Source organism: Pyrgilauda ruficollis, unplaced genomic scaffold (assembly GCF_017590135.1).
Source record: "Pyrgilauda ruficollis isolate IOZ18807 unplaced genomic scaffold, ASM1759013v1 scaffold44, whole genome shotgun sequence".
NCBI lineage: Eukaryota > Metazoa > Chordata > Aves > Passeriformes > Passeridae > Pyrgilauda > Pyrgilauda ruficollis.
Window position 1 is genome coordinate 3,985,407 of NW_024525934.1, and position 288,358 is coordinate 4,273,764.

Consider the following 288,358-nt stretch of genomic DNA (forward strand, 5'->3'; position numbering starts at 1 on the left):
TTTCACTATGATTTTACAGAACACATGACACCTTTCAATGCTCTGTCTGCTAAAGGCAATTTAGTCTTTCTGGCTTTGTTAGTACTGCTATAGTATACAAGTTTCTTAGAGTACAGTTAGTACCTAGAGAAGTCAATTCTAACACAGAAGTGTGGGCTACACTTCATATGGCAGGAGGATAAGCGTAAGAGAAAATTTATGACATTGATTTTAAAGAAATCATACATCACAGCCTCTTTAATTCTAAACATAGAAAATTAGATTGTGGTATGACTTAAATTCTCAGATATCAAGAAGGTCCTCTCCACTCTCATCACTCTCCACAGTTAATTGTCTTGTCCACCATTTCTTGACTTCTGATCCACAGGAAGCAGCATCTGACATGGGATTCATTTTGCATGCAACAGATTTCATGGTTGAACGTCCACCAAAACGGAGGTTGACTGAAGACACTGAATGGCTTATTGGTTTGGGGGCTAGGAAATCAAACAGAAAGTTCAGAAAGTTCTGTATTAGAGTAGTTCTGCTTCTTGAACATTTTTGCTTAGAATTCAGGTATGGAGAACTAGCTAGACTAGGGCACCTTTAAACTGATTTAGTTCAGAAAGGGTAGGGCTTTGTTCTAATTTGTTTGTTTGTTTTCCTAGCTCCAGATGTTCACACTGCTCCCACTAATCTGCTGGCAGAGCAGTTTAACTGAGCAGCGCCTCATTTCCTTCTGCTGGGATAACTGATGCAAAAGATCTCTTCTTATCCAGCTAATTGCAACCTAAATGATTTAGGCAGTACTTACATGAGCTAACCTGCTGGCAAAACAGTGACAGCAGTAAATGTGAGGAAGGGGGGTGGGGGTGGGGAGGTGCTTTTAGGATTGGCAGCTACATCTAGAAAGTGATACTTTACAATGGCCTAGGGGTTGAAACAGGTACAAGTTGCTGGTATGGCACTAAAACACATGTCACAGTATATATGCCCCACAACTGATTCTTAATTATGTTATTCATGATCTTAAATACCTGTCTCTGCTGTACTAGAGGCAGACTACTTATAATATAGCTGTATTGTGCATGGCAATTACCCTCTTTTTTAGGATCATCCACTGAGGAATGTTCAAAACTGACACAGACAAGATCAGTGCTAAGAAAGGAAACCCTGGGCTATTCATTCTTTTTCAAGATTTCTCACTTGAAAAACCTGTGCAGCCGACTACAAGAGTATGAGTCCTTAGCATGCTTCTTCTCACTCTTTCTCTCTTTTCCAACAAAATGTTGATCTTTGCTGCTCAGTGATATTTAAATGGAAATCATGGATTGAAAGCTTTCTATTAAACTATCCTGTTTCTTGGACAAATACATTGGCAACAAAAATAGGGTCAATGGTAGTCAACAGAACAGCATTGCTGTTCCTCCTGCTTCCACTTAGACATGATTAGGGTCTCAACAGTGGCAGCCTTTGAGGGTAGCACTCTGATTCAGAATAGAACTGACTGATGGAAATCAGTCCTGAGCAACTGTATGAAAAAGTAAAAAATTTAACCACTTGCACAGGGCAATGCTTGAGCCCATCTTCCAAACTTTCCGAATTGTGAAGAAAGGAAGAAACTGCTTTATTCCAACAGGCATGAGGACAGGAAAGCCCTCATGTGGGTGCAAGCAGCAGCCAGGAGGGAGAATGGTGAATCATGAAGCCTTTCTTGGCCTTGTCATTACACAACAGCAATTTTGCATGTGGGGACTTTACTGATAAACCTTTTTTACTTACCTGATGGCAAGCGCCATTGTCCAAATTTCCGCTGAGGTTTCCCAGCATCTCCAGTGTCTTGTCTATAGCCACCTCTGTCAGAAAGTGTTGGGCTAAGGAGCTGCTGCTGGCTACTTGTCTGAACAAAGAAAAAGGAATCTCATCATAGCTCCGCTGGGTAACCCTAGGAAGGGATACCTTTCTATTCTGTTTCAGGCTTTATCAATGAATACCAACAAAACATATTGCCATTGGTTAGGGCAGCATGCTTTCTGCTCTTTAATACCCCAGAAAACTACCACTAACAGACAAAAGCAAAAAGGTCATGTGGACTCTCAATGCCATTCATCCTATTGAAGGATATGGACTTATTCTCAGCCTACTACAACCATTGTGGAAAGCAGTCCTTATGTTGTACCTTCTATACTTCCTATCCTGTTCAGAGGTCCCAGCATGCCCAGTTCTCCCTCTCAGTGCAAACACTACTTCAGAATGCCTGAACTGGAAAGCTTCACTTCCCCAAGCCTGCACACAGCTCATGCAAGAGCTGAAAGCTGGGGCTGACAGAATCGTACTGCTGAGTTTTCTCCTTTATGGTGATACCAAGATGGTCAAATATGTTGGGGAATTTCTGCCTTAGAGCATCTTGCCTTTGCATCTGATGGCAAAGACTGAAGCAAAAGAAGGTATTAGTTTTTAATTTTTTTTCAGTTAAAGTGATGTTTAAAAAAGAACAAATAAAAAACATGGAAGTTGTCAGAATTTGTTATAAGTAGCTGATAGTTTTCTGGATAACATACCTCTGGCTGAGCACTGTTATCTTGATTAAGAGCATTCATATCTTCACTGGGCTGTGTTGTCTCAATGCTGGGAGGATTCAGAAATCGGCTCAGCTCCTGCTGTTGGCTCTCTCGTAGGCTATGGATAATGCTGCACGACTGCTGCTGTTTCTATCAAGATACAGCATGTGATTAAAAAAATGTTCTCATTGCTCTGTCACACCAACGTGTTTGATTTTTTTAAAAAAGTATTCCAAGTATTTAACTGAACAGTGAGCACCAGCTGTGGATTCCAGGTGGATCAATAAAGATCCATGTATTAGAAGCTGCTATTTAAATAAAGTGAATTCTAGCACATTTCTAACCTTTAGGGAATAGAGGATGAAATTTATGAACTACATTATGTGGAAGGCACATTGTTCAATCATTGGTTTAAACCTAGTGTTTAAACACATACAAAGTTTTGATTTTATCATTTAAAAGTTCTGGCAAAGAAAAAGAAACCAGGAAATTGATAGAGATTCATAGGGAATTACATGAATGCAATGAAAAAATTCTGATTTCTTTCATGGACTTTGGAGCAGGCTGTCAATAAAACTGAATAAAATAGTAGTGAAAACCTTGGGACTAAATATAGATTTACAGTACAAATAGAAAAACAAACCTACTACCATGATGATTTTACAATCTAATTTTCTTTTAAATTAAAATAAACAGCACTTAGGAAGGGTTTCACTTTCCTGGGTAGTTTTCATATGATCCCACTAAGGAGACTTAGAGAATAACAAGAGAATTTAAAAATATATCTTAACTTCCATAATTACATTCAGTTTATAAAAGGTTCATAGAATGTGAAATGATCTGAACCATATTATTAGAGTGAAATGAATAGCATATTTACTTTAACATAGTGTAGTTCAATATCATAATGAAATGAACAACAGAGTTGAACAAACCCAGAACTGAGAGCTGAGATTAAATTTACTGCCATTATTATCACAGAGATGAAATCAAAATGAAACTGTGTATCATTCAACACTGATGTTTCAGCTGGAATGTACATCATATTCAAAATATTCAGCTAAGTATTTGTATAAATTTACGAACAGAAGACAGACGACATGATGACAGATCACTATGGAAAATCTCCTATCACAAGAAGTAATTTTTTACAAAAACAAAAAATATATGTGTCAAAAACCTGGAGTCAGACTCATAGTAACTGAAAAACCAGTCATCAATGCAATCAGGTTGTGACTTGGTCCATACACCTCCTTTCCATGTAGACACTGCTCATTTGCACACACAGTAACTGTAATGGCTCACTCAAACAATTTATCGTAGTACAGGCTCCATCTGGAGAGTCATCTACAGGTTTCTCATCTGCCAGCAGAGGCAAGGAAATTATACAATTACATTATGTGATGAAGGATTAGGCCTATGAAATTCCATCTAATTAAATTCTTTTTTAAATTCCTTTAACTTTAGTCTCTTTATATGCACTTTCCTGTTGCATCGAAAAGACAGATAAAGTTTGGGCAGGAAGACAGTTTTGGCTTTCAAAAGATGCTTCTTTTTGTAGCAGTGTAGAGGTGTAACAAACAGCTCTATTTTTGCAGAGCTGTAACAAACTTTTTTTTTGCTCAGTTATCAACTGCTACATACTCCAGATAAGTATTATCATGACTCCAAAGTAAATGAAGCATAGGGACACAGATTGCAGCATTGTTGAGCAGTTCAATTTATGCAAACATTTAGATACTGCTTTAGCTTGACTTACTGCTCTGATTCGTTTTAAGCACTTTTTCAGCCACATTCGTATGGTCTGCTTGGCCACCTCCTCTTCTATGGTATATTCCAGTTGCTCCCTGGCAAGCAGCTCTTCCAGTTGAAGACTTTTTCTGATATCAACAGACCTATATGAAAGCATGCTGGAAGAAATACAATTTATGTATTTTAAAATTCTGGTGTCTGCATTGTTTAGAGAATCAAAGCTCATACTTAAGACCTTAGTGTGAAAATACATAATTCAGGTGTGCAAAGTAAATTCACATTTGAAGGTAAAAAAAAATTGCTGAGATGATTCTAGAAGAGACTTACTGAGCTCAAAACAAAGACCTTATCACCTACATCCACCTATCCAGTACAGGTGAACTGCTGAACTGTAAGCAATTAGAGCATTTGTGGTGGTTTGGGTTTTTTTTCCTCCCCTAAGTGTTTATGCTTGGATAATGTTCCCATTTCTATTTTATTTCTATCAGACTCACTGTCACATTGCTACACATTTCATGAAGGCATTAATTGGGATACAAAAGGAACATGTGACTGTAGTTTGTGACAGCCTCCTGCAATGATAATGTTAAAATTACTTAGAGCTGTTTCCCTAGGACCTGTGCTTGCCATCACTAATATTTTTGTAGGAAAAAGAGGGAAATCTAATTTTTGTAAAACACTTAAAATTGCAGTGCCTCTGTGGCTATGAGTCTTGCCTTCTCCCAAGCCTAATGGCTACCTGATAGCCTGGAAAGAAACACAGGCTGTTATATCTGTTCTAAAAATGTGGAGAAAATCTCGGTGTACCTGAGCACGTCATGAAAAGTGACATCGCCACCATTGTGGAGCCGCTCCATTTCATAGCACATGTGCTTGAACAGCAGCTTGTCCTTGTCGAGATCCACCTCCAGCCTGCCTCGCAGAAGCCTCAGCAGGAATTTCACTCGGAAGGTAGGGATTACACCCTGTGTCAAATTACATAATTGATGGTAAATTATTACTCTGATCTAACAACCAACTCAGACATCCAACTTGATCACTGAGAGAAAAACTATTTCTCCTGGTGTTGTGGTGCACCAGTTTAGTTGTTCTCTTGCACTGGGTGATTAGGAATTTGCACAGAATAGTTTTATATTGCACTGTATAGCTTGTTATATCATGTGGTTTGTTACCCCTTTTCCCCCATCACATGGTCTTTCCCTCACCTATGCCGGTACTACCTGGTGGTCTTTCCCCTGGGTTACCCCTCCCCTTGCCACTCCTCACTGGTGTCCCATTGACTGTGGACCTCTCCCTCTGTCCCCATCCCGGGGGGTATAAAAGCTCCCTGCTGCCAAGGAATGTTCTCTTTTTCCTCCCATGGGTTTGTCCCCCCTGATGTGTGTCTTGGAATAAAGGACAACATTTCCCACGTGGAGCAGAGCGCTTCTCAATCTTTTACCTTCATCTATGAAGTATCGTGTGGGCAAGGGTCTATAGCTAGCCAGAGTGGACCCCGACAGCCCAGGCATCCTAGAATATTTAAGTCACTGTGAACACATTGCTGAAGAATGTGCACAATCAGCCAGTTCTTCAGAAAATTCACAGAAGTCTTTGTGGTTATTTGACTCATATACAATGAGAATCCATGCTGTTAATTTTGCCAGAATTTTTCAAAATTGCTTGGGGATTTAGTTTCCCCATTTGCACTCATCTGTAATTAGAATCATATTCCCAAAGAGCTGCCTTTGTAAAATGGAAATGAAACTATAGTTTAAATACTCATAGCCATGTCTATAATTTGTTGTAAACCTGTGCCCTTCTCTGTGCATCTCTCAATGAGCAGGAGAATGTTGAGAGTTTACTGGCTTTTTAAAGGTTATCTGCTCTAAGAGGCAGCACATCCAGCACTTTTGGTGACGACAATTTCTATCTGTTGTTACAAAATTAAGACTGAGTGTACTTCTCTCTGAAACTGTGGTATTCACAATCTTCAAATATCTTTTGTTCTGTTAAACGAGCCTCATCAGAACTATTTTTGCTGTAAGGTGTTCCACATCAGAGAGATTCTGTCATTGCTGGGCACCATGGATTCAGAACTCTCTGCCCTCATGAGTACAGACTGCAGCTTCCCTCTCCAGCACAGCCATGAGCCAAGTACAGTCAACCAACTACTTTCACCATAATGTTGATTGCATTCAAGTGTCAGTGATGTAATGAATCATTCAGATGATGATTTAATTTGTGTGGGCATCTGAGCAGCTCAGTCTCCCAGATGTTGTTCTCATTTCAGAATCACAGAATGGTTGAAGTTGGAAGGAAACTCTGGAGCTCACCTTGTCTCACCCCTCTGCTTAATCAGGGTCTCCTAAAGCCAGGATCAGGTCCAGATGGCTTTTGAATATTTCCAAGGATGGAGACTCCACAAATTTCCTGGGAAAACCTGTGCCAGTGCTCAGTCATCATCACAGTGACAAACAGTTCCCTGATGTTCAGAGGTAACTCTTGCGTTTCAGGTTGTGCCCGTTGCCTCCAGCCCTGTCACTGGGCAGCACTGAGCAGAGCCTGGCTCTGTCCTCTTTGCACCCTCCCTGCAGGTGTCTATACACATTGATGGGATCCCCCTGAGCCTTCTCCAGGCTGAACAGTGCCAATTTTCTCAGCTTTTCCTCTCAGGATACTTGCTCCAGTCTCTTCATCATCTTTGTGTCACTTTGCTGGACTCTGTCCAGCATGTCTGTGTACAGAGGAACCCAGAACCAAACCAGGATTCCAGCTGTGGCCTCACCAGTGCTGAGCAGAGCTGAAGAACCCTCTCTGCCTCGGCCTGCTGGCAGTATTTTGTCTAATACCACCCAGGACACCAGTGGCTGTCTTTTCTACAAGGTCAATGGTGGCTCATGTCCAGCTTGGTGTCCACTGGGGCCCCAGGTTTTTACTGCCAAGCTGCTTTCCAGCTGGGTGTCCTCAGCACATACTGTGCCTTGGTTTATTCTTCAGGTGCAAGACTTTGCAGTTTTCCTTGCTGAACTTCATGAGGCTTCTGAGGCCTGTGAGGGTCCCTCTGGATGGCAGCCTGTCTCTGTGGCATATCAGCCACTCTGCCCAGCTTGGCATCACCAGCAAATGTGCTGGGGGTGCCCTCTGCCACTCTGTCCGTGTCATTAATGAGGATATTGAACAGGACTGGAGCCAGTATTGACCCCTGGGGCACACAACGAGTTCCTGGCCTCCAACTGGAACCTGTCCTGCTGACCCTCACCCTCTGGGCCTGCCTATGCAGACAGTTTTCACTTCATTGTCTTCTCACCCAGCCCATACTTGATTAGCCTCCCCATTAGAATTGTGCAGTGCTGAAATCTCAGCAAAGATCTTCTAAAGATCAGACACAAAAAATGGATACGAATCTGTAGACTTCCAAGGGAAAAACTCTCAGGGAGCTGGGAGGAAAGATGCTCTTATATTGATCCTATAAATAGGTATGTTTGTTTGTAAAACTGCTATTAAAAGCACTTCACAAAATACAGGTTAATACCTGAAGGGCCATGAACAACATTAGACCACAGTCACATCTCAAATTTGAACAGTAACTGCTCAGAGAATTCTGTCACACTTTCCCCCCCTCATATTCCTTTTCAAGAAAAACTGGAAATTTACTGTATCTCTTCTTATTATCAAGAAATTATTATTTCTTACCTCTCTTTTGTCATCAACCATGTTCCATATAATTTGAAAATGCCTTAGGTCATTATAACTTAAAAGCTGATCTTCTTCAGTTGAGTAAAATAATGAGAAATTCTCCACAATGATAGCTGAAAACCACAAGAAGAAAATACACCCTAAAGAAAGCCTGCAGTTACATTGTAACATTAATTCTGTTGTGCAAACTCCATATTACAAATGCCTTTATGCTAAGACAAGGAGTTTCAATGCATAATATACTGTCTTGCCACACCAATATTCACCATGCTTTTTAAAAGCTGTATCTTAAACGCTGGAATATTTCTTTGTTCCAAAAGCTTTCCTTCCCAAACTTCCTGAGATTTAGCATTCCCGTGCCAAAGAAGTATCAAAATCATTATATGCACGCAAGGTAACACTGAAGGTACAAAGTAGCCTCATACTGAACAGCACAACAGACTCACATCTAGCATATTACATGCCAAGATGTACCTTGTTGTTATTAATGTCTATTTTCACTTACCAACAAGCAAATTTAGCATGATGTATGCAATGATGACATAGAAAGAACAGAAATACATAAGAGCACCAGCATAATTTCCACAGTCTGTTTTCCAGTAGGTGCTGTTATCTGGTGTACAAAATGGAGGCTGAACCTTCAAAACAAAAGAAAACAAAGTAAAATAGTAGTAGTAATAATAATAGTAATAATAATAATAATAATATAATATTTAGGACTATTATTTCTTTAAGGCTTCCCAATTAGGGAATAATACTGTAGGCAATATTGTGAGCAGGTTGTTTTTCTTCCATTAGTAGACAGAAATCAGGAAAGAGAGAGAGGTATGACAAAAAAGGCTGAGGCACAGATCTTACTACCATACAGAGGGCACATTGTGCATTATGCCACTGTACAGGAACGAGCTGTTGCTTTGAAGCACAGTGATTTTCAAAATGTTTCTTCCCTGTTCATTAATTTTAAAAAGGAGAGGCATGTGGTCTTCCTTGCAATGGAAAGCACAGACAAACATTTACTTGGGCAAAATATAATGATTCAAGGAGGAATTTTGAGGTCATCAAGACTATCATTCACATGGAATAAGCCAAAGTGCAGGAATCAAAGACAAGGTAAATCTGAAAAGACACCTTGCCCCAGTCAAAGCAGAGATAATAGTGAAAAAGTGAGTTACTGCATTTCTGATTTTCAAACTACCATCTATTTTTTGGTTTTAAATCATCTAATGGCTTAGCTCTACGAAATACTATACTGTGAGTATGAGACTGGAACTGCAATTTGTGCATCATGTTCTGAGGTTTAGTGAACATTATTTTCTTGAAGAGATAAAGGCAAGCCCAACATTCCTTGTACAGAGTTAAGATACTGAAAACAGTTTGAGATGGAAGGGTATCTCTCATTTCCTGAAGTATTTCTTGTCTCATTTCTTTATCTCTGGTAGTATTGTAATTACCATGCAGTCATGCATAATTTTGTTCCAGTCTTCTCCAGTAACTATTCTGAAGAGTACAGTAATAGCCTTGCCAGCTGATGAAAAATTTGCATGTCTGTTTTAAAGAAAGAGAGAAAGATTGAGAGTGAGAGATCATTTCACTTCCCACAATTAAAACATTGCCAAGAAAAAAATATTTCCATTTTCTACTGTTCTTCTATTTTAAACTAAAAATAATTACGGTATTATTTGAATGATCCCATTGAATTATTTATTTAATGATTTAAGATACAACAACTGAACTCTAGCTCAGACAGAGGTTTGAGTATTTTAGCTCATTTGATCAGAGAACTAAAGAAAACTCAAGGCCAGATCGCATTCCCTGTCTCCATTTTCTTTTGTAAGCTTGATGATGACTGGGAAATCTCCAGCTAACAGCCTGTTCTAAGAACTGCCTCCAGGAACTGGATCCTCTTCCTGGGTGATGCCAGTAAGATGCAGTAGGTACAGTGTGTTTCAGCATCTTGTGGGCTAGCACAGTACTGCCTGGATCATATTACAGCTGGCATAACGAGGAACAGCTCTCAGTCTGCTCTGGGTTGGATCAGGTGTCATTTAGTCCAATGCACAAGGACTGGAAAGATGGCTCAGTGCCTCCTATCAGAAATTATGTTTAGAGCTCTTCAGCCAGAGCTGCAGATCTGTCTGTTTTTTACCACAGATAAACTTCTCTAGCAGAATGTGATTTTTTCAGGCTGTTTAAAGAACATCCCTGTGAGGGGGGAACTCCATACTGTACCTGTTAATGTTCTCTCCATATTTCACTGTACCAAATAACACCACTCCAGCAAAAGCATAACAAAGAAGCAGTAAGAACATGCCCACTATGATGAAGAAACTCTTGTACATGCTGACAACCACAGTCAGGAGAAGCATTTTCAGTGTAACCTGGAAAGACAGAGAAAAAGCAATCCATGACAGTACTCAGGAAAGCAAAGATAAAACATAAATGTGAGTTCTTGCACTTGCCATTTGGACAACAAATCCTTTAGACACATTAATTTTAACGGATGAGCTCAGTAAAATGGTACATTATGAATGTGATTTGATCTGTATGTGCTTTTTTACTTGTTACAGACATCAGCATATCTTCCTCATTTACAAGGTCAAGATGTTGCTCCTCAAAAAGTAATATAGGACAATACAGTGTAGGATATTACAGTGATGGCACAGCATAAGCTTAACTATAATATCCTAGGATCAGTACTCTCCTGAAGTATCAGCATTGGCATTGCATGAACAGTGCTGCAGTAAACTACTCTGGGCTTACCTGAAAGTGATCCTAACTGCTAGACAGAAACCACAGATACTGCTGCCTACCTAAAGGAATACTTTCACATATAGAGAAGGAGATTTCCTTAAGATCAGTACAGCTTTTTAAGTCAGTAGTTTCTCATGGGAGTTTGTGAAAGACCAGGGACATCTTCCAGAAGCCTTCCAGTACCTAAGTGGGGGTGACAAGAGAGCTGGAGAGGGACTTTTTAAAAGATCGTGTAGTGACAGAACAAGAGTAAGTGGCTTTAAGCTGAAAGAGGTGAGGTTTAGATTTGGTATTGGGAAGAAATTAATTGTGAGGGTGGTAAGGCACTGGAACATGTTGCCCAAACAAGCTGTGGATGCTCCATTCCTGGAAATGTTCAAGGACAGGTTGAATGGGGTTTTGAGTAACTTGGTCTGGTAGCAGGTGTCTCTGCCCATGGCAGGGGGATTGGAATGAGATGATCTTTTCGGTCCCTTCCAACCCAAACCACTCTGTGAGTCTGTGATTCTGTGAAGTTGGCCAAAGAACACAAAATGAGAGCATAATTTTGAAAACTTCATAGGCTGTGTGCCTTGATAATAGATATTACTTTTCCATGCACTTATATTTTACATTTTACTCTTGATAAATTTATTGCCCTAGATTGTCCTAACACTTTTAAATACTTTGGATATGACAAAAAATTCCCTTTAATGGGACTGAGTGTGTTATTTTTCTTTATAATCATGCCAAATTCCTGCTGCCCTTTAGTCATCGCATTGCATCGGGATGGGTAAATTAGTGAAACTGAAACAGCTGGTAACATGAAAGTACAAATGACTAGGTTAAAACCTTGAAGAAAACTTTAGAATCAATCAGAAAGCTTTGAAGGCAATCACTTGGTCTGGCTGCATAGGAGAAGCAAGGATTTTTCATTTGACTTCCAAAGCTCAAGAGGCTCTGTGTAGTCTGATTTAAAGAAAACTTTTTATCTTTACTGAACAAACCCTTTGACTTACTGTTCTTAACCCTGGCAACCTAGTACAGCAGTTTTTTCATCACATTTACTTTAATATGTCAGACTTCATAGAAAATATTTGGATAGTCTAAGAAGTTCTACAGCAAGGGAATGCAGTGTCACCTCTTGTTAAATAAATGTGTTTGTTCTCTGCTTATGCTTTTTCTGCCAGTCTATTCTCAATTACACCAGAGAAATCCAAACACAAAAGAAATGTAAACTTGAGAAGGGACTTGCTTTGTCACCATCCCAGTGTTTCCAGAAGAACATCTTGGCCCAAAATTGTTTTTAAATGGAATATAAATCCTTTATTGTGACAAGATACATTGTAGAAAAAAAGACACAGACCTGCACTCTGGAAAAATAAACTTTTTAAAGAGAGCACTATCATAATAAGATGATGCATTCAACCACCACTACATTAGTCTAACAGTAAAAATAAAAAAAAAAGCATGCCCATCACACGTCACTGAAATGGAAAGGGCTGAAAGAAGCACAGTGTATGTTCAGAGTCCTATAGAGCATTTTTAAAAGCTGTGGTATTGCAGCTGCACTTTGTTTTCTGAAAAAATTCAGCTTTTCCAGTAATCATAGCACTATTATACAATCTACTTAAAATCCTTACATTTTAAATACAGCATGTAAAGTTAAAGGCTACTGTTTGACTGTTTGATTTTTTTTTTTTTTGCCTAGAAAACAGAGCCTTACAGAATTTGCCTGAGAGATGCACAGCATCTACTCCTTTAATCTATACATGAGCAGAGCAGTAATCATAGTTTCTAATTTATACTTACATGCTTCCCACAAATGGAGAAAAACCTGAAGACAATTACACATGCCCCCATCATGTATGTGTATGCATTCTGGAACACAAACACAAAAGACTTAAAACATGGTCCCCCAGGAATCTCTTGAACAGATCATGATAACTGATTTTTTAGTAATGTAGGGCAGTCCCCATATGAAATAAGAGAAATCATAAATGATTAGCAACAATATAAAGAACACAAACCCAACCTCCCCACACATCAAGCCAAAAACCCTTCAGTCCTCTATTAATTATGTCCATCAGGCCCAGTGCACTTGTCTAGGAAGCTGCTGGATTACAGAAACTCCCCAGGCCTTCCAAGCTACTTAGTAGCAGGGAGAAACTGTGACTATCAGGGCAAAATGACTAGTCACATGAAACAGGTTTTTCTTCAAACAGAACATGTGGCAGACAAGAGAAAATCCTGCAGACATTATAGGGTTGTGACTTTGACAACTTGTGACTGATGACAAGCATCAACCATCCCTTCTCCTTCCCCTGTAAAAAAAGAAGCCAGGAGTGTAGTTAAATTTTAAAAATTGGTGTGAAATGAAGCAAGAGCTGATTTTCTCCCCTCTCTCCTTCATGTCTTCTTGATTTAAACACTGCCCCTTAACCAAAGCCACTGGTACAGAATCACTGTTGGGTTTGGGAGGGTTTGTATAGTTCAGCAGTTTTGAACCTATGCCTTCTTCCAGTCCTCTGGTCCTGTTTGTATTCTGTGCCTTGCCTCTTTCTTCATGCTCATAAGACCTTTGTTAGCAAGTGCTCTCACTCTCTTCAGTCTCCTTGCTTTTGTCACTTACGTCCCTCCTAAAGGCTTGTTTCCTACCACATTTACAGACTCTAACTTGCATCAGAAAGACAATTTTTGCACTATATGATTGTACAAGACAATCATTCTTAGCATCAAGCTTAGTTTCTTTCAGATATATTTCAGCCTTATTAAACTCTCAGAGATTTACCTGTATATATAGCAGCAGTCCCCCTGCTGGTGCCTCAAGATAAAATAATTTTAATCACTGGAATTGCATTTTGTGTATCTTACCAGTAAGGCAAAGTGAAGTATGACCCATATAACTCCAAGAGATGTCACCAAGAGATCATACCGATTTCTTCTGCTCTGCCAGAAGCCAGAAGGTGACATAGCAATAATCTTCATTGTGACCTATGGATAAACAAATTTTTGACTTGTAATGAAGAAATTATTATTCTTTGCCATGAGATCCTTTTCCATTCTCCAAAATGTTTGATTGGGTTCATTTTATGAAATAGTTTCAAACAACAAAGGGCAAGTTTCACCTTAGCTAAATATTCCCATGTGGACCACCTGGATAATATTCGCTTCCCTTAGGTGGAGGAAAAGTGTTACAGATGACCAAGACCAAGGGATGAACAGCATTCTGAATTGTCTCTCTACCTCCTTCAAGACAGGAGGGCAGCTAACCAGCTCAGACTGAATGCTTAATGTGTAGATTGCTGACGTGAATGTGGGGTTTAATAGCTTGACATTAAACAAGTCATGTCAATAACAGGTAGCTAAGCAAGGTAGCAGTATCCTATCCAGCTAACTGTCTGTAAGCAAGATAAAATCACATTAAGCACATCTGAACTCAGGAATACAATTGTGTTCTGCAGCACCTACAGTTCCAATTTATTATAAAGCTTTCCTATATTGCAAATATTTCCTGCTTTAAGGAATTCTCTGTACTCAGCAGCATGGAAGAGAAAAAAGCTAAGAACAGTAAAGGCAGTATATTTGACAGTGTACCTAGTAAAAACAGCTTCCAAAGTGCTTGACATTTCCAATTTAGGTAACAGGAATGCAGACAAGAAGCTCAAGAATAGATACTAATAGTTACAGAAATAGTCACATCAGGTAATGGATACTAAAGTAGAGTGATGCATGTAGAGGGAACACCTAAGAGTTTCTCACACACAAGTCAACAAATCATATTAAATCTCAGAACAGGTTATGAGTTACTGTATAAAGGCTTTAAATGTCAGGCATTAATTATGTTATTTTTTCTATCCCACCTTGCAACCCTGCCATTTAACATTTCTGAAAACAAAACCAAATATAAGAGCTAGCTTATACTAGCTTGAGGTAAAAGGCTGATTTTCCAGTTAGCTTATTCCCTTATAATGTTTTCTGAAGCCTGACTACAAAGTGAACAATATGGTCTCTGAATCTCTAATTACCATTAGAGTTACTTGGTATCTTGCTTTCAGTTACCTGAGATGCCCTAGAGAATTGAAGATGAATGGATGGGTCTGGCAGGGATGACATAAGACCTGTAGACAACCCTGGCCTTCTGGAGTGGCTAGTGGAGGTAACTGAATGTCACCCTTCATCTCTTTCAATCACAGTAACAGCTTAAACACCTACCTCACATATAGAATTTAAACATATAGCTTCAGGTGTCCATAAGCTTGAACTGAATACCACACAAAGGAAATAAAAAAATCACATCTCCCTTTACTCTGTTATCATCAGGGTGGTAACAAAAGTGAGATCTTTAAATTCTTCCTATTTTCTATACCACATATATATGATGTGAGCAGTAGAGGTTTAAAGCTGAATCAGGAGTTGTTAGATTGGACACAGGGCCATCAGCTATGCAGAAAGCAGACTGTGACCAGACTGTGCTGCATTATGGAAGATCTTGAGCAGGAAGCTGCTTCCTCTCTCCATAAATTGTGTGCACTCACAGTGTGATAGCTTGCCTGTTGAGACAGTCAACAAATTTTTCCTGCCTCTGACAAAGTTCCTTTGAAATTCTAGAAGCGTATTTGTTTCCCCTGGCAGTATAAGAGAAAAAAGTATTTCCAAAGACATAGTTACTAGGTAAATTAAAACCTGCCCGTGTATGACACAAATAAAACTTTTCTGTGTTTGCTCAGTCTCTCCAGAGATATTGATTTCTCCTGGGTAGGGATAAAAGAAGCAACAACATGGACATACTCTAGCTACAGCTGCTACAAGGTATTCACTTCATTTTTTATTCATCACTACTGGCAAAACCTATCAATGGAACATAGGAACTGTCATATTGGATTAGAGCAGTGGGAAACATAGTCTACTATCCTGTTTCTGATAGTGGTCAGTATCAGCTATTCAGAGGGGACTGACGAGAAAAGTAGTCAACCAAAAACTTTAAAGAATTATGTACTATCCTAACCACAGAGGAAGCATCTTCTTTAATCTTAAATGGATATCTTATACATTAAAAAAGTATATGCTTTCCAAAATGTGTTTAAATCATTAAATTCTAGTCTTATGAAAATAGGCTAAATACGCCTCGCAGAATTTGTAATAACAATATTCTCGTAGATAGAGAACTGCTACCACACTGGAGCCAGACTTGCGCAGCAAAAGATAGACAACACTGGAGCTGGAGAGTAGCTTATAAAAAAGATATTAAAATGAAGTATGATATTTAAAACAAAACAAAGCTGAGAGAGGTTTGATTTTGTCACAGGTACAGAATAGTGGGGATTAACACACCAGGCAAAACATAAATGGATGAAGCAGAACTTCTGTGAGGCAACACACACCTTTTGTTGTATGGAGGGAATGTTCCACAAGAAAAGAGTTCACTGGGTTCACCAAAGCACACTGTTAAATACTCAGCCTTGAACATATATAAAAAGACACAAAGCTCAAGGCTGTAGAGAAGTATGACTATAACACATTAAAAGTTTCTTCTTACAATACATGTTTAAAGACAAGTGACATAGAGAACCCTGAATGTACACATTCAGAAACAAACACCCTAGTGAAGAACGAGAAACATCCCTAAAGACGAAATGAAATATATACATACAAGTCTTAATCTCAAGAAGTCAAAAAATGTATTACCTTACCTCAAGGACAAAAATGAAGGTGAAAACAACAGACATTGTAGCTAAAGGCACAGTTACTGGATCTGCAGCATCCCACTGAAAAGCAAGCATAATCCATTAACAAAAGAATAGCTGTTAAATAGAATAAATGCCTTTTCATTGCCTTAACTTTCCTTAAGGGTTTTGTTAATGACTGAATTTCACTTTACAATATACTCAGAAGGGAATGGCATTTTGGTGTACTCTTCTCTCTCAGATTTGCACCTTAACTAAAAATTATACATAGTGGATCAGACTACAAAAAGCCAGAAATTGACTGAGTTCCACAAGTAACAATTAATCTACAGTGATCTATGCCAACTGAGATTACTGTATCTAAAAATCACATTTCCTTGCATTCATCACACTAACGGCTCAATTGATCATTAATTGGTGTTAGGAAATGTGCAAACACATGCTGTACTACTGTAATGAAGGGCTTAAAAGAAACACAATTACCTTAACTGATAACAACACAGACTGGGCCAGAACAAGTACAGCAATAGTTCTCTTAAAAAATGGATGCTGAGTTATATCATACATCTTCGCTCTAAAGCCATCGTTATCTGAAAAAGAAAGAGTTTGAGGAGAAGAGTTAAAATACACAGTAACATTCCCCCCTATTTCTTGACGTATTTTCCATGTTCATTAAAGGCAAAATAATATTTTCCCATTTTCAAAATCAGTTTCTAATTTTCTGCCACAATTTTCCATATCAAATAGGGCTTCTGAACATATAATTTCAAATACCGAACACCAGTGTTGCATGAAAGCTTTGGTACTTTCAGGGCAAGTGCATCATTCAACTGCTGTCAGGTTAATACATTCCATTCATATCATTACAGCCAACTGCAAATATTTTTCATTTAGAAAATAAATTTTTCATTTTTCATTATCCTAAAACCATCGAAGCACAACCTTTTTAGGGTTGATTTTAATAGCCTTATGGAGAGATCTGTAGTTGGAGCCTGTTTCCACATTAACTTATGCACAACCTCCTAGTGGCCTCACGATTACAGTTTTAATTTGAATTGCACACTCCTGGGGAATTACAAACACTAGGGCTCAATATGAATAAAATCAAAATATCTCTGATACCCGGACGAGGTGGGAGATGAAGAGGTTGTGCTATCTTCAGTCTGCTTTTCAGATCTTCCCATCGTCTCTGATCTACAGTCAGTAAAGCTGTCCCCTTAATAAACAGAGAAGCATATAAAGCTTGTGTCATTTAACAGCACTGCAACATGAAAACAACATTCTCTTTGGTGCCTGAAATAAAGTTATGTACACAACTTCCCTTAAATAACACACTGCTTGGGGAAAGGAGCCTGAAGTATCAGCTGTTACCCAAGAGGATTTCTGGATGCATTAGCTGTGAGTTTCTGGGACTCAACTCAGCAGGCACAGTTGCTGCTCTTTGTAGCAGCAGCCCATTGTGGGCAATGAAGCACTGCAGGAGGTCTTCCATTTGACTAAATGTCATTTGCCAGGAAGCAGAGTGGTGGATTTTGTCTGGACTTTGCAGCAGAAAATCCTGTGACTTACTAGTGCCACTAGTTTCTTCAGGGAAGGAGCCCTCCAGGCGACCACTGCTGGTCTCCACAGCTCTTCTGCTTGGGGTGTAATTGAAATAAAACAATAGTATGCTATGAATCTACAAGAGCTCTCCACAGAGGAAGCACAAAGAGAGGTGAAGACACACCTTTAGGGTGGATGGTGGTAGCTGGTAATGTGTATAAAATGTTCACATAACACAGAAAACTTCAAACAGAATTGAATGTTATCTAAAATGACCTTCAAAACAAAATAAGTTCCTTATCACTTTAGAGAACTGTAAAATCTCACAGAAGGACTCTAGAGTTACAAAAACAAAGGAGACCTTTTCAAGGCAAAAGTCAAAATCCTGTCTCCCAGACACCTGGCTCTTGTCCCTGTCAGAAAGGAGCCACACTGAACTGGGTGAGGGCTGGCATGATCTTCACCCTTACCTGGGCATTGGCTTGTGTAGATGCTGGAATTGTGGCTGACTATGCAACTGATAAGGTCAGAATTTCTCCCTCTCAGTGAACATGATCTCTTTATGGAGCTGTGTCCCTAGATGGTACCCTGGGAAGAGGTACCTTCCAACATAAAAAGTGAAGATGTAAAGATGCTAACTACTCCTGTCAGGCCCAAATGGCACCATTCAGAAACACTTAGATTAAAAGGCAACACATTCACCCCAAGGAGTGTGTCTGGTTTATATTCTTGGAGACTCTTCACTGCAAACAAGACAAAATGTGGCAAAAAAGTGGACTTCTGTAAAATCTAGCGGTGCCAAATTGCTTTGTTGCTCAGAAACTGCCAGTTCCACAAGCAGGATCATCGTAAGGGAAGCACAGAGCAGAGCACGGCAAGCAGGGCTAGGGCTGGAGGAGCTGTGCTTGCATTTGGGCTTCAGCTCAAAGTGCCAGCTAGTACTTGAGTCGTTCACATCTTCACTGCTGCCTGAACTCCTGGCACTCAGGAGCTGTGACAAGTGATAGCTGGGGACTGAAATGGGGTTAGGGGTTGGAATAATTTGGACTATTGCACTGTCACTGGGACAACCAAGGACAGAGCCCAGAGCTTGCTGTGGTACTTCCCAGTCCAACGCTTCTACACTTGCAGTACCAACGACTCATGCAAAAAACTAGAGCATATTTGAAATGATTACAAATTTTTCTTTTTAGAAAATTGTTTTCATGTAAAACAATTTGTTCAGTAGTTGCCCAAATCTGACCCTCATCAACAACTCCTGCAATTGTTCTAACCGCATATCAGCCATGAATTTTCTAAAGAAAATATCTAAACACTAATACCTTGGTCAAGTAACTAGTTTTAAGAAAATGTGACTGAACCTCATTCTGTGGATTGTTTTTCTCTCTACTTTCTGGGCTAGTTTCCAGCCATCTCTCTACATATTTTTTTTTCGTTTCTGGACATTTCTTCACTCTACATGAATATTAATTGGGTTGAAACTCTTGCCCACTTAATTAACATTAATCTTTTCAACTCAAATCTGAAAACATTTTCTTTTCTGTATAGTAAATACATAAAAAGTAATGAGGAATCAAGAAAAAAGAAAGAAAAACAAACATTACATGCCACTGCTGGTTACTAAGAAACAACTGAAGAAGCTGAACCAGAAGATATAAAAGATTTATACTTTAAATATCATGTGAATTCTATAGAAATATTGCCTGATGTGTCTGTTCAGCATAATTTACAGGGACTGTTACTAGTGAGCAAGGACAAAAAGCATAAAGCTTCTTGTATTCATCCATGTACTGAAAAATTTGAAGGCAAAGTAATATTGCACAGATGAACAAAAAATGACAAAATTGTCTATAAAAATCCAGTGTAGCTCTCATACTGCAGAAATTCCAGCTTTGTTAATTCAGTCAAAATTTAGTGAATAAGAAAAGAAATTATTTGTACATTGCTCCTTGTTCTCTAGAACAGATATATTTTAACAGGAATGACTGCACTTTATCTTACCAAAATTACACTGATGTTATGAAACCATAAAAATACCTTCAAAACAGTAGAGGTTTTAGGCTATTTATTTGGCTCACAACCTGCTTGACCTCAATTCATGATGCCTTGCTTGCCCACAGTAACATGCTGCTCGGCTCCCTTCCAGAAAGAGTCAACTGGTTTCCCTGATGGACAAACTCAATGGTTGTGTTTGCTGCTGGGCTTGGGTCAGGGCCAGAGCCAGCACCCAGCTCCAGAACCAGCACACCAGGCTGTCACACATCTCCATGCCCCACAGCATGTAATCATCCTTTCCCTTCAGAGCCACAAGTGGTAAAAATATCGTATCTCATTATTTTTGTGACTGAACTGAAAGAGGAAAAAAATTAATAATTTTGTCTCTATGCTTCAGAGGCACCACAAGAGGCCCAGAAAAGCCCCTCAGAATAAAGGTTGTGAAGTGTGTGTGCAGCAATCCTATCCAGAGGATTCTACCTTTTAACAAGTGTAGACATGAGCTGCTCTGACACAACTCCCTCGAGGACAGGTTTTTTCTACTTTTCAGGGTAATCCAAAAAACCCATGTAAACTTGCCCAGAACACTAGCTACCTTTTTATTTGAGTGATGGACAACTATTTTTACAATGTACTCTGTGGTTTGTAAAGAAAAAGCCACACAGCTTTACTTTGGATCTGAAATACTGCAATGGCAGGGACCCCTTCATTGCAACACAGGCAAGGATAATACATCTTTATATCTGCCACCACATGTATACCTACATCAAACTAAGCTGCATCTGTAAATATATAGTGCTTTTTGTTCAATCTCCATCTAGCAGCACAGCTGCACTAGAAATAAACTCTAACAGCTTCGATGGTGTGTGTGATGGATCGCTGTCAGCACAGGCTTTGATTTTCTAGCAAGGGTATCTGAAGATCAGGTGTATCTGAAGCCATATTTACAGTCGTGCAAAATGTAAGATTGGTAAGCCAATACTAAAGACAGCTTTACCAGGTAACATAGACAGTGTCATATCAGTTTCAGGTTTCTCACAGAGCCAGTTCTACACTCAGAAAACCCTCTCACTCAGAATAAACCACGCTACTTAGTACCTTGTTTTCATTAAAATTAGCGATGACAACTCCAACAAAAAGGGTCAGTCCAATCATGCAGCCAAGGAATACAAAAACATGGATGTAGATTCCATGGATCTGAATAGACAGAAATAAGATTAATAGTTAATTAAAAAAAAAAAAAGTTAAAAAAAGGAAAGCCCCATAGTTTTTTGTTACAGAATTCAAAGAGTCTGATGTTTCCTTACCGGCCCAACACGATGAATAATAACATCTCTGACTTCCACCCAGCCTTTTAATGACAGAACTTCAAATAGTGCCAGCATTGCATTGCCCACATTATCAAAATTAAAATTCCGAGGATTTGCCCTGAAATGCAGTACACAAGTAGGTGTAACCAGCAGTAAAGTTGTTCTATTAGTTACCTTGATTTTTCATAGTCTAACATTTAAATACTTTGCAAAGTTGGGGTGAAAGCCTCTGAAATGTATCAAAGCTCCATACCAGAAATAAGAAAACAATAGCAACAGCAATAAATATGTAAACATAATTTTTTAGATCCCTATGTATGTTTTGTTTTCTTACTCAGACTCTGACTCACAGCAATAAAGCTTATAACATGTTCAAGGCCCGGCTGGATGGGACTTTGAGCAACCTGGTGCAGTGCAAGGTGTCCCTGCTCATGGTAAGATTCCTTCCAACCCAAAACATTCTATGACTCTATGTTGCTGCATTTTAAAGCTTTTGCCAATGAAATAAGAAAAATACATCACTGATGGAAAAAATTGATCTGATGGCATTGGCCAAATTCTGAAATAAATTTACCTGCAGGAAATAATTCTCTAACTCACATAAAAGATTTGGACTCCATGGTCAGTGAGACTGTTTAGAAAAAGCTGTTCCCTATTTCATTATCATGAGGAACTGATAGCATAAAGCAAAACTTACTGAGAGGACAACATCTTCATGGCTTTCCTATACCATGTGCTCTGACCTTTTTTATCAGTTGAGATTCAATAGAATGTTTTCAGCTGAACATTAAAAGTACTCTCTTTGGGCTAGGTTAGAACGTTGCTCTGTCTCTACAATCCAAGCCAGATAATCCAAGGAGCCCAAAGACTTTTCAATAGTTTATGAGGTATGTAATTGTATTCCAGAAGAGTTATTAAGTGTTTGATGCTTCTTGAATCCAACCCTTCAGTGAAAAGAGAGCTCTCATTCTTTTTAATGCAGTCCTTATACTGACATCTGGCTCTTGAAAATTTGGCCTGACAGCCAACAGGTGGTATAAATGTCTTTGTGGTAAAACATTTTTCTGCAATAACAAAACATTCCCCAAAGTTTACAGTTATGCTGATTAAGACAGTTTTTGCTTATTTCTGGACCAAGCTGAACTGACTGAATTTGCTTACTCGTGGAAGAATTTCTCTGAAGCATACAGAAACAAAGGTTTCTGCAGATGTCAGAGTTTTACTGACTGTTCAAATCACAGAACACTATTTCTTTAGTGTAGGGTGGCTCTGAATCTACCACTGCTGGCACATTCTTTATCCACACACATGGCCAATTAAAACAATTGTGGCTGTTAAGTTGATTTTGCAAAATTCCTACCAAATGAAAACTGTAAACAATTAAAAAGAGGTAGTTTTGCCTGTTCAGGTGCTGAAAAAATATTAAATTTATTAGAATACAATTTTAAAAAACATACATTAGCTTTTAAATGAGTTTTACTGCACTTCTGCACCAGATAGACCACAAGGACTCCCTGCACTGGGAAAAGAAAGAAACTACTGGCTGGCATGGTTGATGGCCATAGAAGATAAAGGCTGTTTTCAGACATGATATAATAATTTGTTTTTACGGGTAGCTGTAGGCAGGTTGATTTCCATTTCTTTTCCTTCCCATCTTTTCCTATTTATTCTTAGACTCTATTGTTGCTTTATGGCTCTCAGGTTGCCTTTTTAATAGTACTAAAGAATAACTAAGTGATGATACTTTTCAAGAAAATAACTCCCACTATAATAATAACCAAATAAAATCTAATTCCTATACAGGTTCAGTACGTAGAGGGTTTTTTTCCTTCCTTTCTGGTTTATGAAATGGAGGTCAAGTCTGAAAAATGTCATATATCTGGCTTTTGACTAAATATACCAGAATTTTTACTCTTAGTATCATTTGAATTACAATAAAGCCCCTCCATCAGTGATTTAATGTCATCACATCTGAGCCATTTTTTTTTACACTAACAGTTGCATTTTTGAAGAAACATAGGCCAAAGTGTAGCAACTCACCAGACTCGTGGCACCCAAAATCCAGGCTTTTTCTCTCCAGGTCTTAACTTTAAATTGAGGTTTTTGGAAACACTTACATTTATTCTGAAGATGCCATGACAATCCTCCTATAGTGAAATAAACCACAGAGATTAAACAGAAGCCTGTGAGAGATGCCAACATGCCAGCATAAACAGCACGTTTGCCATGATGGGAAAGCAATATACACAGCAATGAAGGGGTTTTTATGTCTGTGATTAATAGTCATGGACCTTTACCAAATGAAAAATTCTTCTTAGTAAGTGTCCCATATACCCTTTTCCTTCAGGATTGACAGTGCTTTTCAATTTGCAAGACTACATAGCCTTTTACCTCTTTACTAAAGACCACTTCTCTCTTTAGGTCATGATGATATTTCTCCAAATGGAGTAAGAAACACAGATAACTTTCTCCCTGTAACCCACATGGCATCCCCACTGATTTGGACCCCTAGCAGTCTAATCTGTTTTTCAGTTGTGGACCTAGAAATGCAAAAGCATTATTTTCCATGATGAATTCCATGTGCCATCCAGTCCTTTGCAGGTAACATGACATTCACTTGACAACTGTTTTTAAGACAGTCCCCATTATTTGGACTTGCTTTAGTTTTTATACGGAAACCCATCCTTACCCTCATTTGCTGACCTCTTACCTTTTCCTCCATCATCCTGCTTCTGAATAAGAAAGAGCCCAAGACCTCTATTTCTCGTATGATAGCTCTGATTGCCCCTCTTGCTTTCCCCAGCAGGCAAAAATGGCACAACATACCATTATCTTGAAACAGAAAAGCAGTTCTTACCCTAGAGATGATGTGAGGGTCATTGCATTTAGCCAGTTTTCCAGCAAACAGCTGCACTCCAAAGCTTGCAAAAACAAGCATTAATGTCAGCAAAAGAATAGAAACCTGTAAAGATGAAGTTGGACTTGTTAAACTCTTCTTCTGCAGACTTGAAAAAGGGGGTCAGCTCCCTTGGTGAACTACAGGGAGGACAGTTTTGTGGTATAAATTTGGAGATAAGGCTTTGGTAACAGACTTGTTTCTTTAGGTTCTGGCCCAGTAACCAGGTGTTGTGTTATATTAGTCTTATTTTTATCATGCAGATAAGGATAAAAACTTTCTTGCACTCATGTACCACCTGGCTAAATTCTGTACGCATATGAACTGCCACTCACTTTAAAGGAACTGTTTGATTACTTGCATATATGCTGCTTCTGTTTTGCTGATTCAGGCTAATTAATCTGATTAAGCCATTGTAAGATATTTGATTCCAGGATAGCTCCAATAAAGATAAGCATGAGCAAATTAAAATGTAAATATCTTTAACAGAATACAGTATTTATGAAGTGTTAACTAGCTTTATACTTTTTGTCCTTGCTCTATTACTGTCTGCAAATATTTTGTAGCTTAGTGTTTTATAACAACCTGACCTAATAAAGCCTTCTGTTAAGCTATAAGATGGCTGTTGATTAGGCTGACCAATACCCCAGAGGGTCCCAAGACAACAGATTATGTCTGATCAAGCAATCACAAACTCCACTGTTGCTCTTATTACTGTAAGTATGGCCATGATCATAATAATAACAGCAATGACATAAGAATGAGATCCAAATCTGTGATGAACAGCTGTATTGTTTTTGGCTGGTTCTCAAGAAACTTGAAGGTAGAGACCTGCAGCTCAGAAACCAGGTTTTAGTTTTGTTCTTGCAGAGTTTCCATACACTACTTCTCATATTCCTTGAACAACCAGAACTGTGAAAAAGAGGTAGATTTGTAGATTTTTTTTCAGTAGTCTTCCTATGTAATTATGACTAAAAGTATGCTAAACAAGTAATATAGTTTCTAAAAGTATTATTTTAATAGCTTTACTCATTATAATTTACTTATATTCTAATTTTTAGCCTGTTTGGTCATCTGCAGTGATACCACAATGAAAAGTAAACAGACAACAATGGTGAAAATAATAGAAAACATGAATTTTATATCAAAATGTTAGCTTATTAGTCCTTCATATATTTTCATAAGAAAAATAAATAATTGGCACATACCAAAAAGATTTCCTTGAAGCCACTAAACAGCTCTCGCACCACTTTCCTCATCTGAGGGACCAGTTTGAAGATTCGAAGAGGTCGGAGGCAGCGGAGCACCATTAAGAGCTGAGCTCCGGATTTGGCAGGGACGTTCTGAGGCATCCAGCACAGGAATATCAAACTCACCTGGAGGTGACAGGACAGGAAGAGGCAAAGTAAGGTCAGGCTTACAGTGTCTTACTTGGCATAGACACAGCACAGAAGGGCAATGAACTTCTCTACCTTAAAATTAAAGGAAAGAGTAAGGCAAAAGAGCATCTACTTTAGAAAAAGGGCTTAGATCTCTTATGTCCTGGCTTATTGCTCTAACTAATTGGCATCAGCTTGTCTTTGTCTCGCCCTTTGACTCAAAATCCATTTTATATGCTTAATTAGATGGAATAGTTCCAAAAGGAGAAATCAATTTGGCTGACTCAAAACAGGGATACAATCTATATTCTTGGAGCAGGCAGCATTACTTCTCTCCCTTCTTCGCATTTCAGAGATTCTGTCCTGGAACTGAGAAATCTTCACCTGGAAAGTCTGTTAACAGTTTCCCTGACAGTTTCCCCTACCACTTTGTTACAGGCATAAGTTATTTTGTCACCATGTGGTTTCATTACATGAATGTTATGTTTTTGGAAGTGTTTTCAAACAGCATTGTAACCTAAACAATCTCTGACAAATGGTTACTGATTTAATATCTCTTAAGTGCTTCATATTTTTAAAAGCCAGTGTTATGACAGGGTAACAGAGGTGAGAGTATTACAAAGAAGTAAGTGCACAAAAACTGGAGGATCAAGATGATATCACCAATTATTTAAAACTTGATATAATTTGTTAAAAATAAAGTGATAAAAGTCAGCCACCCCTCCAAAACAAACAGATTTAACAGTTCTGCTGACTTTTTTCCACAGTCTTTTAAGATCACTGCAGACATATTTGGAATATTCAAACTACACCACCAAAATTTTTCCTTCAGACAAGCAGAGGGATTGTGAGATTTCAGGAAACTAAAGCACACAGGAATTATGCTTACTACAGTAGGAATTTTTTACAAGTATGCATATTTTTATTTATGCTAACAACAGAATCTTTGATACAAATTGATCATGACAAATTTTATGCAGTACATCTGCCTGGTGGATTAATCTCTGAAAGATTTAATCTAAATCCATCAAAGCCATTTTTCTCAGTAATTTCTTAAGTTAGAAAATATTTCATACTGTACTGTACTGAGCACTGGTTTTGACACATTCTACAGTGTTTACTGTTGTATGTGAAGAGGAAATGGACATCCTCCTCTTGTATTTTAATGGAATGCAAGAGATTTCCCAGAAACTGTTGAGAAACTTTTTTTCCTGAGAACCACTACTGATAAGTATGGGATACAGGTTTCTTTGCTTTCTTCTATAGCAACATCAGCAACAAAGATGTGCTCCCTGTCAAATGGTAAATGGTTTTGAAACACCTTCAATAAAGCAGGAATACACTTGAGAGGGGAAGAAGCAATTAATATCTATGAAACAGGTAAAATTAAGATTGTCCTGCATAAAAAGGCTGAAATGAGCTCAGAGTTCTCAAGTTTACTCTGAAGGAAAATCAGATCTGACACTTAAAACATATCAATGAATAAAGCATTAAAACGGGCCATACATCAACCCCACACTAAATTGCCAGGTGTTCATCACATCCATGTATCACTACTGTTTGTATCAGGGTACAGAGACAAACTTCTTCACACTACTAAACATTTATATAACCAAATATATCAGAGTTAAGAATGCCACAAAAAACTTCCATAAATATAAAAACTTACAAGATATATAAATATGTCCATAACTCCTCCAAAGTCCCTAATGACAGCTGTTGGTGTAAAGAACAAGCCATCTGCCATAATCTTCAGATTAAGCTCAATGCTCATGAATATTACAAAAACATATTCAGCAATCTGAAAACAAAAGCAGAGAACCACCATAATTTAGGAACAGGCAGTGGAGAAAAACAAGGTGCCTGTGGTTCAGTAATTGTAAAATTATTCAGTGGCAGTACCTGGAGTGTTGGAGCATGCATAACTCTTCTAAAAGGGGATTCGAACATCATGGAAATGCAGGAGCATATTGTCACAATGATCATGACCCAGTCCAGGTAAGTAACCAAACCCAGCAAGTCACTGTGAATGATACATAAGGAAATGCCATTACAGAAATGCCCAGAGCGCTGTGTATCTGCTTTGTGCCTACACTACAGTTCAGTGCTTTCCTAAGAAAAATAAATTGAGCTGAGAAGTGTCAAAGATTTCAGTATTTCAAAAATGTGCAGTAAAACTAGAGAAGTTGCATGCAAGTGAAGAAGAAAAGGAAGAAAAGTCTGATTAAAAATCCTCTTCCTGTTCATCCTTCTCTCCAAACAACTCCATGGTAAGAAAAACCTTTTTTGAAAAAGAAAAAAGAAGACATACACATGTGCATGCACATTTACACACACCCATGCACATGTGTGCACACACACTTCAGGCTTATGACACCAAGCAAAGTTACTTTTGCAGTGCTTACTAAAGCTGATGGTATTTGGTATTTTTCACAGCTCCAGTAACAGGATCTGTTTTAGAACTATAAAAAGAAGAAAAGATACAGTCATTTACATTTTATTTTAGACAGCATTATAATTATACCATGCATCCATCAACTCCAAATAATTTCGGTCCAAAATCAAGGCTCCATTTTATCCTGTCTGTATTTTAAATGTCTGTATAAGTTTCATTTAATTCTATGCAATTTCAGTCATATTATCAACACAACTAGAATCACTTTAACTCATTGCATACCTTGGATTCCTCTATGATTCTTTGAACTGACAGGTGTTTTTGGGTCTTGATTTTGTAAACAAGGACCTAATCTTGTAATTTTATTGAGAATAAGGGGGATAACCTGCTACTGAATTTTAGGTAACAAAATGCTCTTTACGATTACTTCAAAACTTCTTGGACCATGGCCGGATGAGGCTCTGAGCAACCTAGCCTAGTGAAAGATGTCCCTGTCCAAGGCTGAGGGGCTGGAACTGGATGATCCTTAAGGCCCCTTGCAACTCAAACCACTCTATGATTCTGTGATCATATGATACCCTCAGTTAACACAAACACACACACAAACATACACACACACACACACATCCTTCCACAAGCTCTATGTCTTTTATTACTTATTTAATCTTTTTCTGACTAATATTTTTAGATTCTCAGTATCTGAATTTTCCCATGTAATTGCTGTGCTCCGCCTGCCATATCCAAACAGCCATTAGGCAGTCAAAGGGTGAGAACCACTCTGTAAGTAATATGCACATATCTAGGTGACATGAGTTAAGTTCCTGCTGCAGCAATTATTTATCAATTTCATACAAAGCAGAATGACTGCTGCAGGAGAAGCTACACGAATACTTTCCAAGAAGCCTCCCCTGACCCACTGGTTATAGGTACTTTACTTATCTTCCAACTCCCACAGGAAATCATGCCAAGACAGGATCTGCACTGACATATCCTATGTTTCATTGGAGGGCTCTAGCCATTGGGATGTAAAATTGCTATTACTTCCTTGCTGATCTTAAAGTGAAAAATGGACTGAACTGACTTGAGGAATTACCACCAGAGAGATTTCATGGTTATGAATTACAGGAAAATGCACAAGACATCCAAGGAGAATGAGAAACATCTTCCACAGACCAGGTTCATTGACTTACACCAGTAAGCACACAGAACATACTGGATTAGTGCCTTCCCACTGAAGCCACTGACTTTTGCTTCTTAAATTCTTGCCTCTCCCTACATTATACATAACAGCATTCCTCAGACTTTTTTTATCAGAAGAAATTATGCAATCATATCAGTTTCTAGAATATCTTACTTGATAAGCTAGATGGGATAACAAATAAAGCAGGGAGGATTTAAGTAAATGAAAAAAAAGACTGTTAAAGAAAATCCGTTTATTCTTATAATCAGTTTATTCTTATAATTCCAAACATTTTATTTGAACTGTTTTAGTATAAATATCCTGTTACCATTGGGCACTTAAAAATGTTAAGAGGCACTGACAAATACTTGCTAAGTGGATTGATTGACTGTGTGTTTTGTTTTTTCTGTTTTAATTTGCAACTGCTTCATGGACCAGTGCACCACAATCAAGTTAGCAGTTGCATAGAAAAGTGGGGATGTAGCTCAAGGACATGTCTCTACAACGACAGCAGAAACTTAAATATAAGTATGGTTAAAACTGAGTCTCTAACCATCCTGTCATGTTAACTAGAAATAATTTGTTGAAGGGCACAGAGAAAATCAATGGTAAAGCAGCTGCTGAAACCAGTCCTTCTAAGCGCCAAGCCCATGGCCTTGAGCTATCTTATGTCTTACATTGCTCTATGCAAGGTGACATGCATTAACCCTTTAAAATCCTGATGCTAGCAAGAGACAGAGGTTTAAAAAAAGAGTTATGAGATGACTTTATAGAAAGCTGCTTGTACATGGATTTTTATCTGCCACACTCACATATACCTACAGCTTAGTTGCTGAGTCTTCCTGGTTTTCAATTGGTTTCAACTTTTCTCCTTTTGTCTCCCACAGCTGAACACCTCCCCAGCCCATTCTGAGTCCCTTTTTATGGGCTACAGAGTATTTGGTTGAGCAGAGGTGCAATCCATTTCTCTTCACCTTTTTCTGTTCTATGAGTAACTGTTGGTGTATAAAAACTTTTTGCCTTATAAAGAGAAATAAGAAGGGAATAGCAAGCTGATTCCCAGACATCTACAAGTGGGAAACATTAGCCTTTCCTTTCAGCTCATGCCTGCAGTTTCCCCACAGTCTTGTCCATCTCAGCATCACAGGCTGCTCAAACACGTCTGCCCTAACACAGCATTTTATTGCTTCCTTTCATCCAGCAGCATCCTACACCACAGACACTGCCTGCCAGCTTGTGTGGTGACCACACTGCTTGCAGTTTTCCTTGGAAAAGGAAAGTTAGAGCTTGTCTGAGGATGTGGAGGTAAGCACCCATGGAACCAATGTCGCTATGAAATGAACTTACGCATTAAAGCGAGCCCGTACCACCACTCGGCAGAAGTTCCTGAATCTGTGCTCACGGCCAACTATGAAAAGGGGTTTATCAAAATACGGGTGATTTTCTCGCAGCTCCTCCTCCTGGACTTTCCTTTTGAAAAAACATAAATTATTAAGTGCTACACATCATCCCTGGCAAAAACATCCCTTACACTTTGCTCGTTTTTTCATGTTGACTCTTAATACTTTTAACTTTATACAGAGAATAGTTAATACAGAAAATGTGCACTCAGACTTTTGATTTTTAAATACCTTTTCATTTCAGCTTGTTCTTTTTTTTCTTGGATCATCTTTATCTCACTGTCTTCTCTCTGTGCATTTCTGTATCTCACTGTGTTGGAGTGCTAGAAGCAAAATGATTCCTATTAATCGAGGTCTAAGGGTTGTTATTTTTTAATGTTTCAGATGAAAGCAAGATATGGTATTTTACACAGAAATATTAAAATGAAAGATCTTTATTTCTAAATGTACTGCACATCAACTCAGTCAAGCATATTGCACAGTGTTTTCTATCTACAGCATAAGGCTCCTTATTTTCATCAAGGTTAATTTCAGTTCTAATTTCATGCTTGAGGCTCCATCCAATCTAACTTTTAACTTTAAAAACAGAGGTCCTGTTTTTAAACCTCTCTGAACTGGAATGAATACAATCAAAGTTACTAAGGGCGAAGCCAAGGCTTTAGACACTCTTGCAGCTTCTCAAGCCTGCTGCATGGCTGCCAGGCTGCGAGGCATGCAGATCATACAGGTAGTGACTGCTGAGTGCAGGGATGAGGGAGGGAGGATGCTGGCTGAGCTCATGCCGTGGAGGGAACAATCAGCATTACTATTCTGAGTTATGTGAGGCTTTGAAGCACTCCTGGTGGGGTAATGCTGGGGGTTATCCTTACTGCTAGCTACAAGCAAAGCCACATCTGCTTTAGTTACCTTTAAAGACTGGGATAGTTTGGAAATGGGCTGACTAATACTGTATCTTGAAATTTCATGCCACAGAGATCCACAAAATACCATATGAATTTGCAGAAATGAAAACTCACTTAACTGCATGAAATTACACCACAGTGAAATCCATGATTAGTGTTCTCCCTTTCAGTCTTTGTCCCTTTTTCTGACAGTTCTGCTGCTTGGAAAATATTGCTAAACTTCCATCAGAAATTTTGAACTGCTGTTTTCCCAGCCTGAGTGATTTCTATAATTCCAGAGTAACGCTTTTTAAGGTGTCCTGGGTCGCAACTGTTGTGTTCCTAATACAGTGTCTACAGATTCAGTGAATCTATCTCAGCAAGTGTTCCAAAACCATAAGTCTATCAGTGACATAACCATGTCAATTATTTTGAGGATAATTCTAATGCAATTACAGCATTTGTCTTACGACTTCCTTTCAAGATTTGAAAAGACAAATTGCAAGCAAGTTCATAAATAGAATTAGTCCTACACAAGCATTTATTTGATAGCATATATTCTAATTTCTTATGTTCTCAAACTGAAACCAGCATTTCTATGAGGACTTACATCTTGAGTCAATGTTTCAAGAGATTTTCCTCTGCTGATTCGCTGGCTGTTCGAACCATGTCTCAGTGACCTGAAACAATCATAATCAATTTAACAATACAGCTCAAGATGAAATTTTGACCTTTATAAGATGACCATTATAAAGCACTTCTCTCCAGCCACCCAATATCTTGAATTCTTATCATTTTTCTCTTGCTAACATCAGAAGCTTATATGCTCTTCAATTGTTTTCCATCTGGTCTAACATAAGCCAATTTCTGTCCTTCTGATCTTTAAATTGATAGCTTTGTAGTTGGCAAAGGAAATGACATTTGAAATAAAAAGGCATTTTTTCGATTTATACAGTACAATGAATTTCATTATGGTTACAATAAAGAATGTAGAATTCAGTCCTTTGTACAAGTAAGTAGTTCTGGCTTTTCACATGTTAGGGACTGCTCCAATTTAATTCCCTTTGCCACCTTTATTTTAAGAATATTTTAAAACCATCCCTTTTGTCCATTTTCTACCTGCGTTCTTGTCGTATATGATGCTGGACACTCAGTATTGACCTTTCCTTTGCTGGCTGCCCCTCAAATGATCCGCTCAGCATGCGTTGTCTAGTGCAGGCCCTATGAAAAAATGTAAAGATGATGACACAGAGTTTTTGGTATAAATGATAATTTCAGAGGTAGCACATTCAGAGAAATCAGCTTAGCTTTGTGGGGAGCGAGTACTTGAAGAAAAATAGAGAATAACAATAAAAGAGCAATGGACTTTCCATGAAAATATTTCCCAAGCAATGGACCCCCACTCTGCAACACAACCGGTCATCTGATAAACCTTCTCCATGCCTTAGCAATGACCATCTGTGACTTTTTTTTTTCAGTTTGCTGTAAAATGTTTGGTCCCTCAAGACTTCACTAAGAGCGAAAGGCATCAAGCAATGCACTAACCATCAGTAAAACCTGTTTCTCAGCAATAAAGAAGGGAATAGAAAAGTACAGCAGCAATTTTAGTCCCTTTCAGGGCTATACATACACACTTAGGACCTAGAACATAACCTGAAGTATTCAAAATAATGGGAACCACATCCAGCATGGAATGAAAAGCTGCACATTGCAGATATTCTGTAATATGAAATGTGTGCTCTCTGGGAATGCAGTCAACTTGCAGCATATTGTTGTGTGGGTTATCTCACTTGTTTATCCATGGTTCATTTTGTTTTTTTGCTTAATTTTAGCAAACACATCTTACACATTTTGGCAGAAATTAGTGTTTGTTGGCCAGTAAGTGTGCCACAGCTAAACAGAGCATGCATATCTTTATCTTGATGGCTGCAGTGAAATTGATTTGCTTACGAAAAAGAGAGGTTTCCACTCAAAGAGCTCAGACAGATTCCTCTGATGGCTGAGAAATGGAATTTCAACATTGGAAACATGTTTTAACTTTCCAGAATGGTTCAACTTAAAGTTTACAGTATACAGTCCTCATTGCTCATTTTGTGTTATGAGATCATTCAGAGAAACACAAGACCCATCTGGTAATATTCCACACTTTTTATTGAACTGAATACTCATCTTTTTCTGAAAAGATGAAAAAACAATACACCCTTTGCGTAACCACTCTATCTGCCAGTCTGTAAGGCTTAGATAAATGCCTTGACAGCATGGCACTATCATGCTTGATGGCAAAAGGTGTCCATGGCATGTTCTTTCCCCACTGTGGCTTTGTTTTTCACTCTTCTCCACTTTTTTCTCCTTCTTTTGGATTTAAACACATAAATGATACAAGCAGGACTCCAAAGTGATATCTGGAACAAAAATGAGAAGCTTAGAATGCTTGTCAGTGCCACCACTGCCAATCAGATTAGCATGCTAGAAAAATACATTGTGCTACACTTGCTGTAGAAAGCATCAGGTTACACTAGACTAAACTAAAGCATTATGACTTATAAGAAAATTACTGCATGTCTTATAAAACATAGCTCATCTTATTTGTCAATCATGAACATTTTAATACCAAAAGATTTAAAGCATTATATTGTGGAGGATGATACCACGTAACACTGTCAGTAAACAACCAAGGTATTTAAATACCTTCGCAATTTTTGATTGAATAAAAGGAAAGAAAAAAAAAAAGACTCACTTTCTAAAAATACCTCCTATCTCACTCCATTAAAATGACAATCCAGTTTTTCCCAGAAGAGACAATGAAAATTCTGGGGTCTGAGTTCTGTATAGAGGCTTCTTGGTGTGACAAAGAGGCTAACTTATTTCTTTTTTTCCCCTGTAGATATAAATGATTATGCTCTGCTTCTAATAGTCAAAAATTATATTCTTGACATCAAAACGTAATATGTACATCAACTTTTCATGCTCTTGTATGTAGCAAATTGAATTCCAAGTTACACAAACACTTAGTATTCATAATAAAAGACAGCTTTAATGCTCAAGCAATAAATTCTTTACCTGAATAATAAACAAAATGGCTTATTTGATTGTTAATAATATTGTGAAATAGACATAGCCATATACTATGGGCATACTATGGCAGAATGGGCATGCATAAAGAATAACACCTGCAGAAAGACTTTGTATCTTTCATGGTCTCTAAAAAAAACAATCTGTATTTAGCCTTTACATCCATTGCCTCATTTTCAATACCTCTGGAAGCCCTGCAGCTCTTGTGAAGTCAACAGAGAAATAATGAAATACCAGTTGTTTAGCACAGAGATCAGAAATTTTTATCAAGTAATTGCAAAGAAACATTTATGTATTTCCAGAAAAGATCTGCTAAAAAGTCCTTGTCTACTTTTGACAGCCTCTCTCCTGGCATTCTCCACTTTTTGGGAATTACTGCCTTTGGAATTAATCTTCCTTGTATGAACTCTTAGTAAGAGCCATGCTTAGTTATCCTTTTGACTCAGAATCTGAATATTTTTCAGCCGCTTAGACACTGAGAGCTGCAGATCTTTGGGGACTTTTGAAAAAGATGACAGGTGCCATGAATTTTTCAGAATTGCAGAGTTGCCAGTTTTAAAGTCTGCAGTAGGGTTTGTGTTCTCACTGTAGACACGTACACGTACAGGCTTCCTCTCAGTGCCTGCCTGTGAGCCATGTGTCCAGGCTTTTAGTCAGCTCATAGCCAGTGGGGATGTAGGGCCCAATCAAACTGGCTGTACAGAGGTGGCCAGAATCACCTGCCATGCCTTGGAGTATTTTGTTTTGCCTCCAGCTGCTGCTCCAGCAGGTGTACACCCTAAACATTGGTGTATTACCTGCCATCTTCCAGAGGATGTTTTGGACATCCTCTGGCATCTCACACATTACTGTGTAGAGTTAGTAGTAGAGTTCATCCCTTAGCTCACAGGCAGACTTGGATACCTGTGGAGTTGAAACCCACACCAGGCACAATCAACATGCCACAGTGTTAAAAATTCAGTCCCATGTGGTTTGAAAATTGGAATTTTATAAAAACCACATTTCTTGCCTTGACACATTTTTATGTAATTTTATCTGGTCAGAATCTTTTGACTTTCAAACAACAGAGGCAAAATTTAGCTTTTTAACAAAAATAGCCATTTTAGCCAAAATTGCCCTTTTCATCTTCTTATACCACCTCTCTGAAATATTAGATAGATTTATTTTCATTTGTGGAGGAATAAGGAAGGTATGAAACAAAGGAGAAGAAACAAGAAATATCTCAAGCTTCTGGACCTTGTACTCACCTTGCAGAACTCTGAACACAGTTCAGCAGCTGCAAACCACATGCTCCAAATTTGCCTTGAAAAATGCAACTGTAATAAAATATCCTGAACAGAAAATGCAATTTCTTAGGTAACCAGAAACCCAGGTGAAGATCACACAGAACAAGACAATACTGGGATACCATGTAGTTTGTACCACTTGTATTACCTGCAACCAATTAGGAGGTCCACATTTTTGAAGTCCTTCAAACTATTTCATGCTTTGGAATTCCTGAAAAAGAAGATGTGAACAGAGTGTTCAAGTAACATTCTTTGACCAAATGTAAAATGTTAGAGGTTTTGAGCAATAATTCAAAATACTTTACCTTTCATGAATATTCTGAGGTCTCTTGCAGAGGGTAAGCATGTGGCTCATGCTTGGATTTTTTAGTTAGGCATCCTTTCAGCAACAAGTGTTCACTCATCTTGCATTCCAGTATAACACTGCTTTGGGGTTTTTTTCTGTATTTTCATGTGTGAGTACTTATGTAGTAATTGTAGCAACTGCATATATTACTATGTACTTTTGTTGTTCTCCCTGAAACATGCTCACGCTGAAGCCTTAGTAGTGTGGGACACTTCAGTCCACTTATCAGCATCATTCAGTACTGTTTTCACTCTCTAGGACTCTCTATCTTTACTAAATCTTTCTATGCTCTCATTATAATTTCATAGAACTTGGACTTAACTATGGTTAAACGTGACATAAATCCTCTAAGATTTATGGGGAATCTACCTGAGAGGCATGGTAGTGTTTCATCCTTTCATTTATAAATTTAATTTAATAAGGCACTTTCTGAATAGCAAGCACAATGCACATTTTTACTACATCTACTATTCTTTGTGGGGAAAATACACTATTTTTAAAAGAAATCTGAATATGGCTAGTGAAATAAAATGGATTATTAATGCAACTTGGATAAGTCTTTTTTTCTTTTCCATGTTTTTTCTTGTTTCTTTCCTTATGTCTCTAAAGCAAAAAATCAAATAGTCACTAATTTTCTTTAGTGTCTGCTCAGGCAGTGAGCTATAGTAAGAGACTTTCTTTCCTTTAGCAATTTTTATTGTGATTATCATTCTTGTCTTGTTATTTCAGCTTCTCTTCTCACAGATGTTTATATAATAACAATTTTTATTGGACTGTAGAAGAATCAATAAAAGCAATTCAGAAGAAGAAACCTCAAGTTGCTATCCAGTCTACTACCTCTCTCAAAATGGGATCAATTCCATACCTGCAGTGCTGGAGACTCCATAGTCCACAAACTCGGCTTCACAACTGTGCTTTGCAGTAATCCATAATATGGTGTTCATTTGGCACAAACCCCATGAAACAGAGTAACTCCTTTCCAATGGATATGTGCATTCCAGTATTTCTTTTTGTTTGTCTTTGCATCAGGCAGGTGAAATCCAGTAATGTTGTACACTTGTAGAGGTTTAGGAAGGTGGTGACTAAGTCTGGATGTTGCAGGGGATATCACAAATCATCAACCGAACTTACCTGGAAGATTTGTTCTGAGAAATGCATGGGGTCAAACCCTCAAAGTTATGAAGAAAGAAATCATATTCTTAAGAGAGAAAGCATAAAATATATGCCAAGAAATTTGTTGCAAGTCAGAACCAACTAATACAAGTCAGTTATTTAACAAAGGCAAATTTCTAATAAAGGATGCCAAAGGTATATCTTCTACGATCATGGACTCATAGAATCATTTAGGCTAGGAAAGATCTTTGCTCATTCTCTGCATTAATGTTCAGGGAGATTTTATTTAGAGATAAAATTTATAGCTTTTCTAGGAATCACTCTATTTTGCAGAAATACTTGTATGAAAAAAGTCTGAATTATCTTCTAGCATATTCACAAACTAGAACAGGATCCTTAATTCAAGCAATTCTTTCTCCCCTTTTTTTCCTTCCCCCCCCCCCCCCCCGGCTTTTTGTTGTCCCCCAACCCCAGCATTCTCAGTTAAAATAAAGATAAATGCACTTGGTTTATGAAATGGAATGTTCTACTTAAGCATGAATTACGTTACTCCCTCAGGACCACACAACACATCAGACAAATCTTGTCTAGAACAGCGAAAATCCTATTGTACACCCTAGTATCAGTTTATGATTTGACAGTAGCATCAGCTGTAATGAAAAGCAAATAAAAAGCTGCCCATTTGGAAAAAAAAACCCAATGTTTCAACGTTTCCCAAACTGTCACAATATATATTATATATATATGTTGTACAGTCTCCTTCCCTGGAGATATTCAAAAAGTGTCTGGATGTGGTTCTGGACAACTTCTTCTGGGTGGTCCTGCTTGAGCAGGAAGGTTGGACCAGATGACCTCCAGAGGTCCCTTCCAATCTCAACCATTCTCTGATTCTGTGAAGCATGGTTTAATGCACACCAGAATCAGGTTTTGCACTATTGACACTTTGAGTATGTTTTAGACTATGTGAGATCACTTTTAATTTGCTCATTTTCCCCACCATTCTGTGCTGTTTACAACTTATCCTCAGCACTGGAGAGAACAAACTGATTTATACACACCATTTTACTGGACCCGCTTTATTCTCTCTACTTCAGAAAGCCAGTGAGACTAATAAAGGACTAGACCCCATTCTTAGATAATGATCCAGCAAGGAATGAGGGTCAGGAGAACCACAGGCACAAAACTTGCTTTTAAGAGAAAAAGCTGTGCTTGCAGCAACACAGAGTGAGAGAAAAGCGTGAAGCACTGAAGATATGCAGGAGAAAGTAAATTTGCTAGAAGTGGTTATTGCTGCTGAGGGAAACACACTGCAATTTTCAGAAAGGAATGGAGCTGTTTGCAATTCAGAGGCACTGTTAAAATGGAGCTTGTTTCAAAAAAGTTGTTCTAAAGGTCTCTAACTCCTACTTTATTTCATTTTTCAAGGTTGAAGTCTCCACCTCAGAATTGATTTATGTGAAGAGTTAAGGCCTTCATGCTCTGGCACTGGCAATGGTGATGCAAAGCACTGATCAGAGTCAAAGTATCAGGACAGTAATTACTACATCCTTGACTTGGTTCCCATGCCTAATTGCATAAAGACCTCAAGGAGCAAGGTGAAGGTGCCTCTAAACAAAGAAACTCAGAAATGAGACACCTCCCTGGGGGTGTGGCAAAAAAGCTGCAGGAAAACAAAGATACCCAAGACATCAGTTTTGCTGCACAATATAACAGCAGATGAGCAGGTGAGACACCTAGGACTGAGTCCATGAACCATCTCTCTTGGTGTTCAAGGGCTATGGATGTCCTTCTTCCTCATCTTGGGGAAGAAGATGCCAAGCTGCAGTTCAGCACATAAAAGTGAATAAAGATTGGATAGAGAAGGATGCACAAGAGAGACATGAAGGTACCTATGTGTAATGCATGGTCCTTCTATACAGCTGAATATAGAAATATTCATAATTTGATTAAAAAGTAATTTGGCAAGGTTTAAAAAGTAGGTGGGGGGAAAGGTCAGAGGTGGACTTAGGCTGGAACAGACTTAAAATTCCCTTTCAACACAGCAATTTTATCAAGCTGAAGTCGCCCATGGGCAGCTTTACTATATCGAGGTATTGTTTTGAAAAAATGCTTCTTAATTCAGGTAGACAAAAATCAAGATTATGCTGGAAGCAATCTTTTCAGAAGGGACATTCTGAGTTATCTCTTATTGTTCTTGGCATAAATGCCATTTCTTCTTTTGTCAGATACTCTGAATAGCTGAGAGTCATCTAATTTTATGAAGGAGTTTACAGCATTTACTACTAAAGCAAAAATAAGAACTAGAATCTCTCATGCGTTGAGAGTTCGAATTTCCCTGTGTTACTTAAACTGGATCTAATGTTTTAGCTGTAAATCTTATCTCTTTTCCTGTTACTAAAATTCCCTTGCATCAACAGTGCTGTCACTGTCATTAACATGGAAACACTGACAGTGCTCAGGACCAGTCAGTCCATCACTGGCAATCTCTATCCATTTGCACACCAGATATGCCATGAACACAATCTTCTTATGCTGGAACAGATGCATTGCAAGTGTCACTAGATCAGAGCTTATTTAACAATTTTCAGTCAGTAACAAGGAACAATAAACTATATTTGTTCCTCTTCTCAGTAGAGAGAAGACTCTGTAAGACTCTTTGTAAATGACTTACAAGCAGCCCAAGAAAGCATTAGAGGACACATGATTCATATTTTTCATACCTGATGGAAGTTCTTTCCTTTTCTCTGTGTTCCTCAAAGTTTATTGCTGATGACCCAGGAGATAGATTGGAAAACTCAGTAAAGGTAGCTTAGATTATCAGAGTAAATAGATAATTAAAAATAAAATAGTAAATTAGTAAATGAAAACTTTATTGTCTGTTTCTGAAACTTCAGAGGAATTCAGGTGAACTGATAAGAAGTCCTTTTACATACAAGTCTTTGGCAGAAGCCATGACCTAAAGGACCAAGTGGAATTCAGCAGGATTGAAACTGGCAGGACTGCTTTCTGGTTCTGTCCTTGTATCTCTGAGAACTTAGTGAAGTCCAAACAATGGTTTGCTTTGATTCTCTTCCCACTATTTCAGACTTCTCCTGAAAAGGAGGAAGTTCTGTGCAGATGGGAAAATTCTGAATTTCAGTTTCCAGAATTTAATTTTTTTCTCCTACCTAAGAAAGAATGTAGCTTCTACGATATTAGGGACTAAGAAAAAGAAAAATAATATGTAAAAGTAGGGTTTTTTTTTCCTTTGTCTATGTTTTTCCTGTGCAGTATAGTGTATGAAACACACCAAACAAACTGACATTTGTGAAACCCTGGAGGTGTCAATAACATTTCACAGGTTTCATATAACACAGAATTTCATTACAAATGTTTTACTGAAATACTGCCAGGATGCCTGTATCTAAACCTGTATTTTTAAAAGTATTTTGCTTAATCTATCTGTAACAGTAATTCCTGTAAAATCAAGGCACACAAGTGAAAGAAATACTTACAAATAGTGCACTAAGATTGTTAAGATTGAATACTTATGGTATTGCACTTACATTTATCAATAATATTTTTACAGTGAGTATTCATTTGAATTAGTAATTGTTTATGTTGTCATTACATAGGTTTAAAGACAGAAAAAGTTTCATGTTAATTTCTACAGTTCTCCCTGTGCTCTATTCTTATAGAGCATTAAAAAGAACCAGAGCTGCAAAACTTCCCAAATGGTATTCAAGGAACTTCATCATTCAGAAATCACACAGAACCCCTAGTTCACTGCTCCCCACAAAACTTTGCCTTACTTAATCTGTACTTTTTAGATCAGTATTCCTGTTAATACTGTGTATTTACCTGGGACCTCTCACTGACAAAATGCAAACATAAATATAAAAACAGTGACCTATAAATTGTTTCCATTATTAATGCACCTTATGTTGAGAACAGTCATTCTAATGTAAAACCAACAGTGGCATGAAAAACTGCAGCAAGGAGTTACCTAAATGATAACTTCAGAAATGGGTCTTGGAGACTTAGGCTTGCATTATTCATTTACAGTGCTGAGCAGTTACTTGATATGGAATACCAAAAGCTGTGATCATTATTAAAGCATTCAGGAAACCTTTCTACAGAAGTCATGGTTCTGAAATCTTCACTGTCCATGTGGTACTTGGAATATGACTAGCTGTAGTCTATGCTTTTTAGTGCACAATCCCTGCAAACATTTATTTGCAGATATTTGCAAGAACTGGACTAGAACTCTAAAATAACACCCCTTAGGAACAAACATGGTTAATTTAGAAGGAAGAAGTGAGAAGAGCTGAAACATGATCTTACTGCATGATACAATTGAAATATATATTGAAGAAATACAATCCCTCTCTTTTTGCTGCTCAAGCATATAAAATAGCCAAAGAGCAATTTATCTTTGCTAAAGAAAGCAACAGATGTACTACAAAGGGATACACTATTATGAATATTATACATGCAGTAACACGAGTAATAAACAAAGTTGTACAAAATCAGATGACAGTCAAAACAATATCAAATCACATCTGACTCTTACCTTAGAATTTTATTGATTGCTGTCTCTTTTTCCAGAAGGTTTCTTGCTCTGATGCTGAAAACAGATTTACGGAGCTGTAAAATTAAGAAAAAGACAGTAAACTTTTCAACTGTCTTAAAATATAACTTGTGCATGTGACAGAGCAATTAAATATTGTGATGCTGAGTGCATAAAAAGGATGTGAAAAACAACCAAAATACTTATGTACATCTTTTGGCCTTCCAATCCCAATTGTTAGGCAGTTCTGTGTAGAAAGACGTATATAGTTTTGCTGGCTAGCACAAATTTGCTTTATTACACATTTCTTCTCCAATTGGCCAAATAACACTGTTTTGCTACTCCTTTTCCACTTTGGATTTTGACTAGGCTGGATCATACTCTGGAGATGCCTTGATTGTACAAAAGAGCCAGCAAGGAAAGCTCAGATGCATCACTTCAATGCCTTTTTTTCCCCACAGATGCAGAGAAAAAAATGTGTTCAGCAAAATATGCTTATGCTTGCTTCTGGTCATGAACAGTTTCAGGAATCTTCTTGTGAACAGGAGGTCCTGAACGTGAAATGAAAGGACTGATGAAAAAACAAGCAAGTGATTAACAAACATGGCAAATCAAGGAGCAAACCACAGCTGAGGAATTTAGCTCAGGAATTGCACCTGTGATGAACAGAAAGCCTCTGGCACATTGTAAGACTTAAATCTGTCAACTGTTTGGAGACCATTATCTTGAAGAAAATGGTTGAGAGATATTTGGAAACTCTTAGTAATCTGTGTCCTGGTTTTGATCAATCTGAAATGGAATCTTTAAGCACATTTCTTTACATGTTCTTTAAATTTTTTCAGACATTAGCTCAAATCCAGTCATTCGACAAATAATTTTGTCAGAACTTCTCTGTGACTCATATTGACTCTGAGTCACAGTAAGATCTTACTTTGTAGATAAACAGAACCTTAGAAAATTTCTAAAAAACTTGTTAGTTATACTGGCTGTAATTAATAAAATGGATTCTGCTTTTTAAACCGCAAATGTTACAGCAACCTACAGTCTCTTTCCTACCCCTTGCCTTTACAAGTGTGGCCCCTTTAACCTTTCTCACGTCTCATCTCTTCTCTGTACAGCCTGTAGAAGTAGTAACACAGATGATTTGAAAACACCCCTATTTTGAGAATCTCTGGGTTCCTGAAACAACTGGCAACTTGAAAATGGAAGTGAGGTATGTAACACTTCAGAATGTAATTTGGAAAATAAGGTATTGGAATTTCAGTTAAGATTACAGAAAGAGTAATAAACTTGTTGAATATTTGAATATAAACAAGAAAAAATTCCATTGCCTGGATATGGTAAACATAAAAATAAACTGAAAATCCTAGTATGAGATATAGCTGCTGAGGAATACATCCAGTGCAGGCAGCTGCAGTGTGAGCTGCAGTGTGAGCTGCAGGTTAAGTTCTAGGGATGCAGGAGCCTGAGCCCAAGGCAAGAGGCCATGAACTGATGACCCTTTGCCTAACAAAGGCCACAGGGACATGTGGTACTCAAAGACATGGCAGGAGCTGATGACCCCAGACTTTTGTTTGTTTAGACTGTGAGGGTATAAATGTCCAGGGTGCCTTTGCTTGAGGGTCTCTCCTTGGAGGCACCCAACTCAAGCTGCTATTTTGTATTTCAGTTATTGTAACAAGATTAAATCATTTTAAGGGTCTGGATGTCTGGGACTGTGCTTTGGGAAACCTGGGGTAGAGCTGGTGAGGAAACCTGGTGTGCCTGTGTGTGGGGTGTGTAGCTGGGGAGGGGACTTGGTTATGCAAGAGTGACTGCCAAAGGGGCTCCTGGATAGTCAGACAGGGAATTAATATACCATTATAATAAATATTCTGTAGGTATAAATATATCATATATTGAAACACAGTTGTGTAGGTTTTAATTCATTTGCAGTATCTTGACACAGGTTTAGTGAATTTATCAGCATTGGCCTTTATTGGAGCTCAAACTTATGGGAATAATGATGGTGGAAAACCAGAAGTTTTGTCTCAGTTCTTTCTTCCTGTTATAAATAAATGCTTTAGACTAATTGTAACTTCATGAAACATCAGAGAAAAAAAAAAGTGTGCTACCTATTAATGCATTATTTCCATTTATTCCTAGTAATAATTCTTGTTAGCACCTTAGAAGATTTCAAACTTAGGAAGCATTAATTTCCTACCAGTTTTCTAGGTTTTGTCCATCTCATTTCTGTAAAAAATCTGAGTCATATAAATTTTTCTGGAAACTTTTTACAGCTCCTTATCTGTCATAGACCACTTCTTTCCAGTGTTTAAATTAGGTGACAGAACACCTTAGCCTTAAAGGTTGTGGCCCAAACAAGGAAATTCACCCAGGTCATCAACAAGGGAACATGTCCTGGGAAAGCAGAAATGAGGAGTCTACATATTTCTAAAGATTCCACAAGGATGTTGAGCAGTCACTTAGTGCTTCCATAAGTCACTATCTAGTGCCAGCATCAAGAAAAGCATCTAAAGAAATGCTGGCAGGTCTAGGACAAGGGCTACTTATCAGGGAATGCTGAACCCTCACTCTAGGCACCAAGACTAACAAAGCAGACAGTGGTGTATGTTTTGCATAAAACCACTGCTAAATCCCTATGCCACCCCAGCTGGAAATGGTTTGACCATTGCTTGATGCCTTCAATGAACACCGTAGTTGTCTGCTGGGGATGTGCAAGAGCAGTGCTGTACTACAATATTTGGCTGTCACACAGTCAGAGGTGCATCAGCCAGAGAGGTGAAGGGAAGCTGTAGGAAGGAATGTATGTCTGGAGCCACTGAGATGAGAGAGAACTGGGCTCTGTTTGCATTTCCAAAGCTGTTCCTGAATTTTATTTAGTGATGTATGTGCAATAGAATTATAGAATCGTGGAATATGCTGAGTTGAAATGAACCCAAATGATCATGATGTCCAACTCCTGCCCCTGCACAGGACACCAGAAGAGTCACACCATGTACCGGAGAGCATTTTCCTACCACTTCTTGAACTCTGTCAGGCTGGTGCTGTGGCCACTTCCCTGGGGAGCCTGTTCCAGTGCCCAACCACCCTCTGGGGCAAGAACCTTTTCCTAATATGCAACTCAAACCTCTCCTGATACAACTTAAGGCCCTTCCTTCTGGTCCTGTCACTGATCACCAGAGAGAAGAAACCAGTGCCTGTCCCTCCTCTTCCTCTCATGACGAAGTTGTAGACCGTGATGAGGTTTCCTCTCACTCTCCTCTCCTCCAGGCAGAAGAGATCAAGTGACCCCAACTGCTCCTCATATGGCTTCCCCTCCATGCCTAACAAGTCACAGGTATGGAGAAAGCTATGAGAATAGGATGTTGCATTACATTATTTGTGCAGAGTGCATTTACTTTTCCTTTACTTTTTTCAGGACTAGCTGTGAAACTTGCAGCTGAGACAGGACATCCTTGGGCACTGACCTTGGCACACCCATGGACTGCGGCTTAGGTGAAGTTTTGAAGGTTTTCTTACAATCCTGTCTGTGTCTGGACTGTGATGGAATTTACATTGGAGTCAGGTATCCATTCTTTAATCTAGGAATACATAGGCATATACAAGATCCTAGAGTTTGGTGCCTAGAGGTCTCAGTTGTCCAAAATGGAATTCACAAAACAACCTAGACACTTCCAAGGATTATGACTTTTGAAGACAATGGTCCTCCTTTCTCTTTCTGAAGGAATCAGGAGCCATTCCTTCAGCAGAACTGGTGAATTTATCTTCAGTTAAAAATATCCAGAAGAAGCAATACAAGAAAATACTCTTAGATAAGCACAATTGATCTATTTCTTGTATTCAAAGGAGTCAGTAATCAGTCAAATAGCAACACACATATGTCAATATGCATGCTGAAGAAAATCAAACATTACTCTAGATTTTTAAAACATGCATCCTTATTTCTATATTAGATAAATGAACTAAACGACTTCCTCTTTAATTTTCCAAATTTGCATAGCACACCAGGAAAATGCAATGGGACTGTACAAACAGAAAATGGGGGTGATGATAAGTATTTTGTTTAATAATGTCTAGATGCCTCATGCTGGTGTAGAATGAGGCTGGCAATTAAAACTTGTGATACCTGCCGAGTTCTGGAATGTTGCAGAGGAAATTATAAACAGTGTTAACATACAAAAGACATTACTCAATCAGAAAATGTGAAATTAAATAATTACAGTACACTCTACTGAGGCTATTTTGGGGTGTATCTGTCGAGCCTGCTGGTTTTTTTTATTACAGATTGTGCTGCACTGTGAGGACACCCTCAGTGCATCTTTATTAGTCTTATTTATTTATTTATTTATTTATTTACTTCTCTCTACCACTGATAAGTACACTTCATGCAGAAACCACAGTGCCATATAGCTTTCTGCTAAAGAACATTATTTTTTTAGCATATAATACTGTCTTGAAATCACCTAACAGCATTTGATTACTCTAAAATATGTTTTCAGCAACACACTTAAAATAACTCTTACACTTTACTTTAAACTGCAAGGACCTGCTGTGGCAAGTCAGCAAATTCCCAATAGTATTTCCTGAATGGAAAGGTTTTACATGGATATAATGTGCTGCTGCTAAACCAAGAATAAAGCTTGTGTCTTGGTGAGCTTATTTACACAGACATGACCACAGTATTACAAAATCTGCAGGTAATGCTTCTCTACCACAAGTGTTGACCCTTTGCTGCTGTTGGCAGGACAGACTTTAGACAGACAAAATAATTCAGTTCAGTCAGAGTGAACTTGGTCTAAATGCTCCATCCCATGAAATTCCATTTGTCGACAAGGACAAAGCCATGGTTGTAAAATACGCTAAATCACAGAACATTGTTGCTCTGCAAGTGCCACCCACTGCTTTGAAAAGGTACTGCAGACACTTTCAGTAATGTTTATTTAGTAGCGTATTTCAAAAATACAGGCTTTCTACCCTGGAAGAAGAAAATCCTTGGCATAAGATCAAAAGCAAAGCAACACAAGAAAATACCTTTGTGAAGTGTCAGAAAATGAATGTGGACCAGTTCTACATACTAGATGTACTGGCACAGCACTGCTGACTTCAGGGGGATCTATGCTAATTTACACCACCTAAGACACATATGAATGGTTTTATGTTTGAGAAATGCTGTATATTTTGGTTTACTAAGGTTTGATGTGTTTCTCTAGAAATGTTTGTAGTGTCCAGACCTCAGCAAATGTACATATAGCAATTATTTTCAACTTGAATTTGATAAACAATTGTATTCTATCAACAGGTAAAATCTGTGGTGATGTAGTGTATGGTTTTGTATATCAGACTGCTTCAAAGCTGGCAGAAGAAACAAGTGTTAGTGGTTGTTCAGAAATACAAAGTGAGAAAAGGTCATAAATACATAATGAAATACGAATATCTGAAATGTTTGCTTGACAGTAGAAAAAACTCCCAGAGCCTGCAGTGCATTTTCATAAGGTAATTTCTTAAGTTTTATGTGAAAATAAGAAGTTTTGGCCTAGTGCTGTTAACAATGCTCTTATAGGCAACTGCATATGGGAATAGTTTGCTGTGCCATGACAGAAATTCCAAGGAAGGAAAAAAAATCATCCAAAGCTTCTATTTTAGTTTGGAATTTGCTGTATGCCAATACAATGTAGACTTGCAGAATGAACAGATTTTTAGGTACTATATTGTTATTTAAACATGTACAGCTTCTAGGGAAAATATGAAGAGTCAGTACAATAAGCGGTGTATCAGAAATATTTTTATGAACGAGACAGGAAATATTTGGGCAGAATCTGTTCAAAGCTTGAGCCTTCCATAAAACATAGAATATTTCTGGCCCACACAAATTTGCTGTGTAGCCTCTCAAATGCAAATATTTGTTCAACAACATTCTGTCAACGTACCTTTGGTTTGCAGAGATTGGACTCTTCAAAATGAGCATGACAAAAGTCATACGAAGAGTGATGGAAGGCCAGACTGCAAGTTTTTGATAGATACCTAACAAAATTTTAAGCAAGTTAAGTGACTATAGGTAGCAGGGAATTTCTTAAGCTTTCTTGAAATCTTTGCATAAAGGCTGAAATTACAAGGCAGCTCTAGAGATCACTAATCCATTTTCCTTCTCTCAAAGTAGAACTAAGTATTTTCATTTGGACTTTGAAAATCTGTCCCTTTGTGAGATTGTCCTATGTAAGAAACAGGCTCACTACACAGCCAAGAAAGTGGTCTAGCATTAGATAAGGGGCCCAAGAACTCAAAGGCTGTCCCTTTGGATCAGATGTCTAGAATGAGAAGTGGGCATAATCTCCTTAACTCCTGGGAGTCATTGACCTGAAACAGTCTTGATTCGTTTTGTATCCCTTGATTGCTGCCTCTCTCTTATGGAAGGTAAAGCTCTTCTAATTAGCTGACTACTGGTCTGGAAAATCTACACATCTTTTCATAACCAAGAACTTTTTAAAATTAGGTCTGAAAATGTGGTCAAGGCTCATATTAGCACTCATAAAATCTCCAAAGACCTAAAGGGGGGATAGTCCATCTCAGACACATGGAGGAGCAGCTCCTGGGAAGGAGAAGGATCCCTCTCTTTTATGCCTTATAGTAACATGATTGTTTTTTTTCTCCTTTGGTATACCTGAGTTTTAAACTTTCATAGGTTTAATGGGTAGATTTTTCAAAAAATACAGAATGGTTTGGGTTGGAAGGGACCTTGAAAGACCATCTAGTCCAATCCCACTGCAATATGCAGAAACATCTTCAACCAGATCAGGTTGCCTAGAGCCCCATCTAATGTGAACATGAATGTTTTCAGGAATGGGGAGCTCACCATCTTGCTGGGCAACTTGACTCACTGTTTTACCACTGTCATAATAAAAACATTTTTCCTTACATCTAGCCTGACTGTACACTCATTTAATTTAAAGTCATTACTCCTTGTCCTATTGCTACAGGCCCTTGTAAAAAAATGTCTGCCCCCATACTATATGCACCCTTCAACTACTGAAAGGCCGCTATAAGGTTTCCCCAGAAGTTTCTTTCTCCAGGCTGAAAAACCCTCTTTCAGCTTGCTCTCATAGGAGAGGCAATTCATCCCTCTGATCATTCTGGCAAGTGCAGCCTTGGACAAGTTTGCTTCCTTTTGTTTTCCATCTACTCAGTGCAGGAGTCAGGAAGACCCTGTGAAAAGGTGATGAAGAGCACAGGGTAGATTACTCATGGCAGCCAACAGCAAGTGGAACTAAGGACTCCAGGCCAAGCTGATGTGGGATTTTTATACACATGGCTGGGTGTACAGTGCTGGAGGAGAAGTCTCCCCTCCACACTCTGAGCTGGGGATCTTGAAGCTCTAGGGAAGAAGGTACTATCAGGCTGGGCTGGACTTGGAATGGAAGATATGGACAGGGAGTTTCAAGGGAGAGGTAAGGAAAACTATTAATTCTGGTTGTACCAGCACATGCACTTGCCTTCACTAGAAAGAAGTGATCATTTCTGTTAATCAGTTCTTGTGAATGAGTTCTGTGAGTGGATGGAGGAAACTGAAGGGCCTGGAGATGGAGATCTGGATTCTTTGGTAGAAGCAGGAAAAAGTAATGCATAAGATTCAAACAGTAGGGTTTTCCTGTAACTCAGTCCCTCATTGCCTCTTTCCTCCACACCAAACTAATGTGGGCTCTTTGTTAAAGTACAATTGCACTAAATTTTTTCATGTTTGTATTTTGTTTTATTAAAGAAAAAAGAGAAGTATGATCTTATCATTGTATTTTAATACATCTCCATAGCCTTTGTATCAAACACTTGAAATATTTTACTGTGAAACTGATGAAGTAGAAAGCAAACGCCAAAAGGAAGTCCAGAAGTCCAGAATTATGGCTCTTTTTGAAAATGGCAAAGTATCCAGCCCCTGGCCTCCTATCTCTCAAAATGTTATTGAAAACTGGCATTTTTTCAGGCAGACTTTTGAACCTACTATGCAGAGACAACAGTGACAAAGCAATTTAAAATCACCAGAAGTCAGAGGCAAACCATAACAGAACAGTCTTGCTACTATTGGAGTTGTGTCTTCTCCACTCTGAAGGTAAACAGGTCCAGAGAAGTAAAACCAGCTCAAATGTGTATTTGGTAAAATGCTTAATGAGAAAGAAATCTATAAATTGGTTATTTAGACACAGGAACATTTTTATATATCCATTTTATATGAAAACAAGAAAATCTTTAAAATACAAAAGAGACAGGTCAGCTGATTTTCAGTAAACCTGAAATACATCACTGTATTTATGTATATTGACTTCATTAGAAAGAACTGATGAGAACAGACATAGCACAAAAATCATCTTTGAAAAATTATGACTGTAATGAGCAAGAAAATGCTGGATCCAAAAGCCATTATCATTCCAGCAGGTACATTGTTTTAATGACTTTTCTGTATGCCATAACAAGATAGATTTTGGCATTATCCTGTGAATAACATTGATAGGTAAGACTTGAAGCACTTGGCTGTGTTTAATTAACAAGTGGTACATGGAAACCTAAATTGTATGACAGAATTAAATTCAGACAAATTAAGAAAATGAAGAAAAAGTTTGAATGATTTTTGTTGATATATACAAAATTCTGCAATAATTGTTTCAGAAAAAAAAGTAATATTTAGTAGTATTTAAAAATAAATAATCTTTTGTATTTGGAATATATGTACAATTACACTTTATTAGTTTCTGCTATATTCAAAATTAATGTCATAAGATTATTCTGTCAAATTACTTACAGAAAAGAATAATAAGGAACACGACACTATTGTATCTTTTGTGCCAAAATTCTGCTTTGCACAACTGAATGCCCAAAATAAAGTTCAGAAAGGTAGATTAACATGGGATGTAAGTTTATTACAGTAAGAAACAGAAATTCTGAACATTGTAATTTATGAATAAATATTCTATCCTTAGTTTTAAGGAAAAAAGTACAAATAGAATATATGAGTATGTCTTCGCCCCTGATGGTTTTCTGAAAGGTATCTTGGGACATCCTGTCTTCCATACTAAAATATAAGCCTTAGAAAACCTGAAAGACTATTTCAGCTTTTGTAATTACAAATACTTTCTGCAAGGAAAAATCCTGTTGGAATACTCTTAGAAGATTGTTTTCTTTTCTCATGAAAAAATAGTTAAAAATAGTTAAAGAAGCTGAGCACAGGTCAGAAAAAACCCAACATAGGACATATATCCAGATTAAACAAAAACATCTTATCAAGATTATGGGGCATGTCTCAGCAGTTCACAAAAGCAGTATCTATGATATTAAGAAAATATGTTAAACAAAGATTCCAGCACAAGGTCTGCCACTGAATATTCACAGTCCTCCATGGTAATGGCTCTGGCTACCTCCGAGATCAGCTCTCACTTCCTGACCACAACCTCCCTTCACAAAGGTTTCCTGCTGTAAGCAGGAAATCAGTGGGAGAGCCACATGGTGTGGGAGGCCAAGCTTTCCCAGGAGCTAGACCTTAGTGCTGCAGCTGGCTCCCACCAGACAAAGCAATGGCTACTAACTGCACTGCTTGCAGAACTAAAACCAGAACTCATACATGTGGAAGGAATCAGCAAAGAAACAGCATGATAGAAGGGAGAGAAAAGAGAAAATACATTTGCTACTATCCAATTAATCTTATAAATGGAGAAATAAGGGAGCTGACTTGATTATATTCCTTCAATTAAGTGGGAGATGCTCCAAGTCTGAGCTATAAAATACATGGATATATTAAATGCTCTCCTACTTTCTTTTACAATTCCCTCCTGCTTTGCCACTGTTGTAGACATGCACATGGGTTATCAGTATTATCTGTACATATTGAACCATAAGCATTTTCAAAGTTTATCTCCTGAGTCTGTCAGTTTTGAACTTAATCTAACAGCCACGTGCTGTGTAGTATGGCCAAGGAAGTGTCCATCTCACAATAATTTTTTGCAAGGTTTGCTAAAACTTGGAAGTCTCTTAGGAAAACACTTCGAACGGTTTCTGTGCCCCTCTGATTCCAGTCTTGAAGTTAAGAAGGGAAAGCCAATGCTCTACAGCCAACTCAAATGTATTTCACTGGACACCTAATTTGTTATAAATCTCACATTAATTTAATTCTTTGTCCCCCTGAAACTTGCTGCAGGCTATGTGAAAGCCACTGTGATGTCCTTATTTTCTGCCAACTTCCTTTTTTCTCATCCACCCACTCACACTAAAATTACATTTCCATACTTCATCCAGTTCTTCTGGCCAAGAATTTATTGAAATATTGGTTATTTAAGAAAATTCCCAGCATACTGTGGATAGTTTTCATACAAGTGTAGAAGTATAAAAGAACACTTCCCTCTCTGTCCCTGAAACTCTCCTTTTCCTCATATACAATGTACATTCAATACTCTAAATCCCTCTTTTAATCCTGTATGCTTTTTCCAAGAAATCTTCCTTCTTTTACCGGAAAATACCTTAACAGTGCTTTCTACTACAACAGGGGGAATGCTCACCAATCTGAACAGTCCTGGTTTCTCTAATTTGACTGTTCTTCAACTCATGGCCTGCAGATCACATCCGGACAGACTAGATCAGTATGCAGGGGAGTAGGTCTGTGGCAAGATCACTGAGTTTACGTAAATTTTCTCTACAGGACCTCAAATAGAGAGCAAGAAATTATCATTCTGCATTTTCAGCAGTGTTAAGTTCAGAGAATGCCAGAGAATCCCAGTTTTACAAACCAAAATGTTACAGATAATAATAAACAACTCAAACAAAGCAGTGCTAAGCTGCCTATCAAGCATCTCTTTGTGGGAGAGCCCAGGTGTTGCTGGCATTGGATGTAGAAGGAAGAACATGGTACAATTTGTATCCACACACCCACTCAGACTCCACACACTGACAGAGAACTCTTACGGGATGTATAAAATGTAAAGGGCATTTAGGTATCTAAAAGTGATTTCTTATAATAGTGTTTGGTTAGTTTATAACTTTCACAATAGTTTAAAAATTTGGAAGGGAAAAACCCATGGAACTCACAGACTTGACTAGAAAAAAAGGAGTATAGCAGAGAAATCTGTTTTCCAAAGATGTTCTTTTGATTTGGCATAGATGAAAATAATATCAAATGGATTGTAGTCATGGTTACGGTGATTTACACCAAAAAGATTTTTTTCCAATTCTTTTGAGAAGGTAGAATACATTGAATAAAAAAAAGAAAGAATGCACTGACAATCTACTCCCCTTTTACACTTTAAAACAAACTTTTAAACAAAGTGGGTAATTATAATAATTATAATACTGAAAACACTAGCTAAATTCATTCTATAAGAGAACATATATAAAATCTGTTTTATTGATCAGCACAAATTATGGGGCAGATTGATTCTAAACACAAAACCATATAGTGACAGGTTTTTAGAGAAAGAAAAAAAGAATATTGCTGAAGTGGAAATAAAGGAAAAATAGGGGAATGTAAGGGTTTCCAATCAATTAAGTAGGTGTGGAACACAGAAATACTGACTTAAGTCCAGGAGTAACTGGAGGGACTAGCCACAGTTCAGCTGCCACAAAGGAAGGACAGAGTCAGATCTGCCAGCAGGATCTCACCTTTTGATTCTGCCTTTTAATTCCACTTTTTTCTCATCAACTGCAATGCAAAAGCATGTGAAAAGTTTCTGAAGCCATCCCGCTGCTAACAGGAGCAGTGAGAAGGCATCCTGCCAGGCATTGAGATCAGTAAAATGTTTTGTCATGTTTCTTTTTTTTAACAAAGAAAAGTCTGAATGTAAGGTTAATACTTAAGCACAACCAGTCATTCCAAGCTTGTTTTAAGGATATTTTTAAGAAGATTTGATCATACACAAATGAGGTTGCCTTGGCAACTGTAACTATAGAAAGCTAGAGTAATTACTTTCAAAAATCCTTCTTAGTGCTTTCTCTTCTTAATAGGAATGTGTAAATACCTTGTATTAAGCTGCATTTATCAGAAATATTACTCATCATTGTTTCTACACTTGAGGCATGGCGATCCTAAAGTATGTGCCTAAAGCAGGCTGAATAATGCAAAACCAATTTGCAAATGCTCATTTAAATTCAAAAATTAAAGTCAGATACTGCATATTTGCTTTTGGAGGGAAGCAAAAATTTGAAAAGAATTCAGCATTCTGTTTTCATACTGCAAGATCTCATTGAATAAACTGTGCCATGTATTCATCTGTCTTCAAACACAGTAACAATTCACTTTTGTAAACAGCAAGCAAAAGGAATTAAGATGGAATTTAATACATCTAAATTATATTCATGTAAACAGATCTACTGAGCCACTGCACAGCTCTGCATTGCATACTGTGGACTTACCTGTGTGGCTGAGACAACTTTAAGGTCTTTGTTCATCTCTTCATTACATGGCAGAAATGTACTCTGATTACCCTGGCATGGTGTTTGAGATCCATTATTAGTGATATTTGGCATTGTTCTGCTAGCCCCTAGGCTTGTCATTTAATAACTTATCCAGTTTTCCTGCTGTGCTTGTTAAAGCAGATGATGTCCATGTAGGCTTGACTCCTTCCTACAGCCTTCTTGGCCTGATATGCCATATTTTGCCACAGTCCTCCCTCCCAGGTCATGTTGCTCAGCTTTGGTTTACTGATGCCACAGAATACATCAGCCACAAGAATGGGCTCTTGCACAGAACTAGAGATGGCAATTAACACTAGTTGACAAATTGTCTATTTTCATTCATTATCAGAAGAGTAATGTTTTCCCCAACTCTTCTGCCCCCCAGCTCCGCAACTCTGCCTGTATGAATGCTGCCCTGGGTTATGGTTGCAAACACACGCTAGGAAAGCCAGTTATACTACATAACAGCAATGCATAGACTTTTTATTTCTTGTCTGCGATTCTGTAACTTAAAATGCACTTAAAAACCACAGATGTTAATATTCAAAGAGGATTCAACAGTGAACAATACTGAAACAATACTGAAACATAATAATACTTTTGTCTATGCAATATTACAAGTGGTCAAGGATTGATATTTCTGTAGATGCAATTATGCAATATTACAAGTGGTCAAGGACTGACATTTCTGTAGATGCCATTAGAAATCTGGGAAACTACTTATCTTCCATGATGCACATGAATATTTTTTTCCACTCCTTTAGTTTTATAAGGTGTCAGAAGTCAGATACATCTACTTACGCTGCTGCATCATCATCATTATCATCATGGTCATCATTCCAAGCAGTGCTAGTATTTTTCAACTCCAACCATCCATGGGAGACTAGCAGCTTTTAGCACAATGGGTATCAAATATATCTGTTCAGGGTCTGTTTTCTAGTGATTCCCAGGCTTACAGATAGGGTAATATCCTCTAAATAATTAGAATAATTTCAAAATTTTTCCTCATCTTCATTGATTACACAGATATATCAACAACTTATCCAATTTTTCTGCTCTGTTTGTTAAAGTAGATGATGCCCATTTAGGCTCTGTTCCTTCCTTCACACTTCCTTCAGTGAAGTGTGTTTTCAAGGTTGTAATAGTATCAAGACACTTAAAAATCCAGTGTGATATTCAGAAACTTTAATTTTCCACTAGCTTCTCAATGAATAACAGCAGAACTGTTTCAGAAAAATTGCTTCAGATGATGCATGCATTAAACAACTAATATATCAAATCTTGAATTTTGAATTCAAAGGAGATGGGAAAATTTAAACCAGAAGAGGATCTGCTATGATGTCTGTTTTAGGCTGATTTATACATAACCTTTTAGCCTATGTTCAATCATCCTAACTTTTATTCACTTTTTATGTAGTTTGACATACTGAATAATCTGATGCCTTTTCTTACAATACTCTAGGCAAGATATATACTATCCTATACTCTTGATTTACCTTTTGATCAATATATCTGTTTTCTTCAATTGCTGATCTTTTAGAGTGGTCACATGAGGAAGAAGATGCTGAAGGAAGTCTTCGCAGCAAACAGCTGGTATCTTGCTGCTGGCGATCAATAAACTGCTTCATAAAACTTTCCCTTGGGAACAAATAGAGAATATTGACACATTAAAACCCAAGAAGAGTTAATATTTGGTTTCCCTTCTGACATGTCACAATCCATTAATGCTGAGATGGATAAACTCCTGAGAAAAAGTTGTACTGGGGTATAGACGCATAAATGAACACAGTGCCAGAACAACTGATAACACCTGAATTCATTTATTAAAGAAATCCGTAACTGAATTGCAAGTTGGATCTCTTGCATGTAAATTAAAAAAATAAATAAATTGCTTTTATTATTTATTTATTTACCAATTAAAGTGCTAAATATTTCCAGCGCCTTTTGCCGTTTTCAGCTCTTTTGAGCTCATTAAACAGCAAGTTGTTACTTCAATATAAATCAAATGCTGATATAATCCAAATGAAACATACTCTCTGCATGAAATTATTTCTTGAAGATTTCAAACAACATCTGTTCATATAACTGCCTTGAATGTCATTATTAAGGCACTTCAGCAATTCTGTGCCTCACACATGCCATGTTTAAAAAGCAGAAGCATTTCTGTTTACAACAAATACACATTCATTTTGCCGTATTTTAAGTTCAGTAGAGTTGCCTCTTTCAGTGTGAACTATGTCAAAACTAATTTTTCTCTGGAGAGATATTGCTACATAGTACAATAGCTTCAGATTTAAAGATATGATTTGCTAGTGCTAGTTTGAAGTCTGTTTCAGTAGTTAATAGGATCATGAATGAGTACAGAATATGCTGGGAAAAACACAACTAGAAATAAATACTAAAAAAGACTAGGAGTAGGAGAAGAACACCCTTCATATATAACCAAAAGGTACTTTGATACTAAAAGTAAAACATCTGTGATTGTCTTCTTGAGGTCTGGAAGAACTGATTTTCGTGACCATTCTGACCAGCATTATTCCTTTTGTTCAGCTAAGGTACTATAAACAGGTCAAACCAGTTGATTTACCTTCCTTGTGAATTTAATCAAAAGAAATGTAACCTTGGTAGACTCAGAACAATGGCAGCAATCCTTCACATCATCCTCTCTTGTGGCATGTGCTTGTTGAGGATATTGACACGGGCAAGAGAGGATCTGTTCAGCCAGCTTGTGGCATTTCAGCAGACTTTGCAGCCTGTATATGTATATACTAGAGCAGCCCTTGGATTTTTGTCAGACTTTTTTTACACCAAGGAAAAATAACTGTACTCTAACTGATCATCACAGATTTGCAGAACGGTTTGGGTTGGAAGGGGCCTTAGAGATCATCTTGTTCCACCCTGCCTGCCATGGGCAGGGACACCTTCCACTAGACCAGGTTGTTCAGAGCTCCATCCAGCCTGGCCTTGAGCACTTCCAGGGATGGAGCATCCACAGCTTCTCCGGGCAATCTGTTCCAGCACCTCACCACCCCCACAGTAAAGAATTATCTAGTAGATCACTGGGCATCTGATCTTTTGTTAAGGTGAGTTTCACAGGAAAGAGGTAACTATGCAAATACAAATAAGGGATAAGGTCATCACAGGCTAACTGATATTACATGCTCTGTTTTATCCTCTCTAATGATTTACTGCCAATTTACCCTAGCCTTAAAAAACTACATGAGAATCCATTAGACTGCTAGTCGTCTATGTGAGCCAAGAAAAGAAAATCCAAAGGAAAGGAGAAACAACACACTTTTCAATTATATTGTACTTATGTCAGCTCTGATCAGTCTAGCTGCTTTCATGAATAAGGTATAAGGAATGCTAGGATTGCTTTTCCCCAAATGAGAGAAATGAGGCATGCCCAAAATGCCACATCTTTTGAATGCCTATGTTAATTCTGTTTAATTTCTTATTTTCTGATCTATCTGCCTAACACACAAGAAAAAAGAAAAATTAAATATTTTGGGTGTTAAGTGGCCCCAAAAAAGTTTAAAACATGCTAGCAAAGGAAATACTTCAATACCTTATTTTTGGAACTGTGAAATCTGAAGGAAGCTTTGAGATTTTCACCATTTGTGGCCTGTTTGGAAATTTTTCAAAGATGCGTAGACGCAAGGGAAGCTTCTCCTTTGTATCTGCATTAGCTTCACTTTGCTTTAGCTGAAAACAAAAAATAAAAAAAAAATAACAGAAAGAGAAATTTTGCTCTGTAATATCCCACTCATTTTTCAGAATCCAAATAATAACAACGGCAATAATTTAAAGAAGCAGAAGATGGCAGCAAAGACCTACAGAAGGTGAATTTGATACAAGTTAATGGCTTGTGCTAGAAGATTACAAATGCTTAACAATACCATGCCTTTATGAAAGACATAAAATGGGAGGATTGCTAATAATGTTAATTTTAAAATACAATGCATATTTGTGCCCTATTCAATATGCTTATTTTTATGTTTTCTTCATAGATTCTAACACTTCCACCAAATAAACACCCAAAACCTTTTCTTATTAGGCACATCTTCCTGTATATGCTGACAGCTCTTTGACACTGAAAGACAACACAGCACTTTAAAAGGCAAAAATATTTAAGAGAATCCAGCTCCCAGAACACAAAATAACAGGACAATTGCATTTAGATGAGCATTATAAATAATGACAAAGAACTCGAATCCATCTACATCAGTGATACTCAGCTATGGCAAATCACAAATGTTGCATTTATAATTATCCAAAACCAATTATTCAATGGAATATCCCCCATCCAAATACAGAAAAGGCAGGCAGATACATGTATCTACATGGACAGGTGATGGCTAAATAAATAAGATAAACAGACATGATATAGAGATATGATTCATGAATATTGATTACCTTATGTAGCAATTCAGGTGTGTTATTGCAACAAAATGCAAAGTCAAAAAGAAGCAGTGAAATGAATTTTCACATTTATTTTAAACTGTATGTGTATTGTATACTATTTCAGCACACATCCAACTGAAATTCCAATTCTTTCCTCATCCCTGCTTGTAAGCAAAGGAGTAGAAGCTTAATTTTTAAAATACATTTTCACTATCAGCACCTGCAGGGAATACTGGTAATAGACACCAGCTAAAGATTTTTACCAGGGGCAGTTGCCCAGGAATTCAAACAGAGCTTTAATTCTCATTTGCCCTGCCTAGTGAAATGCATGCTCCCACAGCATGCTATAGAAGAAAAACTGCTCTGCTGCACTGTCATGCTATCAGCAACATCACCACTTCCAGCCACAGGACAGCTTAAACTGAAAATCAATTCATATTCAGTTGGATAGAAATTGTCATGTGGGCTGAAAACTGCAGAAAACTGAACAGCTACAAACAAAGACTAATGATTAATGGTAAAGCTGATTCAGAATAAAAGGGAAATGTTGCATAAATCTGTATTGTGTCCAGTCTTGTTTCACTGCTCTATTAATGATCCTTAAAAGAAAGAAATTATGACATTAGCGCACATGATATTAAAACGTGAAGAGTTGCAAATACCACATTGCACAAGGAAAAGGACCCTTTTAGAAACAGTGGCAGGAAATAAGAGACTGAAAAAATTCTAGATAAAGAATAAGAGCAGAAACTATACAAGAACTTGGACTTCAATATAGCATCAAAAGGCCAGTTTGGGCAGCAATTGCATTACCAGCCAAAGGTTATGTTCACAACCAAGCTCTGTTGGTTAGATATTACAGAGGCATGAAAAATGATACACAAGTTCCCAGCTCATCTCTGTGCTGCTTTGAAGAGAACATATCTGGGTATGCATTAGTTTCTAAATGCCATTTTACCATTTTCTCACTGACAAGACAAAACAATGCTGAAGAGAGCTATGAAACCAGGGGAGGGCTGTGTTAACCAACTGGGACAAAGGAGAAAAAAGAAGAGAATGACTAAAGGGTCCGATTATTTACTCCCCTACTACCATAACTGATAAAGTAAGAGCAAAGGAGATTAAGCAGATTTACGTAATAAATATCTGAAAATAAATTACTTCTAGAATACAATAGTGTACACCAAATAAAGGAATGAGAGAACAGAATTCAGAAACAGAATTTCTAGGATGAGAATAAAGATTACTAGCCTTATGGGAAAATCTCTGAGTGTTCAGAGAGATCTCCAGAGGGAAGTGCCTTATCATTTCAAAATCAGACTAGTCAGAACCCCTGAAATGTCAGAGTATTGCTAAAAGAGATCTTTCACTGAAAAGGAAATTAATTGGATAATCTAACAGGGCTTTTCTGCAACACTGTACTATTGTAGAAGGCTTTGGGAAGGGATTATTTTTAGAGGGAAAAAAGGTTTCCAGTTTCTGACACTTGTTTCTCAATAAGAAAACGTTGCATAAATATGCATATTTTTGGCACAGACAATGTCACTTACAGCTATGAACTCCTGTTTTCATAAGTCAGTGTATACAGAATAGAGAGCACCGAAATGTTGCCTGAACTCTTAAGTGCAGAACAGAGCACGGAGATCTTGAAAGCAGGAAACTGTATAGTTCAAAAGGTAAAGAAGGGGATAGGAGAATGATTTAAGATAGGCTTTAAAACAACCTAAAGTCAAGGCAGTTCTATAGAATATCTCCAATTACTCATGCTGTGATAATATTACATATTGGGGAGTGTGAGGCATTTAGCTTCCCTGAGTTCTTCTCTGTGCACTTAGGGTGTAATTGTTGCTCCACATGACACACATCCTGTTTTGTACTGCTACTTAGAACCTTTATATTGCAACTTTCTCTAACACTTGACAAACACTGATTTTTAAAGGTACAGGATTGTTTGAAATGGGTCTATGATGGTGCAGAATGTTTCTAGCAACAGCTAGACCCAAATAATCCAATAAACTCAAATAAAATATCCGGACATTTTTCTCTACGATTTTCAGGTTTTATTTAATACTCTTACTATTGATAAGGAAGTGCACACTGGCCTGATTTGCCCTGCATAGCCCTCAATCTGTAGCCCAAGAGCCTACTGGAAATGCTCAACAGTATTTTGTCAGCCTGGCCTGGCTAAATTCTCTTGTGGATGGTAAAAACATTAACAGCTGTAAGGCCATTGAATAAATTTTTGTCTATCTGACTACTCAGATGCTTCTTGAGTTCACACGAGCATATTTAATGGCACAACGCATACAGTATAACTGTCCACTCTGAACACATATCAGATGCACTTTACTAAATAGCACCAAAACAGTGAGGAATGTCAGAGAGGATATTTTAATTTGGGATTCCTGTGTGGTTGTTTGAATAATACTTACAGGTCCCTGAACATCAAGCTCTCCCTGATCTGTTCACATAATTGTCTTCGATCAATCCAAAAGACAGCTGTGAGGAAAGGCAGACTTACAGGTGAAGACAATGTTAGAGTGATCCTTTTCTCACAGAAAGGCATTATGGCCATGTCTCCACTTGGTTTGGAGCACTTCTTGTCTTCTGGTTGAGTTTATGTGCTGTGTTGGTAAGCAAACCAGATTCTTCTGGGAGGTAACAAAACTGCAGGTCCCACCTTGGCTACACAAAAATGCCATCCAGGATCAAGGATCCCAAGCAATGGCTGGTCCTTAGGATGGCTTTGAACCCCACGTGTGATGGGACAGGTAGTCCAGTGTGAGACTGAATCAGTTCTGAAGAGAATCCCTCTGACCTGGACACACTGTGAGTGGGGTGGCAGCAGACAACACTGCTTTATTGTCCCAATTCTCTCCAGTGCCACAGGTGTTACATGGTATAGTCCTATCCATAGTACTTATTGAAACTTATTCAACTTCAGTTGAAAATTTATTTTTGACTTCAAGGTTTCCTTACAAAAATGTGATTGCCAAAATCACCTTTTGGATAATTAAGATCTGGGCCCTTAGAAATGAAGAGAACCTGTAAGTCCTTGTCCTAAATACACACAGTAGGAGGAATGGTGGTGAAAGTGGAGGACTGGGAAAGGCAGGGCAGTATAAAGAAGACAGTAGGTAATGACTGTGCATGAGAAAAAAGGTCATCCAGATAGTAATCACTGTAAATGTGGTCAGGGTGAAAGTAGTGAGTTCTTTTAAAGCACATACTGCAACTCCTTTAATAGCAGAGCTGCTGAAAAATCTCTAGAGAATTGGAATGAGACAATCATCAGGAGCTGATTAGGAGAGCTGCATTTCCATAATCTCTCTCTGTGTTTGGCAGAAGAAACATGCCATAGTGCATTTCAGATATTCAGGTGCGTGCAAGGCAGTGTCACACCTGCCCTCCAGCTGACATCCTCTCTTGTGGAAGCAGGATGTGAGAGAGAAGCGTCTGCACATGCAGAACTCCTGATTTTCTCAGGTGGAAGCTGATGGTCTGAAAGGTGGAAGTGCTCTGGGGTCTGGTAATATAAACAAGATCACTTGAACAGTTCAAAGGACAAACTAACATGAGTATCTCTTAATATCACTGATTTGCATTTAGGGACAGAAACAACCTCAAAAGTATTGATCTTGCCCACACAAACCAAAAGCTCAAATTTAACAAAGTCAATGAGTTTTTAAGATATTGACACTTTGGTAAGATATTGACACTTTGGTTGACACTATGCTAAAGGAGATACAGAATTAACCATATCTAAAGGATATGACCTACCCATTCTAACTTTTTGTTTTGTTTTCTATTCACTTAGTTCTCATCACGGAAGAGAAGCCAGTAACATGCAAAACTGAAAGAGTGAAAGATGCAGTTTTCAAACAGTGTATGAGGCAAGCATACGTGAAATTCACTTAAATGCTCTGTAAGTATTTAAATTAAATCAAATTATATATAAAAAAAATATACAGCAATGCTCTAACTCTTTCATTTTAGTAGACAGGCTGAAATGAATAATTCCAAATAAAAAGTTTAGCCACTGATGTGCATACAACCTATTTAGGAATTGGCAAGCTTCCCAGAATAACTTCATGGGGACTGAAAAGTTCAAACCTTTTGCCAAAGTTCAGAAGGTTTCACTAGTGGATGATTTAAAATTAATATTGTTTGGTACATTACAGGGCACTGCTAAATATCAACATTTTTCATTACAAATCTTCTTTAGGGGCTGTATTTGAAGACTAAAATGACCATACAGTATCTGCATTGCATGCTTAGCAGGATATCATGTGCTCCAACACGAAACACTTTGAGCACAAGAGTGCACATGGAGCAAAAACATTACAAACTGATACCAGCACCCAACCAACAGCCTTGTAGAATTTTTTATTTATCCATGTCCTCAGATTTACCATCATCTTTGGCTTGTCAAAAAGAGTTTTTAATGAAACCCAAGTTACTAGATTAAATGACATTAATTAAAAAACTAAAAATCAGAAAGGCAGATAAAATGAGATTTTTTTTTCCTTTCTGTTATTCTGAAATCCTATGGACTTGGCAGAATTTTGTAGGTGAATGAGCTATATTAAACGAAGATATGCATATGGGTAAGCTATCACATCACACACTCAGATTTGGCATCAAATTGTAACAACATTTTTGTACCTGCATTTGATCTAAGATTCAACACAAATCAGATGTTCACTTAATATTATCTACACCTGCAATTTCATGTACAATGAAGAAAAATGTTGATTTTGTTTGAGCACCCTGCACTATGAAATAAAAGGAAGGTAAAATCAACCTGGAAATTAGGGTAAAAAATTGGATCAATAGAATTCGGGTAAAACTAATACTGACAGCGTTAAAAAGAAGTATTTATGAAGTGCAGATCTTATTAGTACGTCTATAGTCCTATAGAAAAGACTGACAAAAGCCTAACCCCTTGCCTAAAGTCACATGGCACATGGTGCCTTCAAACCATAATGTTTGCCTCTTGGTTCTTCTAGGCCCTGAGTGGTGGCCCTGAGACATAATGACACCAGTTATTTTTCTCCAGGTTTTCCAATTCTTCAAGGCATCGGAAACAACATGTGAGTTTTTGTGTGCAATTCTCCTGCACAGAAGCTCTGTAGGATGACATTTGGGTTGTGCATTGCCTAACTGAGAGGCAGTTTGGTGGCAGGTGGGAGAGCACTACAGAACTGTGTGTCTTAGAGTATGACCCGGTGGAGCCTGTCTCTTCTTTCTTTGAAAGCAGTCTCTCAATTAAAATATTACTTGAAGTATATCAAAGTATTGCCTGGAATAAAGTACCAGGAGCTACAGGAGAGAGCCAGCAGTAAGGGAAGAGTTTTGCAGCATGCAAAACAAGGGTTCAGTGTTGGAGCTTGCTCTCTTGTCCTCTTTTACTGCTTAGATGTACCAGTAGTGAATTTTGCCTTTTGGGTTCACCTAAACAAAGGGGACGTTGCAAGCAGTAAAAAATTCTCCCATGTAGATATGGTTAAGCAGAACCTAAACTGATTTTAATTGTGTTCAGCACTGCCATGGGGAATTTTCAGTGAAACATACCAGAAGCTATGATCACAGTGGTGCTGGCATTCAGAGTAGAGACTGCACTGTTGGTAATATCAGAATAAAATAAACTGAAAAAGTTCCTGACAGATGGAGGAACCAGAATACATTCATTTCCCATAAACACAAGATCTGTTTCTGTAATAAAAAACTTCTCTCTATAACAGGGTTTATATGCTGTGTGTAGTATGGTTTGGTACTGTGACTGCTATATCTTAATTGATCATTTAGATAACTTTTTGTAAGTTTTGCATTAGGTCTACCAAATTGAACAGATATTGAGTAAGATTTCACAAATGCGGGACTTCTAATAACTTCCTTCCAGTAATTGTAGCTTCTATCAGTTCCTCAGGAACAAATGCTGCTGACAAGATGTGATTCCAATTCAAATAGTGGAAAACTCAGCTAGCAAAATTTGGCTAAGATATAGTCTGTTTATCTAAAAGAAGACAGGAATCCAAATTTTCACAGTTTCTCTGTGATCAATTGAGATAAGTAAGATGAATTTTTCAGAGCTATTACTTCATACTGACTACAGACTGGCAAACATTGCTACATGGTTTACACTTTAGCCTTATTTCCAAATATTTTTTACCAGATCAGATTCAACCTTCTTGCCTTTAGATGGAAGTAGCCACCTAAATTAATTTAATTATGTCTTTTTGTAGCCAAAAGTGATGAAGAGACACTTGTAGAGGTCAGTTCAGATCTTGGGTCGGCTATTTATTTCACACATTTACTTTTTTTTTTTTTATTGACTAAACAGGGAACTTGAATCCAGCATGTTCTTTAAATCAGATGCCTAACTCCCAGTGTTAGGCATCCAGGCCACAGCATCTATGATGGCATTCATCTCAGCTAATTACAGTCCCTCAAATGGGAAGTAAATTGTACGCTCTTCTAGGCACTTCTTATATTCAACTAGAAAAGGTGTCTCCAGATACTGGCTCATCTCACACTAACACGTAAGTGAGAGAAGCCAGACGGACTGTCACCTCAGGGTGACTGCTTTGCTGGATACAGGGGCAGGGTAAGGCTACACCTGTGCCAGTAGTGGGCTATGGGCCTAAGAGCTGGAGTGAGATCCATCACTGTGTTACACTGTTAGCAAGACAGACTGCACGCTTTTTGGCCAGCTAGCACTCTCTGTGATCATGCCTGAGCACAGTTTGGCACTTATGCCAACTGGGCATGTTCCCTGTAGGCAGTATAGGCACTTCCTTTCAAATGGCAGCTAGTTTTGGGAGAGGAAAATAACTTTGCTGTATGTACAAGCCAGGCTCTGCCAGCTGGCCAGCTTTAAGGACAGAGAGCACGTCCTAGACAGCTTTCTCTCCTGATACAGATTGGCTAAATTACTACCTTTGAGAAGATGCTCTAGTGTAAGGAAGATGAAATAGTTAATAGATTCATAGAATCTATTAATCTATCAATTTAGGCTGAAAAAGCCTTCTAAGAGCATAGAGTCAAACTATTAACCTAACTCTGTCAATATTTATTTTATCTTAAGATAAGATAAACCACGCCTTTATTTTAAAACAGTTCAGGAGTAGGTACATATTTTGATGGATAGCTTAAAATAGACAATGAAAATGAAACATAAATTTAATGTTAACATGCCTAACTCTTATTTTAACAGCTATTTCACATATAAATGCCATAATGAATATGAAAAATACCATTTTCATATTCATTATTTTTTCTCTTGGCATAAGTAGCAGATACATTTTTGTTTCTATACAAAGGTTAGTGAATTACAAAAAAATAACCATTATAATAGAAAATGCATTGCATGCTCCATTTCACCAGGGGAAACTTGAGACTTCATGTAAACTTGTATCACTCGTAAAACATGTATCATTATTTGTTATGAACTATATATGTGATGAACAACAAGCAACTGAAATATTTTCAAGTGAACAAAAGCATCACAAGATGTATGAAGTCTGCTCTTGTGCAAATGTAAACATTCAATATTGTCTAGTTACAATGTGTTCATCTTCAAGATTCAGGGTAAAATTCATTTCAACCCGAAAGGGTGCTTCTACATGGGAAGCAAACAAATTACCATTGCAAGACAACTCTTGATATTTGCTTTCCTATTCTAGCTTCTACACAAAGGAAGATTCCTGGAGGCAGCTTTGCAAATGATCCTTACCTAAATGTAGCTGACACACATCTTCATCTGCCCTGCCAGGTTCACAGGAAAACAGAGCCAATCTGGGAAATTGTAATTTTGTGGGCAGACCTTCAAAGGTTTTCACCACAGGCAGCTCCCATTTACGTAAAAAAGAGCTGAAGACACTCAGTGAACCAGGTTGTGATTGACTGAGGAAGTCATCATCTTGACTTTCCATCAGGATACAGACAGCAAGAAGTATTCAAAATGCTGAAGAGCAGAGAGGTCATAGAGATAAATGACTCAATCTGCAGAGAATGTGTATGTCCCTGCCCACAGTTTAACAAAGGAAAATAACTTTTACCTAGGTCTTCTTCGCACCTAAGTACTGAAGGTCTGAAACTTTTCCCCATATATGCAAAACTTATTCCATGTGATTAGTATAGGCTGTTCTATGCATTGTATGGGGTATTACATGAGATAGATCACCACTAAACTGGAAGGGACAGTAGGTATATCCAACTTGACTCACTACGTAGTTTCATCTGCATGGCAGGAAACACACCATGCTGGGTTTGGCTGGGGTAGAGGTAATTTCCTTCATAGTGGCTGACATGGGGCTGTGTTTTGCATTCTCACTGCTCACAACAGAGGGGTGTTTTCCTTATTGCTGTGGAGCACTTCAACAGAATCAAGGCCTCTTCTGCCTCTCACCCCACTCCACCAGCAAGGAGGCTGGGGATGCACAAGAAGCTGGGAGCTGACCCCAGCTGATCAAAGGGATATTCCAGACCATATGCCATCATGCTCAGTATATAAAGCTGGGGAAAGAAGGAGAACGGGGGGATGTTTGGAATGATGGTGTCTCTTTTCCCACGTCACCAATTGATGTGATGGAAGATGGCTTTCCTAGGGATGGCTGCACACCTGCCTGCCCATGGGAAATAGTGAATGAATCCTAATTTTGCTTTGCTTGCATGTATGGGTTTTTCTTTATCTATTAAACTGTCTGTATCTCAATCCACGAGTTTTCTCACTTTTAGTCTTCTGATTCTCAGAGTAAGGTAGCAACTGTGTGTTTGGGGTAAAACCTTGACACTTACCTTTGGTACATGAATGTAATTCCAATTTTCAAATCCAACCTACGTGATCCACATGAATTTGTGAGTGCTGCTTGAGGTGGAAGCAGTTTTGTCTACATGTTGAAAAGTATTTGTCACAGACTGTGATGTAGGTGCTTGTGCAGAAGATGGCATTTTGTTTCTGTTGGCTGTGGTAATGCAAAACTGTGTTTCCTTCTTTTTAGGTGTGCAATAGTGTGTTTGGACACCCTTGTAAATAGATACTTTGCTGGCTCAGGCCAATATTACAATATCTTCTAACACACATATGATCTCTACAAAGACCAAAAAGATGACCTACTGTATGTAGTTAGGACAAGAATGTTTCATTTGAAACCCAAATGGAACACAATTCAGATGAAACACCAGATAAATATTCGTACAAATCCACTTACGTAAGTAGGAAATGTGACAATGAGTTCATTATTCTTGCTCTTATTCACAGGAGTAAGCCAACATCAACCACAGTTCACAGTACTTCTTTTAAACTTTTTTTTTCTAAGTGCTTTTATTAAAAACACCATTATCATGTGCATTTGTTTCCTTAAATGTATTCAGCTAAATATGCATGTGGCTGTACACTTGATCTGATCTCCATGCAATTTCATTTGTTTGGGATTGCCACTTTGGAGAGGGTCTGTGGAGGGGCCATGGAAATTTCTTCTGTAATGTAGTTCTAGAGAATATAAAGGAACACTCTTCACAAAGATACCTGGTCACACAACAGGAAGCAAAGAATAAGCCATTTGCTTAATGATAAAGAGTCTCTCTAGATAGAACAAAGCAATTCTTCACTCTGAAGACAACCACTGGAATGAGTTGCCTAGACAAGCCAAGGAAATTTTATCACTGGAGATGTCCAGGAGCTGATCTGATAGGACTCAGGGTGATCTCATCTAATGGCCTGCTCCCAATACAGGTTGGACCAGGTGTTCTTCAGAAGTCCCTTCCAGCATAGACTTTTATGTAATTCTATGATTTGCTGATAGCTATGAACTGCAGGACAACAGATGATTATGCTCTTCAGTTTTACTGTTGTGCATAGACATACATCATCTCTTAAGAACTTCTGCTTTTTTTCCAGATCACTACTGGGCTCTATTAGATTCTCTGAGAGGATAATGAATACAACTTAGATCTGAGTATTTGCCATCCACATAGTGGAGTAATTTTTACAATCAAATATCCTTACTTAGAAAATGTAACTGAAGTTGAGAAAAAATTCACAGATGTAGCTGAGGCCAAAATTCAGGACATTTCTTTAAACAGGAGAGACTTTGTCTTGGCACAAATTAGCTGCCCCTTGCCTTTTTATGGATGGTTGGTTGCTCATTTTGAACTAGAGGCAGAACATTTAACTTGACATAAGTGGCCTGAGTTTTAGATTCATTACAGTTACACAGTGTTTTTCCAGTACAGAAATTCAGACAGAAGATTTATTTTACTAAAGGACACGTAGAGACAAACCTATACAAGTGGTAATTGGGAGGTCACAAAGGCTGATCCAAACTACTTCAGAAACCTTCATGGCTTGGCTAGATGAAAACAGAAATAATTTGATGTTACTGGCTGCCCTTTCTTCCACACAAGTTTGCTGATAAAATTTTAGCCAGGGCTAGACTCCTGAGTGCTGTTATTCCCTTTCACAAGAGATGGAGATTGTTTTCTTTGTGTCCTTGTGGTTATGGACTGCTCCTTTAAAGAGAAAGATATGTGTAAGAATTCTCCCTTTATTCCAAAACAGTGCTCCCACTCACTGGATATTATGCAGGAAAACCCTGCAGGCTTCCTCATCTTCTGTCACATTTTTAAAAGAGTGCCTGGTCCATTCTTGAGGAACTATAGAAGGAGAAGTCCTCTGAATTCTAAGTGGAAAAGAAGTGCCTGTCTTAGACTCAGGTTCCAAAAATACAGTAAAAATATAATTAATCAGTTCTCCTAAGCTGCTAGCTCTTTTTAATGAAGCAGGAATTAAATCTCATGCAGAGGCCAGGCCTCTATTTTTTTTTCAAGAATGCAGAAGTTAATTACAATGTGTACATAAGTGCATAGATTCACAGGCTCCTAAGGGCCTAAAACACAATGCAGACCTCTGTGGCACAGAGGGCACAAAGGCAAACTCAGCATGGATTTTCATGAATCCAACTGCTATTGAAATAACCGGCAATGCTACATAAACCCTTTCATTCCAAACTGCTGCAGGACTGCCCCTTAATTCAGAGGATGGAGCATCTAGAATCACTTATGTGCCCTGACAAGCACTTGCATTTTCCTTTGATATAGACTAAATAAAACAAAAAGATTAAATGAGCTCCTGGTGATATAAAAGCTAGGTAAGCATTTTATTCCCTGGTGATATACATGAAGCAGCAGAAGCTTACATCTACATTTTTGTTACTGCTATTCCCACCTTCACAGCAAACACAACTCCCATCCCTCCTCCTTGAAAAAATGTGTGCTTTAAATATGATTCTTGGCTAGACTATTGAAAGGTCTCTATTTTATACCACTTTTTTTTTTCATAAAAACTTCCTCCATCAGAAACCCTCTTGATTTTTTGGGGTTTTTTTGGGGCAGATTGGATATACCAGGAATTGGGATCCTCTGAATTAATACTTAGGTGTTTATTTCACCATTATGAATAAAACATGCCACCCAGAATTTGTGATCCATTGATGCTGTTTTTAAAAAAGATGACAGATGTGGTAAGAGGTAGAAAAAAAATTCAAACAACACCGGTGTCTTGAAGTTACAGCCGTGAGGGGACTTTCAAAACTTTCTTAGTTATTAAAGAAGAAATAGTCTAGCATGAGTAGTTTTCCAGATGACCTTATTTTCCAGTCTTGAAAGGTTGCCTTGTCTTCTAGAAATGGACAGAGTCTCTGTAAAGCTTCCTACTTTTGAAATAATGCCTATTTAAGTGTTCTGCATATGTCCCAGGACTGGGGAACCAACCTGAATTTTGTGAAAATTCTGTCTTCCGTCTATGATGAAAAGAAGGATTTTATGCATTTTATGTAGTACATAAAATCCAGTGTGGAACCATTACTGTACTTTTCATTGGTTAATGAAATGCGCTTGACACTTATCTTCCCTGGAACTTGTTAAAAATCCATTCACATGGAATCAGATATAATGAAAAGGTAATTTTTCATTTTTATTCTATTTTATAGTTATTTCCCATTTAGAATTACCTCAAGCACTGCTCTCAGAATAAAAATACTTTGGAGACAAGTAACTCTAACTAGGCTTAAAAAAGCTCCTTGATTTTCACACACAAATTCACATATATAAAATTTTATGCCAAATGTGGTTAAATTAGATATACCAATTATAACACCTTGTTCACACAATATGTTCATGAAAAATCGCTATGCTGAAACTCCCACTTTAATGCTGAAGCCTCAGCACACAAAATTTGGAAGTGATGCAAATGCTGAAATTGTCAGTGGTGTCTTCCTGGATGTTCTGAATGCCTGGAGGTGCTGGGTGAAAGGCACAGGGCTTTGGCAATGTATTCTGACCAAACGTGTTCAGCATCCCAAACCCTGTCTTTTCCAACTCATCCTGTACTGACAGACAAAATGTCACTTCTGAGGTAGCACTCAACATAGCTCTTGAAGCCATGTGCTTGAAAAACCAGTTACCACTGTTTGATCTGTCATTGTGGTATCAATTAGAAGCAGTGGTGAACTATGTGCTCTGGTTCTACTTAATAAGAATCGGGGGAGAAGGGAGCAGAGGGGAAGAAAAGCTCCTTCACACTGTAAATAAAACTGGGTCATAAAGTGTGAGTACAGTTTTGCTCCTCACTGAATAAAAGAGTTGTTCATAGGGCTGTTAAAATGATATTTGCATTACCAGTATAGTCATTGGTATTAACAGGAGTAACATCAGAACTATCTTCTGAATGAATAAGAACCGTATCTGGATGGCCTGAACTTCCCCTATAAACACCTTGCTTTCCAATACTAAGCTGCCTCACCAGAAAAGAGATCTGAAGAGAGCAAGTGAAGACAAATGGAAAGCAAAAAATTAAATCCATGAAAAATGAGACCAGAAAAGCACCAGCAAGCTAGCTGCATGCAGGGAGACAGGATTTCCTGGTACTTTTTCTATTATGGACTAGGTATTTTGAATTCCTGTTAAAGATAAAACAATAAAACTTTCAAGAAAAGATGTTACAGAAATTCTATCCTAGTAATTTCACATGCTGACTTATTTACTTTGAAAAAAAAACAGCAATAAAAGAGGGGGTTTGTAAGAAATATGAAACATGACTTTTTCCAAGATGTGTTAGTTTAACTGCCAAATTTTCTTGCAAAAGGAGATGACTTAAAATAGATTTTCCCAGTGAAAAGAAACTTTGCTTTGAATCTAAAGCTAAATGTACAGGTGCACAAAGACAGACAACACAGGAAGTAATAACAGACACTGTAGGAAAGACAGAGCACTGAAGAAGCATTGGACTGGAATGACTGAACATCACAGGCTAGAGGGCATTGAATGAAAAAATCAAGTGGAAGGCTCATTAGCTGAAAAAGAAATATCTTTTCACAGGTGCATTGTTAAATTTATCTTTGCTACTGAAGGTAGTAAATGTTAGAATATATACATTTTTAAAAATAGATTTAACAGACAGGCAAGAAAAAAATCCATCAAGAACTACTAGACAAAGATACATCATGTTGGACACTAGAAGTTCCCGTGTCCCTGGAAGCTGACTATCATTCAAGTATGAAATATCACCAGAGAAAGAAATACCACTTTGTGATTTCCCTTTTCTTGTATTAGTTCCTAAACATATTTTTCTGGCCACTGTCAGAAACTATACATTGCTCCAGGAAGACCTTTGCTTTTGTCCAGCAGGCCTGTTGGTTTATTCCAAGCCTAGAGATTCTTCCTCAGTAAGCTTCATAATAAATTTCTGTATTGGTATTTGTCACATTTTTTTTTTTTTAACCAGAAAGGTATATGGTGAAATTCTACCAATCACTGGTCACAAGGAACTGCCAAGCAATTGTGAAAACCTTGATTCTACTTTCAGGTGACACTGACAGTGCTAGAGCACCGTGCAATAATGCTAAGGCTGCAGGGTCAATCCCACTATGGGCTATTCTCTGTTGGACTCGATGATCCTTGTGAATCCCTTCCAGCTCAGAAGAGCCTGTGATTTAGTGATACAACTGGAGCTATTAGAAAGGCATGAAGCTATAGGTTACTAGGATGTGAGGCTTTCCTCTGATGTCAGTGACCATCATGTTGAATACCAAGCAACACCATACCTAAGGAGAAGTAATTTTAAGGCAGAGGTCTGAAAGGATTTACATTCAAACACAGTACACCTGGGTTACCAAAATAAAAGTCTTTAGCAGGACAATCCACTGCCAATGCAAACAAGATACGTAGTTACTCCATATCATTTCATTGCTGAAAATTGATAAAATAATATTGTGGAATTAAGACACGCTCAATGGGAGGAAAATAAGTGCTAAACAGAAGGAAGCTCATTAGAGGCACTATTTGAGATGTTAAGGATTTAAAGATTTTGTTTTAAAGAAGAACAGAAGGCATACACATGCCTTTTCAAGAACTGGGAACATATTCAGCCCTTTCATAAAATTGGCATGATTTTAAAAGGGATCTGTTGTTCTGCAAACCATAAAAATTGGTAACTTTGAAAAACTCTGTATATTTGACAAATTTGTTGTGTGTGGGTGCGAGTGTGCACACCTGTATTGACATATGCATGTGTACCAAAGGTATTTGCAGGACCTGAAATGGAAAAATCTTTTATGATTCTGAAATGGTTGGCACATATGTGTATGTCTGTGTAGCTCCAAAATCACAGGCTGCTTGTATTAGAGAGCAAAAATATATACTATGTTTTTATGGTAAACAGACCCAAAATATACATTTAGTATATGATAATCAGATGCATAGACTAGAAAAACAAGCATCTGCAAGTACACTCAGGAGGTCTAAAATTTCTTATACTCTTTTCAAAGAACATGGAAACAACTGCAGAAGGAAGAGCTTGTCCTGACATTTTGATCAGTGCTTTTTTGCCCTGAACATAATTGCTTATACTACTGCCTAGAGGGTACCTCATCCTCCCTGAATTCACGTTATTTTTAGTGCAGAATGGAATGTAGCACATTGTAAGCTTTTTAACTACCCCAAGGCACTGACTGTATAACCAAAATATATCTGATTCAGAGTTTTTTTTCTATATTTTAGAAGAAAAATATTAAGACTCTTTACATTTTTACCCTGGCAAGGGGCTTGGACAAGATGATCTTCCAACCCTAATGATCCTCTGTTCTCACTGATCTTAGGACTTTCTCTTGCCCCTGCTCATGTTTAGTCAAAATTGTCACACTACTGTAAGCTTAGGGAGAGCCAAGGAAATTCCCACACATATGCATAAAAATATCCATTCTCAGTCACATCTTAAAGATAAAAAGGTATCTGATGAAATTCTTACCATCTCACAAATTGCAACTTCCAACAAGTTTCCTCAAGTATTTTTTTCCACTTATCTTCACTAATCCCTAAGTGCATTACAGGCTTTCAAGTCAGTTTTTCAAGGCAAACACATTTGAAACAAAAATAAAATATGAGTGGTACCAGATATAATTGTAAATCACATCATGGCTCTCATGGAGAAAATCTGTTACAACTCCTGAACTCTTATACAAGCTGCAGCTTCAGCAAATGAGCTCTGAAAATTTGATCTCCTAGAACTTAACCAGAAAATAATTTTCTTCTGACATCAAGAAGGCTTTTTAGAGAAGCTTGATGCAGATCTGTTGGTATCACAATTCAGATATTAAAAATAACAGACACCATTAACAGTTTCAGTTCCTTGAGTCACTGCAAACAGCTTGATTATATTTTCTCAACTCCTAAATCCACATTAAGAAAAAGCTTTTATTTTTGTACTGCTTCTGGCATCCCATGAAGCCAGAATTATACATTCAATTATCCTTCATAGCAGACAAGCTTTCTTCTCCTACCAGAACCAAGGTTAGGTAGAACTTGACCTCACTCATGGTACTGGAGAACATGGACTTCAGTTTGGCTGACAGTGAAATTTTAACTCATCCTCTGTCTATGACCAGTTCTGCTGAAGACACCTTTCTGTTAGCCCTCACCTCAGTAAGGCTCTCACAGGGGCTTAATTATGAAACTTCTTGATAAAAACTAATGGATGAATGAAGAAATATTCTTAGAAGCTCAGAGGTAAAAGTTAAAGAAAAATAAGCAGTGCACTTAGTTAAGGTTGCTCCCTTTATTTGTTCTACAGACAATAATATAAAAAGGCAGCAGCAGGAGCATCTAGCAGAAGCTATAAAAATAGCATGTATTTTCACTGTTTCAGTGGTTAGAACTGCTTTACATGAAGACATTATGAATATCTGAAGGGCAAGAGTGTATAGAAACCAAATTTCACAGCTTAGTATCTAGAAATACTGAAAAAAGGCAAACAAAAAATGAAAATGCATAGATATACAAGATGACTGCTTCACCAATCATCATGAAGGTATACTCAAGAGATCAGCAGTAAAACCTAGACCTTCTTTTCCTGGTACCTAATTTCAACAGAACAACAACAACAAAAAAACCCCAAACCTAAAAATGAGTTAAAATCTGCAACTGTCCCAAGCACTGAAAGCAGAAAGATGCTATGTGTGCAAGAGACAAAATAGCTAATAGAAGATGAGGTTGCAGACCTGACTTCTGTATTTTATTCTGGAAAGCATTATTAAAACATTTTTATCTCTTTATCTCAGTGTGACTTTCATGTTGGAAACCCAGTTAGTGTGAAAGCTTTGTCTCACATCAAGAATTTCAGCAATAGGTATATGCCTGGGACACAGAAACACTTACAAAAGATTATTCTTTTCTGGATGTGAAAGAAAAAGAGCAGTAGCTGAGAAAATGGGAATTGTAATGGTGGTGAGTGAGAAAGGTGATAAGCACACTGGCAAGAATAATACTGGAACAACACAGTAAATACAAAAAAAGGAATTCCAGTATCTTGGTATCAATGCAGCAACCCTTGTTAACATATCATTGCAGAGAATATAAGATGGATATCCTCAACATCACTGGCAGAATAGTGAGAGCCTCATTCTCTGGGGAAGCAATTATTTGTATCTTTGTCTTTTAAGACCAAACATAACCACAAAGTCTTAGTAGGATACATTAAAATGTGCGACACCAACATTTCTGACCGATTCCCATAGCAAATGGTGAATGTCTGGTTTCACACAGACCATCTGCTTTTGCCTCTCAGCATACCTTTTGCTCCACAAGTGAGACAGGGCCTGTACTGCCTTCTGAACCAATACAGGTGGAGGTCAGGAACCTCTACAAAGATCCTGTCCAATTTGTGCCACGTTCCCTTAAAAAATGAAGTGCCAATGACAGGGACCTGCTATTTTATGAACCTAAATTCGCAAATACAGGCTTTGTTTTCTGCTGTGAGTGAAGAGAGATGACCAGCTTTGAATGTTGACTTTTATCCTTTGTTGTCATTATCATCTAAGTCCCTAACCTAAATTAGGATCCCAGCCTAGGCATTTCAGTAAGGTGCCTGCTGTTACACACTATGATTTTTGGCTTCATTAATGTGAAAGCACCCATATGATTAAATGCCAATGAAACACAGGTTCCTAATTCATTAAACTTGGGTATTATGTCGTTTAATGTTATCCACTGAAAATCAGGCATTTTGCCTAATTAACTGTCTGGACTTCCCCTGTAAGAGAAAAAAGAGAGCACCCTACTTGGATGGGATGAATCATTCCCTGGAGGGTAACTATGACTACAGACAAGTGCAGATGACTAGCTTAGCTACATGCCTAACTTTTTTGCACAGTTAACAAAGTGACATGAATCCTGTCCCTTGACACTTTAGAAAACTCCAACCTTTATATAAATGAATGAGATTTTTTTTCTTGAATATAAGTGCTCAAAAACTTGAAGATAGTTGCTTCTAAACTCCTGAGAGCTGGATTAAATATAAAAACACTAAAACTTTTGTTATGATGCTTACTGCATAAGCATACAGTATTATCATAGACTTTTCAGAATATGTCAGAAGATAATCTTACTTCTTTCTTACAAATAATTGCATTTATGTGCATAAAGTTTTTTACTCTTGGGAGATTTCTTTTACATGGATTAAAAATGTGAATCCAGCTGCTCTGAGTTAACAAAAAGCACAGACACTGGAATCAAAGTGCTAATTGCAAAATCAACAAATGATTGCACATGAATTTGGGATCAAAAGTACAAACTGTGCTTCTTCTCTTCAGCTTCGAGACAAACAAAGCTGAATACTATAGGAATCACAGTAATAAAATTTTATGTTTGCTCTGGGGATATAAGTTTGGATTGTTTGGCATATAAATACTGCTTCAGTTAATACAAATTCCACCTCTATAAGCAAATAAGTATATATGAGTTTTCAAAAATCAACAGGATACTGTGGAGATCAGTCATGCAATAATAAAAAATATTTTATTCTACTCAATATAAATATTTTATTTGAAACTTCTATTCAAATGCACTTTAGAGAAAAATGTAGAAGGAATCAGCACTATCTCTTTAGAGATTGACTTGCTTTGTCTTGACTAAAATTAACCAAAATTCCACTTACGTGTTCTTGCATAAAAGGGAAGTAGTGTCAAATTCATATTTAGAATATATGTGCCAGAATTATCTTTACCGATGTTCAGAAATCAGGTACTCTCCCTTTAGATAGTAGGCTGATGAAAGTCTTATTATAAATCAGGGATTTTTTAATTTGAGTAGTGAAGAAGGAAAACTGTGTAGTGATAACAAAAAAGGATTAATTGCTATGTTTTCCTGACAACAAGAAGAGAAAAAATAGAGTTAATAAGATAAGAGGGATTAACACATAAATATTTATTAGGTTTTTAAAATTATTTTCAAAGATGTCTATCCTCTGGTGCCATATTCTGGACAATTAGGTGGCAGTAGATTCCAGTATAGACTTCCACATTGCCTCATCACCATCACCACCACCACTACCACCACCAAAAACCTCTAAGCATTATAGAATCAGACTCCATGATAATTCTGCCATTTTTGATAGCACTCAAATCCTAATTTACTTTATTCTACTGTAATTGCTCCCTCTCATGAGACAGATTGCCTAATGGATTCCTTTTATTTATTTTATGCTTTTGCTGTAAAAGCTCTGCAAAGACCTCTAAAGTTTGCTTGACTGCCTCTTTTTTCCAAAGATTCTAAGCATTTCAAAATGTGACTCTGAACCACTGGCATCAAATTGAAGTGTTCAGACATTAAACATTGTTGAAAACAAGAATCTATCTCAACAGAAAAAAGCAGAAAAGAATCTATCATTATCTCCAAGCTTCTTTATAAAAATTTATGTTTTCAACATCAAAGAGTTAAAAGTGAGATTTAAGAGAGAAAATGAACATGGTAGAAATCTATTACTTTTCAAATATAATTCCAAAGGCAGCTCATTTAAAAAAAAAATATATATATATATGTATACTATATGTAGAAATAGACACATACCATGATACATAGGTATATATACCATGATATATAGGGGGGTGTGTGTATATATATAAAATGATCTATAGGTACATATATATATCTCAAAGCACTTGCTGCTTTGATATGGACTTAAGAGAAAAAAAATATTCTATGTATTTCATGGTGTGAAGCAGAACTGGAGGGAAAGGAACATGTACATTTGACAAGCACCTTCGTTGGTGAGTATGAGAATTGAATCAAATTAGAAAAAAAATGTCCCTGCTGCATATTGTTGTTTACTCCTCCAAGAATTTCTGTTGCCAGGTAGTAGGGCATAGGGAAAATGTTTTTAGTAATGAATGCCATCTGTACTAATGTTGTGAGTGTGCACTAGTGAGCACAGACAGCACATGTGTGATATGACAGAAATCTGATCTTCCTTAAGGGATTTTCTCTTTGAAGCAGAGAACTAAACTTATGTGAGATTTCAACAATTTAAAAGTGGATGTATGTTCCTGATTGACTCAAGGGGCCTAAGATCTAAACCTGACATTTTTTGATTCTTCATCATAGTGGGAATTTGTGTATGAACCTAAGGATGCCACTTCAGCTTTGATTTTCCAGTAGGAAAATAGGGACACAATAATCTTGTCTGACACAAATTCTAAGAGAAACCCTCCAAAGTTAGTGAGGTAAGCTTGGTTTGTTGTCACAAGTATAAGGTAAACAAAGGAAATTTTTATATTTTAATATTAGAATTATTTATAGATATAAAAAATACTTATATTTCATGGTGGAATTCCAGGAAGTAGGATTACAGAGGTAAGATTAACTGGTCAAGGAAGTCAGACCATGGCTCATGCTCAGATATGCTTGAGATGCTTGCTCTTTCCCTTGTGGAATTATAAAACAGTAAAATGACCATGCACATGGTTTTAGCCAACAATGGGTTTATCTTTATGCTACCTGCAATTTTTTTCTGAAATCCAGTTCAGATTATGAAACACTACGAGTGCACTAGGTTAGATCAAAGATCCATCTGTCCAGTACCCTTTTTCTGACAAGGATCAGCCAAAGGATTCTGGGATATAAGAACAGATCAAAGACAAACTAGTCTTATTTCCTGTCTGCTTTCCCAGGAAAAGTGGGATATGCACTTGAGAAGCAGTGCCATAAAGGTTTCATTGCTGTAAGCCACAGATTATGCTGCAGATGAAGGAAAGATAGTTCATACAGTGATGGTGGCTTGGAGCTGGCTTCAAAATTTCCTGTAGCTGCCCTACAAAAAAAAAAAAAAAGTCTCAAAATTGCCCTCCAAAAGTATCTGCCACTCTTCAGTGACTAGAGAAGGAAATCCACATGAATATTTCAAACTGCACATACAATGTTATACTGGTGAAGCGAGGTGAATTCTACTCAGGTGTTCAGACTTTCACAAAATTTTTAAGCAACTTCACTGGCTGCAAAAGCTGTTAAAGGAGTAATCCCAGAATGGAGTAGTCAACAAGGCAAACATGAGTTTCTCTGTATAGAATGAAGCTATGGGAAACCTAAAGGTTTATAAAATTCTGTTAGGAAACAAAAAAACATAAAAAATAAAGCCATATTAAGGTGAGGGCATAAAACTAGACAAGAATAATACATACACAGGCTTTTATATTAATAATAAAACTTAAAAAACCCCATAGTTGCATTAGAATTCTGTTATTAAAGCCCCCACAATGTTGACACAAAACATACTTCAGAAACTTGGTAGAAGTAACAGGCAGTAGAATCCTACAGAATCAAACTATGCAGAACAGGCAATGTATTATCCAGGTGGAAAGTGAAAGACTAGTGCTATATGTTACAGAAATTCTTCAGTCAATGCAGTGAATAAGGTCAATGCATATAAAACCAGCACAGGACCCACGTGCATTGAAACTGTGTCCTGAACTAGAAGAAATATTCTGCACATGTGTAAATGAGGATTATAAAGTAATTTCAAAATGCAAAATAGTATTCAAAGCCAAAAGACAAGCAGTAATAACACTGGGAAGCCTTTACCCTCATGTATGTTTAGGAAATGGAATAAGAAACTAATTAACTTTTTACTCATAAGTGACTCCTTGCTGACTTATATAGCCAGAGAATACCTAAGTGAAGAAGTGTCTCATGGTTTAGTACTGAGGAAAATCTATTTCATGACATAAATATCAAAAAGCTCTTCTGTAACAGTGATAGAAATGGTCTTATATTCAGATCTTAGTTTACAAGTAAAAGGTCAAATCTATTACACTGATTTTAAATTAAGAAATTACTTAAAATCATAAAGCTTTCAAAAAGAAATTTAAAGGAATGGACAAATGACAGAAACTGGGAAGGGGGGGTGTATGGAGTAGTTTTAAATATCCTGTTGTATTAGCAGAGATACTGTGTTTTACCTACCAGCTACAGAAAAGACTCCAAGAAGGTCAACAAGACCAGTAATGTCAAATTGAGTGCAAAGAAGACTTAAAAGTAAATGGATATGTTTTAGAAAAGAAAGCCATCTGCTAAGCAAAGAATAGATAAAACAAAACCCCAACATAAATTTTAGCACTTTTTTTGGTATAAAAATAATGGCAGATCATGAAAGACTTTGAGGGAATAGTTTCTAAAGAAATAAACTCTAATAAAAAAGCTTTTAAGGACGTAAGGAAAGCCGAAGGTCTAAAAGAGCAACAGACTATTAATTGAGTGTGTTCTGAAAAGTAAAACCAAAGCAAGAAATTAAAATAACAGTGTTGGCCACAGACAGGGTCAAAGAAGGCCCAAAACAGTGCCAAAGACTGATCTACAAAAATGTCAGGAGAAAAGTTTTTGGAAGATAATTGACACAAGCTCAATTTGTTACTCCCTAACACCTGATAGCACTTTCTCAAGGCTTCTAAAGGATCTCAGAGATAGCAAGGCTGACATACAGCAGTGGTAGATAATTTGTAACCTAAATAAACTCCAGAATGAGAGGAAAGGAAAGCAGCAAATGTGAGTAACTTTAAAAGAGGGATTCAGGGTAGAGCATGAGAAGTGAGAACCTAATCAGTCTGACTTCATATCTAGGCAAATTGATAAAAATATGTAGCAATGGCATCAGTAAATATGTGGAAAATAAAATGGGAAAAGTTAAAACAGCTGCTACAAGAGAAAGTCATGCTTCAAAATCTGTTAAGGGTGATGAATTTCTAAAAAGAAAGTCAACGCTTTATCACAAAAGGCAGAAGACATCAAAGAAATCCTCTCAGGTTCTCTTTTAACTTTGTGACAATAGTTTAGGGAGAGTATGGAGAAGACAGGCATAGATGAGAAGGAAGTCAGGATTGTAGCTGATAGATTTCTTGTGCCTAAGTTCGATATCATATGTATAACTGATGTGCTGAATGCTAGAGGAAAGGGCCTCATGGCAAGATGAGCAGGATCAGTGTCATACCTGGAGGCTCAGTAGTGTGTTAGGGTCAGCCTGGATCACTTCAGAGGGTGAAGTTTATTGCACAGCTAGACGGTGACTACGAGCTATAGCACAAATATTTTCCACTTGAGCTATGATGGCAGACATAGACAAGAGAATGAGATGTGGCAGAGGCTAGGAGATGCATTGCAAATAATTAGAGCTGTAAGGATACAGAAAATTATTCTGCTCCTAAACCAGCTGCATGATGTCTTAGAAAAGAAGATTCTATTCTTATATGTATCTGTGCTGCTAAGTAAATCACTTAAATGAATCTTTCACAAGTTTTATGTTTGTTCTACATACTTATGAGGGGTACCATAAAAAAAAAAAAAAACTAGAAAGGAGATTAGTAGTTTTGTCTTTGTAGTAAAGCCTGAATACTGTGCAATAAATAATGCACAGGATCACACACTGTACAAAGAGACTATTGGCTTATTAAAATGAGCTCTATCTACTCTTTGCACTGAGGCATGACTTTTGGAATTAATATTATGTAATGGGGTAATTAAATACTGAATCATGATGTATATCCTTAACTAAATTTGCACCGGCATATTTAATTCTAAAGGTTTACTTTCTTCTAAATAAATTATGTTCTAATCTTACTTAGAATCTCCTAGTCTTTTAATGCATTTTTGCTTTTATTTATTCATATTTAAATACATTTACTGAAGCAACATGAATACCAAGTGTTTACATATAATTTTACATTGTAGAGTACATTGCAAATATTAACTAATTAGTCCTTTACCAGTAATCTGAAAGTTAAGTAATAAAATTTTTCTTATCAAGTTCCAGAAAAAAAAGTAAGTCATAACTAAGAAGAACACAGCTCAAAAGAGATTATTATGCAGGTGTGATTTCTGGCACAGATATATTCTCCTTCCTTCCTAGAAAATCATTCAGTGTTTCATCATCTGAAAATGCCCTGGAACTTGAGCTTTACCGCCCACAAAGGCAGGGAAAAACACACATCCCCAAGGATGGAGAGCATCACAATTTCATAATTTTCAACCAATGAACGTCTTTTACATTAACAGCTTGAATTATTTGACTTCTCTCTTAGAATGCCATTCATCTTTTAATTATAGATGTCAAAAATCTTTCTGTGCAGCAATACAGATTTATTTTTTTATATAAATGGTCTTGATTAGAACATAACAATTACCTTAAAAATCCTGCTTCTTCTTAAAGTCATTTTTTAATTGAAAAGTCAAAATATCATTCAATTAAGAAAACTCTTTCTTGCTTTATCTTCTGAGATAAGACAAGCAATATTTCAGCACAGTAGAGCACAGTCACCATCAGCACTGAACCTGTGATACCATCGTATTTACCCCTCAGGAAACCTTTTCTGTTCTAGACACTGAAGTACATTCATTCCAGAATCCTCATATCATTGAGCTCCAGGAACTTGCCTCTTTTCACCTTAGGCATTTTTAAAATATGTAACACTTTGTACAATATTCATTTGTTTGCATAAAATACCAGAAGGGAATGCATTCAATAGAACTGAGCAATACTCTATGAGAAGACACTACTGCTCAAGAAAACATTTCAAAAACGTAAGTACAAATGAACCAGCATCAGCCCCCTTGGACATTTTCATGCATCAGAATGGTGTATAATATGCATTATCATGCACGTAGAATCCTTATACCATTATGCCAGCCAACCCAGCTGGTAATCCCAATGGCAAAGTGCTGTGCTCTGGTTAGTTCCCCTCCTGGGTCATGGAGTGGCATGGTAGCTAGAAGGCCTGGTGGCTGGGGCAGCAGTTTTGTTCTGGCCCAGCACCACTCTGATGTAGTTATACTGCTACAGTCTCAAAGCTATGAAGTTGAGAAATTTAAAAAAAATTATATTTATATCTTGCATTTAAGTGTTCTCTATTGCTATCACAGAGACAGAATTCCTACCAGACTAATAAAATTTCAGACTGAAATGTGGCAAGCATTGCTAGTGGTGCTCTCATTATTGCTTTTTGTTCACCACTTCCAAAGCAGGCGGCTAAAGCACAAATCCATGCTGCTGCCATTTAATGGTCAAAGGTGTGGACTTTTAAAGTGGTTTATGAATCAAAGATGTTTCACACAAAAGCTGCTGGATTTCACATCTCAAGCTCTTCACTTTGGAAAATTGATTTGTGCTCCTAACTCAAGCAGACACCATGAAAAATTTCCTGTAAGATTATCAGTATGATACGACATTGCTTACCACAAATCTGAGCCATTTTCATTTCAGATCATTTTAGCTCTTGACACTGGTAAAGAGGAAAATGAATGCTTTTGATTTGGCCTACTCATTTTGCATACTCAAGACTGTCCCACCATCCCAAAATAATCTGGAAGATCTCTCACTAATGTAAACTCATGAACTGAAACCCAGTATTTTTGTTTCATTGTTGCACAAAATACTTGTCCTTTTAACTTATTTCATGTTTGCAATACATATGGATATTTAATACTGCAACAGCAAAAGCAGCATTGATTTCTGCATTGAATTCTATAAAGAAAACATAAAAGTATATAATATTGTCACATAGAACTTCAGTGTAAAACATCTCAATTGTCTGGGTGATTATTTTTCAAGAATTGAATGAACATAATTCTATGGCAATTGCTAATGCACATGAAGGATGAACAAAAGCAGCAAATGATGGCTATAAGCCAAACATTACAGAAGATGTTCCCATGTGTTAGCTCATACTATTTCATGTGTGAAATAGGGAAACGTTGATGAATTTGGTTTTCTTTGTACAGATTAAAGCACAGCTATATATTTGTTTAAAAGCTATGGATACCTTCCTCTCTGGTGGTTTGTGCACAAGGGCAGAAAGGTCAACCTGAATTCTCTATTTACATTTGTTTTATGTAATTGACATTTGGGGTTTCAGGCATGAGAGAATGACTCCTTGGTCCCCAAATGAGGACAATCAATCAAGCAAGTTAACCCTTTCGAGCATCTGTAGCCCTCTCCTAAAACGTTGACCAGAGCATGCTCTACTGCTTCCTATCTAAGGACCCTCTCCCATTACCCTTCCCTGCAGAAAGCATGGGCAGGGATATCTTTCCCTAGGTTATAAGCAAAAAAGATGGCCTAGCTGTGATTTGATTTTTTTTTAATTACAAGAGTATCTAAATTGAATTTGATTGAATACTAATCCAAATTTCTACATCTCTTTTACAATATCTTAATTTTTCCTTAAGGTTGTGTGATAGTACACTATCTAACAAAATACCACTATTCACTTCCACATGTAGTGTTTTGTTCATTGTGATGAAGATGTTTCCCACCTTTGCCAGACAAAATACCAGTAAAGTAAAATGCCTTATTGAAGCTACTTTCAAGAACAATAAAAACATGTTCTTACTTGTTTAAGTTTCTTTAGATCTTCATCAAGTTCCAAGTTGTCCAAAATAACAGCAACAAACAAGCTGAGTAGAATCTACAAAACAATTGTAAATGATTTGTTAAAGCTTATCTTATTTTTCTTAAGATGTATTATTAATTAATATGGAAAAATGACAACCCTGCTGATGTAAACGAGATTCTTGCCTTTGACATCTCTTGAATGAATATCACCTGCTACTATATATCTGCTCGTCCTTTTGAAAGTAGTAAACTGTTTTTTATCTTACCATACAATTATTATGAGTTTAAAAATGCTAAATTCTAGGCTTTATGACCAATTAATTATATATGTTTAACAATATGTTCATTAAAATGTACTTCACATGAAGAGAAAATTAAATTAATGAGAAATAATAGCAACAAACAACAACAACAATAATAATAACAATGACAATAAGAACAAAAACAATAATAAAAGAAACACAAAGTAAAATCCTGAAACATCTTGTAAAGCTAAGGTGGTTTTCAATTAAGTTGTGACTTTCAGTCACTTGACAATCATTTACTTTATGGCCTTCCTTTATGCTCAGAGTGCCTCTGTGAAATGTACCTAACTCCACTTTGGAAGAAAAGTAAGATGCTTCATTATTTGCATGCATCACATGTATAGGAAACTCATGTGACAGAAGAGGAAAATCAAGTTTCTCAATTTACTCAACATTAAATATTGTTTAGATATATTTCTAGGAGGAAGAATCCCAGGGAGGAAAAAAAAAGTGTGTATCAGTATGAGATTATTACATTTCCCTTGCATACAGATGCTGACCAGAATCCAAAGAAGTTGAAAATGTGACTGATATAGCTGAGAAGCAGACAGAAGTAGAAGTATGGTAGGCGAGGGAGGTTACTGCTGTTCAGTACATATTATCAGACAACTTCTATCTCAGGCAGTAAATATATGTACACCTACATAAGTCAACAGCTGCCAGCAACCGCCAAAGTTTTAGTCTCTGAAGTTTGATGTAAACATCCTCAAACGCACTCAGCTTCTACTGGAAAGCACCAATTTCTGATATACCAGAGTGGTACCAGAAGGTATCCTAACTTCTTTTAAAAACAGTTACAGGTCTAGAATTTTTCTGTGGACCACTGAGTGACAACCAGAGCAAACATATCCTTCCACCACTACTTGTAAATGGAGGGTAAGTTTGCCTGTCACACTGGAAATTTATTCCCTGTCTATACAGAAGATGAAATTTAAGTGGCTTAATATACCAGGCAAGGAGTTTGGAACTTAAAATGCGTCTAAGTTGAGTGGACCTTATTCCAAGGCAGGGTTTTCTTTTGCTCCATAAACGATAAAGGTACAGAAGACATAGGAAGGACTCTGGCCCATAAATTTAAAAAATGTCAGTGCTAAGAAAAAAAAAGTTCTTTTAACAAGAAGTTGGCTTTAGCAACACATAGAATTTCCTGCAGTTATTCAAAGCGACATATTGTATGTGCCACATAAACAATACATCATATAATTTTCAGTGATCCAGCTACAGTGGAAGTAAAGATGGCATTTAGAAGAGCAATGCAAGGCATAGTTCTGATAAAATACATAATACCTAGCACAATGTAGAGGCCCACAGAAGTTGACTTTAGTTTCAGGATAGCCTGTGGTGGTGCACGCCCTCATCCCACTCAGGCCACACTTTGATTGGAGAAATGCTCATTAGGCCTCAGGCTGGGTGAACTGCACTGGGACTAAGCCCCTCTTATCAGAAACACTCTCTGTTCCCAGGAATTAACAGGTGTCTAACAAGCACCTGCATTTTAAGCAAAAACCTGGGAAACATTTTTCTTGCCTGCAAAACAACCAAGAGGAATAATATTTCTGTTGAACCTTCAAAGAAAGTTTTTCAAAGTGTGGCCAGGATGGAAAATTACTATGACTGAAGCCCACTCTCTAATGATACTATAAACAGTGGTCCAAAGCTCTCAATTCCCAGAAGAAGGGGTGAATGTGTGTTTCTCACACACCAATAATTGGATGGCTGTGGAGCCAGCCAAGGACTACTAGTAACAACAGGCAAAAATCATTGGTAATAATCAAGAACTATAGGTATTAAAATGCCATGAGTAAGAACAAGGTTTTGATGGAAAATGGGTGTGAGGCAGAAATAGGGCAGCACTTTTCCACCAGCTGAAAAATGACACAGTACAGTGCAAGCACAAGAATGAGTTGACATGGACGTGGGCATGGCATAGGCATGGACTGTAGGGTGGGATTGACACCACCAAAGACCCCCAAAGACTCCCCTCTAACCCATTTCCAGAAAGGCCTGAAAGAATAGACTGTGCATGATAATTAATTACCATAAAAAAAGAGAAACTTGCCCACGAAAAGGCTCCTCCCCAAGCCCAGGCAGCACCCTCCAGTACCCTGAACATCCCAGTGGTCATACCGACACAGATGGATCAACACCTACTTGCTGGATAATCACCTCCAGGATCCTGGACATCCCATGAGCTAGACTGGTGCTGCTGAAACCAGGCTCAGCATCTCCCCAGCAGGATGCACACTGGAAGCAGCACTAGTGATCTCTTTTGCTTTCTTGTTCTGTCTTTAATTCATGTATACCTCTTCAATGTCTCTTTTGCCTTTCACCTCACTCTTATTATCCAAAACCCACTGCCATGTGCTTATATAGTAGGTCAGGGACTAAGATACTAATTTCCATGCCAAGTAGAACTTTCTGATTGTTTGTGGACCCTCTGACTTTTGTAATTTCTTTTGACCAACAAGCATTTATGAAAACTAATTTGATCCCTAGTTGCTAATGAAGAATTTTGCTGTAATTCTGTTAAGACTTTACAGTATGGTGTTTTGCTTCTTTAGAGATCCTGTTCATTCTATAATACTCAGTACATGCTGCTCAAAGCATACCAGTTAAGGAAGTTCAGTTCCATGCTAAAAAGAAGTACAGTACTCATTAAATATATTGCCCCTTACAGTCTTGCTGATTCATGCACTGATATGTATCAAGGCAAGACTTTCATTAACTCCCTTTTTGCTTTTTTTTCAACAAGAACAAAAGAAAATGTACCACAAAAGAAAACTTAAATGCAAACTTGTTATTTGTTTAACTTCCTCTGCTACCATTTCAACTAATTACAGTCCTTGTTTCCAAGAGAGTGAGTCTTTTTTGAGCTTCAGTTTTTCTTTGCCTTCTTATGTGAAACCTATTAATTTCTTTCCAAATCTCTACAGTCTGCTATGCCAAATGCCTGCAATTATCATTCTCAATTCTAATTGTCCCCCCTTTTCTAGTTGGTGAAAGTAATTTCTTCATTTGACTTTACTCTTGTTATTCTCTGATGGCTGTTTATTCTTAGAATGCTTCTTTCTGGTTTTAGTAGCAGCCCAGCCATTTTCATGCTCCCTTAACAGTTCCATGTTATTTTGTTTTAAATTTCTTTTGCCTACAGACAACTCTGTCCTACATAGTTTTCCCTTCCAAGGTCTGAAGAAGATCTTAGAATTGAAACCAAAATTTCATAAGCCCAGATAATTCTGCAAAGTTGTCTTTGAAGGGTTTCTTCATTCATGTAGAATTTGCATTGGTGAATGAGAACAAAAGTGCACCCTTATGGAGCAAATCAAGGATTGTATTTAAATGCAAATTCCCTGCAAAAGGACGGAGGATGGTGTATGGAAAAGTGACTTCACTCCTAGCAAAATCAGTGCTTTCAGTAAACAAATAGAGAAGTCCCAGATGATTCTTTCAAAATAAGGAACACAAAACAGAATACTAAAATTACTCTTACAGCTAAATTATTTCTTAATTAAGATGTGAATTATTAGCAGAGAGATCACTTGACACAATTTTACTTTATGGACTTGCTTAATACTCATCTAAGAAGTAAAAATCAATTACTGATTAGAAAATATTCTTGATGAAGAATCAAAAAAACATCAATAAGATTCTCTTACCATTAACTGTTTTCAAATCTGTGACAAAAAACTCACTTCCCTTTTGCTTTATGGCTTCAATACCCAAGGAGTTTAAAAGATCACTCCAGCATGAAAAATTGTATTTTCTGACCCTTGTGAGCAAATTCTATGTCTTCTGATACATACATTTGTTTGGCTTATACTTTGATGTGATTAAGCAGCTCTAAGAGCAGAAAATGCACTTTATTTCCATTTATAAAGTGGTAAAGTTTTCAATCCCTATGAAGGAATCCATTGCACCCACAACTGTAGTCCAACTTTTCAGTCTTTAGAAGTGAGATGGGATATAGTGTAAAGTAAAATAAGTAAATAGAAGCTGGTGGAGATTGTAGAAATACAGTTAGTACCTTTTGTAAGTAGACATCTGAGCAAAGAAAGAAAATGGAATGAAAAAGTGAAAATAAGACAGTGCATCAAAACCTGCAGTGAATGGAAAATAAAAAATGAGCAATAGTAGGAGTGAATTAAGGGTGCATAAAATGGTTATTTTCCTCATTGTGGTATTTTCTTTGTGTTGGTATTAAAATAAAGTAACAAGCCCTTACTGACACAGGATAATCAAAGAGAGTTTTCCTCAAGCCCTTACTGATACAGGATAATCAAAAAGAGTTTTCCTTTCCATTTTCTCTGTGAAAGAATGTAATAATCACACTTGAAATACATACAGAAAAAAAAGTTGGCTTTTGTTTTATTTATATAATCCACATTTCTGTTTGCATGCAGGAACTGCTGTATTAGTTCTCATCATTTATTGCTTGATACACTATATCATATATTTTCCATGCATTGATTTTGTATCAGGCAACAGGACAGTAGGGATGACTAGTTAAGGGTTTGTATAGTAAAGTTTTACACTTCTCAGTTTAATTGCTGTTGCAAAGTGAATGCAATGAAAGCTGAGGAGACCAGTTCTCTTTACTCTGAAATCACTAGAGCTGTGAAGGTACAAGGCAGATAACAATTGTATTGTTAGTCTGGCAGTGTGACTTGGACCTAAGAACAACACCTCACACCAGAACAAAGGCCACCACCTCGTGTCACATGGCTGAAGGGTAAATTTATTCTACCACATCTGCGAACCAAAAGCTGCCTATGCTATTTTAGGCATGAGCATCACAATTAGCTGAGAATAATAAGTAATATAAGAGCTGTGAGAGTAATTCAAAATGAAATGAAGCACAACACATTTGCGAGTGAAAACCTACCAGAGTAGCAAAAAGATGATACAGTATAAAATAAATAGCAACTACTGGTGCCCACATATGTCCTACAGCATTCAGTGTCTGATCCATGACATCCACCCATCCTTCCTGTGTGAGAATCTGAAACATTGACATGAATGCCTGCAAGAAATAAAATTGCAAACACATTAACGAATTATAGTAATATGGTTTTACTGACACATTCCTAAAACTGATTTAACAGAGATGCACATTTGTTTTGGTTTGCTTTTTTAAACCTTATCAAATGCATTTAACTTTTAAAGCCAAGTAGAAGGCTACTTATGAACTAAAGGAGAAATAAATAACTTTATCTTTGACAGAACTGTAATCTTCAATTGTTAACACAGTCCTAGCTTCATTAGCCCATACAAAGAACATTTTGGTTTCCTTCATGGCTGAAAAAATAGGATAAATATCCTGAGCATCAGAGAATGTTGTTTTGAATATTATACTGTATTATACTGTAATTTTTTATTATGCTTTTTCTTCCATGTTTCCTCTCTCTAAATATACCTATAATAAAGCATTATAATTAAATATAAAGTAAATTATGTTATCTTAATAGTAGAAACATTTGAGGCACTCCACATATGAGACTAACCAACACACGGCAAGGTCTCTGCACCTGCACTTCAGCCAGTCAGACTTTTCCTCTATATTTTGTAGATAGCATTTTTTGTGAAACTATTCTTGCAACATTTTCAAATTCATAGAGACCAGGTATACATGTCAAAACCAGAGGAAGTAATGGGAATGTTTCAAAGTATTTATTCATTTAGTGATAGGAAAATATGAAATTGGATAAGCCTAGAACCAGACTTTGAAACCCCAGCTGGAGCCTACAGCACCAACCAGAATTGAACTCAACATGAGCAATGTGTAACTGCAGGATGTACATCCTACACAGACACTGAGGAATGCACACTGCCTAGGAACCAGAAGTCTGAGTATGGTATCAAAGTGAAATATCTTGACAGTCTCAGCTGTCTCAATGAGGCCAAACTACTGCACAAGTGTCTTTTGCTTTTGTCTGACATTGAAAGTATTCTCTTTCCAGACAGTAAGGATCAAAGCTGGTATCTTACTGAAGTTTATGCAAACACAACAAAAAACTTTTTTTTGTTTATAACAAAAAAAGTATTAGAAACTGAAAACAACAATGCAGCTTGCAGCTAACAGGTTTCCTAGAATTCAAAATGTTAACACAGTTACAAGGATGTATTAGATCCGTGTTCAGTGTGCCCAGCAGCAGCAGATTAACTCATTAATGTGATGGCACAACGAGAAAAGGATTCATGTCAAACCTGTGAGAAAACAGTATCCAGACAGCTCTTCACTGCAACTTACCCCGAGCCAGAACCTGTGCTGGAAAAGCTGAAAACATGTAGCTATACAAACTTATGTGCTTGGGAAACAATGAAATGGTTCTAATTAAATTTTAAAGCTGCTGGCAAAAATAACTGTGTGGAAGACCTCAAATTTCTATTACTATTATAAATCACAGGAAAATACTTTGCTTGGGCTCTTTATCAAGTTTACAGACACAAACAAAACACTGATTTCTCTAAGGCGATTTCTCTTTCCAATGTTTCTTCTAAACCAAACTGTTAAGGCTATATCCCCACCCTTAAGGGAGTCCACTCCAGACTGTGACTTCTCATCTGCATTAAAAGCAAATTTACTCTAGAGAAGACTGTCCATGTACATGCGCACACTTGGTTTTGGCTCTATGTGAGATCCCTATGGCTAACAATCATTAACATTTGGTGACAAGAAGCTGGTTCAAACTATATGAAGGAGGATGTGGTGTGACTTGTATCATGAAATCAAGTGTATATCAAGGGTTATCAGCTTAAAATTTGAAAGGAGGGCCTGCAGTTACAAAACATACTGAGATGTAACAGGGCTGGGTAAGGCAGGGACAATCTAATCCAGTGCATCTTGTTATACAGGCGCTGCATAAAAGACACTGCCTTTCTGGAGTGCCCAATGTGATAGGATGATTTCCATATCTGTATCCAGGGATTACCTCAGAGAAAGTTTGCTTGAAGCAGAAAAGAAGTGGCAGAAGATACTAAGCAGTATGAGAAGACCACTGATACTGCCTGTCCATTCTTTCACTGACCACAGATAAGGATCCTAGCACTAAATCTTTTTCTCCTTGGTTGGTTTAAATAATACATATTTTAAAGTAAAGAAACTGAATCATGTTGCCTCTAGGCCATATTTGGAGGAAGAACTATGAATTTTTACTCTGTTACAGGGCTCACAAACATTTAGCTGCTGAGGGTTTTATAAGTCATTTGCCTGCTGAGTCACAGAAAAAAGCCCCTCATCAAAGTCCAACTTGGTTTCTTATTGCTGCTGTGTTCTGTGGCACTCTGAAGCAGACAGAAGCACAAACACCCTGCTAGGTTAAGACTAAGAAGTTTGAGTGGTTTTTTTACAGTTGCTTTTCAGAATGAACTCACATTAATCAAATTTTCAGAGATGCTTAAACCTACAAGTCCAAATTACGAGAAGTGAAGCTGAGATGAACATGGAGCAGACCAAGGCATCCAAATGAGAAATCACACACGTTCAGAGAGAAGTTAAACATCAGACTTTAATTTCTACACTACAAACATCCTAACCAAATGTAAAGTCCCATGCTTTCTTTTGAGCATGCAGATCCCACAGAGGACAAAGGCTACCATGAGCTAGAAGTAACAGAGAAAAATGCTGGCAACTACTATTCTGTAAATTCTTTAGGGTGGTTAAAGTCTTTGGTATGTTACGTATTTGGAGAGGCCAAGCACACAGGCTGAAATTTGCACAGTGCCCTCTGCTTTATGTTTCTGCCAGTAATCTTGGCCTTAACCAGCACATTGCCAACCTGCAGCCACATCCTCCCTTCAAATGAGTGCTCCCTCCCAGCCGTGTGCACAGAATCTACACTGTGCAAAATTACAAACTCTTAGTTCTAACTTTTCTCCTTATTAAAAAATCATTTGCTCCCCATGCAAGACATGCAGAGAAAGAAACATTTGGGATCTTTATTTAGGAAAAGCCTTTGGTAGCCAGCTGAGCATGCATGAAACAAGCAGAAAATTCAGCCTCCGTTAGATCTGCCAGGGATGCTTTAGGGTGAAGAAGACAAGGACTCCATCAGTGCTCAGCACTGCTTCTCATGTCTCAAGTTCTCCTTGTGATGGGGAGCTGAAGCTAAACCAGGCAGCTGTCACTGCCTGCACTAAGAGCCAGTGGCCAGCGTACCTGATTGCTGCGGCACTCCTCGCTGAAGCATCAGGTGGGCACTACATTAAATAATACACCCCATCGCTGGCTTTAAAAACACCGGAGGGACTGGACAACTGAACTAGTGCAGTACCCTTTCTTCTGAATCACACTTAATTACCACAGCCTACTGCTTTTAAAAAATATATATATATACTACTTAATTCTTCAAGTTATAAAAATACCTTCAGTATTATGTTGTGGACTCGTCATTAATACAATTAATAGTAGATGAATGTGGAGACTATATTAATTTAATATCAAAAAATCTAATCTTCAATCCAAACCAGTTGTCAGTAAAGCATATAGTTTTATAAAATGGCCTTTCAATATAAAATATGCATTTTAACATGACATTAAATTCCAGTATAATTCAAAATATTAGCTTTAAGTAAATAAGGCAGTTCACAATGAATATGTGCTTTGCACCAAGCAATCTTCTTTGGAGCATGTTATTTTTAGCTGAAAGGTGTACCTCCCACTGTTTATTTTAAAATTAATTTGAAATGCAACTAGCTGACAGAATCAACATCTGTGAAGACGAGACTTAGAAATTTATGCAAATGGTGATTTTCTGAATTAATTTGTGTTATAGAAAAGACTGTCAATTTCTTTGATTATTTATGCCCTATTACTTAATGAGCTGTTTTGATGATGGAAGTCAAACTACCTTTTTATTTATAGTGTAAGATTGGCAAAGGTTTGGTAGAATATATGAGCCAAAGTGCCATTTCTGACATCTTGTCCAACTGTTACAAGGGTGGTGCCACACAAATTACTACTTACAGTTATAATGTACTTGTCTGGTACATTGTACTTGTAACTGGTGCTTGTCCACAAAATTTTATGGACCAAATTCCACTGGCCTAATTCATAGAAGCAGTTGTACAATCATAGGGATTGCTTCTGCAAATTAAGTTAATTTAAATTAAGTTAATTTAAATTTAGTACATTACTGTAACATCCTTCTACCAGCAGAAACTTATGTTTTCCTCCTGACACAGTCATGAGGGCACAGTAACATCCTGAAAGAAGAGTAGCCATCCTTTAAAAATGTGGCAGTGATACTGAGATTTTAACTGCATCAGAGAATTAAGACTGCATTGTTCATCTCTTTTAATAGGTGTTGCTTAGGTTGAACTAATATCTCACATAAGAAACTTTTCCTAGGTCAAGGCTAGGAGCAAACACTTGGTTTTGTGAAAACTGGGGAATTGTTGGGATTAGTTGGGCCTGGCTCTCATCTTGTGTTGACCCATTTAAAAGAAGGGCAGCTTCCCACCTTGGTAAATTGACACAGATCAGTCAGCACAGGGCTGCAAACTTCAAAAGAAACCAGGGCAGTCAGAGACTGGAAGTCAGAGACAGTAACAATGTTTTGTTCTCCATACAGCGAATTTTCTTAGCAGCCACCTTACACTTATGCCTTCTTCAGGGGGCTCAGCCACCCTTGTCCCTCCTCATGGCTCAATATGTGCAGCCCAAGAAGACATGCAAACATAAGAGATAGCAGATGGTTAAAAACAGTAAAGCAAACATCTATATTTTTGTACTTAGAATTAGAGAGAAAGCCAGTCCATTTGGCAAGTTGTAATGGCCAAAAGAAGGGTGAAATTAGTAGCTATGGCAACAGTGAGCTTGTGCCTATTGATTTTCATCAGGAAACCATGTGAAAACATGCAATTTAGAGGCATTAGCAAAAGGAGGAGGTCTATTTGTTCCAAAACCCATACTGTGCCTTCTTATAAAGCACTTAGTTTCAAAATGATTTTAGGTTTTGTCTGTTTCAATGTAGAAAGCACTTTAATGTAGAAACTCAAAATTTAACCTTTAGTGTCACCATTTTTGTTATCATGCTTGTCCTCCCTGTATTTTTGACTGAAAAATCCCACAGCAACAATCCTGGCTATTTAAGGTTTGCTCTTTGAGGGTAAGCTCCTAATAATTTATCTTATCAAATTCTGGTATTGCAGACTCAATATCATCTGATATGTTATATAGCATGTCTTCAGTCATGTTTTGAAAATAATTAGAATTGTCTTATTGCAAAATCATTCAGTGATCTTTCTTCAGGGAAGAATACTTGAGAACTCCCAGACTTTGCTAGGAAGACACACTCCTTCAGCAAGATGCCAGCATTTCACACCATCAATCACAATTTTGAGTACAAAATTTTCACTGACTTTTAACCTAATAAGGGATGCTTCACTATAAAACTACAAAAAGAAACCACATTCTGTAAATTTTACGCTTCTGAAACAAATATAACAAGGTGAATATGAATACATAAAAAAAAATAACGAGGGACTCATGCTTCTGGCTATCATATGAAAAAATACTGAAAACATTTCAATTCAGTATTGCTGTAACACTCTTCTATTGCTGTTAACAGCTCTTCTCTTTTTCCAGTACTTGAGTCATAAAATAGAAGACCAGTAAAGACATGTCTTGTTTGTAAAAACACTGTATAATTTGTTGGCAAAAATATTTTCTCACTCTTAAAACATATACCAGTTAAAATTTACATATTTACATATATCTGTTAAAATTCAATCTGCTAGAAGCCCTTATTGAAGCTTAAATGGCAGCAGATTAAAATGCTCAAAATAATCCAAAACTTTACTAATGAATTGACATAAATTGGCTATTTTTCATTGTAAGTGGATGTTTCTCAGGTATTCATATCAATTTATCCAGGTAAAATGTGAAGGTGATTGCAATCTTGTCTTATTTTGATCATACTACAATTATTCTTTCAGGACTTTCACTGACATTTTGCATAAATAATAAAATAATTCCAAAACAAAACTCCATGGTGATTTGAAACCTGCAGTTTTTTTCAGAAGTTGTACATGGGAATTGAGAATAGAATATGGTGGTAATATCACCTGATTTAGAAACCTGACATAATTAGGAAAGCTTAAGTTTTACTTTATTTTTTTTTTCTTCAGCATTTAATGAATGATACTGAATATCTAATTCTAGTGGCTGCTTTTCTAAGCATGTTTTCCAAAATAGAAAGCATGGTGTTACATTATTCCCTGTGGGTAGGCATTTTTTGTTCCACATTGGATGGCCAGCTTCCTGTAGATCAAATTCAGCTTGATAATTACAAATTGTTGTTTAGCCATTTTGTTCGCTAAATACATGACCCTTGAGGCTGCCTTATTCATTGTTATTTAATTGTTCCAACCAATGCACTTTCACTAAAATAGATACATTGGATAACCAAACTGGAATGACAGAAACAAATAAATTGTCACTGGAATCAATCCATGTACAATCAGTCTAATCCACTATTAAAGAAATTGCACTATTTTCATTCAGAACAGTGTGCTTCAACAAATACATTAGCTCCAATTTCCACTGATTTTCAATGTTCTGTTCTGAATTAACGTAATGCCCATAAATATCCATTATTTATACCCAAAAGGCAAACACTTACTTTGTCAATGCAGACAGGTTTTATAACCCTGTGTAAAACAAGCATTCCTGTACAAATCAAGAACAACCACTTTCATAATAGGAATATATAAATCATGTGTGTTATACAAATTCTTGGGCTATATTCATGCCTGTGGACATCAATTCTCTTCCTGTAACATGACAGATTACTGTTAAGCCATATGCTGTGCTGTGTTATCATCACAGCGCATAGGTAAAATTTCTCTGTGTTCCCTTGACAGCAGAAACAGAATACCTACCACAAGGAAAGATGGTTTTCACTACAGAAGGACTACAGGAAGACTATTACATGTAGAAAATACATTTTTTAAATCTGATACATATGGAGATAAACTGTTTCATGTTTCTAAGAAGGAAAGGAAGACTGCTAATGTAATAGCAAGTATAATAGAACCTGTCCTGGTTTGGACTGGCATAGAACTAATTTTCTTCCTAGTAGCTGGCACAGTGCTGCATTCTGGATTTAAGATGAGAATGATCTTGATAATACCCTGATGTTTTAGTTGGTGCTGAGCAGTGCTTGCACAGTGGCAGGGCCTTTCCTGCCTCTCACCCCACCAGTGAACAAGAAGAAGGTGCACAAGAGGTTGTGAGGGGAAACAACAAGGACAGGTGACCCCAAATGACCAAAGAGATATCCCATCCCATATGGCATCGTGGTCACCATATGAACTAGGGAAAAGTTGGTTATGGGCTGCAGACTGGAAGCTGGCTGAGCATCAGCCAACATATACTGAGCAATGGCATTGTGAGCCATTGATTTTGTATATTCTAATTCTTTTATGGTTATTGTATCCCCTTCTGTTTCTGTCCTACTAAAATTTCTTTATCTCAGCCCAAAAATTTTACTTTTTTTCCCCCCAATTCTCTCCTGTATCACACTGCAGGAGGAGGATTGAACAAGTGGCTGTGTAATGTTTAGCTCCACTGGTCAGGTTAAACCCCAACAGAATCATAGAATCATCATAGGATGGAAGGACCTTTAAGATCACTTAGTCCAATCACTTACCAAACACTGCCAAGTCTGCCATCAATGGTAAGAAAATATCCATGATGATAAGAAAATAGTGACATGCAATGAGCAATCAGTGCTTTTTATACTTGCCCTTGGAAAGGTTGTAAATCTATCCAGTTCTTCCACAAAGCAAAACATCTGTAAACTGATTGCTGACATTACGATTAAAAGGCTGGCAGTAAATACTACCAAACTTCCAAGTTTTTTTCCTGGTCCAAAGATCTTATACACAAAATCCTCCAAAGCAGGAGAAATCTTTATAAGCCGAACTACTCTAAGAACCTGCAAAGAAAGAGAAAGATGCAACTGTATCAATTTTTTATCATATTAATCAAAAACTTTCAAAATATCAGACATTCATGGCCAAAAAGGGACCTGATGCCTTGTAGACTAAAAAATATCAAGTTGCCACCACTTGTAATAGATGATAAGTTGTGTGTTAGGCTAAAACCACAAAAAGAGAAACTTAAGCAGCATTGAGGCATACAGGCATGGAATGATAGCACAGGCATGGTAGGACCCAAGGTCTCCAAGGCTCTAGTCAACCAATCATGAAGAGTCATTACAGAAATGCAACTGGGTGAAGCTGGTTTTGGGGTAACAATGGGAACAAAGACATAGACAAAACACAGGACAGATATTAAATATGAATGTAATGTGGAATTAGAAACCAAATGAGGTTTATAGTGTGTTATCAAACATAAGAATGCCTCCAGGCAGGAGTCAAAGTGCATCAGTCTAGATTTAAGCAACTGAGAATCTACTGAAGCACTAGGTAAATGGCTCCAGTTTGATTATCATCACTGTTAAAATTTCATTCATATACTAAATGGACAGGCTCTTGAACAGTCTTTGATGAAAGCTCTGGTTTGAGCACACAAAGAACTGCTCAATCTTCTTCCCCAGATTATCTCTCCATTTCAGTGACCTGAAGCAAAATTATTTGGCATTATGTATCACATAACCTAGTAAATTTGGTAATGAACATATTTTACTATTTCATATTATATATAACATGGGAAATTTTAGGTTGTGTTTCTCAATATCAGAGAAACTCAATATCTCACAATAGCATTGTTTGCCCCTGACATATCTGACACCTCTCAGTACTGGCAGCAAAACTGATCTTGTGTGGAACTCCTGACCCATTCACTGCTTAGTCTACTTTGAAAGAGCTGCTGACAGCTCTGATTCTCCTGTTTCTGCCATTGATGTTGACACAGTGACATGAACATCAGTATCAGCAAGAGGCAGTGGCAGCAACAGTAGTTGCTGAAAACAATGGACAGTAGCATATGGGGCAACTGTGATTCTGCAGTTCTTAGGAAGAAAAATACTCTCTATTTCAAGGTATCACCTGCGTTTCCACAAGAATCATATTGAAACTGAAAGGTAGGAATTACAGTGCAATTATTGTCTGACCTTATGTACAAATCAAATACAGTTACTATGCTGTTTTGGAAAGAAAATAAGTATGACAGAAGTTGTTCATATAATGAGCTCGCTGTAGCTCTGCAGCTTGCTAATAGTGTACACCTTTGGATTTCACATGAAGCTCATCTCCCTACCCATTTGTAAGGTATGCAGAATATGCCTGTCATCTAGATTTAACTACCAAAGCGGGCGGGGGGGTGGGAGAGAGAGAGCGTCAACTCAAGACAGCAACTTATTCCAAACATACCAGACCCCTTTTGTGAGATGGGATAAGCATTTACAGTCCTCAGTGGCAAACAAGAGTCCTAGATTCAGAGGTTGCACTAGACAGCTTAACTTTCACAACATTAGCACAAGGTGAGATAAAGTTCTTTCTTTCACATTGGTATCATAACTACATTGCATATCACCTGAGTACATGAAATGGACTACCGAGGCAGATAGTGAGATGAGTGAGATTTCCAAGTACTATTAAAATGTAAACATGGTGCCTTCTTACTTACGAGATTTACTCATGGTGTAAATGTTAGCTCTGTTCCCATCAATACTAGTATCAACACAGACCCCAGTGGGGAGATTTCATACTAGTTGGTATTCCAAGTGGTGTTTTAGATAAATTCAATTATCTGCCTTACTTTTTTCCCCTCTCTTCAGGGAACTTTAATTGACCTTTAAGCCACACACTAATCTTATTGATATTATTTGGTTTCTTCATTTATTTTCATTAGGTAACAAATTGAATCTAGCAAAAGTACATTCTAATGAATTTATGCATTTTGTGTAATTGGATTGCAAACTGCATTATATTTAGGAGCTGTAGAAGATGCACTATTTGGATTAAATATAAAAATATATTAAAAATGAATCAAAATTAATAATACAAAAAAGGAACCACAGCTTTCACAAATAATGGCTGTATCTCCTGCAAGGGATGACAGTTATTCAGAAAATGACTCAGCAGTATTTTCCCCAAAAACAAATACAATACCATCTTGTCAGTATAGGTTAAATTCTGTTTAAATATCTCCCTTTTATGCTGGTTCATTACAGATCTCTGCAATAATATGCAAAATCTGTCATTTCTCCACTAATTTTATGTCCTACAGATATGGCCAGATACCAGTCCTTTGCTGTAGTCTTTCACAGAGGGCTTTGCAAACCATCTTGAATGAATGCACAGTGAATGCAAGGAAGATAGGTGGGAGGGTGGACAGTAGCCAATGTAGTAAAGACTGAGTGATGTGTTGGCAAAAGGTAATGATATAGACCAATGAATAATGCAAACTGAAATGCATGCAAGGAGGACTAGACAACCCAAACAATAATTCTTGCTTGCTATCCTGGAATGTGTCAGGAAGGACTTCTGATTTCAGTAATCTGTTTTGCTGGCTGACAAGGAACACATTTACACTGTCATCACAAATACCTAAATGTCTGGAAATCTGCCTAACATTGAGACATATTCATGTGAAAAAGGCATTTTGACCTTGGTTGATTTGAAAATGTGTTATCTAGCTTGCCCAGAACTAAACTGTGGAGGAATATGGTGTGTACTTTGCACGCTGACTTCAAAGGTATGCTGCAATCTTCCAATCATTCGCCTCCTAGAGGACTTGGATTGCAAAATACAGCCCAAATATTTCAGTGTACCAGGTGTTTCTGCTTTTAAAAAGTATGTCTTTCATACATTTTGGAAAAAATAAATCACATCTTGAAATTTTCTGTCATAAAAGCTAGCACTGTGCAATTAAAAACCATCACAACCACCACTGCTCCACTAAACTAATTAAATCCATTAAAAAGAAAAGATTTATTATTTTATTACCAGCAGCTGCCTACATTTTAATCATATTTTCAATCCCATGAGTTAGTGATGATGTCATCCATTTAGTCCAACATTCATAATTTATGCTGAAAATTCTTACAAAGAAACCACCAGTCATAAGTGGACTATGTCCTAATTAATACGAACCAATTACTAACTAATTTTCTGACTGCTTTAACTGAGAGCTCCCAGCTATGCTCCCTGTGCTTTTGACACAAGAGTGCAATTGCATACTCCTGACACATCCTTCCTTGCACCTTAGATACATCATGCTGCATGGAATAACAACATTCTACATATTTGGACAGCAAAATCAAAGCTATAATGACTTAGAAGTCTTCAAATTATATCTGGTGAAAACAATATAGATTTTTTCATCCTGAAAGCTTTCTTGAGGAGGTTTGCAGAACCATTTATAAAAAATAGAGGATGACATTTGCAGAAATCTGAAAAGGCCATTATGTTTCAACCCACACATGGGGAGACTGCTTCCCTCATGCTGTATTCATCTTTACAATATGTGTCACTATAACATTTATTGACAGAACACTGTCTGATGATTTATGATTTTCCCCTATTGAGTATTACTTATTCACCATGCCAACACATTGCTGAATAATGGGCAGATATGAATCCTTTAATATATATATTCTTAAAAAATGCCTTTCTTTAGCACTGTGGAACATTATACATAATGAATCCCAGTGCCTTCTCCCAAAACTGGATCAACCCTAAGCACTTGAAGGAGGATGAATGGGGAATTGGTTGGGCTGGCTGACAAGAAGAATCAGTCAGAATGATACGTCAGAATTAATCAGTCTTTTTTTGTCTCTTTTTCCTGCTCTTCCCCCAAGTGAATATGCAAGAAGAGCCTCAATAGACACACTCCCTCTAGATAAGGAATGGCTGGAGAGCTAAAAAACCCAAGTCTAGGATGATTCTGTAGAAATTTTCTCAGAAGACCCACAGTAACTTAGCTTAGCATGTGACTGCCACAGAGATGATTTGGAGAAACAACAGCAAGTGAACCGAGGTCTCAGGGAGAGCAGTCAGGAAAGTAGTGGTGGATATTATGGGAAGGTGATGTTGTAAACAGCTGTGTAAAAGGTCAAGGCTCAGTGAAGAACAATAGAGAAACCAACCAGGCAGCTCAGATAAGAACAGGGCAGCTCAGATAAGAAATGGGAGTAACTGATAATAGAAAGGACTTCTCAGCAAAGTTAGAAAGAATGCTATTTTTTGTAAATCCACCCAATGAACATAGTTAAACATAGTTAAAACATAGTTTATTTTAAAGTTATTATCAAAATGAGTTAATGCTGTGAGAAAATTGAAATTTGTGTGAAATGTAGATGGGTAACATTTTAATTTGGTATATAGGGTAAAAAGTAGAAGTAGCTGATCATACCTGAAAATATGTAAATTGAGAGTGATAGAGATCTGGATAAATATGGAGAGTGGTTCCAATTACAAGCAGCAACTCAAACTTGTGAAGAGATGAGCTGATGTATCCTGTGAAACCCAAACACCAGATCTTCAGAAGGGCTTCTAAATCAAACAGAACTGTAAAAGCAACCTAGATGGATATATAAAATAAGAAAGATGCATTCAAAACACTGAATTAAATTAGAAGTTTCTATGTTATGATGTCTGTCAGGGCTTTGCATGGCAAAAATTATGATCTTCATAATATTTAATAAGACAAACCATCTTCTAAACAGAATAAACAATAATAGATTTCACTTCATAACATTTTCTATACTCAACACAGACAGGTGGATTTCATGATTGGAAAGCATGAAGTAATAAATCCATCCAGATGATCTTTCACTTTAAATATACTTAAAAAAAATTATAATGACATGACCTTTTCAATATATGAAGCAACACATACGAGATTTCTGAAGAATTTCAAGAGAGCTAAGAAAGGCACCAAAGTTTGAAAATTGCTAATTCAATTTTCTAGAACATCCATAGTAATACGACAACCAAAACAGGTAGAAAAGAGGCAATGGTTTTTAAGCACCTAAAACAAATTTTAAAAGGAGAGGAAATTAAAATTCAGTCCAGAATTAGTTCATTGTCATAATGATGTTAAAGAACTTGGACATGGTGGGAAGTTACAGGGGAAGAAATCTACTTGTAGAGAATGACTTTGGGATTCTTCCAGAGGCCTTTCTTGAAATATGTGCACAATAAAATACATAATGTTCAGTTTGAAGAAAAGCATAGGTGTACATCTTCAAGATTTATTTTCTCTTACTTCTCTCATTACCAAAAATCCTTCTGGCTAGGCACACTTCCTCATGTGCCCTCTTATTTTACCACTGTATATACTCTGAGATGCTCTCTTCCACACTTTCCAACAGCCAGGATATGCAATGGAAATGCTTTACTTTGACTGAGAAATGCTCCTCTCTGACCCTTTACACACACTGAGTTTTAAAAGAGACCCTAAAATAACGCTAGGTCACATCTAATTGCTACTAATACTTTCAAAGTGCAGTACAAATAAAGAAAATGTAGCTTAAATCTCCTTTGAGGACAAGCATTACAAGTCTGTTAAGGTGGAGAAACTAACAGACTGTGGGACATGAGGTCTGAATTTGGCAAGGGATAAAAATATTAGAGACAAACATTTTAATCCTAACCCTGACAATGAAAATCTCTGGGATGCTGCCTTAAAGATTTAAACTATGCAGCCCATGAAAAATGTATTTATCAACATGAAAGAGGGAGGTTGTGAGATAGGTAAATAAAAATTTACATATTTTATGTGTACAGGACTGTCATCAGCAGGAGTGGAGATGGAAATTAAACACTCAAGTTTATGCCAGACAGTGTAGGGACACATTTATGCCTTTATCCTCAAATGGATCTGGCCAGTTTTACAGCTCTTGTTCTGTAGATTTCAAAGAGCTCTAGGAGAACAATGAGCCAGGTTTGAAGAGACTACTCCTTTACATGAAAATCTCTAAGACACAAGGAAAATGTTCTAGCAAAAAATTCTTAAAAGTAAAGCTCACTATTAATGACACAGCATCTAACTGAGCCCTAAAAGAAGAAGGCCATTGAATTAGGCAAAATGGAACAGTGGTTAAAAAGCAGCTGAGATTCAACTCAGAGCAGGTGGAATAACAATGCCATTTAAATACACACATACACACTTCAGAGCACATAGGCTTCCTATTAGAACAAGACTAACAAATATGATGTTAAGTGTATTTTAATTTATTCTAAAAATGTGTGGGCAGGATCATTTGCATTTCACATACTTGTCAAATGAATTCAAACCACTGGCACTTAAAAATGTATCAAATGGTTTGCATAACATCTGATTACATTTATACACCTGTCTTCCTGCTGACAGAGCTTGTATTTTTTTCCTTCCTTATAATTAATTACAGGAGACGATTCAGAATATCTGACTAGAACTTTTTGTTAGGTGTGAAATGCAATACAATTTCATAGTTTTTTGGGGTTTTTTAAAGTTGGAATAATTCCTTTCATTGCTGTAGAGAGAAGGCAAAAGCAAACTCAGAAGTCAGAGCAGAAAAAGCAGGTGTAACACATAAGCACTTGCAAAGAAGTCACCCTTCACTATGCTGCCAATTCTGCTTTGGGGAGGCCAAGAGGAGCTAACAGGAATGGGCCATTTCCCTGACAGTCATGACCCTGTTGGTCACCTGGAAGCTTTATGGTATTAATCCCACCTTCATTAACACTACCTTTTGCTAGTAGCCACTCAACACTTTTTTTTTGGCAGAGGTCACTATCAGTCAGCATCAAACTGTGACAGACTCACTTACTGTGTCTTACTTGAAAAAAAAAAGTGTGTTTGAAACTCTGCTCTTTCCAGGACACTGCACTGGGTTTTTGAGTCATCCTGTTAAAATTCTGGTTTTGCTTAATCTGCAGGACGAATGCATACAAGTTGAAATGCCTCTCAGAACCTCTTATTTGCTACTGGGTATACAAAATTATACAAACAATGGGATCTGAGTGTAGATTAATTTCTCTTATCTTCTTGTCTAGCCTTTGACTTCTTGAGTTTGTCTTTCCTTTCCAACAATGAAAACAGGTTTCTTTTATTGGTATGGGGCATGTCAAAAAATTAATTTAGGTTTGCCCACTGAGTTTAAGCGGATGTATTTCTACAATTCTAGGCCACTACAACATGTGATACACAGGATGGACCAAGTGAGATATTTTATTAAGCATATCTTCTCTTAAAGCCACCAGCTTCCAAGATAACTTCTGGAAAATGTATCAGAAAGCCAGATATGCTTGCTGTAGTCTATCTGGCCATTTCTTTTAGCAAAGTGAATCCTCACTGCTGTTGGCTGTTCAAGTCAGCTCCCACTGAAGAGAAAGCTTTCTGTAGCATACTCTAATGGAAAAGACAGAGCAATAGCAGTGCATCCCACTCCAACTAGTCTTCTTCACCAAGAAAACAAACACTGTGGAATAACCTGCAGTGTTTGAGAATTCAGCTTCTTCAAGGCTCTTAAAAATATTTCCTTTGTATACCTTTGTGCTACAAAGAGCAAATTTCGCAACAACCAAATAGGAAATGACACCAGCTTATTGATTTTTCCTCTCTCTCAGGATTTTTTTATTCTTCTGCTCTTCTGATACTTTGTTCCTCCTTCTATAACATACTAGGGTTTTGTTAGTTTGATTTTTATAGTGCCTTTAGTAAAAGCATCACAGGATTAAAAAAAAAAAAGAAAAACAAAACCAGGAAATCCAATAAATGGACATAAGAAATGCTTTACAAATAAAAAAATCCCACCTTTCTCTATCCCAGAATACCTCATATACTTGGAAATGTAAAAAGGCAAACAAATGATTTTTCTGACAATCTCTCCACTAAGACATCAATTATCTAAGCTATGCAGAAAGAGAAAAATGTATTGTTAAAGAAAACTGGACATTGCTTATAGGACAGAATTATAATACACAAGTCTACATTATAGACTCACCTTGAATAAACCATAGCAAGTATTTCTACTGAAAAAAAAAAACCTGCAAACTTCATACCTGAAATAAATGTTGAAGAGATTGTTTCTAGCACTGATTAATAAAAGCATAATTATACTATATATTCAGAGCCAAAATAGAAATAGGACATGCAATGTTCCCTATTTTGAATATAAATAGAATTAATGTTATTTTGTTAAGAATCCAGGTTCTAATTGCTGTATCCTGGGCACAAAGCAAAAATGCCTGCCGTGAAGAGTTCATGGCCTCAGGCTTTAATGCTGACTTAATTATTTGTTTCCAGCCAAGGATATTGTACTGGATTTGCCTGTGTCAGAGTTAATTTTCCCCATCATAGTTTGTATGGTGCTATTTTGGATTTGTGCCCAACACAGTGTTGGTAACACAGGGATGTTTCAGCTGTTGCTGAGCAGTGCTCACATGAAGTCAAGGCTTTTTCTGCCTCTAACCCCACCAGTGATCAGGCTGGGGGTGCACAAGGAGTGGGGAGGGGAAACAGCCAGGAGCGATGATCCCAAATGAACACAAGGATATCCTATGTCTATCCTGGCATTGTGCCCAGCACATAAGGCTAGAGGAAGCAGAAGGAAGGAGTGGCATATTTAAAGTGATGCTGTTTGTCTTCTCAAGTTACTGTTATGGCGGATGGAGTCTGAATTTCCTGGAGATGGTTTCCCTGCCCATGGGAAGTGGTGAATGAATCCCTTGTTTTGCTTTGTTTGTGTGTATGACTTTTGCTTTATCTATTAAACTGTTTTTTATCTCAACCCATGAGTTGTCTCGGTTTTACTATGACCATTCTCTGTCCCATCCCACTGAGGCAGAGTGAACAAGAGGATGCATGGGGCTGAGCTGCTGGCTCGGGTTAAACCATGATGGAGATTAAAATGAGTTTCCCTGTCCTTAATTCTACTCTAAGATCTGTGGAGCATTTTATAACAACCCAGCATTTGCTGGTTTTATTCTAATGTCTTATTTTCAGGATAATAATTTTCATGTTCATGTTGTTTTTCAAATAGTCTTTGAGATAAAATAAAGACAATACATTTCACAATCATTCTTGTAATTGTTGTCCACGCCAACATTGACTCAATATTCATAAAAAATACAGCAATCCTCAGCATCGTGAGAGACAATGAAGAATGATGCAGCACTGCTGTCTTTGTAATTTGCTCTTTTTTAAAGGTTTGGATACTGATTCTGTTTCTAACAGGTTTTTTTTTTTGCTCTCATTTCTGTCCCAGAACTGGTGAACTCTCAGCTTCATATAATTTTAAGAGATCAGATACAAATTCTAAAACTAAGATAAAAAAATATGTATCAATTCAATCTTCCTTTAAAAAAGAGATTCATAAAGCATTGTATTGGTATGGACTAAAGGACTTTAAGTTGGGCATGTAAGTCTGAATACCAAACATATTTAGACATAGAAAACCACAGAGCAACCAAACCCAGAGAAACAACCAGGAATATTCTGCTATCATTCACTCTAAGAATGACCCCTCTGGCTCCAAAGGACTGTGTAACTATTGAAGCCAGGGAAAGTGCAGTAAGTGTAAAGGAGAAATATGCCCAATCCAGGCAAGGTTCTAGGATCTCTAGTGCATGCTCTACAGTAAGATCCTTGACCAGCTGATGTCTCAAGCAGGCTCCCTGTCAGAATGCCACTTGTACTTCCACCTAACCAGCTCAGGAGCACAGACTCCTCCTTTGCAAAATTCATGACTGCATTTTGCATGGGTTTTTTTGTGGTGTGCTTTTGCAATTACTGAAGCCAGACTATTTGTAACACTATTTTGGTTATCCTTAAGGGCCTTCTGGCAGCTAAGTATATATATCAAATAAAGATTATTTAGGAAAAAGTTCTGTATTATATTTTTTACACACAATGCTTTGTCATCTTTTTAAAGTTAAATTCTTCTGAATGTTACACTCCTGCTAGAAAAAAATAGCAACTCAGCAGCCATGCATTGCCTGCAGATGTTACACTTAAGCCTCAGCTCACTACCACTAACATTTTGTTTGAGGAAATTGCCTTTCAAAAGGTTGTAAGATAGGGCTGTCAGCCATTGTCAGACAGAGGAAAGCGAGCAAAGTATTCTTGGAATGCTTGAGGGAATAAAAAATTACACACTAAAATGTTCTTGACAATCACATTTTTTATTTTAGCTTATCTTGAAAATTACCCAGATAGTCGTTTTACCATACTCACCTCAGCAAGGTAAAATTCATCATATTGTCTCTTGAAATTTTCTCCTTTATAGTAGTTGCTAGCAGCAACAATCACATCGACAGCAACCATGCTTAGTATGAACATATGAAACACAGATGACCTCATCATTTTCTACAAAAGAAAAAGTAAATTTTATCATCAAAATGAGTCAAACCATGTGCATTTTAAAGTTCTATTACACTGTCAAAACATAATCGGCTATAATAATATGTTATTTCTAAAGCTTCTTTATATGATTTTCATGTATTATGCTTTAAAATATGTTTTACTATATTGCTTCAACTGGTTTACATGTGCAGGTTTTGAGATTTTTTGGTACTTTTTAGTTTTTATTTGCCAATTTACTTCTTATTGAAGGTTTATAATTTAATATGATGTTCATTACTTTAGTATGTTCTAAAGCGTAAAGAGAACATCTATCTAGTCATTTGGCCTTGTTTAATACTCCTTCATCATGATTTATTCATGCAAATCTCGATGACTTATCACTCAGGGAAAAGTAATATCAATTCTACCTTGTGCACTGCTTTTCCTCAAGAAACATGTTTTAGGGGATTCACCTGTTGTCAAACTATTGCCTAAATGAATAAAACACATCTACATATAGTAGATATTCACATCTGGGCCTATGAGCTATGAAGTACTCACAGATAATTCACATATCTGTGTACTTAATGCTTTATGTCACTGCTGCTGCAGCCACACAGGAGAGGAGAGAAAGAGAGGCACAGAGGAGTATCTAGGAGGTTACACCTGTGAGATGCCAAAACATTACTGATAAGATACATAAGATGTATGCAGAAGTTCAAAGCAGTAATTTCTAAGCACCCATCACAATGACCATGGACTTATGATTTACCCTAAAAGCTTAACCACTTCCCTCACTGGGTCAGCCACAGTAGAAGCTAGAGTCAAACACAGAACATACTGTTATTAAACATACTGTTCTGTTCACAACAGAACATACTGTTATTTTACATTAAAAAATCTTTGAATGAATGGTCACTAATATTGATATTGTTTTAAACATTCCCACAAGTAATATAGTTCAGGTCTTTAATATGAGTAAATTATGCACCATTATGGTTCCTTGTGCTTGTGTGTAAGTTGCACTTACAGTGGAAAAGGCCATTTTTATTTCTACCTGAGTTTATATGTAGAAGTGCCTAACAACATTGCAGGAAAAAGAGAACTAAAGATTTAGAAGAACTCTGTGTCCTTTCATCTTTTCCCTTAAAACGTACTGGTTTATGTACACATAATCACATAATTTTTTATGTTGGAAGGGACTTCTTGAGATGATCTAGTCTGGTGCTGCCTGCTTAAGCAGAGTTAGCTAGAGCAGATATTACAGAACTTTGTTCAGTCAGAGTTTGAGTATCTTGCAGGATGAAGGTTCTGCAACCCATCTGCGCAATCTGTTCCACTGTTTGACCACCTTCACAGTGGAAGAGTCTTTTGTTTTGTTCAGCTCTTCATCATGGCTCCAGACTTTCTCTCAAAACTCAGGGGCTTGAGATTTCTGAAGGTCAATCTTACCTATCAAGATGGGTGAAAAAGGCCTCAAACATTTCTATGCCACTGCCTTGCCTTGAAAGGTCTCCTAATCCTTTCAACAGCAGGCTCACGTTTTTCTAGTTTTCCTTTTGCTTCTCTTATTTGCACAAGCCCTTCTTGTTGCCTTCTAAGTCACGGAAGATTCAATCCTATAACTCCACTCTCAGACAGGGTATTTGTACTCCTTTTGGGCCACTTAGCCCTGATTCCATCTCTTGTATGCTTCCTTTTCAATTCTGAGTTTTGTCCAGAGCTACAGGTTCAATTATGTGGACCTCCTGTCATGTTTGTTTGATTTCCTGCACTTGGAAGGAGACCATTTTTTAACTTGAAGGAGGAAGATCCTTGAAAATCAACCAGTTCTTCTGGAACCTCTAATCTCTATGACTGCGTACTATGGAATTCTTCCAAGCTGACACCTGAACATGAAAAAGTCTGAACACCAGGGTTGTGGTCCTATCTTTTGGCTTTGCTCCTTCTTTGAAGGTTCCTGAACTCCACATTCTCATGGTCATTGCAAAAAAGACTGCTCCTGAATCTCACAACCTGACCAGTTCCTCCTTCCTGCCTACTATGAGGAGCCTTTAGAACACCTGATCTCATCAATACACGTTTTAGGAAGTTACCACCCCTTCAATGCAGAAACCTGGACTGTTTTCTGCTGTATTGTCCTTCTAACAGAGTAGTTACACTGCCCCAGGAGAACTGAGGCTTGTGAAACTCATAGAATCATGGAACAGTTTAAGTTGAAAGGAATCTCAAAGATCGTCTACTTCAGAAGTAGGCAAAATTTAAGAAACACATATTTTTCCATTCGTAGGATGTATTAACACGTTAGAAAATTCATATATATAGTTGTAGAATACTGTCTCAGTCTTTAATGAGCTGAGATTGTTATATTCATGGAGAATTGTCAGCATTAATATTTCATGTGGAACCCTGCCTGAAGCTCAGTCTTAACCAAGCTACTCTTTATATAGGATTGTTGTTTGTTTCTTTCTTGAAGAAACTAGAACATAACATAAGATGTATGGGAGGCTGCAAAGACTAGTACTTGCTCAGCTTTTAGCAAAGCCTTGTACCTGCCTACTGAAGAATTCATCGCCTCTTGAATTCCACTGGAGTTTAAGATAGCTTGTTTAAATTGAAGCTGAATGGAGACTAAGCACATATTTACAAGAATACAAGCTGATAGAATTGCCTCTTGTCTCTTAATATCTGGATTTTTGGTGTGAATTACAGATAGCATTGCAGACAGAAGACAGCTCAAACCTTTCTTTTGCAATCTGGCATCCTTTTGACCCTAGTGACACAAAATGGTTGTATATTATATTCTAGAAAGGGAGGTTCAGGAGAGAAGCCTTACATTTAGAAATTTACAGAACAAGCAGGGGTTAATAATACCTAAAGCACAGGTAAGTCACCAAAACAGTGGCTAAATAAGGTCTTTCTTTTATTTCTAATCCACAAAGCAAGCTATAAGAATACAATAATTAGAGGTAGGGCTGCTGGCATCAATCATGCATTTTTTTCAGTGGTATGATTCAAAACAGGTGTCATTCTATCCTTTACATTTGTATTTCACACAAATTCTAACCAGATAGTTAGTCTCTCTGCATATTTTACACTGTATTTTTAATGGTGTCAAAATTTCCATCATAATAATGAAGTAGTCTGTCTCAATTGTGAAAGTACTTGCTAAAAGAAACTAGTAAGTGAGGTTGCAAAAGCCACTTTTATCTACTTTCACAGGGAAGCAAAATGGTAACACAGGAAAAATAAAAATGCATAAACTGCATTGATATACATGTACATATAGGCACATTTTGTCATCTAGTCTGTACCTTCGGACACTGTGGTGATTTAGGAATGCTACTCCTCAATTTAGTTCTGCCACTGATATGCTCCAAACCACACTGTCACTTGTTCACTCCCCCCATCCCCCTCCCCTGCTGGTGGCTGGAGAGAAGAATTGACGGCACAAAAGGTAAAGACCATGGGCTAAGGACAATTTACTGGAAATGGCAGAGATAAGGAAATGAAGTTACCGCAACAACATTAATAACAAGCATACAAGAGAAAGGTGAGTGCACCACAGGCAGAATGCTCACAACCAGCATTATCCAAGCACTCCCTCTGCCACTCCCTCCAGAATGAAAGACTCCTTCTTGTTGCAAGAGACTCCTTTCCCCCGGACCCCAGCAATGACATGAGGTGGTATAGGATAACCTCCAGGTAGTAGCCATGTCCTATTCTGGCCACTGCAAAGACTAATCTTGTCCTGGACAGAATCAGAACAGACAGTCATAAAAAGGTTTTGCAGTGGCATATTTAATCCTGGAAAATAAATAGCAATAGCAGAAGTAATATCCTAATCAAATTTTGGTTCATAGAATCACAGAATGCTTAAAGTTGGAAAGGAATTTTAAGACCATCAAGTCTAACGTAGCACCACCACCATGTTTACCATTAAACCATGTCCTCAGGTGACACAGCCCCATGTTTTTTTAAAAATTCCAGGGATGGTGACTCCACCACTTCCCTGAGCAGTCTATTCCAATGTTTGACAGCCCTTTCCATTAAGAAATTTCTTCTAATAGCTAATGTAAACTTCCTTTCATCCTGTCACTTATAACATGGAGAAGAGACTGACCCCCACCTTACTAAAATCTCCTTACATATAGTTATAGAGAGGAATAAGGTCCTCCCTGAGCCTCCTGTTGTCCAGGCTAAACATCCCCAGCTCCCTCAGCCACTCCTCATAAGACTTGTGCTCCAGCCCATTCACCAGGGTCCTTGCCTTTCTCTGGACTCTCTGCAGCACCTTTTATTTTTCAGTAAGGTTCAGTAAAGATTATTGTCAAGGTCGCCTTCCCAATTAAACCGAAAGGAAACTATTTAGCTAATAGAAAGTATTACACTGACATAACATGATTCAGTGTTAAGATAATAAGGAAGGAGGCTCAGACAGGACTCAAGCCAGGCACAGGCAATGTAAAGGCAGGAACAGCTGGCTGAGGCAACAAATTAAGAGATAGCTGTGGTGAGGAACAATAAAAGCACCTAGGTGCTGGCAGAGAGACAGAGAGCATACAAGGGCAGCAAGGTGGAGGTATCTGAAAAAATACCTCCACCACATGCACAGCAAAAATGCTATGCTGAGGAGATAAAAAAAACCTAAAATCATTATTTTTAAATCCCAGGACTGGCCAGTTCATAAGGGTTAGATTGCTATCTGTGTTTCTTGATTTTTTCCTACGTCATGTCAGAATCTAGCTGCTCACTTGTCACGAATGCTGTGCACGATAAGCGGCTTTCCCGTTGGCCTCTCACACAGATTGCTATATCTTTAGGAGATCAATCACAGTGCACTAACCCACACACCTACCGTGCCCAGCTTTCCCCCTACTCTAATCTGCCTTAGCTTGTTCTTTCTGCATCACAGAATTTTAATTTGTATTTGCACCCTTAAAACACTTCAGACACACCTCTGCTGCTATGTTCAACCATGAGAATCCACCGTCTCTTTACGTATTTCTGTACTTGGAATGAGGCCTAAATGAAAGCTGAATTTAGTCCACAGCTCTTGCCCAAGCCTTGAAAGTCATTCTGGATCATCGGATCAGCAGTGTATCATTAGGATTACAGCCCTTTCCAGAGCACATAAGCATGTAAAATTCTCCATGCAAACTTGAAAGAGGAGACAGAATGCCAATTTTTGTTCTTGTTTAATTTACTGACCTTTTTTTAGCCCTTGGATGTGTGTTTCTTAAGCTGTGTAGGAATGAGATGAAAGAAATGTTCTGCTGTTGCTGTTAGATACATGGTAAATTGTATCTAATAATAAATTGGATTTAAGATTAGCTGTGTAGAAGAAGTCTCAAGCAAAATGTCCTGCTGCTGCCATTAATCAACTACAACAGTGATGAATTTCTTACATTTACTATGAATTACCTATAAAGCTGGCATCTGACTTCATGCAGGATGCTAATTCTCAGTGTCCAGGACACCAAAGAACCTGTACGGCACAGTGTGTTAGAGATGCAGTGCCCACAAAAACCAGTACATGACAAACTGTTAATCATCCAAATTCTTTCATTGGAAATACACAAAGGAGCCACGGATTTGTTTTGTCCTCAGATGAGAATTTCATGAATGCTAAAAAGACTTCTAAAATACTACTCATTTATTTAACACTATGGACATGCTTGGTGCAGCTGAGGAACTCTGAATGAAAAACTGTATTAAATATCCTGGATTCACCCAAAAAAATCAAGTAATGACACTGCAATTGCTGACAGGTAAAGTCTACCTGGCTCACTCAGTCTTACAGAGCACTACAATGCATGGCCTAAAGCAGTCTTTTGTCACTCCAGTAGTATCAGAATAGGGTACATTGCTTTAATACTCCTCCCACGTTCCTGCATGGCAGAGGAAGGATGAGTGATATAAATTTGCCTTTGCCAGCTCACTGCCCTGGAGAACACCCACAGCAGCTGCCACTTTGTACAGCCAGAGCCACAGATGCCGGCTCAGGAAAGCAGTGGTCCATGTGAAATGTAGTCACCAAGTAAACAGGAATTATTGAATATAAAACTACCTTTTCCTAATACTAAATTCCTTTTAGGGGCTTGATACATACATCAGGTCACTCTTTGTATCATCATCCTTCATATAGGATTTTTGTTTCAAGTCCATAATAGATCTTACTTACTAAGCAAGATGGTAAATGTTGCAAACTTGTAGGGTCTGACAGACTTAATAATGAAAGAACCCATGGGCCATATTACCCTGATATTACTAACTCAAAACCAACTCAGCTGATAATGTTTAATATTATCATGTGAAACCTTGAAAGAAGTGTCTTCAAAGGGCTGAATGGTTTCAGTTTAGACCTACAGAAATTTAGACTTCATCTGATAATACTAACAGTCTTGGTGGTCATCTAAGAAAACAAAAAACCCCGACAAATAGTCTTGAAGAATAAATTACCTACAAGGCCATCAAACTTATTAGTACTGAGCAAGACATGGTGAGAATCTGATATGTAGAAAAGCTTTGTTTATTTTGTCTATTTAGTGTTTGAAAAGCTTAGAGTGCATAATTGTCAAACTGGCAGGGTAGCTCTTGAAAGTACCAAACCAATTAATGAACAGTGTAAACATCATCTAACTAAAAGGCTTTGATAATCACTATACTGGTAAGCAGATTTCAGATTTTGATACTCTTGAATTGTGCACTCATCAATGGTAAAAACACAATTGTATTTGTATTTCTTTATATTTCTCAATACTTCATAAACCAATAGTATCTGCTCCTCTGTGTAAGAAGCTCAAGCTTCTTACTCCCTTTTTGTCTTTGGCTTTTGCTATTTGCACAAGGAAGCTAGAGCCTGCTACAAGATTCAAGGCAAGCTTCCAGCTATACCTATGTAAAGACCTTATACTGGCTACATGATCATTCTGGTTAAGTTTACACCTGTCATTATAATAATGCTGTATGTTATTTGTACTGCTGTCTATACACACCTACTGGAAGACCATACTTTCTGGTAGTTTGAATAGACCGTGATTTGTTGAAGTTGTTTAGATGTACACAAAAGAGTTGGGTGATATTACTGAACAGCAGCTGAAAAGCTTACATTTGTGCTAATCCAGCCTGTTTTACTTATGGGCCTGTTGGAGCCTAGATCCCACCACTGCAGTGACACAAAAACAAATGCAAGTTCCAGCTTATTTCCATGCACAGAATCACCACAATGTGTGGAGATGCATTCTGGAACAGAATTGCAAATCTTATGGTACCCATTCACTTCATAAAGCCCAACTAGCTGGAGTTATGTGGGCACCACAAAACAGAGTAAACTTGTTCAGAAGAGCTAATAAAGCATGACTCAAGTTCATTATAGCAGCTCGGAAAGCACTAAGTCAAATAACAATAAAATGAAAGTATTGCAAGTCAGTTTGTGGGGGGATAGAATATAAGATAATAGAGATAGTGCAGAAGGCAATCTCACCCCTGAGGAGTTGCAGATGTACCAGTTACCAAAGATTAGGAACAGGCCTGCCCTTAACAGGCCACAGCTGTGTCCAATAAGGATGAGTGCTATACAAGAGTGGGTTAGCTGGTTGAGAAGAGGCCTGGGATTTGGTGGCTGTGCTATGAGGACCTGCCCATGAGAAATCACTGAGAAGGTATGGAAGATTTGCAGTAAGATGGCAACATCAATTCTCATTCTTTCTAGATGTTTCAGAGGTCAGCCCATGATTCCTAAATACCTATAAAGGGATTATGAGTTTTATAAAGCAGGGCCAATTTAAGGTGTATGCATAGAATTTATACCACTAAGAAAGGAACATGATTACCAGTCATTCTTGATTAAGTGTTGAAATCAGGACACATCAAATGCCTCAGAAACTATTATAACATACAAGACTAGAAATAGCAAAATCCCCTTGACTTTAGGATTCTATGACACAAGATTTCTAAGAGTCACTAAGCAAAGATTCAATCCTGGCCTAAAGAAAAGGGCAAGCTTTTTTATTCTATACATGTTTAGTATACTTATGGTGTTTATTTAGTGGTTTTTTTTTTTTTTTTTTTTTTTTTTTGCAAAGTGCTTGAAGATACCTTGGATATGAAAGAAGCTTTAGAAAATCACATTCTATACACTGCTAATCACACATAATTCATAGCATGAATAGGATAAATTTGATTTTCATCTTGTTGGTTAATGGCCATCTGAGCAAGCACAAAATTGTGAAATTGCAGAAATTTTTCCCTTTTGTTTTCAGTACATTGTAGAGCATTTTACAAGCCATGTAACTAATTTTCTATAAACCATTTTGCTTTCAACTTACTTTATAACTGCCTGACAGAGATATGCTTGTGAGGAAAATTTAGCAATTATTCCCATGCTCTGCAATCTGAACATTTCTGAAAATTATTAAGCATTAACCAGAAATTTTACAGGAACAAGCTTTTTAAAACCTCATATTGATGCAGTTATATATCAGTGTGGGATGTTAGGAAAGATTGTAAGAAACCATCTACCTTATTTGAGAGGAATTTCAATGCTAGGATGAATTCAAATAATGCAACCTCATTGAGTAAACAAGGTGAAGGATGAGTTTTAAAGATGCTGGAAGAGGTGGCTTTTCGATACTGCAAAGGAAGTGCGTCAGAAGCCACAACTCAGATGTTTGGGGATGTCAAGGGGGCAGTCTTAGCTTTACAGTACAGACCAATTGTCCCAGTGCAATGAGAGCAGGGTTATTCTTCAGCAATTTTGTCTACAGAGACTTGCTTTAACACTTTTATGATGGTAGAGAAGAGGGTCTTAGGGTAGTGATGCAGTAGAGATGAATGTAAAGACCCTTTAAGATCCACAGTGCAATGAAAAATCTGCTTAGAAACCCTGTGTTACTTTCAGATCACCTTAGCACAGAGAATCTTTGTTATCAGCTGCAGGAGATAATTTAGGTGGTATGGTGATAGTCAAGGGAGAAAAATGGTCCCCAAAACACAAATATCATAGCTCTAGCAAGTTTTAGAATATGCATTTGGAAACTTTTCTATAAATATTTTCTGGCTGCAGCAGAGGTGATACTAGCCTAGCAGAAAGGGCACTATAGACAGCAAACTGCCCTGGCTAATAAAATATTCTACAAGTTTCACTTCACTGTGCTTCTCTTTCCACCTTCTACTGCATCTGACTAGGATAGAAAACTCAAGATAGCCACTGTATCTGTGTTTTCACAGGGTCTCCTACCATGCAGTCTCAAAACAAGCTGGAAATGGGATGACTACTGAATAATGGTAACATTTCAGGATCTGCAAATATGTTCCCCAATCAGTAAGCATAAGATTCTGGGCTACCGCAATAAGGCAACAAATGTAATATTCAGATGGCATGGTATAGCTAAAATCATAAAGAATCAGAAGCAGTTAAGATCTTCCAATAATCTAAATGTGTCTGTACTATTTGAAAATTCAGATGAGTCATTAATTTGTCATATTTACAAAGACTCCCCTGCCTTTTAGCATAGCTAATTTTGATTTGAAAATTAAAAGCTTCTTTAAAAAAAGGCAAATTGAATTCTGATCAAAGGAACAAAGTAAAGCCAATAACACAGCAAGAATGAGAAAATATACACTTAGGAAGTAAACAAAAATAAATGATAGCCTAATGAAGAGAAATGAAAAACTCTTATCATAGAGTTTTTTGAGTAACCAGGCCTTTAAGGCTAAAGTTTCTGTCAGAAATTAGATAAGTTTTTTCCCCCTAACATCCTAGATTTGAAAGCCAAATTTCTATTTCTGCTATAGGGCTAAAGGATGTGTTGCATATGCCTCTTTCAGACTAGCTGCATCCTGTTAATTCACATCCTGCAACAACAGAATAAAGCAGTAGCGTAGATACATTTCTGTACGCCTCTTACTAACAGCAGCCACTTTTCTCCTCCCACCAACTTCTAACAGAACAGTCAAAAAGAAAATGGTGACTCTTCTGCCCTAAAAATACATGAAATAATGGCTTCTTTGAAACTAAACGACCCTCCTCCCCACCAATTTATAAATCAGCTAACACAGTATGTCATTTTCTTTGCAAGAAGAGAGAGAGGAAGTAAGCAGCCTTTCAGCAACTGCAATCTGACTTAGAGAAATTGAGAGCAGCTGCTGCAACATAAAAGAAATCTAAAAATACTACTTAAATTGTTCACAATAACAACAATGCATAAAAATTGTTACCTACCTGTCAGATTTTTAGAATGGTTAATAAGTATATTATCACCTCAGCAGTAATTTTCTCTAAAGCTACATAGTATGAAATACAAAACAGAACCCAAATAATATGAAGTTTTATTCTTTTTCCTAAATATAGCAATACAGATCAATTCAGAAAATGAGTCAAAATAATTAATGACTAAAATGTGCAATGAAATAGGCCAAATTAATTTTTGTTTTATATCTAGTGACTTCATCAAAGCTGTTGGGTGGACATTCCCTCTCTACTAAGGTGTGATTAATCACACCCCTGTCCTATGGGGATTAATGCGCTCCCTAGTCCCAGAGTATTTGCAAAGAGAAAGTGCAAAAGTTCTTTTCCTCTGACAATAAAAGAAAACTGAACTAGCTTCAAATGCATTTCAACTTTAGTGCATTTTATATGTATTAAAAGGCATTTAACCTTGATGCATTTTATGTGTTAACCTTAATGCATTTAACCTGTGTTAACTGAAACAGGCTGGTCAGAGAGGTTGTGGAGTCTCCCTCACTGGAGATATTCAAGAACCCTCTGGATGCAATCCTGTGCAATGTGCTTTAGTGTGATACTGCTTAAGCAAGGAGGTTGGACCAGAAGTCCCTTTGTGGTGCCTTCCAACCTTAGCCAGTCTGTGAACCTTAGGTACAGAAAGAGGTATAGACACATTCCCACCTGCTCACATTATGGATAAACACCACAAAACCATGTAATTACATAAATAATATACATATATACATTTATATAAATAGACACTTTTAGGGCAGGCCAAATTTATAGCCAATTGCTGATGGTGTCCTCAGTAAATCACCTTATAATGGGTGCACCTAAGATTTTTAATCTGTATTTTCGAATTTCTTCTCTGAAAACTCCAGCTGATTCACTATCTGCATTATAGCATTATCTGTGTTTACATACTGTTGCTCAGTCCTCTAGATACAGTATTCTATTTTATGTATGTCAACAATGTTGACATTTCCTATGTTTTCAAATTTATATTTTGAAAATATGTTGACCACAAAAGAAAAAAGTAATAATATTGTGCTTACTCAACAGCAAAATAGCTCCATCTCTAATACTGAATCTACCTGCTATTATTTAGAAGCTGTGCCATTTATGAGCTGTGATACGTAATATATTGCTCAGTTCTTCAAATGCACACTAAACATAATTTTGACATGTAATTGATTATTACAGGGGCTTCAGCTTTCCTTCAGAGAATGTCAGTGACAAGGGAACGAATCTGGACCCTACCTGTGCTGTAATTTTTTCAATGCCTTCAAAATTTCTGTAACTTCAGTATTTTAGAACTCTAGGAACTTCACTTACAACAAATTTCAATTAACACTTGTTCCTTGATTTATATGCCTTTGAAGATCTCACCTGGAAGGCCTCCTTGAAATTGCTTCATGAGATGACTTTTTCACTTACATTTCAATTCCAGAATCATGTCTCTGAAATGTCATTTATTAACCATGTGTGAATCAACCATTTTCACTGCCTGTTTTCTTTAGCCTTTTATTTCTCAGTTAATTAGAATAATTTTTATTTTTATGTTATTGCAGTACTGTAGATTTATTAGCAGTTTTATAAATGTGAAGGAAAAGGTTGCTGTTTTCATAATGATTAACTCATGAGCTGAAAGAGCAGTGGATCACAACGTAAGCATTGCACCTTATTCTGCAATTAGTACTTAGGATCATCATGAAATCCTTCAGAATTCTTTATATTATTATTAGGAAATTACCCATGTACCAAGACAGGTGCAGACATGCTGGAGAGTAGTGAAATATACTGCCTGCCCTTCCCTTTTTTGCCCCCTCCCAGTTTAAGTCACTTGCTCAAGAATTCAGTGCAGAATCTGTTTCAGAGTGGCCTCGTGGCCGTGTCAGCTCCAATGAGTGAGTTGCTCATATCAGAGCTGGCATCTCCTGATTCTGCAGATGCTGTGCAGGGGACAAGGCTCAGCGCTGGTCACATGTGCTGTAACCCAGCTCTCCCCACAACAGTGTTCATGTCATGAATGACTTACGTGGGTGCTCTGCTGATAGTATAAAGTGATAGAAGGCAGGAGAGAGCTTACAGAATGAGTTGGAGGACTGAAAATACAAAACGAGCTATTAGGAAGATTTTAGGGCATATATTTTCTTTTGGGCTCATGAAAAAACAACACAGAAAGCAATTAATGATAGGCAGAGATTGAATTTCTATTTGCCTACAACCACTTGTACGATGATGAAGCACTATTTTAAATTTCCAGCTACTGAGAAAGCACTAACAATCTCACAATTTAATAGAAAAGAAGAACAAGAAAAGATAAAAAAGAGAGATGGGGAACAATTTTCTTTATTTCGAAGAAGCGATGGTGAAGCAAAATTAAATGCAAATTCTTCAAAGAAGCTTTTACTTTTCTGACATGGAAAAAGCAAAAATATGTCCACCTAAATGTCTTTTCTAACCTCAAAAGATACATGTGGAAGCATCTAGTTCTGTCACTGGACAACCTGCTGTCAGTGCTTCCAAACAGCATGAGAAAATTTCACCTGGAAAATGAGATTCTAAAAATGCAATTATTCATGGAAGGAAACATTTTTTAAGTGGGTTTTCTTCTTGCTATCATTGTATTTCATGAAAAACACACTAAGATAAAACCCTCCTTCATGGAAAAGTTTTATATACAGCTAGAGCTCCTTATATTCTCTTGGTACTTATTCCAGCTTTTTATCTTAGTACAATGATTATTATAACATGTGTGCTTTGGAATTCTTTAGATGGCTGATTTAAATTTCAGTGCTTTTTCACAGCTTTGGTATTGTTGAGCTGTTTAAAACTTAGAGAAGTACTTGATCAGCATTAGAAAAATTAGAATAGTTCAGTTCTTTGATAACTTCCCTTCTGAACTAAAAACTGCCAAATATGTTCTTTAGGCAATTAAGACAACTCTACCCAGAATTAATGAAAATACTTTCCTGGGTCAGATTTGCCATATGTATCTACTATTGGTTTCTGCAATTAAGGAATTAAGGCAACTCCAATTGACCTGGAATTAATGAAAATCTTTTCCTGGGTCATACAAGTAATTTGTATTGATTATTGGTATCTATTTGCAATGCCTTGCCTCACAGAGTACATTAATCTTCATAGTTACTGTTTGTACTGCATTTGTCTTGGGAACATGGTGTACAGTGTAGTTCAGACTGTCAATTGCTACCTCCTTTGGAAGCCTATATAAATAAATATCAAACACTCTAATAGAATTTCCACCTTTTGATTAGAACAGTTTTTTCTTGCATTTTCCTTGCATAATTTAATTAGCACACTCTCAAACTCGTGATTTACATATAAAAAGCAGAGATTACTTTGAAATAAATCAAATGTTCCATTAAAGAAGTGATCAGATGAATAATTAGAAGCAAAAAAAAATATTTTTTGCACTTAGGTTCAAAACCTACTTTCTAGTAAAGTGGCTTCCAATCAAAATTTAACACACAGAGAACCACAGAAGTATTTTTCCCTACCTGAAATAGCACTGGAAACTGTGCACAATTTAGGCTCCATTGCCTTGGGCAGGAGGATAGCAGAGCTAATCAGAGATTTTGATTGCCTTTAATTCAGAGGGTAAGGGGAAGTGATTTGCTTTATACTTCCATTTTTCTTGGAAAGCATCTGCAGCTTCATCTGCCAGACTACCTTTACTGCAGCCAAGCTGGGATATCCCTTTTTCCTTCAGTAAGGTAACACCAGTGGTTAGACCTGTCTAACCAAAAGGATATGGAAAGACTACTCAGTTTAATGTGGCTTGGATGAAACACAGTAGCATCCCACAATGAAAATATATTTATTGTTTTTAATTGCTTCCATCTCACAGGTAGTAGTGGAAGAAATTATTTACCCACTTGCTAAAAAAGTCATGATGGTAAGGTTGGATTTGGACTAGACCCCATAGAAACTGTTTCATAAATCTCCTGGAGATGCTGGAGTCATAGGACAAAGGAGACTGCAACCTTCTGGATATATTCTAGAAACAGCCACACAACTTCCAGTGTTTGGTTGGGTTTTTTTAAATCAAATAATATTAAGAAGAGTTCAAAATTTAGACAGCATATAAAAAGAAATAAGCATAATGTGTAGTGTTCATAACTATGGTCATACTCAGAGCATGAAACCAAGCAGGTCCTACAAAAGACAAACCAACAGATGCACCAAATGCAGGTCTTCTTTCAAAGGCTGGGAGATTGTGTGAAGAGGAGTACAATTTTTTGACTTCTTTCACCGTTTCACCTTCACAGAGCTATGTTAACTTTTGCTCATCTATACCCAGCAAACTAAAAGAGCAGTTCAGTTGCATGTAGAGCTGATTTGTAACACTAAAAGCTTTAACACTGCCTAAACAAGAGCTGCTTCACTGAATGCTACTAGAGATGAATGGGATTATACAAAATAAATAGGATTTATCACACAGTAAAGAGAGACATGTAACGTAATGTGTGATTTTGGATGAAAATTATAAATTCTGAGGCATGCCTTCAATACTGAGAAGAGAGAGGGATGGATAGAAAGAAGTTGATTAAGTAAGAGAGAGTAAAGAAAATACAAAAATTTAATTTCTTACAAATTCCTGAACTCTTAAAAAAACCCAAAACCTCTTCACCCTATAACCCATCCTTTCAAAAATTATTCCCATATGTCCTTTAATGAATTTTGCCTTCAGAAATACTTTCTTGATGTGAAAGCATATGGGCAGGGATTTAAGAAATGTTCACACGAGGGAAGGACAGAAAAGCAGAATAAGAGCAAAGGAGGAAAAACAGGTTTAGTACCATGGTGAACTTTGTAAGAGTGTTTACCAGAAATGTGGGGGAATCTTGTAGGGAAATTGCTGTCCATGGGCTGTGAAACTCATTCTACAAAAAGGATTTGTATGAGCCTCACTTCTAGCTCCTGTTCTTCAGATAGTGAGTGCATTGTCTGCCTGAAAACACAGAACATTAAATCAGGCTGGGAATTAATAAGAAAGAAAATTAAATAAAAGAAGGCAGGTTAAAAGTTTGCCATCAGCACATACACAGATGTTTTTAAAAGTTTAATTAATAAAAATTCTATAATTGTGATTTGATTTTGTTATATGCTAAATCAAAATGAAGCAGCTAATTAGTAAACTAAATCTCATCTGGTCTGTGTGGCAAGAGTTTCTATTGAAGTGAACTTCAAAGGATTTCTTTAAAAATATGAGCATCAAACATTTTTTTGAACAACAAAGGAATATACTTTGATAGAAAAAATGCTGTTGTCCTATATTTGTAACATGTAATTCTTATTTGATAATTCTCAATGGAATTCTAAGGTGTCTCATAATACTTTAGAAAAGTAGAAGTATACTGTAATTAAATGATAAAACAAAGTAAAACATGTCTGACAATATTGGTGCAAGTTCTGCAAATTTAAATGCTCTGTTATTTGAAAATCATTCAGCTTATTTTATTTTTTCCAAAGAAGATCTATAGCACTTTAAAAAATTGTCACATTAATATGTATCACTGAGTAACACTTTCATTTATAGTCATTCCTGAAAAATGGGAAAATACAGAAATTCCAGATTTTTTTTTTAAATGATAGATTGATATAATTTTGACTATGTTGAGTATGAAGAAATTTGTCCTTTTTTGAAAACCATCTCTTTAATTATGGATCTGAAATATATCCAAAACTGAATGCTTCTCATTATGACCATGATGGCAGTTTAGACCTACAGGAAGAGTAAGGCTTTCTGAAAATGCATTGCCACAATATGTTATTCAGTACTTCTGCTGTGAATTCAGCTGGAATCTTAACATTTAAATGACCAAGGTTTTGAGTTATCATCAATGACTCTCTTAAAATTATACGAATCACCTCTTGTTGATGCCTTTTTATTTTTATTATGAAGTGCCTAAGGTGATCAACTCCTATCAGTGTGTTTAATTGCCAGACTCATAAGACTGCTAAATAAATTCCATTCCTTCTATGTCTGTACAGCCATACCTATGCATAGCTATCTATTCTTGCTCTCATTCTCACCCCAATGCTTTTAAGTATTTTTAAAATTAATTTCTAGTTAATATTGCTATCCCACCAGTGCAAAGAATAAAATCATTAAAATGGTATCTATCACTGCCATACCTCCCCTTCTAAGCTGCAGTTTTATTCCATTGTTCACCCTTTATACACTCTATCTGACTATTCTTTTAAACAACCAGTAGGATTAACCTTACTGGTTGTATATGTAATGATTAATGCTGAACTGAAACTGTGTGCACATTTTAAACTGTACATTAATTTACAATGTGGGTGGGAGCTTTATGTCAAAATGGAACTTCAGTGCCAGCATTACTATATGCAGTTTTCTAAGTGATCTGCAAAAGTAACTACACCAGTTTACCATCCTGTCATTTCAATGATGATGCAAGTTCATAATGTTTTTTTGTTGAATACACTTGCATAATCACAATCAACAAAAATAAATAAGTTTTTGGCATACAACATGAGTTGTACATACGCTCACCTGGCTCTGTATATAAACTCCTTACTGGCTTATGAAAACACAGCACACTCACATGCTGAAGAGTTTTCTTAGAGGCCAAGAGTTTTCAAAGCAGTCAGGTGGATTTAGACATGTAAGTTCCACTTAAGTAACAGAATAATCAAAAAGCAATTCTTGGAGTTGCTGAAGCATAGTGCATCATTAATTATGAGAATTAGGCTGTATTCTAGAAATGTGTCCAATGTTAGAAATAGACAGTAAAGTAAATTTAAGGAACTCCCTTTTTTTCATTACATTTTTAGCCGGAACAAATCAGCAGCTAGTTTCTCCCATACATCCCCAAATCTTCATGTTTTTAAGGAAGAGTACTTAGCAAGCGCATGACTCTTTCACATCATTTTTTTGGGTTTTTTTGGGCTTGTTTTCTTTTTGTTTTTGTTTTAAGACTGATATGTAGCTTTGTTTCAGTCTGTCATTTTTAATGACTACAAACCCATTGCTCTATATTTAAAACATTAGAAATTAAATCCTTCTGCAGAGCAGTGGCAAAACTCTCACTGAGTTTGATGGTGCAAGGGTTCTATTTCTTCTCTTCTGTGCTTCTCTTAAACAGAAATGGGAAAAAATGTGGAGAAAGAGTGGAAAAAAACCTGTGCTAGTCTCATCTCATCCTTCCCTCCTCACGCCTTCTCTGAGGAACAGGTAGAAGAAGATCAAGCATTTGTGTTTGACTCAGCTCTGTAGTACACTGAGAATCCCCCATCAGTTTCCTTTCAGAAACCCAGTAAAAGAGCAGTGAATCACCCTCTTTTGCAGCTCAATCAATGAATAACAACCTGCCTCAGAATACTCAGCTGTAAGACTGACAAGCCAAAATTGGTATTTCTGTATCATATACATACAGAACATACATACATTTGCCAAAGTATTATTGCAGGAGTTTGGTGTTAGTTTACTCAATGGCAGTCTCAGCTATAATAAACTCCACCCAATTTTCTCTCTCCCTTAGGAATTCACTCTTATAATTTCTTGAAGGGTGCTACTCACTGCCACTTTTAAGTCTCCTGACATAAACTGGAAGATGCCAATGCTGTAACACAGCTATACCTTGCCTGACTTCATCTGCATCCTGTACATCCACATCCTTTTCAACCTCCATGCGAAGCACGTTCAGTAGTATCCTTGAAAAAGAAACAGTGCTACCTCTTCCCATGTAAATCCTTCTGGACTGGTAGCAGCACAGGAGCCATTGTGGTTCCACAAAGCATTCAACAGGCATGAATTCAGCAGAAAAGAAAGACCCGCACCAGAAGAAATGGTTCAGATTATCTTCCAGAGACAGAACATGAGATTTTTCTCTCATAACAAACTTGCTCAGAGAGCTCTTCCAGTTGTTTTCATTGTTTCTGTCCTGTTTCAGTGACTGAAAGCATAAAGCTGTACAAATGTGTATGCATGTGAGTGGAGGAGCATGTCTATAAGTTCTGATTAAGTGGTAGCAACTAAAGGGATGAAGGAGAGTAGTTCTAAATAGTGGAGGTTATCAGCCTTGGCTAAGGACAGATATTATAAACCGAAGGTTGCTGAACCCTGGCTAAAGGAAATAAGAGTTTTAGGGTCTGTGAACAGATCTGTTGGTAGTGGCTTCTGTGCTATGAAGCATTAGGAAATTTTACTTTGGGCAGAGGATGAAATGGACCTACTGAGTGTAAAAATAGTAAGACTTCTCTTGCAAACAACCATGAATAGTCAGTGGCAGGGAGTTTCTCAGTAAAAGGGAAATGGCTTAAAGGATACTGAAGAAAACTGAGATATTCAGGATGATAGTTCTGAGCCAAAAGAATAACAGACTGCATAGCAAAGGTTTATGCAGCTAAAGAGAGGATGAAGGAGGGAACTGGATGTACAGTCTGCTTTCACTAATTAGTGTTTCAGTTCCTCCTCTCAGTTATCTAGGATCAGGGAAGTGAAGGCCAGAAATAAAGAAGCACAGCACATGTACTGCCAACTCCACTATATTACCAGTGTCTGTAGTAAAACACCTGAAATCAAGCTCACTAGTGCATATATCTGCTTTCCTCAGCCAAATCTTCTGAAAAGTTTATGACAGAGAAAAGGAAATTATTTATATATACTCTTAGTAATGGGCAATTAATAAAATGTCACCACATATAATATATGCACCAGGTGGCATTAATGGCAAAATAATATATGGCACTTAAAGTATGATGTTTCAGGCTACTATTCAAAGGATGAAGTGAAGATTCAATGAAAATGACTGATTATGGAAATTAATTATGGAAGTTCCTGAAACACTGCAATTTAAATATGTTGTGGGTCTAGGCCTATAAAAATGGAAAAATCTGTCATAACCATTAAGACTGTGTGATTATTAAGAGATGCCTCTGCCTGAATTAAGGTGCAAACAAGACCATATGTCAAAGTCAATAGCACTAAATTTTTTTAACAATAAAATTTGAGGTAGAGAGATAGAAATAGAGAAAGGAGGGTGGGGAGAGGAGAAAAAGAGAGAGGGAGATATCAAGAAGTGTCATGGTTTGACCAGGAAGTGAGGTTTTGGGAAAGTTATGGTCAAACCAATCAGTGGCCAGATTTCAAATTGGCACCTGGTGTGGCCACTGGGGACTTGGATACGCCTCTGAGAACACACAGGGGTTAAAAGCAGAGCATTCCCAGAGAGACTTCCTCTTTGGAGTCCGGCAGGTGAGCGGATCTGATCTCCTCCCCTGCCCAGCTGCGTCTGGGTGTGGGAGGGGGAGGCCGTGCGGTCTGAGAGAGAGAGAAGCTGGAGCCGCTGCAAGATGCAGGAGTGGAGGAGTCCTGGGATGGTTTGGGCAGCCCCCAGGAGAGAATGATGAAGAGACTGTGCTGGCTGGAAATTTGATATCATGTGCCGGCACCAACCATGACAAGAAGACAGTCACCACTCATGGATCCAGCAGCACCTCTTTAATCCTTTTTCACCCTGGTTTCTTGGTGGCAGGGGGTCCTGAGGTCATTCAAAACATGTCACTATTTATACATTTTACCAAACAAAGGAACTAATGCTCATTGCTGAAATATTCTCTTGCCTCTATAGGTAATCATTTTGCATTCTCAGTGTTTCCATTCTCAGTGTTTCTCATCTTTTGGGTTGGTGAGTTTCTGGGGTGGGTGGGCCATGATCTCCCCCTTCTGGGGTGATCTCCCCCTTCTGGAATTGCTCTTTACCCAGTCACAGCTGATTTCAGCACAGTTGCTGAGTTGGCTTTCCTTGTGGCTGCATTCTTTATGTCCATTATCAGAGATGCATTCTTCTCCCTCAGATTTGTTTACATACTCCAAGGTCTGAGACTGCACTTGAACAGTAGTACCACCTTTCTCTTACCTCAATCAGCCAGAAGATCTGAATCTACTGTAATGCACTGTAGCCTTCAGCTTGTTAAAATGCATAGGGCAGGTAAAGCTGTGGCTTTTCAGGTTTACTGAAAAAATTACTTTAAAAATTCACAAAGGATAAAGGACATAGACTTTGATATGATTGTGCAAATACTCTGTAAAACAGCTGCATTTATGTGAATCAAATCACTAATGAGAAAATATGATTCTCTAGAAAATATGAAAACTCTAGGTACCTTCCAATGATTTCAGTAGGATTTAATAAATGCAAAATACTTGTGAAAATCCAGTATACATTTTTGCTGAAGCAGGAATTACTTTTTCTTTTAACCTTCATATCAGAAATATATTATTAAGGCCTACTGAAGACAAAGGAGGTAGACTTTGGTTTTAGTGATTCACATGAAAAACACTGGCACACCTAAAATAGGAAGGTAAACACCAGTCTGTAGAGTCTGTAGGACACCACTGGACTCAGACCCTCCACTGCCCTCTGGCAGTGCTGATTGCTTTCCATCAGCTCTGTGTCACTATGGTCCTACCACTGGCATCTGCTTGGGGCTTAAAGACACATGAGACAAGTCAGGACCACACTGATTCTCAAGAGTAACCTAAGAGACCCCAAGAGTAACAAAAAGATATTACAATGTGATTTACTTTAAAAGGTTTCAAAAATCTAAAAATTACTCTAAAATAACAAACTAATAATCTACAAAGTTGCAAGTACAGGATATTATTTGCAGTCCTAGTGAAAAGAGACCTTTCTTTGTGAAATATTAGAAATATGGAAAATACTGTGGGGTAAAACAACCTGCATGAAGCATACAAACCAAAACCCTGCTAGTTTTGTTCTAAGACTCTGCAGTCTTCCACTTTGCTCAAATTTGTTGTCCAAGTTACAGCCCCAAAAGAAGTCATGCTGCTCCTGCTGCTGCTCCTAACACTTTGATTGCTGTAATTGTGCTAAGCACAAAAAAGCCACATGACAATTTAAATACCTGTTTTCAACTTGATAGGATTTGAAACACTGGACATATTTGACCCCAGAAGTAAGTAAAATTTTCTAAAGGAAACTCAGCTGAACTTCAATTTTGGTGGCGTAACTGAATAGTTCCACTGATGCTTATGATGCCCCAAAATTTCTAAATACAAATTATGAGTACAATCTGTACTGAATTCCATTGCTAAAAAGAATGCTAGGGAAATAGTATACTCCACCTGTTTAGGTCAAAGCAAAAAAAAAAAAAAAAAAAAAAAACCAAAAAAAAAAAAACCAACAAAAAAACTGAAGTAAAAAAACCAAGGAAAACAACTGAAGCAGTCTTTGAAAGTATTAAAACAATTCGCATATTTTTACTGTAGAAGATTTTTGGCTTATTAATTTGACCATGATGTTGTAGGAGCTGAATGTCACTGCCTAATGTGTGAACTCTGGTGATGGATTGACCCTGCCTGGATACCAGGCTCCTACTGACCCACTCTATCACTCCCCTCCTCAGCTGGAAAGAGTTGGGGGAGAAAAAGCTCCATGGTCAAGATAAGGCAACTTAATGAAGTACAAGCAAAATCTGCATGTGAAGGCAAAGGAAAACAACAGAATTATTCTCTACTTCTTATCAGCAGGTAAAGTCCAGACACTTCCTGGGAAGCAGGGCTTCAGCATGCCCAGCAGTTTCTGTAGAAGACACATTTTATAATAACAAATATATGTGCGTCCTCTGCTTTCTCTTAGCTTTTATAACTGAGCAGACATCCTATGGTATAGAACATGCCTTTGGTTCTCTGGAGTTAGAAGTTCTGGCTGTATACCCTCTCCAGGTCTTGCCCAGCCCCAGCCTACTGGCGAGAGGGAGAATGTTGGAGAGAGCCTTCATGCTGTGCAAGCACTGCTCAGCAGCAGCCAAAACACCCTTCTAACAAAACACATCACTGTGAGATCTTCTGTGGGGAAAATTACATCCATCTCATCCAGATCCAACATGTCTGTACAGACCTGTACAAAAGAAGGTCAAGATTTATAAGAATTCCTTATGTAAAATTTATTTCTTCTGGAGCAGGTTTTCTGTGGGCCCATTTGAAAATCAGGGGCTACACAAAAGGTTCTACTTTAAACTTGTCAAAAACCAAGAAGTTCAGAGATCTTGACTAACAGTGTCAGCCAATCCCTGTGGCTGGATGGCAAAACCCAGAAAGGGGTGGTGAATGGGGTAACATCCAGCTGGCAGCTGGTCACCAGTGGGGTTCCCCAGGGCTCAGTGCTGGGGCCAGTCCTGTGTAAATATCTTTTATCAATTGACTAGACAAGGAGATTGAGCAAACCCACAGTCAGCTCACAGAGCACACCAAGTATGGAAGTGTAGATCTGCTGGAGGGCAGGAAGGCTCTGCAGAGGGATCTGAACAGGATGGATCAATGGCCCAAGGCCAATGGGAGGATGTTCAACAAGGCCAGATGCTGGGTCCTGCACTTGGGTCACAACAGCCCCACGTAGCACTACAGGGCTGGGGACAAGTGGCTGGAAAACTGCATAGCAGAAAAGGATCTGGGGTGCTGGTCCAGAGCTGTTGAATATGAGCTGGCAGTGAGCCCAGGTGGGCAAGAAGGCCAGTGTTATCCTGGCCTGTGTCAGCAATAGTGTGGCCAGCAGGACCAGGACAGTGATTGTCCCTCTGTACTCAGCACTGGCAAGGCTACACCTCAAGTCCTGCGCGCAGTTTTGGGTCCTTCACTACAAAAAAAGCACTGAGGTGCTGGAACATGTCCAGAGAAGGGCAACAGAACTGGGGAAGGGCCTAATGAGGAATGACTGAGGGATCTGGGGCTGTTTAGTCTACCTGAAACAAGGCTGTAGTGAGGTGGGGGACCAGTCTCTTCTCCAAAGTGACAAGTGACAAGATGAGAAGAAATTGCCTCAACTTTCACCAGGGGAGGTTTAGACTGGATCTTAAGAAAAATTTCTTCACAGAAAGGGTTCTTGGGAATTGGAACAGGCTGCCCAAGGGAGTGACAGAATCATCATCCCTGAAAGTGTTCAAAAAAACCTGAGGGAATGGGGGAAATGGTTTAGAGGTGAACATGGCAGTGTTGGGTTAATGGTTGGATCTCTATGATCTTAGAGGTCTTTTCCAACCCTAATAATTCAATTATTGTATGATATAACTCTAACATACAAAGGTTTTTGAAAACCTACTGCCTGTGATAAATTCAAAATACTTAATCCTAAATCTCCCTAGAAGATGCCAAGGGCCTGATGTGACCAACTTTTCTGCTGCAGCGGGCTCTCCTCTAGTAAGAACTATTGCCAAGGAAAACCACTACCCTTTTATAAGCTTAATAGTTAAACACCTATCCATTTTGTCCTTTTGATGTGATTCCAATCTTTTAAGTCTGCAGGAAAATTCCATGTTCAAACTGAGTAAGTCATGCTTTATTTTTTTCAAATGCAAATCAGTGAGAACAATAACATGTTTTCTTTCTTTTTTTGTTTACTTTCAGGAGGTATATTGCTCCAAACCGTAGCTAGTAATTTACTTTGGTTGGAATGAACAAGAACAGACAGTTCAGCAAGTAAATGGAAAGCTATGGAGAAGAAAGTATGAACTGTGTTTAACTCATTGTTAACGCATGTGGTTTGGTATAATAGTTACAAAGAAAAAGACAGGCAGGCAAAAAAGAGAGGAAGGGGGGAGATTGGGAGGGGGGCTGTATACCTTGCAAACTGGCAATATGCATGCAATTCTGTATCCCCTTTTTTAAGAAATTAATTTTCTTTTTGATGCATGTATGCAATAGCAGACAAATAAAACCATGGAAAAATTACAGTAAGGATCTAATAATTAATAAGTTAATTAATATTTGTTAATGTCAGAATGTTCCCTACAGGAGAATTTAAAAGTTGTCTTAAAAATGACAGCCCTGTCACCAAATATATGAATGTATTTTTATAACACTCCTCACTGATATTCAAAGTCTATTTCCCTTTCTGATGTTTCCTCAGCTTTGGGAGTTCTATATTTACACACAGGCACAAACGAAAAACAACCATGTCCCATGGCTGGTGTTTATAGTCCTCAGACACTCCTGCCTGCCCTCCCCTTGTTAATGATTGCATGTTACAACAGCCTGTGTTCCTGACTGTTTTGTTGTTTCAATTCTTTGTTTTATTGAAACTGAGCACCCATTTCAAAATTGCAACCAATAATCTTTGCACTGTTTTGTGATATTTCTGCATAATTTCAGGAAAATAATTTCATTAAACTGCAACTGTAATAGTTTAAAATACTGCATTGTTACTTTATGTAACTTCTTCCTACAAACGAGTTATGGAGGCCAAAATGATAAATGGGTTAAAAAAAAAGGCTAGACAAGTAGATAGGTAATAAATCCATCAATAGGTACTAAATATAATGGCCTTAATTTAACATCCACTTCAGAAAGTCCCTAAATGACTTACTGCTGGAATGCAAGCCAGGGAATGAGGGCATAATCAGGTATCCAAAAGTTCAGAGAAGGATGAGCTATATATGACTATTTCTGGGACTGGACAAGTTTTAAGACATGGCAAATACACTGTTTATCTTCTAGTTTTATGAGCACTGCAGGGTTTCCAGTAATCTATGACATTCCTAGATATCCATCCAAAAAAAGGAATCAAAAGGAAAGCAATGTGTTAAAATTTTGGGGGTTTTTTGGGGGGGGGCTAGCACCCCAAATGGGCTTTAATCTTATTAAATATGAATTATTGACCAAACTACAGTGAAAAGAAAGCAAAATTTAAAAATCTGGATAAACTCCAACATCTTACTAATCTCATCATACATTATTGTTTCAGTTCTATCAAACCAAACTAAAATGAATGTAGACTTCCTAAAAAAAAAATCATGCACTTAAAGGTTTTGCAATATATTGAAGGCATTCTTTACTTATTAAGACCCTAGTGAGAGATATTTTAGCTATTTTCAAAGGGCTTGGGTGAGGATTTTTTTGCTCAGGAACATGGTACATAAAGCTGAATCTACAAAAGAGTTAATCAGATTGGGAAATATACATCCTGCCTTTAGGAGACATTCAAGTAATATGCATTCTTCTGACCTTTCTTAGCTAAGTATATTGTCACTCAATATCCTGTGAAGGATGGAGTTCTTAGTAAAAGATAGCCAAGACTCTCTACTGCCCTGTATAATTTTAATTAAAATTTGCAGTAAGTTTGGTTTTATTAATCTCTGGGCTTTGCAAACATTACTGCTCCAAAAATGAAAGGGAATATTATTAAAAGTTCTGTTTCAACAGTTGCATGAGTCTGGGTCTGTCCTTTGGTGAAACTCTACTTATTTAGTGTATTGAGTTATTTAGAATTTAGTTCCTCAACACACTATATTGTGCATTGGGAGAGGAAATATTCTAATGGCTAAGGGAATAGAGAGGGACTCTGGAGATCTGGGTTCAATTTATTGTCTAAGCACAAATTTCCTGTAGACCTTGAGAAAACTACTTAATCGGTTTCTTGCTGTTCACATTCCTTATTGTGGAAAAATATATCCCTGTCGGACTTGGCTACTGTGATATTTAAACATACTAACTAACTGCTTGAGAGGCACTCCAATAAAATGGGACTGTGTTGAGTTGGGAAATAGATATATCCAGCTCTCTAAAGCAGGGAGTGATGGAGAAAAGAATAACTTGATTTATGTGTGGTGTGTTACATAAAACCCTCCCTAATACATGCTTTGGAAGACACTTAGAATCATAGAATATTTTGAGTTGGAAGGGAACCATAAGCATCATCAAGTCCAACTACTTACAGCTACAACCACTTCCCATGGGCCAGCTAGATCTGCTGGGTTTTACTAGTCTGGTCTTTGTCTAATGATGCTTACTGCCCCAGACCAGGGCAGGATTTTGCCCTGTCAGGCCTTGCTAGCTTGGGTAGAACATTGCAATGGTGCATGGAGCACCGCAGGTCTAGAGCTATGTCTGAGCAAACAATAAGTCAGACAGAGATACCCTACAGGCTCTGTGCAGAGCCTCTGTAGCTCACTTTGTCTCACACAAACTGTATGGTGGTCACACCAAACTGCTCAATTAGGTAAAACAAATGAGGAGGTTAACCATGTCTTTACTTCTGTGGCAGCTGATCTACAAAACAAGGGGTTTTACAAAGGAGGTCCAGAATCCCACCTGGTGAGTAGTGTGTGAGTAGTATGTCTATCCTGCTGGGTAGGTGAGTGACACTGGGCTTGTCAAGATACCCCTCTTGTCCCTCCTGGGAGCCCCCCTGCCTGTCCTCAGGGCACACTGCACACGGGCAGAGCAGAACTAACACCCATGGACAGATATGGGATCTGCCAGGGACTCCTGCATGCAGCAGCACAGTAGCTAACAGTAAATCAGACTAAACCGTGACAAGAGGGCAAGAAAAATGGGCACTATTATAGTGCTTTTGAAGAATTTTAACTCAGTCACCTAAGTTTTCCTTAATTTTACAGAAGTGGCTGGAAGTGGCAACGTGAAAAATTAGTGTGGTTTCTGATTATGACACATGCTAATGCAGGCTGTGGAAGCTTTTATTTTGGTATAATGGTTTTATATTTATAGTATTTTTCTTCTGAGTGTTCCCAAAGGTGCTTTGTAGTCTTTTGTTACTTGTTCTTACTGTTCCCTATCACTGGCATTGATTTAAAATATTGATTTTCTTTTCTTACTGAAAAATAATCTTTGTGTTTTCCATTTCAACAGGAACCATTTAGCACGAATTCACGCTGAGGCTCCATGTTGCCACATTATTTTGCTGTTGTTGATATTACTTTAACATATTGTAGTGTGTTAGAACTTCCTGCCTACCATGAGTTACTCCTACAAGCTCAGTAGGAAGCTCTCAGTTCACAAATAAAGAAAAACTGACGACTAGTTTTTAGGAAAAAAAAGCCTTGAAAAATTTTTTGAGTATGTATTTACCCTTTAAAGGCACATTGTGTCTCTTATTTTTCTTTTCCTATTAATTTTAGAGGTTGCTAATACTTTTGTCACAACTTTTTTCTTTTTGTCTTTCTGTCTGCAAAGACTTGTAAAGTACACATACTCATTTAAAAGCTGATCTGGAAAGATTCAACTCATATCTTCCATGAAACTGTGGTTGGTATTACTAACAACAAATAATGATATCTTCAGCTTGCTCAATACATAGTTTTGTAATGAACAGAAAAATTATGAACAGTTTCCCACTGTGGCTCCTGTGGGAAACAATGAGCCAGACAGTAATTCCCTGTTCATGTTAATAGTTTGGGCAAAAATGAAATGCACAGCTGAAGATGGAACGATATTTAGAAAAAGCTTGAGGACACTGTGTCTGATGTGTCAGCATGAATGGAAGTGGTCACATACAAACTCTACGTGCACTCCTACTCTGACAATAAAATCTTCAACAGATAATTTTCTATATTCACTTTTAATATGTGCTTCACCTAGGAAAGAAATAGAAGGTCACAAAGCTATGATCTGAGCAAGAAAGTGACACTGTTATTATTACAACACTTTTGAACATATGGTTAGTGTCAGAAATTTAAGCATACCTTTTTGCATCATAAAAAGGTCACTCCTTCATGCTACGTATTATCTCAATTTGTTAAAGAATTCTGTAAAATTACAGAACTATAGAGAAACTTGAAGGAAACTAAAAGATGAAAAGCAATATCCAAAGGCATAAAAAAACCCATAGAGGGTGGAGGAGACATGACCAGAGAAGAAGGAATTGAGTGTTTTAACAGTTTCATGATGGATATATTGAATATGAGAGAAAGACATGAAATAAAGCGGTACTTAGGGATTTTCACTACAGGAAAAACAGAAGAGAATACACAAGTGAGTTTTATCTTCTTTTCTTTCATGGGAAGTAATTATTGGTGAACAAGAAAAGTTGGAAGTCTGTTTATATACTAATTTGATCTTTAGTATAACTTAGGAATCAACAGCAGAACGTGTGCCTACTCTGTCCTATTCCCTTCTTACCTACAGTGGCTTTCATTAAATTACATATGTGTATTTCTTCCAATTAACTGAGATCCTCTCTTATAGTGGAAGAAAAATCTTCTCTTTCACTTTGCTAAAATTAAGCTTTGATTTGAATGAGTTTATTATTTGAGTCCATGAGTTTATTCAGAAGAAGATTAACTGATTCCAAATCCTAAATTTCTGAGGTTGCAATTAAAAACAACAACAAAAAAAATCTTTGTTTTATGTCCTGTTCTCATTTAGAAAGCCTAGAATTTGCATCAGTTGACAGAAGCTTGGACACTTCAGTGATGCACTTTGCACTGAAACAGTACTGAAAACCAACCATATTAGTTTTACTGAGGAGAGTCAGGAGCACAGTATGCCAAGTGTAATGTAACAGCAAACTGGTAGTTTTGGTGAGGTAAAAACAGAAAATGAGGAGGAATGGAAGGCTCTGCAGAGAAACTAAACATGTAGGCAACAGAAGAACATACACAATATAGTCCAGTGCCATCCCATCTTGGTATCCTCAGTTGTATATGGGGAGATAGTAAATACGGGGCATTATGAAAAAGAACAAATCAAAGAGACTTCCATTGTTTTCTACCCGTACATAGAGTATGGGAAGAAATGGTGAAAACGTGGTGAATGGTGTAAAGAGAGGGTTACTCTAATATCTGGCTAACTCTCAGAAACCGGCTGGGGATTCACAAATGAGCTTTTGTTAAATGTGTGCTCAGTTTTAGCTTTATACTACTTCAGATGAGGAAGCTGTTACCATTCTCTGCTGTTTGCTTGCCTTGTTTTTTTCAAAGGCCTTAACCATAGTAGCAGCTGCAACTGCAGGGACAGTGCGAGGGTTTACTGACATGGACTGTGCTTATCCCAGCAAAGCAAAGCTCTGTGACAGGGAATGTCATTATTACACAGTTTACCAGTATTTATAGGTCAATACATTTGTACAAAATTTTCTACTCTGACCCCTTTGTCCTGGTCTCCTTTAGAAACACAATCTTCTGATTATTCTTCTTATGGTAGCAATATCCTTTGTTATCTCTTTTGCTAGTAAAGTCTTTGTTACATCTTTCATTAAAGCGGTCAGTGTTAGAGGGTCAGAGTGAGCAGACATGATGTCTTCACTTCTGTTCTTGCCTTGAGTTTATATCTCCTTTGGCTTTCACTGTACCAGGGCCAAAAGGTCTGAGGGGCTACCCAGTTCAGCTTCTGTAGCTGCTCAGATCTCCGACAGAGAGATCAATTTACCCTGGGGCACCTCAGTTCCCTTGTCTAATATAAACTGTCATCCACTTCAGTTTATGTTAATAAAAGAACTTATGAATTCAGATGGCTGAAATTATTGCAGTTCACTCACCAGGGGCCCAAAACAGACACAGCATCTGGATTCAGGCTTACCAGTGCTGAGAAACAGGAGATAATTCCTTCCCCACAATCGCCCAGGATCCTGTTGACCTCCTCTGGTGCCAGGGAAGGCCGCTGGCTCCTGTTCAGCATGCTGCCTACTGAGACTCCCAGGGCCTTTTCAGCAGAGCCCAGCCTCAACTTTTGCCACAGCTGGTTCCTCCTGAAGTGCAGCCTGTCCTTAGTAATTTAAGCTAATGTCCCTGCTGGTCCTTTCCCCAGGCCTGCTTACTTCCCCCTGAATAGCAGCTCTGCTCTTTTCCTTCCCAGTCTTGCAGTATGGACAAACACATTGCGTGTGCCCTCACAGACGTTAATCTACCATTTAAAGATGTAAATTCGTGAAGTGTTCTTAAATTTTAAATAGATCTGAGGCTTGTCATTTGATACATGTGAAATAAAGAGCAACCAGAGGTCGGCAGTGTTTTTCTATCGCAATTGAAGTAGCCTCATTCTAACAGAGAGTGAGGTTTTGCACTGTTCCAAGGTGGGAGAGAGAATGAGACTACCAGAACCTGCCCTTAAGTACTTCAGATTCCCTGTCACAAAAAAATGTCAACATGAAACATTCGTGATAGAGATAGGCTGCTGCGTGGGGAAGAGTCTGAACACAGTCCTGCACTTACATGAGCACCAGAAAAAAAAAAGTTATGCATTATTTTTCCTATAAAAATATTACCTAATATTCATAGATGCCATCTCTAGAAAGGTACTAGTATGTTTTCATAAAATCAATGAATCACAGAATAGTTAGGGTTAGAAGGAGATCATCCAGTCCAACCCCATGCCAAGTCAGGGTCACCTAGAACAGTGACACAGGAATGTGTCCCTTGGGTTTTGAATGTCACCAGAGATGGAGTCTCCATGACCTCCCTGGCAGCATATAAAAAATGTGTTTCGCAAGATACCTGTTTTGTCCGTGACTTTGGTTCTCAGTCAGGAATGCTACATAACTTATATTAGTGGTCCTGTGGACTTAAATTTTGAATTGGTTTTAATGCCTTTTAAGAGAAAAGAGGATGAGTCTGCTGGGGATGCAACACAGACTTTAAACAATTAAAAAATTTACTGACAGAATCACATGTAGGGCAGAACTCTTGGGCCATATCCCACAGCAGTCCAATGTAGCCATTAAGACTTTGCAACATCAACATGTTTAAGAAAGGCTTAAGGTTTTATTAAACAAGAAACCCCAACATTCTCTGATGCATTCAGTGTTATGCTTCTTTATCTTAATTTTTCCATATACTGTACAGTTGCCTACTGAGGCAATACTGCACTTTTTTGTAGCTTGTCAGGATATATACCTTGAAACAATTGAGAAATTAAAGGACACAGGGTTTAGCTGACTTCTTTCACTCTCAAACTTATTAATAATATGTAAATTCTGCCAGAGTTAGGTTTCAAAGCTAATATCCTGCCAAAATAAGTGTCAACTTACAACTCTCATAGCTATCTCTTCTGTTTTGCGGATACTTTTGCATATGTTGCCTGGAAGAAGGTAATAAGTTGTCCCAAATTTGCTTATAATACAGCAAATTTGACAGCCAAAAATCAAGTGCATCAAGCTTTGTCAGTCAGTCTTTGGTTTTGGATCAGAAATTGTTTGGAGTTTTTTTCCCAATTAAAATCAGGGTCAGTCCTTAAAATCCAAACACATGGAAGTACGCACTTGTAAGAACTCCTAACAGAGAGAAATGGAACAATGTTCATGGCATAGCTGATCACCTTAAACACACAAGCTAAGATCAACCGTGGCATTTGCAAGTTCTCATTTACAATTTCTCTTAGAAATGGTTTGTTCTTATTTTCTTTTGTTAAAAAATAAATGCTTGTTTTCTAGTCAGCAATCTCACCAACATTTTTATGTGTAAAGCTTAAAGGCAAGCAGTTACTCATCCTAGTTAATGCAGTGGAGGAGGGAAAGGTGATGGCAGTCAGCCACAGCCTGCACATGTAGCTCTAAGGTACTGTACTTAAGAGGTAGAAGGCTCCCTACATAATGTCCTTTGTCATCCTGCTGGGGATATATTTACACTGTGAGTTCGTCTTGTCCTGTTTTGTTCCCAAATTGTAATTTCTCAGTGTGCCACAACACCTCCCTTACTCTCAGCATCTTCTGGTGGGGAGCCCACAAGAATGGAGGAAGACAGGTTGAAAGAACATATTAGGTTCAGTCCACATTTATTCTGCCCATCTGAGGTGAAGTGTGGAACAGCTTTATTCCATGCACCAAAGCCAATCCTCCAATCCTGCCTCCAACAGCCCTGTGTCTTCCCCATGAATCATACAACCCATGTACACCAGGCTCAGGTCTACATGCTACCAAAATCACTCAAGCAGGGACACTGAGAGCCAGTTTCCCAGGACAGCTACTAAAATTTCAAAAGATGGAAAGTCCACGACTTCCCTGGGCAACCTTGCCAGCACTTAGTCATCCTCAGAGTAAAAAACTGCTTCTTGGTGTTCAGAGAAAGCCACCCATTGTTTAATGCTGTGCCCTTTGCTTCTGGTCCTGTCCATGAAAGAGGATGTTAATGCTTTTGCAGGGCACCAAGGCAATGGAAGTTAGTTTATATATTACACTACAGTGTCTAACAAAATGGATAGCACAGGACAGCCCCTACAAAATCTCAGGTTCATGTCAGTGAAAATATGAGTATGAACTTCAGGAATTGCAGAGATGTCCCCAGTGCCATCAGGAACTCATGATTGCAGTGCTTGGCACTAAACAGGTCTTTAGTCTCAAATGGGTAAAATACTTCCTCCAGTTAACTTGACAAGTATTTTTCTACCAGAATTTAGCCTGCAAACCCACAAATCTCAGAAGCACAAATCTTTAAAATCAGGCAGTAGATAGGGCCTGCTGCTTCTATTTAAAACTTTTCTGAGCTGTTATTTAAATTGTTGCTACATCTATTTAATTTCCCTCCACAGTATTATCAGCTGTTATTGCTATACCACAACCACCACACACCACCTCTGAACCCTGTTAGGTTCCTACAGATAGCTGGAACCTATCCATGGCCATGGAGAAACACATCTCCTCACCATCTACAACCTCGGTATTCCACACCTCTGCAATCCATCATTGTCCTACAAATAGTTAGAATGAACCTTTAAATGTGTGTGTATACATGTATGGGACATGCAGACATATAAAAATATACATAAATAAAGTGTACCTAAGAATAAATCTGAGAGCTGCACAGAGGAACCTGGGTGTTTGGAAGCCACCAGTGCTGAGTATTTTAGGGGTTCCTAGGAGTTGGCTGCACAGGCTAGGAGACCAGCCACCTCTCTGATATTGGCCCAATACAAAACAAGAAACAAAAAAAAAAATATATATATATATATATCTATAACTGATTTTTATAGCAATTTCCATATGTCTTTAAAAAAAAACTGGATTGAAATTTATTGTAGTCATGCTTTATAGCTCACTGCTGCTGAAGGAAGCAGTTCTCACATTCCTAGACTGCTCCTACTAATGTTCTGGACCCTTTCTTGTGTCAGAAAAAACATTTATGCAGCTGCAGGGAGTCTGATCAATAACAAATTCACTCCTCTCCTCCTGCCAACTTTAACTCCATTCCCTGAACAAGTGCATAAATACGGTGCCAGCTCAGGCACATAGTGAGAGGGAAGTATAGCAATGAGGAAGGGTAAGACTATCTTCTTTCTGCAATTCTCACATTATGACCTGATACAGAACAAAAAATCCATTTCTCAGAACATTACAAAATCATTAGATCACCCTAATATGTAGACCAGCAGTTAAAAAACCACAAAAAGTATTACATCACACAGAATACTTGTATTAACGAATACAGAGGTATCTAATGCATGGAAGTTCCAAATTATACAAAGCAAGTCTTACAGCTCAACTCTTATTTCAGATATCTAAAAGTTAGAGTGTGCATAAGACACATTAAACATAGAACACCAATCCTGTTTACTGCCTCCATGATGACAACATCAACTCAATACAGCTTATTTGTCGATAGAGACAGTAATGCCATGAAGGATACACTTCCTAATGGAAATTAGGACATGGACTTCATATATTGGACTCCAATGGACTATTGGACTAATGGACACCTAATGGAGTTCATGCAGTTTAATGTCTTATAAAGGGTGCTAAAGCACTGTTTCAGAGCTTCCCCTCCTCCACGAAAGGATGAAGAACAAGAGGAAAACTGCTGGTTGAGTGGCAAGTATAAGAAGTTGAATGCATGAGGTTTATGTCCACTGGAACATAATTTACTGCATTCACATGATTCCTAAAAGGGGCAAAAATGCAATGCCACAAAGGCAGACCAGGTAACTCAGACGGTATCTTAATTTTCATCTGAAGATTTCACTGTGAGTTCAGCTACATTTTTTCCACATACCTGACACTGTTACTTGAGAACACCAAAAATGATGTTCCTGTTGCTGTCAAAATCAAGAATTAAATTTGAGAATATGAATTATCTCAAATATGAATATGAAGACATATGCTATAGTCAAATATATGGCAGTGGTTTGGCAAAGAAGAGATATTTGAGAATGAACAGCTTGCAGAGGGGATGGAAGGCGCTTGCCAGCTTAGGGTTCAGCAATGTACATGCTGCCAACAAGAACATGTATTTTAGCTTACACAGTAAACCAAACATAACCAAAATTGCCAGAAAATGCTATAGTAGATTTGGCTTTCTATTCTGAAGTTTGTTTTATCCAGAAATGACATGATTTAACTTGCAAATAAAAATATGAGCTGCTGTACAATGCTCTGTTCTAAAAATGGATTTATAAAAACATTACTTATGTTAGTCTGGATTTATTTAAACAATGAGGATAGGGTTTTACAAATTAGCTTCTATCCAAGTAGGAATATCAAATCTGGAAGTTTCAAACACTGTATGGCTTGCTCCCTACATACTTCTTCTCCCTTTTTTTGTGAGCCTGTTTTCACAAGGGAACAAGAGAAATTAGGTACTTCTGTGTTTATTATGATTTGTCATGCTTCTTGGCATATGTTATTGTATTTTGCATTTAATAAACAAGCATTTATGATGCAAATATCCTAGGAATGGAATATATTTGTATACAAATTCTGAGAGATAGAACACGATTAACTATTTTATTTTATATTTCAAAATCTTAAATCTTTCTCTCATAAGCACACAAAACAGAACTTTATCAGGAAGGATTTTTCCAATCTTCTCCCTTTGGGTGTGGTACATATTTATTTGTTGATCAGTGATTTTCAAGAAAAAAATCTACACTGCAGAAAGCAACAGATTAAAGAAATATATGACTGAAACTATGGTAGCTATTTCTCAGCATAATTTCCTTATAGCAACATTTGAGTGATGCTGGTTACACACAGAGATTTATTAAAAAGCAATGTCATACCTGTAGACATGCAGGAGCTCTGCCTTGGGGTTTATTCACATCAACAGCCACAAGCTGCCAACCTCCAGCAGCATCTTCATGAAACATCTTGAAAGGGAAGACGGTTGTCAGAAATGTTTTGTGTGGCAATAAATACAAGTGAGATCTAATACATTCCCTTTAAGGACCAGCATGCATTTTCATGATAGCTAGTTTAAAATAACAGAGGAATGATTCTTTCTGCTACAAAAAAAAAAAAAAAGTAACATGCTTTTTCCAACAGTTGTCTGAATTTTACTCAGATAACATCAAACACAATGTGTCTCTATTACCCCTATTATAGAAAACAATTCAGTTATTCTCTGGCCAGCATCATTAGATAGCGGTACCTGTTCAGAATAATTTCCTTACTAAGGTAAGCTTATCCTAAGAAAAAACAAATACATTGTGACCACATAAATAAGCTTCAAGGTGCATTTGGTAATAGCAGACAACCTCATCTTTTCTACTGGCAAAATTATTTTACTGCAAGGACCACTTTATTTTTCTTGCACTGATGCATATCAAAAGTAGCTGAACAGTCCTTATATATAATTTCACAGAGATTAAAATTCCTATAAATAGCTGAATATTTCCAAGCTCTAATGATGACAATGGAAAAGGCTCTCTTGACCACAGTGGTGTTCACATTTTATCAATAGCCTCTGGAAGAGTAGACATAGGCATTCTCTTTTGTTGTGTTTTCTTCCTCAGAAATAAGGATGCAGACTGCTGGACATAAGGAACAGTGAGACAGCACACCTGAAAGTGATTAACACTGTCCTTGAAAATGTTCTTGAAAGAAAATGAATGGTTCTAGCATTTTGAGTTGCCACCTGAATGTACTATGTAATGAAGTGTGGCAAAGTTCCCACCTCACTCCCACCTTTTCCTCGACACCCAGCACTCAAACGAGTCACCTCAAGAACACAGCCACAGGAGGGTGGTTGAAGCTTAAAAGTCATCCTGAGAGAAGTTCTCATTAGACTGGGGACAGTGTCACCCAAATATGGTTGTAATTCTTCCAAGTCTTTATTTAGCATCTCTGCACTGGGAAGAGCTGCCAACTAAGATCAGCACAGTTACTCCTCTTTTTACCTGCTTTGAAGTATATTGCTAAAGTGCTTTAGAAGAACCTCCTTTTATCCTTTTATAGAGACTCTTTCCTAGACTTCGACTCCTGGACACTCATTTTCTTTTCTATAGAAACAAGTTTGGGGAACAGCTCAGTAATGTATCAAGCGGGAAAATTAAGGCATAGCTCTCAAGGCTACTTCCTGCACAAAACAAGCATGGGTTTTAACTTTCGACTGGTGCTTTGAACAAGAAATCCTGCAAGATATTTTCTGTCCTTCTTAATACAGAAAAAGATAAATAATTTTTGCAGTTTGGTAACCTGGACTCTCTAGATATCCCATTAATTATGTCACTGACTTGAGGAATGAAGCAGCTATTCAAACCATTTGCTTGTCTGCAGCCAGCAAGCTATTTTCAATTTGCATGATGCAGATTATATTCAACATGTTCTTCGGCATCATGACATTATTTTAGATATTTTCTATTTTTAATGTTGGCTTCTTCTTGTGTTTCTCTACATTGAACTCTGTTCCATCCTCCACTTCAGGCTGGATAAGCCTATATGGCTCAGAATTTGTCCTACGAACATTAAGTTCCTCAGGCTAAGCATATGTCATGTAGAAAAGTCCTTTTTTTTTATACTTTAAAATGATATCACAAAGTCTGCTTTGAAAAAGACATATATACAGAGTAGAAATTATTGCCACAAAGTCTATTTGAGGCAAAAAATGTAGCAGCCAGCAGAAAAGGACTAGATTTACATACGGATTACAGGAATGTAAAAAAGAATATAAAATATTCAATAATTAATTTTGAAAACTTAAATCCTTTGGCTTAGGAAAATAAATAATCTCCAGGTACATGGTTAGAACAAATTCCCTCATGGGTATGTTTCGCATATCTGTCTTTCTAAGAGCTTTTTGCAGGCAGGTGGTACTGGTTCTTCTCAGAGATGGCAAATTGGACTACCCTGGAAGAGCCTGGTCTTTTGCCCATTTGGAACACAATCTGATTGTTAAAATAATGAGTCAGAGAATATCAACTCAGTAGCTCTTCTTTTTCATACTGAGTTCTTCCTCACTACTCAGCCCACCCTTTCTATCACAGTTTCTTATTTTTATTCAGGGTCTCACTTTCTGTGACTGCACCAGCTGTGAGTGTGGCTCTTTCTTTGCCCTACAATCTTTTCTTCCTTGGTCTCAACACACCCTTCTCAGTTCCAGGACCAGCTTCCCCAAACACTTCAGCCACCCTCTGACCCCTCTTCTTCCAGCTACTTTGGTATTTCAGCTCTTATTTCTTAGCACAGAAAGTGATATCCAGTAGCAATCCTGACTTCAAATGATGTAATGGTTCAATGACATGATAAAAAAGCATTATCATACTTTATTAAAAAGAATACAAACACCGCAATAGCATACCTAGCCATATAAAGAATTGTATTACGGTCTTCTCTATTATTCCTTTCTAAGAAAGACTAGTTAGATAATGCAACCAAGAATTTATTTTTTTATGAAAATTCATATATCAGGTTTAGGCTATAGGTAGCAACATGCAAAGTCAAATATGTCATATATGACAAGAATTTTTTGCTTATTATTAATTCATAAACTAAACCAAATCAAATCCCCAAAGAACCTTAGCATGTCAAGTGCTTCACCTGGGTGGTGGCAGTGGAAGTAGTACTGCTCCTGGACCCCCACATCTGCTGGAACTGCACTCTAATTTCAGCAAATGTTTCAATGATGACTGCAATAAAAACATTCTGGAAAAAGAAAAAGAAAGAATGGCTGACACAAAGCTCAGCAATCTGAAAAGAGAAGAAATTAATTCTAATAAGATCTATGTTTCAGACCAATTTAAAAAGACATATTTTTCAGTACCTTAACAAGCCAGGCCAGAAAGAAAATTAAGGTGATGAAATAGAAATATGAACGCCATCGGGGAAAGCTGTCAATTGCTCGGTACATAAGGAACACCCAGCCTTCCTGAGAAGCAGCTTCGTAAACAGTAAATATGCTTGTGCCTGTCAGAGGAAAAAATGAAAATGTTTGGCATTAAACCTCCCTAAAAGTTTTCAGTATCAGCAAACAAACTTTTATCAATCCTATTTTGATTTTTTCTAAAGGGTGTCAGCTCTTCTCCTTCAAAGATTTTGAGGTGCATTTCCATATTTCCTCCTTTTGCAATTGAATTGGTTTTGTATCAGAGGAGACTGACTCCCTTCCCTCCCTGGACAGAAATGTATAATCCCTTAGAAGAGTTCACTGGCAATATGCAAATGTATTCCAAGACAGAATTTGTCCCATCATTTGCATTCAACAGCATCCCTGAGAAAAGGCAAATTGAACAAGGATCAACATTCAGTAGGTTAAAGAAATCACTTTTAATATCAGTAACACTAAGCAAGTAGCAATAGATCAAGAAGGTGCCTGACACTAGCAAGCACAGTAAGCATCTACAGCAAGCTACTGAACTGCTCTGAAATTCAAGTAGTAGCTGCATTAATGTACATATGTTGCCTTTAAAAAGCATTTTTAAGTTGAACTTGCTATATCACTCTTGAGGGGGTGGAGAGAAGATGAAAGGAAAATTATGAGAGACCTTTTTGTGCAGAAACCACTTTTGAATAGCAGTTATAAAGCTACTAATTTTAAACATAAAGTCCAAACTCAACCTAATGTCTGAGTGATAATATGCTTTAGCCAGCTTGGTCTTCCTCCTTATCTCTGCAATGAAAGCTTCAAAATAAAGACCAGTTATAGCTTGTAACTCATTCTTGTTTAAAGCAATTTTTTGTTCCAAGAAGAAACACAATTAAACTGTGAAATTAAACTGTGAAATCTCACAAACTGCTGTGAAATCACAGAATTGTCCTACAGCCACCCGCCAGCTCTGCTCCACTACTGCTTCGTTTCATGGAATGTCTTCGATAAAAGAGAGAGAGCATGAGGAGCACTGCCCTCAGCAAAACAGCAGCTGCTAGCAACATAAAGATAGAAAGCCGACTATCTGATCGTCTTCACAGTGAAAGAAGAGGTTCTGGGCAGAAATTCCAGAGTCCAGGAGTTTCCCAAAAAATCACAGCAGCCTATAGTGCTACTGTTTTCCTGTTGAATTTGTAACATCTATATCCTTTTGTCTCCTAACAGGGATGTGATGAACCTGGAGCCAGTTTTGCCTCAGGGAGTCCCTTCTGCAGATAAATCTTCAGAATTTAGAGAGGAGAGAGGGAAAGTAGGTGTTTTCTGTATAACACCTACTTTTTACAGGTAGGTGTCAACTGGTTAAGATGGGCATGGTGGGTAGGAAAAACCGTTAGGTTTTTTAGTTATTAGATTCCTTGCTTTTTACTGCATATGATTCTCAGGACCAAGAGAAAGAAATGAAAATAAAAGGAAAGGAAAATAATTCAAGCATAGAAAGCAAAACCCTTTCTATTTCTTTAGAAGAAAAAGCGGTCTCTGTCAATCGTGAAATATTAATCAGTGATTACTTCATGGGTATTTTACATTTCAAAAATTCAAAAAGTAATGGTTCAATTGTCTAATAATATACTGTTGCTGAACTGATTAAATTATTGAACAAAACAGTGCTGTTGAGGACAGGCAGAGATTAAGGAAAAAAAAAAGAAACTATTAAAAGTTGCTGGCTAGGAAACTGTCATTAGTCATTACCAATGGGAAAGTCACAGTGAAGATTAGTAAAATAGAGGGGATGTAATGCAAAGTATTTCTAACACATCACTGGGCCATCTGCCACAGTAAAGCAATACTGTGAATGGACAAAAATGCACAATTAACCCAATTAAAATGAGTTTGCCTGTGACACAAAAATAAAAACGTCTCTACCGTGTAGAGGTATTCTTAAGGCTGTTGGAAAGCAATCCCTCTTAAGAATATACATTCTTGCTTAACAAATGTGACTAGAATGTAATAAAACTTTCATTAATGATGCCAGGAACCATGCTGTTCACTGTGTCTTGGAAATCCCTTTTCAAACAGAATAAGGGACGCAACACCATAAAATCTTTTGCCTTGAAAAAGAAGAGTTATTCTTAGTTAGCAACTACCTTACTGCATGTTTTTGCTCTTCTGTTTTTTTCTGATTATTTCTTTAGTTTTGGACTACAACTTCCTAAAGCCAATGAGTAAGTTATTAAAAGACTCTCCTCTCACAGCAACATACTCTGTTTTTCTCACCATGTTCAAAGCCATATGGAGGGTGAGAAAATATCAAAATTTTAAGTGATGGTAGGATACATCCCAAAAAACTAGACATGGGAATGCTGCCACAAATGAAACCCAACATATGCCCCTGAGATCAAATGGCAAATTTATTCTTTTCCACAGATGTCTGTATTCTATCAGTGACAAAATGTCTTTTCCTACTAGTTCAAAGGGCTTAAGTAATGACAGCGCAGTGCTAAGAGTCCCATGCTTAGGGCATTTGAGAACATAGATCCCCCAGCAGCAGGAATATGGCTGCCACAGGGAATGAGGACTTGAAAACCTGCAGGGCCTGGCTATTCAATATACAACAGAATGCAGTCACCTCTTGTCAAAGTCCTGAACATTAGGATCATCATTTATGCAATGTAACTGCAGGCATCAGTGAGACTTTTCAGCCAAGAAAAAGCTTTGAATTATGAAGAGAGTTAAACACATGGTTGTTATGGCACTGCTCATCAGCTTAAGCATGTTGGCATGGGCAGCTTGCTGAATTTGAGATATAAAAATATCTAGCAAATATTTATGATAATTTTCCTGATTATTTCAGTGAATGGTTAAACCACGAAAGCATTCAATGTTAATTTGGGAGGAACTTTCTGCCAACAAAATAGGCAAGATAAAGTAACATGCTTTGAAGTTTTTCTGTTTTGTTTGAACTTGGCTAATAAATTCAATTTTGATGTTATAATAAAACAATTCCTTTAAACACAATGCTAGGTAAACCAAAAAAAAAAAAAAAAAAAAAAAAGAAAACACCTCTCAGTAGAAATTAAAAGTCAATAAATCAACATCATAACCCGTATCAATCTCAAATGACTACTTTTATCTAAGCAAGAAACACTTCTACCTTTGGAAATGTTTTACAGCTGTACGTAGTTAATATCAAAAAGAAAATAAAAAATGTTCAGAAAATGAAATATTTAGTGAAATACTGGGAAAGAGATTGAATCTTGCTTACTTTATGTGGTATTTTCACTAGCTCCATACTGTATAGAAGACAAGACAGCAATCAGAGACAAACTTATCCTTACTGATATTGTATGTTTAGTATGTGGGGATTCAGCACCAGAGTGCAGGGGGCTTATTTCTTCTTCAATACACGTGCTTTCAGATCTAGAAGATGGCAACATTAGTCTGAAGAGGCATGGAGAAAATAATTGCTTTGACACCTAAATAATTGTAATAAAAGAAAATTCTAATGGTATCCATGCCTAATCAGGAAGCAAGGTAACCTGGCTCTATACAGATGAGTAGATTACCAGAGAAACAAAAAGAATTAGAGGAGCCAGGGAAAAAAGTGATGACTTTTTTTAGGGGACTAAAATCACCTATTCTGCCAAAACCCTGTTCTTTAAATTAGTAAGGAATATAGAAAGTGTGTATTTTTTAAAAACAAAGGGACTCAGAGTTAACAGAAAAATAGTATTACTATGCTGGGATGGTCTTTAATATACTGTATTTTATATTTATGCACATTTTGTAAATACACAGGATTTTTTGCTAGTTTCTGAGACTCTGATACCACCATGCTCTGTGACATCAACTCCTTCTATAACCAGCTCATTCTGCAAATGGACATCATGAGAAAAGGAATGCACTGAATAACACTGTAATTTTATAATAGCAGAATTAAAGAGCAGAGCTAAAAAATCACATGAAAATTCACTGATTTGGGAAACGGAACCCTTTCCTCCTAACTCGATGATGCATTCTTGCTTCTTGATTCAAAATCCCATATTATGGGATTATAGGAGTAGGAGAATGTATGGTGCTGAGGAGCTGCCTTTCATTAATTAATATCTGTGCTATGTGTAGCTATTCCAAGTGAGATGCAAAAAACTGAAAACTAAGTTTAGCTATGCATTAACACCAGCAATTTCTACATGTGTAAGTTATGTTTATTAACTACCTTGGCTTACCATGTTAGGATTTTCTCAGTTTTCTTGTGACTGCTGTGAATCTGCCGAAAAAGAAAATCTACAGGAGGGCCACTTTGCGGGGGGGGGACCAACGAAAAAACCGAACAAAAAAACAAAACAAAAAAAACCACCCAAAGCTGTATTTTAAAATTTCTTGTTTTTCTTTTTAATCAGGAATTATTCAAGCAAGTAAAAATCCATGCGTTGTTATTAAAAGCTTAAACCACTAGCCACGGCCACGCAGCAAAGGCAGCAGATGGCAGGCAGCGCCGCTCCTTTCCCTTAGTTCCCAGCAGCCGCTAGATGGGGGTCGTGCACCTCGGGCACATCTGGAACATCAGCCGGCGGTGGCGGCGGAGCGTCCAGCCCGGAGAGCACAGACTGTGTCAACCTCTCGCTGCGCCGGCTAAAGGATTGATTCTCCTATTTGCCGGCAAAGCTAAGCCGCCTTCTGGCAGGTGCTGCTGTCTAATTTCACTCTATTGCGCTGCACGCTGAAAGGCAGCCTTCCTTAACACGGCTCTGTGAGTGACTGCCCATAAAGCAATGACCTCTGCCTGAGCTATGGAAATGTCATCATGCCTGTTTCTGTCCCTGCTTACTCATAAAATCACAAAGCTGCATGTTTCTTCAGGGCATGAGTATTTCAATTGACTAGTCAGCTTTTAATTTATCCTTCAGTATTAAGGTATTTGTAAAACAATGCATGTGGTCAGGATTTTCCAAGTGTTTTACATACACTATTGCTTCAGTGAAAACTAGAAAGGACTAAAAATTGTCCAGAAATGCAAGGACAAAGTTGTTAACACCTCTGGGAAGCAGCTGGCAGGCAGGACTGAAATCAACTAAAAAATCAACTAATCCTGAATGGCTTCATGGGGATTCTTGGCCCTGAGTGAGCAACCTATTTTACTTTCCCAAACCAACTCTCACCAGCCAGTCTGACAGCCAGCAGAAATTAGGAGGAAAAGAAAAAACCCCAAACATGTCAATGCTCTACTCCTCTGCTGAAACCTCAAGCCCCAGCGCCATTTTCCTGTTACTAAGCTGCTGAAAAACTGATTTACAACAGTACAAAAAACCCACACTGTCAGTCTGAACAGTCTTTTAATCCTTGCTAAGCACAGTGACTCAAAATATACAGTAGTGATGTGTCACTGATTCTTCATTTTGAAAATCTATTTGCTTATGAGAAGATGAAGCTTTTATGTATGAGAAAAGACTATAAACAGAGACTTTACAGATAAAAGCACCAATATGGAGATAAAGAACATTGCAAATATAAGTTCTAGGATCAATGCAATCTGATCCATGGACTTAGTAATAAAAAGACAGAAAATCACAAAATTTACAGAATCACTAGCATGGAAGAGACCTTCAAGATCATTGAGTCCAACCCATGCCCTAACACCTCAACTAAACCAGTCGAATTCTGGAAAAAAAAAATGGACTTGTCTGCACTGTTTGCAAGTATTTTAGAAATGTGTGCAATATTCAGAAGTCAGCGTACCAATATGAATTTGTAGTAATGAAATGTAGCAATGCTGGCCTTGTGTATTGACTGCACAGGGTAAAATAGGTTAAAGAGGAGCATGTTCTAAAGAAGTCCATGCTTCGTTGTACCAATAATGTCTTACATGTGATAGCACTTAATAGTAGTACTTAATAGATAGTAGATGTAATATTTTATGCTTTGAAAAGAGAAAGCTGCTTTACATTTTTGAACAAGACCAAGGTGTAAAGAAAGGTGAACATTCTTCAGAATGACTTTATGTGTGCTTTGTTTATGGACATTTAGTCAGAATAGCATTTTCATCTGCTTTTCTTTAATAATTTTTTTATTAAAATAGCTATACATTCATAAACAACTTAACAAATAGGGATCCAAAATGTCAACAGAGCTCATAAGCTGACTTTATGTGCAGAAATACTGTCTGCTTTTTCCTTTTGGCAATTAGGCAGCTGTAGGACTGTCTGTCTTATAATCACTTTTGTGACTGTGGGGAGGCAACTTTACAAATTTAGTGGCAGCTGATGAGAATCAAGTAAATGCTGAGCTGTAGCACACATAGCTAGCTGGAAACTCTGCAGCACAGTCAAACCTCCCACCTTTTCCTCACTCTAGAGTATTCTTAAGGACACAGCTTTTCTCAGGTCTCTGGGGTCTCATCTTCAACAGAATGGGCAGAGCTTCAGGCTGAAAACTAGAAGTAGGACACTGCCATAGCTGTGCTTTTTCTTACCAAACTGTAAAAATACTCTTCATATCTAAAAACCAAGAATACAGAAATCCCTAGGCCTTGGCTTTAAGAGTGTTGAACGCTGTGAAGATGGGCCAGCCACCACCTCAGCCTTTCCAATGAAACGCCTCTGATTTCAAGTACAGTCATAGTGGAGTCAATGCCTGTTACAGTAAATGTTATGACAAAACTGTATAATATAAAAAAAGTTCAGTGGAGGAATCTCTATAATTTAATAACTTATTCATTTGAAAATGAACCATCTTTTTATAGGACTGTTACTTCTTTTAAAATGCATTACATATGTAGACACATTTATAGAGTAGAAGTGGCAGCCCAGAAACCAAAATTTAGAAATTCCCCCAAATTGTTACATTTCAAATTTAATGAACACTTTAAGGGTTTTCATAATAAAGATAAAAGTTTAAGGCAGAATTCTTAGTACAGATATTATGTATTTGGATTGCCATTCAGCCAAATGCTGGGAATGACTATTAAAAACAAGGCAGTGATGGATTACTTTGTTAGAGAGAAAACAAAGTATGCAAATCTTCTTTGACATAAAGCATGAAAATTCAGCACTGAATTTTATACACTGTTAATCAAAACTATTCAGTTGTTGCATTAGTTTTTCCAATAGTAACAGAATAATCAAATTCATTTTAAGTACAATCATGAAACAGCAAAGCTGCTTGGTCCTAAAGCTCTATTTCAGTTTCATTTGGTTCCTCTGGGCATCACCTGTGAATTGCAGGTGTTTCTCTGAGGATGTACTTGCTCTCTTAAAATGAAGAGGTCAGTGCCTTTCTCTTGAATGGATAACATTTTCAAAAGCAGGTGCGTGAGATTTTACCACAATCAATGGTAAAACTGCTGTCATCTCAAACAAGATGCTTTTAAAAATCCGGCCCCCCCCCCAAAGAATCCCAATTTGATTTGCTTCACCTATAGTGCACATATGAACAAGATTTTATTCTTGTATAAAAGTTTCACCAAAGGGCAACAGTAGAAAATCCCAACTAACAAGACCTGCTGAGCATTCAATGAACACAAGACAGTAACAGCACTTAGATCAATGCATTTCTCTAAGAAAAAATAACAAACAGTAAAGCTGGTTAAGTGGACATTATAAAAACCAATACATGTTCGAAATCTCATTAGCCTCCACACATCTGAATAACAACAGCAAATATACAATGTCAAATGCATTTTAACAGACTAATCCAACTGAAGAGACAATAACTTCTCCTCCTAAATGGAAGGAAGGAGCTCTATGATTGACTGTTTCAAGAAAACCCAAATGAAACTCATTCAATGACTTCTTTACCTATTACTAACTACTCCCTGGTGCCTTTTACATGCCACTAAAAGGAAAATAATTCAAGTACTTTGTTGATGTGAGGGACTGGTTTGCCCACTATCCTAATACATGTAGTTAGAAATAGTGTGGAGACACAGACAAGTGGTTTAGCAAGCCAATAGCACACTGAATCCCACAGCACCTTTATGAGATAAGCATATTGTCCTAGTTCAGAGATGGCTGTATTAAGGTAGGGACTCTGAGACTCTCCTCAAGCAGCAACACAATCAATGTCTAAGACAAACCTATCTTAAAAGATTTCTGATTTTAAAAGAGCTGGTTGTCAAAAGAGAAAGAACCTGTTTTTTATTTTTAAACAAAAAATCCCAAAACCATACATGGTTGTCAGCAAGAAGCCATCAACTTTTTCTCCTTTCCTTCAGTAAACAAAATACTAAATTGGAAAGAAAACCAATTCTTGTAACATCTGAATTCTTTTATTCTGGACTGTCTTAAAGAAAGTATTTGCATGACCAGAGATCTACTGATTATAAAAAGAATTCTTGGAAGACTAGTACTAATGGACTAAAGCAGCTGGCACGTTTATTAGGAGATGAAAATCAAAACCTTTGGCAAAAAAAGCTGTATAAACTGCCAGGTATTTCTTGGGAGAGATAATTTCCAAAGTTTTGCACACACTGTTTAAACCTTGTTTTCAGTATTATCTGCTTCTGCAGAACTTCTTTCTGATCTTTATGCACTACTGAAAATAATCCCACACACCCATAACAGAAATTTCTGGGATTTCTTGTTGTCAAATCAATGTGGGTTTTTTTTTCTCATATAGGCCTTTTTCTTTTTTTCTCAGCATCAAGTTTACCTGCAAATATGTTTATTCTTTGAGTAGGTGTGTGTCAACTCTGTGCTTTGACTCAAAGCTGCATTAATTTTCTACAGACCAATGATATTTAACATATTTTTCTTCAAAGCTTTTTGCTGAAGTGGAAAATGTGGCATTTTGTACTGAGACACATGAACACGTGGTTTGAAAAAAAAGGGCTGCGTATGAAAAAAATAAGTTTTGGCATTGCTCATTGAAGCAGCTTCACAAGAAATACACATCAGATCTACTCCGAGCAATTTTTTATCAAAGGATGAGCTAAAGAGATCTCATTTTCCATACAAAAATAATTTTCAGTGGGTGAAGTAAAATCAGAGCTTTTAGATCTGAAGGTGCAAACAAGTGCTACGCATAAATTCAGGGTTGATTTTCTGCATGCCATTTACTTCACAGTGACTACCTCTTTGTCTACTCTTCAATTAAAAAAAACCCCAACCTTGAAACTCTATCCACTCCCTTCACTGAAGTCAAAGGCACCTCTAAAAGCACACATGAGGATATTTGCCGCTGGATGTTATAAACATGTTGTTATCCTCAGCAATGTGTCTGCAAATCCTACCACAGCTTGGGTAGAAATTTTGTATTGTTACATTATGGCCCCATATTTTTCATAACAAGAAACAAATCCTGATCCTTCTTTATAAGTTCTGCCAGTACATTTCTGTAATATTTTGGAGAAGAAAATTATGTTCCCAATTTTTAAATCGTACTGCCCAAAGTCAGGCTTGTGAGCTGATGTTCAGATAGCTGGATATATTCAGATTCTTTGAGACATGGAAGGACACAAATTAAAAATTTTCGACCCTGGCCTAAATGCTAGTACTTGAAGCAAAAGAGGAATTTATCATTCTTTTGGTAGAAACAGAGTTAAATTTATAGCTGTGAGATTCTACCGTTTAAGTCCCCACAAATCATAAACGATGCTGGGAAAATGGTGTATTTTATGAACATGGTGTTTACAAAACACTTATTAAATTGCCTACCACATTAAAAAAAACCCCAGAGATTAATACTATTAGATGCAGTCATGAGAAAAAAGCACAACTGTTTCCAGACCCATTAATTCTATAATCTCTAGGAAATGGGCTTCCTAAATGAAGACAAATGCAACAGGAGAACCTCAAAGAAATATCTGCTTCCAAAACTGACCATCAGGCAGTTCTCTGGTACCCTGGCACTAAAACCCTTTCCAGTTACTTTCCTAAGAAACTTGCAAAAGTACCAACTAAATGCTGTTAGTAGGATTCATGTGCTCGAGTCAGAGATAACTGTGATAGAGAAGAAACAACTGCTAGCAGAAAATAACAAGAAGTGGAATAACTTAGAGTTTTTCTCCTTGGAGCTCTTTAAGAACACATCAGCTAAGCATCTATAAGAAATAAGATACGAACAGGTGACTCAATCCTGGAGTGGCCTGGCAATGAGCTTGACCTTCAAACAGATATATTTTTTAGGTTCATACTTATTTTCTCCAATTAGAGAATTGGAGAAAGCAATAAAGAATTCTCTAAAGCCAGTGCAGCATCTTAACTAGTTATTAAAACAAAATTAAAAAAAAATTATCATGGATAAAGTAATCTGTATTTGTTTAGGTTGCACATAGTCCCTACAAAGAAATGAAGATCAAAGTTCAAAAAGCACCTTGCATTAGGGTTTTGCCTGGAAAGTGTTGTAGGAGTGGTGGTGTTGACCCAAGTTCCATTGCTTCTAAACTGGTTAAATCATATTTTTCAGCAAATAAAACATTTTTATTTTTCTTCCATAAAGGAAGCATTCATGAGTCATAGGTTGTGCTTCTAACTTCTGTAAAGTAAGAGATGTAAAAAAATACTGGGAATCAATTGTCATGCAGGACATAATTTAATGATAAATTTACTCTGTAAGGCTCTGACTACTGTGTTAAAAGCACCACAGGCATACAACACAAAGTACTGATTTGCTATAAGCTGACTCTGCCCCTTAAAATCACCTTTTTTTTGAGGGTTTCATTTTGTAATGAAAGGTTGAACACTTCAACTGGCATTGTCTGTCTGCACCCCAACTTGCACCAGAGAAGGTCTGCTCTTCTATTTCCAGCATAAAGTTGTCCCAAAGGCATTAAGCTGGTGTAATTTCAGCATTCTGTGCCACCCTCAGTGACACTGACAGTAACACATTCATGTGCCCTGCCTCATCCTGAGCAATTGTTACTTGGGTCTCATCACGTGTCAAACCACAGCCTGAGGCTACTGCAAAGTAGATTTCCCGTGGGCACTTTGGAGTGAAACACTGTAGCTCCAGCTCCCTGACCTTATCTTCAGATGGATGTGCCTGCACGAAGTCTGCATCCATCCAACCCCAGCACACACCTTCAGCACTATTCCAACCAGGCTCACATCCTCAGCATGTTCCACTGGCTGACATTCCCACATGCCATACATTTCTTCTATACTAGGTTATGAAATCACATCCCTGGCGGGCTGCAACAGTGGGATGTGACACAGTGCTCACGGAAACTTTGGACTGAAAAGTCTCATGTTTTTGATTTATGTTTTAGGGTCACAGGGATGACTCATGGGGTCAGTGGAGATCAAAACCAACTCCTGTACATATGGATATCAACCATTCAGCTCTAGAATGGACCAGGCCTGAGCATTGTAAACACCTGCCAGTGCACATTATACTGTTTGCAGACCAAAGACCAATGCCAAGTACATGATTTTATTAATGGAAATCCTTCCCCTGACACAGTTCCACAGTTCACGTTTCCAGAGTATATGGCTCAGCAGCACTATGCATCTGAAAGATACATGGCCAAATACCCAAGTGTGAATACAACCAATGGCAGTATGAAGTCCTCAAGTTCAGCCTCCCAAGAAACAGAACACACAGAGGGCAAAATAGCACTAAGTACTTGTCTCTGGCCATATAGAAGGGCAAAGGATATTACTGGCATTGAAACAAGTAGGCATGAAATTGAGGTAGGCTGAGTTCAGGTATTTTTCAATCATCAGAGATATGATGTCCTGAAAAAGTTTTTAGTCTTGTTTTGTCTCTTTTTCTAAGTTGGGACTTCACACTTTCAAGAAGAATGGATATGATACAGTTCCCTAAGGTCACAAGAAGTAGACAAAAGCATCACTAAGGTTCTTACTAGATGAAAAACAAGGCCAAACCAAATTCCAATTTCAAAACAAGGCCAAACCAAACCCTAAGTTCAATAGAGCCCAGTTATTTTAAATAACACAGTCTGAATCCTCAAGTAGAAAATAGTATAAAAATAAATTTTCATTTTCATTGGCTTCCTGACAGAGAAGATTTCTAAGAATTCTTATAATGAAGTTATGCAGGAAGGATTAACACTGTGGTCTGGGCAGGAAGAACTCAGCAATGTGGCTGATTTAATAAAGTACTGCACAACAGCTGGGGAAAGTAATTCTTTAGTACAGTGTCTGGTTTTGTTACAAAGTACATGTTTACTCTGAACTGCACTGAAATTCTCCAGTGAAAACTCACTTCCTTCCCCCTTTTGTTGCACCTTCCCCCTAGTGCCTGAGGACACTGTGGACACAGGTGCACTTGTGCATCTGTCTGTGGAAAATGAATAGCATATAAAACTAACAATATCTCTATACTTTGGTCAAAGATGTTCACTGCAGAAGCTCTAACAATTTGAACACTCTAAAAGCTGCTGTCAGCATAGCAGGTCAAATCTATTTCTAGTTCTAATATTTAACTGAAATGAAAGACTATTTAAGGACTGAAGGAACCGAGTGTGTGTTTAGAACGGAGAATAAAAAAGAAAAAGAGGTCACAGCTCTTGGAGATATTAAGAGTCCACGGGTCCACGAAAGCATGTGTGTTATGGATTTCATGGCATTTCTAAGGAATGAATGAAATCAGAAAACATCTAGAACTAGACATGCCGATAGAGACTTGTTTGTCTGGTATAAAATAAAACATAATATCTGAAAAATTTGGTAAAGTATTTGAGCAGAGAATAGAAACAGACAGGTATGAAGTAACTAAAACAGTTTATTTTGCTTAGGTTTAAGAAACTGCTGTAGAAAACAGGTTAACTACAGTTTGAATAAGGACACAGTAGAAGAAGCATTCTTCAGTGGATAAAATGACCAGATAAAAGCCTGTAATGACTAATCTGATTTTGAAATACCCATACAGACATCTATTAAATTAATCCTACAGCCTTCCGAGAGCAACTATTCAAAACTAATATTCTCCTGTGACACTCCAAAATATCTTCAGAATTTCTCTTAAAGCTCAAACGACTGCAGTCAATATCCTCAGCTATTTCCAGAGCATTTACCATCTTGCTTTATGAATGTCAGTAAAATACATATTCATGGCTATGGTATAATAATGGTAGAGTGCTGAACTTTTAAATGTTTTTCAAAGTATGCAATTTCCATTCATTGCTGCTACCCTTCCATGAATCCTCATTATTGCTCCATAGTTTTGTATTTGATAACAAGGACAAAAAGAAAACATCCAGGTAATGACAGAATTATGATTCTACATGGAAAAAAAAATAGGAGAAAGAAAACGCATATGGACTTTGCTCTAGATTAAACAGTAATTCAACTAAAGCTTTTTGTTTCAAAGAAGAGAGGCAGGTAGACATTTAATTAATTGTCACTTAACCTCAGAATTCTAATTAAAATGCCTAAAAACATCAGATGTAGAACAAATGTAAGAAAAATGTTAACATGAACAATATAGCGATGGCTAATACAGAAGGATATGTAAGCAGTACACATACCAGTATAGAAAACTATGCAAAACCTGCCACAGGCAGGTAATTAGAAGAAAATAATACCATAGTTTATCAGAAGAGACATACAGAAGTCCTGTTGTGACTCATCTATCTTATTTGAATTGGTCAGCCCCTGGGTAACTTCTGTCAACATGAATCAGCTATGTGTAGAGTCAGCTCCCTGAGATATAGAATAGGTTTCTGAAGATATAGAATCATGGAAATTACTAGTTATCTTGCACATATTACCACAGAGCATCTATGCTCTATTAACAGTTAGATGCCGCTGTCTCAGTGATGACTGACAAAGTCTTCTGACAGTAGATTTACTAACTGTTTTCACTTTTTAAAATTTTATGCAAGAAATAATTTTAATTCTTTCAGTATCATTAATTTAAAATGCATGCAGCTTAGCTGGAAATGAGCTCAAAGTCATCCAAGTTCATTGCAGCTGTTTAAATTAAGTGCCAAAATTTGGAGCTTAGTTACTGCAATATTCTTCAAATTGGAAAGAAAAAGGTCATACTGTTGTATGGCTAACTCATTTCTGGATATGAACTGAGATAGTTAACTTGAGGGTTGATACAACAATGAAATGAGACAAAGTAGTGATCATTATGGTACTCTCCATAGCAAAGTTGCAATAGCACAGATTTGTTGGAAAAGTAGAGAATAACCTACAAGACATTTTAGATGAGAGTGGGAAAGGCTGACTGTAGCATGGGAGATGTATTTTGACATTTATCAAGATGGCCAGTCAGTCCTTCTCTGAAGACAGAATTGCGTATTTTCAAAAAGTCTTAAAATCTGCTCAATATTAAGGAGTACTTCCAAAGCAGCTAGAACAATTAAGCAGTCTGTTGACTGAAAATATCTGTAGATATTTTAGGAAAAACAGTAATTATTTGCATATTGAAACAATTCATGGAACAAAAATGCCTCTATGGCAAAGAGATCAAGATGTATTTCCCAACACTGTGCCCCAACTATAGAGTAATAGAGAAGTGGTAACTGTAAGACGTGTTTAAGATTTATTCAGAAGATTTAGTCAGATCACCTGCTAGATACTGCAAGATCTAGCTCTCAGTTTGTTTACAACCAGAAGTTATGATCAGAGTAAGGAATATACAAGGTATTTAATGTTCTTAGGTAAGATTTTGGTCTTTCAAGTCATTCCTATTTTTTCCCCGTTGCTATGAGAAAGGAAGTAACTTTCTCATAATTAAGTTAACTACTAAGTAACTAAAAGAAAGTAAATGGTCTTGCAATTTTTAAAGAAGTATTTCAATATTTCACAGCAGATCTAAAATATTATACTATTCTTTTAGCTTGTACCCTAGATCTTTTCCAATACCACTCAATGTATACTAGGTATTGTGTAAGAATTTCTTCATGGGGCAATGTCATGACATTGACAATGAAGTAGAATACAGTAGCTACTGAAATTCTCAAAGAACAATAGAAAAAAGGCACTTGAGAAAACAAACATTCAATATTTAAATATTTGAGTAACAAAGTGAAACTGTGCACTATTTAATGAAGAAGGAGCATGGCATTACACATTTGCCCAGGGTAGCAGCATGTATGAAGCCAGTTACCACAGACAAGCTGATGTGCTGGAGAGTCACACCTAAGCTGCTGCTCTGTGTGTGCTCCCCCCTCTAGAGTCGCCATCTGTGAATTAGATTTTCTGGAACAGCATTATTTCTTCTTATTCCCCAGTAGAAGTGGGAAAGTCAAGCTGGAAGCTGGCTCTGTGTTATTAAAGGTCTTAAATCAAAAATTATTTGGTAAACTGCTCTAATTACAGTAACAGAGGGCATGTTGTATGAGTATTGTACATTGTATTTCTAGTAGATAGTTTTGCTAGTTTTCACTAACTTTATGAAAATGATGACTAGGATAAAATAATCAAATCTCAGGAGACAGGGTAAAATGCATGTCCCACGCACTACACAAGTGCTGAAGGTCAGTGCCTGTAAACTGGTCACATCCTGCAACTCTTGTCTGAATGTGAAAATCTTCCACTGTGAAAACAATTACCTCTACTACCCAGTAAGTGCAGCTTTCATTATGCAGCACTATGTTGTCTTAATGGCACTGACTGATAATTAAACCAATAGGATCTAATTTTCTTGGTATGGATTGACAGGTTTCTAATTGCTTGACTTCATTCTCTGTTGGCGAAGAGTTTTCTGCTGCTTAGCATGGCTGAAATTAGTCACACCTTGTGTTTCTAGGCTGTTCACACACCTGTCACACCTTTAACTCCTCTTTCTATTTTTTCACATTGTTCTTCATTCCTTGTCAGATTGTGAGTTGCTGAGTAGCTATCCACACAAATAGTTATTGTCTTTGACATAAGCCTTTCTTCAGCTCTCATGAAGAGTGAAAACTGGTGGGCTGGGAGGTTGGTTTTGCTTGAAGCAACTCTTTCTATTTGTTTCCTTAGTAAATCCCCATTAAGAAAATTATCTTAGCGTGCATTTATTTCTTTTTGACCACAGTATTCCTAGCACACATGCGTTCCTTGGATGCTTTACTTAGCCTCTCAAGTTATCTGACCCTTTGGTTAGCATTCTGCACTAGGGGAAAAAGAAATGTCACTGAAGAGAATAGACTTGAGTGGTTTACCTCACGCTTTCCATAGGAATTACAACTAAAGTGTAGCAGCAGTACAAAAGCAAATTTCCTCCTCTGCCTTCACAGAACATGTAGCATAAAATCATGTTGGGAGGCCTTGCTATGCTAGAGAAGGTGCAGTAGAAAGTAACCATGAGAAAGTCACTGTGGAAATAGCATTTACACTGCCTGTAACTCACACACAGCAACAGTGGGCACTGGCAGGCTGAAGGGTTTCCAGGGGATGCAGTGCAAAGGTTGTCCCTAGCTAGGAGTGCCCTTTGGGAGCTTGGATCCTGCAGAGCCAGCTGCAATGTCTCCAGCACCACATTTACCAGCAAGCTCTAATCCAGGCCTCCTCAAACGCTTATGCTGTGGCACATATGTCTGTCCTCTTGAGATGCAGAACAAGAGCAGGAGCAGGACCAAGGGGTAGGGATACTTAAGTGGTTCACTAAGTACCCAACAGATGTGCTGGTGCCAGTGAGCTCTCCAAGGCATCAATTCATCTGAAGTGATATAGCTTACAGTTCAAAAAAACCTAACAAGATGCAAAACTTGCATTTGACCTGCCTCAACTTTCAATTTCTTATACCCTTCTAATAAATCTGCCTTTCTGCCACATTTTGCTCTTTCACCTTTTTTCAGCTTATGATCAGTGACAGTTTATGGGCCTTTTACCTAACATCAGCAAGTATAAGTTACTATTTTTTTAACATTGTCATCTTTGTCATCACTGTAACACAAGTAGTTACTAGATAGCATATTATAAAAGAAACTTCAAAAATAATAACTTTGAAAATGAAATCTAACCAAAATGGTTCAGAGTGAAAAAACTCTTTCTGCATTCTCAGGGGCAGATGGGAATGAAAGAGTGATAGAAAGAAGTGCACAGTACAGACACTGGACAGGTGATTAAATTCTGTGCAGCATACCATAACAACACAGGTGATACATCAAAATAGCAAAAGATGCCCACCAGGAAAGGTCCACAATTACAAATAAAATAGAGAACAAAAGAAAAAGTAAAGTAAAATTTTCTGGAATTTTGTTTTATTCCATTACAGATTCACCTATTTAGCCACCAACACTAATACAGAAAACCCTGAAATGGGGAAAGAATGTTCCACTGGAGATTCTCAGCAGCAGTAAAGTTTTCTGCGACTGTCAGTACAACTATACCAATCTATTCACATTAGTTTCACCTGATTGCCTGGTTTAATGCAAGACTCAATTACTTTGGGTTTAACAAAGAATAAATTAAAATTCTGGAGGGCTGCTCAAATTCCTCTAAGTTTTCAGAACTCTACAACTTCCCACATACCATTTGTTAGTGTAAGAGCTAACTCTACTGACATTTTTTGTGCACTGCTTAAAAAGTCTTAATTAACTAGGAAACTAGAATGGCTTAACTGAGAAAATTGAACCCTACAGGAACATCAAATACTAAGGAAGGGGGTTTTTATTGTTGTTTTGGTGGGATTTTTTGTTTATTTGTTAGGGTGTGGGTTTTTGTTTGTTTTGTTTTCTTTGTTTTGGTTTTTGTTCAGGTTTTTTGTTTAGTTTTGTTCGTTTGCTTGTTTGTTTTGTAATTCAGGCCACTTCTTCCATTGTCCAAAATCAGAAGTATTGTTTTAGTATCCTCTGTGGGTTTAGGTATCCCTAACACAGAAATACAAAGTGCTTACTGTGACCACGAGTACAGACAATATTTACATATCAGTCATGCCTGTGGACCCGCACAGTACAAGCAGTTTAAGCAGTCAGTGTGCGCTGCAGAGTGGCAGGACAATGGTGCCTCAGCTGCAGGGAAGTGGGGCAGCAGCTGCCTTCTTGTCCATGTATCATGGCTCTTTCTCCCACAAAAATCAAGCAGGAATGCTGGTACAGGGTCACAACAGTAGATGGCAACAGACACAGCATACAGAACCAAGACCTCAGACATGCAAGCTCTCCAGCTGAGATACAACCTTTTGTCAAAGCCCACTGGTTTTCCACTGAACATCCAGGGTTGAAAGGCCTGTTCAGTCCTATAGCAATAAGAATTTTGCTATGTGCCACAGAATTTTTCCTAAGGAGAGATAATTGCCACTCACCTTAAAATTTCTATCAGTGCCACATTGTTCGGTAACTACCATATCTCATCTTTAGCAGGAAGAAACAGTAAATCACATGCATTGGTCTGCTTTTTATAAACCTTTTCCATAACTATTAACTAAGAAAAACTGCATTTTTAAAGTATCTATAAGGTTAATCACTTATATATGTAGTTAATAGCAGGTTGTGATCCCTGTCCTGCCAGGCTACAGAAGCAAGTGTTTACAAAAGATAAACAATATATATATATTTATGACCAAAGGAAGTCAGTAAATAAGGGCCAATTCCTCAGTGTTTGCTCAACAGATACCTCCTTACTGAGGATATCAGCATTTCTAAAACCAGTCTGCTGCTACCCAGTCATTCTGGGAAATGCCTTAAGACACGTTAGTGTGATTATAAGGTTTATGAAGCCTCAAATTAACTTACATCTAAATGGAGAATACAGGTATAATGGACAGGGTCATCATGAAATAAGGAAAAAACTATTGTGGAGTCAACAATCCATTAGGAGTGTCTTTGTGCCCTGCCAATGTAGCAGCACAAATGTTTTCACAGCACTGTATCTGAATAAAACATAGACACCTCTATTTGGAGCTGAGCTAAAGTTCATAAAGAAATGAACCACAAGCATTTATTTAAGGGGGTCAAGGGACAAGCATAAGGTGGGACATCCTTGCCATAGAGGCAGTGGACCACCACGATCCCACTCCACAACAGCACAGTTGAACTGCAGAACTGATGACCCACTTGGAAAATTATGCAGCTAATTTTAAAGTTCCTGCTAATATTTCTCATCCAAAAAGTTTAGAAATAGGATCAAAACATAAGGTCTGCTTTGCAGAATGTGGGGATAGACCAAGGGGAAAAAATATTGCTGTCTGTTATCTGCAAGGTGTTGGTTTACCAGAGTCTGCTTTACCATGCAATACAAGATAGGCACATGACATGGACACTGCCAAGGCTGGGAATATTTGTGTCTTCTAAGCACACTTTGATAAGTTAAGTTTGTATAGCCTTCATTTTTGTTTCTTCTCACAAGCAATAAGTCTCTTAACTGTTAGCTTTCTCTAGTTCTTAGTACCCAAATGAGTGATAGTATGTTAATTAGCAGTAAAACAAATAAGTGAAATTCCCTGAGTGGAGACTTATCCACAGTAGTGCCTCAGCTGGTGTCAGGGCTGTATTGTTCTCTATCTGCAAGGCCTAGGAAGGAATTCCAGTGGAAAAAAATAATCTATCACCATTTTTGAAATAATGATTTCTAGTGGTTTCTCAATCAGTGGACTAATGGGGCATGCTTTAAGTCATTTTGGCTCACATAGAAAATATGTGTTTTATTACTAGACAGTCTGAATGGCTTCCCTAATTACATTCTGACACCTTCACACATTAACATCGCTATCACTTGTCATGTTACCACATGATAACTCCACAGGTTGAAGTCATGGATGAAGAGAGCTTCTTACTAGACGCTGTGCATGAAAGTGCCTGAATCAAAGAGCTGCATTAGTGGAATAAATTAGACCCATTTTCAAAAGTATTTAATACTATGATATACTTGCTATGATAAACAGAGCACAAAAACTCAATACTTGTATCAAGTATACATATCATCCATACATTAAAATAGTCTGACTGAAAGTTCTGATGAAATGATTATTGAACCAATGCTTATTTTGTAAGAGCTCAACCTTTCAGCCTTCAATGAGTACAATTAAATGGAAGCTCTGACTAAACAATCACATCCCCTCACTGCTTTCTATTATCCCAGATACCAAATTACTCAGAGCCCAGGGATTCAGGCTGCAGTGGTGATGCTGATCTGCATTTCTGGCCCTCTATGTCTGTGCAAAGTGACACCAGCTTCATTCAGGAAACATGATTGTGTAAAAGAGCAGTGGAGGGAGGAAGGACATGTGTTGGGAGTCTGATAAAAACCTTCGCAATCCTTTTTACTATCAGCTGTATCTCCTACTTTGAGCAAATAACCTGCTAATGCAAGTTTTATTCTGCTCATCGACCCATAATTAACTCATTTTCATGGAGGTTGAAGCCTCAGAGCTGGTAAAGAAGTCAGTTGCTTAGCACAACCAATCAATCATAATCCAACTGCCCTCTTGCCTATGGCAGGGACCTGGAAAGACCAAGTGGCTGCTAATCCTGCCACCAAGAGCCAAGCCACCTGGGTCAGAGTAACTAAAAGGTCAGCTTCTGCCACCAGCGAAGGGCACTCTTCTCGTCCAGTGGCAGCTGGAATGTCAAGTCAGATTTTCAAGTGCTCTCTTTCATCTTGGTATGCCATTCAGCCTCCTAAATGTTAAAAGTGGTTTTATCCATCTTGGGGTGATGTGGTCCATGGAGACAAATTTGAAATAATTTCACAGAAGAATGATGAGGAGAAAGTCTTTATAGAACTCCCTTTAGAACGAGCCTCCAGCTGCTTGCTTTCCTAAGGTGCCTGCAGTGGGAATTCCTGCTGGTGCAGTCAGGGGAAAAAGGAAGGAACCATGCTCTGCTCAGCCCATGCATAGAGATTAGTAGGGCATCCTTCCAGAATGGAGGTCTCTTGCTTTGACCACTGCACTATTACAGAAAAACATGGGTCACATCTACTTTAGCTTTAAGAATTTGTATCAAATTAATCATACAGATATCCACATAACAAATGGACTTGTAGCTCTGAATGCTTGCAGTTTCTAGGAGTACCTAATTTGGCATCTGATTTAGACTCACTTTTCAGCTTTTATTTTAGACTGGTGTGAGCATCCTTCCTCGTTCTCCAGATTTTTGTTAAGTGTTTATGATATCACACCACTCAAAAAACTCTGTGGCCATTCTGAATTGTAATCCAAGAGATAGGTACCCAATCTCTTGGAAACATGAAAATCTCTCATGGAAAATGTACTTAACGGATTGTGGCAGATCCAAATTCACAGCACACTAACTTAATCTTAATGCTTTCCTTCTGAACAATGGACCTAATGCCACCCAATCTTTCAGTCTAAGAGCAATGCCTTTGCAATGCCAAAGGGTTGCACATCCACAGGTATTTTCCCCACCCTATGAGAACTTGTAAGAGAACCAAAGTAACTGTCATGTTTGGTAGATAAAATTTCAATTTGTGCATAAAAAAAAGGGGTTATATTGATCTTTGCATGAGTGTTTTATTAAAACAATACCATAAGCGAATTGAGGAAATTTGATTCCATTATGAAGTTTCCTTTCACAAATATTAAATTAGGTTGACTTTTAATCTAGCCATGGTAGACATTTTTCACAGTGACATATAAACTTTTTTCATATAGCTATCAGTTTTAAAAAGGCCCTTATATACAATTTCTGGGTCTCACATTAGAAGGAAGAATCCCTTTTAATAAAGGCAGGAAATATCTGAGACCCAAAGCTCTGTTGCTGTTTTACAGGCCATAAATCAGATTATTTTGCTGGTTCACTGTGCCAATGAAGTGTTCACTTCTGCTGTAAGGAAAGTAATGTTAATACAGATGTAGTCTTCATATATGGGCTTTGAAGCACTCCTTACCATCAAAATTTGTTTTCTCTGTGATGGAATATGTGTATTTATCTCCTATATGTAAAATGGCCATTGTTATGGTAGTCTTTGTCAAAGACTCTTTGCAGGTACAAGAAGTAATTAGTCTCATTTGACAGGGTACTGGCCCTAGCAATTGGTAGATTGGTTGAAAATAAGGATAGAATTAGATCTTCTTCTCCTTTCAGATCTCTCATGGCCTAAAACTTCTCTTGCTTATTTTGTAGAATATTTTTAAACCTTAGGTATCTTTATTCGGGACTTCCTTTTCGTTTTGAGACTATTTGAAGCAATATGTAGCACTGTAAATCACAAAAAAACCTTCTCCAGAATTATGTGAAGAGTAAAATCAGTGATGTGCTGCAAGTCTACATCTGTAGATGATTGCAGATGATTGCACCCATGAGGCATGTGGAACGATTACTAGCTGATGTAACATAAACCTGAATGCAAAAGACTCTGTACTGTGTGGAAAGTGCAGGTAAGGAGGAAATCTGTACAGGATCCAACAACAGGGGGGATTCTTGCAGATTTGCATCTAGGAGGCACCCTGTTCAACAGCACCCACATGGACAGCTCTAACAGTGTCCTTAGTGTGGCCCTGATAGCAGCTGCTCCCATGCTAAACATTGACTAAAGGTAGATGCACACTCAGATAAACAGTGAGATGTAAGGTAGAAGTACTTATCATAGCCCTCCAATTCCCAAGACTTGTATGCTCTCATTTAATTCAACAAATATATTTATGCTTTTTAGGTATATCAGATGCAAATACTTAAACAAATACTATCATACTGTATTTGTGACTAATAATTTTTACAATTAGTAGTGTCTGTTCACAAAAAAAGTAATTTTTCTCAATATTTAGCTTAACTTCTTTTACACACTTCATAATACTGTCACACTCTCAGCTACACCCTGTGCAATTAAACATTGCTAGGAAAAATACAGAGAAGAGAATAAAATCAAAAAGAAGAAACAGGCTAGCTGTGAATGTACCTGATGCTCTCAGTGGGAGACAAGGCTGAAGGCTGTTCTAAGATGAAGAAAACATCAATCTTTTTATAGAAGCCCAAATCAAAACCAGCTAAGAAGTATGAGAAAGAGAAGAGCTTGTCAGTACCACACAGGTATAGACAATAGTAAGGGATTTTGCTACCCACATCCACACAGCCAGCCAAGCCTTTCATTCATATCCTTTCTCTTCCACTCAGCCCCACAGGTAGCATTCAAAAAATCTTTCAGGCATCCTGAAGAATAAAAGATTCAATATTAAGGCTCACACTGTGTAAGAACAACACCTACTTAAGAAGTCAAGTTCTGTGTCTAACTGTTGGAAAGAGTACTTGGGTTTCTACTGAGTTCATGAGCAATTTACTGTGGGAAAGCAGGAACTTCCTGTAGCCTCCCATCAGGTGGAATCTGATGAAGCTGAAGTCAGCTCACCTAGATGGGTGTCATTCCTTACTATTCATTCCTCCCATTTCAGAACTTCCCTAACAAAAGGATTTGAAGTACTGGCTAAATTGGCTAACTTAGCTAATTGGTTCATATGTCATTAATTCTTTAGTTTCATGAACAGTTATGAGATAGACTTCTGTGACTTTTGCTTGTAACTTTTCCAGAGGTACTGCCAGACAGAACTTCCCTGGATTTCAGTATAACTCACTCTTAGAGATCACACTTGCAAAGCTGGCAATACTAATACTAAGGCAATACTTTCGTGTCTATTTAATTCTACATGCAATCTATAAATATGTACATTGAAAGACAGAGGCATTAGCTTAGATATATGCTGATGTGGCCCACGTTGGAAAAATGATCTTCACAAGCATCTTGTGTAAGTACCATGTTATTAATGTACATTAAAGGGTGCAGACACTTGAGAGCCCATGGCACAAATCTTCCTGTATCATTGCTGTACAAACGTGTAATGGAGGCAAGTTTCGTAAAGAGAAAGGAAACACTACATATTTTAATAGGCTTTTAAAGCCTTTTAACATTGTCTTACAATGACAGCACACAGGAATATGGCTAGATGACATTGCTCTGTGACGGGTGCAAAACCATTTGTTAGGTTCCCTACAAGCAGCTATTAATGAAACACTGTCAGAAAAGAAGGCTGTCAAACAAAGTTCCAGAGCCTAATCTTGGCCTGGTTTTATTTATTTTTTTACTCTTGATCAAGTTGATAGAAAATAAATTATACTCATATCATTTCAGATAAAAGCAAACTAAAAGGTGGTGCAAGTAATCAGGAGGAGAGAATTAAAACTCCTTAAGATCTTGCAAATTTAAGAAATAGTCTGGAAAAACAAAAGTAAGTATGCTATTCAACAGAGACAAATGCAAGGGTTTACATTTTAAAATAAATATATAAATAAACAAATAAAGGATGGGAAACAGTGATGGCAGATCTTTCAGTAGGACACAAGGGCTGTAATAAATTAGAAAAACATGAAAAAGGAAAACATCTCACTGGGATGTAGAAATTGTAGCAGAGCTTAAAACCAGATAAAATAATGGCTCTGCTGGGGTATTCTGACATTATTGCATTTCAGCTAGCTGGTGGATCAGCCAGAGAAGGTCTAGAGAAGAAGATCAATTTAAGGTATAAAATCCCAGTCTTCTAGCAAAAGAGCATACATTTAGAAACATTTAGAACCATATGGAAGGCAGAATGAAAGATGCAGACAAGCCTTTTTTTAAGGTTTTGTCTATGTCAGTAGTGAATAAGGTGGGAAATTATGATCTTAAATTCCATAAAGAAGAAAGATTTGGGTTATACTTTATGAAAATCCTCCTTAGAGGACAGACAATGAATCAACACAATAAGTTGCCTGGAAAGACTATGAAGTGTGCTTCTCTTCAGGAGATGGCCTAAATTATTTTGACAAGATAACTTTACATTTATCAGTAGTCTATAACTATGTTCTTCCTTAAACAATACGTATATACTTGCATGGAAAGATACATAAAACAGATAAACAGAACACCTCAAAATTAAAAAATAAATATATTTAGATTATTTAAATAAGTACCAAGACTTACACTATCATCTTTCTTTTAAAGTCAAAGCCACTTATAAAAATGGGACCAGGGCATGGCCAAAATCAAGGTGTTTTCCAAATATGAAGCTACCTAATTGGCATATTCACAATATTAAAAACTCTGATAACTTCTACCTGATTAGGACACTCTGGTCTTCACCCAGTAATAAAACTGTAAAAATCCCTCCTTTTTACTTTCAAGAGAAGAAAAATAACAGAAATTATCAAATGCAAATATTCATAGCTTGTACTTATGTGCCACAAATTAAGAGTTACTAATTATACAGTAGCTGCCAAATTGCTACACTCTTGTGATTTTTGTAATGATAGATTTGAGGATCCAACAGGACAGGCTGCATCATAATGTCTGCAAATGAAATACCAATGAATGTACCAAAAAAATAGTATAATTACACAGAAAATATTTATTTAATTACTTACTCGTTAACTACACAAAAAGATGCATCACAAAATGGATATTTATAAAATATTGATGAACTTGCAGGTTATAATCCTGTTCATAACAATCCTAATTTGAGGAAGGTTATTTAACACTTTTTGGGAAAGCTTCTGTGTCTTATCCAGTATTTTAAAGTTTAGTTATCAGCCTTCAACTGATATTCAATTTAACTTCTGGCTACTGTTCTGAGGGGTGTTTTATTCTGGTTCCCTGTTTCTAGACAAAAACTACTTATCAATTATCAGTCTCCTAGGTCTGTTAGCAATCTCTGACCTTTAAAATGCAATACTCAGAAATAAAAATTGATAAGGCATAACACTGTGACTCAAGAGACCAGAGTTTCAGTCCTGTTTTTTCAACCTGTTTTGAAGGCATCCATGGACAAACTATTTCATCTGTCTTTGGAAACCTGGCCCCATCATTAAAAACAAGCTGGTGTCCTTTATTAAGCACTCTGGGTCTCGTTCAACTCTTCTACCCACTGAAGCTTGTCTAAGACACTGCAACTAGTTTTCCCTGGTGACCAGGTGGGCAACTGGAACAACACCCTTCAATGTCAAAAAATACTTTTCTCATAACAAGATAAGAAGGGTGATTTCAATCTGAGGCCTAATTATTCTGGCAATACCCCTATCTCATGCTCTCCTCCCAAACTACCAGGAACTACAGAACTTGAATGTGGATGGTTTTAGGTTCTAGTGTGAACTCAGCCCATGTTCATCCAGGCATGACAGTAAATCTGAAGGCTGACTGAGAGATAATACAAGATTATCCTTTGAAGTCTACAGAAGAAAAAAATATAGGAGATTTGGTACTATCTATGGTGTTATCCATCTAACAGTACTGGAACAAAGGGTATGCTTCTGACTTGCACGTAGCTTGACTGAAATCAGGTTTTTCTCCCTTACTCACAAGTAAAAAGAAAGGACATAAATGGCAGCTTTTGTTCATTAATTATTTGGTATCCCAGAGTACTTGTAGCAGGACTCTGAGGCTTTCTTAAAACTCTGTGGCTCATTGTGTATATCCAGAAACCTAAATATTCAGGAACCAACTGAAGCAATTTCAGCTACAAAGGCTTTCAATACTCAAAAAAACTTTTTTTGGATTTCAGTCATTAAACCTTTTCATTACCTTCAAATTCAGCTGAGGCCAGGATAACAGTCTGGAGTTCAAGCCAGAAAAATGAAAAAAAAAAACCAGAAACAACCCAAAAAACCCTTTATCAGAGTCAAAGTGATGCATCAGAAAGAATTCAACCTGTGGGTATGCTCTGTCATTTGAAGGTACTTCCCTACCTGTCCTGAAATGAAAATTTACAGCCGCAGGCTTCTGTTGAACCTTCGTCTTCTCAATAAATGTGAAATAACCACAATGTTTTGACAGAGTAACTGCATATATTCCATTTGAATGTGGATCTTACCACAGCTGCCCATGCTCTTGCCACCTTTCATGCTTTTGTGTTCTACACTCATTTCCTCATGGGGACAGCACAATACATTGCAGCTGTCAGACAATGTATTCTCCTGGTGACAGCAGTGTTTTGCACAGAACACAAATTGCACCTGTATTGCAAAATCTGCCAGACTCAATCATTTTTCTGGCTGATGGTCTGACTTAGACAGTTCGGATCAAGATTGACACAGATACATTATATCATTTTTTCTCATGTCTTCTGCTTAGTAACAAGATGATTATCAAAGTAATTCTGGATAAAAAAGATTTTTTTTCATGGAAATTACTAGTAAAATTAGACAAACAGAAGGGATTTTATGCTCTAAAATGAATAAAAAACAAAACAGAAATTAGTCATTGCATTTGCATACTGGTGATAATCAACAGACTCTTTACAAAGGCATTGTTTTAAAGGTATTTAAATCCTGGGATCCCAGGTAAAAATATATGATAACTGCAAAGCAAATAGCACAGCTTCTCTTTCTAGCATGTGCTCTACTTGAGTAGAATACTGATTGCACTTGATGTCTTTTCAGCACAGACATGTACTATCTGCTCCATTCATTTAAAAAACAGTTTTAAATGGATACTGAAATGGATTTTAGCAGTAGGACAGACCTATCTCATTAAAGCCACTGTAGCCCAGCTCTTGCCTGCTTAGTCCCAGATCTTCAAGGTCCATGCATTTAAATCCAGGTGGGCATTGGTAACCTTCTTCTAGCTCTCTGGAACAGTGGGTGTCTGGGATAGCTAAATTATTCCAGGTTACATTTCTGTGAAAAATACAAAATTAAGTTGTTACATAAACTCAGTCCATAACAAAACTAAATATTTGAAAGTGAAAGGACTAAAGGGAAAAGTTCATCAGGTGTTATTTTTACTATCTGATGTTCTTTGGTATACACTGTTTTCATTAATTAAGTAGTTATTATAAAGGGCAAGCTAATACACTCCTGAAACTTCATCCTTATGTAATAACAGTACAAATACTACCAGCAGAAATTTCATACTAATGCCTAGAGACCCCATAAAAATGGAAACTCTCCAAGAAATGGAAGAGCTAACATTCAGCAGCTCCAACTGCTCTTTAATGCAATTTGAAGACAATGTTTCAGGCTCCTTTGCAGATCCTGAGTGTGTTCAACCGCAGTCAGTACTATGACTATGACTTTGACTTACAATGGCATTACCTGTGCTTGCTTTGACACTCCTTAGAAGGATCATTGTGGATGACTTGTCAGTCACCAAAGTATGTATTCAGCTTCTTGTAACTTGCTCAGTACAGGTTTCCACCACAGATGAAGGGTCACAGGAAAGAAGTCAAGCCACTTACATGTGTAGTGCAATTAGCATCTAGGCACTGCTGTGACTGAAACAGATCTATGACTTACTTTTGGGTCAGTCCAGTAATGATTTGGTATAAGAGATGAAAAAATTTGAACTGGTTTGAATTGGTTCACTGATTTATATAAGTGACCATAACATTTTAAAATAGAAAGATCATGAGACAAAGGCCAGTGCCCCAACACAATGTCACAGTGTTGGCCATTTTTTACTATTGTCAGAAGCTGAGCATCACTTGTTTTCCCAGTTTCTCTGGCAGCTGTGGTTGAGCTGCTGGCGGTTTTGTCACGCTGGACCACAATGGGAATTTAGGCAGCCCCAGCGCAAAGGGCCACAGAAGCTAAAAGCATAGGGAGGACAAGGTTGCTGCTCTCTGTTCTATTAAATATATGCCTGTGGCATGGGCACATAAATATGGCTTATCTAAGTACTCCCAAACTTTGGGAAGGAGAAGCTCAGGCAGTTGATTCCCCCTAATCACTTACAGTGCCTGGTTAATAATCACAATACACAGTCCTTTGCCACAGACTGATCACCCCATTTTCCCAGAAGTAGTTTAGTTAAGAGGTAACCTCAGGAAAGGCACCCCTCCACCCTGAGCAGGTCCCTGCCAGGGTCTGCAAAGCAACAAAGCACAGAAGTGAGGATTCACTTTACTTATGCTATGGGGCTGCTGAGCAAACCAAAGAGAAGAAAGGTCCAAATAAGGCTCCAACTCTGCTGGATGAGGTAAGCAACAACTGTTTTTATCCCTGCTTGTATTCTCTCATCCAGCAAATGAAAAATCTTGATTTTTGGTTCAGTTCTAGGGCAATTTCAAATCAGACATGAAAAGCTAATCACAGTGAGTTCTAATCTGAGGGAAAAAAATAGTAAATGGCATTTTCCATTCATGTTCAGGTTGATTTTGACTACCTGGTTACAGCAGAGACTTTTGACATAAAACCACCCAAAATGAATTGCTGAAAGTTATGAAAAAAATGTTGTAGTATTCACTCTGTTATCCTGAGACATCAACTAGTGTCTTAAAATACATAATTTAAAATTATCTTGCTTGACCACAGAAAAGGTGAAACTTTTCAGCTTGCCCTTTAGTATAATTAGTAACTTATTGTTCTTCTGAAAGTCCTTTTCCTTTAATCTAACTCACAGATGCATTTTGACAACTAAACTGGGCAAACAGAAGCTTTAATTACGTTATTTTTATTGCTCTTATGCACTGCATGGAAGAGCATTACATTATTTGAAATCTGTCAGTGTGAAACTAAAACATCCTACAAATTTTTTCCAAGGCAATTATAAATGCAGATAAATAATAATTGTGGCATCTATCCTGTAGTCATTTCTTTATGATACCAGAAAGACATAAATATCTGCATGGATGCACAGAGAGACATGTACAATTCCAGATGGAGTTTTAAAGAACACCCTGAAATTCAGCAATGTGCATAACCAAAAAGACAGACAGATACACAAGCATATGTGTATTTGTTCCACATTTGTAAATATGCTCAGCACGTGTCATTCAAGTATTTCAAAATTAATCTGTTCACCCTAATTTCTTTAAACTAGATGTTAATTCATACCCAATTTCATGCTTTATGTTAGATTTATGAAGCTGCTTTCCAAAAGCCATTATCATATACGGGATTAACATAAAACAATATTTTACATATATTTTTAGAAATTAAAATTAATTCATTGGCTCAGGCAGATTCAGAACCCCAGCTACTGGTAGCTAATGAATTACACATTATGGCTTGCATTAGAAAATCCCTCAAATCCCAAGAGGGCAGCAGCATGAGGGCATATTATTAAAAGCATTGCTGGTTCTCAATCACTGCAATACAAAGCATTCATTTAAGTGCTTCATTTAAACTTTGATAATTTTTTTAATTTAACCTCCTTTTGAAGGAAAGGAAAGCACTCAGTCTCCAAGCACTGAGTATGATTTAGGCTAAAACTCAAGAGTCTCTGCTTATAGTACCTGCACAGATACAGGCCTTTTTGGATCACTATCCCTTGGCAAGTTGTGCTCTGCCTCAAGACAGTAAATAAGCCTAGACTAGTACACATGGACTAGAGAATATCAGATATCTAGAAGTGGCTAGAATATCACCAGATGTTTTCAATATAAAATTATTTAAATTTTATTCCTTCATTGGCCATACTCAGTGTCAACTAAGTACTGAGATACTGATTCAGCCTGTAACTAGTTTTAAGCATCTCAAAAGTTCAATTAGGCAATGCGCTTAAATGTCTTGCTGAACAGGATAAACTGCCTGAATAAATTTATGAACAAGAAATAATTTATCCCTATAGTCAAACAATATTTCTGTGTAGAGTATTCAGTGTCTGTGAAGTGCAGTATCAACCCAACAGGCGAGCTGAGAAATTAGTTCTCCACAAGAATGCCAAGAATGGGGAAGGAGATAATGGACTCCACTTCACTTGGTAGGCATCTTTCAATAACAAGATTGTTGCAAAAGACATAGAACTGTTGCTCTGACATGGTTTTGAGTTCCTGAAGAATGTTATGATTACATACATATGCATGTATACCAAAGGAAGGACATGAATGTCTCTTGGGAGTACAGTGACTGTTTTCCATGGCATCTGTTACAAAACTGGTCTTTCAACCACCATGTGCTCATGTGAGAACAATCCCTCTTTCAGCACCTTCTACTTATTAAAGCAGCTCTTCAAAGAGGGGTTTTCACACCTTAAGAGACAAATTACAGTGATAGATTCTAGCTTCCTGTTTTCTGCTAGCCTGACTTTCTCTGAAAATATAGATGGGAGAAAAAAAGGCATTTTTTTTATTCTGGTATTCTATTAATTTTCTAAGATATCACCGAAAAGCCATTCCAAATTAGAAAGCTTCTTGTGCAGTTTCCAGATAATCTAAAAAAAAACCCAAAACAAAACCTAAGTAGTATACTTATTGATAAGGTAATAAAAAATAACTTCAAATGGTTGATTAGGTAAAGAAGTTAATAAGTAGAAATGACTTAACTGGAGCTGAAGGATTTTCTGTATTTGTTAAAAGGCACCCTATGTCTGTCCCTGTACAAAACCAGGCACTGCCCAGCTGCTGACTGGAGAGCTATTGCATGTTAAAAATATCACAGCAGACATAAAAAATAGCTGGTAGACCATGATGCAAATAAGTAGCAATGATGCAGCTTCCAAAGAGGGAGCAATACATTAACTGGGGCTCAGTGGAATTGGCACTGTGTTCTGTGCTATCCATTTTCATTAGTGACCTGGGGGACCCTATGAATCCAGCTTCATCAAAATCACACCAAGCATATGATGAAGAATAACAAAAACCTTTGAGAACAGAGAAAGATTATGCAGTTCTGAAGACTTTAAAGGTTACTCTCAATAACTGTGATTTAATGTCAAGCAACAAATTCAGAAGGTGATAGACCTAAACAAAAAATGGACACTGCTGTATAGAAAGTACTAATGCAGAAATAAGCTTAGATCAGATGATTGATAAAAGATTTTTCTTTTAGATATCAAGAATTATAATTTTTTCTTCTGCTAGAAGCCTAACTCTGAACATGCAATTCTGAAAAAAAAATCCAATCCTATGTGTTTTGGAAGAGGTGCTTCTGCTTTGCCATACTGCCAGAACAAGGCAAAAACACCAAGCTAGTGAGACTCTAGCAATAAAATTTTAATAAATCCAGAGAACTCCATGCTACAAAGACCTTGCTCCTGAAGCTCAAATAAAATGAATGCTGAGCTAGGATCTCTCAATAAATGCTTTCTGATTAAGTAATACTGTGTTTCTACATTGACTTTAGACAAGTTATCTGATCAATATTAATACACTGCTCTCTTACATATATAGATCAATGATATCTAATTAATTTGTCTTTATTCTGAAAATCAGGGTGATCTACTACCATAAAACAACTTCCCTGCACCATTCAACACAATTATTATCGTCCATGAACCTATTTTTTAAAGCTTTAAATTTTATCTTATATCAGTAGTTTATCAAATGAGATGCAATTTACAAGCTGAATTCATAGTGGGAAAGTAAGGTCAGCTGTGTCATAATTATGCATTCTGTTTTTAACAATGTTTTGGAGTTTTTTTTGAAACAACAAAATATAAAAGCAAAATATGTATAGATGTATATTAATGGTAGTGGAACCTCTCAAGTCACAAATCTGATATTGTAAATGCGAATTGCTAGGATAGCAAATAAAAACTTCTTTTTTGCAAATATATTTCTAATTCATTGAATCATACAAAAGAACAGATTCTCACACCAAATACAGAGTAAGTTGTTTAGTCACCAACACTTCACACTCTGGATTTAAAGCTCCCTCCCATAACTGAGTCCATGCAAATAGCTAAAACTTGTAACTCAATTATATTTTCCTCACACTAATTACTGCTGCCTCGGGGATGCCTTATGGTAGCCCTCAGTATTTAGATGCTGATCTAGGTGGTCGCAGGTCTCTGAGAGCCCTGTGTCCTACTTGGGCACCTTGGATACACCAATGACACCAAATGCCTGCCCATGTGTAAGTGCATCAAGTGAAAAACCCTTCAAGTTACTAAAAAATTACACTTCCTATGATCAGCCAAGTAATCAGCCTTCGTTTGTTTTCCCCTTGTACCTTCAGCCAGTTATAGATCATATAATCTTGTTCTCCAAGCAAAAGACTTTCCTTAAGGAAGAGAATTTACAGAGATAAAAAGAAAAAATACTCATGGCGTAACTATAATTAATGGCTGTAATTTTATATCAATAAGAATGAGAAAATATATGATTAAGATTCTTATGACAATATTATACAGAAACATTGTGCAGAAGGGAAGTTTTAAATTACTTTTCTAATTAGAACTTATCCTCTTAAAGGCTCAGATAATTCATGGCAATTGCTATACACCTGATGATACTATTAGGTAGTAAAAAATATTTGAATTTTTGTTTAGTACTCCAAGTTACATTTGTTTTCAGAAACTCTGGGAACTTGAAAGACAGGAAGCCAAGATGGAAAATTGCTTGCTTTTTGCCCGATTCCTTGCAAAAAGTAAAACTGAGAAAGGTGTTGCATAGTGGCCATGAAAACAATCTAAGCACCTAGGCAAATTTCCTTTGATTTTTCCTTTTAAATTTATCTCTTATTTCCAAAGCCATGTCTTAATACTTTGTGCGCTCATCCAATCAAGTACTTTTCTCCTTCTTCTTTTTCGTCTCTAAGTGGGAAAATCTGCACATACAACTGCTGTTAAGAGATGGCTCCTAGACTACTTCCTTACACTAGTGCTCTTTTTACAGGCCTAACAATAATAACAGCTGATCCTGCACAATTGTTAGAATAATAACAATATGGTCCTATAATAATTTTAACAGCTTTCTTTCACAAAGTCTTCTGTTTACTATTTTCATAATTATTACCCCATTATGACCTCAGCTTAACAAGGACAATATTAACAAATAAATCACTGATATTGATATTTCTAAAATTTGCAGTAGTAAATCATATGATTGGGCATAATTATTTCAATGTACACTCAGTGTGAGTGAACTTTCCTGTCGCTGCAGTGAGACACATACATGGTTGTTAACTTCAGAGAAATGGCACCATACTGCAATTGAGTTCTACTGATACACCTTCTAATTTGCGCAGAAAGAGATGGCAACTTAGAACCATGCTGCTGCTGGAGCTATTACAGGTTCTAGAGAATCCAGTAACTGTCATCCAAAATCACTGGTGAAAGCGAAAGAAATGTCAGAGAGTATCTCTCTGATTTAAGGACTGCACATTTGTTTAGGCAAAATTCTTCCTCTGATGTTTTATAACCTTAGTAATCCCAAGTATTCCTGAGGGTCATTTTTAAATGTTTAACTTTTAGTCAAATTTGAAGTTTCATGTACCATACTTTCAAAGCCAGTTTCCTGTTTTTAATCCAACAACAAAATCTGTGTTATCTTTTAAACTGTAAGTGCAAGATCTTCATGTGTATTTAATGTTTCTCATAATTATATCTGTAATTATAACAATAAAGCTTTCAACTCTTTCTGGTAACAGATTTTCTCTTATATCTATTCATTACTTTTATCATATTGAAAGATAAGATAGGGCATGCTTAAGGACTCATGGCTTTACAAACAACATAAACACAAAGCTTAAGCTTTGGCAACATTCCATATTTTACATTTGAGCTTGGCAAACACAGATTCTACTAATCAAGAATTAGCAACTGAAGAGAATACCAGACAGCATCTGCTAGGGATAATTATATTCAAATCAACAAGCCCAAATAACCAAGGGCATCTCTTCCATTAATTTTTGATAAATCTTGAAATAGCAGGGAAATTCCAGAAGAATGCTAATGTACCATTAATTTTTAAAGAAAAAGCAGCCCAAGTGCTTAGCCTAACATCAAGCAAAACAAAAGAAAGAGCAAGCTGATAAAAAGTCTAATTGGTAAAGAGTAAAGAACATTAAAATAATAAATGGCAGCCAGAATGGATTTAGAGAAAATAATTCTCATCACAGTAACATGATTTTTGTAAGATTACAGATTTGTCAAATAAAATTGCCTATCCTGGACATTGTAAAGCAATTCATTCAGTAACACACGACTGATTAAAAAGCTGGCACTTATATAGCATCAATAAAGTACCAGCTAAATGGGCTGAAAACTGATTAACTGACATGTCAAAAAATACTTCCCAGTGAAATGATCACAATGATCTACCAGAATCAATGAGGGAGAAACATATGAAAATACGAATAAGGATAGAAACATAAATAACAACAAGGCATTATGACAAGTTATCAGAATTACTTGGTTAGCTTGATCAAACAACCTAAAATGTGCTTTAATACAGCCAAATGCAAGGTTATAATGACAGGATCACTGAAAGCAAATCTTATGGCCTATGGCCTATAGTTAAAAGGGATAAGAGGATGGAAATACTGTGTTATAGAATATAGGTGCCACACAAAATTTGAGATGAGGGGATATAACAAGGCATCCTCTCATATTAATAACATCATGGCAAGAAAAAACTGCTTCCCCGGACTGTACACACAAAAGCAATAATGAATTAATGTTCCTCTGCATATGAAACTCATCGATATTATGATTAGTATTACATACAGGTTTTTGATCACAGTTTAATATTTTAAAAACTGAGGAAGTCATAGAAAAAAAATGAAAATTATAACACTGAAGAACATGGTTTGCAGTAAAAGACCTAAAAGAGCTCAATAATGTTAGTTTATTGAAAAACATATTGAAAGGTGCTTCAATTGTTCTAAGTGGATTCACACAGAGAAAATACTAGGAATTAAGGTTCTGTGTAATCTGGCATAAAAAATTATAACAAGAATAAGAACAGAAAGCTAACAGCTGAAGCCAGACAAATTAAAATTATGAATTAGGAATATTTTTTAACAGTGAAATAGTTTTTGTAAGAAACAAAAAGTTCCATTGCTTATGACTGTTCTTATGCAAACCAGTCAAGAATAGATACAAACCTAGGAGATGCACTAGAGTCAGACACAAGCTGTAAGGTGTCATAGAAGGGAAACAAATTGAAGCCTGACTAGATGATCCAATAGTTACTTTTAATCTTAAATTCAATATACAGGTACTGTAATATCTTACTACTGCTAATATATTTTCTTTCAGTAATTTTTCCCAGTGTAAATGACTGTTTTAATATCTTGAAATTCAATTTAGATCTTTTAATCACTATTTATGTGTTCACTTTCAGGCTTCAGTATTGGGTGGTTTTTTTGCCAGTTTTCACAATCTTTTAGTGTCTAAATTGGAGTCTGTGGATGGAAGTTGGATAGTGTTTTTTTTGCCAATTTTAGAAGACAAAAATTATTTACATATTTATTCAACAAATTAAGAAAGCAATGGTCTTACACACTTTCTTCTTCTGCCCATATTCAGTAATAAGGCACCATTACATCAGACTGCCCATGATGTGAGCCAGCAATACTGAGTGAAGTTGGGTCTGATTTTGATTTTAGTATTTTTTTATTTCACATGTGACCTAAGTTAGGATCTAAAAATGTACCTTTGATGTTCCTTCTATTGCTACTCACTGCACAGGAATTTTGAACAGATACAGATTAAATCATTAACCTTATCTCACACTTCAGGGTGCAAAGATCCAACACCTCTTTGCTGAACCCCTAGAAGCAGCTGCACAAATAAAGACTGCAGCTCTAATGTCCTGACTTACCCTACCTCATTTTAGGCAATGAAGACAGAGAGAAGGAAATACATCTCCAGAGGTCCAAGGTCAGTGGGTTCATCCACACTCCTGAGGCACCCTTCTCTCTCTGACAGGTGGAGAGGAAATTCAGCGTATTTAGATTCCTAGCAAACGTGCTAATATTAAAGTCAGATGATTCTGTCCTGATGGCAGATCACTTATGTTACACAAAGGCAACAGTGTCATGCATCAAATGAGAATGCCCAAATGAAAACAGGATGGTTGCAGGGACTCCACAAATTTGACAAGCTATTGGTTTGATCACTTGCTACTGGCATTAGAAGAAATTAAATTCAACTTACTCAGCCATTACCTTTCAAAGTAACTAAGTCACTAAAGTTCACCACAGAAAAAATGAGTAAAAGAAGAAATATATCCTATGGAAAGTGCTGAAATGTACATACAAGCACTAGAGAAAAAGCTCAAAAAAAAAAAAAAAGTCAGAGGTTCCAGTTTGCATTTGTTTATAAAGCAGCCTGCACAAACAGTACTATTTTGAGATTTCATCAAATTCCACATGACGTAACGACTCTATGACACCCCATTTTTGTGACTGCAACAGTCTGTCCTGACAGAGCTGAATTCAAATGGCAATTGCATGACATGTATGCTAATGCAAACTTGTTTCAGAAGAATCAAAACAACATGAATTAATGGCATTGACACAATGAAGGAGCCTGTCACTCTAAGTGCTATACACAGGACATAAACAGTTAAAATCAAGAGTTAAAATCAAATCCAGCTAGCTTGCATGAATCTGCATGTCACTGAGGTATATTAAATTAGACTTATTTACAAGCTGAAGTGATCTCATACATATAGTACTATTATAATCCAAAAGAGCATTTATTTATAGAATTTAAAAGAAATATTAAAAAACACCTCTCTTGTCTTTTAAATTGCAAAGTCGTGAACTGAAATTTGTATAACAATCTAAGCTAAAGACTGTAACCAAGTAGATTTTAAAGTATGTTCAGAACCACTTAAAAAAATCCAAAGTTATATATTTGGAGTTCTCTGGATGAAATACAGAAAAATATCTTCTAAATTGCTGTCTAACCACTATACGGAAAACACAAGGCCAATAATCTGCACTGTAGGATTTGAAAATCCCAAGACTGAAGTTCATGTGGGAATTACTTCCATCAAAGCTTACAAGCACTTTTGGATGCCTCACCCATAAAGCAGAGTTAGCTACAACCAATGAGTGGGGAAGGTTTTCCTGACTCTTTCTTTGGACCACTGCAACATGCAGTTTTATCTCACTAGACTTTTTCCTTAGGCACCAGACAGGGTGATCTTCAGCATGACAAAAAAATACTGCCCTGAATCCAAATCTGAACTACATGCAAAACTAATTCCTTCCTAAAGGTTGTGTTGCAAAGTGTAAAGACCATACACAGGATGCCTTCATCAAATGCATTTACACACACCAGTCAAAAACATCGGAAATGGCAGGAGATGTGACTTAGCCCAGAAAAAGGGGCTGAGCACCTAAGAAAAAATTTTCAACATCATCCAGCTAGCTCAAAAACAAAACTATGGCCTTGTCAGATGGCCATTTGGTATCTGGACATCTGACAAGGCCCATCTGCCAAAGCTCTCACTTTAGCTGGGAGAAAGCAGCTCAGTATCTTCATTTGATAGCATGACTGGTACTCAAAGTAGGCAGGAAGACTTACTGCCAAAACTGGACTGCTGTTTTATCTGGTGAAAGGGCTTCTCTGTTAGGGCATTGCAGGCAGAAGTATCATTAAAGTACACAGCTGAAGACCTATAGTAAGGTCAAATAACTTTTTCAGGGATCTAAAATATTGCTGGATTTCCAAGAGACCCAAATAAAAAATCTCAAATTGGTCTAGCCTTCAAGTCTCCAGGCTACCTCCAGCTCTGAAGAAAAATTAAATGAGGCATTGACAGTTTGTAACCAAAGCTTTGTACTCAAATAGCGGCTGAAAAGCCCTTCTCATTAACCTGCCAGGTAGGTGTACAAGAAGTTGGTTTGGATTGTAGTTTTAATACTGCCGCCGGGCAATGGCCATGACAATCAAGAAGAGAGGCAGACAGCACAAAAGGCTAAACTGTAGCAGGTAATGACTCTTGTTCCTGCTGCCTTGGCAGGCACCCCTAAGAAGGAGAAGGCATGAAGACGCTAAGACTTTATTTGAGGCAAACTGGAGATGAAGACAAGGAGCTGAAAGGAAGAAAGTGGCAGCGATGTACAAATTTGTGAACAAAACTGGTCAAATCACACATCCGTGAACCCAGTACAGCCTGCAACAACAGGGACAGAAGGGTGGTAAGTATTTTAGGCACTGGAAAAGAGCGAATGTGGTATGCATTTGTGTCAATTACAAACAGTGTACTTTACTGAGTATAGAGGCAGGTCTTCTACACTAAGGAGAAATGTTGGATTTGGGGGCTTTTCTTGAAATTTATTAAAAACTCTTCTATCTTACATGAGAGAGGGAGCAGGGGAGTGAGGGACCAACTAAATAAGTGGCTAAAAAAGCAGTGATAGGAGACATATAAAGATTGAGTACAAACGTATTTTATGTAACTGGAACAAAAAATAAATTAATAATAGCACCTCTGATAGTAAAAAGCATGTTTTGGTGGGAGGTTTGGACATTCCATATGGGGTAGGATGAAAAATGAAGTTGGAACATTCATGAATAGGCTCTCACCTTAGTTGGTACACAAAGGGAGAGAAAAATAAAAACTGCAGGAAGCCACTCTCTCACTTTGTCCTAATGTACAATAGCTCTGCATCCAAGATGGCTCACTTCCAATGTGTCTCCCTTTGAAAGGGATGTAGCAAAGGCAAATTGCTCTTCAGATGCCCAGGACAGAAATACCTGACCCTTTGTTATGTCAAGAGGGACCACATAAAATCACAGAAAAATAAGGTTGGATACAAACACTCAATATGATATTAAATATAGTTCTCTGCCCCAGTCTATTTATACTTTTCCCAAGTTCCCACAGGCTGTTTTAAAGATCCTCAAGAGTGAAACTGGGAACCTGTCTAAGAAATAGGTGCAACTTTATACTTACCACTGCAAACTTTTTTTCTAATGTCCCGTCTAACATGAAATTTTCATCCTGAAATTTTGTACATATACTTCTCATTTTAGTGTATTACAGAAAGAGTGACCAGATTCCCTTACTCTGTGCAAAAGTGCCTATCCACACAAAACCTGTGATATGTCCACTACTCTTTTAAAGTTAAAAACACTTCTAAACACTCTTTATCAGCTCTGCTCTCTCTCTATATATATACTTGTCTCCTTTAGACACTTTCCAGACGATACCTATAACATTGTAGGATACAACAATTTTATGTTTTTACAAGAGCACAGTACTGTTGATCTCTGTTCCTCCATTATGCTTCTAAATCACTTTATGCAGAACTACCTTTTCCACATGGTTCACTATGCTGTATTTGTACAGCTGGTTTTTCCTAAACAGTACATTGTCCCTGCTGCCTTTCATCCAACTTTTCAGAGCATTTCTTCAATTTTTCAAGACCATTTTAATTCTAATCTTGCCTTCCAAAACATGTGCAGTTCTTCCCAACCTCACATCATCCTCAGTGCAATTAAGTGTGCCACCGTGAAGGATGTTAATGAAACTCCAAAATGCACATGGCAGACTTACGTGGATCCCTGTTCTTTCTGTTCTGACATTAATAGCATCTCACTGAGCATGTTTTTTAAGCAGTTTTGGACCTATTCTATGATTACTTTCACCTCAACCATGTTTCTTCTGCCAGCTTACAAAAATGTTCTGTGAGATTGCTACAAAGTCTTTCTGAACTAAAGAAATATGACATTCAATTCACATGGCTGTTATGCTGCCATAGGCAATTATATTTGTTTGACATGGTTTTTCCTTTAGAAATCCACATTAGCTCCTACTCACTTCCTTGTTTTCTCCCAACTGCTTACAAAAGTTTATTTTGTTAATTCGTCACAGAAAATTCTTTCAGGGAAGGAAGTTAAGCCTACAGTATTCTAGATACATTTCCCTAGCTTTTCTTGTCCTGTCTCCTTCCTCCTTTTTTTAGACTTCTACTGTTTTCCTGCTTCCCACCCACTCTCCACAAGTTCTCAGAACTAATAAAGTAGCTGAGATGAAGGCTTCAGTGTGCTCACAAATATCTCGGGATAGATGAATATTCCAGCATTTCCCAGGCCTTATTGAATTGCATTAATCCAAGGGATTGGGAGAGGAATAGAATTTCGGCACTGCATTCTGCTTCCAGACAACAATAAAAAACTGAAAGCAGCCCCCTGGTTTTCAAAACTGTATTTAATAGATCACTCATGGAAAGAGAACTGAAACAAGATGGAAACAGATCTCTTTTAAAATTCTTTCTCAGTATTCCTTATAAATGCTTGCACATCTAGAAGTGATTCTTTTGCACAGCATTTCAAGATTAAATTAGATGTACTGCTCAGTGGTAACTGCTATTTTACCTGTGAATGTCAGGACATCCACAGCCTTCTCTATTAATTGCCTAGATTCCTCTTGCAATATAAAGAACAGAACTTTCCTAGCTTCCTTTATGTTTAAGAAATCAAACACTACCCAACCACACAACAGGCAGATTCAGTGGAGATCACTCTTGGGATTCCATTTTTCTGGGGATGTCTGGTCTTTCCCTCAATTCTGTGATACACTGCAGGACACTCTGACTTCTGGAATCCTGGTCTCCTGCAGGTTTCCGTGGAAAGCTCAGTACTCACCAGTTGTTATTTCTGTACAGCGAATAAAAGGTAAAAATCTTGTGGCTCAATATATAGCTTTCCCTACAGCAAAGAGGAGATTATGTTATTCAAATTCTTTATAGTGAGCCAATTTCCCAATAATGTATAAAATCCACTCCAGTTTACTCCCAACGACTTATTCTTAAGAAAATCTCATAAAAATTGACAGGCTGAGAAGAAATTCAATCAACTTTCATGTCTGCCCTGAGATGGAGAATTGTGTAAACTTAAACTGCTCCCTATCTTAATACACACAAGTACATGCCATTACTGAGCCACCAGGTGCTGAAGTAATTGGGTTCTCATCATTCCATTCTAGACCATCACTAAAAGGTGACCTTTTTGTTTAAAACTGAGCTGGAAAAACACAGACAGTGTAAAATCTGTGTTAAATGAATCACTTCGGGTAACTATCTGCATAACAATTCTAATAAAAAAATAGGATTTCTGCTCAGAAATCACATGCCCCCTGAAAGTGCAAGAGCCCAGCTCCTGAAGACTTTTTCTCCTGGGCACCAATACTGTTCACCACATCAACACTCTCATCCATTCTTCTGACATGAGTCCATTTAAACTGAATTACTTCCTTTTTTGATTGATGCTGTATTTTAATTGGTTTTGGTTGGGGTTTAAACAACATCAGGCCTATAAAAGTAAATTTTTTTCCATTTCTCTTGTCCCTGAGGAGTTTATACTAGAGACATGCTACCAGTAAGAGAGGCTGTGAGTAAGTCCCGAAGACAATATTAAAGCAGATCTGGTTGTTCACTAAAATCAATAAATTAATGTGCTCTGTTAAAGAAGTCCTATTACATTGATTTTTGAGCTTGAGCTTTGATTTCTTCCCTTTCTCAGAAACCTAATTACTCATTCTTACTTTCTCACTGCTGATGTAACACAGAATCTCAAATTCCTTTTGTTCTTTTTAATTGTATTTATTTCCTCTATTAGATATTGTGGTGAACTTTCAGCTTCAGAGTCTTTGAAGCTGTTTTCTGACATTTTCATGGCCTATCCACAGACAGATGGAAAGATGACCAGAAGCCTCTTAGATCTTTCCATTACTCAGTAATTATTTTTCTTACTTCTTTTCCTGGGCATCTCCTGCTTTAAACAAGAAAATTTGCAAAGGATTTAAAATTGACTGCCATGGTGACAAGGCAGATGAGTCTACAGAAATATTCAGCCTATAGCTTATTGAAAGTGTTAAAAAAAAGGCACCTTAAAGAATGACTTTGGGAAAATAAACAGGTAAGTACTACCATTTATGGTAGTTATCCATATTAGCTTTTTCTCTTTTGATGAGGCTTCCTTTCCCTTAGCTCCAGTGCAGACTGAGATTTACAAAAGGAAAATTTACTGTTGTGGAATACATACAAACTGATCATGCACTTTGGAATTATTGTGTAGTCAAATGTATCTTGGGAGTAAAAATAAAGAAAGCTAAAAGTAGCTACAGAACTGATTTAGAAAAAAATTCTTTCTCCTATACTGTGTGAAAGTACCTTTTCTATACTGGAGGTTAGCAAGAGTAAATTACAGTAGATCTGGGAACACAACTATTTTCACCTTGTATTGCATATCTCTGAAATTAATCTCAAATATAACAAAAAACCCCCAAAACAAACAAAAAAAACCCCCAAAACCAAACAACAAACAAACAAACAAACAAAAAAAACCAAACAAAAAACCCAACAAAAAAACAAAAAAAAACCAAAAAAAACCCCAAAAACCTGTCAAATTGTTTATAATATATAGATTTATCAAGATAATTGGATTTTATATTTCAAACACATCATCTTTTAAGCAACTAAAGAAGACCCACTCTATGGAAATCCACATAATACACAAATTCTTGACAGGAAAAGATATATTGGTTGGAGATATGATCAGGAAAAAGTTTTTACAGCATAGTTGAAAAAATATAAGTCATAATCATGAAGAAATAGAGTAATAAAATTGTATAAGAAGAAGACAATGTTCCTCAGAGGGAAGACAATTGTAAGAATACAGGAAAAAAGGACTTATCAAACAACAATAATAAACTTTTCAGCCTTTGTAAGCAAGTCAGATTCTGCTGATTTCTCAGACAGAATTAAAACTCAGATTGTGGTTAGCTCACTTCAGTATTTTTGTTTGTCATAGCTAACATCAGAAAATTACTCAGGAGGTGGGGAGACAGGAGGTCAGGCAGTGTGGGCATTGTTAATGATGGAAAGAGAAAAGAACTTGCTGCAGTCAAAGAGGCAATAAATGTCGGATGAAGACACCACGTCCTTTCAAATAAAAAAGAACAGGAAGATTTTAAGACACCATTTTCAAAAGAAACTTGACTCCCTCATAATAATAATTCATAAGGCAGTAGACTTAAGAATGATTTCTAAAATGTCAGAAATAGATCAAGTCTTGACCACAAAGGTAAGATTTTATCCTTCCTGCTTGCCATGGAGTTCTGCATAATAAGAGGCAAATACCTAAAATTAAAGTTCTCACAGGTGGTCACTAATTGGATGCTTTTAATTTTTCTAATCTTGACTTGGGAGCTCGGGATCTGGTTTGAAAAAATTATGAAAATTTACAGCTGTGGCTTGTTAAAGACAGAGGTTATTTAAGGACAAGTACAGACAACTCTGGCCACTCTCCATTGCCTGGAACTGAGCCACCTGAAACAGAGAGACAGACAGACAGACTCAACCTCTGAGAGGAATGCTCAACCCTCATTGTAAAATTGAGAAACTGAACCTCAAAGACAAAAGTAAAATTTGGCAAGGCAATTTTCATACTTTTGTGCTGTATCACATCCCAGCTACTAAACTTTCCTGGATTCAGAAGTGACATGTCCCCTTCTTTCTAACGATATTTTGGACCAATATCTGTCCATATTGTCCTCTTTTTGCACCAGAACCATTATTTCTTTCTCTATATTTATTTTCCTAGCCCATGGTGGGAATTATAGATTCCAGAGCTAACTCCAGGAAGGCCAGTCCTGATCTACATGAAGAAGGCACACCCTAACTCCAATCTGAGCTTCTGCACTGCATTTCTCAAAATTTATAACAGGGACAAATAGGTGTAAATCTTCACAACATATAATGATGAGTATTACAGACAAGAAAAGGAAATCAGTATTTTCAGAGTAGGAATGAGTAGTATGCCAAAACTGAGGTATACATCCACATGTCAATAACAAAGAAAAAAGTTTGTTGTTCTTTGGAGGAGCACCATTCATCAGAATAATTGGAGGAACACTTTCAGGGAAAAAAGTGGTGTCCAATGTAACTGTAGTCATCATACACGATCATGGGAGCCCATATGAAATTATGTCTGGTCTGGAGATGTCAAAAGTGATTAACTGCTTACTGAAGGGGCCTATCCCAGGTACCTTAAAAGTAACTTAAATTAGATTTCTAATACTTATACAGTTAAAAACATATACTTGATGATATTGAAAGAAAAAGGAGTTACGGCTATACACAGGATATTTGTCCCTTTTTAAGGTTTTTCTGTAATCCAGCCTTTCAAAAACCTAAAATTGAAGGGTTTCTGTATACCATCAAAAAAAACCCAAAAAACAAATGCTTATTCAGAGAGCAGCCCAACAAGTGTAGAAAAAAATTAACAGAATTTTATGGGCAGCACCAAAGTTACAAAATTAAATTTCCATATGGCAAACATTACTATGTCACATTTCATCTCTTTCTGTTGATTTCAAGGAAAAGTTACATTCAGTGACACAAGCAATTACATGATGTCCAATCTTTCCTGCATTGTGTATTCCACTCGTTTTTTTAAACAACATTCCATAACTCACAGAATTGCAGACCTTCTCATTACCACAAGCAAATTTTTTACAAAGAATTTTTTCCCATGTCTACAGGAAACTGTCAAAATATCCATGCTATAAAGATTTTCTCTTAAAAAAGAGAGGAATAGTTAGAATGAAAGAACATATCTGCATGAGGTATATGAATATCAGCTCCATATTTTACTATATTATTGATTATATAATTAGGAAAATGTCACAAAGTAATTTTCTTTTTAATTTAACAAAATACCATAGTTTGGTATTTGGTCTAGCATGTTCTCAAATGATTTTATAACCTTTTTTGTATCTGCCACTTCTAATTTTATATTTGATAGCTTTTAGGTTATATTTTAGAAAAAGCTTTAACACAGTTTTGCAATCAGAAATTTTATTCAGCTCACTAGCAGATAAAGTGGTGTTTTGCTTTCTTACAATGCTTACTCTATTAATTTTATGTTCTGACAAATTCAAAACAGGAATAAAAGGATCCTATTTTGACTAAAATAAAGGCCACAACTCCAGAGCCAATATCTCCCTATCCAAAGGAACAATATCCAAAGGAACAGGGACCAAACAAAGAAACAGATGCAATAGATTCTCACAATGTAATGGTACTCAAGAATGCAGTCAAACCCTCAATTCAACAGGACAGGTAAGCATATTATCTGTGATTTTGTGAGCCATCTCAGTGACTCAAGAGGCTACACTGTACTTCGAGGTAATCTTGTGATTAAGTACATGTTGAGTCAAGAACATGATGTATACTCAGTCACCAGCATAAAATATTTATCATCAGTATTTTGCAAAGGCTGGGGGAAAAAAGGGTCTTTGAATCTGAGCATCACGTAGCAGAGAATTATTAATTCAGAAAGGGCCTGAGATACTGGAAGAGGTTGCCCAGAGAGGTGGTGGATGCCCCATCCCTGGAAACATGCAAGGTCAGGTTGGATAGAAGCTCTGATCAACCTGATCTAGTTGAAGAAGTCCCTGCTCATTGCAGGAAGGTTGGACTAGATTACTGTTAAAGGTCCCTTCCAGCCTGAACTTTGATTCTATGATTCTACGGTGTCTTTAGGTCTGGCCCCATCAAAAGACAATCTAGAAAGATAGAAGAGTGCAAAAGCTGATGAATCATCAGCGATCCAGGTCGGCCACAAGTGGCAATGCTCTTCTTAAAAGTCCCCTCTGCTTTCCTGCTCTTTCACCTCCCTGCCCCACCCAACATACACAGTCACTCAGCCCCCTAAGTCAGACTGCAGCCAAATGCCACAAATTGTAATCTCTCAGTCAAAGTTAAAATTTGCATTTTTCATAATTCTTACTACTTTTGTTTCCTCAATTTGCCTTAGTGCATTTTGCTGGACTGCTTTTAATCTATTAAGTCCATTTTACATCTACTAATGCCAACTAAAATAAAACATAAGCAATGAATGAACAGGCCCACGTCATGACTGCACAGGCGAACTCACCCTGGCTGTGTGTCATCCGTCACACAATGGTACGTAAAAGTTCCAAACATCTGCACTCCCAGAATCCCATACAGGAGAAGAAAGAACAGAAGGAAAATTGAAACGCTCCATATTTGCTCTCCAGAACGCCTGGCAAAAAGATAAACAGTCACTGAAAGCACAGGCAATGCGAAGCCTCCTCTGAAAAGAACAGAATCTATAGAATAGAAAATATGCTCAAGCAAAGAGAGCAGTATTTCATCCCGAAGAACATTTCTCCTTAAAACTGTTCCCTCACTCTGTGCACAAGTAGAAAAGGGGGCTGTGATTTTTTTATAAGCCCCTAAGTCAGGGTAATTAAACCAGCTGAAAACTGCAAAGGGTGGAAAAACCACCCAAATAACATGTGTAAAATCTGGCTTTTGTAAAGTAGTATTTAATGACTCACACAGATGAGATACGGTAATGAAATAAACTTGATACCGAATAAAGACCAAAAACTCTTTCACATTACCATGACATGTATTTTGCCATTACACGCTGTACCAAGCACACTTACACGTGTTTCTTTGCATCTCTTGCATCTCTGTATACACACCCTGGAATGGCCAGGTGTGTATACAGCATATTACATATGCTCATGTAATGTTATTTAAAAGTATTACCCTACCAAGGGTATTCACTTTGATTATTAAATGGCCATATTAATGGAACAGAATTTACTGCCATTGGTTGAAGATTGCTGGCTACATTTATTAGCAAAAATACTTTAAAATTTATTTAAACATTTGAAAGTTCTGATTGTTTTCTATAAAACATGATGATTCCTTGAATATAGAAAATAACAACAATCTTCTGGCCAGAACTAAAACTCAGGAGGAAAATGCCCATTAAGCACGAAGGGTCATTGATTGACTACACAGTCAGTCTTCCAAGTCAAAACTTAAATAAGCTTTGTTATTTTTCAGACAACAGCCTTACTTACTTCAAGATATTTGTTATCCTTGTTCTTGGCAGCTCAAAACGAAAATATATTCGGAATGCTCGAATCATAATGAGTGGTCGTGGAATCCGTAACATGCCCCAAGGTGACATCTGGTCAACTATTTCAGCTATTTCAAACACCTACAAATAAAAGAATCAGTAGCTTGTCTTGAAAACCCTGTCCTTCACCTGTGTTCACTTCCAGAGCTTTTGAAAGTATTAATACTATACATGTTTTTTATTTTCCTTTTCAATCTTGGCTTACTTTAGTTTATTTCTACCACACATTTAAAAAGAAAAGTATTTGTAAATACTTTCATTCACTTCTAAATTACCCTAATGGCCTGTTTCTGTACCAGTCCTACCCCACATGTTTCCCACAAAATTGCTGGAAGTATTAATATAGTTCCAATATGACAATCAGTATCTGTTAACATTGCACGGCACTAAGGTTTTTACTGTGATATAAAAGTACATATACACAGACTGCCTATGAATTGCAACATGATTATAAATTCTCCATTTAATTCCAAGTGCATGACAAAATTGTACATCATCTCCTAGACTCCACTTACAATATAAATTTCAGCCAAGGTTATGCACTCAATAGAGTATTTAGCTGAATGATTGGGTGCAAATACCTTGTTTTAATCCCTGTCTCTCACTCGGAGAGTAACTGATTGATTTAATGTTTGCACAAAGTACTGAGAAAATGGAGAGGGAACCTGACAATGCATAAACTGGGTAATGTACAGTTCTTATCTGTAACAATCAACCTTCATTCTGCATGTGTACAAGGTGTACCAAAGTCTCCCCTGTGCAAAAAGCAGAAAATTACAATGTGTCTTAAATTTGTCAGAAATTTTGTAAGTGCCTAACAGCAATCAATACAAAACTTTTATAATCCTTATGCTATTGTAAGCTCAATGTCAGAGTTTTCAACCTGTTCTTATCCAGAAAACCTGCTGCAGTTAGGGACTGATTGTTTAAAATTTCACCTATACCTTAACACTGCAATTTTTTGCAATATGTCCAAGTTCCCTTCTTCATAAAAGTTTATCAAACTGTTTCCAAATGTTTTGGTTTTTTTTTCACTGTGCTTTAACGTGAGTTTTAGAAATTTTTTTGTTAGGTATGAGTGATACTACATGAAACCACTCCACTCACTATATCATTACAACTACAGAATGGCAAACATCTACCACTGGAATGATTCTCCTTTTAGGTGCCTGAGCCAGTCACCATGGCACCCTACTGGACGCAGTGGAAGGAAATGAGCACAACTATCATGTGGAGTAAGAGAGAAATGTCTCTCTGAAGATCCTCCTTCTCCTCCTGATTGCACAGGGTTTATGTTAACAAGCTTCAGATCAAATAAGAAAAAATAATCAAGAAAAATTCTACTACTAATGTAGATATGCTGCAATGTGCAATTATAAATCTGTTGAATTCAGCATGTTTTTTTAAAACAATTTGATCCATGTACAAGCCTACTTCCACAACTCACATTTATTTGATTGTGCCAAGTGTTTTCACAATTAAGGGACTATTCATTGTAAAAGAACGTGAAATGATTACCTGTAAAACCAGTGACACCCAAAGACAAAAGACCATGAATCCATCAAACACACACCAACGATCCTTTACATAGGAGCTATCACCCTACAAGAAAGGAAAGCTAAGAGGTTAATTTTTGTTTATTGTCAGAACTTACAAACATCATAAATAAGAGCTCTTGGAAGAGCTCTTTAAAAGTGCACAGCTCTTCCTGTGCACTTTTAAAAGGCCACTTTTGAAAGACTCCAAAAGCCCAGTATCTGTATCAGAATATACTGGAAATATTGTGTGGGTAAATAAATACTAACTTCATTCTTGCACAATATTTCTAAGTTTATGTCAAAAAAACTGTTACAAAGACTGCTATAAATCAAAATTCACACAAAAAATGAACACTGGACTTACCTTTCCATTGTATTTCCCATTATAAAATATTTACATAGGAAGATCAGTGTAAAATGCTGGCAATCTAGTATTGTGGTAGTCAATTATTTCAGTACTGTTTAACAGTTTCAATTAAATCAGTATCATTTTACATTCATTTCTTCATAAGTTTTTAATCATGTTCCATGCTCTGGGGAAGCCTCACTATTTCAAAAACACTTGACAGTAACCACTGTAACATCAGAACATGATTTTGGTGGCAGTCCAATCCAGAGATCATTCCTAAAAGGCAGCATGAAGATTTCTGCATCCAAGCTCAGTTTCCTTTATTCTGCACTATTCTCAACCTCTGTTCCAGTTTGCATGTTTCAATATCCTCATGTTCCACACCATTCCTGACAACATGTGACACAGGTCCTCAACTGCAAGCTATAAAAACACTTCCTTCTTGGGCTGCTAACGCCTGACACTTCACTTCAAACACTGAACTCAAAAATATCTACATTTATTAGATAGATTATGGCTGAGTGTTAGCTTTGTGTACCTCATGAAGCACAGAGGAAGTTGGAGAATAAATGCATGTAGAAAGATGAAGCTTGTTGAAAGGGAGATTAGACAAAAATACACCTAAGGAAAGTGGATATCCCATTCATGTAGAAACACAGGCACAGAAAATGACACAGCATCTCAAGGCACAAAATCACACCTTTTTAAATGAAGTTTCCCACAACAGATTTAATACAGTCTTTCCTGTGTTATACAGTCTTTGGTTCCTTTTAAGTGATCTTCCAGGTGCAAATGGCAATGTTTGACATCCACTTTTCACAGCTATAACTGGGCAAAAATTATTGTCATGTCTCAAGAATCTTGAAGCCATTGCTGGACTTCGGCCTTATATGTGAGTCCTGGGTTTATAAACATTTTTCTTTATCTCAGTTATAGTTATTTCAATTTTTTTTAAGTCTCAGCATTATCATTCACTCTAAAAGCACAGACAAGATGTTTTGTTTTAATCTAATATTTTCAGTGACATGCACTATCCTAAAGATGATTTATTATTTCTTGCAGTAGGCGACAGCATGATATATTGTGCAAATAGAGACAAAATAAGTTTTAAAAATTTATTTCAGTTGCAAAAATTCTTCAGGGTAGAAGTGAACTGTTAGGGAACCAGGAAAATACAGTAAGTGATTTTCAAATCAGAAATACAGGACAGAGAACTTTGGGACTATTTTCAGACAAAGATTTCCTAACACATAAGGATGTTAAAGTCCTCAATTCAAGGACTATGAGGAGGAAGACTGCAAATCAGGGAAGCAACAGAACAGGAACTTTTCCATCATATTTTTAGCCTACCATTCCTGAAGAAAGTAGACTTAGTTCCTCATGTAAACTCTGAGCTAATCAGTAACTCTTCACTCAGGGCTGAGAGAACTCAAGTTATTTAGTGGTTGTGCTCAGTACCTGAGAAGCAGAAACATGTTATTTCTCCACAGAGATCACCTACTCACACTCTTAATCTCTTACTCTGGAACAAATCTCCAATGAGATTTGAATCAACATGCTACTTGAGTCTTTCAATTGTGGCTCTGAACAAAAATGCTGATTGGTCTTTCTCTTGCTGAAGAACTCCTTGATAATTACTTTTCTTCTCTTAAGCACCCTTTGTCTAAACAAAAAGTCTTCCCTGAGTTGTGCTGTGCAGATCTGAGCACGAACTTAGGCACAAGTTCCTGTATTCACACTCCTCTGAATAACCCACCAAGTTCTCACTGAAAGCCAAATCTTTTTTTAGAAACTGCTTTTTCTCTCCACAATAGTTGTGGTATGATTGAAGCAGCTTTGCTGTTTTCTCCTTACAAAGGAAGATGTCATGACCCTTTCCAGTCTTCTCATAAGTCAGGCTGCTGCACCAGCTCACTGCTCTCGCTGTCACACCCAGCCTGCTTTCACCGCTACACCCTCCCAGTAAGGGCGGCTTGCGGTGGGTCACCCACAGAAACTCAGTGCACCTGAATTACATCTGAAGGAATTACTCCTTTTGGGGAGCTCCTGGCTCTTTCCACTTTACATGTAGAGAGGCTTTGGCTAAATCCTGTTAATGTCATTTGCCATTTGTCTGGCAGTGGATGTGGTGGGGAATCTTTAATGCTTTCATACAGTGTATTGACATGTGGATGTTAGTTGCCCTTGGAAGCATTTTTGAGGCTTTCAACAGCACAATCTGCTTAATGCAAAAATCAGAATTTATGTGCTACTTCCATGAAAAATCTAATTCTGGCTAAACACAGGCTAGTACTTGTTATTAATAGCAATGAACAGTGAATTTCATTCACATTTGAAAAAAAATCTTTAGGCTGAAATATCACATTCATGGTCAATGACAGCTCTTAGACTTAGAAAGGAATACAAATAAATGGCATTTAAATACCTCTGGTGACATCGTACGTAAAATAGCTGAAGTATTGCAATGTGTTAACTCCACAACCTTTTTTCATTGTATCTGCTGAAATCTGAGAATTATTGATGAAGTTTCATTTAGTATTTTTTTTTTCTGAATGCGTTATTCCAGAACATGAAGGAACTGTAGACAAGTAGCCTTGTGCAGAGACTAATCAAAACCTCTTAAAAGTCATTAAAATTGCTGACTTCCTACTGCCTACAGTGGACAGTGGAATCTTGATGTGCACAAGTCCTGAAAACTTCTCCAGCAACACGATTTACAGCCTATCTAGACAACAAAATCATTTGCCACTCCTCCAAAATGAAGCACCACAAGGTGCCAGAAGATCCACTTTCTCAACTGTGCTGAGAATATGTTGCTTTCGCAGCTATGCTTTAAAGATAAAATGCCTATAGCCAATATTAGGTGCCCCGAACAATCATTACACATGTTCATAGGGGAAAAAAATTAAGACCTAACACATTGAAAATGTGAGTCAGTACAAAATACAGAGAACCACACATAGAACTAATAACACTTGGGGCAGTCACACTATGAGAGCCATTACAGTTTAACTCACATGAGAAGGAAGACTAGACAGACTGCAATTCTTTAATAAATGCTTATTTCATTATAAACCTTGCTGAAAACAAAATACTCAATGAAATTAATCGCCAAATTACATAAAGCAATCTGCTTGTCTGCTAGTTTTCTCAAGCAATTTCAGTATCTCAGTGGTAAGGTAGACAGCTTAGCTAGATGGTAGCACAGATATCCCTGAGGTCATTTCTGCCCCACTTGTCTCTTAACACCTCAGGAACACCTTGGGATGAACAGCAAGTCCCTGCAAATCAACAGCCTCCTTGCCTCCTTGCTTGCCTTCAGGAATTTTTGTTTCCCTTTCATCCCTGACTACAACCTGTTCTCTCAACCCTTCCCTTCTGCCTCTTTCCAGCTGACTCTGTCTGAAAGCTAAATAAAATAAGTAATATGATATTTGCCCTGAATAATCAGATTTGCCATCATTTGGAAAGGAGTCCTGCAGTGTTGGATCTCTCATTAGAACCCTAGTCTCCCACTTTTCCTCACAGTCTCTGACAAACAGGATAGCTGAAAGAATGCAGAGAGACCCTCAAGCTCAGTAACAGTAGGCTACTGTGCCATTCTGTCGTGATCACTGGATCCTGCATGTGCTGGTAGTGATAAACCAAGCACATCATCAACTCTGGTACACCCTTCAGATCATCCTGTGGGCTACTTTGTAAAGCACTGCAAACAAGTATTAAGGTGTAGAGGCTGACGTTTATGGAGATTTTAGGAGCAACAAAAAGAGAACAGGATGAAATAGAAGGAATAGAGGGAATAAGAATTTGGGAGTGTAATTTTTTTTTTCCCCTTCTGTGTTCATTATAACAGAAAAAGCAAACTAGAAGAGAGAGCACAGCTGAGTTAGGGAAACCAACCTTCCCTCCCCCACTCTCTGACTCCACACAAACACTGCTGGGCACAGAGGTTTGAGTGGGACACGAAATTAAATCACAGCTCAAGGGAGCACCTTGCCTAAGCTCTCTCCTTGCATATGCAGATACGTATGCACACACAGAGGGTATGTATCTCCTACCTGGTCACAGACTATTCCTTGTATTTTTTCAGTTCAGCTTCAAACCTTCCCTATTTACTTAAAAACCTGCAGTTTATAGTCTGCTTAGTAGCAGAACAATATGGACAATCCAGTCTGGCCCCCAACCTGACAAAAACAATATTTTACTCACACAGTAAAGACAATGAAGAAATACGGCCTAATCAAGAAGGAAAACTGCATCTGACTGTTCTCAATTCTCCTTTTTCATCCCTCAAAATAAAACTATTTTATGAATGTCCTCCTGTGTCAAACAAAGGATGGGAACAAATGGCAGGACACAAAAGAAATTGTGAATTGCTTAATTAGGACCATGCTAATAACTAAAGAAAAATGGAAATATTTTAAACCTTAAACTTAACCTCTAAGTTTGTCCTCTACAATAGTGATAGGATCACTTCAAAATAACCCAAAATATATTTAAAGTCTGTATTTGGGGGGAAAAAAGAAACAATGTATGTGTGTGGGAATGACACAACTAATTTTCTGCATGTCTTCTTTATGATAAAGCATCTTCATTCATAAAGAAGGAACTTATTTAAAATATGCTCACATAACAGCAACTGATTTGAAACAGCCAATGGAATTACAATATCTGTGTAAAACTTAACTCTGAATGGCTACAATGAGTATATTATTATCACTTTATCATCACTGAACTAAACAAGTTAAATTTCTAACTACTCATACATTGTACTGAACTGCTCTACCATCAGATGCTTTAAGTAACACATTCCACAGTACATAATTTATCTTTTCCCTAACAGATAATGTAATATTGAGAGTAATCTCGCATTCCATGCTAGAAAAAACATTGAAAAAAAATCATTAGATCTTACAGCACAAATCCCCAAATTATTCTATTTTTAATTAATAAAATTAAACACAGCTCTTGCTGGTCCTTTGGGTATGAGAATGATGCCACACATGCTACAGACACACAACAACATAGTTTCAATTGATCATTACAAAAAGCCCTATAATCACTAAATAACCACTACTTCATCCTTTGCAATCATTACAATAATTGATTTTGAATTGAATTTGTTGAGATTTTCTGATTGTTTTAGGAAACACCAATAAAGATACAAGGCTAAAGAACTATTCACTAAAGAACAGTTTCAAACCTGTTTTTAAGGCAGACTAGATTATTGTTAATATATGTAATTAACGATACTAAATTTAGTATTTCATGTTTCATATCATACTGGGTGGATATTAAACTATAGTGTTCACATTTCATATGCTTTTTTTAACAGAAGAAGAAACAAACAAAAAGACTGTATAGTAAGAAACAATTCTGGCTGTGAACCAAAACTCAGAACTTTCAGACAGACAAACAAGGATAATTTTACTTGCTAATAATCCTATAAAAGTGTTTTCTGTAAAAAAAAAAAGGGTGGGGGAATTAGTAAGAGTTAAAACCCAGTGTTTTAAAACAGAACTGTTAAGTTAAACAAACAAACAAACAACCCCCACCAAACCAACAAAAAGAAAACCACACAAAAACCCCACCCCAAACCCAAAGCAGGGACAAGCATCAAAGTATTACACAACTCACTTCATCCAGTACGAAAGTATTGAAGGGATTAACTGTTTCCACAATGCCATGGAAAGGAATGCCACAATACACCACCTGTGCCACCCACAACATTGTAGAGCATCTCAGTTCAACCCAGTGCCAAGTACTTTGGATCGACCACTATTCAGAGCCTCCAGCACACTTTTCATATCTAGCCCACAGAGAAGAGATGCTAATGCTCAACAGAAATATGGCTCCTAAACCCTTGAGGCAGGGAGCTTTGCTGCTGTATTATATGGCTGCTCTCTTGATACAACACCTTACCATTGCAGCTGGGTGCAAATATGGCCTGCAGAGATTTTATGGGTTACTGCACTGAAAGCTTGAATTTCATTTCCCTCTCCATCTGCTCATTAGCTATCTGTAATTCAGTGCCCCAGCTATTGCCTTACTAGCTGACTTGGCTTCCCTGGAGGTCTTAAGGGTTCACCAAATATAAAAGTGGCTGATCAGGAGGATCAATAGGATTTCCCTGCCTGGAAAAACACTCACTGTTTCCAGGAAATGAACAGAAAAAAATCTCCATTGTGAGCACAGTCAAACACCTGATCACGTTGCCCAGAGAAATGCTAGCATGTTTTTTGCTAGAAATGTTTAAGACTGAATTTCACAGAACCCTGACTAACCAACTCTGAGCCCTGCTTTGAGAAAGAGGTTAGTCCAGACCATCTCTTCAGGTTCCTTCCAACACAGGCTGTTCCCTAGTTGTGGGCATCTAAGCCAATCTCCTCCAAATGCCAGTTTTTTGGGGTTAACTCCAGTTCTACATCTAGTTCCCCATGCAAGGACATCTGCTCATTCTTGGAAGTACTCTGCAGTCTCACAGAGGTGACATGAAATAAACACTGCTGTGCTTCATTCAGCAGTATTCTGCCCTCCCCTAGCTCCAGTGTTTATGGTGGATGCAATGGGCAGATTGGGATCCAAATGTTTCAAGGTGAAAGCTTTTACTTTGCAGTATCAAATGTTGCCTGGAGGCTGAACAGGGAGTTTTGATAGGCAAACAGTCTCATCTAACATGACAAAACTCAGATTTATGATTGACACTCAAAGCTTTCATTCAACAGAAAAAAACTCCACATTGATGAGGGCTGGAATACATAAGAAGGAGACACTTTCCAGAAAGATTATTGTATCATTTGGTAATTGGCATTATAAAATGCTGAAGAATACATTTTTGTACTGCAGAGGCCAGGAAAAGTTTATTGAAACAAAAATCTTAGTATAGCGGTAAGAAATCCATATTTATATTAATGGTGGAGAATACAATACTGTGAAATCCAATTTTACATTCAGTTTACTCCCTTAAAAATCCCACACAAATTTCATCATTTTCATGAAAATACAGCTGCACAGAAATGCTCTTATTCCCTTCAACAGGGATTTGGATGGCATTAAGATTTGTTTATCTTCATGTCTTTTTTGATCCTCTCAAATTAAGAGAGAAGAAAACATGGGAGAAAAATAAAATAAAATAGAATTTTTTAGTTATAGCAGACTTCCTTGAAAATGCAAATTTCAACACAGAAAGGCACATTAGGAATGAATTTCCCGCTCTTGCTACCTGAAAACATGTTATCCAGTATGTTGGTTTCACTGCTTTCCCAATACATGTATCATTTTACTCTGACATGAAATAATACATTTAGAATATCCCTCAATAATAGCTGTTTTCATGAAGCATAACAAGAAAGTAATCCTTGAAAATGCTATTGGAGAGGAAAAAAATAGCATTACCAAAAAAATAAAGTTTTGTTCATCTAACTGGTCTGTATATTTCTAGCTGCATTATGAAATTCAGTGAGCAGTATAGTTTTTCTTAGTAACTTTTAGGATCAATTTTGATCACCATGTTAAGTCACTAAGTATTTTATTATATGGACACATAATTCAATCCATGTCCCAGAATAATTTCTCTCTAAAAACTTCCATGACCCCTTGACCAGTTAGAATAAATGCAATTTTTATTTTAGAAATACTGCTTATGTACTTTCACCACGCAATTTAAATGCATTTGATTTTTTAATGTGTTAATGCAAAAATGGTGCAAAAAGCCCCACTGTGTAATATGAGTCATTACTTTCCCGTAATAAACACTCCAATAAAATCAGACACAAGTAACCATAGAAACAGGTGCGTATATTCCCGTGCCATGGTCTCTAACCTTCCCTGGCCCACAGGCAGTAACACCCAACTAGCAGCATGCTGCCGGCAACTTCCAATTTCTTTTCCTCATGATAATCAGTTTTAATTTCTTTAATTTCCTGTGACTGGAAACAGCAGCAGAGCATTTTATGAGCAACACAATCCCAGTAGCCTGGGAACAGATGTCCTTACAATGGTGGTAGACACTTAACAAAGCAGCAACAAACACAAGAAAAAGGTGAGACAGAAGAATCAACTTTTGTAGATACTTGTATTCAAATAATTAATATAAATTCTTTTCATAGGAAATAATACTTAAAACTAACAATCACAGCTCCAACACTAAAATATTCTAGTTCTAAAATATTCTGTTTTAAAACTATTTAAAATAACCTATTCTTTGCCAATACAGGATAACATAGGACCTGCACTACACATCTAGGTTTCCAACAACATTATACACAGTACAAAATTTCTTTTATATATATACATATATATGTATTTTAATATATATCTGGTTTTGAAAAGAATTTGTAACAAGGATAAGTAGTTTTCATCTTATAATCGCAAGGCATAGGGTAAAACAGAAACTCAACTCTTAGGACAAATAGTCTTTTTTGTGTTTGTTCTGTGAGCTTTTTATGACCATAGGTAAGTAGTTTTCTCTTGATTTTTTCCCCTTCACTCTGTTTAGTCAAAGCATCTCAAGATTTTCTTATCCTTGCCACTGATTCCACTGGTTCTGTCCCTACCCTTAAGGTCAAGATTCTCACTTTTGTTTGTGACTTGCACATCCTGAGATGGAGCTTTCAGCAGAGATATTATAAGCACATCAGAGCGCGTTATTGCTGGATGTCAGGAGCCACATATTCTGTTTTACTATCCAACTCTTGAAAAGAACACAACTTCCTGATCCTTAACTCATTTATAAACTATGGGTATACAGTACTTCTAAAGTCATTGAATTTAATTAATTTCAAAACTTCTATTTTCAGTCTGTAATGCAACAGAAACACCCTTGACAAAGTTAGCAAAAGCTGGTAAGCCAGCTGACAGTGTTTCACCGTAATCCTATTAATATTTCCATCACTTATCAGAAAGATTAAACTAATTCTGTAATTTCTCCATTCTTGTTTGATAAAAATGGCATGTTAATTAAAACTACTGAAAAGAATGCAAAACAGAAACTTGTAATAAAGAAAACATCAGTTCTGTAATTCATAACTCAAAGTTATGAATTGGGATGATTATTGAAGAAATTAATTTAAGCACAAATGCGTGAATGCCATAAATATTAAAAAATAATTTAGCATCACACTGTGTGTATACTTTCTGTAGTCCTCACCTTTCCACTGACAATAAATATATGAGTTGGAGAAACTGTTGACTGGGAGATACCTACAGGTGAGGTGTTAGTCTGTGCGCTTTAAGCTTCGTTTTCTTTCAACGGAAAAAAAAAAACCCAGAAAAATTATCCTTTGAAAGAGCCTACTTTAGACACAAACAACTAATTGCAGACCACCGCAGTCCCTCAAGTTAGTGCTGATGAATATTATTTTTCTTTTCCTATTTCATAAAAAAAAATCTATTTTTTGCAAGCTCCATCCTCAGGTCTCTTCTCTTGAGCAAAGAGACAGTAACTACAGCAACCAAAGCACCTATCAGAAAAAAATAATGAGGAAGTGGTGAAGAAAATGTTCTCTCTGAACAGGACAAATGCTGCCTGGAAAAACCTGACATGCTGAAAGCCACTGATTTCAGTTAACTAAGTAATTTGTTGGTTTTAGTACTAGACAGAAGCAAGCTAAACTGCTCCCATTTATTTGTGACTGTTTTGGTAGCAGAAGATGCTTAGTTCCAGTTCCTGTCTGAATTCACCAAGAATCTGGAAAGCTAATGGTGTAACCATTCACTTCTACCCCTTGCCGGAGTTCCGAAGTCAGTGGAGAGCACACAGTGCTACTGAAATAAGACTCTGACAAATCCACTCACAACTACTTCAGTTAGTACAAAAGTTTTTCTGTAAATGTAACTGATTTAACAATGGGGAAAATGTTAAGGACCATTACTTATGACTTTTTGCAATCTCCTTTGTTAGCTGACATGTGTCACAACTGCACAGTAAAAAATAAGATATTTCTATTAAATTCAGTGCAGTGCTTGTGTTGTATAAAAAAACATTCTCATTTTCAGCATTAAGTGTCAAAGAGGCTTTTTTAACAGACAGGAGAAGGAACTCTCACTTTTTTTTTTTTTTTAACAATGTAACTCTTAACGGAGTAGAATAAACCATGACTCCTTTTTACAACATGATTTCAGTGTAGGTTCTCTCACACCATCACACCAATTTTAATGAAGAAAATGTCATATACCCTAACAGTGTCTATGGAATGAAACTATATGGACTCATCTTTCTTTCCCTAAAGGCTGAATTATCATCTGAGATAACTGTTACTTGGCTCCTTTTCATTATACTTTTTGGCATATTTTCCTCTTTGGTTATTTTATTATACATAATGCCACCAGTGCAACTGTGTCTAATATAAGTAATTTATCTGGAATATTTCTGTCTTCCCATACATAAGCTGAAAATAAATACTTCTAATAAAGGTAAAAGATATCTTTAAAGTAAGATAGCCTTACCTTGGTCATACCCATGTGAGATGACCTTCAGAAGATGCATTACCAGAAAGCATAATGTAATTTTTTCATTCGATTGATTAAGAGAAATAAAGACCTTCTGTCACAGGTCAGGATGCCCTATTTCTTTGAGAAGCTCATCTAACAACACATCTGTTTTAGGCTTGACAGTTATCCTTCATTTCTTCAATTCCACCCCAGCTCCTTTTTCAAGGGGGGAATAATTTATGAAAATTTCCTTGATTCAGAAAACAGACTTGTGTTAAGCACATACAGTCATGCTCTTAAGTGACATATGAGTGGGCACATCAATGTGAGCTTTGACTCTGAGGGACCATAAGACTTGTCAGTTAAGTTCCAGGTTGACTCATGAACTATTTTGACAGACTCAAAGAGTAGTTCCTTCATGGTGCTCTCAGAAGCCTGCCAATCAATCACTCAGTTATGCAGTAGACATAAACTGCATGTAATTTGGAAAGCACTTCAAATTTTATTGATGATAAAATGAAGGAGATTGATCTGCTTTCATTTGACACACAATACTTCCTTAATGCAGCTGATTTTTGCAAAGCTCTTTCTGACCAAGGAGCATGAAACACGACAGGAATCAGAACCAAAGAGTCACTGAACCCTGTTTACATTCTGGGAACTAAAGAGCATGAGAACAAATCTAGGATCAATTGAAGGAAGTGGAATTCTGAACTGAAAAGATCATGAAAATACCAATGTCAAATTTAATTCAGTAAGCTTTAACTATGCACTATTACATTTTTATTACGTTCACTATCCCAAGCCATCATTGTTCAATACAGAATGTTTTTAAAATTCAATATAGATGATTGTTTAGAATGCAAGCATAAGAATATGCCCTAAGAAACAAACTGACTTGCTCTAATTCTGTCTCCATCTCATATAAAACATCACTGCAAATTCTTACTGCTTGTACATATATTTCAACAATGTAGATAAACATTAGACTGTCCTGGAATGTTGTTTTTAATAATATTTCAATCAGTAAGAAATTACAGCCTGAATTTAATTTTTCAGATAAAAGTTTCAAAATAAAGACAGATGTATTAATAGCATTAGTTCACTTGTTCATCACATGTGTCAGTAGCAGCATGGGCAGCCCAAAGTTTGGATAGATTTTACAAGCACAGCAACAATAACCCAGAAGAAAACATGCACAATAAAAGACACAATACTACTGCAAGATTTCACTTTAACTTTTCCTCTGGGATTTGAAAACTCTTGGATGGAGGCATTGGTTTCTTTCGTCACTTAGTTTAAACACGGAAAAGGGAAACTTTCTACAGACAAAAGGCTAGCAGTTTCAGAAAGTACTTTTCTTTTCTAAAATGCCCTAGAAACCAAAGAAAAGTGTATTTTTCATTTGTCCTCAGAAGGTATTAATTAGACATTTTTAAAATCTTCCTAGCTCAGCTATACTTACATTGTTATTAATTGGGGCTTAAGTGGATGGTGCCTAACTTCTTCATAAATTAGGTTTGTTGCTGGACTATAATTTTGCATTAATCATGGTTCAAAGTTTTTTTTAGCATTTCAGTTCCTCAAGCATTTACGGAAATACTGATTCATGGTAAAGTTCAGTAGAATCATATGGCAAAGCATTCATTGATACTGCGCTCACTAAAAGACTTGAATCCATATAAATTAGAACATTGCAGTAAAAATTGCCTTATATAAAGATGTTTCATATGCAAACATCTTTAATAAATGCTAACAGGTTTCTAAACAGTACCTTATTTACTTCATTTGCCACTATCTTTGGCAGTCCATGGATCAATATGCTCTTGGCAAAATTATAATATTAAACTAGTATTTTCCCTGGAAACAATAATCCAAAGAATAAGTCAAATAATTCACCAAAAAATGTTATTCATTGAACATCATTGAAAGAAAAATGGAAACTTTTGATTAAACATTACCAGAAATGTTTTTTGCGTAAGGTTGGTCAAGCATTGGAACAGGCTGTTTAAAGAGCTTGTGGAATTTTCATCCTTGGAGAAGTCTGAGATTCATCTGGACAATCCAAGCCAAGGGCAATGTTATCTAACTGGACCTGCTTTGGGCAGCAGGTCAGACCAGATGACCTCTGGAGGTCCCTTACATCTAAGTTATTCTCAGACAATTCCCCAAATGGCACCAAAGAAGGCACTTAATTTCAGTGTAATTATATTTACTGATGAATGCTACAAGACATTAAGTTTTAAGCAAATCCTCAATTGTTAAAATAACAATAAATGCAGCCATTTTCTACTTAAACTGTCTTTGTGTAACAGTGGTTATATCCAATCTATTTTACTGTATTTTTATCTAATAAATGAAGAGCAAAATGTCAGTGTACAAAAGAAATTGTGTTGTTATCTATACATTTATAACATGAATTGAGATCAGGTCCAGACAGCTATCAATTCTGTGTGCCCAGACTCATCAGACATGCTTCAAAGACAACCTCATCATACAACAATCAGAGACAAGTTCATCCTGTGCAGAGCAGCTAAGGACTCTAGGTCTGTCTAGCTCAGAGAACAGGAGGCTGAGGTGTAACCTCATTGCTCTCTACAGCTTCCTAAAGGGGGGAAGTGGAGAATAAGGCACTGACTTCCCTGGTACCTTGTGACAGGATGCATGGAAATGGTTCAAAGCTGTGTCACAGAAGGTTCAGACTGGTAATTAGGAAGCATTTCATAAAGAGGGTGGTTAAACACTGGAACAGTCTTCCTAGAGAGATGGTTGATGCCCAAACCCTGTGCTTAAGAGGCATTTGGACAGGCATTTAGCAAAATATTTTAAGTTTTGGTCAGCCCTGAATTGGTTAGGCAGTTGGACTAGATTATGATTTTAATTCCCTTCCAATGGTCCCTTCAAACTAGTCTAGTCTAGTCTAGTCTAGTCTATCACAGAATCACAGAATAAGCTCAGTTGAAAGGGTACCATAAGGATCATTGAGTCCAATTCCCAGCCTGGTACAGGACAGCCCCAAGAGTCACACCATGTGCCTGAGAACATTGTCCACATTCCTCTTGAACTCTGTCAGGCTGGTGCTGGTGACCACTTCCCTCGGGAGCCTGTTCCAGTGCCCAACCACGCTCTGGGTGATAATATCCAACCTAAGCCACCCCTGATAGAACTTCAGACCATTCCCTCAGGTCTGTCACTGGTTACCAGAGAGAAGAGATCAGTGTCTGCCCCTCCTCTTCCCATCAGGAAGAAGATGTAGATGGCAGTGAGGTCTCCCCTCTGTCTCCTTTTCTCCAGGCTGAACAGACCAGGTGCCCTCAGCCACTCCTCATAAGTCTGCCCCTCAAGGCCCTTCATCATCTTTGTTGCACTCCTTTGGACACTCTGACAGTTTAATATCTTCCTTATAATGTAGCACTTAAAACTGCTGACTCATATTCAGCTTTCTGTAGACCAAGATGCCCAGGTCCCTTTCCATAGCACTGCTTTCCAGCCTCCCATTCCCCAGTCTGTACTGTACATCCAGGGTAGCCCCAGCCCAGGTGCAGAATCTGGCATTTTCCCTTGCTGAATTTCATATGGGTTGTGATTGCCCAGCCCCCTATTTAGTTGAGGGCTCTCTGCAGGCCCTCCCTGCCTTCAAAGGAGACAACACAGTGTCTGCTGAACTTGCTCAGTATCTCTTCCAGTCCTGTGTCCAGCTCATTATTGAAGATGTTGAAGACCACAGAGCTGAGGAGCCCTGTGGAACCCCACTAGTCATAGGTCACCTGTCTGATGTCACCCCATTCACTGTAACCCTTTGTGCCCGACTCATGAGCCAGATGCTCACCCATCACATGATCTGTTTGTCCAGTTGTGTGCTGGACATTTTGTCCAGATGAGTCCCTGAGAGGTAGTATTGAAAGCTTTACTGAAATCCAGAAAGATTACATCCACTGGCTTCCCTTGATCAGCTAGGTGGGTTACCTTCTCATAAAAGGAAATCAGATTTGATAAGCAGGACTTTCCCCTTGCGAAGCCGTGGTGACATTGTCTTTCAGGTGTTTTTCAATACCTCTCAGAATAATCTTCTCCACAACTTTAACAAACACTCAAGTGAGCCTGAAAGGAATGTAGTTTCTGGGATGCTCCTTCTTGCTCTTGATGAATATCAGGACAACATTTGCCAGCTTCCAGTCAGCTGGGACATCTCCAGATTCCCAAGACCACTCAAAAATCATCATGAGAGGTTTTTTGGTGACATCAGCAGCTCTTTTGAGGATTCTTTGCTATATTCCATCAGGCTTCATAGGGATCCAGCTGGAGCAACAAATCCTGAACATTTTCAGGGACAACTGGGAGATGATCATTCTGACAATCATGGTCACCACTTCAGAGGCTGAGATCCCTTGGTCCACCATCTGTGTTGAACACAGAGGCAAAGAATGCGTTAAACATCTCTGCCTTGTCCGTGTCCCTGTTTGTGAGGTGACCATTCTCATCCTGTTAAAGGCTGATGTTAACCTTACGCTTTCTATTGCCATTAATATACTTGAAAAAACTCTTTTCATTGTTCCCCACAGTTCTGGCAGGTTTAACCCCAGCTGATCTTTGGCACATGAATTTTCTTCCAACAGTGACAAGCAGTGTCTCCACATCTTCCCATGTCACCTGACCTTGCTTCCACTGGTCATACATCTTTCCTTTTTTTTGGCTTATTTCCCCTAGAAAACTTTGTTCAGCCAAGTCTTCATGACTTCTGACATTTGGGAATTGCCTGGTCCTGTTTCATTAGGACATGATATTTAAAAAGTGATCAGAACTGATGGACAGTGATGAACTGATGGCAAAAAACATTTTCCCGGGGGACCTCACTTACTAATTCCCCGAACAGCCTGAAATCTGCACTTCTCATGTTCAGAGCTGAGGTTTTGCTGTCATTTTTCCTTCTGTCAACAAAGATTTTAAACTCTTGCCAAGACAGCTGCCGATCTCCACTTCATTCATCAGATCGATTCTGTTGACAAGCAGTAGATCAAGGAGAGCATCTTTCTGAGTCAGCCCCCTTAGGACCTGTTCCTTAAAGTTGTCATCCAGGTTTTTTAAGAATCTTCTGGCCCAGATTGTACTATGTGATGCTCCCAGGTAATTTCTGGCAAGCTGAAGTCCCCCATAAGGACAATAGCAATGCTTAAGATTTTCTCACAAATCCACAAATTTAAACAACCCAGTAAAGACAATAGGCTATGCAGCAGCGTATCTTTCATAGCCCCTAGGTGTTGACTGTGAGTGAAGTTAGTATTCGCATACAAAAAGGCCAGTGTACAAAAGCCCTCTCTCTCTGCATTAATATCTACATTTCCTTTTCTCTGCAAAGGCTGTACTGGTTGTAATAGTAACTTTTTATTCCCACACTGTTCAAATGTTCACAATGGTCACTAATTCCCTATGCATAAAAAATCCTGTGTCCACGTCTTCACTTTCTTCACGGACATCTCTGAACAAGAGAGCTCAGGTAGCAGCAAGAAACAGCACTTCACAAAGGATTACTCTGGCTTTACACAACCCATGACATTTTACTCAGAATCATCTTATTTCAGCAATTTTCTAAATATCAATATTAATGACAATTAAAATTTTACTATTAATATTCATTAAGCATGATGACACAATAGTTCAGTTTCTCAGTTTGCAGACAGCAAACTCAGAAAAAAATAAGATCTTAATTACAGATATCTTTGGAATCACCAGACATTTAAGGAGTTTAAAGCAAGGATAACGTAACACACATTATCTATTATGCGCAGTAGTGCCATAATTGCATTGTCAGTAAGGTATGCAAATGGATTTTATACATGAAAGCCAAATTTGTATCTTTTTGCAAGATACAAATTATAGTCTTTTTAGAAGACTATAAACAATCAATAAAATAATGGTGCCAAATAATGATTACTAACATATTATGCAATTTTGCAGCCTCCAATCTCCTTATACAAATTAGCCCAGCAACAACAGCAGTCATATGATAAGAGAAGCATTTTGTTTACCAACATGGACTATATCAAGGTAAAAAAAATTCAAACCAAGATCACTTTATCGACTAGCTCACAGTAAGACTCATGTTCTTATTTAAGTAAACATACAAAAACACATCCAGCCACATGAAACAAAAATCAAAATTCTAAGTTCATATATAGACCGACAGACATATATAAAATATTCTTGCTAATGTGTATGTAGCTTATTTTTCCTTTAATTCTTTATACAAATAAAATTAAACTATCTGTTTCCTTAATTTTCTACTATGAATTCTTGCATTATATTTTGAGGGGATTAAATATGCAGTAAAGCTACATCTTTATCCATCTGTCTTTTCAGTTTATACACCATGATGTTGCCTGCAGTTAAAAACAATCATAGCAAGAAGAGCTGGCAAGTTAAAAACCAAATACCAAGTGTCATTAGCATGCATTCAGATCACTGGAAGCACACAGAGAATACTGTTTAAATGCTTACCTTAACTATCCCACGGATATGCATTTTTGCTATCATCTCTGCAGTGTAAAGAAACATCAAGAGAGTATCAAGAGCAAATGTCACATACTGGAGAGGCGGATAATGCTCGAAGGTTTTTGGAGTGTTCATACACACAGAAATAACACTGATGATGGCACAAATTCGTAGTAAAGAGTGCACCCACTGAAAAAAAATAAAAACAAACAAAACCCAAACACAAGATATTACAAGACTGGTTTGATGTTCAAAAAGCCCTCAAATATTTAGCTTCCACAACTTATCCTGGCAGTCTTTTGTAAAGGCAGTCTGTGTCCTTTAACATCACAATCCACATATAAAAGGTCTTCAACCAAAAATAAGCACTCCTAAATTACTTATACATGTATAGACACGTATATACTTTTATTAGTTAGTTAGTGAGGTTGTATAAGTCAGAAAACATGAATTAAGAGCCATAAAACTGAGAATAAGGATTCTATAATTTCTACTTTGTGGCACTTCTAATTCAATTTCTTTTCAAATTACAACCCATCACATTTATGGGTAGACAATAGGTAGAATTAGTTGAAGCTGGGACGATGGATTAAATAAAAATATTTGTGGAAAATTTTAGTTTACTTAAGAAATTATTTTTAAATCAGTTCACAACTCAAAAAAATTAAGAGAGAGTCACAGGATTAAAAGCATCCTTCTGGTTATGAAAATAATAAATATAAAAAGAATAAATATAAAAAATACTATGTCACAGGCAGATACTTCTTTTTGTTCCAATCAAGTTTTGTTGCTATAGGAGAACTGTTCATTTCTTTTACTAATTAGGACTCAGTCTCACTCCTCATTGCCAGTCAGAGAGGGAGGTGTAACTAAAAAGCAGAACATATCAATATGGAGGTTTAGGGCTGGATTTTTTCCTTTTAAATACAAAATGTGATTGAAACATCTTGAAGTCAGGCAAGTATAAGGAAACATAGTTGGGAAGGTCATACCTATCGTAACAAATAGGAAAAGATACTTCAGCAACAAAAAAAATCTTTTAAATAAAAAGACCTGAAGTATATTTATCAAAATTTTTCATCTGGGTAAAAATTCCATACTCATTTATAGTGTACCTTGGACCTTCTGATATCCAAAAGACTCAAGAACAGCCATCTAATTTAATACTCACTGTTCACTCACTTTAATGATATCTGACATGAATTTAATAGTTCTATCATTTGTATACTCAGTTTAATAATTTGGAAGCAGAAGACACTTTATACATGATCTCTAATATCCCATTAACATCCACTTTGTTTTGAACCTTGTTTCAACTGAAACAACATAAGTATTCAAGCGTTGCTGACACAAAACTTGTTCTCTGACACATTAAAGTGCCAGTACTACAAATACTAAGCAATATACAACTAGTCCATCAGCATGACAAGAAATATTATTCCACAAAAATCTCATGCATTCTGTGATGAGAAATGTAAGTAAATATCCATCATATATTTCTGCAATGACATTTTGAGTTTATTACAGCAGCCAATACAAACATTCTACTTAAATAACTGACAAGACAACACCCATATATCAATTCATGCTGCATAGTTTTAGGTGTTAAAACTCAGCAGCAAAGCTGAGGGGATCTGGCACCCTTACTACAAATGAGATGATGGTTTCCTTATATGAATGCAATGCTAACAACAGGTATTATTTCAGAATATTTTACTTCCTGCTTTTAAAAAGTAAAAATTTATACACTAAGAGAAATGTGAAAATGTTTTCTCTGCAAAAACAGAAAAGATTCACAATATTGGAATCCTGGATCCATGCTCACTCCTGCATAAATAATTCAATCATAATAAATACATTTACATGGTAAAGACATTTCCTTAATACTACACAGTCTATTAATAACTCCACTCCTAATGAAATTTTCCCCAGTTTCAAGTTGCCAGACACTTTTACACCTCTCTTTTTCTCAAGGCAGGTTTTAGGTTAAATGGTATGAGAAAAATGAGAGCTGTACTTCAAAATAAACAACCAAAATAACAACATGTTTATATTCATAAATGTTTTAAAAGGAGAGATCTGAAAATCAAAAGTGTTTATTGATGGCTACCACTTGAGCAACTAAATCCTCCTGTTAACATTCTTTTCAAATGCTCATTTTATGAACTTGTAATTTCAACGAACATGTTAGGAACCAGAGACCTTGAAAAGATGGCTGTTTTAAAAGAATCAATCAGATGAACTGGTTGGAAAATACTGCTTGATCATCCCATAATTTTGGAACAGCCAAAAGAAATGATTTTGTTTAGTCTTTGATATTATTCAAAAAATTATCTGGTACACTAGCAACTATAGTTCAAAACTTGTTTCTGACTCATATCTAATTCAGAATTTTTGTGGAAGTCATATTTCAACAATTCAAGTTACATTTAACTTAAAATTAGCAATTACATAAAGAGATACCTACTGGTTTGTTAATCCATAGAATATCTGCATTGTCTGACAAAGATTCATCGGGACCAAAATCTGTAACTGGCTGGGCTTCCACCCTTGAACTCTGTTTCCTTTTCAGCATCCTGAAGTTAACTTCTCTTATCTATAATCATGAAACCTCCTTGGTGAGAGAAAAACAGAAAACATTAATTCACTTGAGAAATTTTACAATGCACTTTGAACGGTTTTATGAATAACCTAAAGTATTTTGTTTTCATGTGCACTTCTTTTGAACTTACTGATTAATAGGATATTGATTTTATTAAATATAATCACTGACATGACACTTGTTAGTTTACGAAAAAATGACACAAAGGTATGCAACACAAACAATTACCAAAGACTTAGCAACACTGACAGAAAATTTGTTCTAGTATAGCAAAGAATGCTATTGCTGTGAACTTCAACACAGAGTAATCATTGGATGGATTTGACCTGGAGCCATTTAATTAAATGGTGACATTTCCATTTATTACACTAGGCTAAGATAAATCCCAACATGCCAAAGGCAAACAGGCAATGTTAAGCAGCCAATAGATGTTAATGTTATTTACCGAAATCAGAAGAGTCTTTTTGCTATATACTACTACTATTAACATTATTTTTCTATGAAGTATTTTCTAAAGTATTTTTCTAGTACTTTTTTTTTGATGTTAACAATTATCTATCCAACAGCCAGACAGATGGCTGGCTGTGGGGCATGTGCTGGCACATGGAAGGACTGAGGAAAATGTGTTGTTTCCACAAGGTCAGGCGGTGTCTGGACATTCCTGCATGGGTGGCACTGACTGAGCCTTCTGTATACTCAGCCATGTGAGCCACAACTAGGGGACACACCATGAGAGCAGTATGGTTGAGTCAGATCTTCGTATTGACTTTTCCACAGACACAATTCATGGATCCCAGAGTCTAAACAAATCCAAGCAGATGAGGAAGATATACTGTCCTGAGAAGTAACTTCCTGCCTTTGAAATACAATTCTATTGTTAATGAAATACAATCCCTTAGAGACTTTTTTTTTTTTTTCCCATCAAAGTAAGGGGAGGAAGAAAGCAAGATCTTGGGACCTTGTTCTGGACCTTTACTTTGGACCAACTGTTTGCAGGTGACACTGCCCTGTGACAACCAAAAGTTTGTCAAAGCTAGTTTAAGATAGAATCATAGAATGGTTTGAGCTCAAAGAAACCTTTAAAGATAATCTAACCCAACTCCCCTGCCATGGGCAGGGACGTCTTTCACCAGATCAGGTTGCTGAAAGCCCTGTCCACTTTTCAATGATAGGGTTACCACAACTTCTCTGTACAGCCTGTTTGTATGTCTCACCACTTTCATTGTAAATAATTTTTTCCTTATGTCTACCCCGAATCTTCCCTTTTCCAGTTTAACTCTGTTGCTCCCTTGTCCTGTCACTACAGGCCCTGGTAATTACAGCCACAAGTATCACAATGACACTTTCTCTAACATGAATGCAGGAAACACTGTCCTCGATTAGCTGGAGGCAATAGTGAGCTCAGGACTGCAGAAGTGCCCATGTGCTTGGTCTCAGCTGGCCTTTTCAATCCCATGGGCTGCTGCTTCATGTCCAAACACTATGCTTGCATCCTTTTCTCTCTCTTCTTTTTAGCTGTTATGGCAAATGTAAACCCTTAATCTTATTCCAATTCCCTCAAAGTCCACCCCTGCTCTGTATTCTCTTTCAGATTCAAGAAGTCAGCTCCTGCCTCTGTAAAGCCAAGTCCGAACCATTGGTCTTTGTACAAACCACACAGTAACAGGACTGTCTTGTACTAATGTTCCCAGCTCGAGGAGCTGACATGCAAAAACTGATTTTTAAAAACAAACAGAAATAATCTAAAGGCACAAAATAAGGAACAATTTCTGACACCTATACTCATTTTAAATAGTCATTCACAGCAATCTTAGCAAAAATAAAACTGGTAAGGTGTCACTAAACACATGCAAATACAGTAAAATGAATATTGTATATTAATAACCCTTCTCTAACAAATGAAGAATGAAATAATATTCACAGAGGTTGCATGCTCTCTCCATGTTCATGCTCAAACTTCATGTTCCACTTTTGTTTTGTAACTGAATTCATTACTTCCTCCTCTTTAGATTTTTTTTCCATTTTCTCCTATTTATTTCCCAGTGTAATGGATTGACCTTTTTCTCTCCTTAGACCAAAGCACAACCAGAAATGCTTCAGGTTCTCAGAGCTGCTGGTGTGCTTTTTGAGGTCATGGAACCTTCAAATGGCTACATTTAGCATAGTGATAAGAAGTTACTGCATTACCTTGGGAGCTGCATTTCCCAAAACCTTACGGGGAAAAAAACCACTACCTAAAATGTTTCTTACAAGTACTTTCTTTGGAAATTGTTACTCAAAAGCTAATCAGTGAAATAACAAAATAATAATTTTATGTTTACTATTTCTGGTAATGGCTATTACTGTGTTCTAGTAAGCCTTTAAGAATAGATGTAGCAGTAAACAGAGAATTAATAAGGTAAGTGCAATCAATAATTATGAAAAACTGATTTTTCTTTAACTTTACAGATTTTTTTTTTTGTTTGTTTTTTATAAATGGTGGTCTAAATAACAAGCTATGTCCATTTGGGTAAAAAAAGCAAATAATTATCAACACTCTGTTAGAAAGACTATGATGTTTTTAGGCTTTTCTCAGTATTGGTCATTTATATATTTGATGTGTAGGAAGATTAGCCATACTCTTCTAATAAAATTTCCACTTATCCTTTTATCCAGTGCCTCTTTCTTTGTTCAAGTAATTTTTAATTGGTCCAGGCACAGAAAATAACATGAGCTTTAGATGCTCATAATAAATGTCCATAATGCATCCAGTTCACGTACTTAAATCACAGAAATCACAGAATATTCTCAGCTGGAAGGGACCCAGAAGGATCAACAAGTCCAACTCTTCAGTGAATGGCACATATGGATATCAAACCCACAGCTTTGGCATTACTAGCACCATGCTCTGACCAGCTGAGCTAATCAGTGTTGTGACTAAAGAGATTAGAATTCTTATTTTTAACAGGCAGCCTTGAATAAACAAATCTCCATTAATATAAAACCAAATGGAAGGGAGGAAATGTTATGTAATAAAAGAATCAGCTTGCTTACTTCTCTACTTGAAATGACCAGAAATGCACACAAAAATTCAGGATGAAGATGACAGATCAATAATATTTCGTAAATGGTCTTTAGCAAGATTATTCAAACTACAGCATAGTTGCTTTCAAGCTTTTATGCAACTGTTTTTGCTGTTCTCACTACTTTTAGTTTACTAGGGAACACACGCTTTTCCATGTGCTGCAGTTTTGGAACTCTGCCATGTATGTAAAGAGTTTTAACCCTTGGATTACTAATCCCTTTTGCACTTGTTTTTTCAGGGAGGAACCAGCTGAAGGATGAAGAGAAGGAGAGCTGCACACGAACTCCTTCCAGCATGTGACACGCAGCGCGCAGCGCACCAAGCTGTGCCAATGGGGAGGATGTAGCCCTCCCTAACCCTGATACAAATCCACCCCTGCAGCTCCTGCATTGATCCCAACATACGTCATTAGGTCTTTCTTTGACCACAACCTGTTATTAATGTGAAAGGCTTAATACATTCCCTAGGATGTATTTCTAGCTGCAGTGTTTTTAAGACATATTGGGTGCAGGGCAAAGACAGGCTCTTAACACAGGAAAATATCATGCAGCTTTGGAGCTACAACCACTTCACATTTCTTTGCAGTACCTTCTTTATAGTAGCAATGAAAATTCACATTGCAGGTGTCAACCTTTTCAGGGAGCAACATACTGTCTTTTGCATTTCTCCTCTAATTTTAGAAGAAAATGCAAATGAAAAGGAATAAAACTAAGAAGAAAATTACTCACACTCTGAGCCCCTTGGATCCATCAGGGAAGCCTTGTTCTTTTTCTTCCTATCTCTGAACTTGCAGGCATGTTCTGCAACCTCTACACTTTCTAAACCACCCCCACCCACTAAATTTGCAGCTTCTGCTGAAACGAAGCTATGCCAGGACAATGGTTGGGGTGAACATAAGACCGACTGTGCACTTTGGAAAAAAAAAGAGTCAGAAGAAGGTATAACCCAGTTTACAATATTCCCACTAAGTGCAAGACACTCCTTCTGATGGAAATATGCAGTTCCTAAAAAAATCAAAAGACAAATGTTAAAAAGTAGCTGATCCTCCACAACATCAAAAGCTCAGAAATCTGAGTCTTGCTTATAAAGCAAGCTCACTGTATACAGCATAATCTGCTCAAAAGATCTCTATCACAAAGTCAGGAAAACACACTTATAAAGGCTCTGGCTGATAAAAAAGGCAGCTGAAGAATGACTTCACAGAAATATCAACAGGAAAACAAAGTAGATATTCCTACCTACAACTTATGGAGAGAGAATTCAAAAATCAGACAAATCCTTGGAATCAGCAATGCCTGGCTTTCAACATACTTTTTTTCTCACTGCCTATTGACTTTGTCACCTGAGATCATGTGAGCACTGCTTTGAGGTCTTCCCAAGGCAGACCATCTACAAGCATCTCTTCAATTCTCTCTTTGCAAATGTCAACTCTGCTTCCAACTTCTCCTAGAGCAGGGACACAGAAAGTGGCACACACTTCAAGACAATAATTACAAATGTGAGAGCTAAAATGGGTGACAGGAAGATGATGTGAACACCCATACACATAGCACGATGACAAAACCCCATTTCCATACCATACATTAAAAAGCCCCAAAGAAGGCTACCTTAAAGAAACTGATTGATCTTAACTTCAGTATACATTACATGATTATAGAAAAAATAAAAGTTCCCATTCTTTCATCAACAGCCTCCTCTCCTTCTTTGCAAATTGACTTTGTCTATTGCCTGCTCCCTGCATCCACAGAGCCTTCCATCCCTGATTTTGGGTATGGGTACAGTTAAATTGCATTTCTGCATCTGTTTTCACATAGCAAAAATCTGAAGTGAGCAAGCTGCACGCACAACAGTATAGATATATTTTAGAAGGGTAAAGACAGCATTCCAGTGGATACAATCATATGGCACATACCACCACAGATGCTATTAACTCATAACTAATTTCAAGTAAGAGCTTGTTTCAGTACTTTTTTTCTGTGTGGTATCATTATTGTACCTGATGAAATGTTCTCAAAGATCTCTTTGTTATTTAAGCATGATATATTGCTAATAACTGACCAAACTTTAGTATTCATTAAAAACAAAGCTGTTTCCTCACAAAGAAGGCACACTGAAGGAAATATTTTAAAAGTCAGTTACATTCAAATTTTCAAATCAAAATCAAATTTGGATACACGTAGGAGAGAATGACTGATGATATCTTGTACTTACTAGAAGGATCCCAGAGCAAAAATACCAGGACTGAGGTCCAAAACTGAGAAAAGTTTAAAAATTGCTTGAGGCTGCCAATGTAAGGACATCTAGTCTGAAAACAGGCAGGTGTTTAGACTTCAGCTCTTCGCTCGCAACACATTTCCTGTGTTTTCCCTTATTGTTGGCTAAGGACAATGCTCTTACAATATTTATTTCTTACATATAAATTCTTCCTCTCAGATGTTGCCAAAATAATACCCAGCAAACAGAATCAAATATCTCATTGCAAAAAGGCAGATCTCTTGTGAGTCAGATATACAGTCTACTGCTACTGTCACATAATGTTGCTCTCTTTAACCCTTCTAACATCTGCAATATACAGTTTTGAAGAAACTACACATATACATACATGGTGCAGTGATGGAGCCATAAACAGAACTTTTTAATTTTAAATAGAATTGCTTAGCTTTTCCACATTTTTTTAATTAAGAGATTTGGTTGAGTAAAAAAAAAAAAAAAAAAAAAAAAGCCAGAACAACTGAAGATGATTTTTTAAATGATGCTTATATCACATTCCACTACACTTCTTTTACATACAAAATAGAGATCCAGGTACACCAAAGTGACCTGTGCTGTAAAGAGCAGGTACACTCACATTTCAAAGTCCGAACTCCCTATGTATCCCAAAGGTGGAACACATCCAAGCATGAAGCAGCTACTTCCCTGTACAAGTAGCCAGCTTTTGCTTTTCAGTGGAAACCAAGACTGGTGAGCACCCTCCAGCAACCCCTAACAGGCTGGTTGTTGGCATGACTGGACAACAAGATAGCTTTCCAAGTTCTACAGTTATCCTGTCAGACTGGCTGAAAAAATGCTAAAATGTAATGATGGCCACTGAATGCACAGTAATCATATAAAATACAAAATACATAGAAAATACCAAGGGAAATGTATTTCCTTCCCAAATACATTTGCACAATTTAACAGCTGGTTTACTTTGAAAGTTTACTTGGACTGTGGGCCACCATTTGCTGACCTAGGATCGGTCAACTGCAATGCAGTCTATATAAATACGTGTCAGAGCCCATTGCTGACAAAAAGACACATAGCAACATCCTTAGTAAGAATCATGCTGGTTAAAACCAGAGAGCAACGTTCTGGAATTTTCTTTTGCACCATAACCCATGTCAAGGTGGAAAATGTGTTTAGCCCTTTATGAACGTAAGGGGACAGGTAGTGCCAGGTCATTGACTGAGTTGATTCAAGGAGCAACCCATCTTCTCTTTATAATACTCCACATTCAGAAACATGCTCTGAGTACTCTGGATCAATTTTTCAAGGTTTTAAAGGAAGGAATTCCTTCCCACAATGATACACGGGTGAAAAGGAGCTTCTCTGTAGGCAGATGGCTGGCAGCATGCCTGCTTAAGTGATTATTTTAATGTTTCTGGGATTTTGTTGTATCATTAATTACATGCTAGTATGCCGAGAACCTTGTATATCCATCACTATTTAAATATGTACAAATTAAAATAAATGGTAATTATATTCTTTTAGATTTGTTACAATTTTTGCTAAAATAATTACTAAAGCAACTGAAATATTCTAGATCATCTTTCCTTGCCAAGTTCTTCCTTTTCTATTTTTTAAGAAACTGCCAGCAAAAAAGTTAATGCCTGTATAACTTGAAGTCCTGAAAACAGAATTAGGACTTTTTCTTTTGTTATCCTCTTATCTTCCCTTTGAAACAAACTAATCGACATGCCCTTGCTGCAGGGCAGTTCCTAGAAGTTGCACCATAACCTCTGGTACTTTACGCACTGTAGGTAAAGGCTTTATTTTGGAGGGAAGAAAAAAAGAAGGAAAACTGAATTCATAGAATCAGAAGCCAGTTCAAGCTGGAAGGACCTCAGCTCTGCTCTTGTGAGACTCCATCTAGGTTCTCCAGGGGCCCAGTTCCAGGGCCTGGAGCACAAGACATTGATCTGTTGGAATCAGTCCAGAGGAGGCCACAAAGATGGGCTAGACCACCTCTCCTATGAAGACAGGCTGGTGAGTTACAGCTGTTCAGTCTGGAGAAAGCTCCATGGAGATCTCAGTTTTCCAGGACCTAAAGGGTGTTACAGTCCCTGGAGAGGGACATTTCACAAGGATATATAGTGATAGGACAAGGGCAAATGATCTTAAGATAAAAAAGGGTAAGTTTAGATATTAGAAAGAAATTCTTTACTATGAGGGTGGTGAGGCACAGGAACAGGTTTCCCAGAGAAGTTGTGAATGTCCCATCCCTGTCAGTACTCAAGGCCAGGCTGGATAGGGCTTTGAGGGGTGTTACAGTCCCTGGAGAGGGACATTTCACAAGGATATATAGTGATAGGACAAGGGCAAATGATCTTAAGATAAAAGGGTAAGTTTAGATATTAGAAAGAAATTCTTTACTATGAGGGTGGTGAGGCACAGGAACAGGTTTCCCAGAGAAGTTGTGAATGTCCCATCCCTGTCAGTACTCAAGGCCAGGCTGGATAGGGCTTTGAGCAACCTTGTCTAGTGGAAGTTGTCCCTGTCCAGAGCAGTGGGGTTGGAACTAGATGATCTTTTAAGGTCCCTTACAACCCAAACCATTATTTGGTTCTGTGATCTCAGAAAGTCTCCAATCCTGTCTGCTGCTCAAGCAGTATCAACTCTGGTGACAGCCCAGGCTATTGCAGTTTACTCAGGTTACTCCAGTCTGGTCTTGAAAACCTCCAGCAAAGGAGGTTTTTCGAGCAACTTGTTTCACTACTTGATTGTCCTCACCATGAAGGGAAAAAAAAAAAAAAGATAAAAGATGAAATTATCACAGCAAATAGAGAAAGGAAAAAGAAGTTACCTAGTAGAATCAAGACTATTTACAACTGTAATTTAAAACTGGTATTTTGCAAAGCAAGATGTTTATCAGTATTTAATCAATCCAGGAAACTTCAGTTGAAATAAAAGATGCTATGAAGGTAATGAAATGGAGAACAGAGAAAGGTTTAAACGGAAAGAAAATATGATTCAACCTGTAACACCCACACAAGGCTGACTTTGCTCTTTATCCTCAAAAGATTTTGTGCTCAAAAGCTACAGGAGATCCAATCATGGAAGCATTCTATTAGTAACGTAGTACAAATTTTTTTTGAACGCAACACCTCTAGTTTACTCATAAGAACATCAGACATCTTATTTGTAACAGATTGAACTCCTAAATACCCAGGCAGATGGGGAGGAAACCACACTCCCCAGAAGCCAGAACCAGTTGTATCTCATCATGAGCTACTCATGCCTCAAGAAGACATTCTCATCTGTAGAAGTCTTCTAGGGCCAGGTCCAGCAGCCCATTACTCCCTACAACACAGTGTGATAGTATTCATCTTCTACTGTGAAGGCTTAAGACACAAAATGTATCTGACTCAAAGATAGGTTTGGATGAATGCCACACAGATCTACATAGTGCTCATGGTACCAGCAGTGCCCTGGAACTGGAAATAAGTCAAAACAGAGTAAGTTATATTTCCACGTGGTATAGCACAATGACATGTGATGGACCACATTTCAGATTAAAACAAAACAGGTACACCAAACAAGAAGACTAAAGCACAAATGATATGCCAATTGTTACAGTTTTGAAAGTTACCAAGCTCAAACGGTAAAACAAAACAAACCAAACCAAACCAACAACCAAAAAAATTAAAACAAACCCAACTGTTCCTACAAGTCTCCAAATGTATATATACTTGAAGAAAGCTGGAGACTTCTAGCATCCAGTTAGACCAACTCGAAGAAATGTTATTTCTCATCCCATGCCCGAAGTTAAGAAACCTCAGCTTTTGTGATTCAAGCAGCAGAGCACAGTTCATTGTTAATAATGAATCTAATTTCTCTGTTGATCACTCAAAGGGCAGGTAGAATGCAGCTGCTGGGGAAGGAAATGAAAACGAAAATAAAGAATGAAATGAACCAGGAAATTGATAATGCTTAAGACAAACACAAAAGACTCAAATAGCATTTAGTTAGTGTTTCTTCGGTGTAAATATTTGACTGGATGCAACAACGGTTAACCTACCAAATCATAGCTGACTTAAAAGCCACGTTTGCACATCAAGGCTATCAGAAACCTTGATCCTTTCTTGAAATACATCTCTGATTTTACTGAGAGTACTAAAACAAAAATATGTCAATAACAGAAAAATATTAAGCATCTCTTTTTGATGTACGAACCCCTGACACTGCACGTTAAATAGTTCAGCCCAGGCCTAGATACATCGCTCCCTCCAACCACGCCAAGCCCGCAGCCCCTGCGAGCCAGCCGAACGCTCCCCTCAGGAGCGGCCACCCCCGTCCCCATCCACAGCCACCCCAGGAAATGAGTGCCCCCCGAAGAGGCTTCTTGGCCGCACGGCCCCGCTCTGCCTCAGCGACGAGGCTGCGGAGAGCCCCGGGGCGCGGGGCAGGCCGGCGGCGGCCGGCCCGGAGCGCCCCCTCCCACCGCGGGGGAAGGACGGCCGGGGCGGGCGATGCGGAGGGCGCCGCCGCCCCTTCCCTCTGCCGCGGAGCCAGGCGGGCCTCTGGCCGCGCCCGTCCCTTCCCTGGGAGCCGCCAGCGTTCCCGGCACAGCCGCGGCGGCCGCCGGCACCGAGGGGCCGTGGAGGGGGGCGGGGAGGCGCGGGGCCCCACCGCGCTCCGGGAGCGAGCCGCGCCCGCCGCCTCCGACCTACCGCCAGCATCTCCCTTCATGGCGCGGTCGGGAGCGGCCCCCGCGGGTGTGCGGGCGTTGCGGTGCTGTGCCAGCCTCGCACGCCGCCCTCCCCGCGATGGATCGGGGCGGCGGGGCCCGCCCGGCGGCGGCCGCGTTCAGTCTCTCGGCAACAGCGGCGGGGGCGGGCGGGGAGGGAGCAGGTGCGGAGGAGACGGTGCCGACCGCGCACGGGCGCCTCGGAACAAACAGACCCCCGCCTTGCTCAAGAACCCGGCTGGGAAGAGAGGTGGCTTAGCCGCCCCGCTGCCGGGGGTGATCCCCACGGCGGTCCCGTCTCGCAAAACACCCCCACAGCGGCCCCGAAACACACGAGTGGCGTCCGGCACGGAAGGGAGCCCGCCGGGCGGTCCCTCGGGCTGAGGCCGCACCGCGCTCTGCCAACAGCAGCGCGGCCGAGGCGCCACTTGCTGCGGCAGTTTTGTAGGGCTTTAGCTGGGGCTTCAGCCTTTTTGTTTCTTGGTAGGTTTGGGGTTTGTTTTTGTTTTTCATTATGCTCTTCAAGTGCTGGGATAGGTTATTTATTTTTGTAAGAAACCCTGTTTGTACATCTTAGGGCTTTTTTTAGTGCTGGTGAACTTCTTTGCCCCTACATCAGTGGGTGGTCTGGTTAATTTTCAAATTGCTGAAGAGCCATGTACAAGCCCAGTCTCAAGCTCCACAGTGAAATAAATTAATAAAAATATCTTCACTTATTGGGGTAGATGGTCTTAGGGGTCTTTTCTCGCCTAAATGATGCTATGTAAGAGATGCCTCAATTAAACAGATGAAGAAATACTTGGAAAATTTTTTCTATAAATCAGGTTGACATGTTCCAATCAGTATTTTATCTTCTTGAACAAATTTTTAAAAAAATAAATTTGTGGAAAATTTATGTTTAAATGAAACTGCATGGTGGGGAATGTGAGCCTATAACTTTCTGGAGATGGTAAAGATGTGGAATAGGATTCAAAAGACAAAGCCCTTAGCAAAATGCCCCAGAAAGCTGAAGGAAAGTGTATGGCATAAATTGTATCAGGTTCCTTTAAATTATATCTATTTGATGCTGGCAACCAAAACTAATAAGCCAGTTATGGAGTTGGCCTCAGGATCACAGATGCAGTCCTGCCAGCAGTACTTACATGTATTACCAGCATTAGCAATTTCAGTAAATTTAAGCACCTAATTTTAGTGTTCGCAGTTTTTGATCGCAGTCAGCTGATGTTTCATGAGAAAAAATTTGTAAAGCAAAACAATTTAAGAATAAATGTGCTGACAAATAATACTCTTCCTATTTTGTCTCTTCCTCCTCACTTAATGTTTCATTACTTGGAATAAGTTGCTAGGCAGCATTATGCTGTTGGTGATAGCATCTCATAAATGAAAACTGACAGTTGCAAACAGTGAAACGTTGCAGCTATAGCTAAACAAAAGAAATCAACATTTGCCAGCGGATGTGACTTTGTGTAACATTTTTCCTATGGATATACTGGCTTCTGAAAAATATTTCTCAATAGAACAATTTTCCATTTGGAAGGGACCTCAGGAGGCCATCTGGTCTGACTGATCTGCTTAAACCAGGCTCAGAGATGAGATCACACCAGCTTGCTCAGCGCTTTATCCGGTTGGGTCTTGAAAACCTCCCAAGACAGAGACTGCACAGCCTCCCTGGTAAACCTGTTTCTGTACTGGGCTGTCCTTGTGCTGAAAGATTTTTTCGATATGCTCTTGGACCGTCCCTTGTCAGCAGTCTCTCCTCCTGCAATGCCCCCTTGGGAATTGCCCAGCTTTGTCCTCTTGACAGCTTCCTCAAAGAATCTGGCAGACTGCTCCTAGGGGCCCCCAAACCCATCCTTCCTTCAGGCTGAAAAAGTCAAGCTCCTTCAGCCTCTCCTCGTGGAGCAAGTGCTCCAGTTCCAACCCCCTTGGTGGCCTGCCACTGAATTCACGTATTAGCATCTGTCATGTGTTGGATGGGGGTTCAAAAAATGCTGCAGTAATTAAGATACTGTTTAATGAGTTCCCAAAAAGAAGGGATTAATTTCCTTACAGTGCTTTGTATTATATAGAATTCGTGGTTCCTTATGTATTTGGCACTTCTCCTTTTACCTGGTGTCGTATTTGGTAACATATTGTTACTACCTGCCCTTACTCTGTGAAGCACGAGCTGCTAATGGGAACCCACACTTTCAGCAGAAGACTGGATTCTCTCTGACATCCTGTCTTGAGCACAAGTGGCATCAGATGATGCTAATGCTGGGAGAAGGGTTTAGCCCTTGGTACCTTGATGTAGCTGCCCGTGTACAAAGGTGAAACAGTAGTCTTCCATTCATAGAATTGTGCAGATGGTGAAGGTCTTCTGTTTGCAAGGAAAAGCCCTTTCTTGCTTTGCTATTTAACCACAGATTTTTCAGGTGTGGCACATGAAAAGTAATTATGAACATTTTAGAACTTGAGTGGCGTATGGGAGGCACGTGAAGATAAAACTTAAATACCTATTAAATTGTTGATATAATTTTGCAAAGAACCTATTAGTCCTTTAAAATCTGTAACAATGCTTAATATTTAGGGCTGAAGTCTGTTTTAATTCTGATTTAGGAAATTCACACTGACCTACAAAGCAAGCCATAAACATATAAAGGCAGAATTTGGGAGTTAATCTTACAATGTTACTTTACAGTAATGTTAAATAGGTCAAAAGAAAAGATATTTCTTAGTAAAGATTTACCTCTCATCTCTACAAATTAGGAGCAGATAAAGGAATTTCCCTATTCATCCTTCAGACTTCAACATATGTTTGAAATTGGCCATGGCAGAATGTCCATTTAAAGAAAATTTTATGGATTTGTACTGAGTATTCTGTAACATAATCTGGAAACACAACAAACAAACAAACAAACAAAAAAAAACAACAAAAAAAAAAAGGGGGAGGGGAACTTCAAAGCATCTATTTATTCTGCATGTTTCCTTACAGAATTTAGATAGCCCTCAAGCCTTGGTTTTACTTCTAAATTTATCTGAACTTTATTTCCTTTATTGTCCTTACTTTCTCTAAGTATCTGTTAAATAGTTGAAGAGTAATGTAAAGAAATTTTAAAAACATCCCAAAGAGCTGATTTTACTGGGATTACCATTGTTGGAATTTGATTTACCACTTATGAAAGAGCACAATGCTTGATCAGATTTCAGACTGTCTATAATGACTAAAAGAATTCATGAAATATTAATTTTGAAATTATGCTTGAGCTTTTAAAAAAGGTCACAAAATATCATTTAGCAATTCAGAATTAAACTTCAGACCCAAAGTAAGATTTAATCATTTTGGCATAGGATACAAGTCAAAACCTGCTAAATTCCTGCCTGTTGCTCTTTAGCCTCAGGGTGCCCAAGTCCTTAGTCATCTTAATGGTGGTTACCACAAATTTCTCTCATAGTCTGAAGTCCTGCTCTGCACATGCTGAGCAGCATCCTGGTGTTATTGGGGCCCCACATGAATCAGATGAGCTGAGCAGCCCGGTTTGCTTCCACTTACCTGCCCTTTATGGCTCTGGCTAGTGGTAGTTTCACTCAGAAATCTGTATCCATAACAGAAATGATCACAGAGCAATATCAGACAAGTGACACCAGCAAGAGAAACTCAGATAATGCTCATGAGTGACTTTGATTGGGATGGGTTAAAAACTTTCATTCTTGAGTGTCTGTGACACGTGTCAACATTGATCAACAAGAATAAAGGACATGGAGTATGGTTTTCTTAATTTCACACCTTAAGGAGAGTCTGAAGCCCACTGCTAACTGTGTAAAATTAACTTGCTTTCAGTAGCTACAGAGTTCTCAGAAGAAGGGCAATAGTGGTGTTTTCCCACACTTCCCTTTTCTTCATTTCTGTCTCTCCTTCATTTTTAGTTTAACAGCAAGCAGTGCAAGACAGTGCAAGACAGAAACAAGATGGTTGCTGTTGCCTTGGAAAATCTGGTGTGCATGTGTTCAGTTTAGGTACTCAACCTGAGTTACTAGAGTTCTGCCCTGAAGAAGTCAGCAGCATCTATTTTTTAAATTTGCTGTCCTTAGGAACAGCTCATTGGTCAAAATTATAAGAATGATCCTCCATTGTAAGTTATTCAGATAACTAGTAAAAAAGATCACAAATAAGATAGTCTTTCCCACTATTTCTGCTTTTTCAAGATTCCCAGCATCAAGAAATTTAGTTCCTTTGAGAAATAAGGCACAAATTGAACATAAAATAATAATCTATGGTGAAAAATTTTATGCCTTTTATTTTTTTTCTTGGGCTCTTCACTATTATGTTACCTTGACTTATGACAGAGCTTTACTTGCTTTCTGAAATAAATACTAAAGAGTTAAGAATGCAATAGACTGGGTTTTAACATGCACTGTTGTTTCTGGCATTTTGAGCTTTCTTGCAAGATCATGCTGAAATACCTTCTGCTTCCTTAAAGCCTCTGTAAAAGCAGGGTGTTATTGCTGTGTAGGGCAATTCACTAGCAAACACTGAACAAACAAAAGACCTACCAGCAATTTAAAGTTTCAACTCAGGCATGAAGGAGTAAGCTAAGGTTTTACCCTAGAGTATAACAAAATAACATCTTGATTAATGTTGGCCTATGAATTGTTTGGGTAGCTTATATTCTGTACTATTTGAGCCAGCTACATTCAGACCAGCTTAGCTTTTATCTTGTTCTAACCTTGATCCTGTAACTCCAAAAGCTATTTGTATTCCCTGTGTGATACCATCAGCTGTCCCAGATTCCATGTCATGTCAGCAAATTAACACAAGGTTTTCACTTCTGTACAGCTCTGGTGTACTCTCTCTCATGCTCCCTTCCAGGGATGGCATTGACCAGCACAGCGATGACTCTCAACAGTTGCCTGCATTTCTGAGCTCTTCAATTCAGACAGATTTTAGTTAACTACATCAAATACTTCTTGCTTCATGGCTGTTAAAGTAGTTTGCATTAGATCTTTACAGCCACCTAGTTTAGCGATTCTGTATCTTTCACAGAAGAATCACCGGACACTTAAAATTCCATGTTCCACATTTTATGGAGGAACAATAATTGCTTGATATGTGGGATTTTCAACTTCTGGTTAATTTTAGGAAATTTTGATGTAACTGAATGCCTCTGCATTGAATGTTTCAGTTTCCACTCTTACAAACCCATGCTGTTGCTAAAATAGCTTCAATGGAAACCCGGGACGAATATTTGACAGATTGTTATGGTTTCCATTTTTTAAAGCTTAAACTGTTCACTTTATGTGCATTTTGATTTGTTCTGTTAAAAAGAAAATCCTTAAGAATGGCATGGAATGTGTTTTGCAAAGCTGATGGCTTTATGAAGTGACAACAAAATTAAAATGTTCACTGTAATAATAGCTGTAATAAAGGAGTAGACATAGTCCATCTGCCTCTCCAAACCAAATCAAACCTTGTTCAACAGCACATTATGCCATCAGAGTCATAGAATTATGGAATATTTGAGGTTGGAAAGGATCTCTGGAGATGGCCTAGTCTAACCCACCTGCCCAGAGCAAGACAGCCTAAAGCATGTTGCCCAAACCTTGTCCAGATGGCTTTTGACTATGTCCAAGGGTGAAGATCCCACAACATTGCTGGGCATTCTGCTTTAGCATGAGACCACTTTTAGAGTAAAAAGGCTTTTTTATTTCTTTTTCCCTTATTTTTAAAATAATATTCTTATTTGATTTATTATAAAAACAATTCTGGCAAAATTGAAGTTAAGATATTGTTTGCCTTAAGAAAAATATCACTGCCTATGAATTATCTTGTATACCCCCAGGCTTGCAGCTTAGTTTTTACACAGTTCACAAGAGTATGAAATCACAAAAATAGCCTTCACAAGTTTGGATAGGAAATTACCCTACTGGTTCCTCTACTGGTCAATAAAATTGCAGGGAAAAGGTTTATCCCAATGTCTTTATCTAATCCTGCACACTTTTATCAAGAGCAGTAACAGGGATACACTTAAAAAATGAGGTTCAAGTGTAAGTGTGCTTAACAGCACCTTTTTTTTTTTAAATTCCATGTCTTTATTTGAAGTAATTTTGAGTCAGTCAAGTATTATTCAAACCTATTGGCTATTTTTAAAGGCAGTTTAGTATTAGCAGGTGTGTTCCAGTATCTCTTGCTCATCAGCAATATGCTGACTTTCTCTTTTCTACCTCTATTCTGCAAGAAGTGGCATTACCACTTGTAAACTATACATTTACCAAGCACCTACAGGTCTAGAGCCTTAGTCTGAAACTCCAATACATACGAATTGCATTTTATAACTGCTGTGCTTTGTGTAGGTGTATGTTATCCAGTAGAGAACAAAGTTACTTAGGGTTGTGTACAGGAGTGTCTGAAAGGAAGTGAGCAGTTATCAAGGCAGCATGTCAGGTTCCCATTTAGAAAGAGATTGACTCCTTTTAAATTGAATTTACAGTCTGTTTGAAAACCAATTAGCTCCTGAATACATACACATCATATGTGTATATCTATATCTATATCTATATCTATATCTATATTTTATACATGTTTATACATGCATGCATACATACATTCTAGGCTTAAATGATTAAATAATAATCTGAAAGTTAAAATCCATTAAGGGAGCACTAAGGTATTGTGTTAGAGACACGTACACTGAAAGTATTTATTAAATTTAAGCTCTGGGTGCACATTTCAAAAACTGCATCCTTCAACTGTGTAAGTATGCCTTCTCCAAATTCGAAAAGTCCACAGCAAAAAGGTGTGTATTTCTTCAAAACATGCCAGATGTAAAAAGAATAAGACAATGATAAGTTCATCATATCATGGTGAATGTCTTCTCCTTGTACATTTGAAGTTATAGTTTGTAGTCTGCTTGAAACTCTTCTGAATACCTGTCAGCAACAGTCTGCTCAGGGAAAAAGGAGGAAGATGAACAGATGGCAGCCTTTAAAGTTGTGGATTAAAGATAAATTTAGTGCTAAAAGAGAATTACTATTGTTTAAAATGCAAAGCTTTCTCTTTATTCTTCTCTAAATTGAGACTTCAGGCAGTACAATTCCTGACAATCACATTGTTCTTAAAAGTGATCCTTTCTGTAATCTAAAGGGTTTTAATTTATGAACTTTTTTTTTACTGCAGCATTATAAATACATTTCAAAAACTATCACACAGATAGAACACATAGTGCTGTATTAAGCATGGACTTCAAAGTTCAAGGACTGTCAGAAATAAGTATTTATTAATTTGCCTGCCAATATTACTTTCCTTTTCACTAGATCCATCAAAGTAAGTCAAACGCATGGGGTTAGCAGGACTGTAAACATTCACAAGACTGAAGCCAACAGATCACTCAATACAGGATTTTTATGATTTGCATTGCTTGAGAAAATATTTTAACACACTTGCAATATGAAATATACTATAAAGGGCAGCAAAACTGGTAAAAAATAGATTTCGTATGCAACAGCTGTATATGGGGCTTTTAGGTTTTTTTACATCCTAATTCTCCTTGCTTGTATTTTAAGGTAAACTTACGTGTCATAAAGAAGGTAGTACACTATGGGCAGACAGTTACACTTCACAACTTCAAGATAACATACTAAAATACAACAAAATCTTGTGTTTTAATAGTCCATTGGAATAATATTTGGCTTTAACCTGTTTATCTTCAGGGACTAATAATATATGTTAACAAATATGCTAGAGCATATTTTGTCCAGTCTCTTCTTTTGATTTTTGATAAAGTTTTATCCTCCAACAAAGTAGGTACTTGACTGAAAACAGACCCCAAACTAGATTTTAAAGGTTCTTTTGTCATATATAAGGCCAGCAGAACGAAGTCAAATACTTGATTTTTTTTTTTTTTTTTTTAGGGTCATATATAAGGCCAGCAGAATGAAGTCAAATACTTGATACTTTTTTTTTTTTTTTTTTTTTTTTTAGGAATATAGCTAGCATAACTAGTTATGTTATCAGGAATGCTATGAATTGTAGCCTTGAGTTTACTATGTAAAATGTAAGACACCCACTTAAACTCATAGGAATGGCAGCCTCTGGGTCAGAATTTTAACTAAATCTTAAAATGTTTTCTGAAACAGTATATAATCTTTGGTATATTAGATATTTAATATGAAATTAAAACAAGAGTTTTTCATTCTGAGGAAGGTACTGAGGGCTTTAATCTCCAATACAAGCTTCAAAACCAGTGAAAGCTTCTTCTTTCAGCTGCCTGCTTTAAAAATGCATGTGCGTGTGTGTGTAGACTAGGACACCTGTAACTTACCATCTTTTGTGATCAAAGTTGGTTTCTTTTAGAGCTTTCCATCCCAGGGAGGTATCAGGCAAACAGCAATTTCCCAGGACTGTGGGATTGTGTTTTGGACTGTGTTTTAATAAGGCATTAGGAAATGGCTAACTAACAATACTTTTAATGCGCAGTCAGTTAGCCAGAGGGATCTAAAACTTTTCTGCAGCATAAAGAAGGGCAGGTGGTCATATCTGCCAAAGTTGATTCATTTGGAGAGACTATCCTTCCTTTTAGCTTAGTTTTAAAGCAATTCAAAAATCTCCCACTGCTGAGATGAAGTATTGGACTGTGTTTTAATAAGGCATTAGGAAATGGCTAACTAACAATACTTTTAATGCGCAGTCAGTCATGCTGCTGTGGGTCGGCAGCCTGCAGTGTCGCACGGTGCTGTGACGTGAGCAGGTGACCTCAGGCCGAGGAGGGAAGGCACGGACCTGGGGAGGCAGGCGCCAGGGAGCTGCTCCAGCAGCCAGGCAGGGATGCTGCAGCTGGGGAGCGCTGCTCCTGTCTCGTGCTCCCTACAAGTTTCACAGATTATCCCAAGCAGCCGTCTGTCAAAGGACAGGGGGATACACATACCTCAAATATTTACAGTGCCTCTGCTTTGAGAATGAGACAGTTCGTTCACATCTGTGAAAGGGCCACTTTTAAAACATCAAAATAAACCATCTGGCTGCGCAACTGTTTCTAATTACTTCCCTGCCTAGACTGTAAACTTCGGGGTTTGGCACCGGCCTCCTTCCCAGAGTGCTGCCCAAATCCTGCTCCCAGGCAGCTAATCAGAGCCACTGCAGCACGGGGGGAGCAGCGCTGGAGCCGGGTTTGTCCAGCGCGCAGCTCTCCGCGTGCCTGCCGGCTCCGTGCGCCCGTCTGTCCGCCCGTCTGTCCGCCCGTCTGTCCGCCCGTCTGTCCGCCCGTCTGTCCGCCCGTCTGTCCGCCCGTCTGTCCGCCCGTCTGCAGGAGCGCCCCAGGTGCGGCTCAGCACAGCTCGCACCATGCTCGCACCGGGGCTGCCGGGGCTGCTGCTGCTGCTGCTGCTGGGCCCCGCGCTGCCGGCCGGGCCCGCGGCCCTGCGGTAAGTGCGGCTCGCAGCTCTCACGGGGGGTGCGGCGGATCCTGAGGTGCAGGAGTGTGGAAGCTGGGGTAACGAAAGGAGCGGTGGAGCACTTTGTTGGCTCTTCCTCTGCCTCCTTAAAGGTGACACTGAGGGAAGCGCTTTGGGTCGCTGGGAACCTCAGTAGGTAGGGGCATGTGCAGACTGCAGAGTTATTTGCAACGATGCATTCGATGCCAAATGCACACTCTGAAAGCAGTGAAGGGAGAAGAGCTGGCTAGCGACGACTCTTTACACCCAAACCTCCAGATTCTGCTGCCTGAATGGAGCAGGCACCTAACCACAGAACCCTGCTTATTGGTACACTTTGGTGCAGTGGCACAGTGAGGTGCGCTGCCCTTCACTTTCCGCCTCCACCACAGCCAGCACACACTGGCTCCTAAGGCCAGTGGCTCCTTTGCTCCAGAGCCTTGCAAAATCTGCTGTCTGAGAAGGGCAGGTTCTATTCATCTACATCTTCAGTATTCCTTAGCGTTGTGAAGACCTGTTTTGGCCTGAGCAGTCCTTTGTTGGTTTTCCTATGATTCTACTCCTGATGAGACAAAGTGGGATTTTTCCCTGAGTATGTCCTGAAAGTCCTGATCCCGATGTGCTCCGGTGCCTGGTACAATTGCATGGCAGAGCTGCAAATCTATGGATCTAGAATTGGCTTCTGCTGCCTTTACCAAAACCACAGCCACAACCTACAGTGTTGTGTGGAAAGCCATGATTACTTTGATCTCCTTTTCCATTGGAAGCATGGATCATATATGTCTGACAACCAGAAGGATTACTTTGGCAAACATATTTTATTAGAATCAACCTTAAGTGTGCTGTATGATATATACTCCTGTTATGCTACCCAGATATTTGATGTATATGGTGTCTCTAAACTTTTTAAAATAATTAAGATCAAAATGTTTCATGATGGATAATCAAGCTGTAAGTGTCTGTGCATATATACCAGATATGCCTGATGGGAAAGTAGATGAGGCCAATGTAGTTAAAAAGGTAAGTAAAATAAGCATTCTTGCAGGTAGCAATGAGATTTCTGATGAAAATGAAGAAAACTGGGTGATTTGAGGCACGTAATAACTTGCAGCCATAGCTGAAGAGGTGGTAAGAACAATATTCTGGGTGTTGGCTGAAGCCAGTGGCAGGAGGATGGTTTCAAATGGTGCCAAGTGGTGCCAAGTTCTCATCGGCTATGAGCTGCGTCCCCTGGCTTTGACCGCAGCTTATTCTGTTTGCTGTCCCCCACAGGAGCGCTTTGGGTATTCCTGCTTCCTGCCGGCTGTCCCAGGCTGAGTCGGAGCTCAGGTGCCACGTCCCAGGGGGGAAGCTGTGCAATGACAGAGGCAGGTGTGAGTGTGGAGTCTGCATCTGCCAAGTGACTGAGTCTGGCAAATACTACGGTCCGCTCTGTGAGTGCCACGACTGGGTGTGCGAGACCTACGACGGGAAAATCTGTGCAGGTAAGGAAGCCCTGATGATGACAGGAGTTTAGAAAATTAGGAGTATATATTAAAACCAGGAACACAGCACACTGATACAGTAGAGACATGATTATATATGGGTCCCTGAAACATGACTCCAAATAGAATTGTGGGCACATCCAAGGATTTTGCCAGAGTAAAGGATACAGGCACTGTGTCTGCCATAAAATGGGACTTAGAGCTTAGAGCAAGATTCATCTGCATCAGGAGCAAAAGCAGAAGTTGCTTTGGGTTGGAGGCTCTGCAGACTGTGTTTTAAGTCTAATATAGTATGTAATATTGATCACACTTTTATATATTTCTTCATTTGAATTGCTTGCCTAATGATGGCTTATGGTATCTACCCTGGCTTTAAGCTATCTACAAACAATTAATTTTGTCCCATGATTATTATTTTTTTCTTCTCCTGCTGTAAGAAAAAGACTTACTGTAAGATGTACCACACTCATACTAACTATATAAACATGAAAACTCTTGTTTTTCTCTAAGTAATGATAATGCTTTCCAAATAAAGACTTAAAACAATGTAATTGTATTGTGGTTTCAGGGATTTCCTCACTGACACTGTATTCTTTAATAACATACATTTCTGGGACAAAATTTAGTTCCTGCCAGTTGTTGGTTTACATCTAAACATTATCACTCTTTCATCTTTCCAGCTGTCTTTACTTAAATTTCTGTGTTATTTTGGTCAGATTTTAATATTTTCCTTTTTTTTTTTTTTTTCTTTTTTAAGCAGCTTAGAATAGTATTTTAGAAAAAAGCAGGGAGAAGAAATGCCATCACATTCCTAAGGGGATTCAGCCTGGAGCTTGATGAAAGGGGCCAGAAGGGTACTTCATTTCTAGTATCCCTGTCTCAACAGCTTTACCAGATTCACAGAAACGTGTCATCTTTTCAGGCCAAAACCTGCAATTAGGTCAATGGGAATGTTACAGAAATTCTTCTAGGAAGAGGACAATACAAATGCATTCCAGCAGTTGGTTTGGCAAATTTTGTAGGAAAAAAGACCAAACTTACTTTAGCAACAATTTATCCTGGAAGTCCAGTACTAACATGAAAAGACCAAGAATGGGATTATGAGAAAAAGATTTATATTTGGGACCTGTGGCTTTAGAGTTCTGTAGCGAAACTGATTCATAGACTCTGCAGCAAGCAGTGTTAAATCCCCCTACCTAAGAAGTACCATAGCATTTCACTGCTTTGCTGTCCCAAACATGGATTTTTTGATTGGTAGTATTATTTCAAAGTGCTTGCTGTTGTTGCTGGGTTAATGGCATTAATGGAAACCGAAAGCTCCTTCAATTTTAATATTCTACTGTAAATTCCACTATCATGTTCCTGTTAATGTAATGAAGAGTGGCTGCAAGTTTTGTAAGGGCTTTGGTGGTATAGTGTGCTCACAGTATAAACAGAGCCAAGAGATCTCTTAACAATATTTAGCTTTTGGGTAGCACTTCATGCAGCAGTTCAAAGATGTGAATGCTAAGTGATTAAATGCTTTTTTTAAAAACTATTTTCTGTACTTGTCACTTTGTCACTCCTAGCTGGAGTATTGAAGCTATGTTACCACGTTATCACTGAGATGTGAAATAATTTGAATTCTCTCTTCTGGAAAAAAATAAGATTTTAAAAAATTCAGTACTAAGTCCTGGGGAGGGAAACAACTGTGAAGGGTACAGGAGTTCTGGTTGCTTCGTTCGGGTTTATCAAGAACTGTGCTGAAAATCCAGCTGATTTTGTTGCAGTCCAGGGCTGCCCAGCACTGCAGGAGAGCAGCCCCAGGTGACTCTTTCAGAGCTGGGATCCAGTTGGTAAAACACCTCCTTTCAGGCTGTACTTATTGCCCTCTTCATTTTTCACCGTGTTTTTAGTCACTGAAACTGTGTGTATGTGGGAGGAATGGAGCATGGAAAAGAAGGTCAGATCTAGGATAAATGGCAGGAGATTGGAACTTACGTTGTATGAATAATATTTTCCCTTACCCAGCTATTCAGTGAACTGCATCCAGTGATGTTTCTTAACATTACATCACCAAACCAGTTTCCAGTATATGACATATTTCTCTTTCTTTGCATTTTTGGGCAATTTTTTGATTTTATGGTGAAGTTGTTTGCTCTCAGTGAATAGCCATAATGTTTTACTGCAGTTCTATTTCTGTTTCCTGCTTCAATTTTCTTTTTCATGTTTTTATTTTCACATTTGCTGTCCCTTTTAATTGCGGACCTCTCCTGACATAGGCAGCAACAGTAACTGCTGACTGGTACCACATGGAGAACTTCTAGACACTTTTTCAATATCCCTCTAGAAAACCATTGCATTTGAGGCTAATGCTGTTTAAAACAAGCTACTTTTAAAGCTGCCAGAGTGATTCCTTTTTCAAGTGACTGATGTCTGATCACCAGTGATGTTCATATTCAGAGGTGGACAGGCAGAGTTGTTTGAGTCACGAATGCCAAAGATAGCTGTGTTTCCCTGCCACTCAACTTAGACATACCTCCACTTCCTTTGCCTGTCCCAAGCTAAAAAAAAATATTTAGTTGCTCAATATGCAGCTCATTATCTTAAAGGCACTTTCTGTGTCATATCCACTTTCTGGACCTGTTGTTGAACAAATGTATTCTGGAGAAAGGCCTGAAGGTACAGAAAATGTCAGATATCCATCTGATTGATTTGCTTTTTCTAATAAACCTTTTATAAAAATAGGAAAGAGATTATGGCATGAGTAATACAGAAGAGCAGATTTAAATGTTGCTGTCCTTTAACTTTTCCTTGAGACTTTGCTGTGTTTCTCTCTCATTGTGATTCCAGATGCTTTAGAGGGAGTTCCAATAATTTTCTTGCCTTTTATCCCACTGGGATTGATAAAGTAACAGGTGATCCCTCATGGAGTCAGAAACAAAGAAGAGAGAAACCAAGTACTGTGTGTGGTCTGAATCACTGATTCTCTTGTCCTTCTCCTGGCCTTTTTATTTGCTTTCTGTATCATGGGGTGTAGAGGAAATCAAGTAGATGCTGTCCTGTCATTCTCTTTGCAATGTCAGGGACATCTTTATCTTTGGTTGTCGATCTGCAGGGAGATGAGCTAAGAAGAGGAAGACTGAATCAAAAACAATCAGATCCCCAAAGGATTTATGCTTCATTCAGAACAGACAATATACTTGTTGCTGTTTTTTTGCAGATAGTAGTTCTGACCTCAGACAGTTGCATATTGCCTCAGGCTTTCTCAGCATAAGTGGAGCCCATATTGTGTGCGAGGGAAGGTGGAATGCAGGACTAATTCCTGTCACATCACTTCTTGATATCTATTTCTTTATGGGGTTTTTGCATAGTGGAAAATCCACTGTAGTGATTTTTGTGTGTGTTTTGTTTGTTTGTGTTTGTTTGCTCATTTGGATTTTCATTTTGTTTGGGTTTTTTTGTTTTCTTTTTGGTTGGTTGGTTTGGTTTTTTTTTATTTAATCTTTTTTACTGTGTCTGTGGTTAATGAAGATAGAAAAACTAAACTAAGCATAGACTTCCTTGGCCCACTGAAGTGGGGACACTTTAGATGTTCTTAGAGAATGCACCACAAGAACTGCCAGCTGGGACATGTATGATTGCACTGCTTGTAGTTGGTGAGATGAAAAGACACGTACAATTTGGTGACAACATAGGCAGCAACACATGAAGAAGGTTTGTCTTTACTCAGAACTGTATTTGTTATCTTTGGTTTTTTCGTAGTTATTAAGATTTTATAAACCATTTTTCTTCCAAACTGAAGCACCTTTTACACCTACAGAGAAAAAGGGCGGCACAGTCTGATTTTCCATAAGCAGTTGCTGTATAACTTGCTGCCTATCAGGCCAATGAAAGATTTTTTCTGTTTCTTTCTCTAAAGTTGTGGTTGCTGTGGATGCTGTACCTATTTTAAGACTAGTTCAACAATATAATGCCAGTGTTAGTCGTAGATTTTCACAGCCAGAGGTGTTATCATACATAACATGAAGCACAAAAGGATTTAAGTGCCATTATTTCCTAATCTGTAAGGTTTTAAACTAGGGAGAGAACGCAAATGAAAAATTAAATTGACAAGCAGTAGATGCAGAAATAACAAGATAAATCCAAATTGAAGTATTAATGTAATATGTAGCTATGTATCCATGGGAGTTTATTGGATGTATGATACTATATACAAGTTTGAGGGAGTTAGGAATTTGAAGATGGAATTTGGAGAACATTTTGGGCTGAGGACTGCTCTTTACACAGAAGCTGAATAGTGTCTTTAGGCAGAGCTATCAAAGTTGAGCTGGAAAGGCTCTAACAAATGTGCCTTTGTATTCATACTGAAGGGAGCTCTGACATGCTGATTGTTCATTGAGCAACATTTCTTGCTAAAAGTGTGAAGAAAAGTCAGCCTGTGACCTGCATTGATTGCCATTTGATCCAAAGTGAAATTCAAAGCCCTGGATTTTGAGAACAGGTATAAGCCTCTTCTCTGTCAGAGGCCATGTTTGTAGAGATTCAGCTGTGGCACATCTGGCCATTGGAGACAAAGCCTCCTTAAAAGACCAAGTTAAAAATAAGGCAAAAGGCTACTGATGAAAATGGAGGTTGCAGTTCTGCTCTGACCTAGTTCACTTTAGTCTGGACTTCAGAACTTGGCATTTTGTGACTTTTCCTCCCAGAGCAGGGGTGTGTAGGTGCGATAATAGCATCCATATTCATCTCAAAACAGGTTCCTCAGGTTCTAGCAGAAGTGAAATTGTGATAGCATAGAACTCATTGCAGGTTCATTTCCTTGCTAAGTGCTTGAGGTCCCAGCAGACACAAAAAGCACAAGCTAAAGCCTGTATTATTCTCAACTTTGTGCTGTTGGTACCTGATCTAGGTAAAATCAAGCAGCCTTTGATACATCAACAATTGTTGTAGTTCCAAATGCAGTGTGTGGATTCATAGCAATAGTGAGTGAGGCAGGAGGAAGCTTAGACACAAAAATTGCAGGGGAGATTAATGGAAGGGAAGCATTTTAAAAGTAGCTGATCAAATGATATATACCTAGTTGCTTAGCCCTCATTTTGAGCACCTTTATTTGTAGATGCTACTGGTGGAAAATTGGTGTTAGTTTAGAAAGTAAAAGTGAGTGTGTTGGGCATGTGGAAGTGAAAGACTTTTACAGCACCTAGCAGAGTTGGAATGTAATCCCTCAGGCTGGCACCAACGGCAAAACAAGGTGGGGAGCAGCATCTCCTTCATCTTTTGTCCTTCTGTAGTCTGGGGTGACATGCTTATCCATTGCAGAGAAAAAACACCTTTGTGTGACTTTTGTCAATGCAAGTATGTGTTCTGAAGTGTGTTTGAATTTTAATGGTCCCACAGGCTGATAATGAACTGAAGTATATTTTTATTTATTTGAAAGAATGCTCTTTATGAAAAAAGTGGTTTACACAGACTGTGTGTATTAACATTTCTATTAACATTTGTGTTTCATTTGTGTTTCAGGAATCATTATTATGAAAAAGATATGGTGAATAGAAAGTAGATGGTGTATTTAATGTTACAGAAGTGTTTATTAATTTTTTTACCTGCTTTATCAGCGGATAGGTGTCAGTATGTGTTCTTATTACAGCCTTTTTTGGACAAACTGACTGTCATGGTATAATTTTCTATGCTTACTTAGTTTTATTGTTGGTAGCTGGTCCTGTCAAGGATTTCAAACAATCATCACTTATGGTACTGTACTGTAGACCTTTCAGTGTTAGTGTTCCCAAGTTGTTTGTCTTGAAAAAGAACATCACTGATTAAAAAGTTCCTATGAGCTTTTCAGAGAGGAAAGGACTCAGTGCTAGAGCTGTCCAGGAGAAAGGGCAATTTGTGCCTTGATTTTGGCTATGCAAAGGAGGACCCCATAGTATATATGTGGTACGAGAACTTACCAGTGTTTTAACTGGAGGGGTGTGGTGGTCGAGGCCATGTTATGGTGTGTTTATGATGTACACAGTTGTACTGCTGGATTCAAATTTCCTTTGGAATTGGAAGGACTATGAAGGAAAAAAAACCCTGTTCTTATTTAAAACAGTATTTTAATAGGTTATTTAAAAGCTTCATTTCTTAGTGATGCAGGAAGTAATTTTTGCAGAGAGGGGTTTGTGTGCATTTTGTACATTGGGAGTGGGCTGGAACACCAACTTGAGCAGTTGCATGACCATACTGTCTTATGTAGAAGAATAAGGATTCAAGAGACTTTAACTTTGCACCTGTCCCCTTGCTTGAAAGAGCTGCTTTGCCCTTCTGCCTGTCCACCTGAGTAGCATCAGTGATATGATCTGGGACACCTTCTTGTCAACGACCTAAAGAGTGGCAGTCAGAGCTTTTGGAGTCATGTCTGGGTCATTTTTACGGGGAAGGTCACTGAGAGTGCCAGCTCTGACACTGTCAGGAGTGACCTGAGTACTAACTTTGTGATTTGGAAAACATCACAGCCGAATGCTGTTGCCTTGGCAGCTTCATGCAGGAGCAGGTGTTCTAACTAGAGCACCTGGTCACAGTGTTTTGTTCCTGGGGGCAATTCTAGGCTGGGGAGATTGTGAGTGGGCTGGGGGAGAATCCTCCCATGATGCAAAGAGACTGCCAAAGTCTACCTTTCTCAGGCATGATTTTTCGAGTTGTCTGCCTCCAGCAGGTCCTGTTCAGTGTTTTCAACCCGGTGGTGTCTGTCATTTTAAATATTGGGGTTGTTACCTTTTATGATCCAGAGTTAGAGGCTACTGAATGTAAAAATAGCTAATTTAAGTATTTTTGCTGGTTTGCATATAATTTCCTATCTAATTGAAAGGCTGTATTAAAGTTATTTAAATCTTGAAGCTGAGAATTGCTGACTCTGTCTACCTTTGTTGAAGAGTCCTGTGCATTTGCACTATTATGCATGTTTTAATTTTATATTCATTATGGTTTTCTTCAGTGAACTTATGGAGCAATAACAGGAAGGAAATGGTTGCTTCCTGGTATTTGAAATGGTTTAGTTTACCAACCTGGTAAAATGTTGAAAGCAAGATAAAATGTTAATCATTTACCTTAGTCCATTCGTTTGCCTGAAATGTTGGGAACACACACGGCAAACAGTTTGATATAATAGTATTTCCTACAAATAATAGTCATGTTTTCTTTTTCCTAAGAACTACCTGTGCATTAGGTGTGCAGTAATTGTTGATTTCATGTGTATGTGTATTATCCAAGTGAGAGCAACCTGGTTTTATGAAAACACTCAGTGTATTTCCAGCTTAAAAGTGTTCCAGATATAAACAGGGAAGTGAATTTCTAGCAGGTCAATCCCACAGAGAACTGTAGGTGCAGTGATATGCCTGGTGGATTGTGTTCCAGACCACAGTCCTCAAAAGAGGGGTTTGTAAACTCATGCTTTGAAGGATTACTGGAGAAGTTCAGACCTTTTACTTTAGGAACAGGAAGGAGCTGAAATGGAGGAGGACAGCCATTTTCATCTCATGAGCATACTTGCAGAAGGACCAAATCATGCTGGATGGTGGTGATGCCATGACAAAAAGTCATATAAGAACATATTGCACTGTGGTTCTTCTGAACGCTTTTGCTGAATTGTGTCTTTTAATCACTATATACTTTACATGAAAAAACGACTTATGTGGTCTCACTAAACATACCACACTTTTACCTTAATAGTCTTGACAGATTCAGTCTTTCTCAAACAGCTTTTAAGATGGAAAGAATAGTGGCAGGGAATAAATTGTACGTCTGTAGTCTAACATGCAGAGGTAAGGCTGAGACCTTCTGCTACAGAGTCATGGAAGTGAGTATTGCAAATTTATTTAGTTGTTTTTTTTTTTTTTTTTTTTTTTTTTTCCTGGTGCCATTAGTCTGGTAAATTCTGTGGGAAGCAGATAACCAGTAAGAAATATATTTAAAATCAGAAAATTATCTTGGAGCACTTAACTAAAGTACTGTTGTTGCACTGGTACTTCAACCAGTGCTGTCTTTTGAAGTAATTTTGTGTAATTCTCACTTCTGTTTCAAGCCACAGATAATCCTCATCAGAGACACAGCAAATATAATGAAGCACAATTCCTAGGCTGTGCTTAGGAAGAGATCAAGTTGCCAGCTATCACTGAAGGAAAATTGCCCATCACCTACATCCAATTTCTCTGGATGGGAATGGATAATATAGGAGCCATTGCAGTGGGACAGCTACTTTCCATTTATGTGAGTTTGCCTGCAGTTGGCATTTGTAGAAATCCTTTTGTCAAGCAAACCCAGATACAGTGAACTTTTTCTAGAACATTTTCATTTATCATTCACAGGGCTTTAGTGCATCATCCTACAGTGAGAAGTACTGGAATATTTCTTACTGCCTTTTTTTTCTGCAAGGCCACTTAATTAATCAAAGCATAGCAGAGAAATGGTAGAGCATATAATTGGCATGGGTCATAAACAGATTTAAATGTGGCATAGATTTCTGTATCACAATAAAAAATAATTGTCTCTTCAAGATTTATGATGTTTAACTTCCTACAGGCTTTGTGTAGACATGCAGCAAAAAATTGATTGGAGATGGGACTGGCAAAATTACCAAACCCCAGTCATGTACTTTGTTGGATTTAGGAGTGGATCCTGTCATTCATCTCTACTCTTCAGGTTAAAAATATGTTTTAATAAAAGCAGATGGTGTGGCAGCTTTTTTTTTTTTTTCCAAAGCTAAACAGAAGCCAATGTTTTCTGCTGACAAAAGTCTAATGAAATCAGTAAAGTTATGCCAGCAGGGAATTGGTCTCACAGCAATTCTGGCCCTTGTTTGGCCAAAATCTCTGGGTAATAGCAGACAAAATTACAACAGCAAAATATAGACGCTGTCATTTACCTGCAAGTGGTAATGGTAAAACAATAGGAACAACATCTCTAAAGTTTTGAATGCTTTTAAGTTTGACAGCATTTTACATGATTTTCTGTTCTGTTTTTCTTCAGTGTATTTTGCTACTTTAAAGAGTTATATGTTACTTAGTGGTAGTTTGACAGGACATTGACCAAAATAATTTTTCTCCAGAGTGTCAGAGTTGGACTTAGCAGGAATGAGAGTTATGTGAGAAAGCATTCTGATAAATGAAAACCCATTTTTCAAAGATTTAGACTCAGATGTATAAATGAAGGAATTGTTTAAACAGAGGGATATATCCCAAGCTTTATTAAATGGTCTGTTGGTTTGGAAAGTCATAATAAAATTGATGTTTTGTATTTGGATGAGCAGGGTACCACCTCAACCCCCTCTCCTGTCACCATCCTAAAGTTTTTAAATATGACTTTTTGTAAATTAGGAAATTCCATTCTAAATGTATCAGCTGCTTTAAGTGTATGTCTGGTGCACTTACGTGCAGGTTAGAAAAGCTTTTATTTGCAGATATTGTCCAGAAAATACAGCATGATTTCTCTGTAGGTGGTTTCAAAAGGTTGTCTTACGTGAGAATTTCTAAATTAAGTTCTTGCTGGATAATATCTTGAAGGATAATATTTAAATAGTACAGTGACCACAGACTTCCTTTTATTTCATAGGTGCCTATCAAAGGAAAAAAGAGGTTTTTAAAATAATCTTACTCTTTTTGGAACATCATGTATCAAGCTCTTTCAAAACAAGATCATAATTCCTCTGGCCTTTCATGGGCTTCCAGTTCTCTGTATTTTTGCATTTCAGGTGTTGTCTTGGCTTTTCCTCCATCTTTTTCTGCATGAGCTGTGGTTGCCTCTCCCACTCTCAACATTTTGGTTATATCCAATTGCCAATTTGTTTTACTAATTCCCCTCCTTGATAGAGTCTTTTCTGCTTTTTGGGTGGTCTATATCTGGCTCAGTTCCTTGGCACTGCTCACAATCGTCCTAATCCATTCCTCTGGCTCATCAAAGAACAGTTGTTTCCATGAGGACCTGGGTGGAAGTCAGATCCACCTTGGCTGTCTTCACACTCCCTGGTAGCTCCATCTCCAACCAACAACCTCTGGTCTTGTGTCCCAGGAGTCTTAAAGGAAGCATGCCATCAAGAGGAGCTGAACTGCATTGGGTATTCACAGACTTTGTAGAAGTTAACCACAGTTACTGTGTGTGTAATCAAACACTCTTTCTTAGCTCATGCTGTATTCATGCAGGTTTTTCAGTGTTAGGGGAACTTGTTAGCATATGAATCTAAACCACAGAAACTTTAAAATAGGCATAAATCACATGTACACTCCTGTATCTTCATTTCTGCTTGGTTCACCCCTTTCTCCTCCTGAAGAAAGATGGGACAGCACACTGAAATTTTACAGTTTATTTTAGTTTCTCCAAATAATCTGTTCATTGTGCTTTTATTCCCAAGAGATGGAATGGTTTTAACCATAGTAAAAAGCTTGTCTTAGGGAGGCTGTGGAATCTCTGGCTGGGGGTTTAAGAACAGGTTGGACAAGTCAGGAAGGATCAACACACCCTTGTTTGTGAGTCCAGACAAAGAAGTGAACCAGATGATTTTTTCCAGAGGTCTCTTTGACGCTGATTTTATTTGATGCTGCTGTGAAACCAATTCTCAGTTTGATGCTCTGCCTTAGTGAGGACAATCTGTGGTAGTATAAACAGTTTTTGTCATGCTGTAATGTTTCTAAATGTAATAATGAATTGAAACTGATTCATAACTATTGATTTTAATCTATTAATACTAAAAACTTTAATTTTCTGCAGTATTTATAATAATTAATAAAATATGAGTGTGTTTCAAGTTTTTAAATGACCACATTTTTAAATGACCACTATAGAGTCTCTAAGCAGGCATGATTCTGAGAACAAGCTTGCTTGTTTTAAGTTTAGGATCTTTTCAATAGAAAGGCATGAATTACTGTTTCTAGATACAAATGGTGGATGGGCTTCTGTAACAATCTCAGAGTCATGGAAAACATGTTTTATCCAATCCTTGAAATTTGATGGAAAAATAACAGTCAAAACATTGAACAGAAACATTTATATTTTTAAATTTGCTTCGTTTTAACAGATGACTTCTTAGTCAACTACTGACTTTATGGAATTATGGCAAAATGAGCAAAACACCAACTGAAAGTGAATTGTTGCCCTGAGGTTTGACGTACACCAAAATAGACCATGTTAAAAATTGTATTCTAGAATCTCCTAATTCTTGTTGGGTCCATTAAACATCAAATAACATAATTCCTACTTAATCAGGAATCACATCTGTTTTGCATTTTTCACTGGAAGCAAATAGGTAAAAATATTTTGTCAGATAATGAAGCAGGGGAAGCAAGTAGTAGTATATTGGCTTTTTTTTTTTTTTTAACTGCTCCCATGACAATTGTCTGTATTGTCTCAATGCAAAAATTATACCTTCTAGAAAGTTAATTATTCTCGGACAGCAATGAACTGAACCCTATATTGACAGCTAAAATCATTATTTAGATTTATGACAAGTCAAAAGATGTTGCCATTGTTGGGGGACAGCACTTCCATTTCTGATTTCTTTCCTATCACTGGTCATTGGGAAATTGCCCCTACTATTCCCTTCCTCAGCTAAATCACCCATGTATACACAGGATAATTCTATATACACAGCATACAGCACAGGTCTGGATGAATGTTTCTTCTTCCTTCTTTCATTCTCTTGATCTTCCAGCATTCCCTAAGCATATGGTATTCATCACACTTGTGCACATTTGTAGGAAGGAAATGGGGAATTCCACCCACAGAAAGCTTCCCCAGTCTTCTCCTTTTCTCCTGTATCCAGTGAACATGAAAACATTAATGCCTAACTTCTCCTTTTGCCCAGTGTGTTCCCCACATCCCTTTGGACAAGCCCTTCCTGGAGCTGTGTTCTGGTCTGGCTGGTACTGTGTCATTCAGCTGTTGCTGCTGAGAAACCATAAAATCAGAAAGTGCTCTCAGGGAATCTGCATTTCTGGGCTGTGTATTCCATAAAACAAAATAACTTTGTGGTGCTTAAAATTTTTTGTTAGGTTAACCCCAGAAGAAAAGCAGAGCTTTTAACGGATGATGCTACTTCATCTGTGCTATGTGACAGGACTGTCACCTCACCAGTGCAGTGACAGAAGCTGATGTTGAGGAGTCCAATTGTCTTCACACAATGCACATTCCCACTGTACCCTCTTGATCTGTCTTCTCTTCCCATGTGAGTCACATAAGTGGTTTTAAATGTCTTTCAGTGAGTCATATAGTTTTGCTAATTTAGTCCCTACTTTAATGTCACTGTATACAGAGTCACTTTCTTACCTAAAAGCTAAAACTTCATTTGGTCACCTACTTGACACCTTTCTAATAAATACTTGCTTTCCTTAACCAAACTTTTTTTGGTTTGTTTTTTTTGATCATAGTGGTGTCAAAACCTCAAGCTCTTGTTTCTATTCTGACCTGTCAGTTTAAATTTTTAAATCCTTTCTCAAAAACGGATCAGACTGAGCATTACGTTGGCTACATACCTCCTAACACCTTCTGGCAAGCATCAGAAGCCAAGAGTTCCACTCTGCTGTGTCTTGCTGCTTGGCTGAAAAAGAATCAAAATGCACGTAGAAAAATTTAATGTGGTGAAAGTGAGAAGAAAAGGATCAAAGGCTGGAAACAAATGTAAAAACTTCATATACAAGGGGCAGCTGGAATGTATGAAACCTCATGCAGTACAAAATGTTCCTCAGAACAGGAAAATGTAGGTCTGTTATAGCAGCAACAGATTTTAAACAGTAACTTAATTTTGTGATGGTAACAAAATTCCTAGCTCAGTGGTTTCATTCTGCCTGCAAATGGGGGAGACAAATGCCTGAAGATATTGTGCATGTGGTATAGAAAAGAGAGACTAAACTGACAGATGCCAAAAATCAATAGGGAAATACTAATGCCTTTCTAGGCAAACAGGCAGGGAAATCTTATTTTAGACATTTGGATAAGCAAGATTTATTTCTAGAAGAAATGTAAGAGGAAGCCAAAAAAGATGATTCGTTTGACTGCTGTGTTGAAACATATTGTATTGGCATTATATGTTTTGACATTAAAATAAAATGAGCAAGGAAATAAGCATAGTTTAATATCTTCATTCTTTCCCCCCAGTACTAGATTCTTCCAAGGCAGTGCTTTAATAATAAAAGCACTTTCATACTCCTTATATAATATAAATGCAATTTAAATAAATTTTTTTTTCATTCCCCGCCCAAAATACTGGAATGTATCAAATAAGCATTTAGAGGTAATACTTGCATCATAGCATTGAAACTTATAAGTTTGAAAACTAAACCAGATGCAGTCTGAATGCAGTGGAGTGACTTGGTGCATCATCGTATGAAAACTAAGAGTCTTCTGGTTTCTATAGAGACAAATCAGTGAAGTCAGACTTCACTGATTTTTTGGTTGTTTTGAGACGTAAACCTAAAAAACAAAGATTCCTTGATTTTTATATGGAATATAGGCATCTTTAATGGCTGTAAGGGCCATGTGTTCTGCTGCTCTTGCATGCAGTTTCTCTGTTGGTACAGTGTGTACATTGACCAAGAGTACACTTTGACATCCCTGGCTTTCAGACAGTTCCAGAGGCAATACAGCAACGTTAGTTCTGTCAGGAGCTACTTGGTCTGCAAATGCATCTTGAAACTACTTGGTTTTTTCTTTTCAAGATGTTGTTCTAGTGTTGTGTAAAGATTTCAGTTAATCTTTTCTGCTAATTTCCAAACATGTAATAGTAGGATGTGCTACAGAAGGCTTTCTGAAGAGAGTGTATTGCATACCATTTAGATCAGTTCAGCTCTTGAACTGTATGTTTTCTCCCAAATGTATTTCCACCTGTGTTTTAGTATGACTGAGAAATTTGATCACCTCTACTGTTTTGCAAATAGCATAAGAATGCTGTCTGATTTACAAATCCTGGGGAATGAAAAGTGATGTAGAGCTGTACAGTCTGCTGAATAGATTTGTGGGGCTGTAAATATTTTAAGCTAGTATTGCCACAAAATTTCAAGATGTATTTTTTGGTTCCTGAGTAATGAGAATTGGTCCTCAGAATCTCATAAGCAATTGTGCAGTTGGTAAATGAGCAGGGAATTGACAGAAACACTGGTATTGGAACAAATTGTGTAGAGGATGCCTAGAGGCAACTGTTCATCCTACAGGATGATCAGGAGGATTTCATCAGAGGATGAAAGAGAGGATTTGATCATAGAGGATGAAATGAAGGGGAAGTGGATAGGAATCAATACAGCTGTTAATACCTATTAAAAACAAGTCATTTTGCTTCATTGCTCTGCCTGACTGCAAAACTTCAGTTACTGTGCCTGCAGTGTTTATAGTGGTCACAGTAAAATTAGCACATGCAAAAAGGAATCAGGTGCAAGTAGCAAAGGGTGCATTGGTATTTGTTTTTCAGACAGCAGAAATGATAGGGTTAGGAAAATTAAACTTCTGCAATATTACTATGAGCTGTGCTGAGATGGAATTTTCAGGCTTTTTCTTACTGCTGTTGAGAGTAGCTGTCTTTGTGTCATGATTTTGATTGTGTCACACATTCAACATTACAGGCAAACTAAACTTCACAATCAAAAGAAGAATTTTAGAGCTCCTTTCTGAAATTCAGATGTATACATCCAGTTTTACCCCCAACCAGGAATCTATCACATACCAGAATGAATCAGTTGGGGTTTTCTTGTTTTTTATTTTTGTTGTTGTTTTGTTTGGTTGGTTTTGGTTTTTGGTTTTGTGGTCAAGCAGAAATATTGTCAGGAGAAAAATGGAAAAAAGTATACATGAGTCAGAAATCCCTTTGAAGCAAATACCTTTTTCTATATACCTTTTATTATAAATATACAATAATATATTTTTGTGGCATAAAGTAAGCCTTGTCTAGAGATCTTCTTTGCCATCTGTTTTAGCAGCATTGGATAAATGGTGAAAACAGAAAGAATGGTCTGGTTTGCAGCCAGTTTACCAGAATAGGATCAGAGAATGATTTAGGAAGAGACTTGTGGAGATTGGCCAGTCCAGCCTCCTGCTGAAGGAATTCTGTCTTCAGAGTTGCTCGGGGTTGTCATACACATGAAGTCAAAGTATGTCTATGTGACAAGATAAAAAAAAAATCAGAAGCACAGATTAACTTCTGTTGAAATAATGCTTAATTATCTGACTCATTTGACAAAAATTAGGAACAGTTAAAAATAATTTTTGACATGAGGAGAGGTGGCTTATGAAACTAAACTAATTTATTTTGCCATTTTTCTAAATGAAAAGCATAATAATTTTATCCTGGGAGTTTTGTTTTTTTTTTTTTTTTAAATAAAGTTCTTTAGTTTACATCAGGAGAAAATCAAGCACAGAAAATGGAAAACTATTGTGGATTGTCTTTTGAGGAAAATCTGTTAATTAAGGTAGTTCTGCCTACCTTTTCAGCACATAATCAGTCCATCAGCCCCAGGTTACTTTATTTCTCATACTTCTTTGACTTCTCAAGCCACTAGGAGACTCGGCTTTTGCTGTCGCATCTATGCTAACTGGTTGCAGTGATTGTTCCCAGGTTTCTCTGTGGAGTGTGTGATGAACATTTGGGCATTTCCTGTTGGAAGACAAGTAGTAGATGGTACATGGCATGTGATAGAAAGCAGAGGGTTAAACTTGCTTACTAGTGCTAAGCAGTTTTGAAGTGTGAACATCTTAAGAGTTTATGAATTGAAAACATACTGAAGGAATGAACATGAAAACTTCATCATTCAAATGAAAAAAAAAATAAAAAAAAAAAAATTGGTTTATATTTTGGGTCCAAATAAGTCCCTGTTGGCAGAAGATGAAGTCATTAAACTGCTATCTGTGTCTCAAAGTTCATGCCTAGTAAGATCATGCCTTTATCAAGCTGGTTTGTCACTGGTCATGAAAGGCTTAATGACTCGAAGACTCACAGTTTCTGAGAGCTTCCATCAAAGTTTTTTTCTTAGCACTTGATTACAGCCTAGCAAAGGTAGCTGCTTTAACACTGCTTAAAACATGATTAAGAATTGGAAGGTCTTATTGCCCTGGTTCAATTTGACTGTGGAATAGGTTTAGTTAACCTTGTGTCTCATCCTTCCTTTTATAAAAGGGACATAATTACCATCCTTCAGTAATAAAAACTATTTTGCATGGTGGTTGAAGACTTCCACAGATCTGTTTCATGTTTAAAAAAAATGTTCAATCTGCTCTTGTCTGTTAAGCCTGATTTCATTAATAAATCTGCCAGGAAAAAAAAAAAAGTTAAATAAAAAACCACCTAGGTGACCCTTTGCTCTATTCATCTATCAGCAGGGAAGTAAACAGTTTGTCCATGATTGCCTGTCTCACTTATCTATTACAGTCTGTTTGTTCTTTCTACCCTGTAATTACTCCACTGGATCTGCTGAAATATCCTCTGATTCACATTCAAACTATTTTCAGAAACACCCTTTAATTCTGGCGTGGTATTTCATTGCTCAGTAAATATGAAGAGGTGCTCAAGATTTGCTTTATTACAAAGTTCTGGATGGCACTGTGAACTTATTGCTGCGTGAGGTTCCAGTTTGGCAGCAACTAAAAACTGATTTCCTGCCTGAACTGAATGCCAGGAGTTGGAGGCAGGAACAGTAGGTGGCAAAAACTTGCTCCTCCCCAGAACTAAGAAACTAAATCAGGGCAGTCCCCCTTCAGGGGTATGCTCTAGGTGGCTTCCCCAAGTGGGCCAGATGTAAAGACCATGAATAAATTAAGACCTCCTGCTGCAAGGAAGTTAATGGAAGTGACCCAAAAGGTGATGGGTGATTGCTGGGCTGCATCACACGCTCTGAAATGAAGGTGGTGAGCACAGGAAGGCAGCCACCTTGGGGCATGGAGCTTTTTCCTTTTTATTTTTTTTCCTACTTGCATTTACCTTTTAATTCTTTGTCTAATATTTCTGAGATATAGTCCTAACTTTACTTTAGCATTATTGGATGTATGCTGTAATTTACTGTTGGAAATTGACAGGATGCTCCCAGGGATTTCTGTGTACAGGTTTTTGATGTAAAATAGAGTACTGAAAAGTTATAGGATAAAAGTGTAGCAAAACCCTTGCCAAGCCAAGTAGTTATATTTAGGACCATCTCTTATCCTTACCCTAATGTCATTTTTAAAAAAGGTTTAAAAATGTCTATATATGAATCAGTTGAATAAAACAAAGGTGTGTTTTCCCTAGCTTTGAAGAGGACAGCAAAAACTCTGTAGTGCTCAAACATTCAGAAATTCACACTGCTTTTAATAACAAAAAGAAAAAAAGAAAGAAAAATTACTGATATTAACTTTAGAGGAAACAGTACCTTGAGAAAGGCAACAACAGGCTTTACAAAATTATCACTTCAGTCTCTTGAATGAAGGGTAATGAATTTATATGCAGATGTAAGATGCATATTACACTTTTGGAAAATGTGTCAGACTGAAAACTGTTGATAACATTAACAACTTAGGAGAAAGCTGGGCTTTACTCTCCTTTAAGTAGCATATTTTCCTTTGATGTTACTTTGTTTTATTAAGCACTGACACTTACAGACCATTTTATTGTCCTCACAGCTGTCAGTCTCTGCACATGAAGCCATGCTTAAATTAAAATTCTGACTCTTGCCAGTTATATTTTACACTTTTCTTGGAAAAAGATAATTTCCACCTTACTTGTTTGAACATTGCTCTATTTGTTGTGAACATACTTTCCATTATTACAATGATGGTAATGCAAGGAATTGCATATTATGCCACTTTCTACTGGATTATGCAGATAAAGACCAGAAGAAAGGTACCTAACTTAGATACTCTAACTTATAAGGGTTGTTTGTTGTTTTCTTTTTTTCCAAGTTTAATTTCTAATTCTTTTTACCTAATTGATTTAAGATTTCATCTGCTTTAATGGAGATTAAGCTCAGGTTGGTTTTGCTGGTTAAAACTTTCTTCCATATATTGCCTTGGCTGTTACTGTAAACTGAAGTTAAATGTAGTTGTGTTTAGAAATATTGCCCTAAAATAGTACTAAAATACTTTCCAGCCAGTATGAGATACCAATACAACTGAACAGAAAAAGTAAAGTTGGTCAACAGTCTAATTAAAATATATGTAGCATACAGTCTTATTACTATTAAAAAAATTAATGCAAGATCATTGGCAAGTATGAGAAAAATAAATTCATAGGTCAAATAGTACCTTGGGAGTGGAAGAAATTTTAACACTCCACTGTTTCCTTTTTCCCTCATCCACTTCTTTCCCTTTAATTAGAAGACATTACTTCATACAGAATTTAGTCAGGAGAGACAAAGATGAAACATAAATACTGAAAGACTTATTACCTGCAAGTTTAAACAGCTTTGATGCATTAAATTGTCTACTAACATTAAATCAAAAAATTGAAGTAAAAAATAAAGCAGGTAAATAGTATACAAGACTATAAATTTAGGCAGTTTAATCTATGAGTTGGTTAAAAAATCCCCCACGACACTTTTGATACCAAGAGTTGTTCACAGGAAAGTAATACCTACTCCTATACTATTTTCTATCTTTTGCAAATAATGCATCTGTCCCACTACTGTAGAATAATATGTAATTAAAGAGAGCACTACCACAATGACCGCTGCTTTGGGAAACAATTTGAAAATAACACATCTTTAACTTATTAAAAGATGTGTTATTTTTGACTGTGGTAGGTAAAAAATCTCTTATTAAAAACACTGCTGAGTACTTTAGCAGAAAAAGCAAATTTGTTCAATATGTATTAATGTTCTGTTTTTGGAAAGAGTCACAAACTATCATATGATGAATAAAAAATACCATTTCAAACCTTTATTATCAAGGGCCAAATAAAAGATTTTTTTTAGGAAAAAAGCATTTTGAGATTGAAATGAAATAATTTAAAGTTTAAGCGTGAAAACTTGCACACCAGAACTATAAGGTAATGCTCAGCTTACACATTATTTTATTAGAACTAAAGATGATATATAATAGTAATGTTAAAAACTCCAAATCAAATTATCCAGGTGACCCATAAGTTTGGGATGAAATAACAGAAGGACTGTCTTGGGATTGGGTTGATAAAGAATTAATGAATAAGAATATAATTTATAATTGTCAACCTGGTTTTATAGATTTTTAAAATTAATTTTCTTCAAATTGACTTCATTCTTTAAAGAAATAACAAGTTTGGTTGTTGTATCTGGGACAACTTTTTTTGTGTTGCATTTGTTTTGTTATTGAAAGTCTTCCAATTTAGATGAAAATTTTACCATCATTAATGTTTACATTAAGCAGTCTCTGACGCAGGCTCTTATTTTTTGAATGGATTCTCGTTTTATTGATGTACTTAGAGTGAACTTCTAACAGTCACTAATTAATTTATTTTCTCAAAGGGACCTGCTGATTTAAAAAGGCATTGGATATTGATTACAGTTTACAAGACTGCAAGACTGGCAGAATGGTTGATAAAGATATTTTCTAACATTACTATTAGTACCTAATCAGGGAAGCATTAAATAGAACTATAGGCATTCACAATTCAAAATGAATGTGCAGTAAAGACAGCCTGAGTAGAAGGACCAAGATTGATGCAGATGGTGGGGGATAAAGAATGATTCCCTAGATAAACTCAAATTTGGTTGAATTAACAAGATATGACTTGTTTTTGTTCCAGTGTGTGAATACCTTTTCAAAGGTATTAATTTTAGAGAAGAGATGACCACAGATGCATGTTGAAGAAGTACATGTGATGCCTTCACACAGCTCAAAAATTGTCTGTCCTTTGAAGAACTGAGAGGGTTTTCTTCTTCAGGATGCCACTTTTCTGGCTTGAATTGGCTTGAGTCATAGACCCCAGGACTGAAGTGGCGTTTTAAGTCACCACCTGGAAATGAGTGTGGAGCTACCTGGGACAAGAGTTCACAATTGCAGGTTGTGCCTGCACTGCTTTGTTCCCCCTTAGATAGATTAGTTATTTGCAGTTGCTATCCCAGCTTTTTCAGTATTATGCCTAAAATATATGACATAAAAGTTCCTATTTCCTTGCGTGTGTGTTATAGGAGGCTTCCTTCTGCCTGCAGTCAGCTCAAAGGACCTTGTCACACAGCACAGCAACTGAAGTGAGCCACCTGTGAAATTACGCACATTTTTGCTTTTCCTTGCCTTTGGCAGAGGTGTATTGGGGGACATAGTGGACAGGATTGTGCCAGTCCGGAACCATGAGGTCAAGCCATCAGCATGGATGTGCCTTACACACTCAGGCTTGAGTGGTTATTTTGGCTCAGGTGAAGTGACTCTTCAGTCAAGGATAGGTCCTTGAGTACAGGGTCAAGTACATCTGGTCTCTGCAGTTCAGGTTTAAAGATCTCCACTGTAAATCTGTGAGTCTACTGAATATACTCCTCTCATAAGGAGAAAGCAGCTTTACAGCATTGCCCTGTAGATAACTAGGGTTCTTTTTGTTTTATTGAACCTCAGGGGATGTCTAAGTTTTGTGCGTCAGGATGATCAGGGCATATAACACTAGAATAGTGATATATCTGACTCACCAAGGATGCTTATGTGATCCATGTTCTGCTCATGGATCTGGTGCTTGATGATTAGGGGAAATAGGTCCAAAGGGCCAGGAAAGATCAAGAGTAATAAAAGAAGTAGCAAAAGGACCAGAATTTTCTTTTCATCACTAAATTTGTAATATTTACTCTGGGCAGGGAATAGGGAATGTCCAGCTGTAACATCAGAGTATTTACAGAGGCAGACATAAAATGAAGTCTGTATCTTGCAAGGCTGTGATGGAAAGTGGCCAGTGTGTGGACATTACTTTGATTAAATCATAAATAATATTGTATTATTTTATTATTGTATAGTGTTGAAATAATAGTATTTAACAACAATTATTACAAGAAAGATGATTGCATCCTACTGGATGCTCTCTGTGGATTCTTTGAGAAAATTACTTGGCAGTATGAGCAGAGGGGAAAACATTGATTAAAATTGGCACTGACCATTCACAGTGGACTGTCTGTGTATATCTAGAAAGGTTGCACATTGAAAATCAGTTATGAATATAATGAAGTACTGAATATGAAAGTTGGAGGTGAACATCACACTGAACAAAAATGACCAAAAACTAGCCTTAAATTTAATGTCTGTATTGAGAAAATAATAATGCTGAGGTAATAGAATAATTTTTATTATGGAAAAGGGTATTATTTATCCTTTTGTTGTGTTATTTGATTAGTTTAACAAGGCTAAACTTTCAAACTTTTGAGATACTGTTCAACTAGATTCCATAGAAACAGTGGAAGAACAAACAGTGTAATAGATTATGGAAAGATTCAGATGTATTAAATTGATGGGTTAATAGATGGGGACTATTATTGAATCCTTTTAAATGTGAAAAAACCCTGTAGGAATATAGAATGAAATACAACGGTGTCTGCTTGTAGGAAGCTTGTTTCAGAGCCCAGGAGAGAGAATACAAGTGATGTGCTATAGAAGCAAATAATTAAGTTATAAAAGCAGTTAGCAGGAGTGGTGTAAAGAGGGGCAGTAGAAAACACTACGTGCTGAAATACTGTGTGGTAAAAAGCCATCACTTGCCTTCCCAGTCAAAGGAAGGATGGGTGGGGGGCCAGCTTCAGGGAAGGCATGGCATTATCAGGTTGCATCATCTTCATTATTATCTCAATTTCTCCCATGTTTCAGCTCAGAGGACCCTACAGGTTTGTCCTCAGAAGTAACAAAAGCAGGTGTATAGTAAAGGTCCCAGCCAGTGGCCTTTTTACCAGTAGGTGGTGTTCCAGCTTTCTTTCAAGGCCAGTTTGTGCTTTCTGATTGAGGTGAGAAGGAAATTTAATCTTGCTTGTGCAAATTGGAATTGCACTTGCAGTTCCTAGGGTGGGAGGGGGGAAAAAAAGCGCTCGTGGCATTGGTTTTAAAACAGTGGCAAAAGGATTTTGTTTGAGGAAAGTACTTGGTTATTTAGGAGGTGAGAGTGTGTTAATGCTTTGCAGACCCATGCCTCCCTTGGCAAATAGATTTACAAGGATATTGGGTAAAGTGTTTCCATGGCAATGCTCAGGCCTTTTGTCAGCATTTTTCAAATGAGGATGGAGAGGTGCAACACTGGGCAGTACAGGGCAAACACTTTTGCTTCCAAGCACCCAGAGGAAACTGACCCTTCTGAACTTCTGCGAGGCATGAAAAGGCAAGAGGCAACAAGGTGTTGGCTGTGGGAGGCTTTTTGTAGCATTGTCTGTATATAATTCCAGATAGAAAAAAGCTTGAGACTGCCTTTTCAGGGAGTTCAAACAGAACACCTTTGATGCGAATGCAAGGAGAGAAGCCACAGAAGAGAGGTAAAAGCTGCTTCTGCAAAGGACTAGCTGTTTAAGAATACACATAAATAATGATTTAGCCAGATGGTTACTGGCTGTTGGACTTCAGACCTTAACAAAGTCTGATCCATGGGACTGAAGGGATGATTATATACTCAGGTACATGCAGACAAGCAGATAAATTCTGCTCCTATTTAACTGGTTATTTTTTGTCAGTTGTGAGAAGTAGTCATTCCAGTGCATTTGGATGAAGGATTAATTTTGCTTAGTGGCCTGTCCAGAGTTCTGAGATGTTAATCTCTTTTTTTTCTTTTCTTTTTAAGCCTGAGCTTGGCCATAGTCTTCTGCCTGATGCAGGCTAGGCAAAGGATGTGTCCTGGAAAATGGTGGGGAGGAAGAACTCCTGAGTCCTCAGTAGAGGATTGCAGAACTTAAACAGTTCTGTAGACTTTTTGTCTTTGCCCAAAATTTCTCACAAAGGGCATTTTTGGAATACTCTTACCTGAGAGTACCAGTGTGTGAGTGCTGGACCATGAAAAAGCTTTTAAGTCATGAAAGAATGTGTGTCTTCTTGATGTCTCTAAATTCACAATTTAGACTCTCTCTTAGCTGAAGTTGATTACATCAGTAGATGCAAACTTGAGGAAGTCACAAGTCAAGAAGGAAAGAACATTTTCACAAAAAAACTTCTGGTTCTGGATGCTGTGTATATTTTTATATTTATCAGGGATACACTTTACACCACCAGCCTCTCAGAAGATCTTTGTGTTTTTGCTAGAAGTTATGGATATGCAAATAAACCTCTCACATAAGCTGAGAAAACACTGCAGTAGTAGGTGCTGTCACAGCAGGATGATAGCAGTGAGACTGAAATGAACTAGGGACACCATTTGAAAGAGCAAGCTGGAAGTTGTGACTTTCTTTAAGGTGCTCCCAGGCATTCTACTGAGGAGCATACAGGGCATACTCAGTGTTTTCAATGCAAATCATGAATTTATTGATTCACTAATCAACCCACAGGTGAAGGATGGTAATAGGAACGCTTCTGCATCAAGCTTAGAATGGTAAGCACACCTTTTTGATGTTAATGAGCTATCAGCAAACTGCAGCAAAGCCATGTGCTGGGTGCTGGTGGTGATGTGCCACAGGGCTCTGTTGTTATCAGCACTGACTGGAGAAACTGTTTCTGGAACATCAGAAGCCTTAGGACAGACATTGGTCCTGAAAGGGACTGCAGTTCTCCAGGTGTGGGGACGCAGTTGGTACCCCGAGCCTCTTACTAAGGCAGGGGCTGGGGAGATGGTGCCCTTGGCTGCAGGTGGAGGATGTCACCAAATAAAGGAGCTACAGGAGGAGGTCAGCAGCTTCACAGCATCAGAGATGATTACTTCTCCTACACCATGTAGCTACAGGGTGCGCAGCTGTACTGAAGGAGAGGTGGGCAAAGTCTGCATTTTTTATGATTGGAAATTATGGCAAAGCCCAGAAACTTGTGACTTCTCGCACTCACAGAAGACGATCAGTGCAGTGGTAGCAGATGAGAAGCTGGAAATTACCTTCAATGACGAACAGAGCCAGAGAAGCTCTAGAGAGGAGCAAGACATCCTTGTGGCAGGGAATGGAGGTCACAGTCTGGTGGCCAAACCTCCTGTCAAGGGTTGTTTGTTGCTGGTCAGAGTTATGGACCTGAGATTTGGGGAAAGTGCTGAGCCTGGTCCAGCCTTCAAGTTACTGACCCTACTGCTCTTCCATGTGATAAAGGGGAGAGCTGGAGCTTATGAAGTGTGACTATGTGACACTGGGTGTAAGGGGCAAGACCTGGGCTCCAGATCTTACTGGTGAAGGACGAATTTTAAATCGTACTTTTAAACAAAGATCTAAATTAATTTTAAGGAGAGATCCAGTTACTCCTCTAGTTTTCATGATCTCCTTAGAAATGAAGTAGCTGGCAGAATCCTTGTAACTAGAATAAACTTCAGTAAGTTTTACAGCCCTTTTAAACCTAAGTTTAACCTGTACATATAATGTGCAAAAGTACTGTGCTCCTTTTAAGAGCAAAGTCCAGGTCTATGAAGTTTGAAAACCCATACCTCTTTTCCTTTCAGTGCCAGGATCTATTTATTTTACTCACAAAGGCCTTCAAAGTTTATGCCAAAGATTAGGTCTTAATTTTTTTTATGGTCATTGGAGTTCCAAATTACTGTTTATATTTGCTTGAACTCACTTCTGTTATACTTGTTACCATTATAAGATTTGTCTCTTTTCCCATGGAAAAGTGTAACTGCTTCAAACATTAAAGAAAGAAAAAAGCTCATAATTGATGTTTGGTAATTAGAGGCATAGGAACTCAAGCTAGGCTGTAGGCTGTTTTAGCATTATTAGTTATATTTTGCCAACAAAAGATATTCAGCTAGTACTGCTGCAGAGAACAGTGAACGAGTCACACCAGTGACCACTAGAAGCTTTAATTTTTTAATATCGCTACTATTTCAATGCAGAGAAAAGCAAGAACGAAAATTAAGGGCAGAACTTCTAATTTTGGTCCATTGGGATGGCTGTAGGGCAGTGTCTTGGAATTTTATCCAAAGCCAATTACTATTGATATATCACTAAATGCTGTGATTTTGCAAAGACTAAAGTCTTACTCTGTCATCAGTCTCTCAACTGATTTTCTAGTTGTCATAGGCAAATGCTGTAGTCTAGAGTTCATTCAATATTCCTGTTACTCTACATAAAAACTGGTCAACTTTTCATCTCAGAAATCTTTTTTATGTATTGTAGAAATAGATTTCTGTTTCAATTACTTCTTACCATGTGACAGTGGTTACAGTGAATTAAAGATGAATTTATCAATTAGTTGTTTGGTAACTTCCTTTCTCCTGTAATTATTCTAAACTTTCTTGACAATGCTTGAAAAAATGAAAGCATGGTCTGAAATGAACATTTTTCCCTTGACTAAACACTGGTCATTAATTTTGTACTATAGTAAGTACTGGTAGGATTCCTGTGCTGAGTTTTGGGTGCACTTGTGTAGCAGAAACATCTGGTTATTTGGCAGAAACTTCAGACAAATGTGTTTCCAGCTTCAGAGCTGTCTCCTCATTTGCCTTATGACTTGGCTTTTCTTGGCAGATTGACTCAAATTCCTTAATGCCATTTTTTTTCCCTGATTTTATTTTTATGATAAAGGCAATAATTCAAATGTTCTAAGAGTCAATGTTTATTCACTGGAAGTTCATCTTGGAATATTACTGAAAGAGCACAGGTGACTGGAATGAAAAGTCTGGACGTAGTATAACTTACTCAGTTAAACTAAAAATAAAAATAACTTCTTTCTAGTTTCACGTAGCATACAAAATAGCTGAAAATTTTAATCAGTATGATGACATGTGCTGTCCAAACTCTAATAACTGTGATACTTACTGTCCTGGAAGGCATTATGTTCTGACAGTATTTGCACAAAATGTATCTCAGTGTAGTACTGTATGTAAATTCTTGTAATTGCAGCCACCGAGGCCCAAGAGAAAACCCCAGGACATCTGACGGCATTTCTCAATGCATGCTGTATGCTGAAAAAGTAAAATAGCTTTACAGAAAAACTAACTGGCTGAATGTGAAGAAGTTCCAATAGTAATTCTTTGAATAAAGCTGATCAAGAACAAATATCATGGTAATATACAATGCCTGTAAAATATACCCAGCTCTGTCAAGAATATTATCTACTCTGAGCACACTGACAAGGAATAATAGATATGGTCATGCATTCTCAACATCACAGATGGTTACAATTTGCTAATATTTTCCAACCAAGTGCCCTATCAATTGATCATTTTCTATTGACAGAATGCTCCAAATAATTTTGTTCTGTACACCTACACTGTTCTTTTCTGTGGCTGTTCCTGGAAAAACACAGGGAGCTGTTCTTGGAAAAGCAAGGGGAGCTGAGTGCCTTATGCCCACATTTGCTTTTACAAATTAGGTCTGTTTATAATGATCATGGCCTTTTAGATTGTGCTTACTTTCTTGTTTTTTTATCATGATTTCTATAGTGAGTTCTTATTTCCTGTGACAAAGATGAGTAACATAATCCTGCTGGATATTCAAATTTTGATCTCTATTGTCTCATTCTTATAAATGCTCTCAGGGAGGGTTATATGTTTCACATTATTTTGCTAGAATAAATTTGACTGGCCCCAGAGGCAATATTAATCTCTTCTGATGCAGATTCTTTTTCAAATGCCAACACCAGGTGGCAAGGCTTGGTATGAATGGGATTTTAAGGGATTTAGGCAATTTCTTCAGCATGTAATTCCTTAGCCTGGTTTGTTATAGCCAGACCATTCATCTGGTTACATCCACTGAACATCCATCTTCATGACTCCACCTGCTATTTCTCTCCTGTTTTGCAGCATAGTGCATGCAAAGTTCCTGTGTGTTTCACGGCTGAGTGGACACTTCGTCCGAGACCTACAAACCACGACTTGCCTGTCCATAAAACTGTTGGGCAGCAGACAATTTCTAAACTGTGGTAGCTAAAGATTTATGTAAATGCTACATAGTGAAAAAGCAGGAAGGCTAGAAAAGATTTTGTGAGGACCTACAGGCTTGTTTCAGCTTTTTTATAATGAAACTCAGTTCAGTTATTTGCCATTGATCTGCCTTTAAAATTAATTCAGATGAGTATTTTAAGTTGTTTGAAAGGTATCATATTTGGACTCCATGATCCTAGAGACCTTTTTCAACCATAAAAATGCTAACGTTCTATGATTCTGTGACTTGGCAGCACTCCCATGTCATCTGTACATAAATGTGTGCTGTGCTGCAATATTTAGTGAGCTATCCATGGATAGAAAAGCAGGGTCTGATAGATTTAAGGAAGATGAAAGAAACCCTGTGTTGCCACTTTTGAATGCTTTATTCCTAATACAATGGAGCAATTATTCAAAAATATGTTAGCAATGTGAAAATATGTTCCTTGTGGTGCTATGGAAATAGTTGTGCCCTTAGCATGACTGCTGCAAAAAGTGATGGACAAACAAGCAAATGCAGCTTTAATTTACTTTTTAAACAGCATACAAAAACCTTCATGCTATCTTTCTTTTTTTCAGACTATTTTCTTTCTTTTTTTAAAAACATCCTCCCTGTTCCACTTCTAGGCATAGGCGCTTTAGTATAAATGAATACTGATGATGAATTAATTCAGTCTACAGTACATCTGCAGTCTAAAAGTAGGTTATTGTAAAAAGCTCCAGTTTCTTGCCAAAGTGATAACTTGGGGCCAGCAGAGGCACTGAAGTGGAGTATGACACTAAAAATTAATCTGGCTTTTTAAAACTATCTGTAAAATGTCACTGTAGCATTTTATTTTTATCTCCTAATTGTCTATCACTATCTTGTTTACATGTCTTCTGTATTTATCTTATTCTCTCACCTTACTATTGGTCTTTAAAGGTATTGACTTTGATTTTTTTTTTTTTTTAAATAAGTTGTGGATTTTTCTATCCCCTACATTGGGTCAGCTGTAGTTTTATCTTGCATCCTACTAGAATTGAAGCAGGAGAAATAATTAATCTCTGGATTTTGAAAGATATTGAAGTGTGAGTGCTCAGGATTCATTCCTAGTAGGGCAGTGCTGCAGGTATTTCTTGGATGGAGTCTCAGACTAAGACTTGGAGAAAAGTATTAAGTTTTGTGGCTTTCAAGGCAATGAACAGAGAGCCAGAAACACAGAGCCACAGCTGTAGAAATATTTTGGGAATCCAAAGAAGCCAGTTTAAGGGACTTCTTAAAAACCCAGTTTCTCACTTTGTTGAGAAGAAAATGTATACATACCTTTCCTTTTTTTTTCTTTTTTTTTCTTTTTTTTTTTTTTTTTTTTCCTGTGCAATGCAGTAATATTATATAGGTATGTATGTATTTTAATTTGTTGGAACTGTGTTAACTAATCTGTATTACACTGAAAATGAGGTGCTTCATTCATCTTCCAGTGTGTGAAACTAAGTAAATTCTAAGTGTTAGAACTAATGGGAAAAGAAAAATATATATTGCTAAATTGTGCCACTGTTTGTGGTAATGTTTGCATGTTAAACTTGATACCACTATAACTACTACAATTTTCCTTGCTGATTTCTTGCAGAAGTTAATGATGCAGTTTGGAAGTTTTAGAAAACCACTATCAGTGAATTTATCTAGCAGGTTTTCTTAGGTGAAGAAATTTGACACTCTTTACCCTTAGAGACCAAAAAAGCATGGAGTGCAAACTACAAAAGCTTGACTTGCACAGATTTGTGTAGTCTACCTTACTAATTGCTCTGAAATTCCTCATTGGCTGCTGTATTTTTATAAGATGAAGAGAAAATTAGTGTGCCGTTGCAATTTATAAATAATTCTTGCACATTTAACTCGTAATTTTCATCATTAGTCAGGAAGCAATTAACATTTTAAATGCTAATTTTTAGACTATTAAAGAAATATCCGCTGATATTAGACTGCTGAGATGGGAGAGTGCCATGGAAGATTATTATAGCTTGAAGACTGTAGAGGAGAATACTATATGTTTCAATTCAGTGTCAGCAGGAAGTCATATGGTGCAATTCTATAGAAATCTGGGAGATTTATTTTAACATCTGGAGGAAAAATAGCAAAGCAGAGTTATATAGAAAGCCTTACCTGAGACAAAAATTTAAATGTAAAGCAAAGCAAAGATGTTTTGAATGTCAGAGTTCTATTGGTTTTTTAAGCAGGACATTCAGACTTGTCCATTTTTGCACATCTGGCATTAGAAATTTTTCCCTTGTAGTCTTTTCCTGTTTTGGACTTACAGAGATCTTGTTAAAGTGATGACATCTGGACATCTTTGACACCCAAGGCTAGTAATTTTATGTAAGCAGACATTCCCACTGATGTGACATGCGAAGGACTGAGTTTCTACTTTAATCTCCATATTGCCATTCATTCCACTCAGCAGAGGAGAAGCTTAGTAGGAAAAGACAAAGTCCAAACCAGTAAGGACAAATACAAACAGCTGGAAGTTTAAAACATTCAAAAAACCACCAATGATGCTTTAATTGAAACTCACTTCACTGGAACAATTGTCTTCTCTAAAACACATCTAATGTTGGATTTACCTGATTTCCATGGCATGTTAAAATGGAATTATTTTGCTGGTTCAATACTTGGAAAATTAAATGTTGTCTAAAATTGCAAATTTTTTCTAAAAAGATGAGAAAAGCTACGAATATGAAGAGTCGTACCAAGCCTTAGGTTCCTATATGTCCTGCAAGAGTTTGCAAGGCCTGAAAATTACTGATAGCTGCAGGGTCTTGTGCAAAAACCCGTGACTGATCCAGACAATAAACACCTACCTTAAAAACCAAATCATTTGTAGAAAGTCGCTAATGCAGATGACAGGTCAAATCAGTATGTACAGCCCTTGTAGCTTTTCTTACTGGTGTAAGACCTCACATTTTCATCTGAAACAAAAATTTCTTGACTTTGGCAAAGGAAGATGCTCTGCAGAATAGCCTGTCCTCTCTTTCTTCCGGGAGCCTGTAAAGTTACTATGCATCAAATGGCACTCATGGCACTTTCAGACCATCGGATAAGTAAATTCTTGGAACAGAAATGGAAAGCTAGAGTTGTGAGAGATGTTTCTATTCTGCACTGGTGAAATCAGGGTGGAAACTGCTCCTGAAAATAGCGTGGTTTTTGTTCCCTGGTGTTTAGTCCTTTCTCTGTGCTTCAGAGAGACTGAGCTAGAGTACCAGGACAGAATGTGCTGGGACGTGGGTGACACAAGATCCTAAGGATGAAATCTGATTTCAACAAGACTATTTTTTTTATTTTGAAAGCTTTCACTGCAAGTGAAAGCCATGGCATAGGAAGTATGACTTCACCTTGGCTTTGTAGCTTAATAGCATGTGGGAGGTCTCCTGTGTTCAGGTCAGCACAGGATCATGCAGACATCTTTATTCAAGTCCTGGTATTCCCTTCCTTCTAAGTGGGTTAATATGTTTAGAAGAATTTTCTCACTGATCTATTTTTGCCAGAAATGGTAAAAGGGAGTGATTCTGGCTGTGCAGTATGGGATGGGAAAATGCATACTGTAACAGCTTAAAGCACAAAGAAAAAGGTATTATAACTTGGTTAAGAATTTAGTCTCCATTAGCTGCTACAAATGTATGGAAAAATTTGATTATTGCATCTCAATCACACCTTCATCCCTGTTCGAAACAAGCTGAGTATCCAGCTCTGTGCTTTCAGCATTCTGCAATTTACAATCTGAAAGTCTTAATGGTATTGCTGTTCTTAAAAAGAGAGAGTATTTCGATACTACTTACTCCTACACATATTCCCATGTGTAGTCCAACCTAAACCATCCTGACCTGTTATATGCTATTGCTGGAAGGTCTGGAGCTATTTTGCAAGACTGCCCGTACTAACACAGATGAAAAGCACTTCAAAGAGTCAAAGAACATAAGAGTTCCTTGCCAAGCCACTTTCCATTGTTTACCAGCAGCCCTGGCTAACCAGGGCAGTCCCAGTTGACTGGTACTCAGCAAATGTGATGCCCATCTACCAGAAAGGCTGGAAGGAAGATGTGAGGGACTGCTGGCCTGTCAGTCTGACCTTGGGGCTGGGGAAGGTCATGGAGCAGATCATCCTGAGTGCCATCACCAGCATGCCCAGCACAAACAGGGGACCAGGCCGAGCCAGCATGGGTTTAGGAAGGGCAGGTCCTGCTTGACCAACTTGATCTCTTTCTGTAGCAAGGTGACCCAATGCGCAGATGAGGGAAAAAGGCTGTGGTTATTGCATGTCTGGACTTCAGTAAAGTCTTTGATGTTGTTTCTCACAACATTCTAACTACAACTTCTAGATCAGAAATTCTTGAGTTTTCAATGCACTTCTCTTTTGGAAAGTGAGGAGGCAAAAAATCAGTTTAAAATGCAAGTTAACTGAATTGCATTGTTCTTTCAAGGCAGCCATTGTGTGAAAAAGGAAAAGACTTCCTATATTGAATTAATAAATAAAAAAGTATGCATAATAAGATCCTGTTGCCATTCACATTTGATCTCTCAATTTCCTTCCAAAGAAAAGGTAGTTTAAGAAGTCATTGCAAAAGTGAAAGATTGAAAAAGAATGTGCTAAGAAAAAAGAGCAAAACTCAACTTGCTCTAGTTGCTTTTCTTGAAATCTGCTGATGATTTGTACTGAAAAAATGCCTACTTTCTGTTTCAAGAGAATTTTAAGCAGACCCACTACATATTTCTGCTTTACCCATTATTCATGTGTGGTGAAGGGTTATTTTCCTAATATATTTTTACAGACTTTAAAAATTATTTTGACATTTTATGGCAGCATGTAGAATGGTAAATATGTTTTACTCTACCATTTTAGTGATTTCATATTCTTCTTGCAATATCTTTGCCAAATATATACTTTTTTATGCTAATTAAAGTATATTTATTTTTATAGGTAAATCTGTACCTATATTTTATATGTATGGGGTGATGTACATATCTGTATGTGGAAATGATTTGTCTGAAAGAGCATTGGCAAAACGTACAGCTAACCTTTATGACTTGCTTAATGCCAGAAGAACAATGTATAATATTTAGCTCTGTCTTCAAAAGCTTTATGCACTGTTCTTTTAAACATCCATGGAGAAATTAAGCACCAGATACACAATTAAAATGCTGAGTGGGATATTGTGTACTCTCCCTGCTAGTGCTTGTTTTTATTTAGATTATCAGCTTTAGTAATATCACAAACTATTATTTATATTTTTTATAAAAAATTATAATGAAACACATATTACCTGAAGAGCAATAAATACTTAAGTTAACACTAAATATTAGCAGGGGGCTGGGGATGGGGAATGTGGTTTATTTGTTGCTTTGGAATTTTTTTTTTACTTCAGAATAATAACATTATTTGTCTGGTGATGAGAAATTCCAGTCTGATAGACCTGGAAATATTCTGCTCAAAATTGGCATCTTGCTCTATCATAGGTCCCAATGGAGGTATCATCTCTCAAATTGAAGAGAAATGTCACAGCATTATCTGGGATAAAAGATAAACTTAAATTCTTTTAGGTGGTTTCACTACCTTTGCTTCCACATGATATCCTTGATAAAAAGTTGTGTATGGAGACAAAATTATAATGAATTTTTGATAACTTAGTATTAGGGAGGAGCACAGTCCTGCAGTTCACTTCTGTTTAGAACTTATTTCTTTCCTGAGTGTTTTTCCTACATTTTTCTCCACCACCTGGGCAACTTTCTTTTCACTTCATGCAAATAATGTGGTATCCTTTCCACTATGATCTTGCATTCCAATCACTGAAGAACTAAATACCCACCTACCTAATACAAAAGCTAGTATCCAGATCCCATGGGCCACCTAGGTGACATTTTCTAAATATTGTTTTCTTTTCTTTTTGATTACAGGAGTTTTCAGACCTCTATTCTTTCAAGATATCTACTTTCATGCAGAATATTCACCCTAAAATATTTTCAAATTCTTTGTTTATGATCAATACTCCCTGTCTTTGCTAAGGAATACTCTTTCTGCCAGTGCTTCTCATACTAAAGTTTTTTTGGTTTCTGCTACCAGGTACTATTTTTCACCTAGAGTGATCTTCAAACTCTAAGTACACCAATAAAAATTAGTATTTGGTTATTCCCTGACATATTTTCTACTTTACATGCTAAGTTTTTTAATAGTTTTCTGTTTGTTGCAGTCTCTTTGGAATCTAGGTATGTTAGTATATTGGCTTCTCATTTTAAATATGTGTTATTCAATGTATTTTTGCTAATATCACAAAACCATAGAATGGCCTGTATTGGAAGGAACATTGAAGATCATCTAGTTCCAGCCCCCCTGCCATGGGCAAGGACATCTTCCACTAGATCTGATTGCTCAGAGCTCCATCCAGCTTGGCCTTGGACAGTTCCCAGGATGGAGCATCCACATCTGGGCAACCTGTTCCAGTGCCATTACTGTAACGATTTATTTCTGAATTTCTAATCTAAATCTATTGTCTTTTAGTTTCTAGCTGTTGTCTCTTGTCCTATTGCCTCATGCCCTTGAAAAATATCTCTAAGTAATGTAAATTTTCCTATGAGAAGCCAAAAGCATTTGGAGAAAAAAAAAAAAAAACAAACCAAAAACCCCTCACGTGTTTATCTTTAGATGTGTTCATCTGTGTAAAGAGATTATATAAAGTATTTGTATGCAAGATTTGTATTTCGTGACTAAATAAATTCTGAGCAGCAGCTATAATTCCAGAATGCTTAAACCTGAAGTAATTTATGGACCTCTATTGTATGTGCAGGAAATGGAATGACATCTGGCACTTGTTGCTAGGCAAAATGTGCCCTCCAAATAGCACTTAGAAGTAATCCAGCAGTTTAACTAGTAGGAATGCTAAATTGCTTCCAAGGCAGTTTGCCTGTGATGTATTTCTAAAATGAATACAAACTTCTTTTCCTAACCAATAATTTATGCCCACAAAGTGTAAACCCTGCTGTTTGTGGGGGCAGTCAGCCCTATGTGGAAAAAAGTCCCAGCATTCTGGGGGAGCATTTTTCTGGGATATACCGAGCACCTCTCAAGAACATTGATTTCAGTTGGAATTAACAAAATACACAATTGCTTTGTAATGCACAAAATTAGGGTCTTGAAAATCAGCACCCATACTCACTATGAGGGGTGTGGATGTAGGAAAGGAATTCAGCCAGTCTTTTCAGTGGGTTCAGCATTCACTTCATCTCTGTTCCATCCCATGGACACTGAAGTTAAAGAGAAATGATTATGTGTTTGTGATGGTGGACTGGAGAGGTCCAGGCAAGACTTCCCTCAGGGTATTCCTGACACAATACAAAGTAGCAATGATCTGTCTTTTTAGATGAGAGAAAATTGTGTTTGAATATTACATAAGCAATCAGGTGAGCCATGTAGAAGAAATTAGAAACACGTGATAATTTATATCTGCCTGTCTGATCTTAAAGCCTTTCCAAGATTTAAACAAATATCCACTGTCTAATTGGATAATTGGGATTAAACCAAGCAGAGCTCATAAGAAATTAATGAAGATGCACCTTTTCCAAGAAAATCACACTATTATACATTTTTTTTTATTTTAAAATACTTGTAACAGAGAAAGGTTGACTAACTTATATTCAAATAAAAAATAAAAGTTTATTTCATTATGATCTAATTCGTTTTTTTGTTATGGACCTCTATATTGTAGATATCTACCAAAGACCTCAGCTGAATATATGTTGTAGCTTTGTAGCTTTGATTGGCAACTGTAATATGAATGAGATTCTGCTTTGCTCAGTGATTGTCATTCACACATTCTTTGCAGAGAACATGAATTTGAACTAATGGCAAGAAAATTAAACAGTTCTTCTATTGATTTGTTAATTCTTCTTGTTATAAAGGCATTTCCTTCAGGGAAATTGCATTCTGTTTGGGAATATCTTCTGCAAGGCCTGAATTGATTCTTGATGTGATCACATCTCATCCTTTTGACTGACAAGGTTGGTTCTTTCTGCCAAGGTTTTTTTATTTTTTTTCTTTGCATTTTCCATGTCATTGCTTTCTTCCTTCTTCTTTCACTTCTTTGAGTATATGTTTTAACAATTGTCTATATATTTCTCACCTTCCCTTCTTTTGTTCCTTCTGAATTCTCTCTTCAGTCATGTGGTTTTATTGTCTGTGGTACACATTATATCCCAGTCTTTTCTACTCATCTGGTGCTGCCTCTTTTTCTCTTCTTGGTTTCTTTTTTCATTTCTTCAGATCTTTAGTTTCTTCTTCATTTGCTTCTAGGTTCCTTACACATGTTCTGCTTAATACTGTCCTCTTCCTACCCCTACTGCCACAGCCATTTAAAGCAATTGACATTTTCACCTGGTTCCTATCCCTTCCTCCCCTCTCCAATATTTTGCATTCCCCTTTCAGCCTATACTTTTATCTTTTGTCTTTTTTCCTATGGCAAGCCTTGACTAAAAGAATTTATTAAGAAGAAATATGTTCATTTTAGCTTTTAAAATTTCAAATGCTATTTACAAAGCTTGCATTCATGTACACTTTTTTGTCTAAGCCATCATTGTCAGTCTTAACTTAATCCATATTCATAAGTTTCAGTATTGGCATGAATTTGTTGTCCTTGTCTAATCTATCTTTCAAATTGATCTGCTTCTTAAAACAACTAACATATCCATAGTAAACAGACATTATTAATTTCTGTGATAATTGATTTTCCACAAAGTATGAAAGCTAGTCAGGGTTGCCCATTGGGAAAACTCTGGGAAACAAAGCTGTGCTCCCCAAAAGGACAACAGGGGCAGTTGGAGTTGTTCTTGTTTTTCAAAGTCCTATTTTAACTGTTATTAATTGCATTATTTTTGGGGTTTGTGACTTTAGTAAGGTCTTTTCCCTAGGTTTTTTTTTTTGTTTCGTTTTGGTTTTTTTTTTTTTTTTTTTTTTTTTTTTTTTTTTTTTTTTTTAATTCTATTAATAACCATTTAATTCACTGACTAGTCAAGGTCTTACTGTAACTGGAATGGGTTTGTGATTATGTCAAGCCTGAAGAGGCATGAATAACCAGCATGGACAGAAAAATTATGAGTGCAGTACATAATGTTTTCCTATTAGTGTGTCTCAGTTGGAAGCAAAAATAACTTATTTCTGTCCTTGATTTCTGAACTGTCCATGCTTGCTCCTTTTAGGGTTCCTAGACCTTTTACTCCCCCCTTCTTCCTCAAAATGTTTTAAAAGTGTATAAATCCTAAGGAATAAAAAAATAAATTACTCTTCTATTATCAAGACAGCTTGGTGAAACTTCTTATGTGTTTGGCTCCTTTTTTGTTTTTATCGTGTCCTTTAAAATGTTAATTCTCTTCATCTTAAACTCAGAAGAGCAATGAAAGTCTTGTTTACAGAATCTGTAATTTTGGAGGGGTTTTTTTTATCTGCTTTTTTTCATTTATTGCAACAAAACTTTTTAGGAATTTTATCTTTTGAAAGGTGACAGAGAATCTGCCCTTTTGTCTGTGCATGTAAGAGGTTTGTTATCAAAAGGTACATAGCATCCTTTGTTAGAACAGCCTTCCTTTCTTGTTGCTGTGATTGAGCTTTTGAAGATCCTCTGATGGTTTCATTAGATGAGAGGACACCTCTGTCATGAGCAAGAGTGATTAAACTAGAGATTGAAACCAGACATAAATCAATGTGAATTTTGCCATTAACTTCATTCGGCCAGTCTTTTCCTGTATCCTTCTCTGCTTACAGTACTCATTCTGTATGTTCTTTTCCATTCCTTCCTGGCTACCTACTCTCTCAGAAGGAAATGCACAGTGCAAAGTGTAGGGACAAGCCCACTGTCTTCTGTGGTCTGAGTGTAAATGCAGTGACTGGCTCACCTTGAATACCTTGGGGACATTGACTAAACTCACTTGTTTTACATGTCTTCCAGTATGTTTTATTCCATATCTATAAAATCTGGGTAATTTTTTTCACCACAGTTTCTGGGCATGTGAATGCAAATGTCCACACAAGTACCTAATAATTGATTGTGATATGGTAAGATGATATGGTAATAGGACCATATAAATATCTAAAATTAAAAGAATTCAGGATTTCACCTGAAATTACTTCAGAACTTTGAGCTTCAAACTTTGTAAGAAATGGAATATGTCATTCAATTGTTTGGATTTTTTTTTCTAAATTCATTACTTATTAGCACTACATTTAAATGTGCATTGAGGAGAATAACAACATAAAGAGACTGAGAAGCTCAATTATACCACCCACACCTAGAAATAATCCTTTTACACTAAGAATCTGGAACAATGATTTAAAAGCAAATAAAACAATCTGTTCACCTCCTATCCATTATGTTCTTTTAATTGAGAAGATTTCCCTGATTTATTTTGAACCAAGAAATAAAAATAGAGTTAATTTCAGTTTGCCATGAATTGCAGTCTGTGGTGTTTTTAAAATGTATAATACTGTGCTGATTACTCTTTGTTTGAAAGGATGGTAATCTGTGCATACTATCACAGTTGGAGCTCTGTTCCCACCTGCCAGCTATTTTCTTACTCTGTCTCTGGGCAAGGAGGTTTTTACGTGTTGCTTTTAAAGTAATTTGATGCAAAGAATAAGTAATATAATAGCCCCTACTCTGCAAAAGCCTTTTCCTAAGTTGTCTGACCTTTTACAGAAAGGTCTGAGCACAGTCACCCATCCAATTATGGTGACGTACTCAAGGCACTTAAGTTAGTAACCTCTCTATCTTACTAAAATGCCTACAATGTTTTTCAGACTGTGCTTTGCAGAACTGTGAAGTGCCATGAACTGTAAAGTTTTCAAAAAGGCAACTGAAGAAATCAGTTCTAATACATATTTCACAAAATATATGAGTTTTCTGAAAATGATCACCTTATCTGGGAAATGTCTAAGGGTCTAAAAGCAAGAATATGTTATATCCTAGTAAAGACTTTTCTCCAGGCATAAACTCTAAATCAAACCAAGCTGCTTGTTGGAGCCACTGGCTGTAGTGCTTTCATAATTGTCTCAAAATAAATTATCTATCTATCTATCTATCTATCTATCTATTATATTACTTAAAATAGCTTATTTATATAAAGCTGTTAGAAAGTGTCCAAAGGGCCTGGAGGGAAATCAGTATGAGGAGTAGCGGAGGTAATTTGGTTTCTTCAACCTGGAGAAGAGGAAACTGAGGGGAGACCTCACTGCAGTTGCAGCTTCCTCATGAGGGGGAGAGGAGGGGCAGGTGCTGATCCCTGTAGTGACAAGTGACAGGACCTGAGGGGATGGAAAGAAGATGTGTGAGGGCATATGAGAAAAATATCTTCACCCAGAGGGTGGTTGGGCACTGGGACAGGCTCGCAGGGAAGTGGTCGCAGCACCATCCTGACAGAGCTCAAGAAGAATTTAGACAATGATCTCAGGCACATGGTGTGACTCTTGTGCTGCGCCTGTGCAGAGCCAGGAGTTGGACTTCGATGATTCTTGTCAGTCCCTTCCAACTCAGAATATTCTGTGATTCTGTGCCCCATCTGGAAAAAGTAAACTTTTTTTCATCCCTGCCACCTCCTTCTCTATGGCAGTCTTCCTATTAGTAAAGAAAGTGCAATGAATTCTTAAAGAATCTTATTTTGCATGCCTGATTTCTTTACCAATCCTCCTATTATTCCACTTGCTGAGCCTTCCTTGTGTTGGACTCAAGTCACTGGATGAGGAATATTTTCAGAGGTGAGGACAGAGCTTCTGTTATCTCAGGAATTCAATTTCCCAAATACCATATACCGTGTTTTGGAAAGTGAAGTCTATTTTAATTTCGCTGAGGAGCCAGTACACAGCTTGGTAAATTGGTAAGTCTGTACTTTAAAGAATGTGATAACAACAGGTGCTGCAGGAGGTTTGGCTGGACTGTAGAAAAACTATCAACCTGAGGCATGTTCTAGGAAGCAAGATTCATCTTTATTTTGCTGAACTTCAGATTCTTCTTGAAACTGATAAAGAAAACACCACAATCTCTGAACAGGTTAAAACTTCACAAATATTTATCTTTTCTAAAAGCATAGGAAAAAATTTAGTCTTGAGAGATGATTAGTATTAAAAAAGCAAGAGAAGAAAGACTTAATACCTAGCAGAACAGTGGGGGAAGAGTATAGCCAAAACAAATACTGAGAATTATGTTTGTTTAACATTTGGCAGGAGATAAATATGGGCACAACTTTACTCAGACTTGCATTTAATTTTAGATCCATGATCTTCATTGGAATGTTGAGGTATAATCCTTATAGGTGTCAGATATTTTCAAAACTTTCTAAAATGAGCTTTCAAGGCACCCATGGTATTTTTCCTCTACTAATGGTCCATTAAAACTATATGCAATGCTCAGTTTGTTTTTAAATGTTAGTGCAAGCTTGAATACTCTGTTTTATACACCTCTTATTTTGTAATGAGTGTTCCCCATATGCTAGCAAAAGTTTTGGAGACATTAATGACTCAATTTCAGGGATTACTAGGTGGTATTTAACAATTTAAATCTGTGACAAGCTGCTGTTTCCCATTTCTGTTTTCTGTGTTGTGTGTATCCACATTGTTTGAAGAGAAAGGGGCCAGATTTCCTACCAGAAACATTTCTAAAGAAAGTGGTTAATTATATTTATGATCTTGAGCTATAGGAGAAATGTGCAATCCTTTAATTTCTTACATATGTAAAAACACTATTTTTAAACCATTAAATAAAATTATCCATTTAAATTAACTAGTTATATTTATAATGAAATTATGGATAAATTGTTTTGTAAAGCATATACAACTTTGATAACAAATATTACTATCTTTAAGAGATAACACTTAATATAATTATTTCAGATGAGAAGGCGCATCATCTAGGAGATCCTGGGCTTGAAAACCGAAGTCTTTGGATCACCAGTCAGTCATTTCTTAAGCACAATTACTGAATAACAATAACTTTCATGATGCTGATAGATTTAAGTGTAGTCATTGTAGGGGGCTTGTAGTTGTTTTGTGAGGGCATGTCCCCTTTTCTGCTCTCCAGCTCACAATGCAAAGGAGATACAGCATAAAGTTTTTAGTTTCTGACTCAGTGTTGGCTACACGGTCACCAAACAGGCCTTGTTCAGTGCATTGGCTTTAATTAGGTGTAGGTTCTCCCATGTGCAGCTCAGGATTGTGCCAGGCTTGTAATTTTGATCCTTTGGCCACTAGGTTTGCCATGCTGTAAATAGTACTTGATTCACTTTTGTACTATTTGGAGCTGTCTTACCCAGCTGGCTTGTTCCATGTAATATTTCTGTAGCTGGCATGTTTAATGTGGACTTTGTTGACCAGCAGAGAAACAGAAATGGTAGAATGTCTGGGATTTTGTTAGAGAATGCTAAAGAGAATTGTAACACACCTGTGGCTAGAGCTTGTTGTTAATCCAAGTAATATAGGCTCTCAGACTCCATAAGGTGTTATTTAAAATAGCTTTTATTGGTACATTTAATTGGAGATAACAGAAGAAGGACAAAAAGGAATAGAACAGATAACTTTACATCTCCTTAAGTTGTGCAGCATCAGAAGGACTTCTAATCAAGGCATGTCAGGCTGCCTGGATTCTGTCTGTGCTGAGGTTTACCAGTGTGGTGGCCTTCACACCTCTTATAGGATATTCTCAGAGGTAACCATTATGGGTCATTTTGACTGTCAACAACAGGATGTTCAAATGAGAACTTTAAGAAAAAAGCAAAGCCACACCGGTGTCCACTTATTTCATATGTAGCAAATTAAATGTTATACAGCTAATCTGAGCTCATCTGGTCCTTAAAGCAAGTTTGTGGTGTCAACCTGTGCTTGATGTAAACTGCAGTACCAGCTGCATTCATTTTGAAGGTGCAATGTGTATAACATAGCTTTACTCCTAAATTACTTTCTGATATTTTTTTCCCCTCAGTGATCTGATACACTGGTAACATTGGTTTGTATTTAGCAAGATATATTTTAGCCCTACCAGCTTTAGTATATCTTCAGTACTAATGACCCAGGCATTTGGAGGCATGTTTTTTAATATATTTATGTGACCTTTTTTAAAAATAAGAAACCCTGCAGCATTAATGGGTTTTTCATAGGGGGATGGTGATATTTTTAATCTCACAGGGAGCCAGAAATTGTCCTTCAGTCAGTTTGGTTCATCACTTTTAGACTTACAGAACCTAAAAGATTATGTGTAGCCACAGACCATGGAAGGAGCCAGCGAAAGGTATCTGGGACAACGTTTGTTAGTCAACCTGAAGCATATACCAAACTGGCTAGACTTAGTAAATGGGGTTGTACTACATTTTTGCTTTTGTGCAGATGATTTCTTTACAGTAGTTGGTATGTGGCTGTGTTTTGTATCTGTGCTGCAAACAGTGTTGATAACTCAGGGATGTTTCAGCTGTTGCTGAGCAGTGCTTGCACAGAGTCAAGGCTTTTTCTGCCTCTCACCCACCAGTGATCAGACTGGGGGTGCACAAGGAGCTGGGAGGGGACACAGCCAGGACAGCAGATTCCAGCTGACCATGGGCATATCCTGTATGGCATCATGCTCAGCATATAAAGCTTGGGGAAGAAGGCAGGATGTTCAGAATTATGGCATTTCTGTTCCCAAATCACCATCCTGTATGAAGCAGAGAAGTTTTCCTGAGGATGCCTGAACACCTGCCTGCCAATGGGAAGTGGTGAATTAATTCCTTGTTTTGCCTTGTTTGTGTGCGCAGCTTTTACTTTACCTATGAAACAGTCTTTACCTCAACCCACGAGTTTTCTCACTTCTACCATTCCAGTTCTCTCCCCCATCCCATGAGGGGTAACTTCTCTGAACGTTATCTTATGGAAAGAAGTTGTTCATCTCTCAGGTATAATTTTGTTTGACATGTGCAGTATCTGTGCAAAAGTCTACACTGGGACAGTAATATATGGAAAAGAAGTCTTCTAAAAAAGCTAAAGAATACTTACTCTGCCTATTTAAAGATCTTCTTACTTAAAAGTTGATTATTTTTGATCTTCAAAAAAAAAAAAAAGAAACCATTTGGTTAAAAAAAGTAGGAAATCTTTCACAGAAAAATTGAATTATTAATGGAAGCCTTGACTCTAGACTGTTTTGATGGATAAAACTAATTTATCTCTGTCTCCCTGAGATATTTATATCATCTGTCTAAACAGCATGAGTCACATTTAAAATTATATCAACTTGTGCCACCTCCAGGATAACAAACTGGAGCTGGTTCAGCTGAGTGTTGCTTTCCTTCATTTTAATAATTCAAAATATCCAATTGATTTTTATTAAAACTGAGTCCGTTCACTTTACAAAGAATTTGTATCCATAGCCAAGTGGGGAAAAGAGATGTCACTGATCAGCAGTATAATTATGCTTTCTTGTATTTTGGACACCCTTACTACAGGTAGAGGAAAAATGTGTGTTGTCTTTGATTCTTGAGGCATGTGTATATGTCTATAGGATAGGCACAAACTTTTTAATACTGAGTACACCTGTGTAGTAATAAAACATACAGGGTTTTTTTACAAATGTGACTGTGGGGTTTATGTACGCTTCAAGTAAAAGCCTCAAGCTATGTGAAAGACCATTTGGTCTCAGAGCACTGAGCACTTTTAGCACTCTTAGGTCCAATACCTAAGAGTGCTAAAAATATGTATTACCCTTGCCATGTGTTGCAACTGGAAACAATGAAATTGAAGTAGAAGTGTTTGGAAAACTTATCTCTTGCTCCCTTTTTTTTTTTTTTTTTAACAATGATGAAAAAATTATTTTAGAATTTTCCATTAAATTAACTTCCAAATTTTTTTTTTAATGTCATCTGGAACTTTTTGATATTAAAAAGACTTATAACACATTATGCTTTCTTTGCATTTATTTGCTGAAAACATTTGTTTCTATTACCTTGGTAGGCATTTAAGCAGAAGCAGGATGGAGACATAGAAAGGGCTACACAATTGTATAACCTGACACAGAGTTGTGTGCAGAGAAATTTTAAGAGCACAGGAGACAATCTCACCTATATCTGTTTCTTGCTGAGACAGATATTTGAGAGGGAAAAAATTCAAAAATTTGTATGGAATAATAGATCATGTAAAAGGTGAAAATCCTTCCTTGCCACTTTCAGAAACTGTTGATCTGAAATTCTGAAATATAGGATTAGAGTAGCATATATAAAAAACAGTACTATGACCAGTATATGCAATAAAAATCGTTTATAAGCATTACTTTAATTTAGTTTCTAATCTTTTCAGTGGAATTGTGATTGTCAGTAAATATAGTTTTAAATTCCAAGACTAAATAAAATCATTCATGATGACCTCTTTGGGCCGAGAAAGATAACTGTAGTCTCAGTAGTTGGGAGTATTCATACTTTCCAGGGGGCAGCGATTTTTTTAATTTTATTTTTAATTTTTTTTAAAAATTTCAGTTTAATTTTCGAATATATTTTAGTTTCTAAAGATACTGATTTTAAGGTATTGTTTGATCTGATCCATGGATTCTAATTAATGTATTTATCTAATACATGTCCTGTATGATGTTGATTTAAATTTTAGGTGTTTTCTTAAAATACTCTCCTGCAAATGCTAGTAATTTTTATCCCCGAATTTAGCAATAGTACTTTTAAATGAAATTATTTGCACAGCTTGTATTCAGAGATGATTAGAAGATTTATAAAATTATGAATTCACATTGACACAAGTCAACATGAAACAAAGATGTTATTGCTGTAAATACTTTAGAGTATCTACAATAGAAATAGCTACTGTTACAAATCTCCTGAAAATTACACACCATCAGCCGTCATGCCCTCATACCTATCTCAGGTAATTTTTCTATATTTTAATGTAGGTTCTGATTGATTTTTTCATTTTAGAACAATATTTGATAATTGCTTACTAAGACTACTAAGCGATCCCTGCAACATGGCACAAGTGCAAGAGGAATTTTTTTTGCTTTTCAATAGGAAGTACCTACAGTCATTTGTTTAGGTTTAATCCATACTTCTGTTGGAGTTATGATTTAACAGCATTTATGATGTTTTCCTTGTCAAAGTGCTTCTGCTAATAACTAGATTGAGATGGTTTGTCATCAGTTTTCAATTTTAACTCTGAAAATCCATTTCAGATAAACTTAAATGTGTGTGGGGAATCCAATCACTGCAGAGCACTGAGAGGCAAACTGCTATAGACCTTGTGTGCTCTTGTCAGTGACACTCAGTCTCTCAGGCTCCCCACAGCCCAGTGCTCAGTGGTTTTGTCTCTTACTCTGGGCTGCTCCGAGGTCTGGACACTCTAAATAAACATGGATAAATTGGTTTAATGTGAGAGCATCTAAGTTCCAATGTAGTGGGTTTTCTTTTCATTTTTAATAGCCTTTTGAGAGATAGATAAGGTTAAATTTCTTTTCATCCTTAAAGGTCTCTGGGCCTACTGTGTTGCTTTTAAAATTTCTGATGAAATTCTTATTGGGACTGTGGCTTGTTGATAAAGAAGCTTCAGTGACAAAATTGGCTTGAAATGTTCTATTATCTTCAGGCTGCTTTCCCCTTGAAATTTCCCCCTGGATTTTTGAGCATTGTTTCTGAATTCCAACCAGGCGCCTTGGTCAATCCATAGTTTAACCTCATCCTGTCAGCGCAGGCAGAGTGATGAGTGGTTGTGATGTGAAGGAGGAGGCAGTATTCTTGTGAAAACCCCAGTGTTGCTGAATCTCCTTTCAGCAGGGGCAGAATCCCTAGAGCATATTGCAAAGGTTAAGAAGACCTGGCTTTTGTTGGAGGCAGTGCAACATAGACAATCAAGATCCCAACCCTAAAAAAAGAGATTAATAAAACATACTGAGACAGAGAAAAAAAGTAATAATACCAACTTCTTCTTATTTTTCCCCCTTAAAACTGCAGCTCTAACAATTCTGAAAAGGGAGATTCAGAGGAATGATTCATCTGAGTTCAAGTCACAGTTATTGAGAATCTCAAATGCAGTTAAGTAGAATAGTCCATTTTGCAAATCCTATTTTAGTGTAATCTGAAATGTTTTCACTAGCTTTTTATTGGTATAAAGTAGCACAATCTATTTCACTAACTACTGGAAAGAAAGTTTTCCATTTGGAAAGAGATATTAAAAACATCCTCATTGTGCTGGTCTGGGTTGAAAGTGCAGAACAATGTTTTAATTTTTTTTCCAAAATTTTCAACTCTTAAAATTCAATTACCCTTCCTATCCAATATCCCAGTTGGAATTTGGAATCCATAACAAAAGATTCTTCATATTTCTTCACCCATTTAATGAATTGGTTTTTTCAAATTTAAAAAGCACTTCAGAAACCATTCAGGGGTTGCTAAAAATGCATAGTAATGTGCCCATTTAATTTATCATTCCAGCTGCTGATTTTCTTCTGATGACTAACTTCACGCTTGAGAGAGAAATCCTTATCTTAGCATAAGCATCTCACCTGCCTGTAGAAAATTGATTCCATTACAATTTTAAAATGAGAACTGCCCTCAATTGTGTTCTTACATAGAATAATTGGGCTTTAGCTATCAAAAACATGTGGCAGCAAGGACATCTGGGTGTATTTTAGTGTCTGGCCAAACAGCCTGGATCTTCATGCTCAAGTAAGATGCATCTTGTGATGTGAGGGTTACTTTGCTATAACTAATGTGGCACAACCACATAAATAGGTAGTATTCTAAAGGCAGTATTTCCAGTTGTGTTTACTCAATGAGCCAAGAATTTATTTAAAAGCTTTGGCAGTTTAATAATCACATGACCTTAGTTTCACAGTTCCTTCTAGACAGGGAAGGCTCTATTCATCTTGCTGAGAAAGGTGGTGACTGTAATTTCAAAGGTAGCATGTTGCCTCATTGGGCTGTTTGTTTGTTTTTAAACTACCTACTTCTAGTCATACAAAACATCTGAAAGCTCTGAAGTACCAAGATGTTTGTCCTTACCAAAATTTCTATGACAAAGTCAATTATCAATATTTGCTTTATAAAGTAATCACTTGGACTCCTGGTGATGTTTTTGTGCTATAGAGGTTTTCCAGAAAATGAAAGGTACAGGCGTTAAACCTAGTCACCTTTTTTTCAATTTAAGGTCTTAACATCAAGACCAGTCTTCTGTTATTTTTTATTTCTGTTAAGGAGTCTACATTTTTGTGCCCCACCACTGCTCTGTAGAAAAGATAGTCATGGCAGATAAACATGCATACATTCACACATGCTCTTAGCAAGAGCATGGGAGGTGACAAACCAAGTAGTTTGTTTTGACTGATTTCATTGCCTATGGAAAGTTTAAGCACAAGGATGTAGCAAATTTCAGTCACAGTGAACATTAGTATGTAATTTAAAAAATTAAAGAAAACTGGTACAAACATGGAGAAAATCTTTTCCAATAAGATGCACAAAAAACCCCAATAGCACTGATGAATGCTGCAGTTTCTGAAACCACATAAAAATGAAAACAATGTTCAAACTTAGTTTCTGGCACATCTAATAATTATTTAATAGAATTGTTTTTATAAAGCAATGCGGTTCAGCCTGTAACTAAGCTGACATCATGCTCCTTTTTTATTCAAAATATGTCAGAATATTTAAACCCTGACATTGAATATTGTATGGATAAGTGAAGCAAAAGAACATAAATGAATTATCTGTGTTTGCATACAAAGGTATCTAATGATGCATCAAACTCCAAAGTCCCAGCTTCCCAGCCATTTAGTGAAAAAAGACAGACAACCTCTGAGGTCTGTTCAGCCCACACAGGACCTGAGTCATTCTGCAGAAGTGCCTGTCTCTCATGATGGATTACACACAGAGCTCAGCAAAAGCAGGTTTCCAAATCGATGCCCTGAATATGTGCAATACAGATGTGGATTCAGAACTTTTTATCTGAGATTTTACCTTTGTGTCTTTGCTCTTGGATCTGTAGGCATGCAAATATGTAGTGGAAAAATACTTTTAGAAGGCACTTAGGTGGAGGTCAAGTGTCTAAGCAGAAAGATATGTGATCAGAGCCAAATGTTTGTGGTTTAAATTACCATCTTTCTGCTCAGATGTTTTAATTCCCAACCAGTTGTAACTTTGCAAGTGGCTAAAATTCTGTAAATGTTTTCCCTGGATAACTTGACTTGGTCTTCCAAGGTTTAGAGACCTAATGGCAGTTTTTAAGGATAAACTGAGCTCAGGACCATATCCCATAGATTGTATGTATAATTTCAAATGCAGATTTGTAACTCCTTCCTGTCCCTAGTGATATATCCTCAATGGTACATCTCAGACACTTGTCTGCTAAAGGCTTAGTTACACCATGTTTCCAGAGCTGATATCAATATGCAGTCACATTCTTCTTGCTGTTTCCAGGTGGGGAAGTATTAGCCTGTGACATCATTTTCTTGCCCCTAGTGTGTAATCCTGTGCTTGTATTTCCAGTTTCAGTCCACTTTTACTACTTCAGTCCCTCAGGTTGTCAGTCCAGCTATATTTGTATGATCTTTCATCTTCACCTCTCTAGTGAGGATTTACAGGTTTCTTATTGCCAAATGTTGTTTGTATTATCTGAATTTCTTTATCACTATCAGTGAAACACACAGAGTTCCAAAACCATCATTTGAAACATAGCCAGACGTCTTCTATTCCAGTAATGTGCTTTTTTGTCCTACTGTTGTTTCCTTCCTTTAAACTGTGTTGTGATTCTTTGGCATTTCTAGATCATTTTGTCCAGAATATTTTTTGCTTTCATGGACAGCATTGTGACCAACACATATGATCCCTATCACATGGATTTGCTATGTTCCTTTTCTTACAATATTCATTATCACAAAAAAGATATGCCAGGTTATTTTGGCATAATGATAGTCTATTGGGGTAAAGCTGTTATTCATTATATTCCATTTTCATTACTTCAGTGTCTATAGCTATGCAATACTTCATAGTTTATTTCAAATCCTGGCACAGCTCATGAGGTAACAGGCATTTTTTTTTTTTTTAATGTTGTCTGGATCATGTACACTCCTTTTGCTTAAAAGAAATAAAAGCTAGGTTTTATTTTTCAGACAGTTGATTGCCAGCCTGATTAATTAATAGTCTTTATTGCTGAACTGCCCTTTCATGTACAAGTATTTTAAGTACTCTCAAATGGAGGTAATGGGGTCTTGCCCTCTTGGTCCCGGCACTTCCTTTAAAATAGTTTTATGTCTTTATTTTCTTCTTATCTTAGATGAGTAATTTTCATTTCCAGAGACCATGTCATTAGTCACACTGCATTTGCTCCTGGCAGTCAACATCCCCGTATTAGTTTTGTTTTGGACTGCCTGTAAATTGTCTTTAATCTTCACTGGTTTTTGCTGCTTGGTGAAGCCACTCTTTTTCCTGTTTTCTTTTTATTTGGATGATGAAAGTACATTTCAGTACTTGAAATTTTGCGAGATCTGACCCTGCCTAACATTTTCTGTTCTCACTTTCTTCATATATTTTCTGACATCTGACAGTTTTCCTAGCATATTAATTTTATATTCCACCCTAAAAGCTTTCTGCACAGTCCAGATATACTTTCTGAGATGACTGCTCATCTAGTTAGAAATTGAGCCCTTTGTTATAAAATGTTTCTCCCAATGTGTGAAGCTGCAAATTTTTCACAGTCCTCAGACAGTCTTTTTCTTAAAGGAATTACTGCATTTTCTTGAGTCTTCCTTATTTCCTTGTTTTCTGTGGTGTTTTTTTTTTTTGTTGTTGTTGTTGTTGATGTTTTGTTGTTGATGATTTTTAATGAAGTTCTGATTTATTTGTGTTTAGCATTTATTTGTGTTACAGTTATTTTTTTAAAAAAAAATTGAATGAATGTGTCATCACTTTGAGATACAGCATTCTTGACCAACTATTTAGTGAGGTCTTATACTTCACTTTTCTCATATTCTGTGTCACATCCTCAAATACCTGGGTCTACCCTTTATTGCTAAAATTTATTTTATGGGAAGTTGCAATCTCACCTCATAGTTTTCATAGTGATAGTTACTCCTTATTTACTTATTTCCTTATTTACTTATTTACTTTCTAAATAATGGAGAAATTTATACACAATGAATGGGATCCTACAAAAACCTTTCTAAAAGAAAAGTTTTTTTTTATCTTACCAAGTAATGAACTTCTGTGATTTCTCTAATATTCTTACAATTTATCACATACTTGGCTTATACTTCATCACATCATTATCTTTGTCATGAGGAAGGCAATAATATTGTTACATGTGGGTGTGGGAAATAAGCAAGAAGGGGATTCCTGTGTCAAACTGATTTGCAGATCAATTGCATCATCCATGTGACAGGGAAGATGCAGCAAGGTATGCAAGATATTGCAGGCAACTATGGCCTTCTACACTTCAATATAGACCTTTCTCCCAAATTTTTGGACAAAATATTACCATTGCTTTAAAATTTAAAAAAAAATCCAAATGGAAAAATTAATATATTTTAAGGGATGGTAAAGGTGAAATTCATGTGTGCAATCTTGCAAATTAGTTAGATTCCTGAGAGTTTCTTTCACTGCATGCAAATGATCTTCCATTACTTCTCAAAGTTTTATTAATTTTGGGGTTTTTGGTGTTTTCTTGTTAAATAACTCCTCTGTATAACCTCTTTCATGAAAATATTTTAATAATTTTCTTTCAACAGACTGTGTTGCATTTTAAGTGAAATTACTTATTTCCTTCATGCATCATGTGTTAGATTAGTACATCTCTAACTGAGAGAGGTTAGTGCTGCTGGACCATTGGTAATAATTGATATGGAGTGGTTTCTGCCTTACTCTGTCATTTAGACATGGGAATGGGAAAATTAGTCCTACTTTTATTAGAATATCTTTTCTTCACCAGCAGACATCAAAGTGGTAAATCACAAGAGTGCCTAACATAGAGAATGCAAAGTCATAGTGACATGCAATCCTTCAAAGGAGGGAAAATGGTTATGTTTTTTTCTTTACTTTTCTTGTAAGCTACCTAGAATTTAGCAGCACTTTCTGGAATGGGTTTATGCTGTTGTCTGTCAGTGAAGCAGAGTAGTCACTAGAGTAGGTTTTTATTCTGTATTTTATGTACTTTTTTTTCCTTGTACTTTACAAATGGAGAGTTATTCAGCAATTTTGAAGGTGGCAACTCGTGTTTTAAAACATGAATTAGCATGTTCTCTTATGTTTTTGGTTTATGTTTTTTGCAGCTATTGAGCTGTATCTTGTCTTAGGACGATATTGGAAGGCAAGCAAAGTTTTCTTGAGCAACAAAAGAGACAACCTTTTCTAATTAAAATTGTCATTTACAATAGTTATTTAAACTCCTTCTTACTGGCAGCAGACTGGGCTCGTGTTTTTCAGGCAGTTGACTCTAACCACAGGAACAGATGCATTTAAAATAGACTCTAATTAGATTCTGATTTTAAGATGCAGTGATAGGAAAGGAATATTCTGTAAATCGGATATATGTTCAAAAGATACTTATTTTAAAATGTAATTCTCTGTTTTAAAAGAGATGCAATTGTTTTCACATTTACTACTTAAAATTGTATAGGAATGCTAAAGAATGAAGTACTAAAAATTTGCTCCTGGAAGTTAGTGTGAAAAATTATGCTTAATATGCAACATAAATAGTGAAAATTGTCCAGCCTCTCACCCACCAGCCCCCCCAAGTCCTCCTGGGCAGGGCTGCTCTCAATCCGTTCATCCCCCAGCCTGCATTGATACTGGGGGTTGCCCCAGCCCAGGTGCAGAACCTTGCTGCAGGTCTTGTTAATCCACATGAGATTCCAAGGGACCTTCTTCTCGGGCCTGTCCATGTCCCCCTGGAGGGCATCACGTCCTTCAGGTGTGTCTGCTGCACCACTCAGCTTGGTGACATCTCCAAATTTGCCGAGGGTGCACTTGATCCCTTTGTCTCTGTCATTAAGAAATGACACTTGTTGCAGTACAGGTCCCTGAGGGACTCCTCCTGTCAGCGGTGTCCTCCAGGCCTCTCGGTGTGACCACCCAACCAAGTCCTTGTGCACCTAACAGTCCGCATCAAATCCATCTCTCTCCACTTCAGGGAAGGATGTTGTGGGCAACTGTGTCAAGTGCTTTACAGAAATTCAGATAAATGACATCTGTAGCTCTTCCCTTGCTCACTGATGTAGTCACTCCATCATAGAATGGCACAAGTCAGTTGAGCAGGCCTTGTCCTTGGTGGAGCCATGTGCTGGCTGTCTCCCTGCTATTTTTAATTGCATATGAACTCTGTTAAGTTAATCTGTTAGTCATGTTCATTTAAAAATGGAATTGATGGAATCTATTTTAAAAGCTGGATAAGAAAATACCACTTTCTGAATGAGAAAAGAAGGGTCTTGACACACTCTTTCCTTCCTTTGCTAGGCCATGGAAAGTGTGACTGTGGGAAGTGCAAATGTGATGAAGGCTGGTACGGTGAAGCTTGTCAGTATCCAACTATTTGCAATCTTACACGGAAGAAAAGCAATGAAATGTGCAAGAATTCTCAGGATATCATCTGTTCTGGTGCAGGTAAGATGTCTTTTGTTGCTTTTGAAACCTTAGTGCTCTCCCAGTGTTATCTTGAGAATCACTGTCATTTTTAACTAGTAATTTTGTATAATATGTTTCAAGAGACTGAGAGTAAGTGTAGGTATACTAAAATGTTTAATTTTCCTATAGGCTTATTTCTGTACATGTACACTGATTAGGAACACCTACTTAAGTACTCTGATTTATCCCGAGCTGTTGTGAGTTGAGGAAACTGCCACTGTGTCATTTATTTTCCTCGTCAGAATGTTGTTGTAATGGCATTAACACAGGAGGTAATGTAATTTCTATCAAGTGTTTGTGTTTACAGAGTGCAGAAATGGCATTTGCAAATATTTTTCCTGGACATTTATAAGCTGTGCAACTTTTTGAGACACTTTTGAATTGTACGTGTGATTATTAAAATCAGTTGTAGATGTGTTGAATCATTTAAAGGAGCATTTCCATCTTCACTGTTCTGATTTGGTAACACTCTCTTCTCTAATTGTTTAGTTTTATAACCATCCTAACTTAAATATGTCTTCTCCTTAAAAAAAAAATAAAATCAGAGATAAACCAAATGGCCTTTTAGAAGGTCACCTTCATTGAAGAATGATACCATTTTAAAGGGCTTTTTCTACCAATTAAGTTTTGAGACCAGAAGTTGCCTTCTGGTTTTTCCGTTACATTGACCTCCAAGTGGAAAAATGTTTCAAGAACGCCACTTCTGCTCACTAATGCTGGTCTTTAATTTCTGTTGGAATCCACACATTTTCATGCAGGTAAATTTCTCACAAGTTAGTTGCTGACATGAGCAAAGAATCCCAAGGATTTGTGGGACTTGTTAGAGAGAAGGTAGTACAGGGTAAGAAACCAGTTTAACATAAAACAATTAGTATGCAGCATACTGAGTAAATTATACACTTAATTTGTAACAATGGATGTATGAA

The 288,358-nt window shown here is 37.4% G+C and overlaps 2 protein-coding genes and 1 long non-coding RNA gene across 5 annotated transcripts in view; 1 reads left to right on the forward strand and 2 right to left on the reverse strand.

Moving 5' to 3' along the window:
- Window positions 1–282: 282 nt before the first annotated feature.
- Window positions 283–215,010, reverse strand: NALCN (sodium leak channel, non-selective). Of its 2 annotated transcripts, XM_041478292.1 has the most exons (43): window positions 214,903–215,010; window positions 212,442–212,624; window positions 195,147–195,230; window positions 193,570–193,709; window positions 192,606–192,734; window positions 173,562–173,716; window positions 146,245–146,387; window positions 146,022–146,126; window positions 143,267–143,353; window positions 108,198–108,329; window positions 102,390–102,557; window positions 97,813–98,004; window positions 89,949–90,086; window positions 84,760–84,834; window positions 57,723–57,859; window positions 55,651–55,792; window positions 41,735–41,808; window positions 32,485–32,586; window positions 31,976–32,045; window positions 30,716–30,807; window positions 30,432–30,554; window positions 27,915–27,971; window positions 27,412–27,532; window positions 27,179–27,310; window positions 25,339–25,506; window positions 24,092–24,196; window positions 23,275–23,381; window positions 21,232–21,352; window positions 21,023–21,121; window positions 17,510–17,603; window positions 16,871–16,977; window positions 16,394–16,468; window positions 13,575–13,694; window positions 12,513–12,581; window positions 10,200–10,348; window positions 9,422–9,515; window positions 8,476–8,608; window positions 7,968–8,083; window positions 5,100–5,257; window positions 4,300–4,450; window positions 2,541–2,690; window positions 1,762–1,879; window positions 283–476 (listed from the first exon to the last, which is right to left on the reverse strand). In XM_041478292.1, the coding sequence occupies exons 1-43, from the start codon at window positions 215,008–215,010 to the stop codon at window positions 283–285; spliced, it is 5,217 nt and encodes a 1,738-aa protein (XP_041334226.1). The 2 variants fall into 2 exon arrangements, with proteins under 2 accessions (XP_041334226.1, XP_041334227.1); XM_041478293.1 differs by lacking the exon at window positions 143,267–143,353.
- Window positions 215,011–234,374: 19,364 nt separating this feature from the next.
- ITGBL1 (integrin subunit beta like 1) overlaps window positions 234,375–288,358 on the forward strand; it is a 123,819-nt gene continuing 69,835 nt past the window's right edge. The window contains exons 1-3 of one of the 2 annotated variants that reach the window (XM_041478289.1): window positions 234,375–234,443; window positions 235,725–235,936; window positions 287,265–287,411. In XM_041478289.1, the coding sequence (XP_041334223.1) occupies window positions 287,372–287,411 (40 nt within the window). In that variant the 5' untranslated portion in view covers window positions 234,375–234,443; window positions 235,725–235,936; window positions 287,265–287,371. Of the gene's footprint in view, window positions 234,444–235,724; window positions 235,937–274,483; window positions 274,576–287,264; window positions 287,412–288,358 lie in introns of those variants that run through there. The other variant, XM_041478288.1, reaches the window with a different exon arrangement.
- Window positions 250,738–265,832, reverse strand: LOC121359373. The gene is made up of 3 exons (XR_005956039.1): window positions 265,650–265,832; window positions 251,358–251,528; window positions 250,738–251,031 (listed from the first exon to the last, which is right to left on the reverse strand). It is a non-coding gene; the product is annotated as an uncharacterized LOC121359373 (long non-coding RNA).

Excerpts from the sequence above, each read along its gene's own strand:
- NALCN (XM_041478292.1), bottom strand. The coding sequence starts at position 215,010 with ATGCTGAAAAGGAAACAGAGTTCAAGGGTGGAAGCCCAGCCAGTTACA. Across the intron at positions 212,625-214,902 it reads TTCTATGGATTAACAAACCA|TGGGTGCACTCTTTACTACG; the intron begins GTAGGTATCTCT and ends ATTTTTTTTCAG. Across the intron at positions 8,609-9,421 it reads AAATTATGCATGACTGCATG|GTTCAGCCTCCATTTTGTAC; the intron begins GTAATTACAATA and ends TTTGTTTTGAAG.